Source organism: Lepidothrix coronata, unplaced genomic scaffold (assembly GCF_001604755.1).
Source record: "Lepidothrix coronata isolate B3197 unplaced genomic scaffold, Lepidothrix_coronata-1.0 Scaffold52, whole genome shotgun sequence".
Taxonomy (NCBI): Eukaryota; Metazoa; Chordata; class Aves; order Passeriformes; family Pipridae; genus Lepidothrix; species Lepidothrix coronata.
In genome coordinates, this window is record NW_016690232.1 from 4157403 (window position 1) to 4429479 (window position 272077).

The window sequence follows — 272077 nt, forward strand, 5'->3', positions numbered from 1 at the left end:
GCTGATGGAGTCGATGCTGGACTCGTGAGGAACGACGACTTTATTCAGAGCATAGCCCTGGTTCTCACGGCCCAGGGAGTCAGTCTGTCTCTTGGATAAATGTCCTAGGATCCCCTCATGCCTGTTGGCAGCAGGAGACCTCAATCCAAGGCTGACTACATCAGTAAGAGGCCTGATGGTCTCAGGGAGCTTTTTAAATTCACTAAGGTTGCCTACCCCAGGAAGGTTGTCATCAAAGGCTGTATGAGACACGCAGGCACCCAACATTTTTTGAATTCTGGCTGAAAAAGCATCTTCGTTTTCCTCTCTCACAGGAGGACTCACAGCTTTTGCCCACCGTCCATCATCCTGGTTTTCTTGCATAAATTCTGAGTTCCAAATGGTACCATAGTTGATACCAGCCCCAGCCAGCTTTTTGGCTTCGCTTTCAATCCTGCTGGAAAGGGAAGCAGCCGTAGCTTTCAAAGCTTCAATGCGATCTAATTTGCTCTTATATTGGCCAGCAGGAGGTTTTGCTAAGAGATTTTGCTGTGCAGCAGGGGAATTCAGGTATGGCTGAGGCCCCAGTGATCCCACAGGCGCAGAATGGCTCCTCCTCCCTGCCAACACTGCATCACACTCCTTTGACAAAAGGTCCATCTGCTCCAGACTCCAGTGCTGGGAACAAGGGCCTCCACTTGGGCCCAAGAGAGCTTGTGGATGAGAGAGCTGGACTCTTGGGCTCAGCCTGTCTGGCTGTACCCAGGGAGGCTCCATCAGCTCGTTCCTGAAATGAAAAGTCAACATCCACATTGAGGACTTACACTGTTGTTTTAAACTAAAGTATGAATGTCACAAATTTAATTTTCAGGATGAAACACTTTTTGGTGGTATGAGAGGGGCAGAGAATGTAAAGAGTTACAGAAAGTTACAGACAGTAAAGAGTTACAGACAGTAAAGAGTTACACAATGTTATTTAATAAAAAAAAATCAACAAACCAAACAACACAGCACCTTCCAAATTTGAAATGCCACTTATGGTGTACTGTTTGTTTTAGAGTTGTAACAAGCTGAGGTTTTTCAGCAGTAGCAGTAAGACTTATCCAAAAGGGAGAAAACATTTTTTTTTTTCCTTATCACTTGCCCATGTTCAGAATTCCAGGAAACCTGGAAAGTCCCTCACAAAAAGCTGCTTCTCTGATTACTGTGAGGGTCTCTGAATAACTTAAAGTCTCACCTCTCCTCTAATATCAGCAATTACCTTTTTTCCTTTTGAGTTACACTAACAGTCTTTACTATATGGTTTAGCAGCTTATTCTACACACAGGAGCACATGGCATTCCTTGTGCTCCCTTGAACTTTTCCAGAAAGTAAACAGGTCTTGTTGAATTTACAAAATCAGTGTTCAGATATTGAAACAAGTATATATTCAGGAAGCAGACATTCATTATGTAGTTAAAAAATGAAGACACACTTGCACAACCAGGACAATTAAGGATATTCAAGAAACTTCAGGATTTTTAGTTCCTTATATTTAAGTGTCTGGTCAGGCATCTTGACTTACAGTACGAAAAACTCTGGTAACAATGAACAATTTAAAATTGGGAAAGCATGAGAAGAAATAGGGAAAGGCTAGTTCTAAGCAGAAGCAGAGGGTTTTGGTACTTTAGAGACAGTAACTAAAGGCTGAATCAAACAAAATAGATAAAATACAAACATTGAAAACATCAAATGAGAAAACTCAACACATGTATTCATACAATCAGCTTCTCTTGCCTGATGCCAATGGCAGAGGAAACAGAGTGTCCCAATATGAAATACATATCCCACCCATGTCACCAAAAGATTACCAGCAACCACCACTCATATATTTATTTACAGACTCACAAACCAGCCACAGCCAAAGTTCTCATATGCTCTCCTGCATCAGCTTCCTCTTTACTGCAAGGACACGTTTTAGTTGCCGTAAAGACAATTACTCTCACTGGAACATGAACTCCAGAGCCGAGTCTATTTTCACCTCTCAGAGATGAAAGCAGGAGTATTTTCCTCTCTCCCAAAGGCCCCCAGCTCCTCACCTCAGCAGCGGCTGCTGCGGCTCCGAAAGCGACATGTCACTGCTGGAAGATGCACTCGGAGGACGCTCCTGAGCCTTGTTTTCTTTGTCGGATTCCCCGGAGGGCTGATAACCAGGTCTGGGCTAGAGATGAAGACAAGCAGAAAAACGCATTTTTAAAAGTCTGTCGCAGTCCAGAAGCTCCTGCCTCATTAAAATTGCAAAGGCTAATATCCAGAATTCAGATTCTACTTATAACAGAAAGATGAATTTCATTCATCTTTCTAGTAGGCCCTGCTGTGCCCAAAAGCAGCTGCCAGCAAGGAGGCTGCACACTGAAATCACTACCTTTAAGCAAAAGCTACACATTTTTCTTTGTTTTTTCTTAACTGACCAAGACAAGTCACGACCTTCCTAAACATACGACCTCCTATTCCTGCAAACAACTGCAACACACTAAGTTAGTGAATCAGCTGTACCTGTGCTTCCTGCACCGTAGGCAGCTGAGGTGGTTCTTCTAAAAGTGTTCGTTCCAGCAATAGTTTAGAGTAGGTTTCCTGTAACCGCTTGGCTGCTGAAGGCTCAGGAGGAGGCACATGCTTTGCTTTAGCAACAGCCTCCTTCTGTTTTCTGTAGAGCTCTTGGAGCCTTTTGTTTTTCTGTTCTGTTGCCTCTTTTTGTGCTTTCTTCTCTTCATGCTGCTTCCTCTTCCTCTCCTCTTGCTGCCTGATGATGTACTGACGAACCTCATCGCTGTCATAGTGGCGTTTCTTAGAGATCACCTGAGGCTCCTCACTGGCAGCCACCTTGTCTGGTTTCCTTTTGGTGGGACTGTGGCTCCTGGTGTTTTGAGTGGGCAAAACAGATTTTTGATTCTGCTTTTCCACATCTTTCTCTTGCTTTGTACTCATGGAATCCAACTGCAAGTCATCGAGAATTCCACGTATCTCCACGGGCAGGAAATCCTTATTTACAGAGGCATGATCTTCTCGGTTATCATCTGGAAGAGCAGCTTCCAGTTTTTTCAGGTTAGACTCAGACTGTACTTTACTTCTTGACCTTTCAGAGCTTCTTGAAGAGCTTTTGCGGGTGACATCTAGTCTAGAATCTGATCCTGTCCTTCCAATGCAACCTGCTAAAGAATAAGACATCAAATATTTCAACTAATAGTCAAATTTGGGAAAACACATGCCATCACTGAAACAGCTGCAAAAGTGAGGATGAAGGAGGAGCGCAGGATCTCGCTGTAAATGTGCTTTTGCTTCATTCAGTGTCATGGTCTGAATGTGGCAGCCTTTGCTTAGACTCAGCCCACACTCTGTATACTCTTAACAGCCTCACCATCTCACAGGCATAAGCAGCACAGCAGACATCACAGTACCTTAATTGCCCATCTGAGATTCTGGATAAATTCTGAAAAGGGTTGGTGGGGGAATCATTGAATATTTATGATGCACATGGATGACATTATACTGTATTTCTAAGAACCACAATTCCTGTTAAGCAGGGATGCTCAATCATAGCTTACACATTATAAGGAGCACACTGGGAAAATTCACCTGACCCGGGGACCACTGCTGGGCATTCCTTTCCTCACTAGCTTCAAGTGGCAAAGACAGGCTGCAACCTGTATCCCATCTTTTCCAGATCCTGATCATATTCTATCTCAGAAGTCTGCACCATTCTGCAGACGTGCAGTGTTATATAATAAATTAAGTAAAATAAGTCCAGTGATAAAAGAACAACTCACCAGACTTGGCAGCTCTCTCTCGTCCTGTTCTGTCACTGGATACAGCTCTTCTCTCCTGTTCTATTCTGGGAGCTGGACCCAGTATCTTTTTGACCAGCTTTTGTCCCTCCCGCCAGGAGGATGCACTTATCACATAATTTCCACCTGCACAATAAGCAATAAGTAAATGTCAAGCACTAGGTGGATTTTCCATGGTATCAAAAATAAGGATTTATTGCAGCCATTCATCATTTCTGTGCCATTTCATTCTGCATAAGTGGTACAGACTCAGTTAAACAAAACAGTCATAAAACATTGATGCACCATGAAGACACCCCACTGCTGCCTCAAACATCTACCAGAGCTTCACCACACACACAGTGTAACATCCAAAACATACTGTAACACACTAAAGCCCTACAAAAACTGATTTAAAAAACAAGAAAGGGTTATACACGTCTCAAATATACAAACAAACCTTACTAGGGAGAGGGGAAATATTCGTAGAGCTCAAATAAGGCAGTCAAATATGGAAAATAAGAGAAAAAAAGATAAAAGTACCTAAATTGTTGTAATAAGAGGAACAAAAATAAAGGTGAGATACAAAAACCACTTCACCTTCCTATGGAAAGACAATTAGCTAATATTCTAGGAAAAAAACCCCAAACCACTTAAGATTTTTACAGATAATTAATTATTGAAATAGGTGTCCTGTGAGGGGGTTAGTGAGCAACAATGCTAACTCACTGTCCCTTAGCTGGGATTTCTGTGCCAGAAGTGAAAATAGTTAAGATGACCCTACTAGTTGATCCCTAATTGAAGGACAGAGTACCTTGCAGGTGACAAAACCCAATCCAAACGTTATTTGGATTATTTTTTCATCCTACATATAGTTAAATGATAAAAACTGAGTATGGTGGCATCTTTACCTAATATTGGGTACATTAAACACTACATTTATTCAACTCACCTTTCAACCCACTAACTTCCAATATTAGTAATAATTTTTTTAAAAATAATGACCTTAAAGAGCTTTGGAGAAAAATGCCATATAAAAAAAGAAAAGAAAATGACCAACAACCTAATTCAGACCATTTATCAGTACTTTATTGCTAGAAAAGTACCTAACTTGAATACACAATTTGCAGTTGATTTTTAGCAATTCCATTTCAGGTTCTACCTTCAAGAGCTCTGTCTAAAGAAACCCAGTCACTGCAGCATGAGATCACCACAGCCAAACAAAAAAGGGACTGTACTGGGCACACCAGCACTTTGAAGACGTGATACCAACAATGTCAAGTGAAATCCAGGACAGCTGAACAATTGTTTTGGCAATCCCAGTCCTCAGTTCCCAACCCCCTTTCTTCTCTTGTTGTTATTTTAACCCAGAAGCCTGCAGCCCACTCTTCATCCCTTTGCTAACAGCACTCCTTGCTTGCGTTGTAAATTATCCAAGTATTTTATAAAGCTGTCACTTGAAACATGTCGCTACAAGCCCTCTTTGAAACAGAGGTATCGACCACAGGGGTTCTCCTGCAGAACTCGCTGTTCTCAGTTGCTTCTGAGTGCATTTAAAAAGCCAGAGTTGAGTGTCATCTTCCATTTTTGTCAGCTGTTTAACCAAAACACGCTAACGGGGCGGAACATGAGCTGGGGCTATTTATAGCCCTGGCTGTGGCAAGCAGCTCCTTACGGCAACGACTGGAGGAGGATGGACCAGCAGGGATGTGCTACTTAGAGCTGGTTCTTATCTGCCAGGAATTCCAGGCCACCATTTTCAACACGTTTAATCCGTTACACCAGCAGGTGGCTTTGCATGTAATGGAGGGGCTGGAGCTTGCAGTTGGCAATGGCTTGGTTGGGAGCCTCTGGGTAAGGATTAAGGAACAAACAAATACAGGAATGTTGGCGTGGGAGTCTGCTACAGACCAGGAAGACAACACCCATAAATTATCCTTTAAGGAACTCAGGGACACGTCTAAATCAACAGTCCTTGTATTTATGGAGAGCTTCAACCTGCCAGATGTTAACTGGCAAGTTAACTGTCCCTCACCTGGGGCAGGGCAACCCTGGATATACAGCTGGGCTGGAGAACCGATCTCTTCGCTTTTGCAACCAGCGACAGGACCCAAGGGAATGTCAGGGGACATTCCCTGTGTCAGGGGAGGTTAAGGTTGGATGTTAGGAAAAGGTTCTTCCCCCAGTGGGTGGTTGGGCACTGGAACAGGCTCCCCAGGGCAATGGTCACAGCAACACACCTGACAGAGCTCAAGAAGCGTTTGGAGAATGCTCTCAGGCACATGGTGTTATTCTTGGGGTGTCCTGTGCGCTTTGCTCCTCCCTCACTTGGAACTGTCACAAATATGTAAGATAGCTGAGTATAATTCCTTAAGTAGGAATTGATCAGCATATGAAGGAGCAAATCTATGCTTATCACTTAAAAGTATTAGCATTCATTAGCTCAAAATATTCACAAGCAGCTTCAGGATTTACAGCATGCAGAAGCACATGTTCACTCTCTAAAAAACCCTTTGTAACGATTTTTAAAGCAGGTTTTTTTTCTTCAAAGTGTTTACCAATCATGGGTCATTGTACACAGGGAGAAATATAAAACCTTAAGAGCTGCCTAAGTTGTTATATATTTAAAGAAATTGCTCTGTGTGTGATTGCAGCCATAACTACTTACTTCGTACGAAAATGATAACCAAATATGAAGCAGATGTGGAAGTCTTCCTAATTCTTTTGCTACCAACATCAAAGATTAACATTACTGGAAAACTAAGAAGCACTGACAGAATTTCACACGTGGTTTATTTTATTTTCTACTATAAGGCACTGCTCCACAGTAACCTGCTCATATCATCTGCTCTAAATATTTTAATTTTATTTAATAGTCAGTGGAATTGTCAGACAATAGTGGAAAAAAAGAGTTCTTAGCTGGTAAAAGAAATAAGCATTCCTTTATAAATATCAAGATTTGGAAGACTTGTCAGGGAATGTATTTTTACATTCTTTCATCAACTGAGAAAGCCAGGAATGGGTCAAGCCAGAACTGAAGGTGCAGGACGGCAACAACTTGAAATGGGACGTGGAAGAACAACAGCCAGAGAAGAGCCAGGAGAACATCCTGTTCTCTGCTTCCCCACTGAGAAATCATACAAGAGAACAGCTTTCACTGCAGCCCCTCCTCACCTCACAGGGGGGCAACTCAGCAAGGCCCACTGGCACTGACTTTAATATCATCTCTCAGCATTGCTGACTGAGCTGTAGGTCAGGCTCTAACCAGCTTCAACACAAGCAAAGCAGAAACAGGATCCAGAACAGACCTATTGCTGCTTTTTGTCTGCGTTGGCCTGACAGATACCCAAGGATAGCTCCCCAAGGAACACACACCACTCAGCAGTTTCCACAATGTGCACACAATAAGTGGAAAGGCAGAAAATTAAAATAAACTACAAAAAAAGTACACGCATCCACCACCAACAAAAACATACAAACCCCCAATGCAGCACAGTACACAAACTCACTGCAACAGCACTGTTGCACATCTGAGAAGACTTTTAAAGCATCGTGCTTTCATCTTTCTTTCTTGAGACAAAACTTATATCTGAAGGACATGTGACAGTCTTCCCTCTACAGTAGAAACAGTCACCTTGTTTGGACTCTGGACTTGACAACCGTGTCAGTTTTTGCACTTTCCGCACTGGCCTGGTCGCTTTTTTCTCTCTGTTTCTCTCACCGGGTTTTCCTTTTGCTGTTGAATCCTCTAAAAACAAACAAAAGCTGTTAAGTGATATCCCACAGGGAAGAAGACAGAGTAACAAGCTTGCTTCAACATTTGAAAAACCAGAACTCAGAGGAACCCAGCAGAATTCACTGACTATCCCAAATTATATCCCTAGATCAATTACTTCTAGTCCAGCACTTTAAAACGCTCACAGCACAGGAACTTTCAACCAAAGGCTGCTTACCTACACACTGGAACACAGCAAAGCCACAGCAACAGATTTTTAAAGTTCATTTTCCATTTTAAAAGAAACACTGACAGTTTCACATGAACAATTGTTGGTTCTCTTCTGCTACAGATACTACATTTTACAGCACTAATGTCCCACAAGAACATGTAGTTCCTTCACTCCTGAAACACATGGGCTGCTCCTTACACATTAACACAACAGCACATTCAGCATATAAGGAACTCTGGGGCCACTATTACCACTGTTTTCTTGTTCCTCTTCCCTAAAGAATGTGATCAGACAACCTGAAACAACCAGAGTGCAACCCTCTATATGGACAGCTCTGAAGATTTACTTAGATGCCAATTCTAACTTTTACAGCCCCTCATTTCAGCTGAATCCACTCTCTGATGGACGCCCATTGGAAGTATCAGAGGCAGAACGACAGGTTATATTAAAAGATGTGGGAATAGAATTTTAGGAGTATTTCTCACCCTTAATACCATTTCCTTACAAATTTTCCAGCCATCTCTGAGGCTGGCAACAAGCACAGGGAGGACAGAATCGATGCACAGAGTACCAAAGGCCTCAATGACTGCATTTGCAGAAGTCCACCTTGTCTTCTCACCTCTTCCAGCAACAAACAGTTCCTTTCTGATACCAGGAAACTGCAGGCTGCTTCCCACTCTGTTCACATTATAGCAATTTTGTTCTAGTATGGCAAATCCTGAACATCTTTAAGACAAAATTACTGGAAGCTTGGAGTCCATACAATATCCTTTAGCCTAACTGCTGAACAAAGATGAAGACATGCTGTATAGTCTATGCTTACATGTAAAAATCAAATGTTTTTGCTGTAAAGAACAATGCTGCTGTAGATATCAGAGACCTTATAGCTTATTTTAGCACTACAGAGCACAGAGCAGTTCTGTAGCACACTCAAAACACCACATGCTGTAACTTTAATACAGAAGTAACACGTGGACAGATAATCCAACAACCTAAAAATACATTTACAGTGTATACTATGTGCATCACCAGCATTTGATTACCAGAAATCAGCTATTGAGGATAATCTTTTCAGGTCAGAAAGGAGACACGTTCCACAACAGCTGTTCTATGCATGGGATCAGGACAGGAGTGTGGATCAACAGACACACAGATCCTTCCTTTTGCTGGCACTAGACACATGATCCAAATGCCTTTTTAACTGGACCTCTTCAATGAAGCCTTTTAAAAAACCTGAATTTCTATAAACAACTCATAACCATTTATATTATGCTTGTCAAAACTAAAAAAATAAATTCTAGTGTAGATTAAAAGTCTGTGGAAATTTGGCATTAATTTCACAGACTGATGCTGAACAGAGTATTTGCAAAACAATTTTACCGAAAAGGAGCATCTCTTCTTCCTGAACTTTTTTTATGAGTGATTCCAGGAAAAGTCCTCACTAACTTATCATGCTGCACAAGTACCAGCCACTACACTATCAATATACACGGACACCTACAGGTTTAAATCTCAATGCATTTTCCTCCAGTCTTAAATGTTTTGACCAGAGAAAGGTTATTCTTAATAAGTAAACTCTTCAGCTGCAAAAGGAGAAGTTCTCTGGGGATTTCATTTTCCATTCCCTTCCTTTTTATTCACTTGATCTCTTTCTCCTCCCCCAACTCAGTCAGTCAGAAGTAATTTAATCTTACAGCACTCCACTGAAACCAGCCTAGCAAATAAAAAAGCACACTTGGGCATCCTACTCCAGCTCACCCAGAGAGAAGAGCTGCCAATGGTAGTGCAGCTTTCCAGAGTGAAAAATTCATAAAGATTGTGTCTTGGAGTAGTACATTTTAAAACAGAAACCAAAAGTGGGGTTTGTCCTTTTAAACATGAAATTGCATTCATTCATGCAAACACGTGTAAAGAAATTACAAATTTAAACAAAAGTCATTTGGATGGTGACTTTTATTTTTCCTGTTTCAAAGGAAAGCCATCATTTGATTCTTTCTAATACTGGTTTTCTACTAAAAGTATTTGAATGAGAGAATGGGGTTGTTTTAGTGTTCAGTAAGTTACTCTTCCTGTGGAGAGAAGTACAATACATTTAACACCCACTGCTTCCACTTTTTGTTTCCATGACTTAAGAGTTGCACAAAATACATTTCTCTGCCTCTCAGAGAAGGCTGTGTGGCTCAATCAGTCCTGTCTGTGGCTCACCTTTTAACTGGCGTGCTATATCTCTGTACAACTCCCGACTAATACGAAACTCGTCCGCGTGCCAGATCTTTCCATCTGGAGTGCGAATCTTTGTTTCAGCGGGATTGAAACCTGAAAGTGAACAATTCAAGAGTTTAAAGTAACTGCATAAAATGTAAATACAGCTTTTTCGGGATGGAAGGGGTGGGAATCTGCCAAGTAAGAAAGGAACTACTTGAATTTCTAATGCTAAATTAGAAGGAAGCAATATACCGGTCTGCCACTCGCTCACAGTTGGAAAACAGCAGATTGGCTGACAAAAAGATTATTAGCAATATGAAAGGCTTTTTCAGTCAAAACAATGTTACCAAGCTCTGAGACCATAAAAAAGTTATTGAAATAAACCCAAAACACCAAAACAGTGAGCTTCTTTTTATAGTAATTGTAAGAAGAGACAGGAAGAATTACAAAGGAATCAACACTTCTGTAAATTGGCAAGAATTTTTTTTTTCTTTCTTGTCCATATCTGTGATCAAACCACGTTATTCACCCTCCCATTGCCCAAACACAGCTGAGAGACAGGTCCATGCTTTGACATGTTGCTCAGTGAATTGAACTCCACTCCTCACCCCGTAAAACCCACAGGGAGGGGATCTGCACCTCCGTACCTCTGTATGATGGAGCAGCAGGCACAGCTGTCACCTTCCTGACTTTGGGAGTCACCGTGTTCTCCACGTTACTGATCACCACAGGTTGCTCAGCACATCCCAAGTGCTGCCCTCTGCCACTGGGCTCTTCAGAATTCTCCCACTGCTTTCGGATCCGCTCCTTCAGCTTCTCCAACTTGGCATCGTGCTGCCGCTGTTTCAGGATTTCCAGCCTGTGAGCACTACAAATACTCGCGGCAGAAGGGGAAGACACTTTCAGTTCACTGTCCTGGGACGTGTTACTCTGAGAAGCTTTAGTGCTACTCTCATCTCCTCTGGAGCCACTGGTTTTTTCCTCTTCCAACCTTGGAGATGCTGCAACCCTAAGAAAGGCCTCATTATTCTGCAAGGCATCAATTGTCGGCCGGTCATTCAAATACCTAACAACAGTCTCGTCTGCAGCAGAAGAACAGGGGCTTTCAAAGTCTCTGCTGTGCCGATCCCGCTCCTCCCGCTCGTGTGTCAGGCGGCCTGGGAGCTCAGCCTTCCCCTCTGCTTCGCTCAAGTCCAAGCCAGAGGGCAGTTGCTTGGCCTCAAGTTGGCTAGAACTGTGATAAGACAGAGAACTATATATATCCCTGATGCAACAGAAGGGGAAAAAAAAAAGTCACCATCAGAAACACAACTGTAGGACCTTCCAACCCAGCAATCAGCACCTTCATCAACTAAATGAATGACTTCCTCTACCTTGTCTCCACTTAAAGGCAAGTTCTTTTAAAGTCTGCTCACTTCACATTAAATAGTGCAAGTCTGACGAAACTGAAAGAGACTTCTGTTCAAAATTTCATTTGCTGCACTCTCTGTCTGAACAGGACTATATATAAAGTTGAAGAATAGAAAATCAGCAAGCAGTATTGTCACCCTTCAATTTTTTAAAAAAAGCTTTAAATAAAAGGTGTAGAACTTAAAAGAGAAGCATAATTAATATATGAGCTGCTCAATTAACAAAATTGACCCAAATCAGCCTCATGTGCAACAAGGAAGGAGAACCACCTCACAGTGACATAAGTAGGGGAAAAAAGGATCGAAATTTAGATGTCAGGACAAAAATCACATTATATGGCCTGTTCTGTGCGATGTTTTGTCTATGAGAAACTGTTCTTATTTGGGTTGCTCACACACACAAAAGTCTAATGCATCTTCAGTACTAGATTTTCTTGCTCTACACTGTCTTGCGGTAACACATTTGGGAACATGTGCTGAAGAATTAATGAAACAAAGTTGAAAAAGCATGAGGAAATACTCTTTTTGGTCTTTATTACTGACATTAAACACCTATCAAACCCATCAGGTCACAAAGGCCGCAGCCACACCAACTTGATGATCTGGCCCCATTTCAACACATTTGACATTAAACTCGTATTCACTGAACAAAAACCACACTTGTAATATTTACTAAAAAGTCCAACCCCACATGCTGCTTCAGGTGGCTGGGTGATGGGAGGAAGCAAACCAACTTTTGAGGAGTTGTTAAAAGCACCACTGTCAGATTAAACCTAATCTCAGCATGTTTTCCTTTAACAGCCAGCTGTCCCAGCACCAACCTGTATGAAGCCAACGGTTCACGAAATTCCACACGGCTGCATTTTTTCACGTTGCTTTCCAGGGTGGTCGCTCGAAGGGGGCTGCGTGAGGACTTCTCCTTGCTTGATTTATTGTGGCTGGAAGACCGGGAAGCTGAAGCAGAAACCAAAGAATCCTTTATGGACCCATGTCTCCAGAAAGAGAAAGCTGAACAATTAACACAGTTTTTCTTGGGTTTGAGCAGTGCTGAAAGTACTCCCTCTCTTTTTCAACAAGCTGATTTCAAAAACTAGGAGCAAGGCAGTAAGTGCTTGAAATAATGATCATATTTAAAGAGAGATAATGCTTAAAGATTCACTGTAAGTAATTAAATCTGTAAAGTTGACTGTGTTGCCACTAGAGGTCGATCTGTCTGTTCTCCAGTGGCACACCAGAATACTCTTAGTATATAAAAGGAGGGCTTATTTCTTCAAAAGCAAAGGCTGTCCTTAAATGAAATAAAGGAAGCACCAAATATAGCAAACTTGTTCTCGGAATGGGATAAGCACTGCTCACTCACAGGGTGGGGAAAGTCCTGCCACCCCCTTTCAACCAAGTGGCTAGGGTAGAACACTCTCCTCCCTAACCCAAGGGAAGGAAACATCGGTTTCTCCTGGTCAATTAGTGCCTCATGAATAAAGATCACTGGCAGGAGACAACTTGGGGGCAGGGAGGAGAAATCAGATTTCCCAGAATGCAGTGGCTCTACGCTGCCTTACACCTTGTGTCCTCAATAATACATACCCTTCCTGCTGGCTTTCCTGCTGCCACTGGCAGAGGGCTTCTTGGCATCCATGACTGAATCGAACACAGCCGTGCCGGTGGGGGCTATTTCCAATTTGTTCTCTATATGCCGTAGCTAAAGTTTGAAGACAGTGCAAATAAGAATATTGTTTTCCATTTTTAAGCTACATTTTTCTCCCACCCCCCCCACCCCGACATGACACATTTTTCCTTTTTCATGAAGAATAAAACTGCAGGCAAAAGCAACTTCACGAGGCTGATGTTACAAAACTGTATTGTATTATGGCCAGAAATTACTGTTATGTTTTGTTTAATAAGATTATCTAAATTAGGTTTTATGCATAGTTTTGTTCCCATAAGTAGGCTGTTGTGAAAAAATTAATAATAACACGCCATTCAGAGACTTAATGCTTGCCCTGAATAAAATATTAATTCCATTTGGAAAAAATTCTGTAATACTCCCTTCAAAATGGAGCATGATACAAGATTCCACATGTAGAACCCCACACTGATGCTCAGCTGTTAAGAAAAGTGAGGGACAAGGCTATGGGAAAGAGCTGAATTCCCTGGAAAATCAAACTGTTTGGCTCAACTGAAGCCAGGTTTCAGAAACTACTATGACACCCTAAGCACCTAAGTTAAATTCCAACAGAAAGACAGCACTTGCAATGCTCAAAGATAGAAAATCATTAAATACACCAGTGGTGTCCCAGTTTCTGACTGGTTTGAGTCAGAGATGGGAGAGCTATTTTTTCAAGTTCTCAGAAACGTGAGAAGTCACCACTTTCTTAAATCAAAAGGTAATATTACACCCCAGGTTTAACATGTACTACGATACTCAAGACCAAGCTTGCTGTGGCAAAAATTTCTTCTACTGTGTGCAGAAAAAACTTTTCCCAAGATGTTCAACATTCATGTACTCCAAGTGCTTCTCCCATTTTCAACTTGTTTAAGAGACAATCACTGAGCAAAATAATACTTTGGTAAAGCTTTTGTAGCCATTAACTGATTGGAAAATGAGTAAGGGAAAAAAAAACAAAGAAAAAAAAATCAGTACTTACAGCAGCCTTAGTCTGAGAAAAAGAAGCCCATGCTGCAGTTTGATCTTACAGGGCAGAAACAAAGAAAGTAATTTCTCATTAGTACATGGGAAACGATGACATAAAATGTTGCTTCAAAACAATTTCCATGGGTTCCCTAATCAAGTTATTTTCGTGACCCAGTTCCAGCCTGTAAATATCTTCTGTGAAAGGCTGTTATCAGTCAAGGCTCACCTTAACAGAGCAATAAAGTATTTAATGTAATATTTAATGAGTTCACTAAGTTAGGCTGAATGCAGGATTACACTTGAAATCAAATCCAGAACATGTAACAGAAGATGCTTAGATGTTTAGAAGATAAAGCTAGTTATCTACCCCAACATAAATATATTACATGTTTCCATTACACTATAGTTTAGCTACCTTTTTTTCCCCTTCCATTTTCCTCTTCAGTAAACTAAGCATGAATACATGGTCACTGAAAGACTCTACTCAAAAACCAAGCTTTGAACAGAAGAATTTTGAATAGCAAACTTTTTGAGCTGTGCACCCTACAAACAAAACAGAAACAACGTTTGTGAACAAGCAGGAGGCAATAATCAACGTCAGCCTTTTAATCTAAACAGACAGCACGTGCTCTATGAGCAATCCAGCTCAGAAGGATGCAGTAGTGTTTTCCTCTATAAATATTTACTTCCTTAGCTCCCCTCTTCTTTTGAATTATAATGGTTTTCTTAGATAATCTAATTGTTTATAAAACACAACATGTCAGAACCATGGAGAGTAGCAGTACTGGAGTGTTAGAAAAACAATCTTTTCCATATAGTAAAAAAGCTGCCAATTGCATTTAAGGTAAGATGCAATAACAGGAAGGAAGAGAGTTAGGGAAGTAGTGCAAAACCAACTTTCTTTGACTTCGAGAGATGGTGCTTTGTGTCCACAGAACACTTCATTTTCACAAGGTAGGTAACTTTAAAAGAAACTGATTATATGACAGGAAATAATCAGCAATAATGTCCCCTTACAGATAAAAAAATAATCTTTCTCTACTTTCAAAATCCCTTCTGGAGCCCAGTTTTGTCACGCTGGAGATCATATGACTGATCCCAAACCACGGATCTAACACGCGACTCAGCTGCTCCACAGACCAGACCTTTCTTCCTCTCAGGGATGTACTGTAGGGTTTTTTTGGCCCCTCCTTTCCTAAATTACAGAGTAATCACGACAGCAAAAAGCTAACTGGATTTCTCCAGTTCAGGGAGACAAAACTGCTGTAAAAGTTATCTTAGTGGTGATGTACTGATGCGATTCAAGTGTCTTCACCACCTTGGAAATGAGCGAGAGTTGGGAGCGACTGTGACACAGCCTCTTCCTCACTCCTTTCAAGAGCCAGCAGTTCCAGTTTCTGTTCCTGCACTGCTCCTCCTCCACAGCACTCAAAAAATCCCTGTCTCTGTGCCATCTTGGCAACCATATTCCAGGCTGGCAATTGCTAATGCAGATCAGCAAATACTCCACAGATCAGAGTACAAAACTGTCATCTGCGAAAAGGGAACTGTGTAACACATGGGCTCCGCTTCCAAAGTGAGGCAGGAGAAAGCTTTCTGCAACAACTCCCCACAGTTCAAACAACTCATGACAAAACATCTCCCAAAACAAGGCAATAGAACAGAGAAAACCCATACCTCTGGTAGAATCCTTGCTTTGGTTATGCCTCAGATTTTGTAGAGGCACCTCATTTGATGTGTTGCTCCACATCGTGCCAATTTATCTACAAAAAAAAGAAGTCAGGTAAGAACCGAAGAGGTATAAAGTAAGAACAAATCTGTCTTTGGCTAAAGAGAGTATAACCTTGAACACTATGATAAATGTCCACCTCATTTGATGATTTCAAGCTCACAACATGAACAAGGTCAGACAATCAGTACCAAATCACACCCGTGGTTAAAGCTTCTTGCAGTTCTGCAGAAACCATGTAATTCCGTGGATAAAGAAGGGTTTGGGTTTCTTCTTATTTGTTACAAAGAACCGTGAACGTGATAAAAGGAGACCCAGAGGTCAAGGCAATTTAGATCACAGTAAGAAGTATCCCAAAAAGTCTGAAGATGTTCACACTGGAACTCTGCACACACAGGGCTCACAGAGGCACCACTACATGGCTCGAACTCACAAATGTCTGGTGAAAATACCCAACTCCACCAGTGACAGATGAATGTGTCACCTGTCTCTGTTAAGGGGACAGGCAGAGCAGAACTGTCTGGAAGGACACCAGAGCCAGGAAAAGAGACAGGACTGGAGCTGCCGTTGTGCTCCTGTGAACTTCAAAGGCAGGACTCCCAGTGAATCTAAAAAAGTGTGAACTCCCAGCCACTATCACCAGAGGGTTTTTATAATGGAAAAAAGAAAAAACAAAACAAAAGAAATCCCAACATGTGCTTACTGAGCTGTCCTCATAACACAGTGACAACACTTCTGGTATGGAAAGAAAAAAATTAGGTGGTCACAGAATTCCAACAGGAAGTTCTAGACCTCTGACAGAGTCATAAAGCCACATTTTCCTCTCTCTTCTCTCATTCACTCCCAGATGTATTTCTTCTTACTTTCTTAATTTCTGAAAACTTCTTTTGCTCTCACCTCTCTACACAGTGTGCCACACAAAAGGGCATTCAAATATAAAGATCATTCTTCTGATAAAAGGAGACCAAACGTCCCACAAAATTAACATTGTGTGCTACTTATTGGAACAGATCATTGCCTGGACATTTTGTGACAAGGATTTTTATCATATATAGTTTTAAGAATATTCACAGAGACCAACAGTGAAGTTTGGTCCTCACATTCAGTCATACATTTAGGGCAGTAAGTTATCCCACAAAACAGCTCTTACGCCCCAAGAAAAACTATCAATAAAAAGAACATAGGTCTTTAAAAAGCCTTTGGTTGTGACTTTCTTTAAAGAATCCAAATAAATGTTTGAAAGAGCGTGGGAGAGGTATGCAAGATTATTTATGTAGGTACAGACACACATGTACACACACATTAGTGAAGCCCACAATAACACGAATTCTAGAAAGAAGGGGTAGGTGTTTTGTTTCTTTAAGTATCCAATAGTTTTGGGCTGTGTGGAGTTAGAAAGTTCTGCTTCTAGGACAGGTGCTGCAGAGCTCATTCATGCAGAACAGCAGCTTTGTGCTCCACATCATTCATGCTGTAAATCATAACGCTGCCCTGCCTGGGAAATCATCCAATTGAACCTCTCCATCACTGCAGCAAAGAGCTGTTGGGCTAGAAATGTAGAAAACAAATATTAACAGAAGAGAGGGAATTTTCCATAAAGAACTGATTTTGGGAGCTGCTGAAAATGTTCTATCAGACCAGTATCAGTTTCTTGCCGAAGCACAAATACAACAAAACCTACCCAATATGTCAATTTAGCACAGGAGAATGTTTGGACAAGCAAAAATTTCTAAAGGGTTAAAGTATCCATCTTTATGTAATTGCTCGGGATTTATTCTTATCATTAGGATTACTAGAACAGATAGGACAACTTAGCTGGGGACTAAAGTTGTTATTACACACACACAAATCTATATGTTTTATTTTAGGATGTCCTGTGAATGTAGAATTGTAACATACTCCATGTATTCCCTAACTTTATATGGAAAGTACCAGACTAAAGAAGTTTGAAATTGCTTGTTTCATCCTAAAGACTAACTAAAGACTGTCAGTCCTTCACCTGAGCTGAACAGAACACCTTCAGACACAGAGTGAACACACCTTAGAGAACATCTTATACAGAGAACACCACATATAGTGATCAGTGAGTTATTCCCACAGATGTGTGCTGATGATCACTAGTGGGCAATAACTCTATCTCAACTCCTTCAAAAGGCTGTAAGGCCACTCTATAAAAAGGCCACTCAACCTCTTCACCATTCCGTACAAGCCAGGAAGAAATCCCAAAGCATCCTGCTGTATTTAGCCTAAGAAATACCCACAGTGCCAGCTCCAAGTGTACCATCCAACTCAGCTGAGTCCCACTGAGCAGTTTTGCTTAACTCAGGTTGCTGCTGATTGTAAAAAACGACAGGTAAGAACTGAGCATTCTGGAGCTGTCTACAGTTTCAGGAAGGCAACACTGCAGCCGTTTTCTGTCGTGGTGTAATCCCAGGAACTCTAAGAGTTTGGGGTTTAGGTGTCCTTCTCCCTCTCCTTTGGAAGACAGGGAGAAATTTATCAGCTTTTCAAAGTCTACAAAAAAATGATGTTGATTCCCATCAACCTCTGAATTCCTACATATTAATAAAATAGCTTCTCTCTATTGCTATAGCTCACAAGAATAAGCAGCATTATACAAACCCCCCCCAACCAACAAAAATCCCAAGTACTTATATAATTCAATATCCTGCAAGAAATTAAAACAAACAGAGAAGACTCTTTCATGCTATAAAGAGTACAGAAAAAGGGGTAGTGGAGAAAACAGAGAGAGAAGAAACAGTTGCCATGTCTGTTTACAGCACTTGCATGCAGGGTAGTGGACCAGTTCAACACCAAAATATACCAAAATTAGTATTATTCTCTAATCAATATTCAACTTATGAGGATCTTAAGTTTGCTGAGAAAAGGTGGGAGACCATAGAATCAACAGAATTGACCTCCTGGTTATTGGATTGCTCAGTGGGAGACAGACATGCCACACAGGTCCATTCAAGGCTGGTTTGCCAAGCCTCTCCCTGGGTGAGTGATTAAGATACAAACACCATTGTGTTCTGACATTTCAATCCCACACCAAGTGCCCATCTCATTCTTTACTCACGTGTCCAAGACAAAAAATAAAGTGCACAAGAGAAGGCACAGCAGAATTGCTGCAGATGAGGACCTGAGAGAAACAAGCAAGGAAAGGATATACTGCCAGCTCCTGGGAGAAAAAGTGGGGAAGGATGGACACGGGACACGACAAGCACTCTTCTACAAACACTATTCCTACAAGACACTGAGGAGAACTGACAGATCAGAAAACGCATGAGAAAGCACGAGAAAGGAGGGAATGGAAACAAAGAGAAAACCAGTGCCAGATAAAAAAGGAAGATGAGAAACCAGCACTACATTTAAAACTAAATATACCAAGGATGTAATTGAAAGGTACAACGGATAACAAAATAACAAGTCAACACAGTTAAGAGAACAACATTTTAAAAGGAATGGGAGATATGAAAGTAGAACATGCTTAGCAAAGATACACAAAAATGTGAAGAGATTAAAACCAAGGCTGGGAAAAAAAAGAAAGAAAAATGGTGAGAGAAGCAGAATGTAACAAGGAAGAAAATGAGAAAGGAAGGAAGGAGAGAAAAATGCAATGAACTTTTGAAGAACTGGCACAGAGAGCAGAAAAAGGGAAGAAAAGAAACTGGTGTATTGGTCCGATTGTGAAGTTTTTTCATGTATTCTCAGTATGATTTTTTTCTTAGTAGCACAGATTTGGTAAGAAAAGAGGAAACTCAGAAGTCATGAAATTGGAACAAGGAAACAGGAGAGGAAACTGAATTGCACAGATTCAGAGAAGGCAGAGAATGTGAGAAAGAGATCACCCACTGTTATTTTCACTAACATTTAGAGGTTATGCAAAAAAAACCCAGTATGCAAAGGGAACAGTATTCCTCAAGACTTTGTTTCTTATAAAAACACAAGTGATACCAAACCAAAGGGATACCACAAAAGAAAAGATGAAGCTTTGCTAAGGGTATGGAATGAAACAAATTATTAACATTGGCTTCTGTGGGATATTCTTAAATGTTTTACGCACACAGTGGCAGGTTTTGCTACAAACTGGGCGTGCAGCGCACAAGGACAATGTTTCACACAGTTTAAGCTACAACAAGGCAGCAGTGCCAGTACAAGAATCCACCCATTCCTTTCTTCATGCCTGGGTCTCTCTTGCTTTATTCAGGCAGAAAGTCAGTGGGATTATGTGGTAAAGCAAAGCAGACTGGGAGTCTGGTACAGACTAAAAGAAGTTTTCCTGTTCTTTTTGCTTTATTGGTTTTAGCTATGTCATACCATAGCAACAACTTCCATGCAAGCAGAACGAGGAGGCATGGAAACATCATGGAAACATTGGGGAACAGTCAGATCAGCACTGGCTGCTGTTCCCCAAGAGCAAATACTTAAAGCTGCTGCCTCTTCCTTGAGGAGAGTAGTGGGACTGGGGAAAACAAGAGCCATTCCTGTCTTCTTCTTACCAGTGGAGACACCACTGGAGCTCAAGAGCACCATGGGAGCCTCCACACCCTGCTCCAGCCTGTCCCACTGCACCCACACCCCACTCAGCACAGACAACTTGTCTGTGGAGGAAATGGGCACAGAGACAAATAATCAGTTTTAGGGATATTTTTCCCTGTTTACAAAAATACTTTAAGTTTCTGTGTACTGTTAACTGAAAGTTGAGTTCTGAATCCTAAAGACCTAAAGCCCCTCCTGTCTGAGCATCTACAGTTCTGCACTGCTGGCAGTAATACACACACAGGTGGACAGGCACCACCACACCCAGTCAAGCAAACTGCTTTTCTGAGCCAGCCCACTGAAAGTGATGGAAATTATAAAGATGCCAGAAACACTTTCCACGCGTTCTCAAATACCACACAATACAATTTATTATGATATGCTTGAGTCTGGAATAAAAATACCTTTACCTACTCATTTTTCTGAAATCCAAGCTCTTAACCATATTGCATTATCCCATTTAAAAAGAGAGCTAAAAATACCCATAATACACCGTTCTAAGACTTGTTTGGTTATGTTTATGGGCTTTTAAAATGTTTTTTGAAACAACATGCTTTTTTTTTTTTTNAAAATAAAGCTAGTTATCTACCCCAACATAAATATATTACATGTTTCCATTACACTATAGTTTAGCTACCTTTTTTTCCCCTTCCATTTTCCTCTTCAGTAAACTAAGCATGAATACATGGTCACTGAAAGACTCTACTCAAAAACCAAGCTTTGAACAGAAGAATTTTGAATAGCAAACTTTTTGAGCTGTGCACCCTACAAACAAAACAGAAACAACGTTTGTGAACAAGCAGGAGGCAATAATCAACGTCAGCCTTTTAATCTAAACAGACAGCACGTGCTCTATGAGCAATCCAGCTCAGAAGGATGCAGTAGTGTTTTCCTCTATAAATATTTACTTCCTTAGCTCCCCTCTTCTTTTGAATTATAATGGTTTTCTTAGATAATCTAATTGTTTATAAAACACAACATGTCAGAACCATGGAGAGTAGCAGTACTGGAGTGTTAGAAAAACAATCTTTTCCATATAGTAAAAAAGCTGCCAATTGCATTTAAGGTAAGATGCAATAACAGGAAGGAAGAGAGTTAGGGAAGTAGTGCAAAACCAACTTTCTTTGACTTCGAGAGATGGTGCTTTGTGTCCACAGAACACTTCATTTTCACAAGGTAGGTAACTTTAAAAGAAACTGATTATATGACAGGAAATAATCAGCAATAATGTCCCCTTACAGATAAAAAAATAATCTTTCTCTACTTTCAAAATCCCTTCTGGAGCCCAGTTTTGTCACGCTGGAGATCATATGACTGATCCCAAACCACAGACCTAACACGCGACTCAGCTGCTCCACAGACCAGACCTTTCTTCCTCTCAGGGATGTACTGTAGGGTTTTTTTGGCCCCTCCTTTCCTAAATTACAGAGTAATCACGACAGCAAAAAGCTAACTGGATTTCTCCAGTTCAGGGAGACAAAACTGCTGTAAAAGTTATCTTAGTGGTGATGTACTGATGCGATTCAAGTGTCTTCACCACCTTGGAAATGAGCGAGAGTTGGGAGCGACTGTGACACAGCCTCTTCCTCACTCCTTTCAAGAGCCAGCAGTTCCAGTTTCTGTTCCTGCACTGCTCCTCCTCCACAGCACTCAAAAAATCCCTGTCTCTGTGCCATCTTGGCAACCATATTCCAGGCTGGCAATTGCTAATGCAGATCAGCAAATACTCCACAGATCAGAGTACAAAACTGTCATCTGCGAAAAGGGAACTGTGTAACACATGGGCTCCGCTTCCAAAGTGAGGCAGGAGAAAGCTTTCTGCAACAACTCCCCACAGTTCAAACAACTCATGACAAAACATCTCCCAAAACAAGGCAATAGAACAGAGAAAACCCATACCTCTGGTAGAATCCTTGCTTTGGTTATGCCTCAGATTTTGTAGAGGCACCTCATTTGATGTGTTGCTCCACATCGTGCCAATTTATCTACAAAAAAAAGAAGTCAGGTAAGAACCGAAGAGGTATAAAGTAAGAACAAATCTGTCTTTGGCTAAAGAGAGTATAACCTTGAACACTATGATAAATGTCCACCTCATTTGATGATTTCAAGCTCACAACATGAACAAGGTCAGACAATCAGTACCAAATCACACCCGTGGTTAAAGCTTCTTGCAGTTCTGCAGAAACCATGTAATTCCGTGGATAAAGAAGGGTTTGGGTTTCTTCTTATTTGTTACAAAGAACCGTGAACGTGATAAAAGGAGACCCAGAGGTCAAGGCAATTTAGATCACAGTAAGAAGTATCCCAAAAAGTCTGAAGATGTTCACACTGGAACTCTGCACACACAGGGCTCACAGAGGCACCACTACATGGCTCGAACTCACAAATGTCTGGTGAAAATACCCAACTCCACCAGTGACAGATGAATGTGTCACCTGTCTCTGTTAAGGGGACAGGCAGAGCAGAACTGTCTGGAAGGACACCAGAGCCAGGAAAAGAGACAGGACTGGAGCTGCCGTTGTGCTCCTGTGAACTTCAAAGGCAGGACTCCCAGTGAATCTAAAAAAGTGTGAACTCCCAGCCACTATCACCAGAGGGTTTTTATAATGGAAAAAAGAAAAAACAAAACAAAAGAAATCCCAACATGTGCTTACTGAGCTGTCCTCATAACACAGTGACAACACTTCTGGTATGGAAAGAAAAAAATTAGGTGGTCACAGAATTCCAACAGGAAGTTCTAGACCTCTGACAGAGTCATAAAGCCACATTTTCCTCTCTCTTCTCTCATTCACTCCCAGATGTATTTCTTCTTACTTTCTTAATTTCTGAAAACTTCTTTTGCTCTCACCTCTCTACACAGTGTGCCACACAAAAGGGCATTCAAATATAAAGATCATTCTTCTGATAAAAGGAGACCAAACGTCCCACAAAATTAACATTGTGTGCTACTTATTGGAACAGATCATTGCCTGGACATTTTGTGACAAGGATTTTTATCATATATAGTTTTAAGAATATTCACAGAGACCAACAGTGAAGTTTGGTCCTCACATTCAGTCATACATTTAGGGCAGTAAGTTATCCCACAAAACAGCTCTTACGCCCCAAGAAAAACTATCAATAAAAAGAACATAGGTCTTTAAAAAGCCTTTGGTTGTGACTTTCTTTAAAGAATCCAAATAAATGTTTGAAAGAGCGTGGGAGAGGTATGCAAGATTATTTATGTAGGTACAGACACACATGTACACACACATTAGTGAAGCCCACAATAACACGAATTCTAGAAAGAAGGGGTAGGTGTTTTGTTTCTTTAAGTATCCAATAGTTTTGGGCTGTGTGGAGTTAGAAAGTTCTGCTTCTAGGACAGGTGCTGCAGAGCTCATTCATGCAGAACAGCAGCTTTGTGCTCCACATCATTCATGCTGTAAATCATAACGCTGCCCTGCCTGGGAAATCATCCAATTGAACCTCTCCATCACTGCAGCAAAGAGCTGTTGGGCTAGAAATGTAGAAAACAAATATTAACAGAAGAGAGGGAATTTTCCATAAAGAACTGATTTTGGGAGCTGCTGAAAATGTTCTATCAGACCAGTATCAGTTTCTTGCCGAAGCACAAATACAACAAAACCTACCCAATATGTCAATTTAGCACAGGAGAATGTTTGGACAAGCAAAAATTTCTAAAGGGTTAAAGTATCCATCTTTATGTAATTGCTCGGGATTTATTCTTATCATTAGGATTACTAGAACAGATAGGACAACTTAGCTGGGGACTAAAGTTGTTATTACACACACACAAATCTATATGTTTTATTTTAGGATGTCCTGTGAATGTAGAATTGTAACATACTCCATGTATTCCCTAACTTTATATGGAAAGTACCAGACTAAAGAAGTTTGAAATTGCTTGTTTCATCCTAAAGACTAACTAAAGACTGTCAGTCCTTCACCTGAGCTGAACAGAACACCTTCAGACACAGAGTGAACACACCTTAGAGAACATCTTATACAGAGAACACCACATATAGTGATCAGTGAGTTATTCCCACAGATGTGTGCTGATGATCACTAGTGGGCAATAACTCTATCTCAACTCCTTCAAAAGGCTGTAAGGCCACTCTATAAAAAGGCCACTCAACCTCTTCACCATTCCGTACAAGCCAGGAAGAAATCCCAAAGCATCCTGCTGTATTTAGCCTAAGAAATACCCACAGTGCCAGCTCCAAGTGTACCATCCAACTCAGCTGAGTCCCACTGAGCAGTTTTGCTTAACTCAGGTTGCTGCTGATTGTAAAAAACGACAGGTAAGAACTGAGCATTCTGGAGCTGTCTACAGTTTCAGGAAGGCAACACTGCAGCCGTTTTCTGTCGTGGTGTAATCCCAGGAACTCTAAGAGTTTGGGGTTTAGGTGTCCTTCTCCCTCTCCTTTGGAAGACAGGGAGAAATTTATCAGCTTTTCAAAGTCTACAAAAAAATGATGTTGATTCCCATCAACCTCTGAATTCCTACATATTAATAAAATAGCTTCTCTCTATTGCTATAGCTCACAAGAATAAGCAGCATTATACAAACCCCCCCCAACCAACAAAAATCCCAAGTACTTATATAATTCAATATCCTGCAAGAAATTAAAACAAACAGAGAAGACTCTTTCATGCTATAAAGAGTACAGAAAAAGGGGTAGTGGAGAAAACAGAGAGAGAAGAAACAGTTGCCATGTCTGTTTACAGCACTTGCATGCAGGGTAGTGGACCAGTTCAACACCAAAATATACCGAAATTAGTATTATTCTCTAATCAATATTCAACTTATGAGGATCTTAAGTTTGCTGAGAAAAGGTGGGAGACCATAGAATCAACAGAATTGACCTCCTGGTTATTGGATTGCTCAGTGGGAGACAGACATGCCACACAGGTCCATTCAAGGCTGGTTTGCCAAGCCTCTCCCTGGGTGAGTGATTAAGATACAAACACCATTGTGTTCTGACATTTCAATCCCACACCAAGTGCCCATCTCATTCTTTACTCACGTGTCCAAGACAAAAAATAAAGTGCACAAGAGAAGGCACAGCAGAATTGCTGCAGATGAGGACCTGAGAGAAACAAGCAAGGAAAGGATATACTGCCAGCTCCTGGGAGAAAAAGTGGGGAAGGATGGACACGGGACACGACAAGCACTCTTCTACAAACACTATTCCTACAAGACACTGAGGAGAACTGACAGATCAGAAAACGCATGAGAAAGCACGAGAAAGGAGGGAATGGAAACAAAGAGAAAACCAGTGCCAGATAAAAAAGGAAGATGAGAAACCAGCACTACATTTAAAACTAAATATACCAAGGATGTAATTGAAAGGTACAACGGATAACAAAATAACAAGTCAACACAGTTAAGAGAACAACATTTTAAAAGGAATGGGAGATATGAAAGTAGAACATGCTTAGCAAAGATACACAAAAATGTGAAGAGATTAAAACCAAGGCTGGGAAAAAAAAGAAAGAAAAATGGTGAGAGAAGCAGAATGTAACAAGGAAGAAAATGAGAAAGGAAGGAAGGAGAGAAAAATGCAATGAACTTTTGAAGAACTGGCACAGAGAGCAGAAAAAGGGAAGAAAAGAAACTGGTGTATTGGTCCGATTGTGAAGTTTTTTCATGTATTCTCAGTATGATTTTTTTCTTAGTAGCACAGATTTGGTAAGAAAAGAGGAAACTCAGAAGTCATGAAATTGGAACAAGGAAACAGGAGAGGAAACTGAATTGCACAGATTCAGAGAAGGCAGAGAATGTGAGAAAGAGATCACCCACTGTTATTTTCACTAACATTTAGAGGTTATGCAAAAAAAACCCAGTATGCAAAGGGAACAGTATTCCTCAAGACTTTGTTTCTTATAAAAACACAAGTGATACCAAACCAAAGGGATACCACAAAAGAAAAGATGAAGCTTTGCTAAGGGTATGGAATGAAACAAATTATTAACATTGGCTTCTGTGGGATATTCTTAAATGTTTTACGCACACAGTGGCAGGTTTTGCTACAAACTGGGCGTGCAGCGCACAAGGACAATGTTTCACACAGTTTAAGCTACAACAAGGCAGCAGTGCCAGTACAAGAATCCACCCATTCCTTTCTTCATGCCTGGGTCTCTCTTGCTTTATTCAGGCAGAAAGTCAGTGGGATTATGTGGTAAAGCAAAGCAGACTGGGAGTCTGGTACAGACTAAAAGAAGTTTTCCTGTTCTTTTTGCTTTATTGGTTTTAGCTATGTCATACCATAGCAACAACTTCCATGCAAGCAGAACGAGGAGGCATGGAAACATCATGGAAACATTGGGGAACAGTCAGATCAGCACTGGCTGCTGTTCCCCAAGAGCAAATACTTAAAGCTGCTGCCTCTTCCTTGAGGAGAGTAGTGGGACTGGGGAAAACAAGAGCCATTCCTGTCTTCTTCTTACCAGTGGAGACACCACTGGAGCTCAAGAGCACCATGGGAGCCTCCACACCCTGCTCCAGCCTGTCCCACTGCACCCACACCCCACTCAGCACAGACAACTTGTCTGTGGAGGAAATGGGCACAGAGACAAATAATCAGTTTTAGGGATATTTTTCTCTGTTTACAAAAATACTTTTTAAGTTTCTGTGTACAGTTAACTGAAAGTTGAGTTCTGAATCCTAAAGACCTAAAGCCCCTCCTGTCTGAGCATCTACAGTTCTGCACTGCTGGCAGTAATACACACACAGGTGGACAGGCACCACCACACCCAGTCAAGCAAACTGCTTTTCTGAGCCAGCCCACTGAAAGTGATGGAAATTATAAAGATGCCAGAAACACTTTCCACGCGTTCTCAAATACCACACAATACAATTTATTATGATATGCTTGAGTCTGGAATAAAAATACCTTTACCTACTCATTTTTCTGAAATCCAAGCTCTTAACCATATTGCATTATCCCATTTAAAAAGAGAGCTAAAAATACCCATAATACACCGTTCTAAGACTTGTTTGGTTATGTTTATGGGCTTTTAAAATGTTTTTTGAAACAACATGCTTTTTTTTTTTTTTGGCTTGAGTATATTTTGAGAAAACTTTGTCTTTCAACGCTATGAGATGTACTGACCTTCCCCAGGACTGAGGACAAATTCCAGCACAACAAACAAATGCATGACGTGTTTGTCCAAAAAGCTCCACATCTCCAGAATCTACAGCTGACTCTGCAGAACGAGACGGGTCCTCCCCCCACCTTCTTTCAGTGCTCATTTACATAATAAGCCTTCAAATAAAATGTATTTCAGGGACAAAGGATCTGAAAGGAAGTGAATACTCAAAATTCAAGGACAACTCCCAACTGCATGGTGTTTCATGGACACAAACTTCACCTGAACACCTCCCCACCATATTATCTCAAGCCTGTAATCTTCACTTCGCTGCTTCAAAATTATTTCTGCTACAAAACTGGGGATTTTTCGCCTCATTATTTTTAAGTGGTGCTAAGCTAAAAAGTCGGAGGATTCAAGCTATTCAGGAGTTTTCCTGGTATTTAATCTCTCTGCTAATACTATTTGTCTTAGAAATATTTTACCAGTCCCGGCTGCACCGCGCCCAAGAGCCAGGGTGTATGTAATGACAATGGACACAACTATGTAAAGCTGACGCAACAAAAAGCTGGAAGTAACAAACACCAGCAATGCCCAAGGAGCTCGTGAACGTTTGCTGCTCTGAGTAAAATTTTAGATAATATTCAGTATTTTGTCTTGTAACACAAGCAGTAAATATCCCAGAAGAACTCACATTCCGATCATTACGACTTTGTAAAATGATAATTAAAACCAAAAAAAGCTTCAGCAGTAAAAGAAATGTACCAATAAAATGTGATCTGTCTTCAGCTAGAAAACATAAAAAAGCTTTTAGGGATACTAAGGTAGCCAAAAAAAAAAAAAAAAGAGCAATCAAGATACACCACACACTTGCAGACAGAAAAGCAGTAAAGAATCTCCAAGCATGTGTCACTACCTCTAGCTGTGAACCAGGAAGATAAATGACATGAGCAGTCATATATCCATCAAATGTCACAAAATGTAGTAGAAAAATACGAATATGTTTCATGAGTTCTAACATTAAATCACTGGCATCAGTCAGCTACTAAATTTGCATCCAATCTATAGTGAAGGTTTTTCTATAAAAGAAACATTTCTGAATCTGATTCTCCTCAACTGTACGAGTATGGACATATACAACATCCTTTTGCTATGAAAAGGCATGGCAACTTGCAAAAGTGTCTCTGCTTCATCACAAGTGATGTAAAAGCAATTAAAAAAGAAAAAAAATACTGGCCCTAAAAAGGGATTAGTGGTTTTACTGAAAGTAAAATGCACTGAATGCCTTCCTCTGCTGCACCACGTGCCACGAGGTACTCTGAGGAAATCTATTGAAATGGATGTTGTGACAGCTCGTGTAACTTGATTCATTGTTCGTGAAGAAATCAGAGTACAAAGGCATAGAGAATGCATCCATTTATTAAGGAGATGCACACAAGGGTTTGTCTATCCATTCACAAGTTCTGTATTTTCTTTGACTTCAATGATCTTTGCATTTATGACAGAAAAGAAGATACCCTAGTTTCTAGAACAAATAAAGTACTCCTCATTTGTCTCCTTGCCCTTCAAAACAAGAATTAACTCGTTCCACCTCCAACTATCAGAAACTGCACATTAGAAGATTTCAATTCTTGCAGCCCAAAATAAATCCATTCAGCCGAATATGCTCAAATTCTTCCACAAGTCCCATCTCATCTCACAAGGAACACTCCACTGTGAGGGATTCTTCTCAGAACTTACAGGCAATCCTCTCAGCCAAGTACAAGAACCAGACCTGCCAATTTTGAGAGTCCAAGACAACAGCTTTCAACCTCTCAACACTACCAAGGACATACAAGCAGAGCAGCACCTTCATCTGCAGCTGCCTCAACTGCAAGCTGATTGTCATTTTCTCTCAAAGCAAAATAATGTGCATGAAAACTTGGGGAAAAAGGTTTCAAATTTCACTTTCTCACGTTTGATGCCTTTGCTTTGAATTGCATTCAGAAGTAGCATCTAAAAAGTGTCTCAACAACAACATGTGATGTCAAAAAACTCCCACAAAAATCCCATGGCAAGCTGAACAGTGACCACCAGCTCTGTCTCTGACCTGGTATGACAAAGACAGATACCGGGACCCTTCTGGGAAGACATTTCTTGATCTAGCTAAATAATTCCATCCCATTAAAAGCTTTCCTGTTTCAGTATAACAATTCCACCTGGTGCATTGCCAGGTGGATCTGACTCGGTGTGAAATTCTGCTGTCAGTGAGGAGTGTTCTTAAGAAGCCAAAACACAGCCAGAATTTCTGTTAGCATTCACAAAGTTTCAGCCGACCTGGCATAACTGATTAGTTCATTTATTTGCTCTATTCTTTCTCTAGTATACTGACAAAGGTTTCAGACTTATGTATACAAGTAATTTTATTCTCAATAGAGCATTCCATTAAAGCCTATTATATCATTAGCACAAGGATACACATCTGTCTTCCAAGCACTTACATCTACGGATACATTTTACACTCATGTTCTGATCCAGCCACATGTCTAATATATTAACTCCACCGGGGAAGTTTTCCCTCTGCACTCAACTACCAAAGTCCTTCTGTAATCATTATTATGTCACTATACCTAATCTCATACTAACAGCTTATATTGATTTGAATAGGATGAATTATATTAGTTAAAGTACCTCAGCAGCACAGTTCAAACAGCCCTGCTGTACTGATAAAGAACTCACTCTCTGATTTAAATTTCTGAGATGGAGTTGAGAAGATTTAGCAGCTCGACAGTGATGAAAGAATGCACATATTCCTCCCCACCTTCCCTACCCCTCATGTCACTCCTCAGTGCTCACCTTACTGCATCACAAGCCAGTTCAATTTAGCAACCCAGCAGAAAATCAATCATTTTTCTTTTGTGGGGTTAGTTTTCTAGCAGTTGATCAGACTGAATCAGGTTGCTGCCAGAGTGGGGTAAGAGAAGCAGCAGCAGCAGCTCATCACTCTCACTCACGTTGTGCAGCTTCACCAACCTGCCACAGACACGGTAATGTGGAACAGACCCAGTGCTGTGAGCACTAACTCCTGATTCCAAACACAGGCATAACTGTAGAGACATTAACAGGACTGCAGCCTCATCCGGGCACTCTGAAGTCAATGAGACTAATAACATTAATGACTATCCATGGGACTGTTTGATACAATGAAACTATCTCAGCAGAAAGCAGCTGTATCTCTGGTAGAGGGGTGTAAGAAGGCATAAAAAGCTCATTGCACCGTGTCAAAAAAACCTGAAGTACAGATGTAGCAGCACCAAGATTAGATGCTTATCTATTTAAGGGATGCTTTTACTATGGTGGCACAAACTGCCAATAAAGTTATTTCCAGCCATGAAAGTCACCATCCACATTGGGACTGTTGTATCTGTCAAGTCTTCCCAGTATCATCGTGTCAAACTTGAGCTCTGCACCAAAGCTTAGTAAAATAAATCCATGCAAACAAGTTACTTTATAGTTTTAAAATCATGTTATTTCAGTTACCACCACACCCAGCCTAGGCAGCCTACAAGATGATCTACACCATCCAGCAACACAGAATCCCAGAATGGTTTGGGTTGGAAGGGACCTTAAAGCTCATCCAGTTCCAACCCCCTGCCATGGGCAGGGACACCTCCCACTAACCCAGGTTGCTCCAAGTCCTGTCCAACCTGGACTTGAGCACTTCCAGGGATGGGGCAGCCACAGCTTCTCTGGGCAACTGTGCCAGGGCCTCACCACCCTCACAGGGAGGAATTTCTAATATCCAATCCAAACCTACTCTCAGTTTAAAGCCATTCCCCCTTGTCCCATCGCTACAGTTCCTGACAAAGATTCCCTCTCCAGCTTCCCTGTAGCCCCTTCAGACACTGGAAGGTGCTGTGAGATCTCCATGCAATCTTCTCTTCTTCAGGCTGAACAGCCCCAACTTTCTCAGTCTGTCTTCATAGCAGAGGTGCTCCAGTCCCCTTATCAACTTTGTGGCCCCCTCTGGATTTGCTCCAGCAGCTCCATGTCCTTTTTATGCTGGGGGCGCCAGAGCTGGATAGAGCATTTCAGGTGGGGTCTCACCACAGCAGAGCAGAGGGGCAGAATTGCCTCCCTCGATATGCTGCTCATAATTATGTGCTGGATGCACATAATTTCCACAGGACCCCGGCCCGTTGTAGAAATGTGCCATTACTATGTAAGTTCAGTTGCTCTGGTTGGCGGGTGCAGGACACCTTTGTTTAAAGTAGCCTCGCTCACAGAAACTGAAACCTTCGACAGTTTGCAGCGTTCAGGTGGCCACACCCTCACTTGCATTTAATTATCTGAAGCATTACCTAATGAAACTCTTGCAGCAACCAGAACTACGGCAAAGAGACAGCAAAACTTTGTCGGTGCAGACAGTCTGACAGAACATTCGGAGCTTACATGCAAAACAACTAATCATTTACAGCTCCACACATTTGTCCCACAAATACTACGTTTCTGGTCACCACGGTTTTGAGTTTTCAAGGCAGTACAAGGCAGTAGTTTAAGCTGACAAAAAAACAACCTAAAACAAAACAACAAAATAGAACTCACCAGTCAAGAGTTAAATTTTCAATTTCAAGACACTGGATCATTCACCTACACAATGAAGCTATTTGACACAAAAACCTCTCCATGTGAACTCACACAGTGTGCCAGGATTGGGTGCTGGGCTACAGCTCATATCCACAGACAGAAAATCATAGAATCACAGAATCCTCAAGGGTAGAAGAGACCTTTAAGATCATCCAGTCCAACCATCCACCCACCATTGCCACTGTATCCCTCAAACCACGAAAACACATCGCCCGGCGCCAGATCCAGGCGCCTCTTAAAAGCCTCCAGGGACGGTGACTCCACCGCTTCCCCGGGCAGCCCATTCCAACGCCGGACCACCCGAACCATTCCACAAAAACTACACCAACAGCAGGCATTACACCGCAGCAAACTGCATCCGCGGGAAAAGAAAAAAAAAAAGGCAAAAAAAAAAGCTACTAGTCATAGTCGTAAAAAACTCTTTATGCCACCAACAGTCAAAATGACTGGCACTGACGACCCGGGAGCGCTCGGGGCAGATGCTCCCGGGGATGTCAGAGCCCTGGGAGCGGGCGGGCGGTGCCGCAGTGCCGGGGCAGGACGCCCTGGTACAGCCCAGGCACAGGCACAGCGCACATTTAAACTTTAAAAGCGCCGTCCCGGTGCTCGGGGAGGCTCTGAGGGCAGCGCGGCCGCCGGGCTCCGCTGCTGTTCCTCCGCTGAAACACCCAGGGTCGCCGGTCCCCAAACACGCAAGGCGCAAAGACAACCGCGAATCGGAGCCCCCAGACCCTCTCCCCGACTCGGCCACCCCCCGGCGCGACAAGCAGCGGAAAACAAATCAAAACTAGAAGAAGAAAAGAGACTTAACGGTGAGGCGGGTGGCGCGGGGACGCCGGCGCCGGGCGGAGCGGCCGAGCCAAGTGACAGCCGGCAGCTCCCCGGGCCGGGCCCGCCCCGGCCACACCTCGCCGGACGCCCTGGCCCGGCGGGGCGGCACCGCCGGCCGAGCGCGGCCTGGGGCGGCGGCGCGGCCCGCTCCCGCCTCCTCCTCACCTGGCGGCCGCCCGCTGCGCCGGCGGCAGGTGGCGGTGCGGGGGGCGGCACATCCCGCGGGGGGAGCGCGGCCCGGGCCCGGAGCGCGGCCCCTCAGCGGCCGCTCAGCGCCGCCATTACCGGCCCGCAACTGACACGGAGCGGCGGCGGCGGCGCCGCACCGGCAACTCTCGCGAGAACCGGCCCGCCGCCGACCTCCCCAACATGGCGCCGTCCCGCCGGTCCCCCCCTCAGCGCCGGCCGCCATGTTGGGTGCGGCGCGGACCCTGCCCTCCCTCAGAGCCGCGCTCACCGATGCCTCCCCGTAAGCTTTTGTTTTGCCCTCGCAGCTGTGCAGGTTTGACCTGCCGGCGCAGTCTCCCCTCGCATTTTATTTGCGGAGCCCTGGGTGTTGATGCAAGCCCAGGACTTGGCAGTGTTAATTAAACCCAGCGCTGATGTTGGCATTCCTGAAGCGGCTCCAGCCGAAACTAGGGCACCGCTTTTAAGTCATTTGTGTTCATAGCTAAGTCATCTTTAGAAAAATAATTCAATTTTTTTTTCTAAATGAAAGCGGCTCTGATTACAGCCTGCCAGTTGCCAACTTTAAGTTTAAATAAACATTTGCGAAACTTCACAGAGATGACTGCTACTGGCTTAATTTCACTTTTAATAGTCATTATAAACCCAGAAAAAATTAGTATACTGACTTCTATTGCATAGATTCCACGCCAAAGATGCATTAAAACCACCCACGTTTCAAAAATAGGTCTAAGAAGTTATCCAGCTATAACAAAATTATTTCCACCGAAGAAGGAAAGTTATTAGAATAGGAAAAACAGATTTTCTTCCTACAGTTATTTTAGGAATCTTCCCTTCAGGGCCTGTCTACAACTTCCCCAGTCTGGTTTTCAGTCATTAGTGTGATTGTTTGATGCCAAATTTCTTGGGGGAGCACGGGGGAGGAGAGTTAACTGCCCCAGCCTCCAAAGGATCACCAAAACTACTGCAGCCTTTTATTTCCCTTTTTTTTGCCTTTCACTAAAAGGGATTAAACTATTTTCACATAGCCTCTCCTCTGGTGAGGAGTCAACAGTTTGCATGTAAGTTATTCCAGTATGGGAACACCATAGGAAAATACCTTAAACACTGAGAGATTACAGCTATGAAGCTTAGGCAATGCAGAACTTAATCATGTCACAATTACAGGATATTCATTTAACCTTAATTTGGCTCTTTTACATACGCAAACTAATTACAGAGCACATTTTCAAGCATAAGCATACCTCCTCCTTTGAAACAAGAGGTAAGCTCGAGATGTCAGTGGTTAAACCTTTGAAAACGATTTTGTTTTGTCAGATGATGGGAAAAAGACTCGTGAAGACCGAAAGGCAAGCACAGCTCCAATGGGAAAAATGGTAGGTAGTGCCAAATTCCCTCCTGAGCCCTCAAAGAGCAAACCTGCAACTCCCAAATGCAGGAGACCGTATGTAATAATAATGACAATTTCTGTCAATGAAAACAATATTACTGCAATGTATGGAAGCCCTGATTGCAGACTAGGGCAAATTAAATTATTACATTCCCCATCATCACATAGTGTTTGCTTAAATTTACTGCTTAATATTGCTGGACTGGCAGCCTATTTAAATTATTCAGCACTTTCGTAATGTACTGCCTCTTTAATTATGCTTTTAAACATAGTTTCTCTTTTCTGCTTGGAAGCAGTTAGTCTAGTTTCACGCTCCTCCTTCTCATCTTCAGGCAAGCAAGGCATTACATTAGGATTTTCTCAAACATGGAAATAATTTCGTTTCAGTCAGTCAAATAAAATTAAAAGGCAATGTTTGTATACTGGTTTTGCTTCTGTTTATTCTCTGTATCTGCCAGTGGAACTTAACTGTAAGACTTTAGATTACTTTTTCAAAGATTTCCTAGCAATGAGTGGAAAGCTCTGACGGGACAAACATCACACGAGAAGAGAAAGACATTCTTACAGAAAATGCAGTCATCTTGTGAAATTCTCTACAATTAGAAATAAAGAAACCATTTACCTGCAAACAGCCACAGCTGAGAGGAGGAATTGAACACATCCAGCTTGATGAGCTTGCTAAAGTGCAGAGCAACGGAGGTAACCACAGCCAGCACTGCCCGAGCACTGGAAGTGGTGGATGGAGACAGAGAGCAAGTTAAAAGTAAAGAGCCACATTCTCATCTTTCACTAACTCAGTTATTGCAGCTTTAAGAGAGAGGTTTGGAAAGTTTTCCACTCCACACTCCTCTTGCACACCCCTTCTAAAATTAGAAAGGGGCAGCTGGCTACTGCAGCCGAAGGATCAGCTCGAGCCCCCCAGACTCCCTCCCCTCTTTCCTTGATTGACGTGGCTCCCAAGAGCCATGGAGGAATTTGGGGAAGGGTGCGTCCACCTGTTGGACATGGAATGAGATTTTCCAGGCATTCAATTATAAATCCAACTGTCAGGAGCTGACAATAAAACAGGACACAGGACAGCTGTGAGGACTACAGGACACCCTCCCTGTACTCCTACAGTTTTGCAGTTCATCTGACAGAGAAACAACGCAAGAAAAACTGTTCTCTTTATAAAATAAAGACATCACTTCAGATTCCTTTTAGTTTTCCAGCTGTGCCACAGGGTCCTGGTACAGAATCTGGCAAGTTGTCCATATATTACACCCTCCGAAACCAGATTCTTTTTCCTAAATACAGCACGCTGGCAATCATACTGCAGATGGCTCATGTAGCTGAGTCCTGTATAGCAAATACTTTTATGCCTACCTTAACGTGGAGCTCTCACCTTGCCTTTTGCATTTGGTTTGAGCTGAACTATTAGTCCAAAACAAATATACTTTTAAAAAATAAGGATACGAAATCCACAATTTTTTGTTAATTTGCAAAAAAAGAGATTATGTTCTTGTTGCTGTGAAAAAATGGGGGGGGGGAGAAAACTTATTCCTTTTACCAAACCTGCTTAGCATGCTCCAAACTCTGCTCAGCACAGCATGACTCAGAGCAGGGTGTGAGAGAGAAGGTACCAACAGATGGGGCAGTGCATTGTTCTGGGTTCCTTTCACAACATCCACTGCTGAAGGCAGTAAGGGTATTCCCATCCTCCAGGTGCCCAAAGGAGACAGCAGGAGGAGCAGAAGAGGGGCCACACTCCATCTTTCACCTCTCACCCAGCTGCAGGTCTGTCTGCTCGAAACCCGAGGAGCAGTTTGACTGTTTTCCAGTCCAATTTGCGGAGTGCAGGAAATTTTGTCTGCAGCTTGATATGGAGCTGGTTCAGCCCCCCCCAAGGATTGTGTTCTGCCCAAAGTCTGTATGCTGAAGGCCACAGAAGAAGAAACATCCCCTTCTTGGTCCCAAGGCCAGCTCTGATGTCTTTGCTCTGCATAAGCAAAGCATTTTTGCTGTCACAAACTATTTATTTTCCTGATCTGCTTACAGTCAGGGACACTTCTCAACTTCACAAGTGAGATTTCCCTCGAAGAAGCCAAAGTATTTTACAGTTTGGAAAACATCAAATGGCTCTGTTTGCTGCAGGCAATGAAATAATTATACAAGGAGGATAGTAATCAGCTGCCTGTGAGCAACACAGACAGACATTACTCTTCACCTCTGGCTGAGTAGGAGTTGCTTAATGAGATCGGCATTAAGCACCTGTGGATATTTAGTGAGAGCCTTTTAAGGACAAAGCCACGAACAGCTACAAAAGGACCTGCAAAAGTCTTCTAATCCTGAGCCTTTCGCCCCCTACAGAAGGGGTCACTGCCTACACCGTCTTGCTTTTCATTTATTTTTCCAGACTATGCAGCCCACCATATATTTGTAAATACACCTCACTTTCCCTGCAGTTAACAACAAGTGATTCTCCTTTGACTGGCACAACATTAAGTAGAACATGAAGTCTTTAGTTTCCAGGCACCTTCCTATTTTCTCTTGAAACAGGAACATAGCTCTTTAATACCCATAAGAGGGGGGAAGTTTTAGAAACAGAATATAACCTGGATTAAATATGGAGGGTTTGTATGAAATGGAGGCATGGAATCTCCTGCCTTCACGTCATAACTTCATCTTTTTAGTGGTTGCCAGTTCTGATAATTTTTTCCTAAGTTACTTTTCAGTAAGACTGTCCCTCCAGTCAGTTCACAGTGCACTAGTTTGCAACAGCAAAGGTACAGAACATGCAGCCAGGAGTGGAACAAGAATGAAGTCATCCCTTTTGTCAGCTGCTGACTCTTGTATTGGGCTAATGAAACAAGTGAACCATATCTTATCATTAGTTCCAGCTGAAATCAGAACTGGGGAATTAGTACAAGAACACCAAGTAAAAAACATTGCACAGCTATTTCCTGAAACATTCCCTGTCAGAGAGAAGGCCTGATATTATGGAATATACACATCTGCATCCCAGTATCTACCACTCCACTAAAGCTTCTTAAAAGTTCTAAATTTTTCAAAAGGTTGTATTTTAGACATCTATATTTGAGCAAAGGTAAAATGAACAACTTAAATATGTTCAAAAAAAGTCTGACCACTTAAAATTCAGTAGACAAATCTTAAAACAGCTTATAAAACAAAACAGTGTATTTATTTTGAATCATTACTAAAATAGCTTCCATAATATACAAACAAATATGCTATCAGGACACATTTGGAAATAAATCACAGTTGTTGCTTTTTTTTTAAAAAACATTTGTCCAGTGAAATGTTCAAAATGTAAATGCCATCTTTTCCTTCCTGAGCTATTCTTAAACATCCAGAACAACAGCACTTCCATGTCTTTTTACTGGTTTTATTTCTCCCATTAAAATAGGAAGCCCTATCCATTGCTGGCTCCCAGTGGTTAGAACGAATCCACCTCTAGTTTAAGTGACCACAGCTCTGTGTCTCTCAAACTGTGTTCTTTGATATGCTTCAGGTGATTTTGGTCCATTCCCTTAACATCCTCAACCTTTCCTTGAACACAAAAGCCAGAAGCTCCAGCTCCTCAATAGGTTTTTCCTGATTAGAAAGGATTTTTTGCAACAGGACGGCTCAAGGGGCCCAATCTCTCAGCTGTTACAAGAAAACATCCTATTAATTTGAGAGGATCTTCACATGCTCCTTCATACTCAATGAAACCAAATGTACATGGACCAATAGCTGAGAGCATAAAGTAACAGCAATGAAATGGAAGTGCTGCAATTCTCTTTTTTTTTTTTTTTTTTACACGAAGTACTTACAATAGAAACAGGTACATGTTTTTGTTTTTAATCTGGTGTGAGGAATTCTTGACATGAGAGACTAAAAGAACATTTTAAAAACAGGCATTGCAAATCTGTTCTTTGCTAGAAGGTTATACAGCAAGCTGCAGGTTATACACAGATACGAGAAGAATGGTTATTTTTCTGGGATACCAAGTACCACAAATAAATAAATTCTCTGGATGCAAAAATAACGATCTTAGTAAAACGAGAAATAATCTATGTCTTCCTAAAATTTTGTTTGGAAAGGAGATAGTACACACACAGGGCTGACATTTTATTGTTTCCCTCCAAATTTTAAGACTTGCAGAACTTTGACAAAGAGTAGAGAATTCCTGGAAGGAGCCAGGCAAAGAGGTGCTGAGGGGTTATTTAACTGATGTCAGTACTACTAACCTTAAGCAAGCCTTTGTACCTCAGCTTTTCTCATTCTCCAGAACTGTGTAGGGAAGGCTCATTTAAGGGAAAAATGCTTGCTGAAAGGTTCTCTGCAAGTCACAGATTTTTCAAGCAATTTTGCCACTTCTAGAAGTGGCCTGAAATAGCTGATATCTATGTTGTGATCAGATGGATCAAGAAAAAGCTCGTGCTTACACTCACATCACTTTATCTTCATTTTCAGCATCTCTGGCAGATGAAGGTGATATTTTTGCATTCTGTTACCTTGTCAAATGAAACACCAGCTTTATGCACCACCAGGAAAGGATCCTCAGAGCAAAGCCAACAGTGCACCAAGTCAGCTCCACAGGCAGATGAGTGATTCTGCACTGATGGACAGTTATGCCCAGCTCCAGGACAGCGAGGCTGGACACGTCACTGAACACAACTTACCAACAACCAGCAAGTTCATTGCTTACACTCTGTAGTTTACTTAGAGAAGTCCCAGTTACTTTAGCAAAAACAACCCCACCAGCTGGTGGAATGTCTCTGCACAGAAAGGACTTTTACACTGCTGTCTGAGCTCAGCAGCAGCAAGTTCTTCCCTGTTCAGCCACTGCAACGTACATTTTGTGTCTTCCTCCTTTCCTGAGTCCTCTCCAGTAACTCTTACGTGCATCCCTCCAGAGAGAGGCCCTTTTCTGGCCAAACAGGCAGCACGAGATGAGATATCCGGCTCCACAGTCCACTCAGCTTATCTGTGTCCATGCCATTGTAAGAACCAGGACCATCTGAGCTGATGAACTTTGCCTGGAGGAAATCCCGGACTTTCTCCTCCACTTCTTGAAAGGTGAGGCTCTTTCCCAGAGACTGCTCGTCCAGGAGAACCGTCAGCAGAAGGGCCACGTCCTTAAACGCCGCGTTTTCGTGGTCACAGTACTTGTAAAAGATTAGGGTGGAGCCTGCAGGCAGTGACTCGAATCGATGCACCACTGCCACCTTCTTGCCTTTACTGAACCCAGAGCTGAGCTCTTTATCCACCTCCAGCTTGACATAGTCACTGTCCAACAGGGCCTTGTCCACCCCATCGATCTGGATGGTAGTAGCGTTCTGGGAGAAGGCAAAAGCATCAGCAATCTCATTACTCAGGCACCTCAGTGCCTTCTCAGCTTCCCGGCCGGCTGTGAACAGCAGGATAGCCGGCTCCAGGTGCAGATGGGAAGTGTTAAGACGTTTCTCAAGGAACACGCGGGCTCTTCTCCACAGATTGGGGTCCTGACTTTGGTAAGTATTTTTCAGTTCCTTCATCCGGGCCCGAAACGTTTGCAGAATTTCAGCATCTCTACTTGAAGTCCCATATAGAAGACTTGGAATTCCGGTCCAGAAGACATAAAGCAACGGGACGCTAATTAACAGAACCAGTAAAAAAGTCTGGCCCTTGTGAAACCCACTCTGCGATTCACCATCATCTACAGAAAAAGGGAGCAAACAAGAAGAAAACAATGTTTAAATAATGTTTTAAAAGGCATCAGAAGTCAACAAGTGAGAGGAAAATAAGAGGAAACAGTAGAATTCAGTGAAATCATCCCGTTCTCAAGCTACCAGTTCAGTAGTTGAAGAGCACAGACATGTTCTAGCTTAAAAAGAAAGGCAAACAAACCCACAAAACACAAATTTGAACTTCTTCAGCAACTTAGTGAAGAAACAGCATTAATAAAAAGAACATTTTTACACATTTCTGGATTGACTAAGAAACTGGACATTCTTCAGAAAAAGGATTATTTCCTAAAGTTTATCAATACTTTGTTCTATTCAACCAAATCCAAACGAAGAGCTTAAAACTGGTCCTGAAAAAGCTCACGATTTTTCCTACAGTTCGGCTCTGCAGAAAATGCCCTATACAAAACCTGGCGGCACCAGAACGTTTCTGTGTTATTTCTCTCTCCTTAGTCCCATAAGGATAAAAATAGTTCCTGCAGCAATATTTGCATCTCAAACACCGGTGGTCAGCACTATCAGAAAACGTTTGTGGCCTTTGGATCAGTGAGCTTCTGTACAAAGAGTGCACACAGCAAACAGTGCACAGGAAACCACTTCGATTTGGTTTCTTATTTAAACAGTTAAATTAATAACTGTTTCATGTACTACAAGCTTGATTCTGTTCCCAGTAAAACTGGTGACAAAATACACCAGTCTTCCTGGAAACAGGAAGAACTGTATGCCCTATGCTACCTTTTCATACCCTAACTTTTATCAGGACAGCAACGCAACAATGGTTAAATGACACCACCACTAGGCCTGCCTCGGCGTTTATCTTGTAAACATTACAGAGGGAAGACCTTAAATTCAGGTGAAAATGTTACTTATTACACAACACTCTTCCTTCCTTCGTGCTGATAACATGTGCCCTACCAAGCAAGTCATCTGTTCTGGCAAGGACCCTCGGTTGAACACCAGTTACCAGGAATTGTGGTGATTGGAAAGGCATGAAAATGGTTAAATGTAACACAAGGATGAAACAGAAGTGAAAGCAGAAGTCTTACTTTTAGCCAAAGGCTGTGACTGCTTCCTCACACTGGACTGATACTGAGATTTACTTCTGCCTGCTAAGAGATTAAGAAAGGAACATGAGAAAAAAACCCAAAGACAACAGTTATAACCAACTCTCCATCTATTTACCAAATGCCAGTTCTCAAGCCATCCTGACAATCTTGCATAAAAACCTCAAGTCCTCAAACTCCCACAAATCATCCCCAAAGACTTTAGCTCTTGAAAAATTACACAAATAAAAGCAGATTTCAAGTACAAGGTGACAAAATGGCAGAGATTTAACATCCTGTTATTTTCTGCACAAGGGTCCCATGTCCCAGTCAAGTTTCACAAATTTGCTTAAGAATTTTGAGGGACGTGAAAATGGAAACTCAATTAATGGACATACTAGAAAACCAACATAATGCAAGATATAAGCAGCAAAACCAAAGCAATCTGTTAAATACACAGTCTTATTTTCCCTCTCCATGCAGCTTGGGTTGGAGGCCTGCTCCATCAGCAGTCAGTTTCTCGGGATGAATTGTGCTTTTAAAGCAAAATGGAAGCTTTCAACTTCAAAATATACTTTTGGTTTATTTATTTAAATGGGCTCAGACAGCAATGTACAAGAGGCATTATCCATAAAAGTGTTATGAACAACTTTCCCAAGAGACTGGTATGAATATACACAGTGCAATTATTGGTCAGCATGTTTTCTGCATTTAGTCAGTTAATTAAAAAGACATGAGAATTTCTGTCTCCTTGTGAACAACAGCAACTGGTTCAAAGCTGAGGGCTCTTTAATAATATATAACCAAATCAGGACACTTTCAATGGCACTATTGAGAATAAATTGAACAAACACACCCCAGAGTAGTTATTTAAAGACACTGAAATAAATTCTGTAACCTTGTTTCTGTATGAATGTAATCATAGAAGGTGCTAAAAGCAGCTCTGGTTTAAGCTGGAGCTTAACTGGCTTAATGAACTACACTATTCTGTAATTTCAACCCCCTGCCCCAAAAGGGCACAGCCATGGAGCTTCTCACTGGCTAAGCTTATCTCAGTCTTCTAATAGTTAACAGATCAAAATCACCTCGATTCTGTAACACTTCACAATGAAGCCCTGTCTGCAGAGACTAGGTTTCATATTTAAGAGACATCTGTAACTCATACCCTAAAGGAAAAAGTAATTCAATAAACAGTCTAAAACCAAATCCTACCCTGCCTAAGAATCTTGCCTTATTTACAACACAATTTGCACAGAGGCCAAGCAAATTATTTGCATTGCCTAACTCAAAAAGTGTAAATTCTGCAGAAACCTTAGAGCTTTCAGAGTTTCAAGTGATCTTCCCAAGCTCTTCACCCCACACACAACTAGTCACTCCTGCAGCACCTATTACCTCTGGCACAGGAAAGAAAAAGTACCAGACTAGCAAGAACTCCTTGCCTCAATTCATTCTTCAAAGGCATTCACAGATCTGCAGCTACCACAAGATGAGCTGCTCTTCCAGAAGGCACCACAGTTTTAAAAAAAAAACAAAACAACAAAAACAAAAAGAAATAAACACCTGAACTACCCTCCCAGGTTCTCCAGACTGAATTCTGATTTACAAGACTTTGTTTATCTATACCTGTTGAAGACAGAAACAAGCACCAGGACATTACTAGGAATTTAGAACATTATTTACATTGTTTTTCTTCTTCTTTCAAGTACTCCTCCAATAGGACAAAAAAACCAAAAACACAACAAAACAAAAACAAAACCAGAAACAATAAACCCACAAAAACAACCAGAAGTCTGCACAAGGAGTTGGTCATTGGATGACCAGACTGGATTTTGCCAGCAAAGAAAATTGCTGCTCCTTTCCAGGAGCATATGACAACTAATTCAGCCACTCTTTCTCAGAGAAAGGATAAAAGGTAAGGTGTTGAGTACAGACTAACAGTCACTGCCACCAAAAGACAAAGGTTTTGTTCCCTTTCTCAGCTCAACCCCACAAAGCCACAAGTCCGTGCTCTGCACTCACAGTTCCATGAGTCAACTCCATTTCCTAACCCAGCCAAAAAAGAAAAACAAAAAAGAAGAATGGGGCATTTTCTGTGGTCAGCAAGTTGAATAACCTCACAGAAGGGCTCTGACTCTGGACTGTGCTGCCTTCTCCAGCTTCCATTTGAATCTGCCTCCTAGGTCCCTTTCCCTCTTCCCAGACAGTGTCCCAGGGCACAAGAAAAACCAGAAGCAGAGGAAAGGAAAATAATTCTATACTTTTCTCTTAATTACAGGAGAAGACTAAGTATCCCTTTTTTTTTTTACTTACTCTGTGGTGTAAAAGTTGAGAAGTGCTCTTGCTTTTTCTCAGGGAAGTCAGCCTTTATTTCTGAAACCAAAGCACAAATGGACGAACTTAAGTTACCACATCAGAGGCCAGTATCAGGCAGACCAGCCATACAGTCTTTTAGCTCTTTCTATGAAATCCACAAAGCTTATTATGGCAGGAGTATATGCTGTGCTGCCAAACCAAGCCTGCACCATATGACAGCCTCTTGGACCCCTTTTCATCTCCTCTGTAGCCAGAGAAAGCTTAGCAAGGGCTTAATTTGGCCTTCATCCTGCTTTTCCCAATATGACACAAAATCATCCTTATTTTTTTTTTAAAGTATCGATGCACTAATAGTATAGTGCAAAGGATGGCAAATCAGCAGCATTAACTGACTGCTAATGCAGGGTACGATATTTGGGGCTTCTGAAACCAAAACTGTTCAACAGAAGGGAGAAAAAAGAAACAGAGTAAAGCTATTACCTTAACAGCACTGTGATCAAACCTGTGGGGACCCTGGCAAACATGTCCTTGGCTGCCTGAGCTAACTCCTAAAAACCTCCCTTACCTAGTGTATCCATTTGGATGTATTCAAACCACCTGTAGTAACCTTCTGCTTGGCTAAAAATCATCCCATTTTTTTTCCTCCTTGTATACCCCCAGTGCTTCTGTAAAACACTGAGAAGAATCTCTGAGCAATGAGCAAAGTGCTCCCTCACTTGGAAATCCCTTGGTCAGCTTTCCCCTGCTTAAGTCAAAGGTAAGTCATCTTTTTGAAAAAAGAAGTTTTGGGCTTCTTCACCTGAGGCAATTAAAGATCCACTCTCAGAACAGTTTTTGAAGAAGGTATGACATCACTCATATTTTTGCTTTTCAAAAACCAGACAGCTGTGTATTTATCAAAGTTAAAATCTGCATTTTCTTGAACATTAAGGTTTAACACCCAAGCAGATGATCATCATACCACAATCAATTTTACTTTGACTCGGGCAGGAGTACACACTGAAAACTTCTTTTTTTGAAAAATCTTTCTAATCCATTCAGATTGCAGCTCAACAACTCCCCCTCTTCTAACAGAAGCAATCATTTGTTACATCTTGGAAAAGGTACTGGGAAGATGTGTTACCTTTTGATGTATAAACGTTTGGTCGCCCTGCCGGTTTCTTGATTTCATTACTGTCATAAACCTTTGCTTTTTCCTTTACTGGAGTCTCTTCAGAGTAAACTGCAGAACCACCTGTCAGGAGGCAAAAAAAGAACAAAAAGAGGATTGGTAACATCATAAGTCGGAAGGACTAAGACATCCGTGATCTAAATCAGTAATTTTCCAAGTTGGGACCTCCCAAGAGTTACTTTCTTACAATGTAACCAAAAGCAACTAAGACTTGAAAAGCTTACAGTAAATTTGAGTTCACTACAAATATACCTGTCTAACATCGCCACACCTTTTTTTTTATTTATTTATTATTTTTAGGAATCCTTGGGTTAAAAACACGAGTGCTAAGAGCCATAAAATGCTCTACACTAGAGGGATTCAGTGTAAACTAATAAATACACACCATGGAAATATAGGGAGTTTTTCCCACATCTTTGGGCTCACAACTTACAAACAACAACTGTGCTGTCTTACGTAGCATTAGGCAAAGAGGAAAAGAAAGAGAAGCAAATATAGAACATAATTCCCCTTTTTATGTAATCCAAGCCATCCTCTTTCAATAACCATAAGGGCAACCTAGGGCACCCCTGCTCCTAATTCAACCTCCTCAGGCAGCTAGGAACAACCTAAACCAACACCTTTAGGCTGTCTGCCAAATTACAGAGTCGTTCAGCTGTGAAAACCAACTTAGTTAATGCAACTAACTAGAAAGAGTACATCCCTAAAAGATGGCAGGAGTCACAGAGCAAAGGTCAGGGCTGGGAAGCCAGTCAAAAGCAGAACACCAGGAAAAGAGATTTGAAAGGATAAAGTGCAACCGCATGGTTTCCAAAATCCAAGGGGTTGAAAAAAAAGTCCACGTACAGAATAAAAGCTGCAGTACAGTTGTGGAACAGAGACCATGGTACAAGGATCAAGCTGAAGGGCATCAGCAGAGAAAACAGCAAAGAGAAAAATAGAGCTGATAAAAACCATTTTCTAACATTCACACTTGGCCCTTTAATTCTTTAAAAAGTCCAGGGTTGTCCCGGGGTTTAATGTGTTTTCTGCAGCTCTTTTACCACACGCCAAGGGCAACGCACAGCTTGCCACCTAGTGTTTAGTGATTTTACTTCAAGAGAGAAAACAGACTTTTTCCTAACGTGTTCTGGCAGCCTTAGCAAGCCAGTGTATGTAAAACACACAAAGGAATAAAAAAAACCCACCAAACCCATCCAAACCACAAAAATGGGTGAAAACTGTATGTTTTAAACTAAGTTACAGGTGCAATAGTAAAGTATCTGCACACAGTGATGGGGACGCCGTATTTTCAGATCCATCCTAAAAAGCTGGTAAGTGATTGATTTCCCACAAAGCTAAGAATGAAGAGACTTGCTAAATTAGGTGATTTTCAGAAATGCCAAACAACATACCCATAATATTTCACTGTGTACCAGGGCTTTGCAAGAAAATCTCACTAGTAGTGGTGACCAGAAGACCAGACAGATCTGTGAGTCTAAAGAGGGCTACTCAGTGCAGTCCCTACTTTTTAATTCCTCTCCTCTTCTTTGCATCCAGCAGCACTCTCTGTCTCAAAGAGTTCTTAGAAGTTGTTGTACAAAGGAGAGGTTTGTATACATACACGTTCATTTCTCTCATGAAGGCAGCTCGTGAGCCAGCACCTTCTGTACCAGTGGGTATCACCAAGAGCAAGTGAACTCCCCTTTATGAAGTTTAACTTTCCTAGAAATATATGTAATTCCACTCCAGACATGCCTGTTCTTTCCCTACAATGCCTAAGCCTCCAACCCAAAGGCTCATTCCTGCCTCCCACGCAGTTAGTGAGGGTTTTTTCAACCCACCATAAATCTGCTAGCCAGCCACCTGCCAGGAGAGAGTGATCTTCTTACTCTCTCCATTTCATAGCCCAGGCTCATCAAAGGGTTTAGAAATCTGCGAGTTCACAAACTACAGGTTTATAAACCAAAATATAAAGCCACTATTTTAACATAGTGGAAATTGCTCTTTTAAGTTTAGTGCCTTTCTATCCCTGCGGGCTCACAATCTTTTTTAACAGAGATGAGCCTGAGATGCGCTTGCTGCCATGTTCCACAGCAGTGACAGAGAGCACAAACCCCAGTGCCAAAAACACCCAGAGCCTGCCTTTAGCTCATATGCCCTATTTCCATATTTTAAGACAACTTACAGACCAATTGCAAGCATATCTCTTCAGCTCACTGATCTAGAAGCTGCTTGATCCAAGGCAGGGTTTGTAGGCTCTTAAAGCTTTTCAGCTCTACGAGCAAGTTGCCTGATCTATATTTAAAACCTCTATGCAGAAGCCAGAAACCAGTTTCTCAAGTTGTGGTTTTGCTTCCATTCTGTTCTCAGGAAAACAGGACTATTATGTTCCTATAAAAACCCACCCTGCTTGTCCCTCTGCCTCACAGACTATCCCCTAAACTCTGCAGGAAAAACATAATACTACAACAGGTGGGAGGACTCTGAGGGGGGAAAAATTCTCTGGTTCTACATAAACAAACAGGGTCTCTTATCATATTTTTACACCTGTTGTGACTATAATCCAATACAGCTGCTAAGAGCTCAGGGAGGTGGGGGTAGGACATCTCCACCCAGACTCATTTTTAGAGAAGTCTAATTAAAAAAATCAACACTCAGCTGCACCTCCCCTAAAGCAGCCCAGCCACCTTTAAAACACTAAGCCTCTTAGTACCCTGTCAGCCACCATGTGGGAGCAACAGCTTGCCACAGCTTTATTTTACAGATAAACCTTTGTACTTTTCCAAAGAAATACTTCTAACCTTGCTTTTTCTCCCTCAAGATAAGATTTTTCCATGCCTCCTGGAAATCCTACTTCTGAAGCAGGATATTGGCAGCCCTTTTTAAGGGCAGTGCCACATAAACAAGGCCGTGCACTGGAACTGTAGCAAGAGCATGGGGACAAGAACTCGGCTGGGAATGCAGAACAGGCCCAGACTAGCCCAACTCATCCCTGAGCATTGCCACACACTGATAACATACACGTCCTAAAACAGAGTAAAAGGGAAGTACAATTTACTCATAGATTTCTGATCGAATGACAGGCTAAAGCCACATGACTGCACTGCACAGTTAGTAACTCTCTCCAGTTTGAGAAGGATACAGATTTCAACAACTAAAGCACCAAGAAGGTGCCACACAGCGCCAACACAACGGCTTGTGCAGCCCAGTCCAGGAGCAAGTACCAGACCATGCTTGGTGCTTCAAAGGAAGGACAGCCGAGCCCCAATTATGCACTTCCTCACAAGCACTGCTGCTCCCTCTACAGAGCACAGCCTTTGGGGGATCTATTTCTGCAGCTCAGGATACCTTATTTAAATCCGGGCTTTCAAAACCAAGCACCGTTAGTAAAATCAGTTATTCCCCACTGTAGTGCTGTGATAAAACATTGTTCCAAGTGATGCAACAGGAGAAACAGCCACCTCAGGGCTTCGGCGTGCTCTGCACGCCTCAAATCCTTTTGAGGAGGGTTTCTCCTTCCATCCATCCCTTGTGTACGGTACAGAAGCCGCAGCGGGATTTCCTCACGTGTGCGCCAGAGCCACGGTAAAAACTAAAACCCAATAATCTCCATTTCCTCAAGTTTTGGGCATCGCAGCCCCTTTGCCAGCGGCGCGGACAGTACCCTCTGGGAGTTAAAGCCTACCTGGCGATCTATACGCTTTTATAGGGGGTCGCGTCAGGGAGTCTGGGGTCCCAAAGTGAAGCTCGTCCCCTGAAACGAGAAACAGGTGAGGGGCGAGGCCGCGCAGCTCAGCTGAAGCCCACTCGAGGCTCGGGCCCGTCAGCCTTCCCAGCGCACCAGCCGCGTGTTCCGACTCGCCGGGACCCCGCGGTGCTTCCAGCGGGGCAATCCCGCCCCAACGCCCCCCGCCCCTGGGGGGGAACCATAGGGCGAGCCCGCCCGCCCCGCTCCGCGCCTCCCCGCCGCGCCCTCAACCGCAGGATCCACCGCGCGGCGCTGCGCCCGCCCGCGCCGCTCACCGTCCACCGCGTCGGGCCGGGCCGCGCCATCCGCCTCATCCTGGGGCCCGTCGGGCCGCGCCGCCAGCCGGGGGCTCTTCCGCCGCCGCTTCAGCCCGGCCTCGTCCGCCGGGGCCACGCCGGGGCCGTCCGCCGGGGCCGCCTCGTCCTCGCCGCCACCGCCGCCCAACATCCCGCCCGCCGCCGCGCCGCGCCGCCGGCCCCTGCCCCGGCCTCGCCCCCGGCCGCGTCCCCGCGCCCGTCCCCGCCCGGTGCCGGAGCTGCCGCCTTCCCGCGGCGGCGGGGGCGGCTCCGCGGGGCTCCCTTCCCGCGGGGCGGGACCGGGACCGGCCCCCTCCGCTTCCGCCCGCGCGCGGAGCGCCCGCCGCGGCGTCACGTGGTACCGCGGCCGGTCCGACATGGCCCGGGAGCGACCGGGACACACCGGGATCGGCACCGGGAGCGGGATCAGCACTGGCGGGAGGAGCCCCGGGAGCGCCCGGCCCGCGCTGCCGCCCCCCAGTGAAAAAAATGCGGGCCGGCCGCGGCCCCCCCCGGCCCCGCGGGGCCACCCGGGGCGAGCTCGGGCGGCCTCGCTCCCGCCGCGGTCCGTTCCGTGTGCCGCTGGTCGCACCGGAGCGAGCCGAGCAGGCCGCCGGGGCCTTTTCCGGAGACGTAAAACCCTGTAAAATAAACACAAGTGGGAACTAAAAAGTGCCGAGAGGGGTTTCGAGGGAGATAAAATCCCTTGGAGCTGGTAACGTGCTGCACTAAATGTCTGTTGCCCAGTGTGGGGATCGTTATGGTTAACGGGATCCAGAATGTCTCACTAGGCATTTCACTTTCTTTCCCCTTTTGTTCAGATGTGTTACTGGTAAACGGGGATTTTAAAAATCACGGAATCACAGAATGTGCTGAGTTGGAAGGGACCCCCAAGGATCATCAAGTCCAACTCCTGGCCCTGCACAAGACAACCCCAGTAATCCCACCTTGCCCCTGAGAGCATTGTCCAAACACCTCTTGACCACTGCCCTGGGGAGCCTGTTCCAGTGCCCAACCATTTGATTGCATTCTTGATAAACCATTTTTACCCAGGGATGTGGTAGAGTTCCTATGACTGGAGGTTTTCAAGATGCAATTGGACATGATCTCCTCTAGACTCCTTTTCCCGTGGAAGTTTGGACCAGATCATCTTTTGAGCTTCCTTCCAACCTGAGCTGTCCTATGTTTCTGTGATGTTACTAAGCAAAGAAATAGCAACTTTCTTATTTCACAAACACACATTTTCTGAACCTCTGCACAAATGCTCACCGGGGCAGTGAGCAGTTCAGGACCAGTTTGGAAATGAGTTGCTGAGCAAATAGGGGCCCTTTTACAAATTCACAGAATCCCAGAATTGTTAGGGTGGAAGGGACCTCTGGAGATCACCCAGTCCAACTCCCCTGCCAAAGCAGGGTCATCTGGAACAGCTGACATAGGAATGCATTCAGGGAGGTTTAGAATGTCTCCAGAGAGGGAAATTTTACCACCTCCCTGGGCAGCCTGTTCCAGTGCTCTGCCACCCTTAGCATAAAGTTCTTCCTTCTACTGAGGTGGAGCTTCCTGTGTAATGGCCATAAACTAAAACACATCCCGTTCCTCATCCTGTTCCTGGGCACCACTGAACAGAGTCTGGCACCATCTTTTTGGAACCTGCCTTTGAGATATTTACATGCTTTGATGAGATCCCCTCTCAGTCTTTTCTTCTCCAGACTAAACAGGCCCAGCTCCCACAGTCTCTCCTCATAACAGAGGTGCTGCAGACTCCAAATCATCTTTGTGGCCTCCATTGGACTCTCTCCAGCAGCTCCTTTCTTACTTATACTGAGGAGCCCAAAACTGGACACAGCACTGCAGATGTGGCTTCTCTAGGGTCAAGTAGAGAGGCAAGACCACCTCCCTCGACCTGCTGGCCACATTCTTCCCAGTGCACCCCGGGATCCCATTGGCCCTCCTGGCCCCAGGGCACGCTGCCGGCTCATGGACAACTTGTCATCCACCAACACTCCCAGGTCCTTCTCAGCAGAGCTGCTCTCTGGCAGGTCAGCACCCGACCCATACTGGTACTGAAGGATATCTACACACTGAAAAAGTCAGGATTGAGGAAGGTGATACTGACCCCTGTAATGGCAGTAACTTCATCTACAGTGTTCCAGAACATGTGTGCTCACATTTGTGATGTTACTTGTTTTGCAGGGTTGTAAGTGTTGGTAGATGTGTGTGTGTTCTTTGCACTCCAGCAGGAAGCTGGGTGAGGGAAGTGCCACTCACCGTTCCCTTCTGTGACTATCTTCTCTGTACATTAATTTCAAAATAAAAACTATTTTAATGCTTTACTAAGACACCATAAATGTTCCATTTTTACCAAGAAGTGAGTATTTGTGAGATAAGTTATGCATACTTCCTACTGTACCAGCAGTAAATACTGTCATTCTTTTCAGACCTAAAAGCAGAACATACACATTGAGCAATGTTTTCTAAAGCAAAAATAAAAGAGGATGTAACAAATACCACATCAGTAGGTTTTAAAGTACAGCTGAGCCATCCATGCAGTTCAAATCAAGCAGAAAAAAGACCAATCAGCTCATGATTCCTGACCAGGGGAACTCCACCTACAGTATCGCTTTATTCACAAGTTTCCAAAGAAAGTTACCAAAGTATCACCTTGTGTAAATATTTCCATAGCATATCCTTTATATTTCACCTACTCACCACTGATTCTTCTACAGATTGAGAGAAAACATTATCCCAATTTAAATTAAATTCTCCCTCAAACTTGACTTAGAAAGGACCAGATCTATTAGGTTGCAATTCTGTATATCCACTCCCATCCCATGAATTCCTGTTTTCCTTTTGCTAGAGGTAAAAAAAAAATAAAAAAAAAAATCAATGTAACATAATATCAAGATCCTTTTTTGTAACAGTTTTGTGATGACTTCATGCCTTAACCCAACCACTTAATTTTCCTGCCAAACAGCTTTTAGGGAGCAGGTTCTCAACCCCCAGAGACTGAAGGGACCCCCTGATTTTGTCACACGTTTGCTTGCCACTGTTTTCATGACACTCGTGCTTCTGTGGGAAGGACGGTCCCTCAGCCCTGACTGCCTCCGGTGATGAAGGAACTGGATGGTTGCAGGGACAGAGGGATGTAAAATACCTTGATTTTTGTGAAGCCCTTGACACCCGCGGTTCCTCTCTGCCATTCCTTGGCTGTTCCTTACTGAAGCAGATGAAGGCAGGATGTGAGATGGATGCCAGCCAGGAGCAGGGCCCTCTAGGTGACCTTGGCCTCTGTGAACCAGCCACATCGATTTTTGTCCTTCCTGCTTTGCCACTCCCCAGGTTTTACAGCCTCTGCTGCACCCAATGAGAGGTTGTCCACGATGTGCAGAGTCTGCCCACAGACACCTCACCTCCTCATCACCTTCCTGATAGGACCAGCGTTGGTATTGATACCTGTGCACATGCTGACACCCCTGGGACACGTGACACACACGTTTTTTTGAGCCCTCTGAGACTGCCTCTGTGTCAGTAAGGGTTCTTAAACACAGCACAAAGACATATTTTTTTTCTGCCCTTTGGAACCCAATCTGTTCTACAAGTACTAGTAAGGGGAGGATTTAGTCAAATTAAAACGAAGTCAAATCAAACACATCAGTCACATCCTCCCCTTCAGCCCTCTGGTCTCCAGATTGAGGAGTCCCAGCCATTCGGTGCCTGCCATTGAGTGGCTGCTCCTTCCCAGCACTGTTTCAGTTGCCTTTTCCTGTGTTTTGTCTCACCCATTTGCTGCTGGGCTCCTCCGGGGTTGCTGGTGAAAAGGCTGCAAGCTGAGTTCGAGGGGGTTTGCTATCTCTGTGCTACTGCTCCTTGTGCTGATGCCTTGCCCCTGCCATGCTCCATGCTCCTGCTTTCCATGATATATGTCCCGGGCAGGGGGAAATAGGGAAGGAGTTGGAACCTACCTGTCCCCTGCACTAGCACCTCAATTTAGAACATAATTTTTTTCGGGAAAACATTGCTGAAATGAGGCCGGGGCAGATAAACACACTCTCAGACCTTCCCCCTAGTTGCAGTCTTTCGACCACACTGGAAGGGGGGCATTGGGGGGCTCCCCATCCTTTTCCCACCAGGCTGATACTAAAGATCCTCCATTTCATATTCTTGAGCCCCCAGCCTCCCTGCACTGGCCCAGTGTGACATTACCAGAGTCTGGGCTTTGCTACCTACGTTTTTGCATTGTTTTCCTTGTGGTACTTTTCATAAATCAACTCTCAAACCGGTTCTCTCCTCACCCTCATTTCCTTGTTTCGATCCACAACGCTGTTACCTAACGCAGGAAGCTGCCGCTCATCCAGCGTGCCCAGAGGAAACGGCACAACCACAGAGCCGTAGAAATACAGCCAAAAAAAAAAAAAAAAAAAAAGAGAGAGAGAAACGATTGTTTCCTGAACGCTCCGGAGAACGGCTGTGGGAAGGAAAACTACAGCTCCCAGCAGGCTGCCGGGAGCCGGGGAAGGGCAGAGTTCACCGTCACGTTTCCAGCGGAGGATTCAGGGGGTGTGTTGGTGCCCTGCCACCACCAGAGCCAAAGGGCCTCTGGGAAGGGCAAGCGGAAAAGCCAACTCTGCTTTTCTTCACCGCCCTGACCGGCTCCGAGCCTGCCCGGGTAAGCGTCCGACTCCACAGGACACTTTGTTTCCCTGACTTCCTTCTCCTGCCGGAGCGTCACCAGCGGGAACAGCGCAGGGAGGGCAGGGACGAGAGCCGGGCGGCAGAGCAGCGATTGTACCCCCCACCCCTCCAAATCGCGTCTCTAAGCGAGAAAACTCCGCTGCAGGGGCAGTGTAGGGGGGATGAGGTGCCCCCCTGTGCTGGAAGAGTTGCTGAGGAGGCTCCTGGGGCGGGATTTTTGTGCCCAAATCCGCGCGAACCGCGGGGAAAGTTCTTCGGGAGTTTTCCATGCCGCCCGGTTGCGCTTCTGAAAGCCACCAACTTTTCTCGGGTTACGCCAGCGAGCCCGCCTCGGTCCTGTCCCAAAAAAGGGCTTTAGGAAGGTGGGAAGGATCTCTGGAGGGGTGCAGGAGAGCCAGGCTGTGGCTCCGGGCTCACAACACCCGGGCAGGGCTCTGTCGAGGCCGCGGGGTGTTTGTGCCAGCGGCCTCACCTTCGGCACCGCTGTCTCCTGATACAACATGCTGGAGGCAGGACGGTAAGTACAGCGGGGTCATTGCTCTGTGTGGACCGGGCTGTGAGATTCCAGGTGCCCTGCCAAGCCCCAGACTCCGGGCCTGCCATCTCCGAGTCCATCTGGATGAGAAACCGGTGCCTCACCCCACTGGCGCGTCCCGAGACAAACGCGGTTTGCATTAACCCCTGAATTACTTGTAGCTTGATGGGAAGCAAAATAGCTGACAGCGCCTGGGCTGAAGGTTCCTGGTTATGGGTGACACCCACCCTTTTTCACCTTGGGAATCATGGAGGGAGGAGCCTCTTCCTCCTCCGTGAATCACCGCTCCTGTGTTTCTGCTTATCAGGTTCATGGGCGTTTAGTTGGAATTCCGGAGACCAGGACAGGATGGTGTCTGTGAGGGAGGTAGGACTTGGTCAGCCACTCGAACAGCGGGGAGAAACAGCTCCGTATGACCGAAGGAGAAAGTGAAACGAAACAGTGCAGAAGCCACAGCTCCAGGGGAAAAAGAAAATGGAAGAGAATCCAAGAGAGGATCTGTCTGGAGGTAAGAAAATCACTATGCTTACTCCATCTACTAGGAAAATTCCTTTGCAAGAAATATTTAACAGTGACATGGGAAACTGAAGCAAAATAAAATAAAATAATCCTGTCTTTTCCAGGCCAAGAAAAGCAAGTTGCTATATTTTTTTTATAGGGTGAAAGATGAACAAGTTACTTTCAGTTTTAGATTCCCATCTGCAACAGGTTTAGACTCTGTGTCCAGGATGGCAGCACAAGGAAGTCTAAAGATCCAGGCTGGGAGAGCTTTCTTTCATGAATCCCAGTGCTTCCCGTCTACAGATGCCTAAATAATAAGCCAGTTTTCCACCACCTATAGATGAGAAACCTCTGGAGGAGGCAGGGCAAGGAGTAGTTTGTGTCCAGCTTGAATAGCAGGATATCTCCAGGTTCCTCATGTTTCAGTTTCTGCTGTGTAGTTACATTCTCCAGGAGCTTTGTTATGACAATATACATACCAGTATGTCAGTGATACCGTGATGCCATCACCAGCTCAGGTCTGTCCTAGGCACTCAGAGGTGTTCCTGTAATAATCAGCAACAAAGAATGTAAAAATCGCATTCTGACGCATGCCAAGTGCAGCTTTTTTTCTCTTCTCAAATTAGAAGGAAGTTCTTTGCCATTTTTATCAGTCTTTATTCTAATTGTAGCATAATCACTTCTGTTATTACAATGCTTGATCATTCGTAAGCAATTTTTCACAAATAGCGGCTGAAATTTGAGCTGCACTCTTTGGTTCTTTAAGATCTAGAATATGTCACAAATGCTCATGTTCAGCCTCAGAATTTCTCTATTGAGTTATGCTCCAGTGTTTGCTTTTAATTATATGTTGCCATAGCTCTTAGGGAGAGCTCCAGGACAGGAGCAGAGACAGAGCACAAGCAGAATTATCATTTACATTCAGACAGATGCTTGAAGTGCATTGGCATAACTGCACTCAGCATCAGCCTTAGAAATTCTTCAAATCCACTGCTATCTGTGAAATCCCTTATCTGTGGAAGATGTGGTAACGTATCCCACCACTTAATGAAGGAATTGCCTGCCCACCCCACCGAGGATGTAGGCTGGCATTGAATTAACTTTAACACAGCAGCCTGTACAGTGCTGTGGTTTAGATTTGTGGGTTTACAGAAGAAAATGTTGATAACACAGCAATGTTTTGGCTATTACTGGAAAGTGCTGGCGCAGCATCAAGGCTTTCTCTTCCCCCCCACTCTTCCCTTGCCAAACAAATAACGTGGGGTGGGTTTATTGGGCAGGGACCCAAGGTGGGCAAAGGGTTGTTGAGTACAGTGTAGCATCGTGCTCAGCAACAAAAACTGGGGCACAGGAAGAAAGGGAGAAAGGGGGATGTCTTCCAAGGTGGCCATTGCTGGGAGACTGTCCTGGCATCATTGTAGGAGGTAGTGAGTGCTTGTCTGTCAATCTGTCCTGATTCCTCACCCTTCCCTTCACTCATTCAGCTGTTTGGATCTCAACCCATGAGTTTTCTCACTTCTGGTCACTACTCTCTGCCCCATCTCACTGGGGGTAGATGTTTCTGCAGTGCCAGAGCTGGGAGTTTTAAGGTTGGTGGTAAAGCACTGGGCATTCCTGACTCCTGTGTGGCTCACTGGGCTTGTGAACTCTGATCCCAACAGCTGGTCCAGCCCAAGGTGAGGTGGGAAGCACAGCAGAGCATCCTGTGCACCAAGAGCCCACCCAGGAAACACTCAAGCAGCCAGTGACAAGCAGGTCTGAGACCTCCTGCAAACCAGAGCAGGACTCTTCAGTGTGTGAACCAACTGCTGGTGGAGGAGAGACAACACTGCCGGGTTTAGCTGGCCCCACACTGGAGAAGGCTCCCCAGGAAACTGAAATATTGCTGGAAGAACCTGGGAAGACAAGAGATGGTGCCTCAGAAAGATCCCAGGAAGACAAGGACTTGGATGAAGGTGAGTCTCTCCCCACCCCTGTGTACAGCATTTCCAAAATGCTGATAACCTCGGCCTTTGCTTAGAGGAGGCAGAGCAGGAAAAAGAGCTGTTGGTTCTTGGGCTGATAGAAACTAAATGGAGGTCTGCAAATTTTATTCCCCACAGCTGGGCTGGCCCCTGGTAAAATGGACAGCAAAGGAGACAGCCCTGTCCACCAGGAAACAGGGGAGAACCAGGAGACAACCAGTCAGTGTGAAAGCTGCTCCAAAGCAGAGGAAGATGCTTTATCAGCAAGCAAGTCACTGAGCTCTGACAGTAAAGTGACACATTTGGATGTGACTGTCAGGGAAGATGTCACCAAGGACCTCTTAACAGAGAGGAGCACCAGTGCCTCTCTCCCAGTGCAGGAGCCAGAGGAGCACAAAGAGCAAGAAACACAGGAGATTGGATCCCAAGACACATTAAGGAAAAGACATGGGACCAAAGGTGAGCTGGTGGCTGCACACTGCTGCTCTTCCACCGTGCACATGCCTGCACTTCCCATGGGCATTAGAGCCATGGTATGGTGAGATCCCTATTGCCCATTGTCAGTTTTCCAGAGTGAAGCAGGAAAGAAGGTATAAGAAATTAACTGGCTTCTCTTTTTCTCTCTCCTTTCACTCCTCCTTTTCTTTCTTTGAAAGGCATGAAACCACACTGCACTGTGCACTGTCTTTCTCCTTGCCCAGCCCCAAAAACAAAGAGCCAAGACTCAGAGCAGTATTAACCCAAAGCAATATTCACTTCTAACTCTTCCCTCGGCTGGTTGCTTCCGGCAGCATTTGCTTTTCTTACTACAGCTCATTTTACCTGTTCCCTCAACAGTGAGTGTCACATTTCTTTCTCTTACTGCAGGGCACACAGCCCCAAACCCAGAGGCTCAGTCCTGCCTGCAGAACGTCACCACCCAAAACACAGACCAGGAGAAGCCCAAGAAGTCCCTCGTGCTGAAAGGTGAGGAAAAGAAGCTTCCCTTGCATGTTACTCACCGACCAGCAGGCACTGATCCTCCAGGAACAAGTAATGAAGCACATTTAATTCTTTTTCTCTCTTGGGACCTTTCAAAGCCTTTTCTGAGGGTTTGAGGGAAAAACCATCCTCTTAAATACAGGCCCAGTTTCAGCAGCTTTCCCTCCAGCTCTCCAGCCTCAGAAGAAGGCATATCATGTTCAGGGTACTGGGAGTGCCCTGGGATGTTCTGGGAGGTCTGGGGTTCCTACACCAATGGTCCCTCAGTCCTGCCCTGTGTCACAGGGCTCTAAGCAGGAATTGTGATCCTCATTGCGCCACATATGCCTCCTGTTAAAAAGAGACCCTGCTTTGGCATGGAGAAGGACACAAGCTGTTATCTGGACCTTGCTGTCCTCTGTTTTGTGAGCAGAACCATGATGGCCTTTGTTCACCCCGCAAGGCTCAGAGGGGGGCAGTGGTCACAGCACTTTAGCTGGGTCAGACACCTCCATGTGTGGTGTTCTGAATGGCCACAAACCTTAAAGAAAACAGAGGAGGGGGAAGGAGAAGGAAGCTTGTGGCCAGCTGCAATTTCCTCAGGAAATTCTGCACAAAGCTGTAGCCTTGAATCCATCCCTGGAGCTGCAGCCCCCTCACCTGGCGTGTAGGAGCATGGGTCTCACAACAGCCCCTTCACCACTCCTGGCCAATCTGATCCACTTCCCCAGAGCAGGGGGGCAGGTCTTAGAGGGGAAAAAGAGCCATCATAGCTACTTTCCAGCATGTCACTGCAGGTCACTTGTGACTGACTTCCGTTCCCCATCCTGTGTCTCTCCCCTGTTGAACAGGGCTTGGCATCATGGGTCTCATATTGCTCGTCTTCTGCATATTTTGCTTCGGCAACCCGACCTCCAGTTCCCAGCAAACCCTCAAGGATGCCACAGAGGCATTCCTGTTCCAGTTCAACCAGCTGCAGAAGAGGTTTCCAGGGCAGAGCCCTTACCTTTGGAGTCGTGGGAGCAAGGTCCTGAAGAAGCACCTGAACTCATCCCACCACACGCAGCCGGCCATCATCATCCTGACGGCCGCCCGCGCGGGCGAGCAGACCTTGCGATGCCTCAGCACCGACGTGGCCGACTCCTACTCGGCTGCCCTGCATGCCAGCACGGTGCAGATCGATGGCAGGGATAAATCCAGGCTCCAGAGTGACCGGGCCAAGCTGGAGGTGGACAAGGAGCTGAGCTCGGCGTTCGACGCCGGGGGCCGTGCTGCGGTGATTCACCACTTCGAGCTGCTGCCGGCGGGGGCCACCCTCATCTTCTACAAGTACTGCGACCACGAGAGCGCGGCCTTCAAGGACGTGGCCCTGCTGCTGACGGTGCTGCTGGAGGAGGAGGTGCTGGAGACCCACATCAGCCTCCCGCAGCTGGAAGAGAGAGTCCATGACTTCCTCTGGGACAAGTTCATCACCACCAGGACCCCCGGCTCCTACGACCACATGGACTCCGACAAGCTGAGTGGGCTGTGGAGCCGCATCGCCCACCTGGTCCTACCCATTCACCCGGAGCAGAGCATTGAGAAGGGGGGCTGCCATGCCCACGCCAAACCCTAGGCACAAAGGCAGCCAGAGCCCTGGGGAGGGTTGGAAAGATGGCCCTGGCTGGCTCTGGTGCAGGCAGAGGCACAACCAGTGTTATTTCTCTTCACTTTGTTTCTCGTGTCATCCTGGGAAGAGTTTGACAGGTACAAGTTGATCCAGGTCGTTTGGGCAGCTGATGCTTGGAGGTGATAGATCACACACTTCCTTCTGGCAGGTGGGAAGAGTGAATATTTTAGACTGCTGGTTGCACAGGGGAACATCAATGTGTGGAGAGGCAGGAGGGAAAAACAGGACTTTGCAGGTAGTGTTTCTATCAGGAAATACATGAATAATGTACACAACAATGGACAGAAAGATACTGCAATTCAGTAGCTCTTTCATTTCTCCTTGCCCTTCAGCTCGCCAGTGTCATATACATCAGTCTCACCATACACTTATCCAGAAGGTTCCTCTATCTTTGCAGAGAGCTGCTGGAACACAGACAGGTCAAATTCCCCAAAGCCCAACATTTTGAAGGCATGCTAGTCAAGGGTCTGATCAGTCAGCCCCAACAGAGTCCCACTTGCACACCCTGACTGACACCTAGCAAAGCCCAGATCCCGAATATAGGATGTTCCAACCATCCTGCAATTCAGAGATTCCCTAAACATCAACCACAAGAAATGTCAGGTTTTCAGCACTTAAACACTGCACTAACAGAGGGGATCCCATATGCCAGAGAACAAGCTCCAAAACCAGAGAGCAATGAAACGTTTTGCTGTTGCTCAGATTGTGTGAAGCCTCAAGGGATTACACAGGTAAAAGAATAAGAAATACAGTGCAACTTAATGCTACCTCTTTTTTGAAAGAATTCCACTTGATCCCTTTGCCACACAGTTTGTGACTCTCAACTTGGGCTGGTGCATCAGCTTTGGTCCTACAGGACAGATTGCTCTTCACTCAGATCTCTGATCTGTGTGCAGGGCTGGGAGCCTCTGCCAGCCTCTTCCCAGGTGACTTTTCTTAATGAACGTAGATGTTAACATTGATATTTCAAACCATGTAACGTAGCACACCAGGTCCTTGCCCTCCAAGGTTACATTTGCCTCCCTGCCAGGCAGATGGAGCTCTGGAATACGGTAAAGCAACTAGGAGGGGAGCTGGTAAAGAGAAAATCTCTGCCATTAACACTACAAATCCTTAACAAAGCAGGTTGGTTTCTCACCATGCCTCCTCTTCTGCATAGAAGTCCTGGAGACACTGTGGGGCAGAGCAGTCAACTCAGGGAACACCTGGGGGATAGGTGCTGGTTACAGCATTTGTAATAACCCAGCAGGCAGCCCCAGTGTCAGCCCCAGGTGCCTGTGGAACAGGAGCAGCTGTAGCAGATCATGGCTCATTTCCATAGTGCAGCACAGACTGAGGCCTTGCAGCGCCAGGCTCTGTATCTGAACGAGAACAGATCGAGGACACGATGGTGTTTCTCAGAAGCTGCACCTCTGAGTGCTCCTTACAGCAACTGGACCCTGGCCTCGGATGGGTCTCCTGCCAACAGTGCCTTGCTGATCTGCCTCACCAAAGGCTGGGCTGAGGCACAGCCCTGTGCCCTAAAATCACAGCCTGTCTCTTCTTTCCCCCTGCCACGTGCCTTGACCTGTCTCAGGAGATTTGTGGCCATTAACTTGGAGGAGGGGACAAAACAAAGGAAAAGGGAGGGTTATTTGTTCATGTTCTGACCAAAGAACAGACTTTTTGGTTGGGTGGAGACATGAAGACAAGACCATGGGGGTTTCAACCGTGGCAAACACTGGGCTAGATGTGAGAGCTGCCTGCTGGAGCCCAACATCAGCAGGGCAGCCCAGGGCATGGTTTTGTACAGCATACAGGTTGCTTCCTCCCCTCCCTCCTTTCTATTGCTATACACTACTTTGGTAACAGAAAACACTGTATCCTGCTCTGCACGGTTCAGTGTGGGTGTTGATGTAAAAACCAGCAGAGCATTAATCATGGTCTGCCAATATTTTGATGGAAATCTCTATTTTAACATTATCTCAGTGTCACATACTGTGTTTGCAATGCCTAGCCAAGGTATGCAAAGGCAGCTCCACACTGCCTGGGCATATCACCGTGTCACCCACCTGAGCTCTTCCAATACAGAAATATTTTTATGACCTTTGAAAGACAGAATATCTGCTTGCTTCTGAAACAGGACTTCTATTTAAAAATAAATGATGAGATTGTGAAAGAAACCAGCCAAGTGAGACTGGATTCTTATTCCATTCTTTTTTCCTAGCTATTTTCATTAAGCAAAAGAGATCATCATATTGGACAAAGTTCTATTTAGGTCAGGGCTGTAGTTGTGCAAACAAAGCGAATATTTGTTGCTCCTGGAAAAACTCCAAACAACATTTTTCTCAGTTGTTTGGGACAAATATTTACAGCTTTTCCAACTAAGCCAAAATTAAAAACAAACCCCCAAAGAGTTGCTGAATTCAACCCAGGCTGAAACACACTGGGGGTTTGCATAATACTCAGTGATGATAATGAAACTGACAACTGAAATGTTTTAGAAATACAGAAAGCAAATATTTCTCATTTCAACAGATCAATTCCACTTGATGTCTCACAACCTCAGCACACACTAAGTTTTACTTTTGTGGTGAAATACTTTGCTGAGCTCTGGCCTAAACAGAGAGAGGGCTGGGGGGGAAAAAAAGGAAAAAAAAGAGGATTTACCCTGTTATTCTGGATATTCTTCAGTCTCTGTCCAGGCCCTGACAACCTAAATACTCATCACATTGGCATCTGCTTCCACATAGATGTTTATGCGATCGATTGCCAGAGGTAAACATCACTCATCTCCTGTTGTCTGATGCCAGAGGACAAGAATTGGTCCTAGGCCAAAGATTCAGATGAAAATCCAGTATCACCACTGGATAGCACTGGGGCTGGTCCTGGGGTCACTTCAGAGGGGACAGTACGACCCCCAGCAAGGTTTCTACCAAGCCCTGTGCTCCAGCATGTGCTTCCCTGGGGCACAGGCACAGCAGCTGCAGAGCCCCTGGCAGGGGAGACCAGCAGGTGACACAGAGGTGTCACAGCCAAGAGCAGATAAACTAAAGTTCCCCCTTCCCATCAGTTCTCTGATGGCTGTGACAGGTCAGCACAAGGTCAGGATGGAGCAGGACATGGCCCAGGTAAATTATTCCTCCCAGGCACCAATCCATCACCCCACAGCTGGTAATCTCTCTGGGAGCACCTATCCCTGCTCACACACACATCACCCAAGCACAGCAAGGCCGCAGGTTTGGCTGGGGCTTATCAGTTGCCTACTTTTATGTCAATTATAAAACAAAATTCATTTTGAAGTCTTTATGTACCAAAAAAACCCTGAAATTAAAAAAAAAATTCCTGGTTTTTTTTTTTTTTTTTACTTGTCCTATTAAACAGTGCATCATTCCCCCCAACTCTCTCCCTTTTTTCTAGTCCCAGTCTGCAGCAGCAGTTCTACAGGGAAGCATATGCTGCCACAAAGTGCTCAACAACCTTAAAAACCACCTCGAAAATAACACAGTAGCTCAACTGAGGGGCAAAACCAGTTTGGAAGGCCAGTCTGGACCACTCAGCGCTGATTATCCATGTGACCCTGCGAGGTGACCTTACCTTGTCATCCCCAACCCTGTCCCTGTGACAAGCATATGGTGTCACATCTCTTCTTACCCCTTTGCACCAGCATGGGCTGAAGCTGGCAGAAGGCAGGATGCAGAGAGAAGGAATGAACCCAGCTCAGCCACGTCTCTCCTGTCGAGCTTTAACCCCCTGAGCCCTCCTGCAGCCCGGTGCACAGGCTCTGCTGCCACAGGGCTGCTCCCTCGGGGGTCACTCTGAGGCCAACAAAGCTTCCATTGTAAGAGAGGTTTGCAGATAATGGGAGCTCAAATCTGTGTTCATCTCCCACCTTCTCCCACTCTGCAGGGGGAGCAGCCGCACAATGAACCGCACAAAGGATCTTGGCCTCAGCCTGTGGGATGTGGATCTGAGAGCCTGCGATGAAAAGGCTCGAAGAATTCAGCTTGCGAGCGCGTTCCCCACACAGGGAGGGGGGAAAGTCATGGTAGCCCAGCCACTGGGCTCTCCCCGCTGTGGCTGGACTGTGCAGTTACGCTCAGGCTGAGGAGAGGCTCTGCAGATCCCTCATGAGGGCACTCAAGAGCTGAGGATCCTCTCCTTTCCAGAGGCACTACACTTTAATTCCCTTCCTGACTGCGTTTTGAAGGTTTTTGGAGAAACAGCTGGCGGATGAAACCAAATTCAATGAAACAAAAGGATGAAATAATCCCAGGCAACTTCCAGGGAGGTAGGGAATGAGTACGAATCAGTCCCCTGCAAGCAGCCCACGTGTCTGAAGGTGGCTGGCACCGACAGTGAAAAACACTGGCTGTGGAGAGACTCTTGGGATGAAACCAGGTGGCTCTGCTCTTGAGTGCTCTGCTCAACCTCGTGAATCCTTTAAACATTGCCTGGTGGTAATACAGACCTGCTTATGAAACCGAGAAGCAACTGAGAAAAAGCCCCTTGTAATGGTAGGGCTGAATGCAAAACCACAAAGGGCTGCCAAGCTCACATGTAATGTGTCCCACATCAGAACCAACTGGCCCAGTTAGAAAGTGGCAGCTTTACTTTATGGTCTGAATAAAGACAGTAGGAAAAAAAATACAAACTGGGAGAGGTGGATTGGAAATGATTACGAGACTGGAATTTGGCTTTGTTAGCAAGGTTTAAAATTAATTAGTTAAGTAACACTATCAAACCTTCCCATACACTGCTTACTGTGGGAGGTGTCTCAAGACTACAAGGGAACATTTATCTCCCATGCCCTTGATCCCACATTGACTGAGAGCATTCAAAACCTCCACTGCACCTCGAGAAATAACAGCACTGTCTAAATTCAGGATGTGAAATGAGAAGCAGCATTTAACACTGTCTTGTTGCCTTCCACACTGCGCTTGTATCACTCCTTGTGAGCACAAGAGGCTCAGGAGTGATGAAAGGGGATGAAAGCAGGACTAGCAAGAAGGGTCAGGAGAGAGGGGGCACAGAGGGGCCTGGAGGGGAGAGAATCACAGGCCACCTGGATTTGCCCTGTCACGCTCCCTTAGAGCATCCCATGCAGATCCCTCTCTCCAAATCACCTCTGTACTAAGCTGCACTCCATAGCCTGCTTCTGCCTGCCAGGGCTCCTGCTCTGACACTGGTTTTGGGAGAGGCTGAAGAAGATCAGATGCACTGAAACTTGCCCAGCTGGAGCCAGCCAGTCCCCCTTTTCTTCTTAGTCACAGCCTCTCCCCCACCTCCGTGTCTCTCCACAACTTTGCTTATCTGCAGGGCAGGAGCTGCCTCCAGAGGAACATTACACAGGGCTGCAGCAGAGCAGGAAAGCCAGGAATTGACTCTGAAGCTTTTTCCCCCCTCCCTGCCTTTGTAGAAGGCAGCTCATGGTGCAACCATGTGTTTTGTCAGCGCTTCTCACCCTCATTTTCTCTGCCTGGGTCAGAAGCAGATCACCCCCTCCTCCCCTGGCCCCTGCCTGCCAGCAAACAGCTTTGATCAGGAGTCCCTGGCCCGTCCCCCCTGCTGACACTCCATCATTCCTCTCCCCTCCCTCCACCTTGAGGCTGAAACCCTTGGTGAGGGAGCAGTGCAGAGTGCTGGAATCACCTCCCCACACTAATTACAGCACATCTGGCAGGCAGAAACCTCTGCTCCCCAGCTGCCCGCCCCAGGCTGGGGACACCTGATGCCATTTCTGCACAGCCTGTGTCCACGGATCACAGCAGCCAACTCCTGGGATGGCCGAGGTGTGCCAGCATGGAGACTGGCAGCACCTTGCCAGGAGCTGCCTCATGATCACAATCACAGCAAGGGGTGATCTAGAAAGGGGCAAAGAAAGTACCAGCAAGCAAATTTATTCCTCTCAAGTTGCATGCAGCGTGATTCTCCCTCTGTACTTGGCTCTGGTGAGATCCCACCTGGAGTTCTATGCCCAGTGCTGGGGCCCCCAACATAGGAGAAGGACATGAACCTGTTGGAGTGAGTTCAGAGGAGGCCACAGAGATGCTCTTAGGGGTGGAGCACCTCTGCTCTGGAGGCAGGCTGAGAGTTGGGGTTGTTCAGCCTGGAGAAGACTCCAGAAAGACCTTAGAGCCCCTTCCAGTGCCCAAAGTGCTGCAAGCAACCTGGGGAGGGACTTTGGACAAGGACAAGGGGGAATGGCTTTCCATTGACAGAAGGCGGTGTTAGATCTGATATTAGGAAGAAAATCCTCCCTGTGAGGGTGGTGAGGCCCTGGCACAGGTTGCCCAGAGAAGCTGTGGCTGCCCCATCCCTGGCAGTGTTCAAGGCCAGGTTGGATGGGGCTCTGAGCTACCTGGGATAGTGGAAGGTGTCCCTGCCTATGGCAGGAGGTTGGAATGAGATGAGCTTTAAGGGCCCTTCCAAACCAAACTATTCTGTAACTCACCCACCACCCCATCAAGAGCAGCTCCCCGTGTCCCAGGTGACGCTGCACTCTGTCCCAGCGTGGAACACAGGCTGCTCCAGCGCGGTCAGAGGGATGCCTTGAGAAGCAGAGCTCGCCCAAAGAGGACAGGAAGGAGGAATCGGGTGGCAAACGGGGTTTTGTGCGGGAGGCAAGGAGCGGAGGGCTCCGCTCGGGAGGGCGGGTGGCTCCGCAGGGACCTGTCGGTGCCGGGGCCGCAGCGGGGGCTCGGCAGGAGGGAGAGCGGGAGCCCTCGGAGCTCGGGGAGCGGCGGCAGCAGGGCGGTGCGAGGGGCAGGCGGGGCGCGGCGGGGCCCGAGGAGCGCCCGGCCCCCGTCCCATCCCAGCCCCATCCCTCCATCCGCATCCCTCCCTCCCCCGCCGAGCGGCCGCGCCGCGGGTCGCCGCCCGCCACCCGGCAGGTTGTAAAGTCATTAACTCCCCCAGCCATGCCGGGCCGCGCTCCCCGGGCCCCGCCGCGCCCGCCGCCGCCGCTGGTGGGCCGCCGAGCCGCCTCCTCCTCCGCGGCAGCGGCAGCAGCAGCGCGGCATGGCCGCCGCTCCCCGCATCCTCCTCATCCTCCTCCTCCTCCTCCGCGCCGCCGCCCCCCTCGGCGATAAGGTAAGCGGCGCCGGCGGAGCCTCCCCCCGACCCGCTCCCTCCTTCCTGCCTTCCCTCCCTCTTTCCCTCCTTCCTTCCCTTCTTCCCACCCCTCGGGGAGCCGCGGCGGGGCAGGGAGGCAGTGGGGGTCCGACCCGCGGCCCCTCGCCCTTCCCCGCAGGTTTCAGGTTCCTGCACTCCGGGATCCCCCCCGCGTCCCTCCCGCGCTCCTGAGCTGCTTGGGAAGGGGGGTTTGTCGCCTCTCCCCCAAACTGACCCCGAGGACCAGGCTGTGTCCGCTCGCCGTGCCTGGCACTAACAAAAGGGTGTGAGGATGCCGGAGGAGGGTCCCAGCATCACCGGAAGGACGGCGGGGGAGCAGAGTCTTTCCCTACTTGGGGCTTCGCCCAAAGCTGTCCCCCACGTTCGTCCCTCCACATTCATCTCTAGCAGAGGGTTTAGGACTGGAAACAACAGGTTTTCCCCTTCACCATCCGTCCTGCCACCCCAGCATGGGTTTAGGCAGCTGCTTTCCCTGCTGACCGTGGGATGCATGTCCAGGCATCCGAGCCCCATGCTCCCCTCATTCCTGCTCTCTTCCACAAAGGACCCTCTCAGCCTGGCCCTCCCCGTGGCACTTGTTTCACAGCAGCACCAAAACCCCTGTGCCAGTCCCCTTTTCCTTCCCGAGGCCCAGCCTGGGAGAATCCCCCCCATTACTGTGGCAGAGCAGGCAGAAATCCAGGCTTTGTGGGGCACCAGCAGTGCCCCTGCCCTCACGGGTCACTGCGTGCATTGTGCCCCCGAGGGGAACAGGTCCAGATTTCTTTGCTGCCTAAGAAATTCTGCTCTGCTAAAGGAAGAGGGGTTTGGGTTGTGTTTCCCACCCCCAGACTCATGGTTGGGGCAAAACAATCTCACATGAGCCATCTTAAACACAGAAAAGACCAGACACTGCAGCTTTACAGTGAATAACCCAGGTTTGAGGAGCAGCAGTGTCTCCTGTTCTGGGGTTTGTCTTAACTTCAAAGCTCAAGTATCTTATTTCCGATTTGTTTTTACCTCCACACACATCCGCTGACTGTTCTGTTCACCCCTGAACTGCAGGGCTAAGCCAGAAACTTCAAGCAGAGCAAACTGGGTCAGGAGAAACAGATGTGAAGTCCTTCATTTGGGACTGACCTGGATGGACTCCTCCATCAACACATGAGCACAAGCCTTGGCTGCTCGTGGTTCTGCCTGCCCCCAGCAGCTGTTTGTACAACACCTAAGACGAGGGTACCCCGAGGTTGGGAGGAGGGCTCCTCAACCCTCTCCAGGACAAACACACATTAATACTGTTGCCAGGTCTGCCCCGAGGACTTCCTTGCTCCAGGAGATGCCCGTGGAGCAATCTGATTGCAGATTACATGATTCAAGTTGTCCTGGTTGGGGGATTAACCTGAGGTTCTTCTTGCTCTCCCATTTTCTAAATAAAACATGGTTATGCAAAGAGTATCAGAAAGCCTCACTCCATAGTTTGGGCAAGCAAATTCCTTCCTAGCTGCATTCAATGCCTCTGAAAATCCTGATGATAGACATGTCTCATGCACAGCGCCTGTTATTCCCTTCTCCCCCTTTGCAGTTTTCCATCCTTTCTACCAGCTTGCCCCAGAATAAGTGCGTTGTCCCACTTGCAGGGAATGACCTAACTGACTTGGATCAAGTATTTTGTAATGACGTGCAGCGCTTGCCTGTGAACTCTCTGTCATGGCAGGATTATGAACAGAACTTGGTAGTTCTCCACTGGCTTCTGTTCACTGGTTTTCTAATTTGCTTTCATCTGTGCCTCATTATATGTCCAGATTTCTGTTACTTATCTGCTGCAATTTCACATCGTTAACAAGCTGCCAGTTTTTTCCACAGATTGTTCTTCTTCCTCATCCCTTGAAAATTATTCTGCATTGCTTGTTTTACCTCAGGATACCTTTCCCTATAAAAAACTCCTCAAATACCTTGTTTCAGCTTTTCTAAGGAAAATTTGTGTTTATGTCTGCTTCCAAACGTTGAATCTCGCACGCAAACTATCTAGTCTGCCCAAACAGGATAAAGCAATAACAGGATGAGAAATAGCTTTGCACAAACACCAATTCCTTTGTAAAACATCAGGGCATAATTGCAAATGCTATTGTTTTTTTTTCTCATGGCTGTGGTAGAGTCTATCACCACAGATTTAGTCAGAGAATGAGAGGAGGAACCCAAACCAGGGGCGCTGAACACGGTCATTCATTCCCAGATAATAATCTGCCATTCATTCCAGGCATTCAAACATCTGAAGCTACTTAGTATTTCAGTAAGTAGTGTGGTTTGCTGTAGAGAGAAGCCCTTAAGTAAAGAGAACGTGGAAATTTTTGGTAGAGGACATGCAGTTAATGGCCTCAGAAAAGGCCTGGGAAGAATTTATTTCATTTTCAGCTGCTGTTTCTAGTTGTCTTACAGGCTCAGACAGGGCTGAGCAGAACATTTTACGACAGCTACTGTGCCCTTCAGTGGTGGGCCAGCCCTCAAGGCATACCAGGCTGCAGTGGAGAGCCTCCCCCCAGCTCCTCTGTTAAGGGAACTAGAGAGGCATGTTTGTGGTCTCTCTTCCCAGACAGCTTTTTTTTTCCAGGAGCCAGGCTCTAATGAATCTCAAGATTAGGCACAACAATAAGCAACACAGGAGACTGGGCCACTGACACGGTAATTGCAGTTGTTCCCAGGTTTCTGGGAAACCCAGCGTAGCTCAGAGCTGATCCAGAGCATGACAGAGAGTCAGCGGAGAATTTATTTCATCCCTTTCAACTCTTCAGAAAGGCCGCCTGGAAATCCGATAGGATGTCAGTCCAGGCCCACCCTTCTGTGCAGGGCTGAAGCATTTTGCTTGTGGCAGCCTTTGTCTGGCGGGGGGAGAGGGGAAGCAGCTGCTGGGCTTTTGCTTAGACAGAAAAAGCTTTCAGTGACGCTGGCTTAGAGACTGGTGTTTGTGTCTTTGATGCTGGCAGATCTGGAGACAGGCATTTTATCCTGGAAAAGTTCCCCACAGGTTGGGGTTCAAAGCTCTGCTCCCCCCCAGCAAGAGGGCAACAGGGCAGCCCTCCCCTCCAGCCCAGGTGAGGAGGCACAGGAATTCCTTGGTTAACCCAAGAGAGGAAGAGCTCTGTAACCACCAGGTGCCAAACCACAAGCACCTCAGGGGAGATTCTTGTGGAGAGCACCTGGCTGAACTAGAATATGGTCTGTCTTTTCTATTGATGGAAATTCTCATCACCTAAGGAATCATACCTGGCCCTCTTACCTGCTTTAGGCAGAGCCCTCAGCCAAGCCCAGGCAGAGCCAGCCTTATAAAGACTGGACTCGTGTGCATCTCCTGCTCTGGTTTTTCTAGTCTGCTCTGTTTCTGCGATTCTGCAGCAGAGTGCAAATCAGAGCACCTCCAGCATCTCCTGTAACACCAGGACAGTGCAAAAGAGTTGTTGTAAAGCCCCTTTGACTCCTCCCTCTCTGAGGAGGAGATGGGGAGGGGGATTCACTCATCCAGAATCCACTCTTGGGATTTTTCAAGGGGCTTGGGAAACTAAAGCTAGGAGCTGATCTTATCTGGAATCTGTCCCACATTCCTTAATTTATTATCTGGACATTTGGAAAATGCAAATATCTCCAATTAAAAACAAGAACCATTTGTGTTTCATGGTCAGTGCAGATTTATTTCTGACAATACAATAAATTCAGCACAGATTGGAAGCAGCTGCCCCAGCTCTAAGTACCTGAAGTTCCCCCTCCTTGTCCCCAGGCCTGGGGCTCAGATGCAGTCATCCCATAAGGGGCATGGCCAAGGGGACAGCTCAGCATTGTCCTTGCTTACAAGAAAATAAATGCTCCTAGGCAAGGACTGGGAAGGGAGCTTGGTCATGGAAAACCTGAGAGCCAAATCAATCTACTTAAAAAGTGATTGATTCCTCCAGTGCAGAGAGGAAGCAGGAACACGGCTTATGGATATAGGGGAACACATTTTATTAAAAGGAAAAAATCCCTCTGACTAGCATCCTTCAATAAATCTTCATTTGGGCTCCTGTCATTCCCAAGAGGCGCAGTGCAGAGATGTATCCTACTCTATCCATAAGAAAGAGCTGCACAAAGGCAGGGATGCTGATCATCCCCAAACCTCAGCTCTGCCACCACATGCCAGATCTCCCTGTATCCAGGCAAAACACCCCAGGACCAGTAACCCTGAAAAGGTGCCTGCAACTTTACACCACTCCAAAAACACAAATCCTGTTTCATATCCTGAGGGTAGAACAGGCTGTTTCACTTCCCTTCACCCGCTTCCCTTCTGCCTCGTCTCACCTATTTGGATCACAAGATCCCCAGAGCAGGATTATTTTTATTGCCACCTGGGGAAAAGCTATGTAAATATTGCAGCTTTTGGTCCACATGCCTTCCCCCCAGGCAGTCCATGAGCCTCGTGTCACTACTCAGGGAAGTGGTAGGACACCAGCTCTGGTTATTCCCCCAGCTGTGGGAGAATCAGTATTGCGCCGAGCTCTCCACACAGACACCGGATAAATCACTGGAATTCTCCTTCCTGACAGTTGTGAAGAGCTTCTTCTCCCCAGGCCTTGTGATGTTTATGACAGAGAAGCATAGGAGGGGTCAGGGAAAGATTTTGCTGAAAATACTTTACAATGAGAGACCTTTGGTTTCTTTCCTTTGTAAATGTGGAAGCTACATAGTCAGAATTTCCATTTACAGTATGATAATAAACAGTAAGACAAAAGTTCTCATAGGAAAAGGGTTGAGATGATTGTTTGGAAGAACAGAAAAAAGGTGTTTTTGAAAACATGTCTGTTTCTTTTAAATTTCCTTTTCCTCTTGAGCAACTCATCTGCCGGTCACAGCATTTGGTCCCTGTCAAGCAAGTCAGCTCCAGCCAGAACATCCAAGTGCAGAGAGGAGTTTTGTTGTGTTCTTTTTGAAACCAACTCTTGCAATCACTAGAGAGCGAAGCACCAGGTAACACGGTGCTTTTTTGCAGCACAGTTAAGTTCCTTCCAACATGCTTTGGCTACCAGGAAGAGGCACTATGGGCATTTCAACCATTTAAGTTACAACTTAAAAACATTTGCATAAACCAGCTGCATCTCCTTTGCCCAGAGGCTGCTCTGTTGGCAGACACTGAGGAAACACAAGTTCTCAGGCAGGAATTGCACTACAAGATGAAGAGCACATTGGCTTTATTACACCATTAAAGAGCATAAAGCCAAGAGACAGTCAACCAAAATAGCGAGCAGAGCACATTTAGTGATGAGCAAACCCTGCAGAGTTTTCTGTCACATCCATCAGTTATGGTTTGCAGGTGGGTTGTTTGCAACAGGGCTATCAGCCACTACCACAAACCAGTATGTTTTGCCAACAGTATCACTGATACAACTTCCCTGAGCCCTTGCTTTAAAGCAGACTTCACACATACACACACACACAAATTATTAATTTTCACCTATTAGTATTGAAACGCTCAGTATCCAGCTGGATAAATCCTTTTCAGTCACTGTCCTGTGTTAAACTCATGGCTGCATTTAACACTACTCACAGCTGTGCTTCAGTAAACAGCAGATTAATTCCTGCACAGACGAGTTTGCCAAAGTCCCCAGGAGCTTTTAGACCATCAGACACTAAGCAGGGAAATATTGCAAGGAAAAAAACCCCAGCTAAACCACAGAATTGCTTACCTGCTGGGAATTGTGGAGGCACAGCCAACAGCAGCCTGCTGCAATGACCACGCTGGGGCCAGGAGAGCTCAGCTTTGCCAAATTTAAAGGGTCAGCTCCAGCAAGGTGTGCTGGGAGAGGGAGCCCTGCTCTTCTGAACATAGCAGGGTGCACGGGGAAAAGGGACAAGAGCACCTGCAGGAGATTCTGGTTCTGAAGCACTCTTGAAAATGACTTCTGTGAGGGTTGTGGGGTGAGGAGCTTGGATCTCAGCTGATTTGGTCACAAAGGGAAGGTTATTAATTGAAATACAGCTCCAATGAGGGACACCTGTGTACTCCCAGTGATGCTGTGGGGCCGGTGTTGCTGTCACACGTGCCCAGTCCAACAGCCCATCTCTACTTTGTGAGATCTTGCTTCCCTCTTAGTCTTGGAAGGAAATTTGAATTTTGAGATGTGTCAGCCTGGTGTGGCCCCACAGGGCCTGGATCCTGGCACGTTGGTCCCAGTGCTGCCCATTTAGAAGGCATCCAGGTGACATGGCAGCTGCCTTTGGTGGTGAGGAGCCAGGTTCTCCAGCTAACCATGCCCTGTTTCTGTCAGGACAGTAGTGAGGCAGCAGATGGAGGTGGCCTCTGGGATGAAGAGGTCACCAAGTGGTGGGGAGAGTGGAGCTCCTGGTCCACCTGCTCCCGGTCCTGCGGAGGAGGTGTGATGTCCCGGGAGAGGCACTGCTTGAGACAGAGGTAAGTCATGTCCCAGCCTGAGCCCTTGGCCAGGTCTCAAGTGGCAGAAAAGAAATTGGGTGCCCTGACCTGCATTTTGGGGCCAAACCTCCTTGTTTTGCAGGGTTGGCCATTCCCTCATCCGTGGCCTCTGGGAAAGGAAGGCAGCTGTTGTCCATGGATCAAGGCAGTGGTGGGGAGAAGCACACCCCTGAACATGTCCCCCACTCAGCTTGACTTGTCTGATGGGGAGCAGGGGTTGGTCCCCTCCTGGGGTCTGTGGGAGACTTGAAGATGACGGAATTGTGGGCTGGAGAAGGCTAGCTCTGTTCCCCTTCCCCTTTCCTTCACAAACCCTCACTTACAAGGGCTGCTCAACCAACCTAACCCTGATTTGTGACCAGCTAAGGATGTGGCTACATATTCCCAGACACCGTATGGAGACTTGATTTACTCCTGGCAGGAACCAGCTCAGCCACATCTCAGCAATTTCTCCTCTTCATTCCCTGCAGAGCTGGCAAGTTTTTTCCCCTCTGTCATTTATCTGGCTGTCACCTGACAGCATCTCCATTTGTCCCCTACAGCCACTTGTCCCCTACAGCTGCTACAGTCGTGGTATCAGTCGGACTGGATTTGCGGGAGTGGGGAGAGCTGGAGAGCTTCAGCTGCCTAAACTCCTGCTGTTCCCTCTGGGTCACCTTGCCACCAAACCCTCCTCCTCCTCCTCCTCCAGCACCTCCCTAACCTGCTGCTCCAGGCTCCTGAGGTGTTAATGAGAGCTGGAATCCTGCAGCACAGCCAGCTTTCCCTTCTGCATGAATGCACTCCTGAGTGGAGGAAACTCAAACTAGGGCCCCCAACCTGCCCTCCTTCCTGCATCAGAAAGCTCCTTTTATGTGGGCTGGTTGGCAGCATGGTGAGGGTCCAGATGTGCTGCAGCACCTTCTCTCTGGGTGTGGCCTCCCTGGATATCTCTGCTGCTGCTCCTCCTCCTCCCCAGCACCCAGTGGCCATGATGGGAAAGCAGTGGGAAACAGAGAACAGGGATGGAGGCTGGGGCTGTCCCACATGCCCCACAGCCAGGGCAGCCCTTCTGCCCTTTGCCTCCTGCCAGAAGAGGGATTTTTCTCTCCATTGGCTCTATCCTTGACTCCACAGCTGGAGTGGGGAGGCTTTGTGTGGTTTTTTTACTCCGGGGATCAGCTAAAGCATCAAGTGTTGAAATTCCCATGGTTTTGGTATATCACCTGCACCAAACCTTTCCTGTTAGTCTTTTAAGCTGGCCAGTCCTTATGAGAGGTGGCATCTCTCTGCCTACTGCACAGTGAATCCTGAAATCAGCTCCCCTGGTCACTGCAAGTTCTAGGCGCTTCCATGGAAGTGATGGATCATCAGGGTCTATTGTCCTTTGGGTCACATCAACCCTTTTGGAGCTGAGAGGTGAAGGGACACAGAGGCAGTGATACTGCAGTTGCTCTCTGTCTGCTCAACCTGCCCCAAAAAGAGAGTAGCCTAAAATCACAGCTCACCTAAAAGCACTGAAAATGTGTTTCAGAGGAGATGTTGGCCAGTCTGGATCCCGAAAGCTTTGCTCCGATAAAATGCCTGCCTTGTTTCTCCCCTCTAAGTCAGGTCTGACTCATCTGTCATCCTCAGTACCTTGGTACTTCACAGATCTCCATCTCATGTCTGGAAATTTCTGCTTTCCAGGCTCCAGATGCCCCAGGGAACAAATAGCACCATGTGTGTTGGTCAAGCCAAGCACTACCAACTGTGCCAGCAGCAGGTGAGAATCACTTCCAGTACTGACTGGTCCTTACTGGGGGATGTGGGACTCCAGGGGTCCCACCTGGAGCTGCAAGAGCATCAGTGCTTGGGGTGGGACTGATCCTACAGAGGAGCAGAGACAAGGGGTAGGATCCACTCCTGGGGTGGTGGATGATGGGCCTTTGAGGACGTAGGAGATGGGCTTTACTCTCTGGGACTGAGAGATAGGGGAAAAGAATGTAAAAACATATTTCTTGTGGGGTGAGGGGAGGGATGAAGTTTTTCCTGTATGCTTTTCCCTTTGCTGGAAGGAATTTTTGCAGGGCTGTTTAATACAGCTGTCTGAGAGCCCCTTGGCAATGAAGCCCTGGCCTTTCTGCCTGTATTAGGGCACCTCAGAGTCCATTGCTAATTCCTTCCAGGGTGGACAGGGCATTTTCATCCTCCAAGGATGCAGCAGTGACAAGCAGCTGTCACAACCATGGTTGTGACATAGGGAGCTTTGATGGTATTTATTCCCTCCATAGCCCTGCCCAGCCAACACAGCAAGCTTCAAACAGCAGCAGTGCTCCAGTTTCAATGCCAAAGCCTTTGGAAAGCGCTACTACCACTGGATGCCCCTTTATCCAGGTGAGTTTTCACAGCTTCACACAAAGGATGAGGGTGAGAAAACACCCACAGAATCTCCTCAGGCACAGAAAGGGAAGGTCCTGGGGACAAGGGATAGATGCTCCTGGCTGGTCTGGAAGTGCTTCCCTGTGCTCTCTGCTTTGGAGAAATCATTCCCTGTCTCTTCACAGAACCCCTCAACCCATTCAGGCCTCCTGTCTCCCTGCACTGCTCCTGTTTCAGGTCCTCCAGCACCAAGCAGTGGTGGGACATGGGCTTCTCTGGGTTGTCTTGGCTAACCAGCGCTCATCTTGGCAGAGTGGGTGTTCGTGCTCCTTGTGCCTTCTACCTGTTTGGCTGCCTCTCACCCAGCCTGCTTCCCACTGGGCTGGTGCTGGGTTGTTCTGAGCAAGATACTCATCCATTCCCTGCAAAGTCAAGACAGATGGCTTCACATGGGTGTCCAGTTGTCCCTTGAGGCTCAGACTGAGCTCACCTAAGGTAGATTACCCTGTTTCTGGACTCACCTGTTTTTCAGTTATTTGCTAAGAGGACATGGAGCATCTGCACCTACAGCTTCAGCTCCTCAGCTGAACGGGGTGTAGCTGGCCACAACCCCACAGAGTCAATAGCCCCCTTGGCAAAGAAGAGGGTTTGCCAGCAAGAAGTATTTCTGCTAGGCACAGTTCCCAGCTGCAGCCTCATACCATGACCCCTTCACTACTACAAAATCTGTAGATTTGGGGTCTCATCTCAATCAGCAGGAACATCAAGGTGACATCAAACCATCACTGTGGATAAGGGGAAGGTCCCCTTCCTTGCTGCACGTCTCTGAGCACTTTGACCTGCCTGGTGACTCTGTGCCTCTGTCCCTTCAGATGACTACACCAGTATCTCCAACAAACCCTGTGACCTCCAGTGCACCACTCGGAGTGGGGAGAGGCAGCTGATGGCCCGAGCACAGGATGGTACCTCCTGCAAGGACAGGACCTATCAAGGGGTCTGCATCAATGGAAAGTGTGAGGTGAGGCTCTGAGAGGAAGTAGTAGAAAATTTAGGAGTATAGTTGCATGACTGCACCTCCTGCTCATCGCAAGGCCAATGAGTCCCTGCAGGGAATTGAAACCCAGGCCTGGTGTTGGATTTGTTCATTACATGCCCCCCCCAAGCCCCACCAAAAGAGCACAGTAGCATTTCCTGGGAAAGACCCTGCCCTGTGGAGATAAGCTGGCCCCAGGAAACCCTCTCTTGTTTTGTTCTTTGCAGCCGGTTGGGTGCGATGGGAGCCTGTACTCGCCCCGGACGATGGACAGATGCAGGGTGTGTGGAGGGGACGGCAGCACTTGCCACCGTGTCTCGGGCAGCTTCCGAAAGGCAATCTCACAGATAGGTACTCCCTGCTACCACAGTCCAGAGACTTCACCTGCTACTTCCTACCACCAACTGGCTTAAACAAGGGTAGGAGTTTCCCAGCTGCTTGGTGGAAAGAGCTGAGGAGTGCCACCCCTGCTTAAATGCCTGGTTTTGTCCTTTTCACTTAACCGTCAGAGGAGATTGGTTTGATGTGCTGTACATTAGGCTGGTAAGGTTTCCCTTCACCTCTTTACAATAGGAAGCAGCTGGGGATCTCTTTGTTCCTATTGATTTTGGCGTCTTGCCCACCTCAGATAATGTGAAGAGATCAATGAATCTTCTTTTATTCGTGCTATGTGTTCATTTGAAACTTGAGCTATGATGAGGGTCACAGCATTTGTTTCAGCCTGCACTTAATCTCCTGCTTTCCCCAGTCCTGTGGCTGGCACAGCTCAGGGACAGTCCCCTCTGAAACCAGGCTGAGGATTCATCCCTTGCAACCTGATGGCCCAGTCCTCCACCCACAGAAGGAATAGACTGTGGTATGCTCATTAGTAATTAATCAACTGTGGTTTGAGGATGTTTTGGAACATCATTTCACACTGTTGTTGTTTCACTAGTCTGCCTCCCTCTCTACAAACACCAGACTAGAAAAGCACTTGGGCCCCTTTCCAGAGCAGGGGGAATGGTGCTACCCCCACTAGCAGTACGGGTACAGGTTTGGCCTCCCATTCCATCCCTCCTAAAATCTTACAGAACAGACAAGACCTGCATTTCTAGCAAGGAAGACAAACTGCCAAACCATGCGACTTTAAGAGCCTCTGATTTCCTCTCCCTTTAAAGGTCAATTTTTATGTTACTCCTGAGACAAATTCCATGGAGTCAGGAGCTTAGGGGACCTATGGTCTTTTTCCATCTTCTGTTCTGCATCAGCCCTGATTGCTACTAAGCTTTTTTCTGTGCTCTTGCCAGAAAGAGTGTGAGAAACACATTCATCCACACCCCCAAAGCCAGACTGTTTCACTTGTGCAGTTCCTTCCTGACTCCAAACCCAGCAGTGCTCAGACTGGACTTGTGATGGTGATCTGTAATGGGATTTCAGAGGGGACCTTGGATTAGAGCTCACAGACTGGTGCAACATGCATTTATGCCCTTGGCATCCTGCTCCTGCAAGGCAGCCCTGCCCCTTACAAACATGCTTTTCCCACGAGCTGATTTTCCCATCCAGACCTTTTGATTCCGTCCTTGGGGTCTCCTCACGCTCTGTTCTGTTCCTCAGGTTACGTGTTCGTCACCAACATCCCTGCTGGTGCCACGGACATCCTCATCATTGAGCGCAGGAAAACAGAAAACATCCTGGGTAAGCAGGGGAGCCAGATGGATGTGGAGATCCCAGTTCAGCTGCCTGGGAGGTGGGAGGAGGCTCTGTGCATTCCCACGTGTGAGCGTTTCCTCCAGGGTAACACAGGGGTGCTTCACCTCTCCATAAACCAAGGCTACCACATCTCCAGTGGCAGGAGAGACATTTGGAACCCAAGCTCGCTATGGGCAGGGCCTGGTGTTCTTTTTCTGCTGGACTTTTCTCGTTGATGGGCTGTTTTCTCTCCTCATTGCCACTGAAGCCCCAGTGGCAATACTGAAGTTCCACAGAGCGCCACATTTGTCTGTTTTCTCTCTCTTTGAAGCACTTGCAGATGAATCTGGGCATTTCTTCTTCAACGGCAACTCTGCCATTGACAACCCCCAGAACTTCAGGGTGGCTGGCACCGTCTTCAAGTACCGGCGGCCCTCGAGCCTGAACTCGGATGGGCTGGAATACATCATGGCTCACGGGCCCACTAACCAGTCTCTGAATGCCATGGTATGTGAAGGGCTAGTTTTAGGTTTTGCTGTCTTGCCTGCTTCTCTCAGACAGAAGGAATATAACCTGGTTCCCAAGCCAAACCTGCATGTCTAGGTGGCCGAGGAAGCCAGATAATCTTGGCAAGGGGTGGCTCTCCTTTTGGATTTGTGAGGATGCTGTCTTCTCTCAACATCCATCACCAAATAGATGTGGCTAGAAGAGGTTTCTGGGAAAGCACACATCCCTAAAATGAAAGCAGTTTTTTCTCTCTCTTTCCTCCAGTACTATAACTTTAATGGGAAAATGCCACACATAACTTATGACTACACTGTGCCACGGATGCCACCGCTCCAAACCGCAGCCCCTGCTCTAGCCAGACCTCTCTATCATCACCTACCAGAGACCAGCCAGAACCACCCCATGCCAGCCAACTCCAGAGCTGCCCAGGACTTCAATGCCACATGGCTCTCCCTGTCTCCAGACGACACCAGTGAACAGCTTCCTCTAAGAGAAGGGCATGAAGATTTGGACTTCAGTCACCCGCACTTCTTCCAGACCAACTCCACCAGTCAGACCCGGGACTGGGGCTGGGAACAAAGTGAGGAGAAGAAGTATGACTTCCAGATCAGGCAGATTTACCATGCCAACACAGCAGGAGAGGAAGAGGAGGAGGAAGCACCAGCAATTGGTGGAGAAACAGAGTTGGGTCGGTTGCTTTGTTTTTCCTTCTGTTTTACTGATTGAAAGCAGACGTCCCACACTGGTCTTCTTGAAATCTAAGGTGGCTTTACCATTGGGGTGGACAGGAGGGAATGATGGAATGGGGTGGAGACTGCTGGGAGCAGCGAGGGCCAGCAGCTCTGTGGGGGAAGGGGAGCTGGGAGAGGGTGGGCACCATATGGATCAGGCATGGCAGTGCCTCAGTGCCTGAGCTTGGCAGGCAGGGCAGTGACAGCAGCAGGGCCTAGCAACAGTCCAGTGATCATCAGGTGGCAAGTCAAATCTGAGGTCAATCTGGAGAGCCAAAAAGGAATTCAGAAACAAAGGACATCTGCAACATTCCTCAGCCCAGGACTGAAGGCCCAGACTTGAGCTTAAATGGAGCTCCAGAGCAGATAGAGAGGTTGGTCAGAGTAAGTAAGGCCTCTTGGTGCTCCCTGGTGGCAATTTATGATTTTGAGGCCAAATACTGAATGTTTTTTGCCTTGCTAAATGTCACATGCTGAAATACAAATCCAGTGTAGTTAAAGCATCCCTGTGTTTTTCTTCCAGCTCTCAGGTTCAACCAAATCTCCATCAGCACGGCTGTGCCCTACAGCATGAGGAGACCCGAGCTCTCGGAGAACAGCCACGTAGCATCCTCCAGGCTGCGTCTCTTCAGGAGGCTGTGCCACAGAGACCCTCACAACACTGCCTTTTGCAGGGAGCTGCAGCACCTGGCAGCCAGGATGGCCCCAAGGAACTCCTCAGCAGGGCTATGGACTGGGGCAGCTGCCCCGTGGCCACAGGGCCTCCACAAGGGGCCGGCCCGTAAGAACTCACTGGAGGACTTGAAGGTGGAGGCATTTGCTGGGAGTCAGGGGCCAGCAGCCAACTACAGCATGGTGGCATCTGTGGAGAGCCCTCTGCGAGGTGCCAGCCCAACTGTGGACATCAGCCAGGCAGAGCCTCTGCGAGCCCCTGGCACGGAAAGGTGGCACTTGGTCTCCTGGGCAAAGCAGGGGGGTGGTTAGCTGGGGAGGGAGGGTCAAGCCAGTCCTCTGGCAGTCTCCCTGCTGTCCTTGATGACCCCATTCACCAGTGTCTATCCCTGGCAGCTGCTGTAGTTGCTTCCTTGAAAGACCGAGTGTCACAACTGGCCTGACACAAAGCTCACAGAACATATTTCAGGTCCGGCTGCCATTTAAATGGATGCTGAAGAACCTGCAAGGCCAATGCTGGTGTGGTTGTAAAGAAGGCCAGGAGTCTATAGCATGTCACATACACACATTTCCCACCACATCATGCCCCGCCTGTCCCATTCCTCTGAGCACGTAAGCTTATGAAACTTCTGTAAACATTTGGCAGGAGACCGAGGGCCAACTTTGAAATATTTCTGGCAAGCCACATGTGAATTCTCCCTGCCACATTATATGACATGAGAGACACCTTGCTTGAGCTCCCCTTTCCAACCTAAATCATGGCTCTCAAGGTGGTAGTATGAGCTGAGGCTGAGGGCACCCACATTGCTGAAAGACCATAATATACATGAGACTTACTGTGAATGATGCTTTCTCCTTGCTAGTTGAATTCAGGAGGTGGATCAAGGCTTTGCACTCTCTGTTCATCAGTGGTTTGTCTTGGCCAGGGTGAGCAAGATGTAGAGCAGAAACACTGGGTTTCTTCCCATCTTCAAAAACAGAGAGGAGGAATTTTCCTCTATTTTATGTTTGCAGCAGTTTTTTTCAGTTTTCACTCACGCCACCTCCTTTTTCTGCAGCAACGAGTTCGATGTGAGCCCCGTGGGCCATGATGACATCAGCTTGGCTGACATGTATCGGTGGAAAGTCTCAGCTTATGCCCCCTGCAGCTCCACATGCACTTCAGGTAGGTTTGGCTTCCAGTGGCTGATCACATGAGGTCCTTTTGGGGCATTGATGGAGAGAATCCTGGTATTTTTTACATGGCAGGTAGAGTTTCAGATGCAGTGAGCACTCCAGTTATTTAATGATTGTGGGAGGAAGCTTTTTGATCTGAGCATGACTGAGAGAGGGTGTTGCTTGCCCAGCAGGTATCAGCTCCTCCTATGCAATGTGTGTGAGGTACGATGGAGTGGAAGTGGACGAATCGTACTGTGATGCCCTGACCCGACCAGAACCCACCCACGAATTTTGCACAGGGAGAGATTGCCAGCCTAGGTGAGTGGAAATGGCATCAGCTGTCCAGGGGCACAACAGATCTTTATAAGGATCACTTTCTGCTCAAAGCATATGGTCATTTTTGGGCTGTATGCACTTAGCCTTTGTATCCCCTTGTAAGCAAAAAGAGGGAAGGAATTTGGGATCTGGCAAGAGCAAAGCATCACCAAGACCAGCATCACCATCACAGACATGTATGTGATAAGCAGATTCATAGCAGCAGCTGCTGGGTGAGGAGGTCCCAAGTGTGCGGGCACAACCCTGCCACCCCACATCCCTTGTCCCCCTTACCTGGGTTTTCCTCTGTGTTTTCTCTCCTGGGGCTGCTCGTGGAGGTGGGAGACCAGCCGGTGGAGCGAGTGCTCCCGGACCTGCGGCGAGGGCTCTCAGTACCGCACCGTGCGCTGCTGGAAGATGCTGGCCCCAGGCTTTGACAGCTCCGTTTATGATGACCTCTGCGAGGCAGCAGGGCTGGCCAGGCCCATGGAGAGGAAAGCCTGCAAGAACAAGGCCTGTGGGCCCCAGTGGGAGCTCTCCGAGTGGTCCGAGGTAGGCAGTAGGGGAGCTTTGCTACCAGAGGTAAGGAGGAGCCGGGGTTGGGATGGGGCCTGGAGGAATGTGGCTGGTAGATGGTGGGGGCTGAGGGAGCCTCTGAGCAGCAGCATCCTTGGGAAACAAGGGCTGCCTTTATCCACAGCTCCCCTGTTCTGGCACTGCTCAGCAAAGGCCATTGCAAAGGTCGTTTCTCAAGCAGGGTGTTGACCAAGTGAAAGCCCTGCCAGCAAGAGGCTTTGTGTCCCTCTTCCAGAGGATCCAAACAGTTCTATCTGACTGAGAGTGAATGGAGAAACAATACCATGGAGATACAGAGAAATTAAACCTAACTGAAGTCCGTTTGGTTGACTTTCCACTTTTGACTGCTTGGGTTGCGGACCAGTGACTTTGAACAGCAGTTCAACATTGAAGTGTTGGAGCTCTGGGTCCCAAACTAAATGAGCACCAAAGATAGAGACACCTTTTTCTGTCCCTGCTGGGGTCCTTCCCCTCTCTCCTAGTGCAGCAGGAGGAGGCATAGCTCCCTCCCACCCTTTCTCTCTGCTCCTGAGCCCGGGGCTGACTCGGTGTGCCCCTTGCAGTGCTCGGCCCGGTGTGGCGCGCAGGGGACGATGAGGCGGGAGGTGCGCTGCTCCGTGGAGGTGTCCCTGTGTGACAAGGCTCAGAAGCCCAGCAGTGAGAAGGTGTGCACAGGCCCCCCCTGTGACCGCCGCTGGACCGCCTCGGACTGGGGCCCGGTGAGTCCAGAGGGGCTGCTTCTCCTTGCTCCCAGTGCCAGGGGCGCAGGGCTGGCGGGAGGGAGCAGGTGGGCAGACACGCTGCAGCTCTCCTTTGGCTTTCTTCTGGCAGAGGCCAAGCAAAAGAAACTAGAATAATCTGTATTTTTGCCTCTCTGTGCTATACATTTTGGTTAACTCTGAGGTGAGCTCCATTCAATAACCTGGGAAGCTCATGGCACCTGGAGAATGGAAGCGCCTGGCTAGATGTACCTCTAAAGCCCCTTGGGATCCAGTGCCACAGTCCAAGTGGCAGGGCTAGACTCTGGACTCAGTTGTCCTGGCACCACTGACCCTGACCTCTCCCCTTTCTTGCTTTCTGATGTGTCTAAATGCCCTGTGTTCCTCCAAGTGCTCAGGTTCGTGTGGCGAGGGACGCATGAGCCGCTTCATCGCGTGTCGCAACCTGGAGGGGAAAGTGATCTCCAACTCCCAGTGTGACCCAGCCACCAAGCCCCTGGCTGTCCATCCGTGTGGAGACAAGGACTGCCCTGCACACTGGGTGGAGCAGGAGTGGGAACAGGTAAAGCCGGCCCTGTGTCCTCAGCCCTCCTTTCCACCCTGTATCCCACAGGACATGGTGGGAGCCTGGTTCCCTTGGCAGAGCAAGGTTGTGTAGTGTGACCTCCAGCCATGGAGCTATACCCTTGTCCTAGCTCCTTTTAGAAAGAGGGAATGACTAATGATAACCCCAGCTTGTCCCTACTCTGCCACCCCAAAGTTTGTGGCATTTGCTGCCTTCCCAGGGATCTCCATTGGAGGGCAGCAATGTTCTAAGGAAACCGTCCTCCTCTCCCACCTGGCTGGGAGTTGCAGACACCTCAGCAGAGCTTTTCCAGAACCTGCACTCACCCCTGAAAAGATTTTGGTCCCGCCACTAAAGAGAAAAACCAGCCTCATGCTTGATAAATAACAGCTGGAGGTAAACCTGAACCCTGGAAATCACCACGACTGTGTACTTGCCTCAGGAATTAGTGAACGTGGTCCAGGTGTTCCATTCTACCACACAATCAGTCTCTGCCTGTCTCCTTCTGCTCTTTCTGTTGCTTACTTTAGGCTTTCCCATACAAGCTGATCCAAATCCCAGAGCATCCAGAAGGATACCTGGAGTCAGTTGTGAAGCTTGGGTTTTTTCTTTGAAGTCTTGAGCAAACTAGAGATTCATAAAGCACTAAGGAAAAAGGTTTCTAGGAAAAAAGGGAAGCAGCCAAGGCCTCTCCCTGCCAGCCATAGCTAAACCTCTGTTCCCACTTCGCCCCCTTTATAGCTGCTGATTACACTCAGTTGAGTCTCACCCAGCACTGGTAACGAGCACAAACTGGTTAAACCTGGGGACCCAAGGCAGTTTGATACCTGTACTCTGCTCTGATCCTCGGTGTGGGTCATACACAGTCCTGCAGTACAATTTTCAGCTGTGTCCAGGCTTTCAAACTCAGCAGAGCTCTGAAAGACCAGCTGAGCTCCCCACCTTTGCCTGTGCCAGCTTCTTTGCCGTGTTCCCTCAGCTGAGGAGCTGCGAGTTCACAGGATGACTAAGGGTGGATGCAAGCCAGCCATGCTGACCATGCAGTGCTGAAAAAGGGCACAAAGCAGTTAAATCTCAAACTGACAACTGCCTCCTTGAGGCTCAGGGAGTAGATCCTGCCTCCTCCTGCTTCTGGTGGTGTCCTGAGGGAGGGAGCCCTCCCAGCTAAGCCTGCATAGCTGTGGGCTCAGCAGTACTTGTCCATGTGCATCACCTGCAGTGCACCACTTCGGTCCCCTTGGGCCCATACAAAGCTTGTCGGTACTCCAGGATGTAGGTTGCTACATGCATACGCTGCGTGGTTTTCGAGAACATAGAAACACATAAAATAAGGCAGAAACAGCTTCCTGTAGTCTTACCTTGGCTGCTCCAGATCCCCTGTGGTAGCTGCTCTCAAGGCCAGCCAAGGTGAACCTCAGCTAAGCATTAATTACCAGCACTTGTCCCCCCTCCCTGGGAAACGTGCAGAAACGAGTTGCTCCTGTGACCTGGGCAGCACTTGCCTCCATTAGACTGGTGTTAGCACAGGCGTTAAGCACCTTGCTTCTGAGCTTACCTGAAGCTCTGCAGCTGCTGAGCCCCCTTTGTTACCTGGCTGCTCCGCTCCCTTCCCAGTGTGATGCCAGCTGTGGGCGAGGGACGAAGACCCGGCTCGTGCTGTGCGCGGGCCTGGAGAACGGTGTGTACAGGGAGTACCCTGAAAAGGACTGTGAAGCCTCTCAGAAACCCGAGGAACAAGCTGCCTGTTTCAGGAGGCCGTGTTCAACGTGGTTCACAACCTCCTGGTCTCAGGTAGGGCTGGGGGTGGTGGGGAAGGGCGATTAAGGCCTCATAGCCCTGGGTGGTGGAGGGGGACCTGTGCTGAGGGTCTCTGGCAGCACGTTCTGCTGAGGGCTCTGCTAGGTCTGGATAGGACCCTGAGCTCTGCTTTTCTGCAGACCAGGCAGCAGGTTGAGGGACTGGCACACGCAGGCTGGAGAAAACCTTGGAGCATGCGGTTTATTGCCTCAAGCCAGAGCTTGCACCCCACTGCAGGCATACAGGATACAGCCGTGCCCTCCTCTGCCAGGAGTACATGTTCTGTCTTCCCCTCCTTTCCCTTGATGGTAGCTGCAGAGCATTTAGGGAATGAGAAGAGAGGAGAGCTGAGCCTGGCTCACAGCACCCATTTTCTCTCACAGCATCAACACTCCAAACAAAAATCTGAGTTGCATTAAAGAGATGAAAGCAAGATGAAAGCAAACTCCTCCCTTGCTCTGCCCCAACCCCAACTTGGGGATGCTCTCCTCCAGCAACAGAAAGGGAGCATAAGTTTGAGAACAGTGTGGGATTTGATCCAAACCTCCTCAGGAATAGTCTCCAAAGCAGGGACTGGGAGGCCTCACTAGAAGAATGAACTTGGGAGCTATAGGAAAATGAAAAATGCCTCTCACAGTCTCTTTCCTCTTTCTCGACCCCGACAGTGCAGCAAGACGTGTGGTGCTGGTGTGCGGCTGCGCGAGGTGAAGTGCTACCAGGGGGAAGCGCTGGCTCAGGGCTGTGACCCCACTTCCAAACCAGAAGCCAGGCAGACCTGCCAACTCCAGCCGTGCCCCACAGAGGCACCAGGTACGTCTGGGAGGGCAGGGGGGGTAGAGAAGCCCTTGGGAGCTCTTTGCTCTCTGCTGGGGAAGCACAACTCCTTTTTAACCCCTTCTGTGTGTGCTTCTGTTCCCCAGAAGACGCCTGTGAGGACAAAGCGACGGCCAACTGTGTGCTGGTGCTGAAGGTGAAGCTGTGCTCTCACTGGTACTACAGGAAGGCTTGCTGCTGGTCCTGTCGGCTCAAGTCACCCTGAGTCCTGCCAGGCCCTACTTCCCTTCCAAGTTCAGGGGCAAGAGCCCCCTCGAGCCAGACTTTACCACTTGAAGCCACCCCACTTGGCTTGGCTGTGGAGCCAGTCCCTGTAGACCAGCCTGCTCAGCGAGGAAGGATTCCTAGGACTTAATCACTGTTCCCTCTCCATCAAGAGGGTTTTACACAAGACAAACCATCAGTGCCTAGAAAGCTACTGAGAAGTGAGTTGGGAAAGCCTATCCCTGCTGTCACTGTCTCTGGGGATCACTAGTTGGAGGTGGAGGGGCACAGGGGCTGGCCCATGGCAGGGCACGGACAACAGCACCCATCACTCTGGTCTGCCCTGCAGGACAACTTCCAAAACACTCCAAAAAATTGTGTCACAATAAAGAGATAAACTATAAACCTGTGGGTTTGGTATCCATGTACATAGGCCAGAGGCAAGGGAGGAGGGGGATGCAAGAGGAGCAAAAGCAGTGGCAGGAAGGGTGGGGAGGAAAAATCTTTGCACCAGTAGAACTTCCAGGCAGCACTGGATAAAGCTAATTTTCTGCTGCCTGCCAAAGAACGGAAACCACTCCTGGTTTGTATTTCAAAGTCCTCGTTTATTTCTGACATTGAATTTGGACCCATAGCTGAGCAACAAAGACAGAGAATAGTAACAGGAGGAAACTGAAGTGGAAAAAATCTGGGATCCCTGCCCCTACCTCATCCTGTTCCTCCACCAGCCCCCAAACCTTCTCATCCTCAGCTGCATCCCCCCTGTTTCCAGCCCTTTCAGACTCACCCGTTTCCCTGTGGCCCTGCCAGACCCAGGGTGTGTGTTGGCTGCGAGGCCAACCCTCATCTTGGCCATCCGGCTACTTTGGAACTGCCTCCCCAGCCTTGGCACCTCGTTAGCTGGGCGATAGGTCACGCTTAATTTGCATGTGATGAAGATAACAATGCTGTGGCCTTCCTTTCACCAAAAGGGTGACCCACAGAAGCAGAAGCCCCTGTGTTATTCCCACCCTCTGGAGGTCATTGCCATTGGGGTGGGAAGCCTTTTTGTGTGTGCCAAGAGGTAGAGTTGGATGCCAGGAGCCGCCATGTCCGTGCTGGCTCCACGCCTGCTGAGGGGACGGCATGGCAGGGCCGTCTGGCAGAGATCTGGGACACATTAACTTCTCGTGGCTCCCAGCAGGGTGAGACCAAGCTGAGCAGATGCTTTAGTGGGAAAGGATGGGATTTACCGAGTTAGCCAAGATTTTCTTCCCGTTACAGACAGTATTTTCAGGGAGGAGCACCGGCTGGATGGGAAGCGGTAGAAGCTACAGACTATCGACCAGTGGGATCCAGAGAGCTTTGCTGCTGCTAACTTTCATTTTCCCTCCTGCTTGCCCTTAATATGAGAGGACATTAAAACCTGCTATCACTATTTGGAGAATGAAAAGAGACTCTAAAAGCAACGCAGCCAGACTGAGTCTCCAGATAATGGAAATGCAGTGTCTTTTTGGGCCGGACGTGGGGGAGATGGTGCATAACATTTGCTCAGAAGTGTGTGTAAAATGCAGGCTGGGGCAAGGTTTGGTTACAAGGACCATGACCAGTGGCATTTGTCTGGCTCTTTTCTTCAGGTTGTTTGAGCAGAGGTGCCAAGGCATAAGCAGGTCCAAAGGGTACATCAGCCTTTTGCCTGATAATGTGGACACTCAAGGCTGATGTACTGTGTGCCCTCTATACTGAGACCTACTTTTTCCCTGTGCGAATGGGGAGGTTAAGTCCAAATCCTTCTGTGGGCAGCAGGATGATTTCTAAATTGCAGTGGTGAAAGACCTCACTGCTCACATTTCTGAGCAGTCCTACCCTATATTGCAAAAGCATGGCAAGTGTTTCCTTCCATTGCCTCCAACAGCATCCGCAGGGATCATTGCTGTCCTGGTCCCTCCTCCCTGCCATGAATGGGATGCGCTCAGCCGAGCAGTCCTGCACTGGTTGCTATGGAAGTGCCTGTGAATGATGGAGATGTCCTTTTAGTAATTTTTCACCTAATTTGATTTATGGAGGAAGAAGAAACTTTCCCACATTCATTTTTGCAGAAAGGCAGAGTCACTGGCTGTCATTGCCAGCCGCAGTGCCGGTGAACCCGCATTTGGGTCTTGCACCCTCTTCTTCCAAAAACAAAAGCAGGGGGGACCCAACCACCTGAATATCACTCTTCTGTGGGAGGCTGTGGGCCCTGCAAAGGAGGAGATGCAACCTTGTGGGCTCTGCTGTTGCTGTTGAAAGCAAAATTCATCCTAAAACCAACCTTCCTCTGGCTGTTGGAGCTGTCAGGGTGGGCTGGGTAGGGCTTTGAAAGCAGAAGGTGAACAAAACTGCAGTTATTTAGGGATACAATTCTTCCCATAAGTAAAATCTTTCCGTTTTGATGGGTCCAAGTTAAAATTGCTCCTAAGAAAGCTTGTGAAGAGTAGAAGAGGTGGGGGCTTCGGCCGCAGAAGGACCAGCCTGTGCCCGTTCGCGTGGGTGAGCGCTTTGGCGAGCAGCTTTGCCTCCCCCAGCAGTGACCTAAATTCATGTCTTGAACTTCTTCAGCACGTGCGAAGACCGAAGCAGGTGGGACGCGGTGCCCTATCTTACACTCGAACAGAAAAGGTAACTGCTAGCGACAACTGATGCACCACGAGGGGAGCAGGGCGACCTGGATCCTCCCTTCCTTGCTTTCCCATCGCCGAGGAGTGCAGCCATGCCCCTCTCGGCAGCAGGATTTGCCAGGGGCGGCAGCTGGCGGGTGGTCACCCATTGCACCGTGTGCCAGAGGCAGCGGGCACCCAAGGCCTCACTCTGGGCTCAGGGAGCCGGGGGTAATTAAATTAGGTTGTACTGTACATAGCCCTCGTTAGACAAGTCCCTTTGGGAGACAGAGTAGATAATAATGACACTTATGATGGGTTCAGAGGTGGCCGGTTCAACGTCACCCTTCGAGGTCTTGCTCCCCTTCTCGCCCGCAGAGCTTCGCCGTGCCGGGCGGGTCAGCAGGAGGACCGTGCTGGTCTGGGGCTGGGCCTACGGGGTCTTCCCTGTGGGAACACCCCCAAAGACAAGTGAAAAGCCCCTTCCCTCGAGCGGGCGCTGGCTGGGGACACCCTGTGCTAGTGGCAATGGTGACTACACCTCCGTGCTGATGGCCCGCGGGTTCGGGAAGCTGTCGCGGAGGAGGCCGTGCCGGCTCAGCGTGTAGCCTTGCAGGGTGGCCATGTTGATGGGCGGCCCCATCTCCTTGTAGCACGCAGGGGTGTAGGTGACTCTCTCGCCCCCGTTGCGCACCATGTCGGCAGTCCGGATGTAAAAGGGGGATCCGTAGGGGGAGCAGGTCGGGCAGTAGTTGTGAGCCCCGTGCTGGTTGAGCTCGCTGGGCGGGGGCGCGGGGCTGCCCTGGCCATCCACCATGCGGGAGCTGCAGGCGTTGCACATGCCGAGGTGTGAGTGTGTGGGGAGGTCGGGCACTTCCTCTTCCTCCTCCTCCTCCTCCTCCTCCTCCTCTTCCTCATCAGAGTCATTTTTCTTGCAGCAGTAGTACTGCAGGAAAGAGAATGGGTTTTATGAGGGGAAGTGGAGCAGCCGGCAGACAGATTCAGCTTCTCAGCCAGCCCTGCCACTTCCCTGCTTCCCTCATTCCCCCATCAGAGAAACCCTCTGTGGCTTCTTGCTGCTCTGCTCCATTGTTCCTGGGTCCTGAAGCCAGACAAAACCTGGACCCGAGCAAGCTGCAGGAGGCAGCTGACAGGGAACTCATCCTCACCCCCCAGCGAGGTTTGCAAGAGGAAGGAATTTCACCCTGCCAGTTGGAAACTGCTCCAAGTAAGCGCTGTGCTTTTCATCACACAGGCATTGCTGCATGGCACAGACTGCACATTAACTTTTAAAGAGCAGGAGGTTGTAGCTAGCTGTTGTTGAGAGCCTCCTCGTTTAATTTACAAGGGGAAAAAAAATTATATAAAAATCTCCATCTGGTATTGCAAACCCAGCCAAGCCTGCACCTCAGTTAGCAAGTGCTGCAGAGCCTCAAAAGCCTTGGGGAGTCCCCCTACACCAGGGGCAGGGAAGGACATAATTCTGCAGCACCTGGGGAGAGGGGGGGTTTCAACTCCCTACCATCACATCAAAAAAAGGCCCTTTTAGACCCCTCCTGTAGCAGCAGCTCAGTGTGAGGAACATAGAATCATAGAATATCTAGAGTTGGAAGGGACCCACAAAGATCATTGCGTCCAACTCCTGGCCCTGCACAGAACAGCCCCAAAAATCCCACCATGTGCCTGAGAGTGTTGTCCAAACACTTCTTGAGCTCTGGCAGGCCTGGGGCTGTGACCACTGCCCTGGGGAGCCCATTCCAGTGCAAGGTGGGGTTGGCAAAGTGGGGGACACTGACCTGTAGCCTACAGTAGCAGAGCACAGCAATGATGCACAGTAGGATCACCGTCGCTAGGATTCCCCCGGTGATAACAACAGTTCCCGCTGTCATCCGACCGATTCTCCATCAAACTCTGCAAGGTGGAGAAACAGGGACACAAAAGTCACCTACCATGGTTTTGTCACCACATCATAGATGTGATGCCTACAAGGCATCCCAAAATAGCGCATCTCCATTCCTCTCTCCCCAGTTGGAAAACTATCACCTAATATCATTCTCCTCTTAGCGAGAGGACACGTGAGATGCAGCATCACATCCCCTTGCTGCCATCACTGCTCTGGCTTGGGATCTTTGGGAAACACCCTGCGATCCACTGGCAGAGCCTTGCCTCTTAATGAGCCCAAAGGGATGATTTCAACCCTCCCAGCACAAAATCCACCTTCTTCATCAAAACCCTGAAGCAAACCTGTGTCTCCACCAGGAAAATCCAAAGCAGAGCCTTTGGACCCTGCAATCCTGGCAATCTGAGCCCAGAAATCACACCCTGGCCACCTGCCAGGCACCAATGGGTCTAATAGGGGCTTGGCATGAGCCAAGCAGGCCCCACTGCCATCCCTGTGCCATGGGACCCAAGGGATACTTACGTTCAGTGACGGAGGCGTTGGACCTGGAAGAAGTGGAGGGAGAGGTTAGTCGTCGCCTGACAGCACCCCTTGCACCCACCTGCCTTTCCCAGTGTCCCAAGAATTTGCCTTGAATTGGGACCCTGCAGGAAGCCCTGCTTTGCCTGCAGGGATGGGGCTCAGCATCTGCCCGTGCCACTGGGAGGCCGCATGGGGCAAAAAGCATTTGGGATCCTGCTGCTGGTAATTATTACTATTACTATTATTATTATAATAATCTTTACCTTGAAGCAGGGAAAGGAGACATTTCCCGAGCTCAGAGAAATGCTCCACAGGAGAAAGGCACATGCCTGCTTAGTCAGCACTTGGCCTTTTCCTCTTTAAAATTAATTACAAGGAAGGTGGATGCATCATCGCAAGTGGCCAATGTGGCCAAGGTGCTGCTGGGACAGGAGATCTCCTCTCCATCCTGCCCAGGGCAGGTGAGCCCCCACATCCCCCCATGACCCCACGGGCACTTACCCAGAAAAGGACAGGCAGGATGTTGTGGTCACACCGGCCCCAGGGTGGCCGGCCGGGACAGGCAGCTCTGCATGGCCACAGGGAGACACGGCGGCCCTGGGAGGGACAAGGGAAAAAACCCCACTACTGTCAGCTCATCCCACTGCCCAAGGGGTTTGTTTACCCAGCGTCCCCATCCCCACTGATGCCGCCTCTGTCGCCGCAGTGGGGCTAAATAAATTGCTTTGTTAGGGCATAAGAGGCGGATGCTGCAAAGGTGGGCAAAGCAAACTGCCAGGAAGGGATGATCCCGCACCTGAAACCTGCCATTTCAGCAAAACTGAGAGAAGTGGGTGCACCCACCACCCATCACCTCCAGCGGTGCCTCGCTCAGCTGCCTTTCATTACCGGCCCCCGCGTCCCTCGGTGCCTCGGCCAGAGCAGGGCTAATTGATAGGGCCCAAGTGCCAGCCCGCTGCAGCCGAGGAGATCTAATTACCCGCTGGCCACGCGGCCCTAATTAACAGAGAGAGGTGGCAGCTTCCAGGCGAGACCTGCCCACCTCTGCCCTGGCCCCTCACTGCTGCCATGTCCCAGCGGGCACCGTGCAGAACCACCCCCCTCCCCAAAAATCACCCACCCTCCTCACTGCGCTGTGGTGACGTGCAGGATCCTGCCTGCCACAAATTGATTTTCAGCTCTTGGAAAGTTCCTGTAGGAAGCCAAAAGGTGGGCACGCATTGGATTTCCTCCTCAAGCTGCTCTTGCACACGAAACAAAGGAAAAAAAAAACCAACCTGGAGAAATCAATAGGCCCATAACCCAGCTAATATCTCCATCCATCAGGAGACCCGGCGCAGAGCTAATAATAGAGACCAACACGTTCCTGCTCCCTTGTTACTAAACCGCACCCTGAAACGCTGCCAGGAGCGTAGGGGGACACACAGGGAGCCATTGGGGGGGGGTGACACCTCCCCAGGTGCCTTTCTTAACAGGGAAAAGGTAACAGTGGGTGGCTGGAAAAGGCAAAAGTTGACCTTCGATGACCCCAGGAGGGACATGCTGCGAGCAGGGCGGTGATGGATGAGGCAGGCGGCCGTTCGCATCCAAAAAACTTCATTTCATGGGAGCTGTGATTTGATTTAGAGCTCGGAGAGCAGCACCCAATTAGTCTGAAGTTTGTAGCGAGCAGGTGGCCTCGGAGAATGACCCTGGGCAGGGAGTGACCGGCCTCGGGGACCCTTTGGTCACCTCTGAGAGCTGAGACTCCAACTGGTGCTTCCTTGAGAATGGCTGGATTTCCATACACCCCAACTCCAGCATTCCTGTTCCTGGCATTGCCAGGATCAGCATTTCACCTGCCCCACTTCCTTATTAAAATACTGAATGCTAGGGAAAGGCAAAAATGACAATGAACCAGAAGGGAAGTGCTGCCTTTCCTCATCTCTTTGGAGGGAATGCTTTCAGGGAAGAGAAAGTTTCCTCCCCTCCAAACCCTGCCCCACCAGGAGCCCAGTAGTTAATTTTCTACCCAGTCTGTGCCTATAAAGTAATTTGTGCCTATCAAATAGCCTTCTCTAACCTACTGCTCTCTCCTGCAGGGATGCATAAGGGAATGTAACACTTCCCAGGGAAGGAGCAAGAGCCCCAGTCTCAGTAGTAATTGGGGTCTTGGGAATTATAAGCTAAATAAGCCCAGAAAGGAGAAGGACAACTACAGCAGCCTTTCCACAACAGCTCCAGAAGCCACATTCCTGCCACTGGGGATCAGCCCATGTCCATTTTTCATCCACCCTCCCCAAACACATCCCAAGCTGCTGGGAAAGGAGCATTTTGGGCTCCACTGCCTCACCTCCACACAGCCCCACCACTCCATCCCGACAAAAGGCTGTACATTTTTATGGATCCCATAAAAGCCTGGGCTGTACTATGAGCCAAACAGCCCTGCAGCTCCTGCTCCCACAGGAGGATGGGATGCAGAAGCATCCCAGAGGGATTGCACAAGCCCAACATCCCAGGCCACAGTCCCATTTCTCCTTCTGGCTTAAAAAGGAAGCTGAGAGTCATTTAAATATTCACATGCCCCAAGCTGAGCAGATGCCTTGACACTCACTGCTCACCCTCTCCTGGCCAGCTCAGGAGAAGGGACGACCCAAGGGTGGTCGTCGGGACCCTCTTGGCACACAAACCATCACTGAATAAAATCAGGATTTATAGGAACAGGGCTGCCTCCCTCCCTGCCTCTCGGGGAGTGCTCTGAGATCTCGGCAGCGGTGTCACGCTGTTCCCAGCAGGGCCGGGAGGGGGTGGAGGGAGGGTCCGTGGCCGTATCGAACTGCTCCGGGCAGGCGTGCAGAACTGCTTGCTGCAGAGATACATTTTCTTTAATTGATGTTGCCTCGCAGCGCAAAGTTACGGCCTGAAAAGTGACTCTGGGAACGAGTGGCATCTCAGCCTTCTATATTTATTCCCCTTCAATGACGTCCATAGCACATTTGCACGGTTTGCAAGTCGATGGCGAGGTTTTTGCCAGCCGCCAGCACTCTCAGCCCAGCTGAGACACCCCTGTCCTTCCTCACCCTGTGTGTCCCACCAGTCCTGAGCTCGTCCCTGTCACCTGCCGAGGGTCAAACCCTCCCACCAGAGCTCAGGAGCAGGCTCAGGATGGGGCAGAGCACGGTTATTCACGATGAGCATCATGCCGAACCCTGCCACAAGTCCTGCCCCAGCCTGGGCTCTGCTCTCCTGGTTTTGCTCTGCAGCTCACGGGATAATTCAATGAAATGTCTGCCTGGTAAATTAGCCCGGCCGCTGCCTCACCAGAATCATCTCCCAGGGCCTAATTGGAAACAAACAGCAGCAGGGGCTGCCTTTTCAAAACAGACTATGGCAGCAAACAACAGGGCAGCTCCCAGGCAGCTGCGACCTGCCCCTGCACGGCCTCTGCCCAGCAGGATTCGGGGGGATCAACCCACAACTGCAAACCCCCAGCCGTGGCGCAGGAAGGGTGCACAGGGAATGCTGAGCTCATGTAAACTCACTGCATGTCAGATGTTCGGCGCTGCGTAAGGGGACAAGCCAAGCTGTGGGGGAGCAGAAACAAGGAGATACCACCCCCAAAAGGAGTCAAGCCAGATGAAATTTTACCCAAAGAATGATGGCAACGTGGGATGCAAGAGGATGCAGGGGGTGGCACCCAGCTGGCAGCCCCCCAGCAGCCCTTCTCTGGTCCCAGGCTTGCTCCTGGGCTTCTTGCCCCAGTCCCAAACTCCTGGGTCACTGTGAAGCCTTAAAACTTCTAATTAATGAATCAGGTGAACCTGCTGCCAGTTCTGCAAGTTATATTGGAATCTGGAGCAGCCTGTGGACAAAAATCACAGTGGTGGCTGGGAAAACTTTGATTTCAGTCTGCTGCAGATAACTCCAAATAAGGTTTTTCCCAGCAGAAGGGGGAGACCCATTTCCTCCCTGAGGCTTTTTCCTGCCGTGATGCTTTTGGTGCCTTGAACCACGTGGGGTTTTCCCAGCAGTTTTGCTGCAGCCAACACCCTGCTCCTGGCCACCACAAGGACAGCCAGGTCACAGAGGTGACCGTCCCCTGCCTGAGGCTCCAGGGATTCGCAGTCAGTCATCAAAACAGAAAATCCATGACCTGCCTGCAAGCCTGCTCTGCCTTTCCCTCCATCATCCACACTGGCTCCTTGGGGCTCCCACCACCTCCTCCCGGACAAGGCATGGGAAAGACAAAATAACCAACAAGGATCTGAAACCAGCTCTTTTCTTGCAGAAGCTCTGCGGAAAATGCAAGATGTGAATTGCAGTTAACAAAAATCAAACCCCTTCAATGGTGGAAGCCACCTGCCAGCCCCCAGCTCCTGGGTGGGCATGAAGGCCTGTGCTCCTGCTGTTAACGCTGTGCTCCTGACCCACTGAGCCCAGAAGATCCCCTCTCTTGCTGTAAAACTGCCAAAAATCACCTTCTTGCCAACCCAGGTTCGCTGTCTCCCAGATTTTTGGAGGAAGGGCGGCTTTGCAGCCTGGGACGTCTCGGGTGCGGATTATCCCAGTATCTCGTTACTTGGGCGTCTCATCTGCCCTTTATCTCTTTAAGCGACTATTCAGCCCGTCTCGCCTGCCTGCATGGATTAACTGCAGCCATGTGTACGACAGAGGGACAGGACAGGACCATCACCGCCATCCTGTCCTCCCCTGCACACACATACAGCAAAAAGCCCGTGACTCAGCCAGGGCTACACCTGGATCATAATTACATCTCCTTCGCGGCCCTTCCTCTTTGCAGAATGGCTTAAAACCCGGGAGAATGACACCTCTCTCCTCATACCCCCAGGCATCTCCTACCCGCTGTGTTTGCTCAGCCCAGTTCAGGAGCCACGGTGGGTGGGTGCAGTCCCGGGAAGGGTGATGTGCAGCCCCGGACACAGGGAAGGTGTCAGACGCAGGCAGCCCACAGTGGGATGCACATGGGAATATCCTCAGCCTGATCCACATGGCTCATGTCCTGCCACTTTGCCCAGGGTTCCTCCTGGGCCAGCTCACGGCAAAAGCCAGGAATGTGTGCCGGGGAGCAGCTCCACTGTGGTCCCAAAATAACCAGGGACAAAACGGGCGGCATCAAGCCAAGTCACACAGAGAAGGGCTTTTGAGATTATCCCGCACGTCAGATCCCCTCGGGCTCTCTGCAGCCAGCCAACACCTGGCCAGTGTCCCTGCCACAGGCACCATCCCTCCCAGCACCCATATATCCCCCAGGATGAGCAGCTGCAGCAGCAGTGTCTGTGCTGGGAGTGGAGTAGGCTCTGGCGAGCTGGAATGCTGGGTGTGCCCCAGGTGAGACCGACCCTTGCCAAAAAGCCAGAGAATTTTTCCACACACCTGTGCTAAAGGTTTGGGACCTGTCTGTGGCCACAGCCAGTGGAAAGCCAGAGCCCTGGCTGGATCCTGCCATACCATGGATCCCTTGAGGACACAAGCCTGGAGAGCAAGGACTCGGGTCTTATTTGCACCCCATATCATCCCTGTCACAGTGGTGCCTGGGTGCTTGCAACATCCAGCACAAGAGATGGATCCTTGTGAGCTCAGAAAGGAGCAGGGAGGGTTATTTGCTTCCACTCTGATGTCACCCTTGGTGCTCTCACACAGCACTGCTGTAGGTGTCCCACGACTGATTTAACCCCTGGTAAAGCACCAACACAGCACAGGCATCAGCCAGCATTCCCAGTACTTGCCCAGAAAAAGGAGAGATGGCACCAGCAAAGCAAAACACGGCAGCAGCAGGGACCTATTTGAAAGCTCTCAGCCTCCAGCCATTCCACACCCTCAAGTAATGGATCAGGATCCTACTGATCCCACAAGCCTGGAGACTCTCCCCAGGAGCAAGACGGAGCCAGCCTCCCTCCGAGGATGCTCCGCTGTTCATTCCCAGCCCCGGGCAGGCCCCTCCAGAACCCTCATTGCTCCAAATGAAACCAATTCCTCACACCAGCAGGCTCTTGCCATCAGGGCAAGGAGATCAAGATCTCAGTGGAATCCCTCCCTTCCCTGGGGGCTGTGAACACACTCCACAGACATCCGATCTTCTCTCCAGTTTGATTTCTCTCTGCTCTGTTACGAGAAGGTGCAGGCACTGCTCTCCAGTGGGGGACTCAGTGACACCAAATGTAACTTCATCCCAGGCACACAGTGGAAGAGGAGGATCAATCCTAGCAGAAGCATTGTGCCACACAGTCCAGAGTACCCCCGCAGAGCATCCCCAACAAGATCCAAACGACCACAGCAGCGAGTTTCCCCCTAAAGACTTTTTTCATTAATCCAGTTTCCCACCAGATTTCTGTGAAACAATTCCAAGGACAACTTCTTCTCTGAGGCTCCAGTTCGTTATCTCCTTCCTTGCCCTGGACATCAGTGCCATCTCACCCTTTCCACCTCATTTCCATCACTCCCATGAAAATTCTTTCCCCAGTTTCCTAGTTCCTACCCTCCTCGTCCCAGTTCCTCCCAGCCTGGTGTAGGAAACAAAACTTGTGCACAACCTTTCCGTGTAGCAGTGAGCTCTGCTCCCAGAGGCAAAGCCCAGGGAAAAAGCTCTGGATGAGGACGGAACCTCTGTAATCCCATCAGCTGCAGCCGCCCCTGACACAGCACAGGGGCCATGCCCGTCGTGCCGGGGCGGATCCGCCGCGCCTCCACGTCACCCAATTTATTTGTTTTGCTAAAATAAAACACAAAATAAATTCCCTGGCTCACCCCTGGGTTTAACCCTTGCCCTCCCGCGGCCTGAGAGCTGGAGGCTGAGACGGCCACTGCGTGTTTGAGGGATGCTGCTCCTCAGGGACCTGCAGGGGATGTTCCCCCACGTCCCGCCAGGATCTGTCCTCCCTCCTATGTCAGTGAAACAGCCGCTATGGAGGGATTCAATTAGCAAAGACATCATTAGGGGTAATTGCACTGTTTACCAGTTAAAAGGAGTGAAGGGAGATTAGCCTTGTGTCTACTCATGAGGAGAGGGGCCACGTCATTCCTTTTGGACCATGAGCTCTCTTTAAATCCCATTTAGAGCCAGGAAAACTACATGGATGTGTGTCAGTGACGCACCACACTGTCCCCTTCATATTTCAGTGCTTGCCTCATATTCTTCTCCCTCAGCCATGGGGCTAGCTGAGATCTCCTCCATCTGCCCACCAGATCCAGATATGGGTTCAACAGGACACAACCATCAGCATCTCTAACAAACTAGGAGCTGAAAAGTGGGGCTGGATAGATCTCTGCCCACTTTCAGCCAGGTAGGTGCCCTTCAGTACCAGGGAACAGACAACCCTCGGACTACCACTGCCTCTCCAACAAAAACAACAACCCTAGGGCTGGTTAGAGCTCAATCCCACTTCCACAGCAGCTGCAAACCTGTATAGTGCTTGGGAAACATCCTTTTTTTCCAAGAGAAAGGGAGATGGAGGGTGCCATGGCCCAGCCCTGGGGAAGAGGGCGCAGGGAAGCGCAGCCTCTTCCTCCGCATGATGCAAGACCTGCTGCTCCAACTGTCAGCATCCCCCCAGCATCTTCGCTTGGAGTAGAAACAGAGATTTATTTTAATGACTCATTAAAGCCTAATTGCATTCAGGCAGCAAAACAGAGAGAGCAGCCTCCCACGTGCACCAGTACTACAGTCGGGAGGGCTCTCGGAGCCTCCCCGAAAGCGCAAGGCAGACAGACTGTCTCTTTTTGGTGGGGCCAGACAGCGGGACCAGCTGCTGGCTCTGGAGCAGCCTGGCTTCGTGGTTGGGATCCAAAAACAACCCAGAAAAGTCCCTGTCTCTTCATTTGCCTCTGTCTGCCCGACGCAACAGCTGCCACCAGCCGCTTATTCCTTTGCTCCAGCGAGGAGACGCAACCTGCCCGGAGCTTGGATGCCCATCTCCAGGGCTTCTGGACAGCAGCTATTTCAGGGGGTGACCATCTTCCAGCCTTAGAGACACGTGTTTGTAACTCCCCATGTCTTTTAAGGACCCCATAATGAGAGCAGGGTGGGATTTGCACAGCAGCAACCACAGGTCACCCCAGCAGAGAGCTGGACATCGCACAGGGAAGGGATGAGCTGCTCCTCCTGTCCCAAGGACATCCCCAAGGGATGGGGGAGAACCAAGTGGTCATGCTAAAATCCAGGTTGCAGGGAAAACAGCCAAAACCCCACCACTGGCAATCTAGGGAAATCCTTGCTACTGACACCACTCTCAGCTACTGAGTCCACGTACCTCACCCTTTCTGGTCAGATTCAGATCCAGTGACAGCCACGTCACCTGTGGGGACAGCAGCTTACAGCTGCTCTGACACCCAGGTATTCCCATCCCCAGGATACACACTGAGAAGCCCATCCTGCACTTCTCACCCACACAGCCAGAATGAATCCAATGTATTTGACCCACGACCCTCTCCTCCCAGAAAGCTGTCCCATGCAGAGATGGGAAAGCCATGGGTCCCCTTTCCCACTGCACAGCTGACACCTACAACAATCCTGACCATGTGCTGTGTGAGGATGGCCCACCTGGGGACAGGCACCCCCGGGATAGACAGGGCTCCCCAGCCACAGCTCTGCTTTCCAAGCCACCAACAATTCATCTGTCAGAGCTGGCCCATCCACCAGGATCCCGACCACAGCCCCACAGCAGTACAGACCAGGGAAAGCTGGAGCCACACACTGCTATGGGCCAATGCAGGGGCACAGCACCCGACCCCAACCCTGTTTGGAGTAAATCCAAGCAGAGTCACTGCAGGATCAGGTCAACCACTGACTTTTCCATAAAGCCATGGGAAAAGCTCACCTGCAGTTGTTTTACAGGGCTAGTCACACTCCTTTCACCCACTGCATCCCAGCTGGAGAGAGGAGGCACATTGCAACCAGGCACAGATGGGTCGACTCAGCAGAGCTAAACTCTTTGCTGGATTTCAGACCAACTATTTTTTTTTCTCGTAATTTATCACACAGCAGGGACACAGACTCATCCATCACTCAGGATGCTCCATCTCACACTGTCGGATCAGGCAGGAGTGGGGCCAGCCAGGATGGTCACACACACACACACACCCCCCAACACACACGCCCAGCAAGAAGGAAAAGAAAACCTAACGTGAAGCCTCTAAATGTTTCCCACAAATGAAGTGTGAAACACGCTTTCAAGAAAACAAGGGTAACGGAGCCACAATAAATATTTCATCCTGGTGGGAAAGCAGCAATGGGGAAAGTCAGGCGGGCAGAGATGCCAGGAGGGATGGGAGACAGTGGGGATGGAGGCTGGAAAGGGAGAAGGGAGAGGCAGCTGGGGTAGGGAAACACGGGAACACCACAGCCTGACCTTATTTCTGTTTGCCGCTCGCCCTGGGGGCTATTGGATTTGAGTCATGACCACAGAGCAGCTCCCTGAAATGGGAGCAGCTCTTGTGTTCCTGTTCATGCCCATGGCTAAAGTGGGTGATCCTGCTCCAGCTGGGAGCTGAGCTCCTCTGAAAGCCCTGTCCTAATGCTTCCCAGCAGACACACAGAGCTTTCTGGCTCTCCTGTTGGTCCATGCACCCAAAATACCCCCCAAATGGTCGGAGGATGCTCTGCCTTTCTCCAGAGAGGAAGGTCTGCCAAGTGGAAAAATCCTTCACACCTGAATTTCACCCTGGAAAGGGTCTTTTGTGCTGCAGCAGTGCTGGGCCAGGCTGCCTCTCCTAAGCAGAGCTCTGGAGCTGGCTGTCCTCAGGCCTATGGCCAGGCTGAAATCCAGCACTTTGGGAAAAGACAGATGAGGATTTCACATCCCAGTGGATGCTTTTCCCTCTTGGCTTTTCAACAGGTGAAAAAGCCCTTCCTAGGAAAATCTTTTTATCCTCCACCCTGGCAAAGTCCAGGTTAGAACCCTTCAGATCCTGCAGAGACAACACCAAATGCCAACCAGCAGCCCCAGTACACCCAGTACCCTCAAACAGCATCGTGGAGGAACTCCATGGTTTAGGCAAGCGAGGGACAAGGCTGGGAGAGAGGAAAAAAAAGCCCCAGAAACACAAGCCTCGATCAGGGTGGAATATTCCACCACCCCTTAGAAAATCTCTCTGCTGGAGAGACAATCAATAGTACACAAATGAAATTCAGCTGAAAACACTAAATGTTTCCACATGCCCTTTTGGAGGGAATAAAATCCTCCAGGATAACCTTAGGAGAAAACAAAAGCCAGGCAAATAGCTTGAGCGCAGGTCTCCTTTAATTACCACAGCCCGGTGAGAGATAAAACAGAGATCCTTTGGAATAAACAAAAGGATTTGATTTCTTCCACTTCAGCAAAGGCAGCCACCATTTCTGTGGAGAGGTTTGGTAGCGAGGTTGGGGATTTGATGGGCCATCATGTCCTTGCTAAATGGCAAAGCTTTGGGCTCCCAGAGAGGGAGCAGGAGGCTGAGCCCCAGGCTTGGGACTTTCAAAACTTCAAATGGCTGCAAAGAAGTAGGTTTAGAGATGGGAAAACTATGTCCTACCCACCCGAGCCACGGGAAGAGTTCACAGGGACTGAACAAACCCAGCGCAGCACGAAGCTGAACGACACAACGCCGAGAAAATGAGTCAGGACCTTGCAGGGCACCACAAACCCGGAGCTTCGCCCAGACGAAGCTGCGGTGCAGGGGCTCGACGCAGCCCCGGGATGCAGGGAGCAGGATGCTGCTGGGAGCTGGGTGATGCTGGGGCCATCGCCCCCGAGCATCCCAGCCGGTCGTGCCCGGCGCCCCAAGCAGCCTGGGATCCCCCCTTCCCCACCGCAGTCCCAAACCATGCGAGAGCCTTTCCCTGGCCCCGACCCCCCGGAGAGCCGCGGAGCAGGGGAGGCGGGTAGTGGGATGCCCGAGCCGTACCTGGGTGCCCGGGCCGGCCAGGAGCGGGCGGCGGGTCCGGAGCGCGGCGGTGGCTGGCGGGGCGGGGGCGGACCGGAGGAGGAGGAGGAAGAGGAGAAGGGGAAGGGCAGTAATAACAGCGGTAATAATAAATAATAGGAAAAGGAATAATCACCGGAGCGGCGGAGCGGGAGCGCCCAGACGAGTCCGGCCGCGGGGGAGGAGTTTGCTAGGGCCGGAGCTGCCGCCCCCAGCACCGCCCCCGGCCCCACGGTGGGGGAAAGAGGGGGAACACCCTCTCAAAACAAGGAGCCCAATCCTCTCCCGCGGGAGCACACAGTGGCAGCACCCCTGAACTCTCTGGTATCTCCAGGGTACCACCAAAGCCAAGTCCTGCAGCACCCCAAGCATCCCCAAACCACCCCTGCACTTCCGAGCACCCCTCAGAGTTCCTGCTGTCAGCACTGCCTCGGCCTCACGCTGGGTGTCCAGAGGCTCTGGCTTGATCCATTCACTATGTCCAGGTACCCACACACCTCTGGCCCTGCAAACAGCCAGGAATAAAACCCTTCACGCCGCTACCAGAGGTATGAGCCAGGGCCGGGGGTGGGGATGTCAAGCCTATCCACCATTTTTGAAACAGGACGACCCCCTCCCCATGACTCCCTGTAAATCACATCTTTGTTAAGCAGACACCAGCGCGAGGCCGGCAGCACTGCCGGCTCTGCCGCAAGCTCAGCCCATCACTGCATGGCCCCGAGCACATGCTGGCACTGGGGAGGGACACATACATGAGAGGTGCTGCCCCCCAGTAAGTGTTTCCAGCTCCTAGAAAGCTTTGGAGCTCCAAACTAGGAGTTTAAGCTGGAGAAAAGTACAGCTTGCAGCTGGCACTGCCTTTGGAAGTGGCGAGCCGCTCACTGCTGCGAGCCACGATAACGATAATTGAATCTCATGCCTTGCACCACGAGCTGACCGCTGTGAGCATCAACATTACTGTGCCAGGAGAACACGTGTTTGCCTGTTTCTCTCTGATTTCAGTCTCTATGGGGCACAAGAGCCATGGCAAGGCATTGCAGGGTTGGTGGGATTAATGCAGAACCTCCGCCACAGCGAGGCTGTCAAACCTTCCCGTGCCTCAGTTTCCCTGTTTCTAAGTAACAGACACCATCAATACTTTTCCTCCCTGTAGAGCAAGCTTTAAATCTGGGCAGAAAACACCACTCACCTTCTCCTCTGTCACTCTTGCTGTCCGTCAGGGCACCCCATTGCCCATGGATTCTCTCTCCGTTCTTCCAGTCCAGCCCTCAGAGCTCCTCAGTGCCAGTGCCAGAAGCTCGATCCGCTGATTCCTCCCTGGGATCCAGCAGCAGAGCTGAGCCGGGAGGAAATAAAGGCTCGTTTGGATGCAAACGGCTCTGTGCCCTTAGCAAAAGGGCAGGATGAATTATGAAATGCAAAGGCGAGATAAGTGGATCCCGTCACAGCACTTACCCTCTGTGCCGCAGGATCCAAGCGCCTGCCGGCTGTGGGATGAAGGGTTGTGTGGCACACAGGAACACCCACACAGAGTCCAGGCTGGGGGGAGCCTCCCTATTCCCCTGACAATAACGAAATCCACGTTATCCACTCCAGCACACCAGGGGGCTGACAAATATGGAGAAGCATCGAGGGAGGAAAGCAAGCACATGGAGCATTTCTGTGGAGGGTAGTAAAGATGCATTTTCCTCTTAGCTGGGCTTCAGAGCTGCTGGAGGGATGGGAATTAGAGACATCCAGGCGAGAACAGAGGAGGAGGAGGAGGCCAAGAGAAGTGAGAAAGTAATTTCCTGGGCTGCTCTGGGCAGGATGCGAGGAGGTGATGACGGCCCAGGATGCAGGGAGAGCCACTTCTCCCCTCAGCAAGTGCTTCCAGGGCCATGGGAAGCATTGTTACAGCTAATTCAGGAACTGACATTTTGCCATTTCCATGGATGGACATGGAAAAGACTTTCTTTGGGATTGAGGAGTCACTAGGCTAACACAGAGCTGAGATTGCCCGGGTCCAGATCACACTCCTCCATCACCCCCCGTGGCTCTGGCCCAAAGCAGGCGGGCGCTGCAGGAGATCACAGCAAAGCAAATGTGAAACAGCATCGCTCCAGCGAGCAGGTTATCAGCTTGCCTGATTCCAATGTTGGTCTCATTTTTCCCCCCTCAAGCTGTCTTTCCTATTGTTGTTTCATTATTCTTTAAAGCAACGCATGGGTGACCAAACAGAACAGAAAAGGTGGGATTCCCGCTTTGTGGTGGCTCAGAAAAGCTTGGAAACAGGAGCACCAGATGCTCTGTTCCAGGGAAAATAAACCCAAAGTTTTGCTTTTCAGTCGATGGGGTTTTAAATAAAACACATGGTTTGGGAGGCTCAGCTGGCATGTTTGGAGTGTTTGAGGTTAACACTACCAGCAAATCAAGCAGCAGTTTGATACACAATACTTTTCAAGTTCTTATTTCAGTTTCTTTTGGGGCAAGGGAAACACAAAGCACCTGCAAAGCATCCTGCCTCGCTGGCATCTCGGGATCTGCTGCTGCCAGGGCACCACACACAGCTGAGCCTGCCCAAGCCCCAGGTACACAGGTACCCTGGCAATACAGGGGTCATGAACCTGCCAGATTCTCACCCTCTGCAGCCCTCAGACATTGCAGTACTCACATGTACAATTGACTTTAAAGATCATAAAAGTATTGCGGCTAAACCTGTATCAGTCCAGGAAGTTCATGTGGGTTTTATGAAATTCTTTCCATCTTTCCAGCACTAAAAAGGATTTCACTGACTAGTTTTACAGCAAAACCGTAAAATATTTTTACTTTCTTCTGGTTTCCCTCTGTTGTAAAAAAAAAAAAATAAATCTAAGCCCCCTGACTTCACTTCTTCACACTGAGACTTCATTCCTTAGGATGAACAAAGTGACACAGAGAATCCTCGTTTAGGTCCTTCTTTCACAATATCTGCACATGCAGAACCCCCAGGACTTCCATGTGCGCGCTTACACAGCCACAGCCACGCTGCAGAGCGTGCTGGAGCCCTCCTGGGTGCCCTTGCCTTGTTGCACCTCACACCCCTTCACTCCAGCACATCCATCATTTCCTTCCTGTTCAGGCCAGCATTTCCACCAGCCCAAAACGCTGATGCTGGAGGACGCTCAGGAGCTGAACCTGCAGCCGCTGGCAGGAGGATTTATTTTGTTCTACGCTAGATCTTGCTTTTATTTTCATTTTCAGCAGAGCCTAGGGCTGTTATATCAATCAGGAAAAGCCTGACAGTGCAATATTCCATCCCAGCCAGCATTCAGCCTGCTCCTCGCAGATTTGGAGCTCTCTAGTTGCCTTGTGTACTCAACATTAGGGCTACTGGGTTGTAAATGGGGACATGGGAAGGAGTTTGGGAGTCAGTCAGGGCACCCCTCAGCCCTCCTCTGTTTCTGCTTGGAGGGTAAGATCATGCATAGAGCTGGTTACAGTGTCTCAGCACGATGCTTTGATACCCATACCCCTCACCACACCTTCATCCCTCTCATCCCCATCCCAGAGCAGATGGCCACAGCCTCCCAAGCCTGCCTGCTCCCTGGGGAGGGCTCAGGAGAGCAGAGAGCTAGTGCACAGCTTCCCCCTCCACGGCACAATCCCCGTGCCAGATGTGCATTCATTAGTCATCGTACACCTCAGTGGGTTCGCTGTTGCCTCCACAAGCGCTGGAAAACAAGCCCAGCCACAAAAGGAACATTCAGCAGGAGCTGACCAGCAGCCCTGACATCTCCACTGTCTGAGGGACATGCTCATCCTGCAACCCAGGGATGCACAACCCCAAATCTGGTACATTCAAGGGAATGCAGAGACCCTGTAATGCTGGTGGGCTGGAGAAGAGACCTGTTATATACCTCTTTAATGGGGCAGATGGCTGTGGTCCCCGAGGAGCTGGTCAAAGTAGGCTGCATTCCCAGAAAAAGGATCCTTCTGCACGACTACAACTATCTAGGAACTCCAAGCTGGGTGTTCATGGCCAAGGCTGCCCACACTGCACTGGGATGAGCAGGGACACACAGGGCTGTCTGCGACAGTGGCATCCTGCTGCGCTGGAGAAGAGACAGAACGAGCCTGGGGTAATATCATTAGCCAGGAGTTATGCTGTCTCCTTCCCAAACAAAGATAAATATCATTAAAGCTCAGCCCTTGAGTATTTTACATCCACATCTGCAATGATGTTCCCCCAGGGTGGGGGTTTACAGCTTTGGGCTTCGATTAGGCAGCAGGGTTGTATTAACCCACTGCACTCCCAGAGCACCAGCCTGGGAGCAAGAACCACTTCCTTCCTTGAGCTGGCTCAGCCTCCCCATCCTGGGGGCATGGGAATCAGCTCAGGAGTCCAAGGGGACCAAGGCACAAGGCTTAAAGCTGTGGAAGGGAAACCCAGGCAGCCCATGGGGTGCTTTATCCATGAGCTCCTACATCCTTACCTTGAGATAGTCCAGGCGTGGGGAAAACATCCCATGTTACATTTTAGACTGTTCAGTCAAAAACTAGGATGTTTGCCCTGAGCTGGGTAAACACATCCCTCTGGATTTGTCCTCCCCAGTGTGAGCCACACAAAGGGAACAGGCTTCCTCACATGGGGTCTGGGCAAGTTTGGCATGAAAAGGGAGGAAGGGACACTTGGGGCAAAAACACCAGCTGTATCCACTGGGATGTCTCCTGGAATGCTGGTGCCCACGGAAAACTTGGATAAATTAAAAAAACCTGTTGATTTTCATCCCCTTTGCCCAGCACCCTTGAGGAGGCAGGGTTTTTCCCAGCCAACACAGGGATCCCACAGGGAAAGTGCCACCACTCTCTCCATCACTAGCAGGTGCAGCTCTGGCATGAGCCACACCTTTCCTTTTGCCCTCCCACAAACACAAAACCTAAATATTTGATGGATCTGAACAGCTTTTCCTGGCTCTGGAGAGGAAATGCTGCACCACATAAGCAACCTGGGGCTCTCCAGTAAGGAAAAAAAAAGGCTTTTGGGGTTTCACCCTGCTCTGGTGCCCATGGAAGGGCCCCTGGTTAGGGGAGAGGGGCTGGGGGGAGGTGATGCCAGTCAGCTCTTGTGTGAGCCAGGGATTTCCTTGGTGCATCGATCGGCTGAGGGGTCTCTGTGCCTGCCAAACCACAGCCCTGCTTGGCTTGGCAGAGGACCATCGATCGCTGTGGGCACAGCCACAGCGCTGGGTTTGTAGGGAAAACATGCCCTGTGGGATTTAAGGGATTTGGCTCTAAGCAGGGCCAACACCAGGCACAGGGAAAAGCCCACCCCAGCACAAGGGAGAGACTGGGTGATGGGAATGGGAAGGAAGGACAGAGCAGAAAATTAACTCCTTCCAGCCAAGTGCGACCTTACCACACGTACACTGACAACTTCTACAGGCTCATGGTAACACGCTCTGTGGTTTGGTTGGAGGATCCTCCCAGGGGTCACCCACAGGCCATCCATGTGACAGAGCAGCACAGGGCAAATCTACAGGGATGAAGCCAGGCTTGTGCTGGCCAGAGACAGCTCAAGGGCCACCAGCAAGGAGCAGTGGGTGCAGAGGTGCTACCCCAACCCAAACCAGCACACCTAAGCCCCAGCACAGGGCAGGGCTGAAACCCCCACCGTGGTGGAGCCCCTGGAAGGTTTTCTCCTCTCTTTCTTTTACCAGCAGAGCCCTTCCCAACCTCCCTGACTGCACAGGAGCCTTTCAAAGCCACATTCTGGCCATAATGAGCACAGCAGTGCCTGCCAAACCCCATCACTGGCTGCAGGCAGATGAGCCCAGCTCTACTCTCCTCTAGCATAGCTGGGAGGGATATAGAGAAAACTGAGAAGTTACCCTGATGACCACCCAGCCAGCCCCCCAGGAACCTGTAGGGTTCCAGATACCTGTATTCCCACCTTTCCTGCTCTTCTTCATGCTCCTGTCATATGTCAGCTCCTTCCCAAGTAGCTGCAAGCCCAGGAGCAGATGGAGCTGCTATGAACAAGCTCAGGAGAGCCACGACGAGCCAGGCTGCTACCAAGGCAGCCCCAAGCCTTCCTGCAGCACATAGGCCTGGAAATCCTGGGAGGTGCTCACGGGGCATCGGTGGCCAGGACAGGGATGAGTGACAGCACCTTCCCCTCACATTGCCGAGCCGTGCAGCCCACTTTGGGAGGCTGGGAAGGACGTTCAGCCCCAGTTTCTGGCCCATTAGTTTCCCTTCCCGCAATCACCTTCTCCGGCTGCGTTACCCCCGGGTGCACCGGGAGCCGCATGCGGCAGCATGGGGCGGGATGCCTGGCCTCACGCAGCCTGGACACAGCCACACGTGCTGTGGGAGCACGGGGAGGTCATCCATGGGTTACCAAAATGCAGCAGGAGCAGAGCGTGGGCTGAGGCTGCAGCACCGAAAGGTTTTCAAGTACCCTCAGTGCCTGGGGAGCGGCGCTTGCCACCATCCCAACTCCTCTCCATCCTGCTCCCGAAGTGGCCAGGCCACCAAAATGAGCCGGTCCCACACTCCTTGCAGCCCCTGCAATGTCTGGAAGCGCTGGGGAGAGTATTGGGGGCAGCTACGGCCCCTAAAGCATCCCTGCCTGCCCGGCCCCTGCCCGCTCCAGCGTAGCCCAGACTTGTCCTCATTTCAGGCTGGGCCTGGCCCCAGAGGTAGCGAGATGATGCCAAACCTCCTAATGGAGCTTGACAGCAGTGGGATTAAAAGCACAAGTGAGATCACAACCCCTCTGCAATCAGCTTCTGCCCTGGAAGAGCCGAATCAGAACAGAAACCTCCTGGCAGTGGGGAGGGGGTGATGAGCCCACACACATGCAGGGTGAGGGCAGCAGGGGCTGGGGGGAACCTCATCCATCCCCTTGCTTGCCTTGACCAACTCACTGGCAATAGGAAGGAGCCAATTTCCACCCCCCAGGCAGTACCAGTGAAGGGTTTCACCAGAAACAGCCCCAATTCCAACTGGTCCTAAACTGTGGCTGCAGAACAGCCCATGCCATGTACCCCTTCCTCTTGCTGCCTGAGAGCTCAAGGCATCCCACAGCACCCACAAGGACACCTCCTCTTCTCCCTCTCCTTTGCGTGCTCTGGAGTGGTGCCACTGACTCTGGAAACATCATCTGAGCAGGTAGGTCCAAGACAGAGAGGAGATGGGAGAACTCACTTGGTGCAAGTGGGTGCTCAGGAGGACACCCACAGCCCCCATTTCTGTGGGATGGGGTGTGCACAGACCCTTGCAGGCAGCACCAGGCCCAGGAGCACAGCCCTGCTTCAACTAAATGGCAGCACTGACCCATTTCCCAACCCTGGGATGCTCCAGCAGTACTGCTGCCACAGGTCTCCTTCATACTCCTTCCTGCCAGCAGGAGTATCTCAGCATTTCCCCCCAAACCCACCCAAACGGGCCTTTGCAGAGATTAAGTGTTGGTCAGCTTGCATGACCCATCCCAGGGGCGCCCTCCAAGTCACCCTCCAAAAATTCAGCAAGGCACAAGCACCATCCCCATCTCTGCTCATCCAAAACCCAGCAGCCAGAGGCTGCTCTCCTGCCTGGCAGTCATTTGCTCCCAGCAAAATGCAAGGGAAAAACAGGGCTTTTTACTGCAAGAAAAAGGGAGCCACTCCAGGGACCAGTGGGAAAGCTGACGGGTCTTGGCATAGCACTCAGGCTGAAAAGCTCCAGCTCCAGACCTTATTTTGCAGTGACCTGTAGCAAGAATTGGCTTTCCCGTTTTTCTTGCCAAATGGAAAGAAAAAGAAATCCTTCCAGGTCAGAGGAAAGAAAAGCATTTACTCGTGGGTCAAGTGAAACAATCTGATGCAGGGTTGAGTGCACTTTTATCCTCCCCAAACCAGGAAAGGATTCAATTTCCAGCTGAAAAAACCCCACATCTAAAAATAAACAGACAAATGTTTTTAGGGTCAGAAGCACTCAGTTTTGGTTTTCAAGTCCAAATGATTTGCTCAGTTGAACCCCATGTTCCAGAGCACGGGTTGACTCAAAAGTGCAGAGGGGTGGGGAGGGATGGGCTGATGCATGAATCTGGAAAATTTCAGTCTCGCTGAGATGGCACCAGTCACAGAGACCACCACAGGGCCAGCCTGGGACCTCTGTGTCCCCAGCATTCAGCCTGGGTACCCCAAACTTCTGCCCAGCCCTCCTGCAACCCAGAGCACCGTGAGGGAGGTGTTTGGCCACCTCTGCAGCACTGTGCTCATCCAAAGCGAGCTGTCACCTTCCATCCTCCTCCCCAGCCAAATACCTCCTGACAGCCCGCTTAGAACTCAAAGCGCCCGATTACCACCACGCCAGGCAGCTGCTTGCAGGTGCCAGGAGAACCTTTTCCTGGCATACCCCTCAAAACAAAATCCCTGCCCAGAGCATCACTCCTCACCCTTTCCAGACTCACCCACAACCCAGGATCCTTCCTGAGGTGGTCCAGGTCTGGCTCTGCTCTTACATACATGGCCCCAGCCACGGGGACACCACGTTTCCATCACCTCCTTTCCACCACCCCAGTGGGGAGCAGAGCCACCCGCCCCAGCTCCATCCACCTGCCAGGGCTGACCCCAGACCCCTGGCATCACCCGAGTCCATTAGTGAGTCCCCTGAGCACACACCTCGCCGGTGTGTTGCTTAACCCCGGCTTTTAGGGAGAGCTGCAAAGCCTTTCAATTTTTAATCTGCTCTAAACATTTTGGTCCTCGCCCCGAGGACTCCCAGTCGATAACCTCTGCTGGCAGCACGGCTGCCCCACAGCTACGGGGAAGGGGGAAACCAGGGGCAAAGGAGAGGGAAGCAGCTCCACCCCAAGCTCCTTTGGAGGAGCAGGACCCCTTTACACACACACCTTGGGATGAAGGGCACCCACACCGGGCACTCCAGTGAAAGGGACCCCAGTGTTCCATGGAGATGCTGCTCAGGGAGGATGGGGAAGGCACTCCTGACCCCTCCAGTAGGAAGATGACATCTGCAGAGCACCTTAATCCTTCCATCAGACACCTCTGTGGGGCTGGGTTCCCCCAAAATTGATAAGGTGGTTTACCCTGCTGCCTGGCACAGCCACCTCTCCCTCCCCACTGCCTAGCACTGGCACGGCAATGCCCAGGAGCAGGGACATGAATACAGCATCACTTTGCAGTCCCTGAGGCATCTTTCTCTTTTTCCACTGCCTTAGGCAACAAATGTACAAACAGGGGCCTGCTGGGTATGAGGAATGTGAGCCAAACTGCTCTGGGAAGGGAAACCTGCTCCCTTTCTGCACGCATGTTAAGCTCCCAGTGTCCACACATCCCCTTCCAGACCCCCCCAGCATCTCTTAATCTCCAATTCCTTGGGACAGCCCTCACCAAGCAGCAGTGGGACCCATCCCCAAAGTTCCCTGTTACACCCCCACCACACCCCAGGCAACGAGTGGGGACAGAGACAGCCCCAGCCAGGAATGGGGGCACTGCTCACTCACCAGTCTTCTTCAGCTCCTCATCTCCCTCGCCCTCCCAGACCCCCAGGGAGGAGGAGTTTTAGGCTGCAGGGAGCTGAGCAGCTGAGTGCTGGCCTCGACTGCCATCTAGCAGTGATCCAGCAGCAGCAAGGACAGGGTGACAGCCCCTCTGGGTTCCAGCCCCTGCTGCAGCCCAAGGAGGGGCAGAGGAGGGTGTGGGGGTCTCCTCGGGACACCCCACCCTTGCCCCAGTTCTCACCTCCCTGAAACCAAACAGGGGTCCTGCAGCAGAGGGGGTGACCCCCGAGCAACATCAACTCCATTACAGGGGATGGATGACAAACATGTGCAATGAGCCCCCAGGCCCAAACACGGCACCAGAGAAGTCAGGCCACCCCTGCACTGGGTTGGACAGCCCCTGCTCTTCACCATTCTGCTTTCACCTCCTTCATTAGCTTTCCCAGTAGTTGCTCTCTAACAAGTCCTACATTTCCTTTTTTTAGCACTTTCACATCCCAAACCAAACCCAAAATGCTGAAATTAAAACAACAGAATCATAGAATGGTTTGGGTTGGAAGAGAGCTTTAAAGATCACCTAGTCCAATCAGGCCCTTGTAGGCCCTGAAGCCCTGAGGGACAGTCTAGGGACCTGTAAACCAGCTGAATGCCAGCATTCCTAACCAGGGCCCTTCTGTTTTCACTGCTTTTCTCTGCATTAACAACCTCACACTCATCAGGATTACTTGCCACAGGCACACAGCTATATAAACATGGACAATGTCACGCTTCAAGCTTTCTCTTGCTAGATTCTTTAGAGATTTTATTTTATATGTGAGATGAAATTCCTGATGCTTTGTATACATGGCATTCAACAAATCACAGCACTTTCTTCTTGGGGAAGGTTTCTTCAGCCCTCCTCAGAGCAAGGAGTGTGTAGAGCACCCACTGTCTTAAAAACCAATGTCAAAACTGCTCATGCACTGAGGGAGGGAGGGATAGGCAGCCAGTTTCCCTCTCCTAAACTTAAAGGATATAGAACACAATGTTATACTTAGATGTTCTCCTGAACCACTATATTAAAGAGCAGTAACTCAGTAGACCACCAGTACAACAAAAATAAAGTATCTCCCTGAAATTAAAAATACAAACCCAAACTATTTTCCTGAAAGTAAAATTAACACTTATTGCACTTTTAGCACTTTCACATCCCAAACCAAACCCAAAATGCTGAAATTAAAAACCCAGAATTATAGAACGGTTAGGGTTGGAAGAGAGCTTTAAAGATCACCTAGTCCACCTGAGACGTCAGACCCAAAAAGTTTTTCAAGGGATTAAATGTTTGTGAACAAAAAAAAAAAAAAACAACAAAAAAACAACCCAACAGCATGGTCATAGAGAGAGCCTGTGCTGCTCCCAGCAGCCTTCCTCGGCAGCAGCTCCAGCTTCTCCCCTCTTCTCACACCTGCCTTCCTAGGCTTGGGAGCCACTGGATGTAGGCATGGGAAGTGGTCAATCAAGCAGCTGCCAACACTGCAGAGAGCGTGGCAGGAGGGACATGGAGTCTGTGAGGTTGGCTCCACAGAGGCCAACTCCTGGGAAGGTCTTCATTCTTCATGTTCTCTTCACCTGCAACAGGAAGGACACAGAAAAGAAAGATCAAATCTACACTGGCAAATCCAAGAGCTCCAGTTTAGACTGAAATCCCCTTTGCTGGATGTTACCAGATCACGGCAAGAGGACTTGCTACTGCACACCTATTTGATGAGCTGGACATGGTATAACCCAAGGACCTCTCTCCCTGTCCCCCAGCTGCTCCACCTCCATTTCTCCAGAGGTGGGAAATCGGTAGCTTGTGTCTAGGGAACTCCAAAGAGAAGGTAGACAGCTCTGTTCCAAGGCACAAAAATTCATTGCCTTCACCAAGGCACTTAATCCACCTTGTAAATTGAGCAACTCTCATATAGGGGTGTTATAAATTCTTTCATCATTTGGAAGATGGAAGACAAACACTCACACAGGCACCTCACAGGATTTACAAAATGCTTTAGTCCCTTACGGCTGAGAGACTGGGAGACTCAGTATGAAATGAACACAGTATGGAGTGGAAAAACAAAGACTTCTGCATGAAAGCAGCAGAAAGTCTAGAAAAGACAACAAAAACCAGCAATGAAAGAACTAACCCTCAATTCATTTCTTCGCATTAAACAATTAGAAATCCATTTTGCTGCACAAAGGCCAAACCAATGCACTGCATCCAGCCATTTATTACTGTGGCACCTCCAGCCACAGAAACACCAAGAAGTCCATCTGTTCCAGCAGCACCAGCCCTAGGATACCCAACAGGGACTGCAAAACTCATGGCATGGTAACAGACTGCTCAGCTTCCTGCTGTGTGAACTCTGACTGACAAATCTACTCGTACTGTTAGGGGTGTCCAGCATGAATGGCATTGCCATGAGCAGAACAGCAGGATGTGCAGCTTCAGAAAGTTGGGCCTTGCTTCAAAAAGCTTTCTATCTGATCAGGGTCATCTTGCCTCATTTCTGCTGGTTGCTTGGAGTAAATAAAGGAGGTATAAAGATCTTCCACTGACTTGACTAAGACAGCAGGCACAGAGGACTCTCCAAGAGAATGAGGTGTCTGCAAATGTACATTAAAAAAAAAAATAATCAAGAGAGGGTGCAATTAGTGCACAATCAGTTCATTAGCTGCCCTGATCTTTATCATCTCTAAAAATTTACAAAGAACTGGAATGTCAGCAACTGGATGATTAAAAAACCACACCAACAAAACTACACAACAACAAACCCCTAGTTCCCCTTGGCCAAAGGGCAGCTTTTCCTGCACAGCAAGCTGAAAAGAGGGATAGATTACAAGATACAAAGCATCATGTCTTAGGAAAGAAATCAACAGCTGGCTCATCTCTCAGCAGCCCCATGCAGAACCAGTGGTGGCAATGACAGAGGGAGTTTCTGCAAGGAAGCAGGAACTGAGTCAGAGGAAGCCCCTCTGCATTTTTGGTTAAGAATTCAAATTAAACTTACATTTCAGAGATGGTCACCCACCTCTCAGCCACATGGAGCTGATTTCATGGAACAATAGCTGTGCCACAGCCAACTCTCACCTGGTCACACAGCTCAGCCCCATCCAGCTTTGAGGATGTTGTTTCACTATCTGCAACCAGAGATTCCTGCTGCAAGCAAAGGTCTGGCTCCACCAGTTCAGCATTCTCCTGCTCTCCACTGGGCTGAACATACAAGGCCAAAGGATTCAGTTCCTTGAATTCCTAGGAACAAATAAACAACACACCAGGACAGGAGAAAAGCCCATGTTGTAACCACCACAAAGAATAAAAAGGATTCGATTCAGCAAACCTCTAGTAGGTTTTATGGAGAAGCACAACACCCACAAGTGAGCTCAAAATTCTTGCAGAAATGGCCTTCCTAGGAAAATCAACTCCCCTCCTGCCAGCAGCAAAATTTCTCAGCAATGCCCCTCTCCCCTTCAAAAGTGGACCTACACGTGGAAAAAAAATATGATGACAGGATCTAATCCTGCCAAAACATGCATTCTGCATCTACTGAAGGAAGCAACAGATAGAAGCACTCCAGGCTGCAAAGCCCAGTTTTCTGCTGAGATATAAAATCATGGCAGTACCTTTCCAAGGGTTTTCATCATCCACAGAGTTCTTACTGAAACTGAGCTGACACAGGCAGATAGTGACACAGAGGAGCCTAAAGCACAAATGCCCTCTGCACTGGCTTACAACTGGAATGTCTGTCTGAGGCACAGCGGGCAATCGACCACGGTTACACTGTCCAACACGGTACCTTTCACTGGCAAAGTAAGAGTTTTTAAAGCAAGACAATTTCCATAGCTCAGTTTGCTAATGGCATAACCAACCTTCAGTGCTCAGAGCACGGAAGGCCAAAATAATCTAAGTATCACAGAATTATCAGGGTTGGAAAGGACCTCTGGAGATCATCCATTCCAACCCCCCCTGCCAAAGCAGCGTCACCTGGAACAGGCGACAGGAATGCATCCATGCGTTTGGAATGTCTCCAGAGAGGGAGATTTCACCACCTCCCTGGGCAGCCTGTTCCAGTGCTCTGCCACCCCTCAACATGAAGTTCTTCCTTATGCTGAGGTAGAACTTCTTGTGTTTTAGTTTATGGCCATTACTCCTCGTCCTGCTGCCGGGCACCACTGAAGAGTCTGGCACCATCTTCTTGGAACCTGCCCAGAACTGGACACAGCACTGCAGATGTGGCCTCGCTAGGGCTGAGTAGAGGGGCAGGACCACCTCCCTTGACCTGCTGGCCACATTCTTCCCAATTCACCCCAGGATCCCATTGACCCTCCTGGCCCCAGGGCACACTGCTGGCTCACGGACAGCTTGTTATCCACCAACACTCCCTGGTCCTTCTCCACAGCGCTGCTCTCCAGGTCAGCCCCCAACCTGGTATTGGGGTTATTCCCCCCCCAGGTGCAGGACCCTACAACTGCCCTTATTGAACCTCATTAGGATTCTCTCTGCCCAGTTCTCCAGCCTGTCAAGGTCCCCCTGAATGGGAGCACAGCCTTCAGGTGTATCACCCACTCCTCCACTTTTGTATCATCAGCAAACTTGCTGAAGGTACATTCTATCCCTTCTTCCAGGTCATTGATAAAGATAAGACTGGACCCACTGTTGATCCCTGGGGAATGCCACTGACTCCAGGCCTCCAACTGGATTCTACTCTGCTGATCATGACCCTCAGAGCTCTGCCATTCAGCCAGTTGTTGATCCACCTCACTGCCCATTCACCTAACACACATTTCCTGAGCTTACCTGCGAGGGTGTTACGGGAGACAGAGTCCAAAGTCGAGGTGGACCCCACCCACTGCTCTCCCCTCATCAACCCACTCTGCCATGTTGTCAAGGCTATCAGACTGGTCCAGCAGGGTTTCCCCTTGGTAAATCCATGCTGACCACTCCTGGTGACCTTTTCTTCTACATGCTGGTGATGACCTCCAGAATGCCCTGTTCCATCACCTCTCCAGGGATGGAGGTGAGGCTGACCAGCCAGGAGTTTCCTGGGTCCTCCTTCTTGCCCCTTTTGAAGATGGGAGTGTTCCTCACTCAACTGCTCACGATGCAGCACTACTTTAAGTCATACAATATAATCTAATGAACTTGAGCTCTCATTAATTGGTTGGATGAATCAATTAACACATCTCTTAATAACCTCTCAATTCCATCTCAGTTTGGCCTTATGCTCAGAACACCTGCAGTGATTTTACTTTTCCCTGTTATCTCTACAAGATGTGTGTCAGCTGAATCTGCAACACTACCAAGCTAATCAACTTCTAATCCACTGCCAGAAGGCAGTGGCAACAATTTGTTCAGCTAAACCAGAACATCTCTGCTGTATCATCAGATTCCACCTTAACCAAAAAGCAAGCTCTCACCATAGAGTTACACACTGTGGGTTGCAGCCACAAATGGTAAGCTACAGGAAAGCAGGGAATACCAGTTTTGCTCTTCACAAAACTACTTGCTTCAAGGTAAAGATCTTTCCATTACAGGGGTCCTTTCAGCAGCACATGCCTCCCTCCTGACCTGGGAAGGAATGTTCTCTCCACAGACATCAGCATATCCCATATCCCTCAAGACAGAGTGGAAGTAGACATCCTCCTTGGTGGATGTGTCACAGAGGAAGAGGTGCAGAACGCCATCCACATATTCATCCACAACGCCCACGAGCTCCTTGAAGCCACAGAGATTCTTGAACAGGAGAGTTGCTGCAGGAGACCACGTACCCTGAAGGAGAAAACAAGGACATGAAGTTACTATAAACAGGCCAATGTCCACCACCTGAGACTCTTCCTGGTGGAGGACACTTGCCAAAAGGCAACTGAGCCAGGCCAGGCCAGTGACAAATACAGGAAAGTCAGGCAGACCAGCTTCCCAGCACAGAACTAAACCAAACCACTCCCACAGCCTGCAATGCTGGGTACACTGGGATTGCCCTTTTACCTTAAATACCCACTTCCAAACACAGTCCAATGGCATTCACCAGTGATTTTATCAAAACTGCCTAAAATACAGTTGTTTGGTGTTTATTTTGTTCAATTCCTGGAATCATGAGATTTTACAGATGTCAGAAGTATCAGAAGTTATTAAGAAGCTGCTAAGCCTCGCCGCAATGAAAATCGTGATTAACTCTCAGAACCCAGAGGAAACAACTTTTTAAAAGTAGCATCTTTAAAACACACAGAGGCAGCAACTCTGCTCACATGCTTTCCTTCAGAGGTTGTACTTCTGCTTCTTGACCAAAAGGTTTCCCACCACAGAGCAACTTCATGACCTCTGTAACTCTTTGGCTGTGCTGACTGCACTTAAAGCTCTGTCACAGAAGAGTTTTTTAAAACAGAGGGCTGGATCTACCAAGGCTTCAGAAGGACCCCGGGGAACTACTGGCAGGGTAAGAAACAGGTCTGCTCAGTAGTTTAACAGTTTCTGCAATAATATAAGCAAGAATGCTCTGATTGTAAGGAAAGCATTGGAAGGGTGATTGCTTGCTGAGCAGAGAATTACCCAGTCACACTCTGCTGAACACAACAGTACCAATTCTGCTGCAAATATCAGCAGGACCTGAATTCATCCAAATGCTTGCTCTTCACAGGAGAAAAAGACAACTTCTATTTGGTAACTTTTGTACATATGTCAATAAACAAAACTGCATGTGAACATGTACCTCCACAGGTTTTACCCATGCCAAGGAACACGGGATGGCCTGAGCAGGGAGCTTCAAGTACTGCCACCTACAATACAAAGCAAAGCCATTACTGCAAAAATAGGGAAAAATCAGCAGCAGAGCAGAACTCTCTCCTTTTCTGGGTTTTAATATCAGCTTAGGAATAGAGAGGCATACACTGGATTGTGTGCTTATGACTAAAACCTAACAGCAGCTTTGGAAAACACTCCATATCCAGAGAATGGGCAGAGCAGAAACAGCAGTAACAGCTGCTACCTTACTCATTCCCTGGCCCAAGCACATTCCCATCAGAACTCCTTGTGGAGACAAAGCTAGGGACGGAGAGCCATGACTTTTGAACCAAAGAATGCCAACAGCCAGGCCTGAAGAAAGGCAAATGAGGGGGAAGATGCAAATATGGAAAATGTGCTGAACTGCAGAGAACAAGTACCTCTGGCACCGCAAACGTGTCCCACTTGGACTGATGTCCCTTCAGGAGAATGTTTATATCCATTCATGGAACACAGGAAGGGGGATTAGGGAGCTTGCCCCAAGGTGACAGAAAGCAGCAAGAGGACAGACTGAGGAGTGAAGGCAGAAACAGGAAAGGATTTAGCAGTGTACCCCAGGGGTCAATGCTGGGTCCAGCATTGCTCAGCATCTTCATTATTGACCTGGGCAAGTCTACCCTCAGTCTGCTGATGATACAAAACTGGCAGGAGTGGCTGATACCCCAGAGGGTCAGGCTGCCATCCAGATGGATCTCGACAGGATAGAAATGGGCAGACAGGAACCTCATAAAGTTCAACAAAGTCCCGCACTTGGAGAGGAACACCACCACACACCAGCACACACCTGGGGCTAGCTGTCTGGAAAGTGGCATTTTTACCATGAGAGTAAGCAAGCACTGGAACAGGTTGCCCAAAGAGGTCATGAAGTCTCCAACCTTGGAAACATTCAGAAACCATCCTGACAAGGCCTGGGCAGTCTATTCCAGAGGGCCCCACTTGAGCAGGGAGCTCGGACAGGATGCCCTCCGGAAGTCTTATCCAACCTCAGCTGTTCTGCCGCCCACGTGCAATGTACTTACTTGAGGAATCTCAGCCAAGACTTTTGGACAATTTGGAGGTGTCCATAATCTGCATAGAACACCTCCACTTCTTGGTCACTGATCACACGATGGATGATAACACGGTACCACCATTTGGAGACCATTACACAGCAGAGCTGTCCAGGCCGTACTGCAGAGTCAGGCATGATGTATTTATCAGAGACAAGTTTATATGAGTAAAGGTGCCTGTAAAAGATCATAGGGAGAAACTCTGCTTAGTAGGATGCAGGACATGAACAAAAGAAGCACATGGGGCATCAAAAGAATCCTGATTTTTCAAAGTCCGCATGACATGAATTTTCAGGAGTTGTTTCAATAGATCCTTTATAGCTCTGTTCTCCCACACTTGAACTGCAATTCAACCCCAAACTTTTAACATTTGAATGATATGCTTGGGGTCCGACAAAAAGTTAATTAATGGGGATTAATCAGAGGCTAAATACAGTCATTCTAATCATTAATTTTGTAACATTACCTTTACATGTCTTTGTTTCTTATGAACCAAGTTCCGCTCAAAGTGTTAGAAACGGAAATAAAAGCTTTAACTGAGCACATTAGCAACAGTAGCACAAGGTAAAGGAACCCTTTAAGATCCTCTCCATAATCTTTCCAGGCTTTTAAAGTCCAGAACAGCCTATTTTGCTATTGAACACACTCACTGCTTGTTAGTTAAGAGGAATGGATAAGCACGATGAGTAGGGGTTTCAGTACAGCACCTGCATCCAATTACCAAGTAATGAAGCCAGCACTGACCATCACCAACAGCTGGTGCCCTCTTCCCTTGACACAAACACACATACCAGAGGTAGCAGCACTGCATTGGCACAACATGCTCCCACCTCATCTCAAACATCAGATCCTGCAGTTTGTGGGATGTTTCCCTGCCACAGATGTGGATGTAGAACTGGGTAGGAGAGACAACGAATTCCACGATGACTCCCACCAAGGACCTTCTCTTCAGAGGTGGTAAACTGCAAAGGCTTCTGTCCTGAACAGCATCTGGGAGTTCTTCAGTCAGTGTCAGCTTGTTTGGTATCAGCTGCTGACAATCTTGAGGCTACAAAGGGATAAGAGGAAGGTGGCACTCAGATGTCTCATCATACATCAATCACACACAACTGGCCTTTCCAGTAAGTTAAAAAAGATAGTTCTGTTTTCCCAGGGACCTGTGAATTACTGAATATCAGAAAATCCCAACAAATTGCACAAACTTAGATCCAAACTTTCCCTGTGATAGAAGCATTCATTTTCACACTCTCTCTCTCTTCCTTCCCTCCAGTGTAAAGAGGGGTACAACAAAAATACCTTGCTCATATTCCTACAAGGAATAAAGGAGGTGAATTGAAGTCACGTCACATATTTAGATAAAAGTAGTAAATGGTTGTTTCTAAAAAAGCAAAGCACAACAAAACAAAAATCCCCACAAACAAACCAAAACCCAAACCAAATTAAACTCATCTCTTTGCTAGATTTTACTGAAAAGATGTTATTTCTATGTTTTGTGACCACAAAAAAGTACATGACTGAATGAGGAAAACTATCTGAAAATGACTCAGAAGTGACAGAAGGCATAAATGCATCCCACTTTGACACTAGAGCTACTTCCCAAGGACAAAACCAAACAAAATATACAAGCTTTGTTCTTCTTACTCCAGACAGATTTGTATGAGTGACCTGTTAGCACAGCTGTCAATTTTGTGTTATTCTTACTGCTGAAAACATTATTTCCTTCGAACTAGTGTAGATGGAAACAGTGCATCAACAATGCAAACTCAACAAAGACAGTAAAAAGAGTTATCACCCACTTGAATAAGACACGAAAAATCTACAGATCACTTGTCCATCACTTACTTGTTTGAGGTGATCACCCAAATCTACTGCTTCTGTTTCCACTGGCTCCCTCTTCTGATGAAGTGCTGCCTGGTGGAAGTTATCTGTCTCACAGATGGGTTCCAAAGGAGGCATCTCAGCTGCAAAGATGACATTTTGGCTGTTATTCTTACTGATTGGACTGATGCAGTGTAGCATATTAAGCAGAAAGAGAAAACATCTGAAAACACTGGTGGTGTTTTCCTCCTTTCTTGTAGCGTTCACAGCCACCACATTCATGAGGATTCACTGTATTAATAAGCTGAAACAAACCAAAACAATTGCTTGCTCTTAAAAGCATGCCAAGTGCTAAAATCCATTGCTAGAATGATGCCAGAATTAATTTTCCCCCCAAAAGTCATGAATTTGTCAGTAACTCTATGTGATTTTTCCACCCTCTACTGTAGGATTTATGAGAACACTTAAGGTATCTGCAGTCTTGCCTCTCTTGTGGAACATTGCAGCTGTGCCTTTCAGGCTACTTTGTCTCAAAAAGAATATCAGAAAGGCTTCAGCATCCCACAGAGCAGACATTCAGAAGATCCTTCTAGTTTTGTTACCTACTGCATGGAATGACTAGAAATTCCAGTCCTACACATACACACACTCAGAAGGTTCATTCTCTGAAAGGGCTAAACATCTCTTCCTTTACCTCACATCAAAAAAACAGTGGCAACGTGCTGAAAAATTCCAGTTAAACTCTCAGCTACCAAGACAACTGCCTTGTGACAGCTGCTTCTGCAGCACAGAACAGCCCTTCTGTACTAAAACCTGGGGGAACCTGGACTACTACAGCAACTGGAAATACAGCGAGAGCCACCTGAAACGTAGTTGCTTGGCTACAGAGCTTGTAAGAGCTACTACATGCTTTTAGCCAAACACACCCCCTCACCTCGCAGCATCTCTTCGTCCTGTGCCTCACCTTGAGGCACCTCTTCCTTCTCTGCCTCCTTTGCCAGGTACTCTCTCAGGACCAGCAAAGAACCTGCCTCTGTCTGCTCAACCACAATGAAATCAGACACACTCCTGAGGGCTTCAAGCACAGAAGAAAATCCGTACTGCCTGTACGGGAACGCCCGGCCAAAGCATTTGAGGAAGGCCTTGTCCAAGTCCTGGAGCAGAAGAGGTGAGGAACTCAGCAAGTCCTGCAGCTCAGCCTTCACTGTCGCTGGCAGGATGGGAGTCCTGGCTCTCAGAGGGGAACGCTGTGGATTCTTAGAGTTCTTAGAAGGAGAAGCAGCATTTGCCTTCAGATGAGTTCTCTTCCATGCCTTAGTACATGTCCTTCCCTTCTGGCAGGCAACCAGCTTGGCAATTCCTTTGGTGGTGTCATCTGCAATGGCTACAACACAATCAAATAAACACACAAACAAAAACAATGAACTACTAAAAGCTCTGCACTGGCAAAGCTCCTCTTCATTCCTTTCTTTCCTCTCTCCCCCCTCTTTTCAGAAGCAGGTGTTTTCTTCAAAAGCAATCAAACTAAATCATGGCCGATTTCCAGCAGCAAACTGACCAAAACCCTTTTTAGAAGCCAACAACCAGTCTGAACCCTCATCCCTATAAGCTCACACCAGGTAGGAAGGCAGGCCAAATTCTTGGATGCAGGGTCACAAACAAAACCTGCTGAGAGTTTTGCTGGGAAAGCAGAATCACAGTAAACTCCCACTACAGAGCACTCCCCTGCCCAGGCAAAGTCTCCCTGGAGAGCAGCCCAGGTCTCTTCCATGCTTCTAAACGATTTTTTCTGGTCTTAACTGTAGCATGCAAAAAGTCCCCAACCATTTCACCCTTCCCAATCAATTCTTTGCACCTACCTTTGTTTTACACAACTCCTCTCCAAAGAAAATGAAAAAGGTTCTTTGATACAGACTAAACTTCCCATGGAATCAGGTAGGGAAACATTTGTAGCTTCTTTTGAGAGGCCCCATCCCTGGTTTTGGCTCTGCTCTACTCTGCATTTACAGGAAAAGTGATGCTTACCAGCTCTAGTGTACCCATAGGAAATGTTACCTTGGTTTCTAAACTAAGTGTAGAATGTAAAAATGTACAAAAATAACTAGAAGCCTGGGTGATTTTCTCAGAAGGAGAGAAAGTGTTAAAAGGCAGATCAAAACCGGGGAAGAAATATCAAAGACAAGAAGTTAACCAGAGATGAATGAGAAACAGGCATGTGACACAGGGCATCACTTCACACCAGTATGAGGTTCCAAACAACTCTTCCACCCAACAAAACCTCACCTTTGAGGATAAGGCTGCCGTTCTTACAAAAAGAGACTCGGACAACTTCAGGCATATGTTTCACCAGCTCCAAGGTGGACTGGAAGCCCAGGTCTTGGAGGGGCAGAGGTTTGCAGACCATGGCCATGTACTGCTCCTCCAGCTCTGCCGGCGTTAGGCCCTCCTTGGCAGCTATCAGCATCGCTCTCACCTCCTTCTTCAGCAGCTCCATGAGCTGCGCCTGCTTCGCCGTGTCTGGGCTAAGGGGGAAACGCAAGCCAGCAGATGACAACCTGCACCACCACAGCTGCTCAAAACCTGGCGGAATTCCGACTCGCTCCCATCGAGAGCTGGACAGGGGAGCGGGCAGCAGGTTCACCAGCCCACTACCTATCAATCCCTGTATTCACTCACCAGCGCCCCTGGAGTTTAGTGCACCCCTAAACTCCTGCCCTCCGCAATCCCTGCCGCTCCAGAAACCCTGCGCCCTCAAACTGCTGCCCGAGAAACCCCCCACCGACCCGAGGGGCTCGGTGCTCTTCACAGTGCTCCCCTGTGCCCCTCAGCCTGGGGGTCGTTGTCCCCCACAGTCACCCCTGAGCCCCATCCCGGCACACCCGCCGCCCTCCCGCGGGTCCCACACTCACGACGCCATCGCTCCCTCCTCTCGGTGCGCATGCGCCCCGCCCTTCCCGCCTTTACGGGGCGCGAGGGCGGGGCGGGGGGGCCCCCCCCACCCCCCACGGCCGCCATTGCGGAGCGGCTGAGGGGGAGCGGCTGAGGGGGAGTGGCTGCCGCTCCCTCGGCCCTGAGGCGGGAGGGGATTCCACCTGCGCGGAGGCGCTGCCCCCGCCTCCTGGAAAAAAAAAAAAAAAAAAAAAAAAAGTAAAAAACCCACGTGAAGTGTCGCAGAACTGCAGGATTGATTGGGTTGGAAAAGACATCACAAGATCATCGGGTCCAACCTGTGGCCAAACACCACCTTGTCAATCAGACGATGGCACTGAGTGTCACACCCAGTCTTTGCTTAAACACCTCCAGGGATGGCGACTCCACCACCTCCCGTGGGCAGCCTGTTCCAATGTTTAGTCACCCTTTCTGTGAAGAAATTCTTCCTAATGCCCAACCTAAACCTCCCCTGGCCCAGCCTAGGACTGTGTCTGCTTGTCCTATCCCTAGTTCCCTGGGGGAAAGCATTAACCCCTACCTGGCTACGACCTCTTTTCAGGTGGTTGTAGAGAATGAGAAGGTCCCCCTGACCCTCCTTTTCCCCAGGCTGAGCCCCCCCAGCTCCCTCAGCCACTTCTCATCAGACTTGTGTTCCAGACCCTTCTGCAGCTCCATTGCCTTTCTCTGGACTTGTTCCAGCACCTCAGTGTCCCACTGTTATTAAGACGAGTCTTGTATTTTGTAAGAAGAGTTTTGTATTGAAAAGAGTCTTGTATTTTTTGTCTCATCTGAGTGGAAAATCCACAGTGGAGACACTGACATTCCCAAGGCCACAGAGCATGGTAAAATGTGGTGCAATGGCTGTTTCCTAAGGGCTCACAGACTTCCCTCTCAACAGCACAGCTGATTTCCACACAGGAATACGTTTCAGAATAAAACAGGAGCGGAGGTTGCAGATTTTGGGACAGCAAAGGTTGCAAACCCATCAGCATGTGCTCCCAGAGCATGTCCCCTGTTTCAAGGGAGCAGCCAAAAACATCCTTCAGGGATAGTGGAGTTGGGACCCACTGGTTGAATAAAAACATCAACCAAAACCAGCAAGTTGCAGGTTTGGAGGTGTTAAATATGCCACGGTGCTTTTGACGAGATACCAAGAGGAATCCAAAACGAGACCTGAGCTGCTGTTTGCTGCTGCTGCTTAAAACACCACCTGCCCTTTCAGCAGCTGGAGACCATCTCTCCCCCATCCCGTGTTGGCCAAGTGATAAACACCAAGTGCAAAAGGTTTCTGGAGCACTTCCAAAGTATATACACTGTATAAATTTATTAATTACACCCCGTTTACACCCAACTTTTCTCCTGCCTTTAGCCCTCTCCATGCATCACTTCCCTGGTGACTTGCTGACAAGGCACCCAGCATGTCAGAGCAGAGAAAGCAGGCAGCTGGTGCTCCTGCCCTCCCTGCTTGCAATATCCTGACTCCGTGTGGGCCCACAGGTCTCCAATAAAACAGGAATCTGTGAAAAAACAAGAGCAGCACATCCCCAGCCAGCTTCCCAGCTCCCTCCAGCTACTCCTCCACACTACAGACTGGGAATCCCCAAGCTCAGCACTGCCCTGCCTTATGTCCCAGCTGTGTCTTGCCTGTAGTATGATTTCTAGCTAGGTGCTGGTTTCTTTAATACAGTCAGTGACTTTAAAACATGTCAAAAGTGTTTTAAACACTTCAAAAGTGTTTTAAACCTTCCTCCAGGGGTTTCTGCAGATGTCACCACAGGCTGAGCAGCATGAAAAGAGAAGGCTCCTACGTTTGCTCTGCCACGCTCCTTCTGTGGAAAACTAGGAAGGCATTTAGGCACAAACCCTTTTGGCAATTTAGATTCACCAGCTCTATCCCAGGAATGGCCACCATGCTTTGCATCCTTTCAGGAAAGTTCATGGCTGAACTGGACCAGTTAATTTCCCACCCTGCAAAAATGTGAGGTGATCCTGGAGAGAAGGGGTTTGCTGCCAGTGTCCCTCCAAAGGGCTTCTGGAGAGCAGCGCAGTGTGAGATGCTATTCACCCAGACATTTGCTGCAACACCCACTCCAAACACTCCTGAGTAAGCCACTGGTCTCACCAGCAAAGATTTTTCACCCTGGTGTTAATTCTGGGCCACTCCCACCATTTGAGGTCTTTGGGGCCACACACCTGACAGTTACTTTCAGATTGCTTTTCAACAACTTTGCAGAAATCATCTACTAAAATCATCTGAGTGCTTCTGATTGTATTTTATTCCCCAAAGCAGGACGCAAACAGAACTTCCTTCTAGGGTCCACCATGTTCAGATTTAACCTTCCTTCCCATCTCCTCAGCAGGGTGTGATGAGAGCCGAGCAGCTGGAAACACCTTGCTCACTTCACTGTCCATTACAGCTGACAAGCCCCGAAGAACTTGAAACGAGCCTCCTTGATGTGACACCTCCCCTTCTCTCCTCCCCTGCCTGCGGCAATAAATTCAAGCACGTACTCTTTCCGCTCCCACAGGCAGCTGTGGGTCCCTTGGCACAGATGAGGATGGATAAGAGGGCTCGGAGCTCTTCCAGGGAGTCTCATAGAAGACGTAGAGAGTCCCCGGGTACGCAGAGCAAACGAGAGAAGAGGGAGAGCAGCAGAGAAGGCAGCAAAGGAAGGGGAGACATAAAGCAGGCGAAAGCAAAAGAGACCAAGAGCACTGTGGGGACTGATGGCAGGGTGCACACCTCCACGGTGGTGGATGTGGATGAGGTGGTGTCTGAGGAAGAGATGGAGGCAATGGCATTGCTGGACAGCGAGCAACAAGAGGAAGGTATGGCTTATAAGAAGGGAAGGGCTTGGGAAAGTGTGGGCTCATTGATGCTGTGTGGGTCACAGTATGACTCAGCTCTCTGCACGGTGTCATCACAGACGTGGTTATCCTCAGGACAAAATACGGGAGACTCCAGCCAGCCTCCCAGCTCTGTTCTCTTCCTTTTCTCTTTCCCTTCTTCAAGTGGACAGCATTAGCCTTAATGCCAGTTCACAGCCCGAAAGACCTCACTGCAGGGAGGAACTACCCTTAAGGTCCACACTCACAGCTCCCCTTCTGGATAACCTTTAAGAGCAGCTCCTCTCCACATGTTTGTTAGGCAGATTCCCAGCCCGCCATGATAGAAGGGAGCATCACGAATCTTTTGGCAAGGTGTCTGGGCCTCTTTGGACCCAGCATCACCAGGGCATGGCAGACGTGTATTACAGGAGCCAGCATCACTTGTGCACTCCCCTGCCAGCAACTCTGCTGCCCTAGAGTGACACAAAGGTTCAGATGTGCTCTCTGACAACTAGTTTTGCACAAACATATCTTTCTGCCTTAGTTACAGGAATCACAGCTAGTGAGTGGTGCTGTGGAGCTCTAGTGATCATGCAGGTTCTTGGGATCTGAACCTCTCTCAGGACCTGGTGGTTCTGCAGAGACTTCCAAAGGCAGAGGGGCAGGGATGGAAGGGCTAGAAGGGATTCAAAGTGGGAGGGATGCCAACTTCACTGCTGGAAATCGTGGTCCACTCTCTGGCTTTTAGTATATCCAGGAGTAATATGTTGATTTTCATGCCATACCTGCTGAATTTTACTTCAGACAGGAGCACAACAAAGGGCCGCCAAAGCAAGATGATCCACACTCCCTTTGGGGAGATGTAGCAGGTAGTATTCATCTGGGGCTGATCACCCCATTCAGCCCCCAGCACCTTGGTGTGACTGCTGCAGAGCACAGGGAGAGTTCAGTGGCACCAGTGCCTTTATCCCACTGCATTAGGGAGAGGAGATGCAACTAAAATCCAATTCCAAAGCAACATGAAATGCCCTGATAGGGAAAGGCACTTCAGGCTGTGCATGTTGAAAGCTCTCTTATTTACAGTCTTTACTTTTAGCTCATCTTTCCAGATTAGTTTCAGGAATCCCAGCTCAGCCAAGGTGCCCATTCCAAGCCTTTCAACACTGCTTGGTAGCCCCAATTCTTCAAGAGAAAGGCTGCCCTCTAGTCAAGCAACTATGGAGAAGCATGGCTCAGTTTTTGTCGGTAAAGTGGAGACAAAATCTGCCCCTCCATCCTCACAACTCCTGGCCACCTGGACCAGACAGTGTTCCTTAACTCACCTCCAGAGAGTGACACGTGATTCACATCCACCAAGTCCAGGCAAAGGGCAACCCTGAAGCTTGTGTGTGCAGGCACTTGTCAGGCTATCAGTATTTTGGGAGCAGTCCTCTCCTAACACAGTCATGTTGGATTTCTCCCTAGGTGTAAAGTCTCCAGGTCTGGGCATCTGTGAGTGGCTTCTGACCATCCTGTCTTTCCTGTTCATCATAATGACCTTCCCCATTTCTGTCTGGTTCTGCATGAAGGTAAGAATGGCCATGGGGCCTCTCTCAGTATCTGGTGTCTGATGTGGATGTCACACACTGATTCAGCATGTGTTGGACATGAGCATAAAGCTTTTTTGGTCTAAGGCCCTATTTACACCTCTTCAACTCATTATTAATTTTGATTTATCTTTTATCGCATGTTGCTACAGCACAGGGCTGCACAGGGGTCCAAACACTGCCTATCAGGTAATCCTGCTGCAATATCAGCAGACAGGGGCTTTAGTTTCTCTTTTTTAAAACAAATTGTAAGTCTATTCACTTTCAAATATAATCCTCAGCCTTCTCAGGCCAGAGAGGGCTGCACTGCAACCAACAGCTGGGTAAATGGGTTTTGAATTAAAAATGTTAAGAGAGATTGATCTCAGAGGTAATAGCAGAATTTCCCTCTTCCTCTAATTTTTGTCAGATTTATATATATAATATATATAAATATATATATACATAATATTATATATAAATATATAAATATATAAATATATAAATATAGGGGACTCAGTGACAAGTGATACCACTAGTTCATACCTGCTGAAATCCTCCCTTTGCAGGGCTTTTCCAGAACAGACTTCCTCCCATGCCTCTGAAGCTGCTTTTCCCAGTCCTGCTTGTTCCTCTCCAGCCTCCCTTTTGTTTCCCTCTGCAGGTAGTGCGGGAGTATGAGAGAGCCATTGTTTTCAGACTTGGGCATCTCCTTCCTGGCAGAGCCAAAGGACCCGGTAAGGTGTTTACTCAGCTCCTCTCAGGCGTGTTGCTCCTCTTTTTCATGCTCTACCAAAGCTCACATGCTGGTGCCCTCCAAGCAGACATGGCCAGACAGGAGATGGGATGTTTTTGTTCCCTTCCTCTTAAGGGCTTTTCCCCATCAGAGAAGCAGCCTCAGAATTTGAGCCCATATATTGCTGTTCCTTTGTAGTTCTGCATGCCAAACCCTCCTGTTTTCCAGAGCATGAGAGGCAATTTCTGTGGTTCTGATGGTCATCAGCTGCCTTTCTCTTCCTCCCACAGGCCTTTTCTTTTTTCTTCCCTGTCTGGACACGTACCACAAGATAGACCTCCGCCTCAAAACCCTAGAGATCCCCTTCCATCAGGTATGGCTGACACCCCCCCTCTATATTAATTTTGGTATCTCTTTAACCTTAGATCTTTTGCTTCCAACCTCCATCCTTACAAAGAAAAGTTCGAAAAAACCATCACAAAGTAACCTCTGAGATCCAGAGTATATATAGTTTGCCCAAGATCAGTCAGTATCAGAGGTGGAAGCTACAATGACTTAACCATCCAGTTAGTCCTCATCACACTCTCAATTGTGTGCTTTCCTGTGCTACCTCAGAACTGCCAGAACCAGCTCCATCTGCTCCAATGTTGTCTTCTTAGGTGGTGACCAAAGACATGGTTACTTTGGAGATAGATGCTGTCTGCTATTACCGGTTGGAGAATGCCTCTCTTCTCCTCACCACCCTGACCAGCATCTCCAGTGCCATCCAGCTGCTGGTGCAGACCACCACGAAGCGCCTCCTGGCACATCAAGCCTTCTCTGAGCTTCTGCTGGAGAGGAAAAACATTAGCCAGGAGATCAAGGTGCTTCCATGGGGAGGGGGACAGCAGAGCTAGGGGTGAATTGAGGCTCTTCAAAGAAGCTCGTTCAGGTGGTCAGTCCCTCAAAGTCACAGACACTGCTTTGAAGAAGGATTCCAGACTTGGAATCACTGTGGACTCCAGTTAAATCATCCCAAACTCCCAGAGTAAACACAAATTGGAAGTGAGGACAGTAATTTAATTTCTGAGGGGTCTTGCACAATAGCATACAAAACCTGATAAATCTGCCTCACAGTCCTGCAATTAATGTCCCTGCCTTGTCTTACTCCCTGTAAGGAGTCTAGGCCAGGGCTGCTGTTCTCCCCATGCTCTAAAAATATTCCTCTTCACAGGTGGCTTTGGATGCAGTCACGGGCTGCTGGGGGATCAAAGTGGAGAGAGTAGAAATGTAGGTAGGAAATGCTGGTAGAAGGGAATTCCCTGGTCCTTTGCAAGAACCCATCCTACTCGCTGCTGCTTGCTTTTCTTCTTGCTTTGTTTCTGTCTCTCTGTCTCTCTCCCTGCAGAAGGTAGAGCCTCGCCTCTCACCTTCCTATTTTCCCTGCTCCTTTCAGCCTCATGTAAAACTTCCACATGTCAGACTGTTCTTGCTCCTGCACTGACAGCCAGGGCAGGATCCTTAGCTGGGGTCTCATCACCATTTCACTGCTGCTGCAGGCAGAGTTTGCACCCAATTCTGGTAGCCCACGAGGTGCAGGAGGCACTGAACCCTCCATGTCCCAGTCTAGATCAAAGGCCCCAGGGTCTTTGAGAGGGATGGGCTCATCACTCAGAAGTCTGTGCACAAAGGTGGGACTCAATCATCGTGTACAGGGACATGGAAGAGAGAGCCAAGCAGTGAATGAATAAATCTGTGACAGAACATTCCTGTGCCTGTCTCGAGAGCAGTCTCCCAGTGGAGTCTCTGCTCTCTCACAGAGTGAGCTTAAACTTTGAGCCTCAGAGGTAGAGAGAGATGTCTCTGCTGCCTAGTGATCATGCAGTCCTGGTCACTGCAAAACCAGGCTCAAAGAGAAGGATGGGAATGGAGGTAGAAGGCTAAAGTCAGGCACGCAAAGAGGAACAGCCAGGGAGCAAAGAACATAAAAGAATACTCTGCAGAGACTGACTGATGAGCCCATTCCAAGCTTCAGATTGACCATCCAGTGCTGCCAGGAGAGCCAAGAGCCCAGCTAATCCCTCTCCTTTCCTGCCATAGCAACAACGTGCAGCTGCCTGCTGAGCTCCGGCAGTCCCTGGCTGTGGAAGCAGAGGCCCAGAGACAGGCCAAAGTGCGGGTATGCCAACTCTGAATACTTCTTATCTCCTTCCAAAGCATTCCTCCTTCCTTTCCCAGCCCTGATCTGAGGTCCCTGGGACATGCCACACAAGCACATGGCTCTGGGAAGATATGTTTTCTTTAATTCCTGTTCAAGAGCTGGGTCTAGCAAGGGGAGCCCAAGTGTGACCTCTGATGGGCCCAGTAAAAACACATTAGACACGAGCTCCTAAACTTTTGGCAGCATCAAGAGGTCTAGTACATGCTGTGATCTTCAAAGAGCAGGAAAGTTATAATCACACCGGCCCAGGGAATTTCGCTGTGGCAACCTCCCTCTGTAACAGTCTGTGCCACCTCACTCCCGGTGGTCACAGAACTCCCTCACTCCCCTCACTCACAGAAACCTCCTTTCTTCCCCTACTTGGCAGGTGATCGCTGCAGAGGGGGAAAAGGCAGCTTCCGAGTCCCTGCGGATGGCAGCTGAGATCCTGTCCAGTGCCCCTGCTGCTGCTCAGCTCCGTTACCTCCATGCACTGCACTCCCTCACTGCAGAGAAACCCGCTGCTTTCATCTTGCCCTTCCCTCTGGATGCCATGAACCTGGTCTCTCCGGCTGCCCACAGCCCTGCAGCCGTGAGCAGCCTCCTCCCAGACACCACAAAGCTCCCAGAAAGCCTGAAAGACAAGAAGGACTCCCCCATGCTCTGAGAGCTGTCCCAGAAATGGCTCCCACACTGCTCCTGGTCAATCCTGCTCAGAGAGGAGCAAGAGGGCTGGCTTATTGGCAGCCCACCGTCAGGTCCTGGTCTGGAGGCAGGAGGGGAGGCAGCCCAGGCCTGCAATATAAAGTGGATTGTATGTGGAAAAAGCCTCTACTTGTTTTGGAAAGTTAAAAATAAGGAGCAGGCCTGGCAGGTGTGTGAGCAGGAGGTCGGGGGAAGGGGGGTGTCATCCCTTCCCCATGACAGGGCCAGATGCATCCTGACACCTTAGAGCCTGGCCCCCAGAGTCTGATCCATTTTGTCCCATCACCTTGACAGGAGGGACAGAAATACATTCTATGTATTTAAATGCCCCCCACCCCCAAGCCAAACAGCTGGGTGGGTGGGAGTGGGAGCCTGGAAATCCATGGGGGAACAAGAAGGGGCTCAACACTCAGGTAGGATGGTGGGTGCCTCCAGCCTCGTTGTCCTGCGAGGAGGGAACAAGCCGGGAACGAGCTGGGTCTGTGGTGCTGTCCTGGATTTGGGATTTCAGTCACCACTCACACACAAATACATCCACACACGAGCAAACAAGATGTTTAGCCCTAACTTTAAAGTAGGAGGAAAAGTAAAAGGAGGAAAGGGCAGCCTTTGAGGCTGGTGATTCCCTGCCCGGCACATCCGCTGTACAGAGGAAAGGCAGGCTGTGCTGCTGCTGGCTTCCACAGGGTGGTGAGGCAGGACAACGTCTGAGCTCGCGGGCACCTAAAAACGTTAAGGTGACCCGATTAACCAACGCCCACTGGGCTGACGAGGGGGAATCCGGCACCACTGGGAAGAGCCATCTGAGAACCTTGGGAACTGCAACACTGCAGCTGCCTGAGAGACAAAGGAACAGAGAAGGGACAGAGTTCTCAATACTCCTAGAAGCCTCAAAACTCTGATACATCTTTCCTGACTAAAGCCGTTAGAAATGACCAGGGACCTACAGACATTGCAGTCCTTCCCCTTGGCAAAGATCTAGAGCACTGTCAAACGAAATACCCCTGCACTCACTTTGTCTGATCCTGGTGCCCTTTGGGTAGGTGTCCCTCCTGCTTTTCACTGGACCTGCACTGTCTCCCCTGGCTTCAAAGCAGACCTTCCTGCACAGCCATTCCCAGCACCAGTGTCCTGCTGCTGGTAAAGGCCAAGATAGAGAGCACTTTCTCCCAGTTGCCCCCAAATTGTTGCCATCATGCATTTGTCTAGTAGGGGTTACCCAGCCACTTGCTCACTCTTGAATTTTCCCTTATCCACAGCTGCTGGTAACACTCACAGCTCCCATAATACTCATTCTACAAGTATCTGCCAGCCTTTTTACAGCAAGGACACCTGGAAAACCAGCCCCCTTACAAGTGGTTGGGAAGTGGGAAAAATCCACCTGTGAACTTGGTGATCACACAAGCACGGGAGCTCCAGGTGTAACCTCACATCTACATCACTCTGCCACTGTAACCCTCTCAGGAGAGGGTGGCAGGATGGCTCCTGTGTCTGTAATAGATCTCAGTGGTGATCTGCTCATGGAAAACTAGCTCTAGGAAGTCAAACAGCTCTGTCATCTTCTACTAAGGAACATGAGTCGTGTGGTTACTCCTCTAAAACTGCTTCTGGTTATTTCTCATGCTGCTGGAAAAGGCCCCTCTTTCCCAACCTCGGGCAAAAGGGTATAATACTACACAGTGAGCTGCAGCTGATCCTTTCTCTGAACACTTCTCTGGCTGCTTTTCTAATTCCATGTAAAATGATCCATCCAGACCAAGATTCTTAGCACATCGAAGACCAACACCTTTACAGATAATGTCTCACTTTGTCAGGGCACACAGATTACCCTGTTGGCACTTGTATCTGCAGAAGCCAGGCACAGCTTTTTTCAAACATTTAATTCTTCTGCGGTTACAGGAAGGCAAATTATAGCTAAGAGCATCCTCAGTTCCAAAAAGCATGTCTTGTTCCAGCAGGATCTTCTCTCTTTTACATACGCAGAGCTGGGAGAAACTTGTCATTTTACCTTCAGGAGATATTATGTTCAAAAAACCTGCAGAACATCATTTAAAAATGTAGTTAAGGGTTATTGATATGTTTCCAAAAGAGAATTTACTCTGAGGGAGTTGGCAAGGATTGTCTGAGCTGATGTAATTCCTGACAGTTTCACTGCCTGCTCTTCCAAGCTGAGAATGGGTCAAATTGCAGAGTCATCCCGATTTTTGTGCATTTTCTTCCTAACCAGTCAGGCAGCTGGTATTTGGATCATCTGAAATCCAAAAGATGAAGGAGGTACTCATTATCAGATAGAAAACCAGGCTATGCTGGCACTGAGGAAAAAAACCTTGAGAGGAGAGTGAAGAGGTGCAAACAACTTACTTGCATGATCCAAAAGGGATGAGGCAGAAGGAGATAAAGCAGCAAGAAGTGATTGATGAGCACAAACAGAAGGGGCACAGGCAAGAGAGTTGTGGGGAGGAGAAAGTTGGGGTAGCAGTGGTATTACAGGGATGACAAGCTGCATAGATATTAGAACTGTGGGAGGAGGCAGAGGACAAGCAAGACAGATGTGGAAGTGGTGAAGGCAAGTAGAAGAACAGCATAAATGCTGAGATGGCACAGAGATGCTGGGGTAGTAGGTAAGGGGTGAAACACTACAATGAATGGGAACCAGGACATTGCTCAGGCGTTGCTGTTCTTCAGTATTTGCTTTTTCTGGATCTCTTGGGCTGGCCAGAGGTAGCAGCTTTGGGACTTGGGCAGGCCTCGACTTCTAAGACGCTTTCTTGGAAACATCTTTCTGAAAGAGAAACAAAACAACAAACCAAAGCCATTACAAATACCACAGAGTTAAAATGTGCCCAAGATATCACATCTTTAACAAAAAAAATTGGCCTCTCCTCCCACTTTGATGTCAAAGAGACAGGATATGCTAGAGGAATAAGGAAAGGAATTTTAATTCCCATTTTTTCTCCACATTTTATATCTCGTGGATCTAGCTGAGAAAGGACACAAGGAAATGCTTCACCCACAACAAACTTTTGACCTGAGGAACTCACTGCCACATGGTATGGGCAAGATCAGTGGGTCAGCAGTGTTCAAATATCTCCTGGAGGGAGCAAGAGTGTCCTGTGGTATAAACACAAAAGGCCTGTGGCCTCTGAGAGTGAAGGAACCTGGAACATCCTTTCTTTTCTACTCCAAAATCAGTGATCCTAAACAGATCTTCTTGGCTGTAACAGGGAAAACTCACCTACAAGGCAGATGCCACTAGTTACATGATCTTCTAGACATAGACCCTGTGTTGCATATCAAAATCAAACAAAATTAGTTTCTCTCAAAAGCAGATCATATTCAGCAGTTCTTTCTGCCCTGATCTAGAATCATGTTAAAAGCCTCCTTGCTTGACCTCTGACAAAGAGTCAAGACAAAACCCTGGGACATGTCCAGGAGAGGAGGGTTCTGCACTAAACAGGAGGTGAATGAGGTACTCTCAAAGAGTGCTTCACTCTCCGAGTCTGTGACAGGGTTCAGAATACTGATTCTCCTGACCTTGCCTTTCTTTGTGTGTTGCTTCTGGGATGACTTTCCCATCTTTCTCCAGCTCACACTCTAGCTCTTTGATTCTCTGCAGAGCTTCTTCCGGCTTCTCTTCAAGACCTTCAGATCTTTCCTCTGCATTCTGAGCACGGATCTCTGTTTTTCTGAAACATAGAAGCAAAGTTAATGCTAAAACCTGAAATCTAAGGAGCTGCTGGCAGGATACCCAAAGGAAAGATTTAGAGAGCTGAGGTGTCCAGTGGGATTGACTGACTCTACAAAACATGTTTATGGTTTCAAAGAAGGGCATTGTTAAAAGATCTACAAAGGATTTCATGGCTCATCTATGTAAACCCTGCAAATTTAATTAATTTTAAAATTCAGTGTTTGCTAGCAAAGGGTGAGATGCTGATCTTCATTATGTGAGGATAAGTACAGTCAATTCTATTAGCAAGGCTAATGAGGTGGGTTTTCCCTGGATAATGCAAGCTCACAGGCAAAACAAGTATGAGGGAATGCAACTCAGAATGGCCAAGCCATACTGCTTAGGCATGGAAGAAGTCATAACCAAACACAAACCTTGGTGTGATTCTGCATGGAGACACTTGGGTATACCCTCATTGTGTTCCTCACACTGAGGCACAACGTTGTGTGGCTGTTCCTACCACACTCCAGGGGACTGGCAGGCCCTGGAAGAGCTCAGCTGCATTCACACAGCACCCTGCAAGTGCTAACAGGACCTGAAAAATTTTAGCTCCTGCAGAAAACTATCATGAGTACCTCTCAAATGGCCCAAGACATTCAGAATGAAAGGAAACCTGAAATAAGGCCATCAGATATTGGATGAAGCAGAACCTTACCACACAGAAGAACCAGCACCTGCCTGAAATGAAACCCTGCCCTGTTTTTACTGTTTTTATATCCATATTCATTACAAACACTTTTTTTCCTACTATGTATCCATCCTTCTCCCAGTTCTTATTTAGGATCATGTGCTGCTGATCAGCCACATGGTGCGTTCTCATGTCCAGAATTCAGCAACAAAACAGAAATCACACACCACACCATCTAGAACCCTGGGAGAAAGAAGTAAACCCACAGAGAGCCAGCAGGCACAACAGCTCTCTGAACAGGAAATATCAGTGTTATTCCAGAGAAAATGCTTGCTAAAAGTGAAACAAAATTGTGTTAATGCACTGTACAGGAGACATTACAGCTATTTTTAGGAGTTCTCCTCTGCTCCTTTGGCTGGGAGACAAAAGCCACAACTCAACTCAAACAGGAAAGTGTCGAAAGAGAAACAAGCATTCCTCATAACTGCACTCCAGCCAGAAGGAAATTAAAGACTGAATACTAGATAGAGTGCCCTTATCCCTAACAGTTGCAGACTTGCACTTAATTTTTTTGTTAAGAATCTCATTATTCATGGACAGAACCCACTGCTGAATCATCTGAAAGAATTCTCTAGGTACCACCCTGAAAAAAACCCAAATCCAGAAACAAAGTGACCTCTAGTGCATCAGCCCCAGGGATCTCCTGTCTCAAAGATACCTTTTGCTCCCCAGCTAAACAAACCCAGCATATCTAAGTACACCATACACTGGAAACCTGACACAGGCTTTTTTGCTAAGGCTGTAGTTGTGGGCAGACCTGGCATTTGCAAGGAATTTCACACAGACACGTTATGCACGTGCTCTGCAAATGATTCATTTCTGGATGACATTTACCAAAAACAATGGAGCACCATGAAGAGGAATATACCCCCAGAAATCTGACTGTAAATGAATCACTCATTTTGGTTTTTTTTCAAATGTCAAGATTTCCAAAGCAGTTGGCAGTTCTGAGGGAGATGGGGATGTTCCAGGAATGATACTGAAGCCACCAACTGTTTCCACAGATATTGCCAAATCAAAGCAGATGAAAGGCAGTCACCAATCATTTTAACGCTTCAGTTGATCGTGTTTATCCCACTTTCAGTTTTCTGTGCTAGGGACTCCACCAAAGGACATTTCTCTTTTCTCACAAGTGTAGTTTTCTGTGCAAGGCCAGCCCAGGTCCAATTAACACCTCTGTCCTTAAAGGAAAGGTGGTTTATCATCACTTTCAGCTTCATGCAACTGGCTGGAGCCTATAAAGCTCATCGCTGCATCCACCTGGGCCAGCCACAAAGGAATCTGGTGATAAAATGCAGGCAGCTCAGCTTTGTGCATGCCAGGACCTCACTTCAGTTTCTGCACCACTAATAACCAATCTTCCATACTTCTCACCAAGGCTGTCAAAAACATAGCTGTGCCTGCAGGGGAAGAAAATACAACCTTTAATTATAATTCTTTCAGCCAACAAAAATAAAGCTGGATTCTGTGGGGGATGCCAAGAGGGATGAACAGCCTACGTGGGAACTGGCTACACTTAGAATTAAGAGGGAGCTATTTAGCAAACACTGAATACAAAGCAAACTGAAAGAAAATGGGCTTAATTTGAAGCCCTGACTTCTTGTCTTGGCATATTTGGCTCCCTCATTGCATAAAGACTTAATATAATTCTTTTTAAAACAGCTTTGCAGTTACAATCCCATTCTTCAAAGATGAAGGTGATACAGTAAGCACAGATGTGCCTGGACAAGGTAGTAAATTACTTGTTCATTCACTTGTCTGGCACATGCTGATGGATATTCCCTGTTTGTTGGGGAATATGCTTGAAATGTAACAGTGCTTGCTCTTGATAGCCAATGTTGAACTTTATTTAAATCCTGGTGAGGTCCTGGCCTCTGTGACATCCTGCAGGAAAGTTGACATGTTAAATACGTGATGGTGATGACAATTTTTTTTTAATATTTCAGTGATTTTGGTGCACGGCTTGGCTTCCCTACTGTTTGGCTGTGGGGTAGAGCTAGTTAACTTCTCTGGATTGGAAGAAGTGCAGTGAAGTTGGGATGTCCAGACCAGTAAGAAACATCTTATTCTCACACTGGAAGTACTCTGTGAAGGCTTTATACAGTGATCAAGGAAGACTGAATACAAGCAAAGACCTCAAACCAAACCTTATAAATTTCCTATAAGTCCTTTCTTACACCTCCTGGCTGAAGCAATCTCATATGTCATTGTTGTCTCTCCATCTCTCATCCTTGTTATCAAAACCTTTGTATTTCTGGCACATGTTGCTTCAGACCAGGTAATTAGATCTCAGAAGATAATGAACACTTCAGGTAAATAGGTGCTGTTGCCTCACAGGACAAAATTACCATGTTCTCAGTATTGTCTCTTACCTATTCTTTATAATCTCTCTCATTTTCACTGTTTCTTACCAAAGAGCCACTGTAAAGAGAAGGGATACCTTGTCTTTTTCTACTGAAAGGCCATTCATTTCATTACAATGCAAAAATGAATCCAAGCCACTCAAAACATGCTGCATTGGATGGACCAAGAGAACACCTTTCCTGTGGCCCAGTTCCCAAAGTCTGTGTTAAAATAAGCTAACATTTCTTTTGCTGGACTTTACTGGCTGAAGCAATTTTGGATAAGATATCCACCCTGTGCTGCTCAGCCCTGTGCTCAGACCATGGACCATCTGCCGTGCTGGTGTCTGGGCAATTCTGACCCCATTTCTTCTTATTTATAATGAGAAATACTCATACAGCATGGATAAGATAATGTAGGGAAAAGAACAGGATAACCCTGAGTGAAAGAATAAGATGACAGCATGAGAAGCAGCTTAGCAAACATGAGTAGCAGTTCCTGACAGCCCATGTTCAGTTCGGTTTTAGTCTGCAAGAAGGAAATAAAATGATTAAAAAAACCAGAGATGAAATAATTCTGAAATCAGGAATGAGTCAAGGTCTTGCAGGGGCAAAGGTTGAGAAGGTTAGTTCTGAATTACTCAACATTGTTTGTTATCTTACATGGGAGATAAGTTTATATCAGCAAAGAAAACATTTATTTACATTCTTTATTATCAGGATAATTCAATGTCTGGATGAAGATAAGTTGGCATAAGTGATAAGATATAAAAAAAAGTATTACCCTCCAAGACAGCATTATCTGGTTAATGATCTTCAAAGTGATGGTTTATCTTACATTTTAAACATCTGCCCTTTCCTTTTACTTTTATTTTCTTTTCCATAAATTATCCACATAATCACAAGCTGCCCACTCTCCCTTTGAACATAACATATGACTTCCCTGTGTCATATCTGCACTGCCTGTTCTTTGCACTGTATCACGTTTAAAATGTCAGATATTCTTTTCACCTGTGACTGCAAGTCAGGTTTCTTGGAGTTTGTCCCTTGAATGCTCTTGATTCCCAGCACATATCTAGGGGTCAGACTGCAGCTTTGGAAGAGACCAGCACAGATTATGTCAATCAGTCCTTTATTATCTGCTGCTTTCCTGAGAGAAAGACTGAACTGAAAAGTTCAGTCCATTCCATTCCCTTACCATTCCTCCACTTATCCTGGTATTGGAATCCCACGAGCTCACGTGCCTTTGATTTATTTCTTCCAGGGAAGGCTGCTGTGGAGGCAATGCCTCCCTACAGTTCTGGGTCTGCTTTCAGTCTCTAAAAGAAGAGCAGCAAGCCTGACGTGCCCCCAAAAGTTGGACCATCCTTTGGCTGCGACGGAAAGGTGATGGAAATCAGGTAAGAGAAGTGTGAGGAGTCCATGTGCATAAATATGTCACAGTGAGTAGCTAGCAAATAAACTGAAAACTTATTGGTGTCAATTCTGAGCATTTCTCTGGATTAATATAATTTATCAGTCACCAGAGCTGTTGGTCAGATAGTGCTCAAGTATTTTACTAAGGTTAATGCACTGAACTATGGCACTGGTCAGTCATAACTTCTCATCTGTAGATTTGAGCTTCAGCACAAAAGATTTGAGCTGCTGTGGTTTTGTTCACACTTGTGATGGACTTAGATGCTCACTGGGGCTCAGCTAACACAGAGTAATTTCCTGAGCAGATACAACTTGATAATAGGTCCAACTCACCCAAGCCTTACATATATCAACTCCTTGATGTCCTGTAGGATTTCATCCAGTACCTTTTCATCGTCAGGGAGGAGCTAAAACAGAGGGAAAGAAGGGATAAGAGCTGAGGAAAAACTCCTTTAGTAGCCAAGGTAAACCCCAAAATATATTGATATATAGTCGAAATGTACCAAGTTTGCAATACAAATTGCAACTTGAAAGAGAAGTGAAAACTACAAGGTCTTACTCATCCAGGGATTTTTGTTCTCTCACTCAACACAACACAAACACTGGCTGTCAGTTGAGAAAATATATTACTTCCAGCAAAGATGAAAATCAAATTCAAGCGCATATTGAAAATTCAGACATTATTAACTCTATGACTGAAACCTGTGGTTGATGTATTTTGTTACTGCACACACTGTGTATATTCCTGCATTTTGTGCTTGCATGTATGCTTTGTTTTATTTAACATATCACAGTGAATTAACAAAAGTCTTGCAAAATATAATCACCTGAACACAGAAAAAGACTGAGTCTGAAACCTTATGTGTCTCAGTCTCATATCTGTACAGGAGGGAATTGAATGCTCTTTTGGAGCACCAATGCCTACACATTCCAGTTAAAATGAACCACACTAAATGCAGGGATTCTGTTACAGCCATGACAGCTGCAAAAAAGACACTGGTTTGCAGCAGGATGGCACGATCCTCACTGCACTGAACCTCAATACAAACCTGTGGCACCGCTTTGGAGTTACTGTGAGGGACCCCAGTATCAAAATAAACGTGTCAAGCAGAAGAGCAGAGCTGTGAGGGACGTGCAAATTGCAGATTGTACCAAATCTCACTGCACCTGAGAGTCAGTGCAAGCTTTTGCTGGTCCAACAAGCTGAGGGAGTGGCTGCTCCCCCTGGTCCCTCTGGGGCACTCACCAGTCACTGCTGTCAAAGTACTGAAGCCACTTGTTGAGGCTGCTGCAAACAGTTTGCAGTTTTTCCTGGCTGGAGCCAACACTGATTCTGCTCCAACACGACCCAACCTCTCCCTGAACTGTTCAGTTTCTTCCTGCAGATCAGCCAGGTCTCCCATGTCCTGCAGGCATTGGGCAAGAGGGTGGGAAAAGGGACTGCTGTGATTGCTTTGATCCAACTCAGAGGATTTCTCCCCTCTCCCTAGCTATTTTGGGATATGTGTGTATCAGGGATCTGCACAGCCCTTACAAACCCTTTGAGACAGGACTAGGGTGGCTCATCCTCCCTGAGGATGCTGGAAGTGAGTGCTTGACTCTGTTGGTTGTATGCTACCAAGAGACACTGCAGCTTCACCCCTAAGAGGCCAAAATTACCCCAGCCTGGATATGTTTTGATTTTATGGAGAAGAAATGTGGAGAGAGAGGAAAGACACAAACAAAGTAAGGGGAAACTGGCAAAAAAAGAAAAGTTTGAGGTACAGAAAAGGGTACATGGAGTAAAGAGGGAAAATTGTGGGGAAATAGGAAATGATGGCACATTGGTTGGTTGACAAACATGTTACAAAAGAACTACTTTACTTCAAAGAATCTGTTGGACAGCTGGCCAAGTCTGAATCCTGCCTGATCCTAAGAAATTATCTCCTTACCCTAGGCTTAATGCACTGATTTTGTTCAGTTTTCTAATCTTCATAGAATCACGGTTTGGGTTGAAAGGGACCTTAAAGATTATCTTGTTCCAACCCCCTGCCATGGGCAGGGACATATTCCACTGGACCAGGTTGCTCAGAGCCTCATCCAACCTGGCCTTGAACACTTCCAGTTGCCACAGCTTCTCTGGGCAACCTGTGCCAGGGCCTCACCACCCTCCCAGGGCAGAATTTCTTCCTAATATCAAATCTACTCTCTTTCAGTTTGAAGCCATTTCTCCTTGTCCTGTCACTATACACTCTTGTAAAAACATGGAAGATGTGCAGATACTCTCAGTTCCCTCCCAAAAAGGACACAGGTTTGGCAGCCAGGAGAGGGAAGCTCAGATAGCAGCTTTTCACACTGCTTTTACCTTTCCTTCCTACATGATTCAGAGTACAACACAAACAATCTACATCTGAAAGCAGATGGAAACAGCCAACCCTGAACTGTGCCAGGCAGCTGATGAGTTTTAGGATCAGGGTAACACCAGAACACAGTGTCTGAGGGTCTCCCTTCTCCCAGCTAGTGAAACACCCAGAGAAACACTGGAATGATGGCACTCAGGAGCAGGTGGGACTGTACCACAGCTCCCTCTCTGATCCCAGTGACCCTCAGAAAAAGAGCTTCTGCCAACCAGAAAAGGTTGAAACTCTAAGGGAGAAATCTGAGGAAGAAAATCCTCAGCTTCTTGGTCAGTCACAGTGTCACACAGGTAAGAGACACCTCTGAAATGGAGGGGAGGAGCTTGTTCTTCCACCACCCCACAGCAGCCCACTGTTCCCTTACTCTGGCCTAAGCCCTGCACTGGTCTGTCCTGCTCAGCCTGAGGCCTGGCTTACAGCCAGGGCTCCCTCCCCTGGGACAAAAAAGATGGATGAGGTCATGTTTTTTAGGCAGATTAATCTCACATTGCTTGTTGCTGGCCAAAGACTATTTTTCACGTCTCCTGCCAATACCCTATTGCCTAAATATCTGACACCTGACAAAGAACAAAACATCCCTCCCTTCCTAGTGCTGTTAAGCAACGTTTATATACAAAGAAGTGTAAACCTACTCCCTGCTAAGTCCATTAAAACCAGGAGAAGCTTCTTTTCTTAATCATGGATCACAGAGCAGCTCTGCCAGCCTGGCATCCTTTGGAAGGATGTTTCTAAGAAGCACTCATTTAGCAACTCTTTTATTAATCCCAAAACATCTTTTCCCTCAAATCTCTCTGCCCACACTCCAATAGTCCAGCTGGTCCATTCATCCAGCCACGTCAGGCAACACAGCCACCCACCATAAGATAAGACCACAGAAGAAATCTAGCTCTGTGTTCCCAGTTCTGTCTTTCCTGGGCTCCTTATCCCTTCTTTCCCTACCTTCCAGCACTCAACAAACTGACAGGGTGGTGTCAGGTGTCTGAACTTGCTCCAACAATTAGGATAATGCCAAAGCCGATCTTTGCAGGCAGCCCTGCACACAAGGCACAAATGTGGCTCTCACCACTGAGCAAGAAACATGCCCAGGAGTGGGATAGGGCCAAGTGACCATCTAAACAAGCTCCCTGTCATTATTTCTTGGGGCTGAAGAAACAGCCCTGGCAAAGGCTTCACAGCAGCCCCAGGGCATGAGCAGGTTTGCAGGGACTGGAAGGCAGTGCTTTGGGTCTGTGTCAAATGGTGTGGTCAGGAAAGTGATGCAACATAGGATAAATTTATCTTATGTGGTCAGCAAAATTTTCTTTTGCGCACAGAACAAACATGCACCCCCAGAGAAAAAGCAGTTCTGGACAGAAAAAGGCAGGAGATGGAAACATACTCACCCTGAAGCCTCCTGGGGCTCTGGTGGTTTGTAAGTGCTCTGGGCTGGAATGAGAAGCACTGGAACAGGTCAGGCTTTGGAAACCTCATCTGGAACAAAACTACACTCCAGGGAGGAACAACAGGCCTGAAGGTCAAGCACCCTTGGGGTATCCCTCAGCTTGGGGATCTCTGGAGAGCAGCAGGGAGAACCTGCTGGTGAAAGAGAAAGTGAAACCAATGATACAAGTATGGGGCTGAGAACCTGTGACAAGATGCCTGCTCCCTTACCCCGGAGCAGAGGCTAATCCCACACTTAGTGGTTGTTAGATCTTCAGTGAAGCCTAGGACAAGTCACCTTCCAGCTGCGGGAGACAAAGCACAAGCCACACGACTGTACTAAGCTGTCAGGTGCAGAGACAACAAGGGATGCTGTAAAGAACTTCAGTTTGTCTCTATAAAGCCATTTCCCTTCTTGTGGATTGCCACAGTCAGCTTTCTGCAGAGTTGGGAATACCCTACAACACCAGCAGTTGCCTAAATAATTGCAAAAGGTAATGCAGGGAAGCATCCCGCTGTTAGAGGGAAGCTGGAAGGATGGAGAGTTGGATGTAGAACCCCACTGCCTCCAGCCTGGCCCTACCTGACCAGTCCTCACCAACTGAGTGTGCCCACAAGGCCCCTCTCAGCTTCCTTCCACGGGCTTTTGGTCCAGGAACAGGCATTCCATTTGTGGGCATGGTGTTTATTTCCTTTTAATACTTAGCCAAGGAAACTTGCAGTAATGAATGATCTAGTAACAGAATTAAACCCATATTTGTACTTACCCCACAGGGCTAAGGTGGGTTGTTGGGTTTTTTTTTTGCTATTATTTATTGGGAAAACCCCCCTTACACCTGACACTTGGTGCATCCTTTTGGAAGAAGCCTCCAATGCTTTGCTACATCCTCCAAAGGGGTGCTTGGTTTCCACCTACAAACTGCATTAAGCACAACTGTTGCTTTCATAAATCTGGACTGGGGCAGAGATTTTATTATATTTGTCACCAATTAATAATCTTATCACTTTTTATTCTTGAAGGTATTAATGAAAACAATAAATATGATATTTCCATTAGTCTCACAATCCCTATGAATTCTCTTTTGAAGCCTTTCTCCCCACCAGCCTTGCAAAGACATGCAATTCTTTATAAATGGTATTAAGACTTTTCGACCTCCTTATTAGCTGTATCCTTGTACTGTGGGTTCTAATTAGGTTAATTACCTTTCTTCAGATACATCTTTGAGGGTGTAGGTATAATCTAGGAATAACCTTGGCAGGTAGTTTCTTGTCTTGCTGCGTAAATGGCTTCTTGGAAATAGAAAAATTCACAAAAAACTTGTGACAGAAGTTTTGTTTTCCCTCTGACGGCTCTCTGGCAGTACTTGATATTCCCACCAGAAAGAACAGGAAGATTGATGGCCTTGTTCTGTAGCTGTTACAGTTTAAGGACAGACAAGACTTAAGAGCATGCGGTACACAGCTGGAAAAATAATCACATTAAGTTCTTGGCACACAAATCCTTTTCAGGCCCAAAATAAAGGCAGAAGTCACCAACATGATATACATTTGGCAGCTGCTCCAATTTAATGTGCATTGAACTGGGAGAGGATAGAAACTCAGGTCTGTTCCAGGACCTATTGACTCCTCTGTGCTCCTCTCCCACACTCCAAGGATGTCCTTTCCCCTTGCAGGGATGTGATGGCTGATAGGCAGCTTAGGAACCCCCAACTACCCTGCTCACCTGGTATTTACAGGAACACCCAACTACCCTTCTTACCTGGTATTTCCCTTGGATGTTTCCCGCTGCTTTCCAGGACGTGAAGAAGGGCTTGTGTAAAAGTTCCTCCCCCTGCACCCAGCCAAGGAGGTCTCCTCCCCACTACCATCCTATGATCCTGCCTGGTACCTCCAGGCTTGGGTTTGCCACAGCATGACTGGCTCTATCCCTATCCCATCCCTGCCCTTGGAAAGCGAGAGGACACTTGCAGCCCCATCCAGGAGGTGGCTGTGCCAGGGACTCCCTGTAGCTCTGGGCATGGGCAGCTTCAGGCTTCCCTTCCTCCACAAGGCACTTCCCAGTGTCTCCCCACAGCAGCCACCTTCCCAGGAGAGCAACCCCACATATCTTACTCTGCCCCCATCACCATCCCCTGTGCCCTCCTGTAACTCCTCCCCCCAAACCAGGACCCTCAGAGAAAAAACAGGCCAAGGCAATTTTTTTTCCTCCCCTAATAGCAAAATATATTTTGACTGCTGTAATACAGTAGATTATAAACAGCTCTTGTGCGTGACAGAACACAGTACAGGGTGTATCATGGAATGGCTGGTTCCAGGGCCAAGGCCAGGTTGTCCTCTGCCACCACCAGGGAAGGGGCACCATGGCTGGAGGCACCAGGAGAAGGGATGAGCCAAGGCTGGCTCAGAGGTACCACAGGGAGCCAGCTCATCATCCTGATGCCACAGAGCACGTGGACTCCTTGAATCCGCTGTCCTTCCAGCCCATCTGTGTTTGGCAGCAGAAGCTCCAACAGTTCAGTTTCCCTTCAGCAGGTTAGAGCAATCCATGCCATTCCATCCTGAAAAAATCCATCGGGATTTGCCCCAGCTCACACCATGGCACACAGCACATGCTGTACTCGCACGGCTGCCATGGGAGAGCACACAGCTCACAGCTCAGATGCAGGACTGCTTCACCCCTGGAGGCTGGAAGCCAAACACCCTGACAGAAAGGACCTACTAGGCATGAGGGCTCCACAGAGGTTCGATCTTCCCAAGAACAAATTGTTTTCTGCATGAAAACCAGGATGCATTTGCTGTATTAATACTGATTTTCGTGAGGTTACTGAGCAAGGAGCTGCAGCTGTACTGGCTGCCATTCCAATGCTGGAGGCTTCCCACCTCCTAAGTGAGGGAGTTACCATGGAAGCAAGCTGCACAGTCCTTGTGTTGGAAAGAACCACAGGAAACAGTATATATTATATTAAGTACTTGTAAAGGGCAGGTGGGAACCTTCGCGTCCTCCTTATTGACCAGAACACTGGACTGCTAGGTCTGGCACTCACAGCCTAAGAAAACTCCAGCATGGTATACTTGACTCTAATTAAATGAGCAACGTGCAAAAGACTTAGTATTTCCCCTCCAGCACTCTTAAGAAAAATGAAAATAAGCCCACATTCAGAAGCAATTAAAAAAAACCCACAGAATTGAAAGTAATCCAAATTGTTAATGCCCTGACAGCACAGTTGCCAAATACCTTGATCTACAAGGCTAAAAACCTCAACTTGTCAAAAACTAAGACTAGTGCCAACAGCTGAGCATCCCTTTCTGCTTGCCTTTTGCTTGCCAGATGGTCAAGCCCCGAGGTTTCAAACAGTGAGGATGCTGACACAGTAAATGCTGACGTTCCTTTTGGGCATTTGACAGTGCCAGCTGTGAGGGCAACACCAAAACTGGGCACAAAGTGAGCCACCACCAGGGTTTGGTCTCCTTTTGAGAACAGAGACAGTACCAAGACCTGACACAGGCAAGAAGACAACAAGCCAAGTCCCTAATCCATCACACCCCCCTTGAGTGCAGTTAAATCTGTGTTTTGAGCACCAAATGAAAAAGAACTGGACAGAGTTTCATCCTATGCCAAGGAGGTGACAAAGCTGCTTAGCCAAAGGGTGGGGATTTTGTCTTTTTCAATAAGGAAGCTTACTTGTTCCAGAACTTCTGTTCTTTTCTCCCACATAAGGTATGGTGAAAGATACAGGATTACTCAAGCTGAATGAGGATAAAGTAATCCATTTAATTCTCAGGATTTTATAAACTAACACTGCCAAATTTGAGTATATACATGAACCTCTTCCTCTGAAATTACCTCAATCGTTTTAGTGAGCAATTTCTAGCAGGAGTTATTTGTCAGAGGAGAGCCACACATGCAAACACTGTATTTGGCAAATTTGCCCTGACAACGAACATCCTTTCTCAAGAGCAGGACTCCTTACTGAAGACTGCACACCTGGAAGAGTTTAATTTCTCCCATGAAATTACTTCTGACTCAGGTTAGCGAAAACAGAAGCCCAAAAGAGCGTCTGAAGTGGTTTGGGAGACAAGTTCATCAGCTGTCCCAATACTGCTGGTGTCAAATACCCAGAGCTGTAGGTCAGTACGGAAACACTGTCACCAAAAAGTGCCAGTAAAGAACATCTGAATAATTCTGAAATCTTTGTCACCAAAGTTAAGGTATCTCTATCAGGTGACCCTCTTCTCCAAAGTCAAGGTTCCTCCACCAGTTGACCTTCATTCCCCAGCAGCATTAGAAGCTGCTGCAACGCGTGTGGGCAAGTGGCACCAAGGTGCTGAGCTGCACGTGGCCAAATGAGAGTGGGCCATGTACCTGTTATGTTGATCCCATTTTCTTACAGTTGGCTTGTAGTATTTCAAGTCTTTCTTAGTAAAGAAACCCTTAACAACCGTATATATACCTTAAAGCACCTGCCAAATTAAAGTAAAAGCTCCTTTACAAGTTAATCATGTTGAAAGAATTGATTATCTAGAGCAGGAGAAAGGAAGAGCAAGAAGAAAAACTATTCCTCAAATAGTTTTTCAGAGAACAAAAATGCTGTAAGACAGTTGGGAACTAAATGAATACAGATAAAACACAAATTTTCAGTGTAAAAAGTCATATAAAGACTGCCCACACCATGCCCTGCTTCCAAACCTGACTGCAACGCAGCCACAAGCACACTGACAGTCCCTTCTCCCTCTGCCCATTTTATATCTGTTGGCAGCCAACACACATGGAACACAATTCAAAGCCAGCCAGGAATACTTTGGCTATCTTCAGAGCAAGAAGGCAAACACACTCTGCCACTTGTCACAGTGGCAGGCAGGATCACAGAGAACAGAAGGTTTGTAGACACCCTGTTACCAAAAGGGAGAAAAAAAACCTGCAGAGGGATGGCTAAGGAAGATGGACGGATACCAACAATGAGCTACCAGCAAATCTGACTAGCTTGCCTCTTGTCCAGAAAAGCAGCAACTTGGGGGGACCCCTGGATGAGTAGGATTCCAGTGGACTCCACCTTCAGCTCAATGTTTTACTGGCATGGAAATGGCTCAAAGTGGGACAGCATGTAATAGATGCTGCCTATGAAGTCTGTTGCAATCCAGGTCAACTGGTTTGCTCCAGCAACGTTTAAAAAAAATTACAGTTTCTCCCCAGTAATCAGGAGGCACAACTTCCCTTAGAAAAAGTCTGTAGTGAGTTAGATCACTGGTCCAAATACTTGGAGGACAACTCTGTGACGACATGGCCAGAGGACACCATTTTCACATCTTCGTATGACACGACCACGAGCGTGGCTTTAAATAGTCCAGGAACGTGGGCTGCAAAACATGGAGAAGCAGTGAGTTAGTCACAGCCCACAGGCCCAGCTGTGGTGTGAGCCCCTGAAGTCAAACCTCCCTAGCAGGAAAGATCAAACCACATGTCTACACCCTGCAACCCTGTTCTAACCCTCGCTAAACAGTGCCTGGAAGTGCAGCTACAGCCACAAGTCCTCATGCATCAGATAAATGCATGCCCAGCAGCACGTTGTATCAAGAAGCCAAGTCATTTACAATGGCAAACTCTTAACTGAGGAGAATCAAAATAGGGGTTGCTTGAGGATACCTTCAGTTAAAACTGAAATCAGCTAGTACAGCAGAAAGTTTTATGTAAAACAGAGTCTAGTACACAAGGAAAGGAGTTACAAGTCAGAGAAAACACCCCAACAAACCCCCAAACTGACCATTTACAGGCAACCACTTCTCACTGCCACCCACTCCAGCCTGGGAGAGGCACGACAGCCACAGTTTTTGTGGGCCTCCCATCAAAGTTTCTCCTGACCTCCATCCCCACAGCCTAAATGAGGTTTAGCATAGTGGTTTATATCCACAGAAATGTGGGAAAACCCCCCTCTGTTTCAAGCAGTGAAATACTACCAGCATAGAGAGAGCACTACTGAAAGCACTTCTGTTAGGGAGCCTGTAGACTGAGCAGCTCCTACAGAACTGCTGCAGCTCACTGCCAAAAAGCCTCGTGCCATGTAACTTCTGCCATGTCCCCACAGCAAGACAGGGCCAGCCCCTCAGTTATCCCACAGGGAAGGCGTGTCACTCACGTTTTCCGTAGGGCAGTACTGGCGTGCGTACCACTCCTGGCTGTAGAGGCAGATGATGACACCTTGGCCCAGGAAGAGGGAAGTCCACATGAGCACATTCCAGATGGGCCCTTTCCGACGGTCATTGAGGGTGAAGTTTAAGACCACTGGAAAGAGGTGAAATCATAAGCACTGTTCAGAGGCAAACCTCAAGAACCAAAGATAAACTGATTTCACTGGATCTTCCCCTCCCTTCATCTTCTTACTTCACCTCTGGAGCAACAAGGTCGCTCCATGAGGTCAGTATAGTGCAAGAAAATCTGATCATGCTTGGTAACAGAGCAACTACTATTGTTTGCCAACAAAGTGGCCCAGCTTGTGCCTCTGGGGATCAATATCTGTGCTACATGGGTGACAAGACATGGCAGAGGTGGCCTAGAGATTATTAGAGCCCTCTACCTCAAAACCCAAAATGAAATGCCAGAGCTTCAACTTCTAAATAGGCTCTTCCCCAGTGTAGTAGCAGAGTAATACCTGTCTTACACTATGACTTTGGAGAGGAAGACCTACAACCTGCTGACACAGCAATTCAGCTGTAGCTCGGCAAAGAAGAAGCTGTGCTACTAAACTATGTGCAGTCCCACAGGACCAGCAGTATATCATATAGGGCTCTCTTCCTCTTCACTAATACCTTGTTTATTTAAGTCCAAAGCTTCAAAATCCTCTGTGTGTCTGTAGATATATACCTACTGAGCTGAAGGTCACAAAAGTTGGACACACAGTTGCAACCCTGGGACAAGAAACAGTCCTGTGTGTTAGTGCCTAAAGAACAACTGGATCATTATCAGAAGGGCAAAATATGCTTTAAAAAAAAAAACAAAACCAAACCACCCACAGCCCACTCTCATACTCTCTTCCTTGGCACTTACCTCCAAAGCATGTAAACAGGCAAAAGAGAACTGGATAGAAGAAGCCAAAGCAGATGCTCAGGACATACTCGTGCACAACAGCTGATACAGTGAAGACAGACAGCATAGCTGCTGCTCTGAACTTCTTACCAAAAAACTGGAAGAGAGGAGAATACCAAGTATTAGGAGCTACTCTGATGTGGGTTATGTTTGTTTGCTGCAACATTTATTCTTTTTTCCTGAGCTAAGAACGGCCTCCTCCAGCCAAGAGGCACACATGAAATGCTAAGCGCTTTACAGAGCACCTTGGGGCTTAGGTGGTTTTCTTCAGGCACACTTCTGGTCTCCTGCATAGGTTGTCATGTTGAGCCCACTCACAAAATATCTACCATAGCTCATCAAAACAGCGTAATGTGAGTTCTAGCTCTGAATCAATCCCTGCATTCCTACATCTCAGACCCACATTTTGCACACATTAAGGACTTGGAAATGACCAATGGATCTCTCTAAAAAGCACAGTGGATACCCACAACAGCTGAAGTGAAACATTTTCATGCTTCTAAATGGACAGGGATGCTGCACCTTGACAAAGGTACTGTTTTGCCCAGTAGTTAAATGTTTAATTAACAAAAGAATACATCTGCTTGTTACTCACCCAAAGGAAGTCCCTGTAGGCATAGTAATAGAGCCAGTCATGTACTACCACGTTCCAGGTTCGGTAGTAGTTTGCATAGGATGTGGAATTCCACCAGTCCTGAAAGCACAATTGAAAGACTATAAATCTAATTAAGTATAAACCATTCTACAGGGCTTTTCTAGGATATCAAATTGAAAAATACTGAACAAGTTAACGTATCAATTTGGCTATGAAAAAACACTTTCCATTGCACTTTCAACATTCTACTTTAATATACCAAGTTAGGTTTTATCCCAAACTGCAGGTGGCTGATGTGATAAAAGAACAAAACCAGTGCTAGTGAAGCTACTGGGTAGGTCTGGTGGCTGGTTCTGTTTGTGCACAGGGTGTAGCACCTTAAAGCAACTCAGACTGCCAAGCAGAAATCAAATCTCTTCTACAGCACAGCAACAAACTTGAGCTTTAACAGCAGAAAAGCAAAATCCTATGGATGTTTTGTTTGGTAAAACAATCTTCAGTTTCCTCCTCTTTCCTTTTCATCAGGACAATGACTTTTAGAAGCTTTATAAGCTACAGCTGCTGGTTCTTACCTTGTAGAACATCCTGTCTGCAAAGCGCAGCATCTCGGCAAACGCGTTGAGCCAACAGTGCAGGAATGCAAAGAACACCAGGAAAAGAATCAGTACACCTGAAAACAAGGGAGATGCAGACTGTTTTTTTAGTGTTTTCTCTCAGCTACAACAAGAGCACGTAACACAGTCAAGGCTGTTCTTACAGGCACTGGCACAGATGAGATTTACTGCTTTGTACAGGTAGCATAGAAGTGTTCCAGTTTCTCACCACACCAGGCCATGTTTAACCCAGAGAGCAACAGCAAGGCTGCCACAGAGCCTACAACTTTGAAGACAGTTAAATTCAAAGCCCAGCTTTTATTTTGTGTTGCTGATTCTGAAGTTTAACATTGTAAGGCTGAAATCTGTCCACAAGACCTCCTTTGCTGATCTCTGCCTGCCATGAATACATCTCACATGAAGCACTTCTCTCTCCCACAAAGGCAACAGTCACTCATGGATTCAGGCCTTACCTGGCAGAATGGAGTTGAAGATGCACAGGACTAGCCCTCGAAGATTGAAGGTTTCTTGGCTACTGTTGTGAAACTGAGGAATGCAGAGTCTCACAAAGATGTAGTAGGCATAGAAAAGTGAACCAAGCACCTGGAACAAAAACACCCAAAAGTCTGACTTCATAAGAGAAATACACAATTAACACATTACCACTTTCTAGCTCCAGGAGAGAACAGCAGCTGCCAACACAAGCCAAAATAATTTATTTTACATTGCTGCCAATAAACCTCCCTAAGGATCCAGGCACAAAGTAAGCCACAGCAACCCCGGTAGCTCACTGACAGCCAGCAGCAAAATCAACTTGTCTTTTCTACTCCAGCAGCTGTCAGTTCCTCCCAGTCCTATCAACTCACAAGCTATGACACAAAAGACATGTGCCAATGCCAGAGTGAGGGAAGTAGCCTGTGATCTAGGTCCACGACAAGGGCAGAAATAATTGAAAAATACTTACTGTACTTAAATCTAATATTAAATCTTACTTTTCTTTCATCCCAAAGGACATTACAGGCCAAACCACCTGGGGCTTTCTCTGGCTCATGAACACATGTTCTGGATGCTGAGGTCAAAATGCAAGTCAGTGTTTAACTGCTCTGCTGGAAGGCGGGTGTGTGCTCTGTCACCCTCTTTAGTCCAAGAGCAAAGCAGTCAAAGGCCTGTTTGTGCTGCCCTTTTTTTTTTTTTTTTTACATTGTTTTGCTTTTTAAACCAAGAACACACTGTGTGACAGGAAAGGTTTCAGTCACACAAATCCATTGCTTGGAAACACATCCACAAGAAGCTTTTGAAGCTCATGGCCACAAACGTGAAGAACCAGTCAACCTTAAGCTCAAATAAGCACTGCAAGTTTGGACTCCAGGCCTCATTATTTCATAAATTGCTCTGAGTATCTGCAGGGAGGCAGCTGTGCCAGTGCACTACAATCAAGGTAAAGAAAGAAGGCCAGTGCATGGGTATTGCTCCACACACACACACACACAGAGCTTTTTTATCTGGAATAGAGTCTAAAGGCTTGTTTAGGTAAAGACTTTTAATTTCTTTTCTTTCTTTGACACAACCACTAGTGCACCAAGATCACAGTTTCTTTTTTAGTCACTAAAAGGTATTCTTTTCTGGTAAGCCCACACCAAGTAAAGAGTGATTTAATGCCAAAGGGAGAGCTGTTGAGCCACACAGCTCACATCATCTCCAAAAGTGGACTCTGCAGAAAGCTGCACTACTCACCTGTGCAAACTTGGTGGCTACGTAGCCCCATCTTATCGTGGGATTCCTAGGGAAAAGAACACATGATACCATAGCTAAGTAGGACCTCAAAGCAGCAAACCCCTCCCCTTCAATTACTGATTTTACTGTCCTATTCTCTGAAAAAAGCGGAGTTTTGAATTCCAGAAATCTCAATCTCCTGACATCTAAGGGGATGTCTGCCCAAACTGCTGGTTCCTCGCCTTCAATTACAGCAATTCCATAAATGGAAAGGTATCCGGAGGGCAGCACTGCACAGTTACGTAGGAGGGGGGGATCTGCCCAACAGGCACGTAAAGGACTGCTGACCTCACACTGCCCAAGTGCAAGCCAGCAACGTGCAGAAAAGTTTGGGAGTTCCCACTTTTAAAGGCTTCAACCTCTCCCCTCAAACTCAAGACAGGGCTGCTTATTAGCACCACATAAAACACACAGGCCTGTTGCAGGAACTGTCCATCACTAGATAATCTGTAGCAAGTTCTTTATTTGCTTCACTTCAAGTGCGTTTCCCAAGGAAATAAAAGCTGAAGTGTAAAGTCAAAATACTATGAGCATTAGAGTAAGTTTCCAGGAGTAAACCCTGCCCTTGCCAGGTTACTGGTTTAACCACATCTTTATGAAAGCTCTCATTAATTGATCACACCCAGGGATGCTTAATGTTGGCTTCAGTTTTCAGACTACTTTCATGTTCTATTGTTGCTCACATTACCTGGGATAGTTGTCTCTGTAGATGAGGGTGGGAGCAAAGAGGAAGTACAGGTACTGAGAGATTCTGGGAGTAGGTACTGTGCCTGGGAAGAGGGGGAAATAAAAAACAAAAAGAACACTCGGCAATCTTTTTGCCTAATGACAGTTCAGTCTCCCCAGTACCCTTTCACAACACAGAACCCTTATCACCTCAGAAACCTCAGTCTGGAACTAAAGGGATGGGATTTACAGAGAATAAAACAAGTAGACCTTTGAGATGGAGTCTCCCCACCATGAAGCCCAGTTAACAAGTGAGGGTAACTAACTAACTAGCTGCTAACACCTTGGTATCACATTTCCTTTCCTCTTAGGGAAGATGAAGCTGTAAGGCCTGTATCAACACATGGGTTCAGTTCAGCTCTAGCATGTCTTGCTTAAAGAGTTTCTATTCTACAACTGCTGTCGTTTCAACTGGAACACTAAGCTGGAGGTGGGCTGGCAACCTCCAAATACTTTTTGCTCCTAAAAGCAGAAACAGGGAGTCTGTAGAACAAAGACTTCAGATCCAGAGATGACTTAGACCTGAACAACAGTCACGTTCATAGCCTAACACCAAATGAAAAGGTTCAGGCTGAAATTATGATGCAGAGCCCTTTGACCTCCCCATCCCAAGTCACCTATTCAAATCCCACCTCTCCAGCTCATGAGGGCAGCTTAAAGTAATGCAGGGGAAATTAGAGCTGGCTATGCCTTGCTGTAAAATGAAGTAGGGCAAGTTACTCACTGGACTTGTCCTTCACAGAGGACAGGACTCTGGGTACATTCTCCCGGATGAAGGAATAAGCCTTCATAACAAGACGGACCTGGAAGGCCAAGAGATCAGCAGCTTAATACTCTCACTTTCCAATAAAGACTGGATCAAACATTTTACAGCAACACCTTCAACACCTTTTTCTGCAACTGACTCCTTCTAGAAGGAGTAAACAGTTACTTCCTCCACAAACAAGCCTGTTTAACTGACATGAATTTAAAACTCTGCAAAGTGAAACTTGCAGTAACAATCACGACTCAGGAGAGTCAAAACATCTCATTTATGCTCACAGGATCACCACATACACAAGGACCCTGAATAACACCAGCAAGTCACTAACCAGCTAACATTAACTTAAAATCAAAGGGAAACCCCCTATCCATTTCAGTAGGCCAGGATGTTTCAATGTCTTGAAAATAAATCCTTGAAGCCAGATGTGTTGTACAGCAATTACCACTACCTGGGGATAAGGTGGTGCCATATTAAATAGTGCACAACTGCAGAGCAGGGTTTTTTTTTTTTTTTGCTTTAACACTGAAGAGCCAAAAGGAGGGCCAGTCCAAGGCTAATTCTTAAAGCTACACTCATCTGACCATCCTTCTTTTAACCTGATGGTCTGACCAGATCACTTTTGTACCCTTCCCCTGCTTCCCCCCCACTGCAAAAAAAAAAAAAAAATCCATGTTCAATGAAGTTCTGATTGCAGAGCAAAGACACTTGTTTCTTGGGAACAGAAATGGAAACAGGAACCACTTGACAACTGTGTTCTTGCTTTTTTTGGGTTTTGTTTTTTAAAGAGGAATGTTACAGCTTCCTTGTGAACTATGGCACAACATGTTCTTAAAATTTCGTTTAAGCACTTAGCATCCACAAGACAACTAGAAATAAATGGAATTTCAGCCCGGAAGTAAAAAAACACAGTAAAATCTTAAATAGAGGGTAAAAACCCACAAGTGGTTTCCAGTTCAAAATTAAGTGTACTGTCTACTCTTTCTCAAGTCACAGACAAACTCAAACCACAGCCCTGGCTTACTTTAACAACTAAAAGTAACATTTTAGGGAAAAGGACCCTTTCCATTTTGAAAATGAAATTCGATATGTCCAAAGATACAGGGTAGGGACTTACCTGCTCCAGTATGACAATAAAACGGGAAGCTGGAGGCAGGGCATAGGCTACAGCAACATAGGTTGGTCCAAAGCCAAGCCCAGCTATTTGAAAGAGTGTGAACAACATCCCATAGAAGAAAGAGTGGATTGCACGATGGGAGGAACTGCAGTAGCCTTGGGCCCACCAGACAAAAAGGTTGTATGGAATGACAACTGTGGCACTGAACATGCACAGCCAAGTACAGAAGACAACTGGGAACTTTCCAAAAACGAAGACCAGGAGATCAAATCCTAGGACCAGCCTAGAAGGCACAAGGAAAGACACAATATTCAGTGTCCATTGTTTGATTAGAAATACTTCTCGTCCACTAAGTGGCTACAAAACACAAACCTTCCAGATCATAACTGTTTGACAGTTGGGACAGAAGTGACCATGGCAATAGCAAGATTTAAGTGACCACTCTCAAGTATACCAGAAAATAAATGCAGGACTCATGCCATCAGGGCACATAATTAAGCCCAGGGCTTAATTAAGCACATCTTTAAGATCAGCATGTGCTTTAAGAATATGCTCAAGCTCATCCCTACTAAGAACAAGCACGTGACTAAACGATCCAGTGCTGAACCAGGGTCCAAAAGAGCTTTTGGGGAACACTCCCAGGATGTGGCCACTAAGAATCAGTTCTTCCCAGGAGTTTAACACCTAAAGAGGTTTTTTCCCCACCTCTATAGGCATGGGGTATTTTAACAGGCACCGATCAAATCTAGTTTAATCCTGCTTTGTGAGATCTGTGGGCATTCCACATGGATTCAGTTTAGAAGTTACCCAAAAGGTTCAGGGTCATTAGATGGTGAGTCCAAATATATCCAACTGGTGTGCACCAGGTACTTCAGTCCATTAATCAAGCTTAATACATAAGGACATAAACAAAAGGATGTTCAACTTGACTATCAGTCACCAGAGCTTACTCCTACGGAAAGCAGCTCTTCTAAACTATGATCAGAGGAGATGATAGCACAGAGTACACCCACAAAAAGTATTTGCTCTCATGTGGTAGCTCAATTGCAAACTGAATCCAAATGATCAGATCTAGCTAAAGTCACAGTGATTTTTTTTTTAAGTAATCAGGGATTTTAGAGGTAAATACTAGTTGATTTTAGAGGTAAATACTAGTGTATGGACACTGGGGAGAACTGGTAAGTTAGGATCAGTTAAACATTCAATGGCACATAAGTCTGTTCTTATACCCAGACAAGGGGGACAGTGATTATAATCAAGATACAGCTCTGGTTTTGTACACCAAAGAGCAGATAATCAGCAAGATAAACACATAATCCTCCTTGTGTACATGAGATACAGCTTGCCAAAACACTATTTAAGCAACAACCAAGTGTGAGGAAAGCAGTCTTTCACAATTTTTTTCCACAACTGGCTACCTACAAAGCACTATCTTAGCAGAGGCTGTGCCAACATCCTTGAGATTTTTTTCCCCAGGAAAAACAAAGTTCTATTTTTATTTAAGCACAAGTACAGTGTTCCAGAGCTGTCATTTTTAAACAGAGGAAGGACTGCTGAAGTATTTAAAGTTTCTCTAGGGTCCTTCTTCAAGCAACACAAGCAGCTGAAAGCTACCTTCTCATTAGAGGTGTTCGGCTAAAGTAGTCCACATTCCCTTTTGCCAGCCTTGTGATGAACTAAGCACATTAGGTCAAAGTGTGCTGGCCACAATTCCCATGTAATACATCAATTTGTAGTATTTTCCTAATATCCATCTATCCAATTTGAAATGATCATACCCCCTCAACAGGAATTCCAGGATATATTCTATGTCAAGTTGAAACCCCTCCGTCCAACAACACCCAAAGGAAGGATTCCCCCTTCTTTCTGCACCGTTCCGCTACTTCCTGTACCTCTGGAGCTCTGGAAGCATTTCCCAACCCTTGTCCCTGTGTTTCCAAAGCATTCCTACCTTCCTTCATCAATGAAGTCTACTAGAAGTGTACTGAGGATGAAGACGATGAGGAGAGCGATGAACATGTGGTAGATTGTCCTGATGTGACTCACTTCAAACAGTTCACTAAGGGAGAGACGAAAATTAATGTACAAATTGGGTGCCAGTCCTCAGTTCATCCTCAGACAAAGGATAATTAGCCATTATCCCAGTGGGATTGAGAGGGCTGTAATTAAGGTTTACATTTGGGGAAGCCTGCAAGCTGTAGTACAGATGTTTTAGAAAGAAACAGAGAAGCTTGAGCAGATTAGTCCACATGGGATTGAATGTAAGGCTGTGGGTGGTGGTGGGGAAAGCACCCCAAATCAAAGGTTCTTTAATTTGCTATCAAGGGTATTTTCAGTCAATTTGATGGAAAATGTGAAGTTAAGTTACTCACTCCAAGAGTGACCTCCTCGCAGTAAAGATCTTCCCGTGTTCTGGAGGGGCCCTTGAGTTCCTGCAAAAAAAGAGGAGAACATTTGAGACAAAAAAGGAAATAAAGCCTCCAGGAAACATAACCTTGTTATAGGAACAGTTAAAACTGGCTTACTTGGCTTTGTGCAATTCCTTCTCTGAGCAGGAAGCTGGGAAGAGGGAGGCTGGAGAGGAGGAATCCAGCAGTGCCGATTTTGCCACCAAGCTGTTCACAAACTCTGTGAAGTGACTGTCCACCTCCTTCATAAAAGCTGGTTTCAGTTGCTGACAGAGTAAAAACAGAGCACGAAATCGTTTAACTTGCTGGATACATTTTCATAAAATATTTATATTCCTGTTTATCCCGGCGCAGGACAGAGCAAGGCATCAAGAAAACATTCCTGCCAACAGTTGGAGCCTGTTTGGACAAGATCAGGGGCTCATCCTGGCCTGTTCACACACCTCAGGACTTTGAATAACGTTTATGTTTCTCTATCAGATGCAACACAGAGAAACAAAGTAAACATACTGATCTCCATACACATGTCTGCAGTGGCAGGTGTTTCTCATATGTTATAGTGTCAACTTAAAACATGAGTCCCAGAAAACATTTCTCAATTTTAACCAGAGGTATATCCTTAGTGCACAAAAACCGGGGACCAACAAGTTCAAGAATTCGCGGGATTAAATATTCCAGTTCGATCTCCTACACTCCCTTTTCTTCTCACAGCTTTATACAGGTTGTCTTCTCTATTAAGAGTCAGTTATGTCAAAGTTGCACCATTTACAGCCTATTCATATTTTTCATCTCTCACTTTAACAAAGGCAACTTCTGAAGTATATGGTTCACTAGAGACCTTGGCTTCTTCAGGTGCATGAAAAACCATAGATAAGCATCTCCTTCACCATTTTTTGGCAAAATGCACTGATACAGTGCAAAAAAAAGGAGCTAATCAGCTGTGGATAAAGCACAGGCCATCCTGGTCAAAGCCTGTTTTCTTCACCTGATAGAGCTTCATTTCTAGAAAGAAAAACATTACTTAACCCTCCAAATAATAAGTTATACAGACAAGGGCTATAATTCCTCTTCGAAAGGCAGACTGTAAAATGCCAAGATGTTTTCATATCCCTTTTGTCCCGCCTGAATCTAGTATGTGTAATTAATTCCTGTATTTTCCTGTCTGCAATATAGTTCAATCTGCTATTCAGTCTCATAACATGAACTTTCAAAGACCTGATCTCCCAAGCAGTTTTTTTAAAACTCGATGCATTTAGGAGAAACTTAATGATAAAATGTTCAGAGTTACTTATTTCTGCACAAAGTGCCACACTGAGCTCTGGATTCCTTTCTGTTGTGGTGCAAACTCTCTTATTACATACAGAGAGGACCCTGAGATTTGCGAAGTGGTTTAAGAGTTATTCTTATGACTTATTTCAAACATAATTTGCATATTGGTTTTGGTTTTCTTTATGCAAGTGTCTACTAGCAACATTTATCTGACTATCCTTTGCCTGGGATTTTTCCAGTTTGCCTCCAGATTCAAGGTCCAAGTCTTCCTACATGTTAATTACATATTATTTCATCTAGTTTTCCCACTGCTCAGCTGCTTAAGAAACACATGTGTTTCTCTGATCACCTTCAGAATTCCCCACTCCTTTCTACTTTCTCATAAGGTTGCAAAGTAAAAGTTTCTGGAGAAGAGAAGCTCCAAGGGAGACTTCAGAGCAACTGTCCAGTATCTGAAGGGGCCCACGGGGAAGCCAGAGAAGGACTCTTCATCAGAACTGTAGTAACAAGACAAGAGGGAATGGGTACAAATTGAAAGAAGGGAAATTTAAGTTAGATATTAGGAAGAAATTCTTCCCTGTGAGGCTGTTGAGACACTGGCACAGAATGCCTGTGGCTGCCCCATCCCTGGAAGTGTTCAAGGCCGGGCTGGACGAGGCTTGGAGCAACCTGGTCTAGTGGGAGGTGTTGCTGCCCATGGCAGGGGGGCTGGAATGAGATGGTCCTTAAAGTCCCTTCCAACCCAAACTATTCCATGATTCTATAAAATACATGATCAGATGATGTATTCTTACAAAATGCTCCTGTCTAGTGCAACAACAGCCAAGAAAGCAAGTTTAACTCTCCGGCAGAAAATACAGGACAATCTGAAGTAAGCCCACGTAAAACCAGAAGACCCTGAGAGGTCAAGGTGGATCAGAACTCTCCATTCCTCCTGCTCCACTGTAGTCAGATCCAGAGAGATCTCTTGAAACAAATGCTGCAGTAGGCAAAGGAGCAGACTAATATTTAACTTCGAAAAACATCTTCCCCCTGTTCGGCAGCTTCCAGTATAGAATAAATAAACTTCACCAGTGCTTAATAAAACAGAAGCTCTTAGGATCTGGCTACTCTTAGATATTGCTTTTCTGGGAGGCAAGAGATATGGACTTGTTCCTTTACAAACAGGAGGAAAAGACCCAAATATTGAATACTTGGGAATACAACCTGTAAAAGAAGGCAGTTGTGCTCTCTAGTACAGACTAATTTTACAGCATGCATGCACATATCCCTACTAAAAAAGCCAAAAGAGAAATTCCTGCTCCTCTTGGAGTGCTCAAATTCCTATGCCAAACAAAGCACTATTCATTCCCAGTGAAACAGTGTCTTTTTTTTTTTTTTTTTTTACAGTGTCTCCCCTTTTTTCAGCCTAATCTCTTCTTGGGAGAGTTTAACATGGTATTTCCTTGAAGTTCCTCTTCCCTTTAGCTGGCACTCTGCTGAGGTTGCCTCCTCCAGGGCTGATACCAACACGTGCAGGTGTTTGGACTGGGAGAGCAGGGCATGAGTTCTCAGTAGATTAAATAAAATACAACCAGAGTACAGACACCCCCCAGTAACTGTAATTACAAACCAACAAGCATGAAAAGAATGCTATGCCATAAAAAGCAGAAGCTGGCCAATAATTGATGAGAAGTCAGAGAAAGTTGAGGGAAGTAACCCTGTGGCTTAAAGTTGCATCGGTTCCCCAGCATTTTACTCATTCTAACAGATTTAGTAATTTTGGTCACTGGAACGTGACAACAGCCAGCCCTGACCAAGTGACAGAGCACAACCTTCTCAACTCAGTTTAGGATGAGCAAAGGACTTCCAGACTGGACTGAAGGTGCCTGAAGGCCTCCTTATGCATGACTTCCAGCTCCTGCAAATCCTATTTATATCTGTGGAGTTGTCAGTGACCAGGCTTTTCACAAGCCAAGCATCTGCCTAGACCTCAGATATCTATCACAGAAAAGAGGAACTGCAATCCAAGCCTTTGTCCAGTGGTTCACACAACAAGAGGGCCTGCCACTCGAGGAATTCTCAGGTATTTTGCAGTAGGTAGGTTTTTTCCTCAACCTTACCTCTATTACTGTAGCTTTGAGGCACCTTAAATAAATCTACAAGCTGCCTAACTCAGGGTTTAAAACCTGAACTCCCCCTGTTTTGGGAGAAACTTCAGCAACTAAAGCACCACTGACCTGCTGTTTTTTTAGGATTCTCTTGGCAAATAAGAGATCACTCTGTCTGCAAACTAGTGTGTCTCAAAACTGGTGGCCAGAAAAAAAAAAAAAAGGAACAAGAGAATAAATAAGGAACACTCCTGAAGAAAGAAATCCAAGATCAAGTTGTCCCCTTGCTCCCTGGAACTTTCAAAGCTTCATGTGCTTAACAGTGAAAGCTTTCTCCTGCAAACATCCATTGCCAGCACAGTGATTAACAGTGGCTGTTTTGTCTGCAGAGAAGAGTTACAAGGCTTGATCTCCCATGTCCTCAGTAAGGATAAACAGGAGAGTACAACATGCAAAATAAAATTCCAAGGTGACTATCCCTCTAATGGGTTGAATTTTAGGAGTTTCAGCACAAAAAGCACCCTTTGCAGAAGACATTTAAAAATCCTTTAGTTACACTTGTTATAAATTACCACCTATAGAGGTAGGAAAAAAAAAGACTTTTAAACAGCAAAACATCTCAAAGGTGCAAGGTATTTTTCTCTCTAAGTATTCGCTCCCTACTATTCACAAAAAGCTGGAACAATTAGATTACTTCATCTTTACCATGGAATTCTCTGCAATAAAATGATGCAAGAGTGCAGGACGATTTGCCCTGAGGAACATGAGTGCCACAAAACAATGGTTAACAAGGAGGGTGCAGTTCATTGTTTGGCCAACTTCATTTAATTTGGGCATAAATCACCTCAATATAATCTAAGACAATGGCAGCTCACACGGATGCAGGTGATGTCAGAAACACCTGGTGCTATTTTCCTTGAGGATATTGTTCCCTGACAGGAATGAGACCAAGGTTCAGGAGGGTCATCTCCACAGCCAAGGCAACAGAAGTTGTGGGATACCCTTTATTCAGTGGATAGCAGGACACAGAGCATTTCGAATATGCAAGCAGGCTGGCTAATAATCACACTGCCAGAAGTTAGTGGTAAGGGAATTTCCATTTTATTTACAGGTCTCAAAGTTCATTCTTATCTCTGGACTTCAACCTATTGGGGTCAAGGAAGACAGAACCACATCGGATAAACACTATCCCCTTGTGCCAAGTAGGACAGAGAAAGAGGGCTGTGGAAAAGTCACTGCACTCAAACTACGACTGAACAGGGATATTTGTGTTCCAGGGTCAGTGACTCTCCAAAAGACATTGGGGGTCAGTTATCCTGCTCCAGCCCACAAGCAAGTATTATATTTACCTCAGCTTCTGCTATTAGCTGCATTTTCCTTGTTATCACGTGGTCGACATCAACACGGCCTGAAGAAGGAAAGCAAACATTTAACATTTGCAATTTTATCGGCATGTCTGAAAACACAGAAAGCACAACATACAGTAGCTCAGACACCAACTTTTCGACAGTATTTCTGACTTCTAATAAGGTCCCAGTGAGCTCAAATCAAAGCTGCAGGAAGTTCATAAACTACGACCAAGTGTTTTAGGATCACAGAACTGTCAGGCAGTCAACAGCTGATAACATGCTGGATATTTGAAAGCTTTATTTTCCATCAGCAACGCTGCAAATCTTCCCAAGGTCCCTAAACATATTCAGCCTTGAAGCAGCAATCAGAGCAACCCTTAAAAGGTCATATCCAAGTGTGCTGATTTTTTATCAGAGGTTTATTTTACACCAGACTAAGGTTAGTTTGTCTGGAGGTCTCTACGTTGCCAATAGACAAGGCAGTCAAGTCATGGCTATCAGTGAAATACTGTGATCAGCTTTAAGACAGGCTGAATGGCAAGCTGGAAGATTATCCTGTGTTCAAACCTGGATATTCCCACTCCTTTCATCCCCCAGGAGAAGTGCTAGATATTGGTATGACTGTATTCCTCAATATGTTTCACCACTTAAGCAAACAGTCAGGTCTTACGTGCCATCAATATCATCTTTTATCATTACTAATATAGGTAAAGCCTCAAATATCACCTTTCTTTGGCATACCCATAAGATGTCTCTATTACATCAAGAGGAACAGCACCCACAGATCAGGCATTTCAGACTAGTCGGGGTTTAGGACAAGCACCAGCTGGTGTTTCCCCTCTCCAATAAGAACAACACAGAAGATAAAGTTACTTAAAACAGAGTCTTGCACATGGAAGAAAAGCAAGACTAAAGCAGCAGTCTCCACCCCCTAAAATACTACTCAGGGTGAAAAGATTGCAAGAAACCTTGCCTGGTGCATATCCTTTGGCAATTATAGCTACAGCACTACCTCACACACAGACACACAGCCGGGATTACAACTTGTTTCTAAGACAACATTACCACTTCTAGAAAAAGAAGGTAGTGAACTGATTCCCTAATAAGATTCCAGGGAAGCATGAGCTCACAGATTTACTGAAGAGGTACCAAAGTTGTGCTGCTGTGTGGCAGGAAAACAGATTCATGCACTATCACAGTGCATAATGTGGCCTCCTTGTATGGGCACAGCCCCTGCACACAAAATGTGGTTTCATTTTCATTGACACAGGTGCTTCTGAGATGCTCACTATTCTCAGGGTGCTCTTATGAGCAACTGTTTTGAGCAACTGCTTTTAAGTAGCTTAGGAAGACCTGCTTCAGAAATGACTCCGATTTTAATACTGGAGTTAAACAAAACAAGAAGCTTTACCCTCATGCAGCTATGTTCAGTTGTCAGCATTAATTCCCCTTTCCATCAATCAGGCAGGAAGACTGTTTTTTTGTCTATAAAAAGTACTACACGAAATATAGACTTAAGAACAGCAACAACTGCCCATTACTTAGAAGCCCTCTAATGTAATAACAAACAAGGAAACTGCTTAACACCACAAATTTTGGCTGCATGCAAAGATACATTTTTCCAAAAATAGAATTCCCAGTTGCTAAGCATCTCAGCTCCAAGACAAAAAAAAATTACCTCAGCATTTAAACTCATCGTGCTGGTACACTTACTGAACAACAGCAGTTTGGAAAACAAATTGAGAGAGAAATTTAAGATACCCTTGACCCACTTAGTTCCTGCACTTTGCTGGTCTAAAATGGATTCACACCCAATAAATTTAAAAAAAGAAAAGAAAAAAATCAATTTGTTCCATGAGCAGCAGAACTGTATCCCCTTCATATCATCTCAGCGACTCTACTCCCTCACCGTGTCACTCCACAATTGTATTCTAATTTCTCTCCTCCCATTACTACTGTGTGAAGAACCAGCTTGTGCTGACCTGCTAGATCAGACAGAGCTGCTGGGTTTAATGAACCCTCCCCTGGAAAAAGTTAAGAATTTGTGTCTCTTATCTAGTTGCCAACCCTCAAGACTCTTATCGAGTTTTCTTGAAGCCACCCAACACAGCCAAAGTGGACAGGACACGTGAGACTTAAGGAATTGCACTATTTCCTTTGTAGGCTTTGACCACTGCTTTGACCATATATTTCCTGTCAGATCTTGCATTTGAAGCCTCAGTTATTAAAACTACCCAGGCATAGTATTTATTAATAAAACACCCTTTTTGACTACAAGGCCTTAAAGATGGAGTTTTACCTATATCAAATGTGCAGCTTTAATGGTTGCACAGGAAACAAGGCCAGTCTCTGACCTGCTGATGCTGTAACAGCTAAACTGTATGCAGTGTCCCTCCTGACACTTTATTTAACCACAGAACAGACTACAAACACAGCATCTTTTAAAAGGTTTTAAAATCAAGACCTGTCTTCAGTATAAGCATCTCATACAACAAAGTAAAATCCCTTGTGAGCTTGTCACATCTTTTCCAGAATAAGGTCTCCTGTAGAAGAAAACCAACTCCAAACCAACTCATTCTGCTGTGTTGCATTGCCCCATAAACTCAACTGTGTCACAAGGCAGATACCAGAGAACACACAAACTCATCATCTTCTTTAATCACTCATCCTCTGTTGTGCAAGCTGCCACTCATGTTCTGTGAGGTCACTGGAGAAGAGATTCATCACATGATTTTGAGTCTAAAAGGAAATGTGCACTGCTGAAGAATCCAAATCTTCACTTTCCTTTGACCCTGAAAACAAAGACTGGATCCCTCTGTATCACTTTGGGATTCCAACAGCATTATAAAAATAGACTTGGGGCTGCACAATACAAGCAACCACATCTCTGCATTTGAAGTTGAGATGTGCCTTAAGAAAACAGGAAATATATTCAAAGCGATAAAAAAGTTGTCTTTGAAGACTAGTACAAAATAGTGGCCAATTTCACAGGACACTGAAACAGAGTTTGCTTTGGAAGAGCTCTGCTCATGGGGAGAAGTTTTAACAGCAGTTGTGTTGCCTTCCCACCAGCAAAGACATTAACAAGGTCTTTAGCTGACCACTTGTCTTGGGCTTGTAGAAACCGATGCTGGTAGGACTGACTTCTCTGTACAGCCCAAATTCCAAGTAGGTTCAAAAATCAGAAGAAAAAGCAAATGAGCAATTTGAATGTAAACTTTGTTTCCATAGGAAACCAGGCTAATAAAAATCACCTGAAGATTGAGAAAGCTGCTTAATTGTTGAGAAGTTGAGCAACTCTGGTTTCACAAAAGATTGACTAACTACCTTTCCTAAAGGATCTCATTGTCCCTTTTTCAACCTACTCTTGCACGTTACAGATATAAGTGACATTTGAGATGACTAGAGCAGGAAACCATTCACATGATCTACTGGTACAGCAGCTTGGGATCCAACAAAAACCAACTTATTTCTTGATCAGGAAACCGACCATTCAAAAGGTTAAAGCAACATAGGCAGAAGGATTTCATTACTGACACCTGGATTTAAAGGCTCCCTCTCCAAAAACACTACAGATGTTACCTGAAGCAAGGCAGTGTTAAAGCCAACCTAGTGCAAGGCTACTGTAAAGAGGGGGAGGAGTTCCATATCTTGTACAACACACATTATTAATTTGATGTTAATGAGCCTTATTCTTAATTATGGTAATTTTTTTGGCCACTCAGCAGATAGAGGCAAGTTATCATTAGACTCAGGTAACCTATTTAAAGAATGCACAAGCCACAGGACACTGCACTACAGCTGGACAAGGTACTGAGCTTAAAAAGTCACTTCTGAAGGTACATGGGACAGAAACAGCCTCTTCACTAGCAGGAAGAAACATCTGCATTCTCTATATCATGCTACCATGTCTACAGGCTCCTCAGAAAAAACTGCTGAGCCTTCACCTAATCCACAGGTTCCAAAACATGAGAGCACAAAATTGCCAGAACCCAGCGAGACAAAACAGCTCTGTTCCATCCATCTCTCAGAAACACATCCAAGACGCTCAATTCAAGCAGCTTAATCCCAAATTCATTAATCTGCAAGAAAAAGCCTGTTCATACATTGAACACTTACTACTGTGAGTCAGACAGCAAAGGCTAAAGCTTTCCAAATTGCTCCATTTGTTCCCTCCTCCTCTTCCATCAGTGGGCACATGCAACTCGTGCATCACCGTGAACTTTTGCACCGAGAATGATCGATAGTAACCTCTCCATGGGAAGATAACTCCTTCCTAAGATCAGCATTACCAAACAGCCTTACTCACACCAAACAGCTTTGCCACGTTGCTTGTTTGCAGATCAGCCTCCAGAGACACTTCTAATCCTTTCCTGATTTCTGGGGAAACAAGGACAGACCCCAAAACCACCATTTTACTGTTCTGAATGACCAGTCTGAGCATCTCAGAGAACTCTGAATGCACACTGAGAAACCATGTCATCTCTAACCTTTTTAGATCTGCCCATGCAGTTTCTATTATGCTCATTCCAGGTGAGTTTTCATCCAACCAGTACTGCCTGATACCAACATCCCATTAGGCAGAACAGTCTGATATTTATGTATCTCCAGCTGAAAACATGTAAGACTAATTTTATTAAGGAGGCCTGGCTTTTGACAGGGGATTATTGCCACCCAGATCATCTGCTGACTCTATGCCAGGACCAAATTAGCTGTTTAATTACAACACTGGAGCCAATTAAAGGAGAAGTGATACATCAGACTGAAGTTCAGCTACTCTGTCAAAGTGAAATTACAGGCTGAATAATTACAAAATAGAAACAATACTGCTAAAAAATTGGGTGTACCTGAGTACAAACTCTTCACTCTTGGAAGCCAAACAAGGAGACAGCCTTCAGAAGCATTGATGAGGCAAGAAAAAAAAGTAACCTTAACTATACCAATGGAAGAGGCAGACCTAATGTAGCTCTAAAGCCAGTACATGTATTAAAATTATTTCTCTTAGCAATTTAATATCAGCCAAAGCATTTGAGTTAATGAAGAAAGGGTTAGAGGTCCAGAAGTTTCTGTAGAAAGTTCACACACTTCTGGACACAAGTCAATTGGCCCTTGACACATTAACTCTTCAGTTAAAAAGCAGATTGTGCTTGCTATAATCAGAGAGGATCAAGGCTGAGTAATTACGTTAGTGATTTTGTCTTTCTACAGAAATAACTGCCACAAAGATGCTACAATACTTACTTTCATACATTCTTGACCTGGCTGGAATCCCTTGACTGCAACAAATATGCATCTTATCTAAAATTCTCTACAACACCCAGTGCTAAGATGCTACAGTATAAAAAGGCTGTTGCCAGACAGCAGATCATTAGGCACACACTGCCTTTGTACACATCAGCGCTAATGCCTTAGAAACAGCTATTGAGATGTGAAGAGCCAGGACAAAAGAAAGAGAAAAACCATCTATGGCTGCTTCTTTTGAGAAATTCTCCCACCTCGGCCCTGCTTTCGAAGAAAGGGCCACTATGAAGAGGCCACACTTCAACTTCATAAAGCTGCAACCTTTGGGTCATAGAGATGCTGATTTAACCCCATTGTACAGAGGAATTTCTGACCAGAGGGATGCATCTTCCTCCCACAACTCAAGGCATCAGACTCATGCCTCCTACCTCCTTGTGTTAATCCTGTTGTCTCCATCACTGTGCTGAGCAAGGAGTCTGCAAAAACCAGTGCCACTTTGTGACACCTCTGCTCAACTGGCAGCAACGCTGGCAGGTAAGATGCACCTGGTCTTAACTAACCAGGATTCCTCCCTGCTGTCCTTCACCGCAGTTTGTACAGGATTAAAACCACACTGCACTGATCCAAGCCAACCCACCAGACACATAGGAGAGCTCAGTACACTTTCAAGAGATCTACCCCAGGATGTTTACTTGCTACACACTCACAGTATCTCACCTCCAGTGATGTTTTGCCACATCTCAAGAGGTGTTGAAAGGATAGACCTTTAAAGACAGGCACACCCACATATCAAGCACTAATTATCACTGCTATATTTATTAGTCACCCAAAACCTTGCAAGAACTCAAATTCATTCATAACATTCATAATAGAATTTCCATACATGAAAAAAGGCTAAAAAGGTACTAGTCTACTTCTAAACCCATCATGACTGTTTTTCAGTAGCCACCAACTCCCTGCAATTTTCTAAAACAGTCCCATTTGATCCAATTAAAATTACTGTACTACCATCAGCTTAAAATCCCAGTTCTCCAAGCAGTTTGTGGGATGACTTTCTCTCCAATGTATTTTTCTGCAAGAAGAAATCTAACTTGTCCTAAACTTAAACTTGCTCCAACTCCTGTTTCAGTTGAAAGGAGTACTATGAAACAGCGACAATTTTCAGAACCATATCAGTAAGAATTATCTCCTTGAGTCAGTGGCATCAGGGTTTTGGAGCTTATACTCACATGGCACATTGTGATAAACTACTTTAGCTATTTGCTTAATCTGTGTCCCAAAGAGAAAGGAAACAAGCTGCAGTTTCAATGCTGACCTCCTTATCACCGGGCTGGAATGTGGTACAGCATAAACCAGGAATTACAGACAGTCACAGAGTCCACAGGCAAAACCACTTATTGTGCCACACAACTGTCCCTGCAACCCATGGGACAGGGCATGGCAGTAGTGACCTTTCCACAAAGCCAACTACAAGCCACATAACTTTTAAGGTGACCACAGAACAAATGAATACAAACCCAACTGTTTATTGTTCTGTTTTCTGGCAGCCCAGGTTGACTGGATAGAAGGGAGCTGTCCTGACACCAAGAGAACCCCAGAGGAGCAGAGAATCATTCCTTGTGCCATCCTACCTCCACCTGTCTGTCAGGTATGTTAAACACCATTTTGTTCAATCTTGAGAAGCCTCATACTTAAAGCTTGTAAAGGAAGTGAGATGAAGTCCCAGAAAAAGCATTTACCAGGATTACTCAAAAGTGCTGCCAAGAAGCATTTGCACCATTTACAGTATTAATGCATCTCCTTCTGCTGTGACAATTAATCACTTTTTTAGATCCCTGCAAGCACTGCAGCACAGCTCCCTAGGGAAAGTTCTGCAGGTCACCACTCCAAACAACCCACACCTGCTGAAGGGGTGCAGCTGGTACACAGGGAGCTCCACCAGAGACAGAAAAAACAAAATGAAGGAGCAAAGAGGACAGAGCCATGAGCTAGAAAGGACACCCTAGAGGAGATCACGTGCCAGAGGTGCAGCTAGTCCCAAACCAGTGAGTCTCACCATTGCTTGAGTTTTGAAACGACCTCTCGCTCTCAGGTCTCCTCTGTGTTTCTTCATTCTCAGGGGTCTTGCAGGGTGCAGTGGAGCCAGACTGGCGTTTCCTCACACAGTCGTCACCTGCCATGGTTACCCAGCTAGGCCAGAAAAGGAGAGCAGATAATTAATGACAGAAAAAACTCATTAACTCTTTACATTTTTCAGTGATAAATTCAAATAGCCTTCTTCACACTAAAGTTAGAGTTTCTTCCCTCCATTACGAATTCAGAGCAAGGACAGAGGAAATTCAGCACACACTGGGGTGAGTCAGTGACTGTGGATCACACTTCCTCTCCCTTACTACAAGCAGTAAAGGAACAAAGTAACCAAGCAAGTTCCCCCATCACTACCAAAACATCCCCCCACAGCTCCCTCTTGTCCCTGCAAACCTTATAAGTGTTTAAAATAACTTAAGCCCTTGCAAAACCTTCAAAAGACCAAAAAGCAAATCCTTCCTGACAGTCAGCTGGACAGCAAGACTTGCCTTCTGAGAGCTCTGGCACTTTGCTTTGCCAGAATCACCAGCAATATTTTGCCTGAGCCAAGCACCTACTTGTCAAGTTTTCAGTTGTTATTGCAAGAGCAGCTTCCTCAATGGATCCTTGTGTTCTGCTTGGACAGACAATGCAAACCACAGAGAAACAGGAAGAGAATTAGGTTTGAGCTAGGGACAAAGGTCACTGCTGGGGACAGAGCTGCCAGCAGGGAACACCTGAAGCACTGCAAGCAGGATGAAAACAAAATTCTCAGTTAACAAGAAGGGCACAAAGAGATTCTACTTTGGCTACCAAACGACCTCCCAGGACACTCCACCTGAAAATTCAGCTCGAGAATCTCTTGGAGATGTAGCTACAACCAGGGAAAACATTCAGATTTTTTTTCCAGAAAACCACACAGGCATGTATGTGACTACATTTCCAAACTCAATGTATTTTTTCACCTTGGCACAAACTCTGCAGCAGATGTGTTTGGCTGCTGGTGAACAGTGTACGTGCACCAGCACAGACGAGCTGTTACAGGCAGGCAAGGAAAACTCATGCACTTGTGAAAAAATGAACTGTTTAAGGATGGATTTCCTCAGAATACAGAGGGTGGCACTTCTGCAAAAGAGAAATAAGACTATGATCAGAGGTTTCCAGGACTCAACTTCCTGTGTTTGTCCCTCTAGTCGAACAGCCTCCCATTCTCCTTGCAGGCCTCACAGCACAAAGGGGAGAAACACCACCACCAATCAACAAGTCACTAATTCAATCACCATTTCTTGCAGCACTGCTCCTCTCAGCTCAGTCTCAAGAGGTCTCAAGCTGCCCACAAGCTGCAGAGCTGGCTCTGTACAACACCTGAGAGCTCACATTATCATGATCTACATAATGCAAAAAGCATTTACACGAAGAACAGAAAGAACCAGACAAGAATATGGTAAATCTTCCTACAGTAATTGTGTTCACCAGCCTCAAAAGGCAGCTGGCAGGTTATACCCACTTCCTACCAGCTCTTCATACAGTTACTGCAGCAAACCCCTTGCTTTTAAATGTGAATCAGTCCCCATCAGGAATACTTGACTCTTTACACTTCCCAGCCTTCCCACAAGCTTCCAGGTACAGACATGGCTGCATCATGTTGGAGCAAAGAATCATTTTGCCCACCTGGGACTTACAACTACCTGGAGATCCTGGGCAGCTAAACATTCCAATCCTTGTGTTCTTACACAACAGAGATGCCCAAACCCCTGTCTAAGGGTAAGAATGGATCACTCTGCTCACACGACAGGATCTGCAGAGCAGTGGAGGGGGAAATCAAGCTGCCTTCCAAATTCATGCACCAAGCTACTCCTTGGGCAGCCTGGAGCCTCTCACTGCCTCCTGATCCAAGTTAGTTCTCTTTGTGAGCCACACCCATCCTTACAGGTGCAGGTTTTCCAGCTCTAACAGGGGACCACAACTTTAATTCTTTTCTCAGCACACTTTTCTTAAAGAGATGAGGAAGACGCTCCTTCCTCTCCAGTGCAGAGTGGTTACAGTATTTCACTGAAAGGTTAACAGAAAGGAGTTAAAAAGTAACAGATTTCAGGATACCAGAAGGAAAAATCATGTGAGGGGAAGAAAAAAGTAAAACAACTTAAAGTTATTAATTCAGATAGGCTAAGTGATGACAAGAAAGCCTTTTCCACACCAAAACAAGAGCTGTGCTAGAGAAAAATCTATGAAAATAGACATTTTCCTAGTCTACTTCCCATATGAATGGAGGTGTAACATTACAGTACCTAAGCAACTATCAGCACATCAGATCCTAAAGAGGGCATCAGAGCTTTCCTCTAATCTCTGCTAGAACTGAATCATTCATGACACAATGCCAGGATAGCTCCAGATGTTCATGTCCTCAACAAGAAGAAATCTCTCCTCACAACTAGTTAACAGTCACTCCACCCCACTGAGCACTTGTAGGACATCCACATCCGCAACTGTAGCTGTAGGTTTCTAGAACTACAAACCCATTAACAGGTTTCCGACCAGGAACGCCCTGGTTCTACAGGCACGGCTGCGTTACGGCACTCGTAAAGGGCTCACAAACCTTAAGCTTCTCCGTCTTCCCTTTCGAAACACTGGTAATTAATTATAAGATGCTTTTAGAGAAAAGCAACACCCCGTGGGAAGTTCATCTTTGCATTTCAAAAGGCTCGGTGAGGAACAGCCAAGAATCACGGAATGGTTTGGGCTGGAAGGGACCTTAAAGATCACCTAGTTCCAGCGCCCTGCCTCCAACACTAAACACACTCAATAACAACCTTATTCCAAAGACCATTTAGACCATTCAGACCTACAAAGTTTTCCTTCGGCTCTTGACCCTGAGGTATAACATTGACTCGCAGACCCGGATCCTCGGTACCCGCAGAGGTGCCCTCGAGCCAGGCAGGACCAGGGCAAAGTTAAGGTCATCCCCAGCTCACCCGCAACGCGCAAAACACTCGGCAGGAAAAAAAACCACTGTAAACCTGCGGAGATCAATGGGATCCGCCTGAAGCGCTGCCCGGGCTCCGAGCCAGTTCCTGCCCCGCGAACTCCCCGCACACACCCGCCTCCCCCGAGCCCCAGCCCCGCAGAGCTCCGTGAGCCGCCGGGGGCGGGGAGGGACGGCGCGGACCCGGTGCCGGGGTCAGGGCCGCCCTCACCCCGCGGAGCATCACCTCAGGGACGGCAGAGCCAGTGCCGCCTTCTCCTCCTCCTTCTCCTCCTCCGCGTGCGGCCGCTTCCCTTTCCCCTGTTCCCCCTTCCCGCCTCCTCCCGCCGGGGCCTCTTCCCGGGGCTCGCGCACGTCACGGCGCAGGGGGCGGGGCGAGCGGCGGCACCGCCCATTGGCTGGGGAGGCGGCTCCGCGTGGGAGGGGCGGGGCGGGGGGCGCGGCACGTGAGGCGCACGTGGGGGCGCGCGACCCCCCCCCCGGCCCCCCCCACTCACCCCCCTCAGGAACCGCCGCCTTCTCCCGGTGATCCTGAGGCGGGGAGTTAATGCACCGAGAAACGTGGCGACCCACCCGCAAGGGGAAGGCAGCGCCCAAGGCTGGTAAATGCTCAAAAGGAGCAACAAGAGTCAGAGGGTCCGCAAACAGTCAGAAAGTTTTATTGGTAAATTAGACACTTCACGTGGAAATTGGTATGTTGGTCCCTGACCCGCTGTGTTAAGCATACGGCAGTGGGTTCTGGATAAAGGGGTAGGGTGAAAGGGAAGAGAGAGAGGAAGAGATTGATTGAAGAGAAAGGAAAGGAGGGAGGAAGGAAAGGAAGCAAGGAAGGAAGGAAAGGAAGGAAGGAAGGAAAGGAAGGAGAGAAAAAGAGATCACCAGTCCTGGTTCCAGCATCAATCCAGCTGAGGGAATGTCAGTCAGTCCTAGTTCCAATGAGTCAATCCAGCTGAGGGAATGTCAGTCAGTCCTAGTTCCAATGAGTCAATCCAGCTGAGGGAATGTCAGTCAGTCCTAGTTCCAATGAGTCAATCCAGCTGAGGGAATGTCAGTCAGTCCTAGTTCCAATGAGTCAATCCAGCTGAGGGAATGTCAGTCAGTCCTAGTTCCAATGAGTCAATCCAGTTGATGGAATGTCAGACCCGGTTCCAGCTGTGGATCAGCTGTGTCAGTCTGGCCGATGGGACCAACCGGGATGCGGGTCAGCCATGGCCACCCAGCCACTGGGCTCAGTGACCCCCACAGGCAGTGTCTGCCCTTGCCCTCAGGACCCCCCGCTCCCCACGCCCCTGGCACAAGGAGAACTTATTTCAAGGCCCTGGGAGGACGTCGCAGCCAAGGCTGGGAGGGCTCGGCCGCGTTATCTGTGCTTGTCCTTCAGCGGGAACGCATGGGTTGCTAAACAAGCGCTTCCCACGGCACCCGGGCTCAAAGTGTCCTCCCCGGGGAGGCTCTTCCAAACAGGAGCCAGGGTAGGTATTTTTACAGGGAAGTAAAAGTGGAGTGCCCCCCAACTTCAACAGTACCTCCAGTCCCCCAAGAAGGGGAATCTGTGGCAAGGGAGTGCTCCCCCTCACAAGGGTTACCCTGGGAGTGGGAGCTGCAGTTTGTGTATTTGGGGGAGCCGAGCAGGGGCCTGGCTGGACAGTTCTCCCTCCAGTCTCAGATGTGCTCCGGAGGGTCAAAAACTGTGTGAAAGGTTGGGGTTTGGACCTCGCTTTCTCTCTCTCTCCTCAGACAGTCACAGGCTTGTGACGGGCAGTGAGTCACTGAACACGTCACCAGCCAACAAACTCTAGTAACCTCCCGGGAGCTGCATTTCACACTGCAAATGGGAAAGTTTTCCTGAAGACAGGAGAACTAAGCCACTAATCTCCTACTGCAAGTACATGTCTCTCCTCCTCCTCATGACTTCAGGGCTGTGCTGTGCACAACATGTACCCAGGTGCACCTTGAAAGGTCACCACAAACCGAGGTACAAAGCTACAATGTGGTATTAAAACATTTCTGTTGCATTTCACCTTATCAGACCTGTCACTAAAATTTGTTTTGACCGACATGCACCCAAGACAACTTTTAAATGTGTAACTGCTGGAACTTTTAGAAGCTGTTTTATACAATCTCTTGGGATTCTGAGTAGAGTCACTGAATGAAAAAGTCTGAACCTGATTTAGTTGGCAATGTGTGTTCACACTATTATCCCATCACCCATCTTTCATGCTGCTTAATAGGAAAACTTGTAAAAATTAAAAGAACATAATAAAACCCTGTCATTGCCGAAATGCAAATAGCTGCATTGGTGGTAGCAGCAGGAATGCTCACATAAACCTGTCCCTGTTCTTAAGAAGTCAACTTTAACACAGTGCTGCTTAGAGATACTGTTGGGTCAGGCTATACGTGAGCACTGGTGCCCTTATGACAAAAATGCTGTGCCAGCTATTTACAGTGAAGTGCAAGTTCAACAAATTGATTACACTGTTTTATCCAATTAGTAAAAGCCTAACTATGGGTGGTAGAAAAAATGAGAAAGAAAAGTGCAGCTAACCTTCAGAACTAGTTAGCTTTGCTTATTTTGCCATAAGGAAACTGTGGAGAGGTGCCACCAGATTTTAGTATCACCTTCTGACAAACCTCCCAGGCCAAAGCAGTGCTGTGTGACAGGCACTGAACTCCCTCCCTGGTCTCTCGGTTTTTCTCGGGCAGAGCTGTTCCACAGCCCACCTTCCCTTCTCTTTAGAGGCTGTTTACCTGCAGCTCACCGAGGCTGAAAAGCAAAGCAGCCGCTCTCCTTACTTTCCTTCCCAATATTTACACAAGCAATTGGAAGAAGGCACTGCCACCTCTGCTTCCTGCCACTCATGCCCATCATCTGCTGTTGTCTTCCCTGGTCCAAATTGCTGCCCTGTTTCATCAGCTGCATCATTTACCCTGCTTGTCACCACGGTGCTTGTAATCTTGATTTTCTGGAGTGTTGTACGTTAATCCTATGAGTTGTGTTGCTCAACGATTGCCCAACCACAGCTGTTCCTGAGCACTCCTGGCTGAATCACCGCGTGGTCGTTCCTGTTGTTGGCGTGGGAGCCTGTGGTAACCTGATACCCCAATTTTTGTCTCAACATCAATGGCTTTCAACCTTCCCAGTACCAGGCAACAATGGGACTTCGGAGTGCTGCTTTTTTCCCCTCCTTTCTTTCCTTCCTTCTTTCTTTCTTTGGAAAATGCTCTCAGGCACATTGTGTGATTTTGGGGGCTGTCCTGTGCAGGTCCAGGAGTTTTCATAATGATCCTTGTGGGTCCCTTCCAACTCGGGCTATTCTATGATTATATGATTCTTTCTTTCCTTCTCTTTTTTTCTGTGCCTAGTCCTGTTCCTTCCTATCACGTTTGGCACTGTTGCAAAATAGATGTGATTAAAACTGCCTACTTTTAATTCTGTGTAATTCTAATTTATTTTCTATTTTAGGATTTTTGGTGTCAGTCAGCCCAGGGAGTGAGTAGGTGTGGCTGTTTCTGATGCCCTCATTTATTGACCAAAATGATTAATTCCTTTAAAGCTTCTATTTGGCCTTTAAAGTCAGTCACTTGAGAGCCTCAACCCTTTCATATATTTCAGCAAATCCTATAATAAGCTGTTTAAAAGTGTGGTTTAGAATTTCACAATGTGTAAGCAGAATGGGAACGTTCTGATGGATAAATGAAGGAGCTCCCTCAAGCGGTTAAAAATATTGTTACATGTTCCACTTAAATGTTTTCCTTTTTAAAACAATATTAACAAAATTACAGCAATGTTAGGTTTAGAATGTAAAACCAGTCATAAATGTAGCATTGAATGAGCTTCTATTTTTGCATAACCAGAAATAATGGTGTGCATTTAAGAGGCCAAAACTCGATCAGGCAAGTGCTACACTTAAGAAAGAAAATAATTTAAGAAACTGTGGAGGACTTCAGCCTGATCTGATAATGCGTGACTGAATTTTGGCAGGAAAACCGAAAACTAGCTCCAGCAGATATCACATTGTTGAGGATGCCTGAAGTGTTTATAAATTATAAAGATTGCTTTTTAAAAACTCCGGCTCAAGTTTCACAGTTTCTGCTATCATCATGTCAAGATTTTGTGTGTAATTACCCTTGCTCCTCTTTACTCTGCGTGAGGCGTAGAGTTTTCAAAATATTTGGTGCAAGAGATTCAGATCAGCAAACTTTGGAGGAAAGACAGAAGCAGCAGGAATTACACTTGCATTCCAGGCCATGAAGCTGCTGGTTTTGCTGGCAGATGAAACACGCAGGGAGAAACACTCGCATCCTTCAGCAGAGGGCAGTGGTGCCCTTATTCGAACATCACGTTTTGCTACCGAGCTGAAATCATCCTTAAAAAAACCCCTCCAAAGCGAAGCCCTGCTGCCAGCCAGCCAGCAAGCTTCTGGCTTCCTCTCCCAGCTCAGAAATTCAAATGATGAACTTCTTGCCATGACCAAGCAGGAGGTGCAAGAGCCAACTTAACTGCTGTGATTCCTTTGCTGAAAGGGAAACTTGCATTGTTTTTTGAGGGGCAAATAATTTTTCCTCTCCCTACCATTTGAGGCAATAGAATGAACCTTGCCAGCTGGGCTGGTGTAACAACTGGGGTTTTATTTGTTTAAGCTGAGGAGGTTGTTTCCTTGGTATATTTAAAAAAGGAGGAGATCCTTCTTATCTGGCTAAACATCAAATCCTGATAGGCATTGAATCTCTGTAACTTCTGTCTCGCCCTGCTAAGCTGAACTGTGCTTTCTGAAGCTGTTCTTTACCCTTTCTGACAAACCAGCTTTCTCCTTCTGTTAGGCTCAGAAACAATTTCATCTGGGTCCCAACCATCTTGTAGATTATCATCGTTCTCCTCGTGACACCAGCTCAAACCAACCTCAGATTTATTTTGCAGCTTATTCTGCTGCATATTAAAAATGCATGAAAATATTGAACTGCCTCGATGAGAGGGTCTCTGAAGTTGTTTCGGCAGGAATACATGGAATTAAATGCACAGTCAGCCCTGGAAGAGTGACTTCAGAGGGACAAGTTCCAGAACAAACAGGTCTAGTTACTGGTATTGACTCTCCTGCATAGAATGGCTTTCTAAATATTTTTGTGGAAACGCAACACTGAACTTGGCCAGTGTCTCCTTCCCGCTCCTACAGGAGCCACTGTACATGTTCCTCGTGACTCCACAGGCTGCCAGCTGTGCTACACAGCTGGGACCCTTCCTTGTGAAGGTAAGACACAGCAGGTGGAGAGCAGACATTTTACTCCTAGTTTAATGACAGCTTACCACTCTGTAGTAGTAATCTCTGCCTCTCCATATTTTATAAGCATGTGAATCCTTTCTCTTTTTCCTAAATACAAACCACTTTGCTATTGCTCTAAGGTGGAGACAACAGCATAAGCCAGTATTTTTACCAATTCCTTGTCTCCCACTTATTTGTTACAGTATAAACACGCTGACTGCTGATGGACGTGGAAGAGAATTAGTGCTTATGGAATGACAGATCCAGGATGATTCCCAAGACAGCTGTTTGGAGGTAATCATGTAGTCCTACCTATTCTGTACTTTGCAAACTGTAGGTTCTGGGGACTGATAACTTTCTATGTGCTTTCATTTTTTTCACTTTTCTAACATGGGAGATTTCCAGTCTTCTCCACTCCCCAGCTGTGGAAACAGAAGCATATTCTTAGGGCAGGGCATTAATACACAGCTGCAATATATATATATTTTAATCTTTTAGACTGTCTTCAAAAATAACATTATGAGCCTGTGGGAAAGGTGTGGGAAAGACTTGAAAGCTGTGGTAAAAACCCCACTGAGGTGCTATGGTGAGAACAGACCAGCCTCTTTGAGGGAGTGTGGGATCCTTAGGGTCATCAAAGAGAGATCTTGCTGAGAAATATCACCTAGGGCACATGGGGAACACCATGGGGAAGTCCAGGAGCATCTCAATGGCAGCTGAATCATAATGCCAAAAGCGGTTGATCTTTGTAATGAAAGACTCCAAAAAATATGAGAACATGGGGAAAAAAATAATCCTCATTAAAACCAGGATATATGTCTCAGAGGAGAACAAATATCTTCATAAAGCCATGGAAGACTGACTCTCCACTATAAACTAAGAAAGAAAAGAGGTTTTTCACTTTCAGTGTCAGACATTTCCTCTTTTCCACCTAGTTTTAATCACTGCAAAGATAGATGACATGTACCAAAAGTCATCCCAAGCAGGAGACATTTCCAAGTGTGCCCAGCCAGCTCTTTGGCTGTTTCCATGGCGATGAGGCAGCGCGTCCCGCTGCTCTCCCTTCTGCGAGCGCCTTTCCCAAGCTTCATACGGTCTGACAGCACCGTGCCTGTGGAGCTCCCCTGCCAAAAACTTCCCTCTTGTCTGCTCAAGGCCATTCCCATCTGTTCCTTCCTGTTCTCCCTGATTTTGGAAACACCTGGCTAGAGAGGGAATCCATCCATGTGTTTGCTTCTCTGCTGCAATGATTCAGGCCAAGGAGGGATTGCTGCTGGTCCTACAAGTGGAGGGACTGGAGAGGGCAGTGCTTTCCTGCCTCGGAAAGAAGTTTTGGGTGATGGTAAGGGAGAACACTGTAGGGGGCAGGAGCACAGACAAAGCAGAAGGAAAGAAAATCCAGAGTTCTGCCTAGTCTCCCAAAAGAATCGGACTGAAACTTGGCACCACTGGCCATAGCAACAAGTAGAGCAGTAAAGAATGTACAGCCTTGGTACAATGCAGTGCTTATTGAAGGAGATGGATGACAAGCGTGAAGGAACACTTCCCAACCGCTGAATTCAGATAGGTCTGTGTCACAGCTGAGTCTCTGGCAGCTCTCAAGAGCATTTCACTGAAAGTGAAAAAAAATAGAAGTCAGAGTTACAAAGCTGAAAGAGGCGTTTTTGCTATCAGCTGAGGACTAGCAAAAATGGGAGGTTCTGATGGAACTACACTGGGAGGAGAAGCAATCTGCAGGGCTTGCTGCAGTTGATCTGCCTTGGGCTGAGTTGATGTGGTTACAAAAACATCTTTGTGCTCAGCACTATTCCGTTGTTGGCCTAGTGCCTTGAGGCTTACATGCTTTGGAAATATGGATGAGGAGATGAAAACTTGAGCTTGTTTAAAGAATTTAAATCTGAAGATGGCAGGCCCAGGAGAGGGATTCTGAGTTCAGGCATGTAGGTCATGCAAGAGAGGTCTTGTCTTCACCAGCAAGTTAATATGAAATATAGTAAAAGTCTTCCTGTTAGTTCAACCCTTGCCCACACAAAAAAATCCCTCATTGCATAAAGTGGCTGAAGAAACATAAATTGACAAAGCAATCAGAGAACAAGGCAAACCTTGAGTGAATTCACTTCATCCTTTATCACTCCTCTTTCTCTGCAGTAGTGACCCACGTTAGGGACCACCATCAAAACATCCAGCAGTGCTCACTCCTCACAGTTTTTCCACTTGAACTTTCCTCAGTGGCTGCTGACTCCTTGCTTCCTAATTGTGAGCTTATTCCCCAAGATACAAAAGGCTTCCAGTGCCTACAACACCAATCACCCACCTTCTGCGCAGAAGTCTTGGGTTTATTATTTTGAAACTGTGTCTAACAAGACCTCATTTTCCTGTTGCCTACTGATCAGACACCAAGTTATGGGAGAATCTCTGGCATGATGCTACTGTAGTCTATGATTTTTGGAGGAGGGATCCAGGCTGAAAGCTTCCTGGTGACATTCCAAGTAAGCTGTCATGAGAAGAGAATCCAACACCCAAGACCTCAGTGCTGAGGGAAAATCAGAGGGTTTCATCTACTCAGAGGAAAAGTGTAGAACTATAAATGCTAACTCAGTAACTCCCCAGGAATGAGCATGTGCCATGCTGAGACTGAATGCATCATTAGCAAATCCCTGAGGCCGGATCTCTATTTCAGACTGCGCAGTATAACAGCTCCAGGGAACATACAACCAGAGGATGCTGATAATTTCACAGTTTCTGCTTCCCTGCGAGGCAAAAAATAGAAGTGCTCTGAAGCTCTTTCCCAGGAACACAGAAGTAACGTTTTCCAGGGCCATCAAAAGCAGAGGAAGATAGGTGTGTTCTCTGCAATCTAGGAGAAAGGGAAGCAGAACAATCCGCTAAAGGAGGCTCATGGCTGATCAGCAAGCTGTGTGGACTGAAGCTGTGGAACTGGTCCCTTGCAGAAGAGATGCTGGGGAGAGAAGGCTCAGGTAGATGGAAATCTCAGAAGCCCATACAATCCACAGAGGGTTCACAGACACCATATCAGTGTCTCCCCTCGCAGCACAGATTAATAATTCTCCTTGTGTGTCTGCCCTTTATCACAAGCAACCCATGGGAAAAACTTGCAGGACAGATGACTCAAGGTAATTTTGTAGTGTGACTGCATCCTCAGAGAGAGCAGACAAAAAGGGAAAGGCAGACAGCCAGGCGGTCTCTCACACACTGAGGTCAAATTCCCCTTTCTGTCAGTCCCGGCTACAGGAAAGTTGAGGACGAGGGAGAGGTACCAGACACGCTCCCGTGTCTGCTGGCAGAGAGGCACCAGGCAGACAAACACACGCTCGTGTGAGCACAGCCATGTAATCTCTGCTATCAGTAAGACCATGCCCGGGTTTCACTCCTAAATGTCTCAACTTCTCTGCATAGCTCGGATTGCACAGTACATGCCTCGGCTGTGTGAGATGTGCTGCTGGCTCTGGGGAGGAATTATTTCAGGTTGGCTGCAGCTGGGAGCGTGTAGCATGACTTCAGGCCTCATTAGATGCACACTTGACAAGTTTTCTGCACAAACATGAAGGGAAGAATGGTTTTCTTAACAAAACAAGGCTTATGCAGTTGTCCTATGTGTATGTGGAAGGGAGTGTCTCTCTGTTTGCCCCAGCTGTCTTTTACCTCCCAGTAACTTTTGAACCTGCTGGCCAATGTAATACAAGTCAGATGGAGAGACAGAGGTTCAAGAAGTATTCAGTTCCAATGGGTTTTGTGAAAAATTCAGCTTACTTAGAGGACAGTCTTAATTAATGCCCTGAATGGAAGAATCCTGCACATGAACTCAACTTCTATTGGAATAAGAATTTAAGTTGGCAGCGATTGCATCTAGTCCAGTCTCCTGCTCAAAGCACAGCCAGCTTCAAAGTCAGAGGAAGCTGCTCAGGGCCTCAATTTGAAACCTCCAAGGTGTCAGGAATCCACTCCGGACCTCAGCTTCACAAAACAAACATACAGAGCACAACTCGTGTGGCTCTGCCGATCAGGGAATTAATTTTCCCCTCTTTTAAAGAAGATTTAGAAGTGGCAGCCAGCGGTAAAACCTGCAACAATCCCCACACCAGGCAGTCCCTAGGGCTCTGCTTATGTTAAATACATTTAACCAGCAGCCAGTTACTTTATTTTGGCATTCTGTGGCAGTTAATGATTCCAAGTACAAAGGTCAGACTCAGAGACACAAGGCTTTGTGTATCCCATTGTTTGATTTACCAGAAGCTACAAGGGAAGGAGCACTGCTCTGTATGAGTGGGAACTACAAGCTACACATCCAGCCTGACAAGCTAATGAGAACAAGTCATTCATTAACAGGAGACTTGCTGCTAGGCAAACACACACAGCTGGTATGGGAGAAGAATTTGGATGTGAAATGAGACAGTGTAGCTGTTTTTTTCATAAGACATTTCCTATTTCAGCAAGTTTACAGTCTAAATAAAGACCACACAGAACACATTAAGAGCCTGATCAGAGGAAGATTTGGGCTCATGCCTTTTCTGAAAGGTTTGGTAATGAGCAGAGAGGCAGAATTTGCAAAGAGAACAGAAATATTTGCGTGTTTAACAGAAGGAGCAAGTTTTAAATATAAGTGAGATTTGATTACAAATGTATATGCTGCTCTCTTGGGTACCAGTCTATTCTGTGCACACACACATATTTACATTCACAGAAACATCTTACAAAACCCTGGTGCTTTCTCTTGCTTCAATTGCACAATTACATTTTTCTTCAGAGCAGTTTCACACTTCTGAGCATTTTTTTTATGGAATAACATTAAAGTTGGAAGCTGAAAAGCATGGCTATTTAATAACTGTGTGAGGAAGGAACACACTGTCATTTGAAAGATAAAGTAAGCACTTACAATTCTTGCAAAATCAAATAAAAAATCCTGCCAAGGAAGAATCTATCTGGACACTGTGGAACGGAACAATAACAATATTTTAGACCAAACTCTGACTCCTAAAGTGATTTAATTATTTAGGAATATTACACAGAGCATGACACCATTCATGGCCAGGGCACAAGTGGTCCAGAGCAAGGCTGGATCCCTGCCATCCTAAACTTACAACACAGAGCACCAATCCTGCAAGAAGTTGTATCCTCAGGCTTCCTTACAAGATCAAAGACTATATTCAGAAGTGTGTACAGCTCAAAACAATACCAGGAGTGCAATCACAGAGGGATTCATTATTGTAACAAGGGCACCTTCAGAAGATGTGGTTTTCACTATGATTTAGAAAAGGGAAATGAAGGTGCTGGGCGAGGTAGAGGGGAAGGTGGTATAAGGGGAGACTAGCAGATGAAGCAAAGTGCATGGAGAGGAAGCACTGCTGATTCCAGAGTCTTAATGGTCTTTTCCTACCTCTATGATTCTAACTCCATCTTATTTTAGCTGCACATCTTAGAAACACAAGAGAAGGATATTTTTTTTCCTGACTAATGTAATCTTTATTTAGTTTTAGACTATCACGGTGGTTATGTTAATTCAAACGCAGCACAGTCATCATCAGAGAAATCTAAGATGGGACAAGGCTGCTCTCAGAGGCACTGATGGAGGTACAGTTTTGTGCTCTGAGGCATTTGCTCTCACTTAACTAAATGTCAGCTCTCTGGATACAAACCTCTCAGGGAGAGGAAACAGAAAACACAGGAAGAAAAGCTTCCATCTGCAAACTGAGAGAACCCTCTCATAATCCAATGAGCTACTAAGATTTCAAATTAGGAATCAAAAAATTAGGCTCCTAAAGATAAATTAAGGCAATCCTGGAACTCTGGTGGCAAAACAGTCCTATTGACCCACCTGCAGCTGAATGCCTAAAAGCCTGAATCATCACCAGCGCTGTCGAGGGACCTCATATTACCTCAGCAAATGTACTTTATCAGTGATCATTGTGCAAGCTTAGTACTAATTTGCAATTCCCAGCAGATGCAGAGACTTGTCATCATTTTTGTTTGGTAGAGGCAACATTTTCCACAGAAAAAGGCAAACAAACAACATTCTTAATGTTCTTATTAGCATACCCTTCTACAGCCTTTAGTGCCTGGAACAGATGCTTGGGAAGGGTGGTGCAGCTGTAGTACTTAGAGAAATATATTGGACAGGAAAAAAATTCCTGAAGAAGTCCCATAATGTCCTTATTGCATGTCTGGCTTTCCTGTGATGGAGGCTGTGAAAGGAGATGGGTTATACCAGCATGGGTACAGCTCCTGCAAAACCTCAGCACAGTCCATGTGCTGCTGTTGGCACTTGATAGACACACAAGGCCCAGCCCCACAGTTGTGATCCGTGAGGGTGCTTAGTTACACAGCATATCTAACCCAAAACACAAGGCCAAATAAGAGGAGAATAGGGATGCCTGAGATGCTGTAGTGAGCTGGCTGTCTCTACACAGAGACACACTCATCTTTTCCACTACAACACTGCGTGCCCAGGCCCTTTCCTCCCTCCACATGGAGCCCTCTGTGGTTGGCATCGATGTTTAGACCAGTGGCAGTGTCAGAAGAGTGGTTTGGATGAGGAAAGTGCTGAAGCAGCAGCAAAGACAGAACAAAAGGTTAGCTGCCTGGAGGAGAGGGACGAGTTGGGTGGTGGGATGCAACATTTGCGGGAGTGTGTGTGTGTAGAGTTTTAATTTTATCTGTGTTGAAAGAAAGAACAGTTATTGACAGAGGAAACTTCATCTCTCAAGGCTGCTCGTGAACCCTCCTGTGCTGTTGGGCAAAATGTGTTACTTCCTCAGAACGCTTTTATCTTCACAGACTCTCACTGAACAGGCATGAGGGTACCCCAAGCTATCCTGCATGCACTGTACACAAATTCTAATTTAAATCATAGCAATGATTTGAAATAACTTTTGAGACAACACTGAAACAGCACCTATTGTGCCATGACAGATCTGAGCAGACGGGACATTTTAAGAGCTGTCAGTCAGAGATGAAAGAGTGAGCTCCTGTACGTGTTACGCCAAGGAATGACATCCGCCTTTGACACGGCTCAGCACTTACAAGCTTTCAGCACTTATTGCAGAGCAACTAACCTTGTGTCGTGAAGCCTTTATCAGATTTTTAAATCTTTCTTTTTCATTTCAAAGCCTTTCCCCAAAAGCCCTGCGTGGCTGCACCCCAGAAACCTGGTGGCTGCCTGGTGTCAGGCAGGTGCAGCCTGGGGTGTTAGAGGGACACAGAGCAGCAGTGCCCTGGGCCGTGTCTTGGACAGTGCCCATTGCCTTTGCAGACATCCCAGGGGAGCTACAGCTGTCCTGAGCTCCACAGCTTGTTCTAGCCCCGCAATTAAAGCATAAAAATCCTGACATGCTATGCACAGGTATCCCTGACTCCTGAGAACCCTCCAAAGGCCTCTTAACAAATACTGTAACTAATACATCCCTGGCCTAAATACCAGCCAAAGGTTTAATACAAATCTGTTTCTCTGTGGAGCTTTGATACACAGAAGGTATATAAGCTGGAAGAAGAGCAATGATTACTCCTAGAATTAATTTTCAAGCCACCAGCAGCACACTGCTAGCTATTTTTTCCTAAGTTACAAATAGGGACTGCCCAATTGACTCAACGCTCAGGCTCAGGAGTCTCCAGCTTATCCACAGGCTCCTTCAGGAACAGAAGCCATACTTCAGGCAGATGACAGCAGCATTCTCATGACACATAGTGCTGAGCACGTAAGACTGCTCAGCCAGCATTTTTTGACTGTGATTTTTGGAGTACACTGTGGATGGGGAGCAAATGCATTGTCAGTGCTTATAAGAAGCTTCAAGAAATGGATATACCATTAATATTTAAAGTCAGTTTAGAGCTGTTTCTAGAAATACCACATTTCTTGTCAGGCACATGACTGTAACCTCAGTGCTGCCTTTGTTCCTTGGTCCTTTTTATCCCTTACTTGAACAGCTCATGAATGGCAGATTAACTGGAAGCCCAAAATCTCCAGCACAGTAACTGTTAGATGCCTTATTAACTCACAGTGCCAGACCTCTTCAGAAGACATTACCTTTGAGAAACAGCCTATTCCTGATGCTTACTGAGGCTGATAACATCACAGCTGGTAATAATAGGTAGCATTGGTGCAGACTTTACCTCTTGTCTTTGCATGGTTAACCATGACACTGTGCAGTAACTTCCTAGCTCCTGCTGTAACAACAAGGAACATGTGGCTCAGTGTCATCGGTGACTCAGCAGCACAGAGACATTTTCAGTTTGGGGATTTCTTGTTTCTATCCCCACTGCTGTTCTAGCAGGGGTTCTACAAAGAGCAGTCACCAACCAGGGCGTCCCCTGTTTATAGGACACCAGGGGACCAAGTGGAGCCCAGTCTGAGGGTCTGGCTTGTTTAGCACTGAACCAGCAACGGCTGGGGCACTGGCTTTGAAGCTTTTTTTACAGGGTACAAGCATAGTCTTAAAATACTATTATAAACAACAAAAAACTCATGCTGCAGCCCTCTTCTCCCTGCAACAGGCCTTCTCAGAAAGCCCCTGCCTGACCCCATCCCCAGGAAAGATGGTTCTGTGTGTCAGACAGGTTCCCTGCAGTCGGGCATTAACGTAACCCTCAGTGAGCTGCTTTATGTGCACAAGCTGGGAGAGAGAATGAGGGATTTCATGAGATCTGAGGAATAAGAGCAGTGTTTAAATCCAATTCTCCTTGGTGCACTTACATATAACAGTCTCTTGACACTGGCATCTTCTTTTAAAATGCTAATGGCCTTCCTCTGGATAGTTCTTCATGAGCAAGTAAAAGGCATTAGGAAAGAAAAATAGTATTTCTGTTGATTTTTAACGAGTGGTTCTATCCTACGTGGCAACTGCAAATGGCATGAGGGAGTTCTGTGTTTGTTGTCTCTACAGTCTCCAGAGAACATATATTTTGTTTACAAGGCAAACCATTTATAAATGCCAAACCCTGCAAATTCTGGCTGGAGTGAGACCAGGAAATATCTCCACTGCAGAGTTTCCCCATGGGCCAGTTCTGCCCGGGACTGTCCATTCTGAAGGAACACCCTCTCCTCACATCCACATAACCGTGCCCGTACAAGGTCCCGGACCTGGCAACACCCCAGATGGTCCCAGCACTATTTTAAGAACTGTTTTGTTGTGTGTTATTAGCAAGACTGTCTGTAATTTCTGATCTCCCCAACTTTCTTAGTCCATTAATTTAGTGAGTTAAGGCATTCCAGCCCGTGTCAGAGAACACACCAGCCCAATGGGATGAGCCCCCCCTAATTTAGGCAGAATTATTATTGCAGCAGGGTGCAGTTTGAGTACATGCAACAGTATGGATGGCACCTCATGATCCTGGGAAGGTAGAACATGACCTTAGAATTCCTGTCACTGACAGCTGACTTTCACAGAGCAATGAGAGGAATGTCTCCTCACCTTCCCACCCCAGGATGGCCACACAGAGGTTGGAAGCTGGATGGATGCAAGTGTTACCAAGCCAATTTGTCACTGTCACATCAGTTCTCAGTGGTGAAGGCATCCAAGGGAAGCAGCACTGTGGCTCATCCAGGATGAAGCAACATTGCCAAGGCATTGCTAAAATGGTTGCTAGTATGGAAAGTGAAATATTTCCAAGTGCCCAGGTCCTCTAAACTGTGACAAGCACCATTATCTTTTGGGATGAAACCTCCTCCTTTCTGCTTTGGAGTGCCTTATGCTGATATTACAGAAGCTGAAAGAAGACAGTTTACTAATTAGTTACAGAATTGAGTGTATGTTCAACCACCCAACGACAGTACCCTGCTGCCAACCACACCTGGCCTCCAACATATGAGGTTACTCACACAGCAGTGCCTTCCTCCTCTTCCATGCAGGTCCCTGTGGAAGCCCAATGAATCAACCTGGGGTCTGGTGACCCATGGAGATCACAGAATCACAGCATTAGTTATGTTGGAAAAGACCTCTGAGATATCAAGTCCAACCTATGACCAAACATCACCATGTCAACTAGACCATGGCACTCAGTGCCACATCCAGTCTTTGCTTGAACACCTTCAGGGATAGTGACTCCACCACTTCCCTGGTCATCCAGTTCTAATGTCTAATCACCCTTCCTGTGAACAAATTCCTCTTAATGTCCAACCTCAACCTCCCCTGGCACAGCTTAAGACCATGTCCTCTTGGCCCATCGCTTTTTACCTGGGGGAAGAGACCAATCCCCACTTGGCTACAACAACCTCCTTGCACATGGCCCTGGACAGACCCACCACTGCTCCCTCCTGGGAGCACATGGCCCTGACTTCACCACTCACACCTGCTCAGGTTTGTAGGTGAACCAGCCTGGCTGTATCTTATAGGGAGAGCATCTTCCTTGGGCTGGGGCAGCCTCGGGGCCACGGCCACTGCCTTAGCCTGACAGAGTTCAAGAAGCCCTTGGACAGCGCTCTAAGGCTCAGAGTGGGATTCTGAGGATGTCCTGTTCAGGGGCAAGAGTTGGATTCAGCGATCCTGATGGGTCCCTCCCAACTCAGTGTATTCTATACGTGAGAACTTCTTTCCACTGAAAGTGGCAGAGCCCTGGAAAAGGCTGTCCAGGGAGGGCATGGAGTCTCTCCTTCTGGAGACGTTCCAAACCCACCTGGACGCGTCCCTGTGTCACCTGTTTTAGGTGACCCTGCCTTGCCTCTCCAGAGATCTCTTCCAACCCTTACAGTTCTGGGATTCTGGGATTCTGTGTGCCGCGGCGGGGCGGGCTGGGCTGGGCTGGGCTGGGCTGGGGGGGTGCGGCCACCTCCCTCGCTCCTTCCTTCCCTCCCTCTTTCCCTCACTCCCTCCCTCCCTCCCTGGGCGGACCGGAGGCGGCCGCGGGAGCCGCTCCGTCCGCGCTCCGCCGGCGCTCTGTGGTTTAAGATGGCGGCGGGGGCTGCGGGGGCGAGCCCGTGAAGCCCCAGCGCGGAGCTCCGCCGGAGCCGCCGGGACCGGCCGCGGGAGCAGCGGGACGCGCCTGCCGGGCCGGGAGCGGCGGGATGTGAGCGCGGCCCGCCATGGGGCAGCAGGTGGGCCGCGTCGGCGAGCCGGGCGCGGGGCTCCAGCACCAGCCGCCGCCGCAGCAGCAGCAGCCGCGGGGACCGCGGGGGAGCAGCGCGGCCAGGCCCGCGGGCCGCCGGCGGGAGGCGGCCGGGCGCTCCGCAGAGGGAGGATTCAATGTCTTCACCCAGCACGGTGAGCGGCCGGCGCGGGGGGAGAGGGGCGCGATCGGCCTCGCTCCCCTCCCTCTTTTGTTGCCGTGGGTTTACTGGCGGAGGGGAGGGGCGGGCGGGGGGAGCGGGGCACACACGGCCCGGGGGGATGCTCGCCCCGGCCGCCGCGTCCCAGGGGATGCTCGACCCCGGAGGAGCTTTATCCCCCCGGAGCTCGGGATCGGCCACAGCGGGAGCGAGGTGGCACCGCCGGGGATCGGGACTCGCCGGTGTTCGGTCGCTGTCACCGCGGCGGTTCCGAGCTCTGGTTTTGTTTACAAAGGTAAAGGTAACATGTGCTTTGTCTTCTTGTCTGTTTGCTGAGGCGTTTTGCGACTTGCCCTTCTAGATCTGCGAGTCTCTATATAGCTCCTGGCAGAGCAAACAATTTCATTTTGTCTGGGGTGTTATAGCTGCCATCTGATTCTCGGTTGAAGTTTTTGCCTGTCCGCTTCTATTCTTATTGCTGTAAACCCATACGGGAAATGTTTAATGTAACACGATTCGTTTCTGTAACCTCTTAGCAGGATCCTGCAGCTTCAAATCCCACTTTGCAACCACGTTTTTTTTATTATACCTATTTGTGCATTATGTTAAGATGTTGCCAAGTTTTGGAAGGTATGATCAACTGAACCCTGTCTGCCTTGACAAGCACGTTGAGAATAGATGTGCGGATGCACCTCTAATCCTAAAGACCTGAGTCAGCTCTGGAGAGCTTGGCTGGCTTGGCTTTAGGTGGAGAGGGATGTCAGTGTTTATAAAGAAAGGCTGCTCCTGACAATACATGTTTTCTTTTGCTTAATACAGTGAGAGTAGGCAAAAAGATTAAGGAACATGCAACCAGCAGTCTAAAAGTAAATATCATCTGCTGGGACTGCTGACATGTAAGTACCTATCACAACAAGAGCACAGCACTGAATCTGGTTCCTAAAAATCTCAGCGTTATCACAGCTTTGGAGTTCAGGGAGCACTATCAGCTTTAGAACCAAAACAGAACGTGCTGGCTGAATGCCTGACCTACTATTACTACAATTAAAACTAAGAGTTGTTGTTTTATTACATCTTTCAACCTTAGTGTCACCAACTTCACGTTTTACTCTGCCGAATTTGTATTTTTGTACATTAAGAGGTACTTTGGCAAAAACATTCATGTGATGGACTAATGCTGCACAATCACAATGTCAGGAGATCTCAGAAGTTATGCACATACCCCACTTCTTCCAGTGGGGTAAGTCTGCCTGTAGCAGCAGAGCAGAATTGCTGTAGAGACTGCTAAGTGCACTCCTGGTCATGTCAAACTGTCTGTCTGTGTTTTGGTACCAAGATGACTCTTTAGTTCCTGCTCTCACAAGGCAAGGACAGAAAGGACGTTTGTGGGAAGTACAGTACAGCATGTGGGGATGGATAGTGACTTCAGAATAACACAGTTGACACTGACTCAAGCACTTCTTTTCATTTCTTGCTGCGTGTTTTGGTAGTGATTTAGTTCAGCATCCTGAACAAATCCTTCTAGCTCCTCCCTCCACCCTACTAAATTTTTAAGTTAGAAGGTAGGGAGCATTATTGACATGCAGTGGCAGGGAAATGGAGAGGAAAAGGTTTCTTAAGCATGCATGCAGATCAAGTCATGTGCCCTGCCAGCCCTTCTGCTCTGTCTTGCATAGAACTAGAAGCAAGAATGAGCCTGGAAAGCCAACACACTCTGAATAAAACTGTTCAGTGACATGTAAAAAGAACACTCACTGCTCGGTGATAACAGTGATGGTATCTTTTAAAATAATTTCTCTACTATTTATATTGCTTAGGTTAGCTGCCTCAGCTGTAAGACAGTGGGTACAATTTAGGTTTTTGTTGCTTCTGTTATTGTCTATGCAGACTGTAAAGGAAGGTGTGTCAAAAATAAGATACAGTGTTTTATTCTGTTAGGTTATGTAAAAGGGGCGGGGTTTTTTGGCAGTCCAGGTTTTGAGAATTTCAAGGCAGGCTTCAAACTCTTATTCCATCTTGGTGAAAGCCTCAGCTATTGTAAATTGTTCCCTGATTCCATGCACATTTTACTAGTAATGAGTAAACAACTCAGTATTGATAATCTGTACAGCCAGAGGTGGGGTTTTAAACTATTTTACCTATTTAAATGCTTGTCTTGGGCAATAACTGAAGACATATGTTCCTGAATCTGTAGTTCACTTCCTTTGTCAGAGAAACTGTTTCCTGTGATCCTGACTCTCCTTGTCCGAGGGAATTGCTCTCAACTTGTATTCTTGTTTTTCATTTAATGACCTCGCTGCCCTATTTTATTCAACCTGGCTTTCTTTATGTGAGTTATACACTTCTGCTGCTGAGATGCTGTGTTTGCTGGTGATATTATTTGATCCAGATTCCTCTTTTTTAGTAATTTCTTTCTGAACCTGACCTCCCATCCTGTCTCTAGGACATGTATTCAGAGTGTATGAAAAGTGATGGCAAAAGCACAGAGATCTGGGTTAGCACTCTTGAACCAGTGACTAAACCAGCCAGTCACAGGATGAGCCTGGATTATCTCCCTTCCTTGGCTTTCCTTCTCGTGGATGTGAGGAAGACAACCTGTTGACTGTGTGAGACCCTTGCAGGTATAAATCCCTGCCTCAGCTCATGTTGGCACATTTCAGACTACACTGTGCCAGGAGCAGACCGTGCTAAGTACTCTTGCCAGAGTTCATTTTGAAGGGTTGCTTCTTCTGGGTTGTTTATGAAAAGGATGGAGATAAACAATGTTTTCAGCCTCAGATCCATTTTGCTACAGGATTTTGTAGGATTTGAAGAATACCTCATATCAAATAAATAAAGTGTAAAACCCCTTACCTCAAGCTACTGGAAACCTGTGACAAGCATTTGTACCCAACTAATTTGAAGTGTAGATATCCTTGAAAAATTGAGAGGTTGAGTTGAGCCAGCTTGTCCCGAGCTTTGCTCTGTTACAGTTGTGTAGCAGAAGCTCTGCAGGAGAAGCACTACAGGCACTCCCTACTTCAGGATGTATTTTTGGAGGAAGCAAGGAATTTGAAGATGTTTTCTGTTTTATGGAAAGAACAAAGGGATCTGTACTGTGGCAAGCCACTGTTCCCTCATGAGAACAGACACCTCGACTGCTGGGGCTTTGAGCTCACCGTGGTATTGAATTCTGTGAGCACTGCTATGAAATCGAGCAGAGAGGTCCTAAGCAAGCTGATACACTCCTGTCATCCATTAGCTGTGGAGCAGAGTTCTCCAGGATGCAAAAAGATAACCATGGATTTTGCAGTCTTCTGCAATTAGCCCTTCAAACACCCCTTAGCAAGTATTCCTGACACCTAGTCTGTGACTTAAAGCAGGCAATGGATCATCAAGCTTGTTGGTTGCTATTAATGTAGTAGAAAGGAAGAGTGTAAACAGAAGGATTATTCACCACTAGTGTTCCCATGTACTCTCTATCAGAATTCAGTTGTACCACAGGCACAGCAACTCCAGAGAGAAAAGCTGCAGTGAACACTAGTTAGGATCAAATTCTTACAGGTCAGTGCAACCAGAAGAGACAAGAAGTACTTGGTGCCATTATAGGATGAGCTTGCTTTCCCTTCCAGAGAAGGAACAGGGGAGAGAAGAGGGAAGTAGGTTATCTCCTTATCCCTTTCACTAGTTTCTTTGAGGAAAGGGCTACAAGCAACAACAACCAACAACTTCCAAGTTGCATGGGCTCTACTTGGCTCCTCGTACGACCTTTGAAGAGTGACACGCTCTTAATTTGCTTTCAGAAGAGCACTGATAACGCCCTACTGTACCAAGATACTCTTAGGAATGGTGTTAGCATGCTTTTCATCTCTGAAAAGACTTGCTGAGTGTTGTAGAGCACATACTGCAGGAAAATCAGATTATTTAAATCCTGGCAGGGAAGTCTTTCCAATACCTGTTTGCAATACTGCTACTGTTGCCTTGGTGATATATTTTGGGGTAGTGGAAGGCTCTGCCACACTTGAGCTTTTGATCCAGCAGGCGCAGGACATTTGTTCCCTGTTTTGTTTTCTAGAGGAGGAGTTTAGCAACCTTTTACTATGTGCATCAAGGTCAGGCAAGATAAGCCTATACTTTTAAAAATAAAATTATCATTAAAGCTCCCCTAAGGCAGTCGGAGTGCTATGCCACATGATAAAAACATTCTAAAATAGGAAGAAGCATAAATAACACTGTCCCTTTGAAATTCAGTGAAACTGAAGGGCTGGATGCAGGAAAATGGAAAGAAGGAGAGAAAATAGGGTCAGTTTAACAACTGCACTTTGTGGGCTGCCTAAAATGTTCTTTATTTTTCATCCCAGTGAAATGCAGCAAGCTCAGGCCAGAACTACTTGCCCGCAGACTTTCCTGTCAGTAAATGCCCTGTGCAGATGGAATATAATCACTGTATTCAGTGCCTGACTTTTTGTACTGTAAATCAGAAATCTAGTGGGACCATCATGTATAAATAACTTTTAACTAATTATATGGGGAATAAAGGATAGTTCAGCTGAGCGTCTAGAGGAACATCTCTTGTAGAACATGAAATTATAGACATGATCTCTGTTGCATCATTCTCCATGATATCTAAATTATTCCTGCAGATTGAGTTGCATTCAATATTGATTTTTATACCTTGTGTTAAGCTGAGATTTTCACTTACTGTATTTTGCAAATGAGAGGACTCTACCAACTCAACGGAAGGGACAATATAATACAAACTACTGATCTAATTCCTGCTATGTATTTATTCCCTATGTACTTTGCACGTAGACAGGGAACACAGTCTAAAGAAGGTAAGACTGAGATGAAGTTACTTCAAAATGTTTAAGTCAGAACCAACTTAAAAATCAAATTTCAAAGCCCAGACAGATCTCCAGCTTCTCAGTTCTCCCCGTGTAGCAGATGGTGTAGTACAAGTTGTTCTAGCAATATTTCACAAACTTGCTATTGCTTGCAAGAGCAATGTTTTGCAAAAAAAAAAATTGTGGGATTTTTTTTGGAAATAAGGACGTGGCCAAGCGAACAAATCGGTGGGAAGTGAACGTGTAAGCTCTTGGACACACAAGCAAATTGTTACAAGTGGCTTAAATCATCTTTTTTTTAACCTAGCAGCTCACACAATTAGAGTTGGGAGGCAGTTGGACTGTATTCTGGAGATGCTCTAGCACGGGTGGCTTCAGCCATGTTTCATGGCTGGTACTAATTACAGATTCTGGGACAGCAAGCTTGAAATCGTGTTTTCTCCTGTGTTCAGGAGAAGTGACCTGTTCTGTGACCCTCTTCAGCATATGTCATGTGTGTTTCTTAAAGCAGGCCAGTCCTCACCAAAGTCAAGCCCTACTTTTTTGTTTTATGGCTAAAGCTTGACAATTGCTACTGTGATTTATTGTAGCCCGTTTTTCTTAGTTGTCATAGCTTAATGTTTCCAATATACTTACTATCCGTAAACTATCTTGTAAATACTGCTGACAGCTGACTAATTCACACTCATAAGAAACTGTGTCAAAATCCAGCTAATATAAGCCAAGAGACAGCAGTTTGCACTTACTCCAGTAGGGATGTGTGTGGAAGTTATTACAAGTAATACAGTTGGGTTTTGTCTAGTGACTTGCTGAGCTTATTTTCATCTGGTTGTATTTCAGAAAGCCAAGGATGGATGACTACAGACCAAAGCCTCACCTCCATTCTAATTGTTTCAGAGTCTGATATCCCAAATCCCTGCTTGCCAAACCATTAGGAGGGCTTTCACCAGCATGTAATTACGAGTGATGCAAAGCTTGCACTGCAAATGGCCCCTGGACTGGCTTTGCAGGTGAATCTGCAGTGTAGGCTTAGAGTTCTCTCCTTAACAGCAATCAGAAAAGTATTTACTGACAAATAAATATTTCTCCTAGTTGTTTGGACCCCCAGCAGCACCTTCAGCACAGCAGGAAAGGAACAAAAGCTTGCACTGAGTGGAGTAACACCGTTGACTTGCTGGGTCTGAAGTCATGTGTAAAGTTCTCTCACCATTACTGCATCATCCCTCACATTTCTCTGGTTTTGTGGTTATGAAATACTTTATTTTAAAGGCTGATCTTGGTATTACCCATAGAGATTATTCTCCCCAGAATAAGTGACACTTACAAAACCATTGAGGCTTCCTGTTGGTAACACTGTAAACCACAACAACAAAGCTTAGTTATATTACCCATATCTGCTTAGGAAGTTGCATGTGCTTTGTGGGCTCTCCATAAAGACATGTGCATCTCCCAGAGCAATTGCTTGTCTGCAGCTGGGTATAAATTAACTTTTTAATAGGTGGCTCTCAGTATCAGCTAAATCAGCACAGGCATTCTGAAAAACAGCCCAAAAATAACTGCCTTTTTTTGAGAGGGGGACAAAGACTTCACTAAAAATCAAATTGGTCTTATTTCAATCTTCTAGTGCTTTTTAAAGGCCAGTTAAACATACTTCTTTTAAGACTGAACTTTTTCAAGAAATTCCTTTCCTCTTCTCCTGCCCTTCCCACCCAAACATTGTCTTTAGGATCTTAACATTACTCTGATATTTCTATTAAAAAAACCTATTAATAAACTTAGAGCTTCGATTATGATAATTTGGAAGTTTTCTGTGACAATGGTGATGTGACAATTGGGACTACAATACTGTAAGAAAAGGAACACTCATTTTTCTATAGGACAGTTCTGCATCCCTCATCCTTTAATTTGATAATGCTGCTGGATTGGATTTTGGTTTTGTTATTATTTAATACCAAAGTGAAACTGTAGTAGTTTCTTCTTATTAGAAGTATATATGGCAAAGACATAGGAAGCATCTCCTGCTGCTTTTGGGTCAAATTAGGAATCAAATTAGAGTTCAGGAGGATAAGAACATTCTGGATCTGTGACCCTGTGCACCTCCCAGTCTATTTCTCCTTCCTTTCTCCCATGATAATCCCAACAACAAAGCATCAAGTATGTCTTGGCTGTTCCTATTTGTCATCATCTCAACTAAGATCACCGTGGCTAATTTTGAAACAGGTGTCAGGCTTGCTTGTGGTTGAAAGAAATCATGTGAGTATTTGCTAAATGATATTAATATTATACACATTGGAGCATTTGGCATCGATCACAAAGTATTCCTGGTTTTCAGATTCTCTGTTCAATTAGACTCATAAATTTGTGGAAAAGTTGGCTGCAGAGAGCAGTGGGCCTCACTAAACACACCAAAATGGACAGGAATTGCAAAGTGGAGAAACATTTCCCCATCACAAATCTGTGCATGCTCCAACATGGGCCAGGGTAGAAGCTTGTTCAAATATTGTCATATCCAAGTAGATTAGTAGTACCTCCTACACTAACCCTAAATATCAGTGGTCTAAAAGGTGTTTACAGAGCACAGATCTGTCTTCTAGACAAAGCCCCAAAATATTTGTACCTTCTAATTTCGTAGCCCCTGGATTGTGAAGATAACCCTTCAAACCCAAGCTGGAGTGTAAATCAATATGATGAGGCCTTCCTTAGCTTACAGGGTCAGCTCAGTTTCTCAAGATTATGTCCAAGCCTTTGCTGCTCAGAGTTGGTTTTGCTAACCAGCAGTGTCAGGGAGTTAACAAGACTGTTCAGTTTTACTGCTGCTATTCAGAAACCCGTGGGAGGCTGCGCGACTGATGAGAATATCAATTTTGTGCTGCTGCTGCTCAGGAAAGCCAAGAGCAGAAGTAGAGAGAAGATACAGCTATACTGGTATTCCTGAAATTTACTCAATAATAGAAGAAAGCTGGAAAAAATTATTTAAATAAGCCTTGAAGGAGTTTTATAGGAAATAATTTTAAAGTGTTGTTTCCCATCCAGCAATCGAATATGTCAAAACTGGCCAATTAATGAAACTATAGTGACTGTTTAGCAACAAAATAAAGTCTGTTTATGCAAACTTTTAAAAATTGATACAAGTTATGTCATCTAGGAAGAAGGAAATGGGCTCTTCTAAGAAATCTGAATAACCTTGAAGATGTTTTGAAACAGTGACATAGCTTCCTTCCTCCTTTTAGTCACTGAGAACAGCAGAACTCAAGGTTATACTGACCTGAGCTGGTTTGCATAAACATGGACTTACTCATTCCTGGTGTTTAATGTAGTTTTTCCTTAGAAGACAGGTTTGAGTATTAATACTTTTTCTATGTCCACCACTCCCTTCAGTAGAACTGAAAGATAAATAGTATCCTTTTACTGAGAGCCAATTTGTGGTTCCTTTTCTCTTGTAAATTAAGTTTTTTCATCTATAAACTGGCAAATGAAAATACTCAGTCTAATAGTTGGCAGCTCCCGGGCTCAGATTTAAAGTGCTTAAGTTAAAATAGTAAATTCTTAAAGCTTGAACTGTAAATCACTGAGTGTCTTACGTGTGCTGTTTGGAATATTGTTATTAATAAGTCAAGTCTTATATTGAGCCTATGTTTCAAAAGTTCTCTTACAGTGGCAACTTGATCAAAGCACAAAGACTGGGGTATAGGTGAGACCTTGAACAGATGCTCTGAAAATGGTTTCTTTGAGTGATCTCACTCAATTCTGGTGTGTTTTCAAACCTGCTTTTTCACTGACTTGGATTGGCATTGATAAGCTACAGTGGTCTTTATAATTTGTGGCAGTAACATGTATAAACAGTGAGAGCCAGCTCTCTGCAAGCCCCAGAGGATTCCTGTGATTTCTCCTGAGTGGGGTTTTGTCATCTCTTTTTGAGGCAGGGAGATGGGAACAGCTTGGGGAGGGATGAACAGAGCTTGTGTAATCAATACCGATGTGAAACCTGTGCTATGGCCTAATTACCCAGTGAAGCACAACACAATACTTTTTCACTAGTCATCAATTGTGTACTTGTTATTTGGGATTGTATTTGTTGGTTTTACATAATTTTCATTTGCGTTGGTTGTGGTTTTTTTTTTTAATCCTAAGAGTAAACAGAGAAATCAGAGGTACTTTGAGATTAAAAAGGCTTTATCTACAGAAGATCCTTAGCATAAATAGGAAAACAGTATATAATGTCTTGCAGTGCTAGTGTTTTGAGTTATATTTAGCTTTTTTTTTTTAATTCAGGATCTTAAAAAACCCTGTGGGTATGAAAAGTTGCAACACAGCTATGAGCTGATTTTTCATGTTAGAAGAAACTGGGATCTATTTTTTTTAACTAATCTAATAAACTTGAGTCTGATATAAACTACAGAAGAACAACTAACCCACTTTACATAATTTTTTTATTCCAGAGGTGTATTAGAAGCCTTGGGATTGATGTGCAAAGTCAGTAGGTGCTCAGATGATGATTTGGGAGGCCTGCCTTAGCTATCCTGTGAGACAGAAGTGTAGCAGGTTTAATCCTTGTTCTGTTTTGTCAGAATTTTTTTTTCATTTTTAGGTTACCAAAAGTGAATATTTTTAAACTTCTTCAGGGGTAAAATGTTTAAAGAGGTCACCACCCTCTACATCAGTGATTGATTGTGATTCCTGCATCTAGTCCAAAGTACCAATGGTCTTTGAGAAGTTGAAATAGGCCATAGGGTTTAAGTCTGTCAAGTCTGAGGTTGTCTGAGGCCTTGTGCAGAAATTCTAATTCTTATTTTGGTGTGTATGAATCTGTCTAACTTCCTCTATTTTGTTGTGAAATGGTTAAGCTAAATTTCAATGACACTTGGTACTGTCTTCCCATCCGCACACAAGCTTGCACAGTGATAGCAGAGGTGCAGTGCCTTTTTCCATGTGCCATTTCTGCTACATAAAATGCTTTAGTCTCATTTTAGTTGGTGGTGGCAAAGCCTGGAACTGCTGCTGGGTGCAGCCTCGGCTCTACAGTAATGCTCAGCTGGGCTCTCAGGACCTGCTCTGCCACAGGTGGGGGGCTCAGCCCTGGTGCTGTACAAGCTGGAATGCCTCAAGGCAATGGAATCGTGGGCTGTTTAGTCTCAGGTGAGCTGTATTGGTTCTGTCCTGTCCCCCCCGGGGCACTGATATCCCCAGGGCTGGGTATTGGTTACTGCAGCAGCAGTAACACAGCTACACCGGGGCCGAGACACATGAGGGATGCCAGGAGGGGGTTTTGTTCCTGGACAAAACAGCACTTGACTGCGAGGAGCCTCTTAGACAGCCTTCCCCTCTCTGCACAAAGCTCACCTTGTTCTCTGGGAGCAGGGAAGCAGGCTCTGGGACACCGCGTGCTCAGCGGGCAGCAGGTGAGTGGCCTCGTGCTGGGCACAGCTGGGGAGCCCGGGCTTTGTTTGAAACTGTTTTAAAATTTTAAACTAAGAAGGTAAAAGGATCGATTGCAGCTGATTTCCAGCAATTTCCAGCCTGCCACGAGAGGGTGCTCCGGTGCCTTAATTTATCCATTGCTAAAAAGTTTTTCTGCTAGGAAAAGTGGGGTGTGCTATTTAACATCACCGTGTTAGAGTGTTTTAAGTAGGTGTTGGTTCGTGAAGGCAGGCTGGATCCACACAGCAAAAGGCAGATGTGGCTGTATTAGGATGTATCAGAATACATGTTTATTTTGCTTTTGCCTTTAAGAGCTGGACTGCTTCCTTTTTAGTTGTTTTGTTTCTGTTGGGCTTTATCCGAGATAAAGTTGTCTGCCAGCAAGAGAAGTTTCCCAACTTGTTTATGTGCATGTGTGCAGACAGCCTTTTGTGCTTGAGAAGACATTAAATCTGATACTTTTACGAGGTAATCTGAGCCCTCGAATTAAGACTCAGTTCTCATTGCTTCTGTGCACTTCTCGTCTGTAAAATGGCAATAAGGCTCACTGGGTTTATGGAGCTGTTTAGGCTTAACTTCGGCATAAACAAACACAGGAAAGCTGTCTGCGGGCTAAATGAAATAATTAAATATTCAGAGTGCACCCTTGCCTCATCCTGTAAGCTGTTAGAGAAGCGTGTTTGATGTGGCTCTAGCCTGTATTTCGAAACACTCCTGGCACGGTAATAGGTCCGAGGGATGGTTGCTGTTTGTGTTAATTGTTGGACTTGAAATAGAAGCTCAAAGCACTGTGCTTTGTTGGATGTTATCTCTCAAACACCCGTAACGAGACTGAAGCTACAGTGAATTAACAACGGAGAGAGAACTTTAGAATAACGTCTTTGTGTGTTTAGCAGTAGAGCAATACAAACACAGTGAATTGCAGTAAGCATTCATGCACTTGGGTTGTTGGCTGGGAGACAGGATCTCTGCAAAGAGATCCCAAAGCTGGTGTTAAGGGCATGTAATTAGCAAAAAACTAGGATCAGCTGACACTGCTGTGGTTAGGCCTTGACTGCTCAGCTGTGAGGTAGTTACACTCAAATGGGACGCATTTGTGTTTTGCTGGAAAACACTTATCATTTCCTTTAATACGAGTCAGTGAAAGGCCATAAACATGTTAATCAGTCCTAAACCAGACTGCTAGAAAGAGATACAAAAACCTGTTTAAAATACAACCAAGGCAGACTCCCTGTCTTGCACAAACATCATGCAGAAGCAAAGGCATGACTTCTGGTGTGCTGTAGTTGCCCTTTTCTTCTAGCCCAAACTTTCCTAACTTGATACAAGTTTGAAATCTTATGTGCATTTCAGGCCTTGGCACCTGGCTTTGTTACATACACCCCTCTATTGTTTCCTCTTACAGAAAGATTAAGACACTCTTCATCACAGTTACCCCCTGAGCCCGCAGAGAAGTTGGCTTGTAATTTTGGAAACCATAAAAGCTATTGCAGATACAGCATTTTGGTTTGTTACTAGAGAAGCAGATGTGGGTGTATGCAATAAACTGCCCTGGTACCAAAAGTGAAGGTTACCCCTCCAGGGACTTTAGAAATTAGATAAACGCTCCCATGTGTTGAGAACAAGTGTCAATCCGTGGTGAATAGTGTGTGAAATGAGGGTGTCTGAGGCTTAAAGGGAAACAGAATTTAATGTCCAGGAGTTGGTGCTGGTGACTAACTTGGAAGGACAATTTCCTTTCCTACAAGCACTTAGCATTCTTACTCAGCCACTGGTGTCTTTGTTTGGAGCCATATCTGTCCTGAAAGTGAGACAGGTGATGATGCAAGTGTCCTTCTGTCTGCTCTAAGGGAAACAGTTTGTTCCCAAATTCTATGGCTTTGCTGACAAAGGATGTCAGCTCTAGAACCAGGAAGACAGACATGCAGAAACTGGAGGAAATGGTTTTTCCCTGTGAAGGTACCATCTTTGTTTAAATACATATAAAGATATTAGCATGAGTAAAAAAATCCCTGCAGCTAAGAAAGCTCTTTACTGTAGTAGTTTGCTATTTAGTCTAATTTTTTCCCCACTGGCAGAATAGTAAGTTTATAAGAGAAAGACTTTTATCCTACAGATAAGTGAGGCATGAGCACACAAGATGGTTTATGCAGCAGAGCTGTGGATGCAGCACCCTTTCCACAGGCCCATGCTCTCCTTTCCAAGTTAACTTTAGAGGCTTTCTATTATGCTTTGCCCTGTGACAGGTTTTCTTCCCTTTTTTGATGCTTGAACTTAAAGCTGTTTATTTTAATCCTGCTTCATCAGTGTGAGGAGGAGTAGGAGTTTTGTCGAGACAGTAGCTATTTTCAGTCTTATATGTCTTTGATTGAGAGTGTTATTTATTAGTTAGACACTGCAAGGGTTTTGTAATGAAAGCTCTAAGTACTGCACTTTAGGAAGGATGGCTGATCAACATCAGTTTGAGCCCTGCTCTGCCACAGCTTCCAGTCTGATACTTAGCAAATGACTTTTTCTTTGCTCTAGGTCTTCTGCATAGTACAAATTTTACCCTACTACTCTGTAGGACTGTCAAGAGGATAAAATATCAAAACTGTGAGCCACTCAATATATCAAGTGCTACAAAAATATCCCATGTAGTATCAAGTCATAATATTAGCATGCCCTGACTGAGAATGTTGTGTGGGCTGTGAATTTAATGTGTCTGAGAATAGGCATTTCCTGCTGGGTACAGCATGGTTGGCAGTAGGGAGGGTAGTCACCACAAAACAGGTAGAATCTTGGGTTTTAACACATTGTCTTGTGCTTCTGTCCTTAAATTACTAAAAAAATGTTTCAGCAAAAGTTGTGGATCTTACTGTTTAGTTGCAGACACCTAAGCAGGAGAGATGGTTGCCAGCTAGAGGGTTTGGAAATAAGTCTTACCAGAATACATATCCTCATTGGAAAAACATCACTGCATCTTGTCACAAATCTGGAGAACAATGATCTGAATTTAGCAAAACCTCGCTGTTGGGGATGAGATGCTCATGCTGCTGTTTCCTGACTGCCTTTGTGACTAAAGGAACAGACACAAAGGTGACGTGTGCCCCCTCTCAGCTTTGTATGGTAGCACTCAGAGAATTTTAAATGTGAACAAATAGTCCTGCACACCTCAGGCCCAGTCTCCAGGGAGTAATGCCGGGCCCTTGGAGGAGTGTGCCTGGGAGACAGCTGCACTGTTAGTGTGTGTGTGTGTGTCTGCCAGGGCCTGTGCTCTCCACAACCATCCCCACCCCAGATCCAGACAAAAACAGGAGAAGAATCTCAACAGCTGCACAAGGTTCAGTTTATGAGTCTTAACTCATAAAGTTAGGAGTTGTTCAAAGTGTTTCTTTTCATAAATCTCTAAGGATGGTTGTAAGGGCCACACACCCCTATTCAGGTTGTCAGGGTAATGCTAATGTCTTTATAGAGGTGGAGTTCTGATGGTCTGAGCCTGAACCCCCTAAACATAAATAATGCTTATATAGACCTTTGTTTCTCTATGCTCTACCAGCACGTTCTCAGTTCTCCTTCCCCTTTTCCCCTGCCCAAGTTGCACATGCTCATTTTTCCAGTTGTATTTTTTCCCTGAGAGTAGGGTCCCACCCTCACGTGATATACTGCTCTCATAACATTGGCAAAGGGCCCACCAAAGCTGCTGTGAGACCTCCACACCCAGACCTGAATATTTGCTTTGCCAGTTTAAAGGAACAACCTGTATTTTATGTATTTGTCTTAGATTACAGCAGCCACCTTCACGTATTAAGAACAAAGCCGAGACTGTCAGTTTTCCCATTATTCTGTTTTATCTGTCACTGCGTAGGAAGCCCTGCCCTGGCTTTTAGAAGTAAAATCATTAAATTCCATGTAATTTATTTGAGTGAGTCATTTAGTTCCACTTCTGTTGCTGCAACATCTGCCTATTGTGTATAATGTAATTTTCCCTTAATGGGGCCAACAGTAGCAGTACCAGTAGTGTGAAGTCTCTTACAAATAATCTGCCTACAATATTAAAAAATATTCAAAAATACAAAATTTCCAAAAGACTCACCAGGAATTTTCAAAGTAAGAATACTTGCATTATTTTTTTTTTCTGTGATGGACAGCTGTTATGAGCTGATTTAGGAAATACTTGTTCTTGAACTAAACTTATACAGGATAGAACCTACTTGTATCCTGCTCATCTGAATGAAAATATGATAAGGCTGAATGGATGAAAACTGGTCAGAAAAAGAACTTGTCCCCACCACACTGGACTTATCTGGTTTAAGGGTGTCTTTTAACATGTATTATACTTCAGTGCTCATTGAGTTCTTGGCCTTGGTGGCTTTGTACCATGTTAGACATGGTCACACCTGCAGTGAAGAACTGATGGTAACCCAGTGCCCAGAACAGCAGCTCTGCACTGCTAGGTGGGAACTAAAAGTTGGATAATCAAATGCTTTATGACACCGATATTTCTGCCAAAAGAGTTTAGTTCTGTCAATTAATCTGCTGGTCTAATTTCTCTAGTAATTAGGAATGGAGTTCTTACCCTGGTAATCTTCCACTGTTTTTTTAATAAGACCTAATTCAAATACTGATGTGTTACTGAACAGTCACGTTTGACATTACTAAGAAGAGGACATGCCATCTCAGATTAGTCAGACCTTCTGAGGGCTCATTTCACTTGCTGCATTTGATCATGACAACTTGGTGTTTGCCATTACTCAGTCTCTGGCGTCAGAATCTGAGGTGTGACCCTGCCTGTTTCATTTACTCTTTTTTTTTTTTTTTCAGTGAAAATGAAAAATCTTGCTCCATGCAGGTCTCTGCTGGATGTTCTCCAGGCTCTCATTTTTTGTACATCAGTCACTGACTTGTGTGCTGTTCAGTGGTTTTCCCTTTTTTGGGGCACAGTTCATGATGAAAGCATGGCCTTAAGGGGTGTTGGCCCCACAGTCTCTGCTGATGCATCATGCAGGAGCTTCAGCATCCTTGCTGGAGGAGCTTAGGTGTGCTGGGTGCTTCCAGTTTTCTAAATTTCAACTCTTGGTTCAGTTTTTCAGGGATTGACCATGCAGGCTTTATAAAAAAATTAACACTGTTATGCTTGTTTTTGTGGTTTATTTTAGATTTTAAGAGACTTGGATCTCAAAGCAATAATAGGTCCATATTTCCTTGCCTCACTTCTCTCACTGTTTTTGACAGTTTTGGCACCTGCTCAGTTCCATAACCAACCCAGGAGGTTGTTACTTCTAAACAGCTGATGCAGCTCAGTTATATTGACTTTTAAGTGCTTAAAGTAGCTTGAAAGCAGCAGGAAGACTGTTTGTGGCAATGATGTAGATGAGCAGGAAACATGTCATTAATTCTAAAGACCCTTCAGATAACTTTCAAATATTAATTAGCCTATGATTCTGTTAAGTCCTTCTAAGCTGAAAGGCACAGCAGCTTGCAGTCTGGAGTTAATGGGAACTGCCTGTGGATGCTCCGTGCCTTGCCAAAAAATAACTCTTGGGCTGAGTAGTTTGCCTCAAGGGTACTTCTTCCTAAGAAATTTGCAAGTTAAGTAACATGTCACAGCAGGGTGGAATTCCAAAAGAGAAGTGCCCTAAAAGGCAGGGTTTAGTGGCATCTCTGGAAGCTGGGAGTGACTGTCTTGCAGTAGTGCCATGTAAGAGGTGTCCATAAAGATGAGATGGAGAAGCCCTTGGCTGGAAACACAGTCTGCACGGGATGGTGAATGTTCAGCTTTCTAACTACTGTGCTGAGGAGAGCTATGGATATTTAAATGTCTTTAGAATACAGGATTGCCATAGGTAACTATGTAAATAGTACTGTAACTAGTAAACTACTGTAAATAGTAAAAATGCAACTGTAAGATCTTCTCCCAAGCTACCAAAAGCTTGGGAGCAGCTTTAGTTTCCAGTACCTGGAAATACGAAAGAGAGAAGGCAGAATCCTGTTCCTCTGCTGTTAGAGGCAAAGTCAGAACTGAGGACAAGTTCACCATGATTTTGGTGGCTCAGGTGGCTGATTTGCAGTAGGTTTGTACTCTAAAAGGCTCAAGAGAAAATGTTTTAAAAGGGGCACATGCAGGACTGCCTTTTGTTTTGGGATTTCCAACTTCAAGACAGCACCTGGTGTGCTGGTACAGCCCAGTAGTGAGCCCTGGTCCTAAAGGAAGCACTTGGTGTAGCTGGCTCCTGAAGGGATACAATATGCCCTGTGTAATCCAAGCAGTCAGCTGTCCTGACAGCCTATATAGGCCAGCAACAACTGGGAATGTTTTTGTGTGGAGTGGGAGGAAGAAGGAATGAGGTGGAACTCTGTTGAATTAGAAAAAAAAAAAAAAAGATACCTTAATTGAACAAGATAAAGGGACCTTTCTTGGCCTTGCAAACCAGAAGATGTGGGGATGCTGGAAGTAAGTTGGCACAGTCAGACTTAAGTCTCAATTTCAGTTCAAAATTTACATTTCCTAGAACAACACTCCTAAATTAAGCAGTTTTACATACCTCCTTTAAGGCAGCTGTATGGCTCAACTGGCAAAAATCTTGCCATGAAACTAAAGGCAGTAATACTCTTTTGTCAGAGATCTTATTTCCCAGTTTAGGTTAAGTCATCTTTCACTTCATTAATTTCCCCATTCCTTGATGGTGATAGCAGAGTACAGATACTACTCCTCCTGTGGGCTACAAGTACTCTGATGAGCTGTATGAATGGCTTGATTTCTCTGATTTGTGTCTTTAAGAGATATTTTTCTTATCCACACATGCCCTGTATCACTGATAACTCCTGTCAACTTGACTGGCAGTTTCTGTGCATTTCTACTTGTCTGCTGCAGGTGTAAAATCTTTTATCAGTGCCACAAAAGGCAAGGTAATATTGGTGCATCCTCCTAGTCGGCAATGTGCTCTACTCCTTGGAAATGCATCTATCTTACTCTCCACAGTAATCCACAAAAACTGATGTTGTACCTGGATGCAATTTAGGAACTAACCCGTGCTTTCCAGAGCCAAAGGAAACGAACCGCTGAGTGAGCCGCAGTGTTACACCTCCCACTGGGAATTTCCAGCCCTTTCCCTCTTCCTTCCTCCCTCAGAATGTATATATATAGTAAATAGGCTAAATTAAGCACTGGGGGAGGTGGCACCCCAAGGCAGGAGCAGTTCCAGAGGCTGAGTCGCCTCAGTTAAGAGCAGCTGACAATGCCCTGACCAATCCTCTGAGCATCCCCGTCGTACCACCACCGCCCTGGCAGCGGGGGAGACGTCTCAGACAGCTATGCTGGTATTAAGTGGGAGGAAGGCTCTTTAAATAACTACCAGTGGGTCCTGTTCCCTGAGTGTGTCAACACAGAGTTGTTGTTTTACCCTCTGAACAGGAAAAGAAAAAAAAAAAAAATCAGTCAAGGAATTGTGTGGCAAGGAAGTGACAAAAATGAGATAATGTTCTTTGGTTTTTCTAGTTGCTGGATCTTTTTAGCTGGTGGCAGATACCTCCCTTGTCATGTTGCATTTCTATTCATAAACCTCCAAGCAACAGATGAAAACCAGAACAAAAGAGGAATAGATTTGCTAAAATCAGGGGAGTATACTCTTTTGAACCTCCTTACTGAGTACTCTGAAAGAACACTTGTCTGTGTTTTGATTTTTGAGTATTTGCATTTTGAGGGGGCTAAGGCAGCATTGCTCCCTTCCCCTCTCATTGCTGATCTTCCCATGTGGGTAAGTTACTGTGCATAATCCAGGCCTGAAAAGCCTGCCTTACTCTTACAATATACACTGTCTGCCTCTCCTTATTCCAGATGAATAGCAGGTATTGTGGTGCCAATTCTATAAAATGGGATTTAATTTAGTTAGGGTTGCCTCACAGCCCATTATTATCCTAGATAAATCCATACAACTATTTTCCTCTTTCATATTTTCCCAGCACAAGGAGGGGATGTTGGCAGTGTTATAGAAAAACAAACCATTAATTTTAAGGTTAGCACTGTAAATTGGCAACAGATCTCAGCTCTTGTGGGGATTTGTCTTTTGACAAATTATTAGATAAATCTGAAATTGCAACTACCTCCTTTATGATATTTATTTATCTATAGATCAGATTCTATCCTTGTAGCCTGATCTTCTTGCTAGCCTAATTTGAGGTTATTCTAAGCATTTTCCATGCAATTTCTGCTTTTTGAGATGGCCATCATTAACCTAGTCAAAAGATGTGGCCTAATGTTTCTGGGAAATTAAGTCACTCCTTTCCACACTGTTGTACTTTGTTTGCTTTTCTTTTACTGCTCTGAAAACAAATTAGCAGAAACAACATCGTCTGTGGGATGTTTTTGCTCTGTTGGCATCCAGGCACAGTCAAGTTTCCCATCTCCTGGCTTATTTCTCCCTAGAGCCAATTATACTTTCTTTAACCAGTCTTCTAGTTCAGCAGTTTCCTTTGCAAAGTCATTTTTGTCTTTTTTAAGTGCTCCTCACCTTAGGATAGCAGTGTCTGCTGATTTAACCACACCATGCTCTGTACTGAGCACAGGTTGTAGATATAACTTGTTGGAAGATATCAGTGGTTTTGCTTAGTGAATAGGTGCTAGAAATGAAGCAACTCTCAAATAGGAATAAAGTCTTTTACTCAGCTTTCTAACCTTCCTTCAATTCACCTGTTTCTTAATTAAAAGCTGCTATCAGGCTATGACAAATGATGTGAGGAGGAAGAATGCAAATGGCAAGTGGTAAACTTGCTAATAAGTAATTAAAGACAGACTTGCAGGAGATTGCAGGTTGGAGAAGTGTTCCAGGGTTCAGTATGAACATGTAGAAGGTGAGACACAGAGGAAAATGGTTCTGGCTTTGTATGTGAGGTACTCAGCTCTGAGCTTCCCAGTGTGAAATAGAAATCAGTCTTTGAGCTGTGGTAATCATGACAACATTTAGAACCATAGTCCAAAAAGCAGAGCATTAAGAATAGAAAAATATGTAGTTGTGCTACTGTACAAAGCTATGGTTTGTGTCCTGCATGTCATTCTGATCTGTTTTTCTGGAGGGCTGGGTGGTAGAGCTAGAGAAACTCAAAGGAGGGATGCTTAAAGGTGCCCAAAGGCAACGACATCAGACTGCCTAAGAGAAACCCTTCAGCCTGGAGGAGAGGAGGCTGAGGCAGAATAAGATAAAGGCTTATAAAAATCACAAATTGCAGGAATGGCACCAACAGGTAGTGAGCATTCAGGATTTGCCCTGTAAAGACTGAGGATCATCAAATGAAACCATGTGTCCTGTTCAGAGCAGGTCAGAGCCTGTTCTTTGTTCCACACCATGCTGGTAACACGGCAGCAGATTGTTTATGGGGTGAGTTTGGTTTGCAGTGCTTCAGACAGCAACTGGGCAAGAGAGGGGAAGGAGCCTCTTAGGAAGTTTAACTACAACACCACCAGCTCTGGCTCAGAAAGACCTGGAGCTGCAACATGTTGGAGGCTTGGGAGGTGTTCTGGAATCACATCATTACCCTTTCCCCAGGCAGTGGTGACAGGAGGATGCTGGGCTGTGTGTGACCCAGCACGGTGGTGGCTGTGTGCCTGAGGAATCCCAGTTGTCAGCTGGCTGACATTTGACATTCTGAAGTGTTCTGCTAAATCCGAGGGGCAGGACTTGGTTGTCCTGTCATACTTCCTTTAAATGTTCCATAATTTGGATGTTAACAATCAAGTAGTACTTTACTTCCTAAAAGATAATCCCAATGCCTGACTTTACAGTAGATGTAAAGCATCTTTAGTAGTAGACAGATAAAATGCATGTTTCTCTCTTTGTATCTCAGCTGCATAAAATTCCTTCAAGTTTAATATATTGGCTAGCCTTACCTCCCTTCAAGTAACTTTTTTAGGAGGAGTGTTTTTCTTTTATTATTCTGTTCTAAAAATACCAGATATACTGAATAATATCCATCACAAACCTACTAAATTTGATAAATATTCTCAGTCCAGCTCCACTTAACTTATTCATAATCTTTGTCTATTCATTTACATTTATCTTTCTTTTTAATAAAACTGATTTTATTTCTACACTAGCAAGTCAAACAGTGACTGTAGCTTTGATTACTTTTAAGGAAGAGAAATAACTACACATACAATACCCCTAAGAGCTACAGTAATTCTGCCATAACCCAGAAAGGGTTTTCCAAAGGCATTATTTCAGTGAGTACATTCCTGTCTTAATACTGAATTCAGACACACGAGGGCTGAGCACTGCTGTTAGATTTGGAAAAGCAAATGCAGTGACACAGCCTGAAACTGCAAAGCTGTCGGCGCTGGGCTTGGAATTCTCCCTGTGCCGAGGCTGGGGCTCGTGTTTCCCTGGTTATCCAGCAGCTGTTGGGAACGGGCTGGTGAATGGAGCCCCTTGTCTGGCCCGTGGAGCCAATGACAAGTGTCTGGGTTTCCCAACGGGAAGTGGCCCAGCAGCCAGGAGCTAAGTTTAGTGCCATGGATTTGTTTCTCTGACTTCATGTGCTGCCCCCACAAAGGGAATCAGCCCATAGGGCTGAGAAGGAGCAAGACAACTAAACCTCCCTCAGCCAGACTCTGGGGCTCTCCTGCCAAGCATCCACATCAGGAGTTTTCCTGGTTCTGAAGTTAACAGCACAGCATGCAATTTTTGGGCAAGTATTCACGCTAAAGCTCGGCTTTTTTTGGAGGAGAGGAAACGCTGGTTTATTTTCTAAGACAAATATACCTCAAAGGAGGCAAGATCACAAGGGTATTTTAGTCAAATGAAGTAAATATTTTAAAAAGGACCCCCCTTCTTTGTTCAAGAGAAGAAAATGGCTGTGGACGATGGTTTGAACAGCATACTGGTTGCTGACAAATGAGGTTGACAGTTTGGTGATTTATTTTTAGCTGGAGAATTTTTTTCAAACAGAAGTACTGTGTAGCCTTGGCAGTTGCTGCATATTCGGTGTGGGTGGATGGAACTGAGAAACTGCATCTGTGCTAACAAGCTTTTTGGGATTCCATTAAAAAATTAAACTCATGTACTGGAAACTGAAGCTGTATCAGCTCACCTGGGGAGCTCTGCCCTCCGAATATCCTCCAAAAGGTAAGCAGTGCTGCCTGCCCAGGGCACTTGCAAAATACTTAATTTGGGCCTCAGGATATGACATCAACTCAGATTTGGGCTGTTAGATTGACATTATCTTTCTCTCCTGAGATGGCAAGTCGATGAGTTAATCTCTGTCCTCTCCTTCAAAGTTTTCCCTTTAACTGGAAAGGCTAAAAATAAATTTCAGAAAGGCAGCTGAGAAACAGTTTAATGTGGTCATTGTTCCAGGTGCTGAGTCTAAGGAGAATACCTAATATACTGTAAGACTTCCAATAAGAAGTAGTTATGTCACTGGGAAAGCAGCTTGGACATTTATGTCATGATAGCTCAAAGGTCTGGTCAGTTGGTGCGTTACATCTGCAAAATAAACCTCTTGCCAGCTCAACTTCATGAGTGTGGATATTTCTTGCTGCCTTAGGGATTGGCTGAGCCATGTATTCAAGGAGTCTTTTTGTGGAAGAGCTCTTACTTCAAATGTTTGTGTTAACACTGGGAGTAAATAGCTACTTATTTGATTTCCTTAGAAGTAGATAATATCTTGGCTTTGATGTGGCCAGTAGTAACAACTCCTCAGGAATTCTATTGGAGTGAAGTGTAATCCACATTAAGCAACTTCTCTCCCAAAGTACTGATTTAAAAAAAGTGCTCAATGACTTGCTCTAAGTTGTCATGTTTGGCCATCCCACCTTTCCTGGAGAAGGACTGGGTGACCTAATCCTCCTCACCCTTCACACTGGAGAGGTTTACTGGAACTTGCCACGACACAGAAAGAATGTCAAACAGACTTTTGAGCTACAGTTTCCCAGTCACCTCTGTGTGTCCCTTCATTGCACTCCTTTCTCTAAAGCCATCATTGGGGGAGTAGTTGCTGTCCACTGTAGGCAGGATTCAGAGGAAGAGACTGGAACTTCAGTACTCAATGGAAAGAGGTATGTGATCCAGAGCATCAACAGCTGCTGGTGTCTCTGCTTGTTTCTAGATCCTCCCAGTTGTAAAGCTGGCATGCTTTTATAGGAGCTGAGAAAATCCTTAGTAATTAAGGGAATAAGCTTTTTGATGCAATATTTAGGATTTTGCAGAGGTTACATTTGTAGATTTTTGGTACTTAATTTTAGTTACATTAAAATATCTTTCTTTGAGAATGTGTTTTTTTTATTATCTGTGGTGCTGTTGGGTTTTGGTTCCTCACCCAGAGGCACATTTAAAGGAGTCAGACTGGTACTGTGGGTGGATTCTAGTGCTTCTGACTATTCCTAATATCTGCTACAAGATATGTCTGTTGTACCTTTTAACAACTGTTAGGTTCAGCTTTCTTGTGCTCACATGAGTTCCTCACCCTAAAGTGTTTTTTTAAATGCATCTAAACCCCTGCATCATTTTGCTGGCTGCATTTACCCCAGAATTGCCTTCCTGACAGAGTTCTGTGAGGACAGAAAATCTTAAAGGTAATGAGAGCCAGACAATTGAGTTAACAGTGTTGTACTGAACACAATCAATACTTCATCTACTTGGATATTCTCTCTTAAAACAGAAAAGCTACCAAGTGCTTCAGTAGATGGTTCACTCACAGCCTATACATTGATCTATAAAGAGATTTACGCATCTTGCATTCAAGGAATGAATGAAGATTTTCTAGTGAAGACTTTGGAGCTTAAGCTTGATTTATTTCATATGGATTCTGCACCAAAAAGCTACCAGAAATGAGTAGAGGAAGAAATAGGGAAGTGCTGCATTAGGTTGATAACAGGAGAAATGGTTGTGTCACTGACATCTGAGCAAAGAAATGGGCTGAGGGACACCTCTGTTTCATAATATTAATACCAAAGGGAGGGGATAACTGGTACCAGGAAAACAGAAGACAGGGTTCTTTCTATCAACATTAGTTTCTTATTTTTTTTTAAATCTCAACATAAGTAACAGCTTGTGAAGTTCACTAGACAGACAACATCTTGAATTCTTCATACACTGGTATAACTAAATCAATTGAGATCAATTTGTCTCTCCTTCTACTGACTAAAATTCAGTAACATCAACCCCCCAAACCTTGTTTTCCCTTGGATTTTTATGTCAAGCTAGCCAAAAAATACATCTTCTAGGTAAAGACCCACTGCTTTAACCATTGTATCAGCACTTTATGAAGTTGCAAAATAAATCTGTTCCTAACAGGTGAGGTGTATGGAGAACTTTTAGGTTCTTCCATATATTTCTCATTCTGATACCAAAGGCCACTTTTATAAACCTTTTCTATGTCAGATATATTTTGATAATTGAGGCAAGACAGTGCTACCAGCTTGGCTTGAAATATTTCCTTTTATATCATATGAGCTGTTCATGATGCAATTTTGTCACTGACTCTGAAGTCTCCTCCCTTTCTGTCTCTCCCAGACTGGTACCATAAATAGAAACCCATTCCTTGCCCATCCCAAGTTCTTGGCTCGGAGTTGTATTTCTTGGCTTTACTCAGTGGGTTGTTTACAACACTTAAGCCTTGCCCCACTCCGTGGGAGGCCCAAGGACTAACTATGGATCTGTGCTTTGCTCCAGCAAACCACCTTATTAAGAGTCTCGTTGCTGCCGGAGAGGAACACCTAGGAATGGCATTTAGTTAGTGCCTGCTTTTTACCAAAGCCATATGTGAGCTGTCTGACCCCTTTAAACTGGTGTTTTTCATGGCCACAGAGATGTCAGCAGAAAGACCAGGTGGTCCTTTTGGGTAAAGGGTGAAGTCTGTTACAGGGTAAAGGAAGTTCATGCTGCTTCCATGCTACCACATTATTAGACAGCAGAAACTTGGCCTGTTCAGCACTGGTTTGCTTTTCAGAATGTAGTTTGTCTTGGGTATTTTTGGTTAGTAGGAAGCGCTGAGACTTGGCTTCAGAAACAAGGCTGCTGTAGAACTTGATACTGTTCCAATCGTGTCAGCAAAATAGGAAACCCAGTCGCTGCTGTGTTATCAGTTTTGTTTCCTCATATTCATTAAGGCAGAAGTCCTCCCACTAACAAGCCAGTTAAAGATCTGAAAGTGCAGTGATGCAACATGATGTACGTTTTGAATGTGAAATGGAAAATACCAATTATACCAGTAGTTGTTATGTACCTGATGGTCTACTTTCCCTGCCCCGAGTTGACCAAGGCCTGTTCTTTGCTAGCCTTAAAAGCAAGCTCATAAAATGAGTCTATCTATAAAGTAGCATCATAGATATTTATATTGGAATTTAGTTTAAAGACTCAGTGGTGAAAATAAGATGAAATAAATGGCATATGCAAGAATCTGGAGGGCCTTGTGTTCAAATGTCCCTATTGGATAAAGGGGCATGGGAGAAGACAGAAGATCACTGTGTGTGTATATACACAGACATAGACACCCTGTGGTGTTTTGATGTAAAACACTAATATATCAGATTGAGACTGTTTGCAAGGACCAGTATTTACCCTATAATCCTTCCTTTGTCTCTCTCCCTTCCATTGACAAACCAGTCACTTTGCCCTGTGGCCAACACCACCAAATCCTTTTCAGAGCTATATTTTGATTTGCACGTTCTATTCTTTGATTAAGAGACACTGACAGTTGGTTCTGAAATTCAAAGTATAGCAAGTTTTTTAGTAGCTTCCTGAACTATGCATTTCAAAGTAGCATAGTCAGCAAGGTTTCCTTTTATTCAACTTTTTCCTACTGCTGGAAGAACTAGAAAAATGGTTCTAAATGGATGACTTAAGTCGTACAGGAAGGGTAGCCACTCTCAGGAAACACCTTTGAAGGGCACCACAGGGAACAGTGTAAGGAGCTGGGAAGAGCTGCTGTGCCTGAAAGGTGGATTCTTCCACTGAGGAAGTTGAGTGTACTAGAACTAAGATTTTATATTGTGCACTTACTGTGAAGGGAATAGGAACAGGATGCAGATGTGGTGGATGCAGATGTCAGAGTGATGGCCTGCAGCATAAAATAGCTATCTAGGAAAATCAGTTGTAAAAGAAATAATGCTCATCTAGAAGCCAGAAAGATGCTTGATTTTCTTCTGCCTGGGTGCATTTGACAGGATCTTATGGACTGCTGTGCACTGTCTTTTCCAGTGGGAAAACCTTCAGAAAGGTGCAGGCACAGAATTACCCTGTTGCAGGAAACTTAATGTTTCTCACCCATTATGCCAGTGCTGGCAACTACATGATTCCCATCAGGAGCTTGTTAACACACCAGCCAACCATTAAGCTTTGGCTACAGACTCCTCTGACAGAGGCTAAAATTGATAGGACAGGTAGGGATATTTGCAAGTCACATTAATCCAGTCTTTCTGCTAATTCTTAATTGTTCCAAATACCAGTTACTCATCTGTTGTATTTTAACTAAGAAGTAAATGTGATATTTTAGCTAAGGTTATTTACAGCTATTCATCTAGCCACAAATCCATACATACCCTTTCCTGGTACCTTTTCAGATGAAAATGTGTTTGTCACAAAACTTATCCACGTGTTTCTAAGGCTGTGCTGTCTTTCTCTACAGATTCTGATTGTTCTTTGTGTATTAACACATACACTAAGCTTAGTGCAAGTGCCAGTGTCATTCAGAGTACTTGGACCAAATAAGAGGGCAGAAAACAGTAAACTGCAATAAGCAAAACAAAGAGGGAAAGAGAGAAAAGCCCGGGAGCTTTCAAGTAAAGGCATCTCAACCTCTGGCTACTGGGTAGTCATGCTGCAGGATTCACTGAGCTTGGTTTTAGAAGAGAAAGAAGAGAGGTCACCCACTTCACAAAAATTCAGGACACCTGCATACTGTTCTTCCTAAGGTATTTCTATGTCTAGTTAATTTTTCCACACACATTAGGTGCTGGTTGCAGGGGAAATAACTCTTGTCACAAGCCACATGGGGAAAGCAGCTCCTCATCGTCACAGCATATCCACAGTTCCATATACTCTTTTTCCACATCCACAGCCTAAGAAAATACAAATAATTGGAAGAAGCCAGGTTGCCTACCTTTAACCTGATTTATGTCCTCATCACGTGGTCCAGCTGCCCTTCTCACAGAATGAAGTTCGTGGATTACAGAAGTGCTGCTTTCTTGCCTTGGTGGGCTGCACCAGCTCCTCTCCCCCTGCAGAGACCAAACCCGACTTCCCTTTCCCTGCCCCCTTTTATACCCCTCTGCAGGCCCACCACCCTCCCAGGTGAGAGACTGCCATGGGGAGTGTTCGTTAACCCTCCCACATCCACCTGTGTGGAGGAGCCTGTGCTGCTACAAACCAACTCTGCTGGAAAGCTAGGGCTTTTAAAGAATTCATCTAACAGATCTTGGGTTTTTGAGAGGTAATTTGATGGGGCCCTTTTGGAGAGCTGTCCTGAGTGTTACTAATGAGCAAATACGCAGCTCAGACTGGGTGCACTGTATGGGCCTTGCTTTCTGTGTCTTTCCAAAATCCTGACACATCCAAGAGCATTCACGTGTTCAGTGCTGGTACCTCTCTGAGATGTGTGTTTTCACTAACATCCTTTCCTGTTGATTCACGTAAGCAGTGCTCCAGGAATGGTATGTGGAGTGGAAAAATGAATCAATCTGGGCGGTCCCCGTAACGGGTGATCTGTGTTGTAATTTGTGCAAAGGAATTTCTCCAAGGAAACTGTTTGCTTTCTTCCCAAACACTTTGTTGCCTAACTCTTAGTGGAACAATCCTCTGTCTCCGTAGCTCATCTCAAAATCGTTTCAACTTGCAGCCCAGTCCCCACATCCTCTGTTTGCTCAGCATTCCCTGGAAAGCTCCACCCTCATCCCAGCTAATAACCACGTTAACCCACAGCTCGATTTTCCCAGTCTCTCCTTTGCCCTCCTGGGAGCACTTCCTTTCCCACTGGCCCCAGCCTTGCGAGCAGCTCGTGGAGGCCTCTGTGCTGGCAGTGGCAGCCCAGGATTTGTCGTGCCAAACAGCCTCCTTGTCTGCTGGGAAGCACATCATGAGCGTGGGGACAGTCCTCTTCCAGTCCAGCAGCTATGGCAAAGAGGGGAGGCTGCTCTGCTGCCTCAGTGAGGGAGCCTCCGAGCCTGCCAGGAGCTTCTCAGGTAGGATGCTCAGGGGTGTAATCCTCTCCTGTCCCTTTCCTGTGTGGGAAAGTTCCTTCAAGTGTGGGTCCTTTCAAGTCTGTCTTTGTCTTGTAGTATGAGACCAACCACAGGCAGATCTGAGATTGCCAGCTTTTACTGGGATTTTAGGATTATTGAAATGCTTCTTTTCTACAAGCAGTTAAACTGTATTTCAGAAATAGAGGCCACTTCAGCACTTAATGTGACTCTAAAATTTAAAATTTAACATATTTGCCTGCTATAGGATTAAAGAGATTGGTAATTGAAGTGTTGGCAGCAGGGGTGGGGGACAAAACACCCCTTACATGTTGGCTGAATAGGAAAAGCATTCATATCTGGAGAGAGGCAAATTGTATTGTGGGAATAAAGGAAAGGAAGGAGAGGGATGAAGCGTAACCTCCTTGCGTGACCGTGTTTTACTTGCACACTAAGTGATGATGTAAGTTTTCCATTGTATAGGAAATGATAGTACACGATTTATGGTCAGTCTTGAAAAGGAGCTGAGATAAAACAGAACTTCCCAGCTCATTTCCTCCCTTCAGGTGCAGACAGAGCTTGCAGACTGCTCAGCTGGGGGGGCATAATTTGTGATGTGCTTTGGTTATCTCAGTTTCCTTAACGACATCTGTACAATGATCACGTTCTACTGACCTTCCACAGCCTTATGTACTGGATGGTGTAGATCCCACACCGTACAGAGCAGCGTGGTTATTATGGAATAATAGCTTGCAAGAGGTACTTTTATATCCAGGTAAAATCCCCTTCAGTAGGTGTTGGGTAACCTTTACAGTTATTTAAGCATCCAAGTCACTCTAACATGAAAGTGAAGGAAGTTAGTGAGACACGAACTCTTAAAAGCATTTGATTTTTAGGTAGTGTGATTTTTGGGTGAGCACTGTAGCTAAGTGATTGAAGCTCCTCATCAAACATTAACTTCTGCTGGCTTTTTCTGTACAGCAGGTGGGTGTTAAGAACTTGTGCCAGCCTGCCAGGCATTCTCAAGGAAGTGATGGTAGTCCCACGTCTGCTTTGACTCCCCCCCAGCCAATCCAGCACAGCCCCAGCCGTGTTTCTGTGTGGGCAGAGCAGGTGGAATTTCTGCTGGCTTTGCCTTGGCTGCAGTGGGCTCAGCGTGGGCAGGGGGCTGCCTGCAGCACCTCTGGAGCTGAGCTGGCACTGGGCTGCTTCAGGATTTCCATGGATCCATGGATAAACACTTCGTGCTGTCTGGGGAGCAGGGTGCTCACTGAGTGAGTGTTTCTGGCTGGAGAAAGAAACTTAAGGGGTGCTTTGGTTTAGAATAAATGCTTATATTTTTGTTTAAAGCCTTGCATATGTTGGCAGATACACACCAAGGTACTTCAGAGCTGAAAGGTCGGGTATTTTTTGGAAACTGCCTACTTTTGTGTTTGCTCCTTAGCAGAGATGCCTAAGTCAGAGTTCTCATACAACACATTTGACGTTGCTTAAGGCACTGAAACACTAACACAAGCACTGTAGGAGAATAAAGAATGTATTATTTAATTAAATATGTATTTTTACTCCATAAAGAGAGCTGGGTTTAGGAACTGGTGTTCTTTCCTGGAGCTTAACAACTGGACATACATATGCACACACCCAGCCCTAAAAAAATAGTGGGATGTTGGCAGCCATGCTGTAATGTAGGGGGTGAGCATTGGGATTTCTTATTTTCTATGACACCACCCAGTCTGATGGGTTAATATACTGTAAAACTAATTGCAGTTGATAGTTAGGAATAAGAAGTGTATGTAAATATTGCATCTGCAGGCAATGCAATCAAGGAACTGACATTTTGGTGGCTTAATCTCTAGTCCCTTTTGTTCATGCCAGGAGAACCTTGATAGAGGCTATTTTGGCAAGGCTTGGGAGGTGTATAATTAAGTAATGGCAGGATGAACAGGTTATGCAAGCAATAGAACTGAATAATTACCAGAAATGCAGTCAAAAGCCACTTAGCTACATGTTTGAAATGAAAACAGAACAAACTTCAACCACTTACTTTCTCATGTACCTACAATACAGTTAAAATTGCATTAGAGGCTGGAAACCCCCCTTATCCTCATTTTCCAGGCTTGAGCTCTGTCCTGTGACACAGATTTGGCATGTTCCTTTGCCTGTTACTTGGCACAGGCCTCTTCCTGTTTTGTGTCTCGCTGACTTCCCAATTTTCCTGTCCTGTATTGGATTTGAGCTCTTTGTTCTCCTTTCAAGTGCCTTATAGACCAGCTTCTGCTCACGAGTGTAAATCTCGGGGGCCTGGGGAAGGGGGTAGGTGACCACAGCACATGTTCTCTCGCAGTGGTCTGACTTCTCAGCCCCTCAGAAACGGGCCAAAGCAATGACTGTAAGGCAAAGAAAGCCTCAGGTATTTTTTTTTAAAGAGAACTTTTTATGTTAAATGCATTTAATGAAATCTCTTCACAGTGTACATTTCCCTAAGTTCAACAAGAGAATTCAGAAATAGGTATTGGGACAGTTACTTAAATCAGTTGTGCCATCAGAGGAAAAATATATACCTTTACACCTTCATGTTTTTTGCTCCCTTGAGCAGCCCATGGGGTATGAAATCCCAACATCGCTCTTTCTCATCTTCATATTGAAGTTCATTCTGCTTCATGTTCCTGAAAAACCTCTCTGTGGATTGGAAAGCCAGTGGGGATCCTCACATAGCACTACCATGAGGTGTTCAGGCAGCTTTGCTTCTTACTACAATTCCTTCTAAAACCCTGTGCATTTAGACTGGTTTTAGTCATCACAAAAACTGTACGGACTTTTTTTCTTTTGTTTACGAACATAGCTGATTCCTCCCCCTGCTTCCTTGTACTAACAAGTTTTCATCACTTGTCCTTTGAAACAGCAAAGGAGGATTGCCTGGGTATTCAGAAAGGCTGCTGCTAAACACCCACCATCACCTGTACTACCTTCTGTCTGTCCCTGGCAGTTTTCCACCTCTTATTTACACGGCCCTGTAATATGTTACAAGTCACCATCATTCCTGTTAATATTGACTCAGTCACTTATACATCTAATTTGTGTCATAATTCAGCCTTACCTGTAATGCTGGTTTCAGATCCAGGCTTGTCTACACCCACCATAGGAACCATAAAGATAGAAAACATAACATTTTGTCATTGAAAGGTTTCCTTCGCTGCTTCATGTAATTTAAAAAAGCACTTTTAATTTTGCACTGATTTTTTTAGATATATGACTGCTTAAAAAATTTTAAATTGAGGCGTATATAAACAGACGTGTATATATAATAGATAATAAATAGAAATTTTATATATGTAGTTTGCTACTTGGTATATAGGTAGTTAACCATCTTTTCCAGCCCCTCCTAGAAGGGACCTATAGAATGAAGAGTCCACAATGTGGGATTGAAAACCACTGATTTAAGAGTCCAGATGTGGTGTTCCCTTTCCCTTAGGGCACAGTATGCTGTAGGAGCTTTGCTCTGCTGTACACTGGGGTTTTGATCTATTTAAATCTATTTGATAAACTTGATCTATTCCCCCCGAGGGTGGTTGGTCACTGAACAGGCTCCCCAGGGAAGTGGTCATGGTCCCAAGCCTGACAGAGTTCAAGGAGCATTTGGACAAGGCTCTCAGGCACATGGTGGGATTGCTGGGGTGTCCTGTGCAGGGCCAGGAGATGGACTCAACGATCCTTTTGGGTCCCTTCCAACTCAGGGTATTCCCTGATTCTATAATTTACAGCTGTACACAGAATAACTGTCTCTTCTGCTCCTTTCCCAGAGGCCCTGCACCGCCCCTACGGCTGCGATGTGGAACCCCAGGCACTGAACGAAGCCATCAGGTGGAGCTCCAAGGAGAACCTGCTCGGAGCCACTGAGAGCGACCCCAATCTCTTTGTTGCACTTTACGATTTTGTAGCAAGCGGAGACAACACCCTCAGCATCACCAAAGGTAGGGCTGGGGGTCACACAGCAGCTGCCAGCCTGGCAACTGAGCAGCAGAAAACAGAAAGTGGAATCCTTGCCTGGATAGAAATGGGAATAGCACAGTTAGGGAAGTTTATTCCCTGCACTGATGGTGGTAAGCACACAGTCTGTCCCTGGCTGGTGCTGGAGGGACCCCTGCCGGGCAGTTTTCCTCGGACAAGCACAGTCCTGCCCACTCCTGTTCCAGGCTCCCCAAATCACTGCCCTGTGAGATACCTGTTGTCGGGAGGGGCAGAGGGAAACGGTGGCATTATGGAAGGTAACAGAACTCAGCACTTTCACCTGGGACAAAATCAAGAATTGAGCATTGCACAGAGACTGTCTGGTCAGTACATATGTCAGAATATGACCTGCTGAGAAGTGTTTCAAATCATGTGTCATTTAAGGCTTCAAGGAGACAAACCTCATCCCTCCAAGCAAATAAAGTCTTTCTAGTCTAAAAAGCTGGAGTACAAGAAGCTTTTTGAGTTCACCACTCTCACTGCAGTAAATTAGGGAGCAGTATCGTAGGTATTCTGTCTGAAACTTTGCTTCATAAATACTTGATGTACAGCAGTTTAGTTATGATTTTTGTTGTTAAGCCACAAACCCAGGCTCAGCTGATGCTGAGTTTCTCCCTCACTGAGACCCAACAGCTTGCACTGTACTTACTTTGCTTTTGTCTTTCTGTTCAAAGGTGAGAAGTTGCGAGTCCTGGGTTACAACCAGAATGGTGAGTGGAGTGAGGTACGTTCGAAGAACGGGCAGGGCTGGGTACCAAGCAACTACATCACGCCAGTGAACAGCCTGGAAAAGCATTCCTGGTACCACGGGCCCGTGTCCCGCAGTGCAGCAGAGTATCTGCTGAGCAGCCTCATCAACGGCAGCTTCCTGGTGCGGGAAAGCGAGAGCAGCCCGGGGCAGTTGTCCATCTCGCTCAGGTACGAAGGACGTGTTTACCACTACAGGATCAACACCACCTCGGATGGGAAGGTGAGGATCTCTGGACAATGCTGCAGGGAGGGGAGATAAGGGTATTAACTAAGAGGTAATCTCAAGTTGCAGGCTGTTAAGGGAGGGAGATGTGAGAGAAAACAGGTCCGCTGGTTTATTAATATAAGAAAAGAAGAAGTGTGCCAAGAGTTTGGTGGTAGCTCACCAAACAGCACTTTGGAGAAGTGCAGACAGTACCTGTCCCAGCTGAAAGTATCTAAGGAGCAAGGCAGCTGTGGTTGGAGGTGGTGATAGCCCTCCACTGGTCCACTTACAATAAGCAGAGCTTTGCTAAGTTGGCATTTTTAACCTAGATCAAACAGTAATACGTTGTGTTGAGAGATGAAAAAACAGGCCTTGTGCTTGGCTAAGAATTCCAGTTTCTAGTCCTGTAAAGCACGAGGCAGGAGGCAGCACAGCTCTTAAGTGATAACTTATTTCTAGCTGCCTTCTGCAAGTAAAAGTCCCACAGATTAATAATCATTTGCCCAACAAGATGAGAACAAATGTTCTAAAGTCTGTTTCTCCAACTCTTTAAAAAGAACATTTTTACTGTACCTGTTTTCCAGTGTTACTGAAAGCTTCCAGCTCCTTTCATTTAAGCAGATTCCTGGTTGTTTCTTGCCAGGTCTATGTGACAGCAGAAAGCCGTTTCAGCACCCTGGCAGAGCTCGTGCACCATCACTCAACAGTAGCAGACGGCCTGGTGACAACTCTGCACTACCCAGCACCCAAGTGCAATAAGCCCACTGTCTATGGAGTGTCCCCCATCCATGACAAGTGGGAGATGGAGAGGACTGACATCACCATGAAGCACAAGCTCGGGGGAGGGCAGTACGGCGAGGTGTACGTGGGGGTCTGGAAGAAATACAACCTCACTGTTGCTGTGAAAACATTAAAGGTGAGTTTTCAGCACTGTTCATTTGGCCACCATTTATGATGAGAGTAAGGAAATGGAAGTATTTTAAATTACACCACCTAATAATATGAGTATGAGAAAATGGAGAGTGCTGATCTGCATTAAGTCCATGCTTCAGAGTAGCTTTGCAGATCAAAGGTACCTTATCAAACTTATACCAGTGCATGTGCTTGGAAACAAGTTGGAATTTTGGCCCAGCAGGAACTGCATGAAATCAGATCTGTAGAAATGGTTACCAGGTTAACTTCCCTTTCTCCAGAGGACCTGTGGAACCTTTAAGAAATTAGAAGAGTTAGAAATACCTTCTACAACTTCTCCTCCACTCCTGAAAAAATGCAGCATCTCCATCTGTCTTTTCTTTTCAAAACCTTCTGTTCGTTTCAACATTAACAACTGCAATTCTGTGTGCTCTCTAAGTAAGGGAGCTTTCAGACTTAATTTTTATAGCTAAGTCAGTGATCCTGAGGGTCTTTCACCAGACACAACAGCTACCAAACAAGCCAGTCTGGCACTGTCTGGGCACTGCAGATCTGTCACCTCACTCTGCTCTGGGCCAGCCAGGCAGCTCTTCAGGGCTGTTACAGTTTGCTTTGGTAAAAGCCAAGACACCAGAATGGAGACAAGGAAGCCATCATTTATATTCAGCCTGAATGTGTGGTGTTAACCAGACCTTGGACATGAAGATAAATGTTCCCTTCTTTTTGCTCTCTATTTATCTAGGAAGATACCATGGAGGTGGAAGAGTTCTTGAAAGAAGCTGCTGTGATGAAGGAGATCAAGCACCCAAATCTAGTGCAGTTGTTAGGTCAGTGACATACGTTGCTCTTTCTGTTCTTACTTAGTCTTGATTTTGGCAAAATCTCATCTTGTTTAAATGCAGTGGCAGCTTTGCTGTACTTATATAACTTTTTGAATCAGGTCAGGTTATGGGGTGATATTTTTGACAGCTTTATGTAATATTGGAGCTAAGAGACACTAATTTTAAATAAAACATCAAATACAGTCACATTAGTAGACAACTTTGCTGTTGAGGCACAACTATGTGTTACATAAAAATTTGCAATATCATCCTCCTGTTAGTTTATGTCCTTGGCCCCAGACATGCTCCAGGGTTCAGTTATCAGGCTCAGATTCCTTCTCTGCCCTATTGAATCAAATTTACAAAATTATTTTCCATGACTTATTTGCCTGAGAGAACAGAACAAAATTGTAAGAAAATTGGAAGTGAAAGGAAAAATTATATTTGAAGCACAACAAATACTGCTCTTTGTACTTCTCAAGTGAGGGACGTTTATAGAATAGGCTGCACTGAAGAGAACAAATTAGTCCCTAATTAAACAGAAGACACCAGATCGCTGCTGCTCTGAGGGACCCTGTGTATCACCAAATAAGTACATGAGATCAAACACCACATGACTGGAAGAAATCCACAGGCTTTACAGCTTGGCTGAGCCCCCTTGTCTCACTGGCAGATGCACCATATGATGATCATTATTAAATAGTCTGCATAGCTGTTAATTCTACATGTACAAAGATTCTTAAGGAGACACCCTAAACCTCTACTAGTGTTTAATTGCTTCTGGACTTCTGCTGCTTTCAGGAGCGGAGCTGTCAAGCCAAGCCTAGGATGAAAGGAGAAATGTGAAGCATGTGAAGGGTTTTACTTACTAATGGCAACTATTCTGTACCCATTTAAAAAACAGGCACAGATGAAGTGTCTGCCCAGCCCTGTCTGGTTCCAGGAGCAGAGGCTCGGAGATTTGTCATCACAGAGCTGCATCTTTGCTCTTTGTGATGCTCAGCATAGTTGTGTTTTACTCCTGCATGTGCAGAAGGGTATGAACAGGCCTTTGGTGCTGCAGGGGGAGTTCACAGAGATGTGACAAGAGTATCCTGTTGCCCCCCTCCTCCACCAATACATGCTTTGTACAGTGACTGCAGCAAGTAGCCATCCCAGGAATGTGTAAGAATGGTGCTTCAGGAGCAGGTCCCACCGTGCTGATTCCTTACCCAGCACATGGGAGCGCTTCACATTACTCTGTAGTGACGTTTCAGTCTGGAAATCTTGCCAGCTGACAGGTACCTGCTTCCAGTTGGCCACTCTTTAGCTTTATCAAGGCAGGGAGAGGAAGAAAAGCAAATGACATGTTCAAAATATCTCCTATTTTATCCTGTAACCTTCCAAAGAACAGAACTACTGCTTCATGTCTATTATATAGGAATAGCAGTACTTTCATAGACATGTTCCTTTCTATCCATAAAGTGGATGGGCAGATAAAGAGACAGAAGCACTGAATTTTACGTTGGGCTGCATTGACCTGGCTAGATGGAAGTCTTCACTTTTCAGAGAAACACTCATCGGTCCAGAATCCAAAAACTGGACATTAAATCAGGAGTAGTGATAAGAAAGGGAAAGTTTATTCAGATGCTCCCCTGCTCCTCACTGCCAGGTGTGTGTACCCTGGAGCCACCCTTCTACATCGTGACGGAATACATGCCATATGGGAACCTGCTGGACTATCTGCGGGACTGCAACCGGGAGGAAGTGAGTGCTGTTGTGCTGCTCTACATGGCCACCCAGATCTCCTCTGCCATGGAGTACCTGGAGAAGAAGAACTTCATTCACAGGTGGGTGAAGTCTCGTGGAGCTGGTGCAGTTTCAGACTGCAGTGATGAACAAGCGCCAGTATGGAGGCCCAGGAATTCCTGATTTTGGGGAGTTTTTTTCCAGAGTTAGGTTTCACACTTATCCATTGGCTGTTGGTTTCAGTACTGTCCTGCAGTACCTCCTCCCCAGGACTTTCACAGCAGACTTATAATCTTGTGCCTGACTTGCCTGACAGCAGTTGGTGTTGTGCTGTACCCCATGTGCCAGACAGTGCCCACCTCAAGTCCTGTTTTAATCCAGATAAAGCCATGTCATAAACCAATTACCAGTGTGTGATGAGCTGCTGATCTCATCCTATCCTCAGGAAACATCAACTTCTCACCATAACAGCTATGATTATTGGAAATTTAATAGAATTTAAAGAATTAACCCTAATCCTGACTTACCTCATTGCTCCTTGGAATGATTCCACTCAGATTCTGACACTGTTCAGGGCAAAGCTCACCTTGCCTTTACCTGCTGTGTTCATAGAGTGCTTCCCAACTCAGGAGAGTGGGACCCCAGACTGTATTCAGAAGCCCTGCTCTTGCTGCAGTAGTGTCCTTTTTTCCTTTGTCCAGGGACTTGGCAGCACGGAACTGTTTAGTTGGAGAAAACCATGTGGTGAAGGTGGCTGACTTTGGCTTAAGTCGACTCATGACTGGTGATACCTACACAGCCCACGCTGGGGCCAAGTTCCCAATCAAGTGGACGGCTCCCGAGAGCCTGGCCTATAACACCTTTTCAATCAAATCAGATGTGTGGGGTAAGAAAACTCACCTTCAGTGCTTTTTTCTTGTCCATTTTGGTTTTCTCTGCCAGCCTAGATGGTAACTTGCTTTCTGGCCTGGGCAGAAACGTGTGGGGAGGAGATGGTCACATGCCTGGCCACAACTTCGTGAATCAGTTCTTAGCATGTGATGTCTTCACCTAGACTGGCCTGAGGTATTTGTGAGGAAACGATGCTGCCTCAAGCTGCAGTGAAGGCCACAGCATAATGAGCAACACAAGAGGAGGGCAGACTTATCACCAGGAATTCTGTTTTCCTCCTTTTGCAGCCTTTGGGGTGCTGTTATGGGAAATTGCTACCTATGGAATGTCACCGTACCCAGGCATCGACCTCTCTCAGGTGTACGATCTGCTGGAAAAGGGCTATCGGATGGAGCAGCCGGAGGGGTGCCCTCCCAAGGTGTATGAACTCATGAGGGCATGTGAGTATCTTCTTCCAGTTTGGGGGACAAAGCCTGAGGGTGTGGGAGGGATCTATAGTGTAGGGACCTAAGAGCCTGTCTCCAGCCATACCTGATCCCCAGCGCATCACAGAAAGTCAGGGTGGACTTCAGGTAGGAAACAAAGAAGCTGGGTAGTGAGGAAAGATATCACTGCTTAAAAAAAACCTTCAGCAAGCTGACAAAAGCCCAAAAGCTGGGAATTCATGTGATATTAATGCAAAGTGAGCAGAATGCCAGTCACTTTCCAGACTCTCTGGTGATACCAACAGACAGTGTTTCCAGAGTACATTCCTCTAGTGTGGGTTCTAACTACAGAAATTACACTTTTCTTAATGATCCCCTTCTGTAACTTTCCAAGCTCCATCTAGGATCAAGGCACTCTCCTCCTCTATGCCCCACGAGGTGCACACATCCTTCTTTTGGATGGTCTGCCTGAATTTCAGTATTAAGAGCATGTGAGCAGGATGTTACCTGGAGCTTTTCACACACAGCTCTCTGTGACTGGGCTGGATGTGTTCAGTCCAAGCACCCAGGGTAGCAAATCTAGAATTGTCCTTTGCCCAGAAAAAATCAGAAAGAGAGAAAGGGAGAGCAGAAAAACCTGTGGAGGGTGCAGAGAGCTAGGACTTTTAGAACTAGTTCCTTCTTTTCAAGGTTGGTTTGTTAGGATACAGTAGGGTGACTGACTGCTAAGAATTAATACCTGTGAACAGTTCTAAAGCCTGCTTATCAGTAGGTCAGAGTCTGACTTTCTGTCTCCTTGGACAGAATAAAAATTCATCTCCTACCCATTTCAGGCACTGAGACTCACTCTGCTTTCTGACATTGCAGGCTGGAAGTGGAACCCACCAGACCGACCTTCCTTTGCTGAGACCCACCAGGCCTTTGAAACCATGTTCCACGACTCGAGCATCTCAGAGGGTGAGAGCTGCTGTTGTTTTATTCCTGAAACAGCACTGGAGGTTACCCCATAGTGAGTGATGGAGAGAGACAGCAAGATGAATGCATATCACAGTCCCCTGCTGACTGCAGCAATTAGGTCATGAAATATTATTCTCCCAGCCTTCATTTTTAAAAAGTGTGCCTTAATCTCTGGATTTTCTACTTAGCTACTTCTAGGAGCAAATCTGTGCAACTCAGCTCTCAAATACAGTCATCCAGGAGGCAAATACTGGTGAGGGGTGTGATACTGCTCAGCAGACAGGCAGAAATGTCTGAGCATCTGCTAAATTTTTAAATCAAATATGAAAGTGATCCATCCATGTCCCTCCTACAGAAAAAACTCATCAGATGGAATTTTATCAGGGTAGATCTATAACAGGCACATCCAGTGGCCACACAAATGTGTGTGGCCAGGAGGCTGTGGGGTTTTTTCTCTTTGGTTTTTTCTTTTTTTTTTTTCCAATCACATACCTTTTGTTGGTGTTGGGAAGGAAACATGTAGTCTTCATTTCCAATAGGGAGGTGCAGTGCAAAGCAGCTTAGATCCAGATCCAGAGAGGACACAAATTTGGGGGATCCCAGGAGCATCAATAGGAGGCACCTTGATTAAAAACAGAGGCAGATGCATTCAGTGTTGGCTTTAGCTCTTCATCAACCCTTTACCCAGCACAGAGCTAGATTTGTATTAGACCTCTTGTACAGATCCTACTCCTTGGGGTTTTTGTCTGAATTTATAAAGATGCAAATGAGTTTGAAATCATTATGAAAAACATCTGACCCTGAACACTTCTAGACTTGAACAAAAACTAAATCCATAAATTATGTATTTCTCAGTCATGGATCTCTTCCTGCCAGTCTGGATTTTCAGTAAAGACCCAGATCTTTTTTTTTCCTCTTCCTCTGCTAGTCTCTGTTTCAACTATTCCATTTTTTTTCCATACAGAGGTAGCAGAGGAGCTTGGAAGAACAGCCTCCTCCTCATCCATAGTTCCTTACTTGCCCCGCTTACCCATTCTTCCCTCCAAGACGAGAACACTGAAGAAACAGGCAGAGAACAAGGAGAACATCGAAGGAACACAGGAGACAGTGGAGCACTCGGCTTCCAGCTCAGCACCAGGTATGGGCACTGGGACAGGGGCAGTGAGGCCACAAATTCTGGGTGTAAATTCCCAGAGAAACAGAAGAAAACCAAACAACACAACACGGGAAGGTGCTTTGTGCTGCTGTGTCACGAGGGCTGTTGGCCACCTCAGCAACCCAATTATTTACCAGCAAATAGAAAACACTGCAGCTTTTTCAATGTTCTTTTAGTAAATCCCGTTGCATTTTTTTCTTTCATATTTAGTTTTGCTGCTTCCTTTTAAATGACAGCTTCAAAACTGAAGTTGACAATTCAACAAGAGATTTTTTTTTTTAATACTTACAATGTTTAGGAAGGAGGGAAAAAGTACAGGAAGGGAGTAAGAAACTGGAATAAAAGAACAACTTTTTTCTGATCTTCCTCTCCAAAGTGGCCTCCTCAGTATAGGCAGCAGACAAGTCACACGCAGAAATGGAAAACATTAAAGAAAAATAAAATAAAAGTGCTCACTTCCTCTCTCTCTATCTGTGCAGCAGCTGGGCAGGTAAATACCCCAGGTGCATAAAGCCCACTGCAGGACAGGGAGCTGGAAATGGAAATAGATGTTGTGGATTCACACCTGTTTCTTCTGCCCAGGTTTCATCCGAAGCACACAGCCAACAACTGGGTCTCCTGCGCTGCCCCGCAAGCAGAGGGACAAGTCACCCAGCAGCCTTCTGGAGGATGCCAAAGAGACCACGTTCACCAGGGACAGAAAAGGCGGCTTCTTCAGCTCCTTTATGAAGAAGAGGAATGCTCCCACGCCTCCCAAGCGCAGCAGCTCCTTCCGGGAGATGGAGAACCAGCCCCATAAGAAATACGAGCTGACGGGTAACTTTTCCTCTGTTGCTTCCTTGCAGCACGTGGACGGGTTCTCCTTTGCTCCCACGCAGCAGGACACGAGCCTGGCACCCCCCAAGTGCTATGGAGGGGGTTTTGTGCAGAGGACCTTCTACAACGATGATGGCACAGGGCCCAGCAGCGGTGGGGGCGTGAGCACCAGCGGAGGGTGGTCGGGCATCACTGGTTTCTTTACACCACGCTTGATTAAAAAGACACTGGGTTTACGAGCAGGAAAACCCACTGGCAGTGAAGAAGCTTCAAAGCCTTTTCCAAGGTCAAACTCTACATCTTCCATGTCCTCAGGGCTTCCAGAACAGGATAGGATGGCAATGACCCTTCCCAGAAATTCCCAGAGGTCAAAAATTCAGCTGGAACGGACTGTGTCCACCTCCTCTCAGCCCGATGAGAGCACGGGGAGGGCCAATGACCTGCTTCCCAAAAGGTTTGAAGAAGGCCCTGCTTTGACCAGAGAGAGACCAAAAGCAAAACTCTTGCCAAGGGGTGCCACAGCACTCCCCTTCCGAACTCCCTCCACATTGGAAGAAAAGGAGGGTCCAGGGCTAGCAGCAGCTCCTAAGGGAAAAGAAAAAAACAGTGGCTCACGACAGGGGGCCCTTGAGGATGGCGAGAGGCTGGGGTGGTCATCTCCAGGCAAGGCTGCAGCAATACTTCCAACCACTCATAACCACAAAGTGCCAGTCCTAATCTCACCCACTCTAAAACACACTCCAGCAGACGTGCAGCTCATTGGCACAGACTCTCAGGGTAATAAATTTAAGCTCTTATCTGAGCATCAGGTCACTTCTTCTGGCGACAGGGACCGGCCCAGACGGGTAAAACCAAAGTGTGCTCCACCTCCACCACCAGTGATGAGGCTCCTCCAGCAGCCGGCTGCCTGCTCCGACGCAGCAGAAGAGCTGAGCCCCGTGGCGGGAGCGCAGCACGGACTGGAATCGAGTGAAGGGAGCAAGAAGGCGGCAGCAGCAGCAGCACCTGTTGGTGGAAAATGTGGGAGGCCCGTGATGCCTCCACCTCAAGTGCCTCTGTCATCGTCTTCCACCTCCCCAGTGAAAATGGCCAACGGCACGGCCGGCGCGAAGGTGGCGCTGAGAAAGACCAAACAGGCAGCTGAGAAAATCCCCGCAGACAAGATCAGCAAGGAGGCGCTGCTGGAGTGCGCGGATCTGCTCTCCAGTGCCATCGCCGAGCCCACCCCGAACAGCCAGCTGGTGGACACGGGGCACCAGCTGCTGGATTACTGCTCAGGCTACGTGGACTGCATCCCGCACACCCGCAACAAATTCGCCTTCCGGGAGGCCGTGAGCAAACTGGAACTCAGCCTGCAGGAGCTGCAGGTGTCCTCGACAGCTGCTGGTGTTCCCGGGGCAAACCCCGTCCTTAATAACTTATTGTCATGTGTCCAAGAAATCAGCGACGTGGTGCAAAGGTAGCTACTGTCCATCTGGGTAAGAGAAACACGCACGGGGAGGGGGGGACTTTTTTTCTGTACTGATGCTTTCAAAAGGAAAGACTGATACTTGAGTATGTGAAGTACCTCAGATCACTGAGTTCTCCTCACGTTTACAGGTTCATCTCAAAGAAATGGGGATGGAGAGGGTAGATTAAAGCTGTAAGGGGCAAACATCGAGGATCTGTCCCCACCTAATCAGGCTGATCTGCTCGGTGTGGCAAGGGAAGGCAGTTCCTTGCTCCTCCCTTGGAGAGGCAGGAGAACCGATGGCAGGTTCTCGCTCTGGGAAGGATGGTTGATGTGACAGCCAGAGTACTGGGGTGGCTGCAGGCTGCTCTGCTGTACAGATCTGCCCTGTCTGCACTCACGGGTGCTTTGCTCTCCCAGCAAGGCAAAGGAAAAGCACTGGGACTCCACTGGTGCCGACGGCTGAGCAGTCGGAGCCGGAGGGGCTCCCAAGGGAGGGTCACGTGCAGTTGGGGGGAAGGTCTAATGCACTGACAGTGTTCAGAGCTGCTGGAGGTGGATGCACTAGCCTGGATGGCTTAACTTCCACAGCACTGTTGCTGCTGTAATGAGAACTGCAAAGTTAGTTAATATATGAAACTATCCCTTTTCCCTCCTGTCCACCTCATCCACCACATGTTCTCATCATCATTGTGTCAGAAGCGTCAGGGATGCTGGGCAGACTTACCACTGGAATACCCCCTTCCCCACCACACAGCCTTCACTCACTGATACCTATTTCTAGTGGTCTAGCACGGGTGCTGCTTGATGGTCGTTTTTGAGTAGTTTGGGGCTCTTGCACAACTTGCCAGTGTTGTTGTTGGGGTGGGTGGGTTGTTTCTTTTTTAAGCTATAGATTGTTTTTAACTTGTTACCAGGTTGACTCCCCATTTCAGTTTGATCCCCCTGAGGACCCACTGTAGGTCAAGCAGAGCCTCCACCACCCCTGGCTGTTCTCCACATTCCTTTAGCAGTCCCAGCACTGCAGGGCCAGCTGGAGAGCCAGGAAGTACAGCCTGGCCTGCCCACCACAGGGATTCCCCGGAGCTGTCCCTTCACAGCGCCAGATTCCTGGGATTTGTTCTAGCCCTTACCGGTCTTGCAGGCTTCCAGCTTCCCTGCATCCAAAGGTGACAAAGCATGGCAGCACACAGGGGAAGCACAAGCATCTCTCTATATTTTTTCCTGTATTTTAAAGGCTAGGCCAGAATCCTGTGCTGTGCTGTAGGGAACATGCACATAAACTGTGCACTCCTCTGCCCGAGAGGTGACAACAGAAGTTACGGCTCTGCCTTGAAGGGCCCCCACTGGGTCTCTGATGCCTTCTCACAGTCCCAAAGTTGAGGGGTTGACATTGTCTCCCTTGGTCCTGGTGCTGTTTGTAGGCTGTTGTGGCCTCACAGAGCTGATCTTCTGTGTCTACAGACAACTCCCCGAGGTGCAGATGTGCTGGCAAGTAGGGAGACCTCAGCTGTTGGTTTGTGAGAGGAAGGACACAGGCCTGATACCTGACTCCAAATAAACATCACCCTGCGTGCTGCTGTTCACTTCACACTGTTGGTGACAGAGGATCTCGCTTGCTTTGCACCTTAAATCTTTTGGTTTTGGCTAAAATGCTCTTTAAACTTGTTTTCCAAATTGTGACTGTGCTGCTTTTATAGTGGAGCAGTTAGAGTGGAGCTGGGGCCAGGTGTGACTTCGGAAGGTGAGCACTTCCACTGCTGTCTAGAAGCATCACCCTGTTGGTGCTGGGGAGGCTGGGCTGTCTCAGTGGGTGTCCCTGCTTTTCCCACAGAGCACAGTGAGACAGGACCTTGAAAAATCTTTAGAAATGGGCTGGTGTCTGACAATCCTCCTTTTATTCCTGGTCTGTGGCAAACAACATTGTGTCACGGTGTCTGGAGGCACAGCAGAGCAGCAGCATGTGAGGTACAATGGACCACATGAGCTTCTCTGGCCAAGTGAAATGAGGGGGCACAAAAAGAGCCAAGCAGCCCTTTGTGCTGTCCAGTTCTGCATCGGGATCCAGCGTGCCCAGGATCCCCTGGGGGCTCTTCCACAGCCACACTCAGCTGAGCACCAAACCCTTTATCTTGTAGACTTTACTGAGGGCTTTTGTGGTTTACCTTATCTCTTTCAGTCATCTTTATGGAAGGTGTGCATCCAAACTACCTGCCTTTGGAAGGGTGACCTGCAAAGGGAAGGCTGCTTGTGGCATTGCTTCACACAGCCTGTCAAACAATCAGAAGGATTTAGAAGGTAGGGGAGCTTTCTTTGGGGCAGAAGGGCAGGTCTTGCTTGCCCCGGCAGACAATCATCTGCTGTACTGTCATTGTTGTACTGCTGCTCAGCCAAGGACAAAGGGGTTTTTTTAAGAAGCCTTTTCTTTTCCTGAACGCCAGTCTTCCAGAAAAGCTCCAGCAAAAGTGATAGAGTAGCAATATGGAATTTCTAACTACTAGAACTCTCCTCTTGCAGCCCTTTCAGAAGAAACCAGCTGTGTCCCAACAAAGCACTGGTTCCTCTCCACTGGCCATCCCCACTTCCTTTCAGATGCCACCTTGGTTTCTTCTTCCCCCACAGAAGAGATGGGCAGTGGGCCAGGGCAGCGTCCGACTGCTTTTCCAGAGTCACAGAATGGCTGAGGTCGGAGGGACCTTTGGAGATCACCTGGTCCAAACCCCTGCCCGAGCAGGGCCACCCAGAGCCACTGCCCAGGACAAGGTCCAGGCAGCTTTTGAGTATCTCCAAGAATGGAGACTCCACAACCTGAGTGCCCAACACAGGAGCCCATTCAGTGCTGATCCCTCCTCTGGTGGAAAAACGTGGGAATTTGCCTGTTATCACTCCCATGGAGAGCATTTTCTCTGCTCTTACCTATCACTGTATGTCAGGTAGGTAGATGGTGGCAGAGGTAGTGCTGACCTGACAGCAGGTTCTTTCCCTCTAAATAAGAGGCTGCAGAATTGCTCTTCCTTCTACCGCCCCACAGTGTTTTATTCCCAAACTGCCGTCTGGCAGGATAGCACAAGGATGCTGTCTGGGGAAGCTGGTTCTGCTGTAAATCACTGTCCAGTTGTTCTTCCTTCCACAGCTGCTCCTGAAATTGTTACTGTTCCCTCTCCTTTAGCTAGGCATGGCTTTCTCTTCAGCCTTAAAGGTCTCCACTGTGGCCAGTTCTCTGCTTTCAGCCTTGCAGAGGAGCGTATGGGTGGTAACACTGTTACTTGTCCCAGCGGAGAGCACTTCTTGCTCCACTCTTTGGGGCAGGGGACAAGGCATGGACCCTGTTGTTTCCTCTCCCCAGTACTGTCAGGCAGCCATGGGGGCACGGACACTGTCACAGCTGGGCTCTCTCACTTGCACTAGTATGGGCTGCAATTTAAAGTCGTCGTCTTTGCAACACGGGTGGCACCACGTCAGACCCAGTAATGCCAAGCACAGTGCGTGCTCACAGAGTGAGCTCAGTGGGGCACTTTCTCTTCCTACCACTGTGGGAATTAGCTGACTCACAGGTGCAATTCTCTCTTCCTGCACTGTACACCCTTTTTGATCCCTAAGCAGTGCACTCGATTTAATCATGTTCTTCGTTAGCGTGAACAGGGGTGAGGCTGAGCCAAGAGTCTGGGTGTGAGACTGCACCAAATTTAGCCACTGAGAAAGGGGAATTGAAAGGAGCAGCGTTGCTGGTGCAGAACACAACAGGGAGGGAGGGCTGTCCTTGTCCCCCTCACACAGGATGTTCCTCCTCAGCACCACTGGCCTCCTGTCAGTGACACACAGCCCAACATGTGCATGTTGACATCCACCACGTGGGTTTATGCAGGAGTTATGGGGCAGACCATGCTCTGTGGGCAGCAGGAACTAAACCCCACAGCAAGGGGGGGGACACAGAGCAGCCCCTCCCTACCAGGCAGGGGGAGAATGAGGGGTGGGGGGGGTTACACTGTGCAGCCACAGAGCAATCCCGACCCCGGCATCCCACCACTTACCTGAGGCAGGCTTTGGCTCCAGGGCATCCCTAGCTGTGACAAGCACCAACAGCTCCAGAAGATGGTTGTTGCAGAGCCCACAGGCTGCTGTCTCCTCTTGTAACACACTCAGCCCAGCCCGGCTGCTGATGGGGAGCTGGCGGGTACTGAAAAGTAGTGACTGCAGCACACATGGAAACCTCCACCAGCACTGTCCTGCACCGGTGGCACTGGGATCATGCTGCAGTTCCCTGGAGTGTAGAACAAGCCCCTCAGCCCATTCCCTGGAGGCAGGTAACAAGAGGTTCTGGGACAACTGAGCAATGTCTGTACCAAAGGAGGTTGTTCTCCCCATGTGTCTGTTGTGAGGCCGATGGGCTCGGCCCGGCACGTTGGTTGTATCGGTAGTGAACTCGTTGAGGGCAGGAATGAATTAAAATTGAACACGTTAATCACCAATCACTCTACCAGTGTTGTCAACTGGTCTTGTTTTTTAATTGTTATTGTAATATATTTTGGTTGGTTTTCTAATTTAATTCTCTCACTATTGTCTGACTGTGAACTGCGAACAGTGTTAAACTTGATGTAAATAAGGCCCTTGGAAGGGCCTCTTTGCCTGTCGTTCCACAAAGTTTTGCCAATTTGCATTTTATTTTAAATAAAGGTTGCAATATTTTATTGGCAAAAACCACTTGAGTAGATGCTGCCTTTTTTTTTTACCTTAGGCGATATTTGAAGCTGCTCAGTCCTAAGCTGAAGTTTGCTAACTGGGTAGGAAAGAGAAGATTGTTGTAAGCCTGTTTTAAAAAGAGAATTTGATTCTGCCAGATTGAAAAAAAAAAACGAACAAAAAACTCCACAGTATCTTTATTTATGTCATTGAAACCACACAGTATTGCCACGGCATGGTCAGAGAACGGCTGTGGCTGTTGGGGTTGAGTAATCAAAGCTCCCTCAACTGTGACACGCACACATGACCGGCAGAGACAGGTCTTGCATCACCCTCGTTAGTGACACCACCACCACAGCAAGAGCTGCTCGAAGTGCCAACCTCACAGCAGTGAGACATTCACTCTGACTTCCTGCCACCCCAGGCAGCGTCAGCCTAACCCAGACAGCTGGAGGCTTTTTTCTATTTAAAAAAGAATCCCAGGTTATCCTGGCTTTACTCAACCTTCTGAGCAACTAACCTTCAACTAACAACCTGCCGAACTTTCTGCTCAGGTGATAAAACACAACCCAAGTTGTGTCCTGTGGGACAGCATCCTCCCTTCTCAAAGTGCCATTCCAGGATTCTGATGTTTCCCAGATTTTTGACACCTGTGATTAAGAGATTAACCATAAACCAAGTCTCAGAAATGCCTGATCACACACGCAGGCACAACCCTAAGGTCCGCTCCAGACAAGAGCTAAATTTAAGCCAAGTAGGAAAGCAGCTGGCTCGTCCTCCTGCCTTGGACTATGAAGCCTCGTTAGATAACAGAGCCAGCGTGCCCGGAGGGAAACACGGACTCAAAGTCTGCAGGACTCGTAAGTGAGTCTGGTCAATCTTTTCCCAGAGGTCGTGCTGCTCATTCACTGGCACCACAAAGCAGGTCAAAGCTTAAAACAGACCAAAGGTCCCCCGTGGGAGTGGCTGGGAAGCCAAGCATGTGCTGCTTCACTCACTGCCAGCACAGCTCTGTTGGAAGGGAGTTTTGACCCAGAGGTCACAAAGTGATTCCTGTAACACTGTTGAAATTTTTTGGAGCTGCTGTAACACACTTATCACCTGGCGAGTACCCAGACAGCAAACAGGCCCTTGTAATAGTAATAATAATGCTGATACCAGCCAAAAAACCACAGCATGAAACATAAAGAAGAGAAAAATGAAAAACAAAGGAAAAAACCCAAGCTTCCTGCAGCCGTGAAATCCTGGATTCACCTACAGCCTGTTCCTTCAGCCACCATCCTGCTCACCAGCCCTTTGCCCTGGCAGAGAAATTCTCTCCCCTTTTTCATTTTGCAGTAAAGCAAAAGGGCCCTTCACCAAACTGCTTAGAAAATGATTGCAGCAGAAGTTCCCCTCATCCCTGCACTGCTTCCATACAATGGAAGACTCCAATGAGAGGTGGACACTCCGAGGTGAGAAGCTATGGATTTGGCATCTCCAGAGGAGATTATTCAGTCCTCTTCTCCATGCACAAACATGATCCTGGTCCGTGTGCCCCTGAGCAGCAAACACCTTGGGAAGGCACGAGAGCAACAGAGGGAAAAATTTAATTCCAGCAAAACAGTTCTGTGTGATCTTGTAAAGTGACAGAACTGGGGACAGGGATGAGGACGTGGCTTCTGCTGCACTGTCTCAACAGGACCAGCCTGTCCCAGGCCTGCCTTCACCACATGGCAACAAACCAAGAACTTGGATATTCCCAGTCCCCACTCACATGAAACAGCATTTGTCAGCACAACCCAATCTCCCCTTCAGGCCACTGCCACCTAAAAGGGACTTAAAACACCAGACAGACTCCAAACACAGCCAAGCACAGGCTGTCCCCACATCCCAGGAGTAAAGCTGGGTGGGATGCACCTCCTTCCCTGCAACAGCCCTTGGAGTAAGGAGGGATTGAGTCTCTGTCCCTGTGCAAGTGCCTGGCTGGGTCACCTGTGTGCCCAACCTTGTGCAAGGGGAGCAGCTCCCAGAGTGCAGAACCACCTCCAGCACATGTGTAGTCCCACCTGGTGTTCAAGGAAGGAAGTAATTGATGCGCTGGGGCACAGATTTGCAGCCCTGTGCAGAGAAGAGCTTCTCCTCTTTGGGGACAAACACCATCATCCTGGCCACCGCATCCAGGGTGGCCTCCGAGTAGGGAAGTCCCCGGGCCAGGAAGGCATCCCGCGCGCAGAGCTTCACGTGGTGGAACTCCAGGGGCAGGAATGGCACCAGGAAGTCAATGAGGTTCTCTCTGAGGAGGTGGCTGTGGGCATAACTGTTCTCTGGAACAGAACACAAGATAAAAACTCAGAAGCTTCACCTGAGAGCATCACCCCTCTGCAAGGCAAGGCTTGGCTCCGAGGGGCTCATCCAGCCCTATGTTTGTGGGAGAGAAACACCCACTTGTACAGAGCTGGTCAGCACAGTGTCCCTACAGCTCATGCCAAGAGACACCTGAAGCCCCAGAGAAGCCTTGGTGTTGGGCTGCCTCTCCCTGGCCATTTTTGGGGCTCAAGGGGGCCCAGAAGGGCTCTCAGCTCCCTCCTCACGTGCTCTCTGTCACAGCAGTGCTGTGCTCACGGGGCCCAAGGGGCTCATGCTGTCAATAACCCCCTGGCTGGGGGTGGAGTGAAGGCTTGTTCCCAGTGCCCAGCCCTGTGTGGCACACACTGGGTGGGAGGTGCAGAGGGGCAGGTTTGCAAGCAGAACGACCCCCAGCATGCCACAAGCTCTAACCTGCAGGCTCCTGCAGCTCCAGCCGCAGCTGCTGCTCCAGGAACTCCATGGAGATCTCCTCCCGGGCCCGGCCGGCTCGCCAGAAGTCCAGGGCGACCTCATTGATGGTGTTTCCACCAAGATTGCTGTGGACACAGAGGGAAGTCACTCGAGTGTGGCCCCAGAGGTGAACTGCTGAGAGCTGCCAGCAGCCCCCCTACAGCCAGGCCCCAGCACCTCTGTTAGCAACGGAGGATTCACTGTCTAGGATCAGCACATAGACCCAGCCTTCTTCCCAAGGAGCCCCTTTCCATAGGCATTGATACAGCTGTGTGCCATCCTGCCAGCTCAGACCCAGGGGCAGCAGAATTCTCCATCTCCCTCAGTCCCCTGTCCTGGCTTGGGAAGCCACTGACCTCACAGGTGGCACCTTGACCCACACTGAACTGCCAACAAACCACCAATGAAAGTCCAAGTTAAAGGGCAGAGCACACAGAGGAGGCCCACTGGAAGCAAAGGCAGGGATTCAGGCAGCAGCCCAGGAGTTGGCAAAGCATCCCCTGCCCTGGGATAAAGCAGCAGCAGTCTCCATATAAGGACTCCTCTGGACACCCACCTTAGGAGCAGCTCTGCCCTGGGGGATGAGAGGTCCTGACAGCTGTTGAGGGTCACAGGGCAGCCCCTCACCCTGAGAAGCAGGTCCAGGTCAGGCTGGTGAGGGGTTTGCTCCCAGCCCCTGAGCGCCCCAGTTAACTGGAGATACTGGGAACCACTGGTATATGATGGATGCACCAGCTGGCTGCAGAGCTTGTGTGGGTGGGAGGCAGGGAGGCTGGGGGAGACACAGACCTTGCACACATCCTTTCCTCTCATGTCAGAGGCTCTAGAGCCCAAATGGAGGGGAGGCAAAATTAAAAAGCCAACACTGTTCCCCACCCCCTGCTGCCTTGTTAAGGGCAGAAGAGCTTGTACTGATCTTGCTCCCACCCAGACCATGGGAGAAACAGCCCCCTTTGACTGAGGACGGGCAGCCAGTCCCATCCTATGCTCAACTCCCGCACCTGGCCAAAGCTGCAGGACCGTGACAGTGTCCACGGGAGCCCTGGAGCAGAGCCCGCCCTCCTACAACAGGTCAGTATGACAGTGACCATACTGCCACCAGGGATGATGAAACCCCTGGGATTACACACTGCTGCAGTTCAAGGCCCCCTGCTCCCACTGCTTGGTGGCACGAGGGCGGTGACATGTGCATTTCCTGACCTTCATGGCTTTGCCAAGCAGGACATGAGGTCAGCCCAGTGCAGCCAACAGCATGTTCACCCTGTGCTGAGCATCAGGGCAGGACCTGCCCTTTCACCACGGCTCCTGCCAGAGCCCCACGCAGGGGGGACTGGAACAGGGTCAGTTCCACAGGCACTGGGCACACAGACAGCTCCTCCACAGGCAGGGAAACCTCCCCAGGGAACCACCAAGCTTGGGGGTTAGAGCACTTGCCTGGATGGTGAGGGGTGGAGGAGTGCTCTGCCCACCTCCAGGCAGGGGGAACAGCTCCTGCCAGAGCCAAGCTGCAGGCTGCAATTCCAAAATTTGAGGCAGCCCAAGAAGCTGGTCATTCCATGGCATTCCTCAGGTGGACACCCAGCATCAGCAGGCAAAACTGACCACGGAAGCAACCACCTTGTGGGAACAAGAAATCTGTCCCCCTCCCCTGCAGCCTGGGCCCTTCATATTGCACACCTCAAGGGATTAATTCCATCACTTGGTTCCTCCCCATCCCTTTGGGGGCCCAGAAATCACCTGAGGAAGAGGAAGATGGCTCTCTGTTGGTCCGCCTGGCCCTCGTTGCCGTAGGGAGCCATGAAGGGCCTGATGGCATCCAGGAGGCTGGAATGCAGCTTCTCGGCCTCGTCGAAGATGAAGAGGGACTGCCTGCAGAGCTGCAGGGTCTCGCTGAGCTGCCTCTGCAGCTGGGCCTGTGGAGCAGCAGGGACAGGGGTCAGGAGCCCCTGGGACTGAGCCAGGACGCCACGGGATAACCCTGGCTGGCAGCTAACAAACAGCTGATCCCTGGTTCCCTCCTACCCGGGACAGGGAAGAGAACAGGGAGAGCAAAGGCAGGAAAACGAGTGAGGCATAAAAACAGTTTAATAAGTGAAGGAAAGAGGAAAGAAAGAAATGAAGTGGTGCAAAGGCAGCCACCCACACCTGCCACAAACAGACTGGTGCCAGCCAGTCTCTGAGCAATGGCCTCCTGCCCCAAACCCCCTTCCCCTGCAGTTTTTGTTGCTGAGCACAACAGTAAATCACATGGAATATCTCTTTGGTCACCTCTCTGGTGTGCCCCTTCCCAACTTCTTGTGCACTCTCAGCTTAACTGACTCCAAGGGCAGAGTGGGAGAAGGGGAAAGCCTTGAAGGCTGTGCAAGCACTGCTCAGCTGTACCCAGAACACTGGTGTGTATCAACACTTTCACTCATAATCCCAAATTTCATGGCATTGTGTGGGCTGCCATGAAGGAAATGAACTCCATCCCAGCCTGGCACACTGGACCATCCCCACAGACGCACTGTGTTGTTGACTCTCACCTTGTAGGAGTCCAGGTACTTGTGGTGGGGGAAGTGGAGGAGGGAGATGAACACCCTGACACAGTCGCTCCTCAGCCCATCCCGGTACAGGTGACTGGCCACCATCCGGGCCACAAAGTTCTTCCCTGTGCCAGACCAGCCATGGAAGGACAGGACCAGCGCCTTCTTGGGCTGTGGGCTCTGCAGGAACCCCTGCACTGCCCGAACAACCACTTCTTTGGCCAAGTGCTGCCCGTGGAGCTGCTCACTGAGGTCTGCCTCTAGCCCTGCACAGAGAGAGCAGCAGCTCAGCCTTAAATTGCCAGCCCAGTTGCTGCAGATGGGAATCAGGAGACAAAACGGGGCAGGGCTGCTTGGCCAAGAGGAGTCTGAAGAGGCAATAAAGCCACAGGCTGCTCATGCCCTGCCTGCATCAGTCTCCGGCCTCAAAAAGACACAAATTTTCCACTGACTCCTTTTTTCCTTCAGGAAGAGGTGGAGGTGTTTGGCAGCTGTGGAGAGCACCAATGCCCAAAGGCCTTCCTGAGCTTCCGACAGAGGGTTTGGATACCAGGAGTCTCAGGGACAGCAGAACACAGTGACACCTGCTCATGGCTAACACACAGGTCTGGGTGTACCCTCCCAGCCTGGGGCAGGGTCCCAGGCCAGTGTGGATCCCCCTACATATGCTTGGGAGTTCGGGGATGCAGGCAGAGCTCGCAGCAAACTGGAGCAGGTACACTGCAGAGCAAGGGACAAAGGCCCTCTAGTCTCGGAACTACAAATAAGTAATGGGACACAGGACTCAGCTCAGCCCCTCGCCCTCCCACAGCTCAGCACCCTGCTCAGAAATGCCCTTCACTTACATCACTTGCTAAAATACACTTCTTGTTAAAGAAAAAAAAACCAAAACAAAGAAACAACAAAGCCAACACAGCCCCTACCTGTGATGTTGTTGACTATCCTGCAGTCTCCAGTCTCGCAGCACTTGCCAAAGCTGCAGTACCAGGCAGAGAGGATCTCCAGGTAATCCTGGCCCACCAGAGGTAAGCTCCAGCCTGGAAAAGGCAGCAGGGTCTGAGCAGAGATGTTCCAGCAAGTTGCTTTTTTTTGCATTTTGAGTAGACACCCAGCTGAACCCTGTGAAGGGCAGCCCTCTCCCAAGTGCAGGGACTCAGCCCTGGCTGCGGGGAGAGACAATCAGCTCGGAACAGGCAGCACCTGGTTCGAACTGGCACCGAGAGCCCAACAGATGCAAGACATGATTGTGGCAACCCGGGGTACACTGAGGAGGGAGATGCCCAGGGCAGTGACCCTCGAGAAGGGAAAGGCAGCATCAGAGGAGCTGGGGGCATAGACCCCCGTGCTGGGTGTTTGGACCTGGTGCTCATTCTGGGGCACGGGAGAGAACGGAGGAAGGTGCTTACCTGGGCTGGGACCGGGCTCTTTTTGTTCCTTCTTCTCCTCCTCGCAGCCCTCCTGCCACACCTTGCACGCCAAGTACTGCCAGTACTGCTTGGAGAGGGCACCCACGGCTCCCAAGTGCTTCTTCACGGCCTCGTACCCCTCCAAGTTCGCCCTGCCCCGCGGAGCCCCCTCCCCAGCGTGTCCCTGCCGCTCAGCCCATGTTGCCCGCGGCGGTGGCGGTGTCCCCGGGCTGCCCGAGCCCCCCAGCAGCAGCAGCACCACCAGGACGCAGCAGCCCAGCCCCAGCCCAGCCGGGGGCCCGTCCTGGCCCATGGCCATGGCTTGGGGGTCCCGGGGAATGGGAGCTGACCCTGCCCGGCTCTGCGGGGTCAGTCCGCGGGCTCCCGGCCTCCCTCCAGCCGTGACCTCACTTCCCGCCCGCGATGGGCGGCGCTGCCCAAACGCGGCGGGGCGGGGTCGGCACCGCCAGCACCCCAAAACCCGCCCGGACACAGCCACCGGGACACCCCAAAACCCGCTCGGGCACAGCCACCGGGACACCCCAAAACCCGCCCGGGCACAGCCTCCGGGACACCCCAAAACCCGGCACCGGGACCCCCCAAAACCCGCCTGGGCACAGCCACCGGGACACCCCAAAACCCGGCACCGGAACACCCCAAAACCCGCCCGGGCACAGCCACCGGGACACCCCAAAACCCGGCACCGGAACACCCCAAAACCCGCCCGGGCACAGCCACCGGGACACCCCAAAACCCGCCCAGGCACAGCCACCGGGACACCCCAAAACCCGGCACGGCCACTGGGACACCCCAAAACCCGGCCCCGGCCGGAGCCACCGGCACCCTCCGGTCCCTGCTCCGCACCAGAGTTGGAGTCCGGCCCCTCCTCAGCTCCGGCCAACCCTGGCCGGGAGGGGCAGGAGCTAGAGAGATGCCCAGGGAACCTCCCGGGCACCGCTACCAGCCTGGTTTCACAGGGTATCTGTTTCTGATTGCACAGAATATTCCGAGTTGGAAGGGACCCCACAAGGATCATCGAGTCCAACTCAGGCTGCTCCCACAGAGCTGCAGCACCGGCAATAAGTGCCTGAGGAAGGCAAATAATCTGGTTTTTAAGTAGCCCAAGGGCTCAGCTGAAGTTTTGCTGCCACAGACGCAAGAGACAGCGGTAGTTGTTCATTAGAGCCATTCCCAAGGGGATACCAAAATAAAGGGCATAAACGAGGGAGCAGGAGGCAGTGAGTGAGTCAGCCCGGCAGCACAAGGAGCTACACTGGGCTGTGTTTGTTCCTGCTGGGCTCCAAGTTCTGTTCAGGAATTAGATCAGAGCTCTGGGACAAGTACAACTCATGGCCACCACTAAGCTCATCATCAACATCCAGCTTCCTCCTGCCAGTTTCTCCAACCATTGGTAAACCCCTTCCTGTACATGGAAGCAGAACTGCTTCCTTAGGGCTGACTGTGCTCTGGCAGGGGATCCTGGAATCCCATGCAATCCCTGGCTTTCATTTTGGAAATGTGTACACACACACACTTGGCTGTGGGAGGAAGACAAAAAGTGGATAAACCCCATAAAACTTGCATTTTATCTTAAGCTGTACCCACTGCTGGCTTACTGTAAGAAACTGAGGCCTCCACAATTACTGAGCAGCAGGACAAGGTCACCCACAACTTATCCTAACTGAGACAAGGCCAGGATGCTTTGGAAATGGAAAGGATTTCAAGGGTATCCCACATACTCAGAAAAAAAAAAATAAGAGGGATAATAAATGCAATTCATCCAGCCTGGAAATTCCCTGGTACCAGTGGATGGGAAGGGGGATGCAGCCCAGGCATGGAATGCATCACCATCTACAGGTGGCTGCAAATATTACACAATGGCATTCAAAACACTGGGATTAAATTGCCCCCTCCAGCTTCAAAAATAGGCTAAAATCTGAACACCAGTTGCAGTAACTTAAACAGAACTAAAACCAGTGCAGCATACTAAAAAAAAAAAAATCAAACTCGCTGTAGCCATAGCAAATTAAACTGCTGCCAGCCTTCCTGAAAACTAATTGAAGCACCTGAAGAATTTATGTACATTTATAAAAAAATTCATAGCTGTAACATTCAAACTCTGACCTCCCAGGGTAAGTGCTTTAGCTGAAGAGAGCTTATCAAAAAGAAAATTATGAAAGATAAACTGACTGTCCAACACTGCTCCAGCTCCATGGTACCAGGCAATGATTCCTGGGATGTCAGCCTGGCCCAAGTGCTGCACATTGTTAAGAGCTAGAAGGGAAATAAAACCAGTTGTTCAACAGGCCCTGGCACAGGTTGCCCAGAGAAGCTGTGGCTGCCCCATCCCTGGAAGGGTTAAAGGCCAGGTTGGACAGGGCTTGGAGCAACTTGGGATACTGGGAGGTGTCCCTGCCCATGGCAGGGGGTGGAACGAGATGATCTTCAAATCACTCCAAGAGTCTATGATCCTAACTACTCCCTGTTTGACCTACCCCTGCAGGTAACAAGGCACTGAAGTGTTGTGGGGGCAGGAATTACCCTCCTTGAGTAATTCAATTCCCTTTGTGGGGCCTCAGGGAAGAGATTATCCCCCTATTAGAAGGGATGCTGCAGGAGTCTGGAGATCCTAACACGCTGTGCTGAGAACTCACTCCTACCTGCCTTGGGAAGGATGGGGTTAGGAAGCACCTGGATTTTTTGATTCCTCTGCTGGAACCCTCACTATAGTATTTGCTCATCTTCAGCTGAGTCTGGCAGAAGAAGTAGCTGCAAGGACCTGCATGTCCCTAGAGATGATGGAAGGATGAGCTCGTCACTTCATGGCTGGTTATTTGTCAGTCAGTCCTGGTGAGCAGCAACCACCTGGTTAAAACTCCACCCTCTCGGGTCAGCTCAGCTCTTACAGCACAGCTGCCATCTACAAAGAAAAACAGCACCACCAAAATGAGGTTATGTCTTGCTTATTCCACCCCCCAGTGCAGCTCAGGACAGGCAAACACTCAGAGGGAACCTTGCAATCCAGGATTTTACATACAGGCTGTATCCACTGCCCAGGGAAATGCCATGCACCCATCTTTTCATGCTTTTTCCACTTTCCATAAAGCAATTCCTTCTGCAGACCCATAGCTGCACTCTGACAGAAGGCAGGAGGAGAAGACTCTCTCTCCAGAGCTCAGTATAACAGCTGTGGATTAGATCACTAAATAAAAGGAAGATCTGGAATAAAGGATATGAGGGGAGTCCTTTCCCCTCCTTCATTTTTTTTCCCCCATAAAGTCCTATCTCCAGTCTCTTAAAAAGTTTGACTCTACAAAGAAAGAATAGGTCACCAGTCCCACATTTGGGATACATGAACTAAAGACTTCTTTTCATTTCTAATTTTTAGATTCAATAAAAAATTTGTAGGGAAAGAATTTGAGAAGTTTAGGGAAAGTGCTTATTTTCAACCCCCTTTTGTTCTCCATTGGCTCAAAGCTGTTTGTGTTAATTCTTCTGTAAAATTACATTCATTACATAATCAGAAACACTTTGAAACCTCTCAGTTAAAGGAATTCTCACCCTGTTACTAAGGCCAACCACTCTAAAAATACATAACAGCACAACAAAGTGCTTGGAACAACAGCTCTCCGAAGTGGCGATTTTAGCCTTAAAAGCATCTGCAGCTATTGAAGTGCTCAAACACAAGCAAAAATCCTGTCCCATTCCCAGAGCAAAGCTCAAGAACAGAGATGGAGGATAAGAAAAGTTATTGCCAGTACATCATGCTAGGAAACAAAAAAAACCCAGAACATCCTCCCCCACAAAACCCCCAAAATAAACCCTAAAAAACAGTTCTTGCAGAATTCAACAATGCTGAAGTCCAGAGTTTCAACGGAGAAACTCTAGTTTAAAGAAAAGCAGGTTCCACACAACCATGTTGATGCTACAGGGCAGGTCAAAGACCCCTGACATCCACAACTGCATCACCTCCTGCCTCCCACTCACTAGTGGGGTACTGAGAAAACAAGCTCTGACAGTCTGAGTAAACCTCTGCACTCAGTGGGAGCAGATTTTGGGGGCTGTTTACCTGCTCTGTCTCAATAAAAGCTTAGGAAAACCAACCATGAACACCTGCCAACTCTGCAAGCATCTCTTGCCAACTCCATATCCATCTCTTGCTCCATGTAACGAAGCCAAGCTATTGGGATACAGCCAAGGACTCAGCCCAGGTGCTTGGCAGATGCAGGGCCATGGGATGCACTGTCAGAAAACCACTCCAATCTAGGTGTGTTTTTCTTCTGTATCCCTTTGGGACGCTCTTCTTCCCTTCCCAATAAGGCTCTTGCAAACAACCTGAATGTTTGACCCCATTCTCGGATATACACAACTGGAATAAAGGCCATTGACAACCATCAGCGAAGGAATAACTGGGAAACATCAGCAGCAAAACACTTTAAACATTCAGCCCACATGTTGGAACAAGAGAGAGACAGACAGGGGAGGGAGAGAAAGACTTAAACAATCCATCAATGTTGCTTTATTAAAATCTTTATTCACACAATGTTGCTTTATGTGGGATCTGACCCCGGGGGATACAAGTAGAAAGTCATGATAACGTTCTGTTTGCTCATTAGCAACCTCCATTTGTGCAGCAGCTCCCAGGGGCATCCTCTGACAGCTCCAACAGGGGTGTCTGTTTCCAGCATCTTGCTCCAGCTGCCACAGCAAATAAATTACCTTCTTAATAAATTAGTATTTTTCAGTTGAAGTTTGTTTGGCAAGACACACTCCAGTTCATCAGCTGCTGGAAGAGGAGCCGGCTCGAGTGTCTCCTCCACCCCAGGGCTGACTCAGGGAGGAGGAGGTGAATAGCAGATGGCTGATGGTGCTCTCTCTTTAATTAGTTCTTGATTTCTGTGCTTCAGGCGCTCTGGTATCACCAATCTCCACAACACAACCACTGTGTAACATCTCGGGCCAGCGGATGACAGCGTGCACAGCGAACAAGGATCAGAAGGTGTCATGAAAACCTCACTGACAGAGCACAGCACCTGCCTCACAAACCATGTTATTTTTCAGAGATTCAAGCAGACCCTGTTGGCACGTGGATGCTGCTCCTCATTTCCCTTCCAATGGTTACAATCTAAAATTTCTCAGGGTTCTGTATTCAAGCAAAACAACGACAGCTGCCAAAAGGGCAGAAATTATCACAAGGCCAAAATCACATCTCCCTGATTTTGGCTAAGGGAGGAATTTATTCTTCTTTCCTGCTGCAGAACACCAACCTCCAGGAGTGTTTACAGCAACCAGAAGCATCAATATCACAAAGAAAAAAGCAAACCCAAAAAACCCAACCATTTCTTGCTTCCTCTTACTGACAATGCCGGACTTCACGCCCTTTGTTCACAAGTAAACCAAAATAAACCAATACCCTGCTTTAAATCTTTGACATTCATACTGGGGAAAAACTTATCCCCATGTTCCATCTGACAGCAAAAGTTTCAGCTTAGAGCAATACGTAAATTCTCAACCAATTTAATCTCAAAGACAGAAAGACCTTTTTTTGAGTCCATTATTATATCAAGAGTGATCACACAGAAATCAAAACATCAAATTTTGGTAGATCCTTCCCAAAATACTAAGGGCTCATGATTAAGCTCAGAGAGAAGAACAAGCTTTTAGAAATGCTACAAGCCACCACCATGTGCTTCACCATCTCCCCTTTGCGTAAATCATCTGAAATTTCCTGGGGAACAGCTGATGCCAGCGCTCGCTCCTGCCCCATGGGCACCTCTAAGGCACCACCCACAGCTTCTACAGCGTGTTCTGTTGTCAAGTACAATGATAAAGAGGCACAAGCTTCTCACCAGAGTCCTCAGAGCTGGCTGTGCATTACCATCCTGACTAGTAACTCCAATAAATAACTCCAGATCCAAATATCTCCATCCCATCACCTCATCCCTCTGGGGCAGGTCTGTGATGTGTCCAAGTCCAGAAGAGAGAGAGAAGAACATAAAATTCAGTCTCAGGTAAACAGCTACGTTCTGCTTTCAAGATACTCTTCTCATGAAGGAAGAAAAAGACTAACAAAATAAACTTGCGTTTTTCAGATAAACTCTCTCCCTGACATTCTTGGATCAGGTGTGGCCTGGGTGCAAGAACAGGAAACAGCTCTCTCCTTGCCCATCACACTGCAGAGCTAAAGACATCCTGACAGACAAATCAAGGAAGAGGGCTTTAACTGACATTTTGCTGCCCTTGCTCACAAATCCAGTAATCCATAATCACTTTGGGAAGGGAGCTCTCTCCTTACATTAAGGACCATTCTGGCTGAACTGAGCACTGACGCAAAGCTGTTCAATTTGGAAACAGCGACAAAGCTGCTTTCCTTCTGGAGACACAGATTCTTATCCCAAGGTGAGAGGTTTTATGGCCACAAGCTCATGGGCAGCACAGGCTGAAGTGCTGAAGGATGACAGGACTGGCACAAGACGAGTGCTGCAAGCCTGCCCTGGAAAGCCAACCTGCACCAACTCTTCCCTACCTACAGCAAAACCATCAGTGAGGACCCCAGGATGGCCATCCCAAGCAGAACATCGCAGTGGCAGTTGCTGGGAAGGCAGAAAACTTTCTGGAAGTGCTCACAACTTCTGAGCTCAGCCACAGCCAGACCAGGTGAACGGTGGGACTGACCAGCTGGTGTTGCACAGAGCGGCAGCGCTGAGCTGTGGTCACATGGAACAGCAGGAAGCTCTCTCAGATGAGATGGAGAACAACCACCACAGCTCAGGGGTCTCTCCACTCTTCAGGTTACTTCTGGTAACTCGGGAAGCCCAGCAAACACCTCTTTCCTCAGCCCAACATGCCCAGAGGCCTCACATACCACAGGGCTCACAGTAAGCAGCATGACCTTGCTACGCAGAACCTGCTTCCAAGGACAGATCCTGTCCTCCTCCTCAGCTACAACAGAATGGAAGTTCGGTTTTTAATACGGACACAGGACTGCAAGGATATTTTCTCCACTCAGACCTTGCCAGATTCCTTAAAAAACAGTGACAGGACACATGGAAACTTATGATAACCCCTTAATTATCAAGTGCTGTATAACCACCCTGTCCTCTCCTAAATCTCCAACCCTGTGGATAAATCTTTGATAGGACTTCAGCCAAAACACTGAAGCATTATCACATATGAGGCAAACCCCTTTCCCAGTCTTTTATCGAGGAAAAGCCAAGTGAGCAGCAGAGGTCCCCTCTCCCACCCTCATGGCATTTGGAAGAACATCCCACCCCCGGGGGGGTGGCACAACTCTTCAGTCTAATAATTATTTTATTCACCCTTTCCTCGTTCTCTAGAGAAGCAGTAAAATGCCCAACCAGCTCACAGCTGATTGTGTACAACCCTGAATCAGACAAACTCGCCAGAGTATCCTGGGGGAAGAGAAGGGGAGAGGACTGTACTGTTCATCTCCATTTGTCCCCTCTGGATTCAGTTCCCAAATTAGTGTCTGTATTCCACGCACTCCCACCAACACCAAGAGCCATTTTTACCCAGTGCAGTGCCCACTGCCGGCAATGGACACGCCACCACGGCCAAGATGCCATTCCAGGTGCTGAGCCATCCAAGGGCCCAGCTCCCACCTCTCACTGCTGCCAGCCCACAGAAAAAGCCACCGTCACCTCCATTCCTCTGGCTCGGGAGCCATCCTGTTCATGTCAGTCCATCTTGGCCACAGCCCTTCTGAACTGATTGTGCTGTTTTTCTATCGCTTTTTTGTTTGCTCGTTTTTTTAAAAAAAGGAGTTCCATCCGTGTTCCGCTACAATTACAAGTGAGACAGAGTCATCCTGTCTTCCACCAGCACCACATCTGGCCCAAACTGGTCTGTGCACTGCTTCACTGTAGCCAGGATGCTGAGGAGCCGCTGGTCCAGGGCGTCCAGGTGAGGGTCGGAGAGCACAGGGGAGATGGGGTCATGCGACATGGCCGTTTTTAAGGCAGACTTCAGCACCCCGTTCTTCAGGTAATTCAGCCTGTTCCAGGTGGAAACCCGGATGCTGCAAAAGGAACAAACACACAAACACATCATACCACTGCCCAGCTGTGGTCCCGTCTGGAATACCGAAGGCAGCCTCCTGAGGGAGGTGTAACTGCAGGTTACGCAGGGTCTGAGCGAAACTTGGAAATGGAAGGTGAAGAAGAATCAATCCCCTGTGCCAATAACTGATGGTACACAGGAACACCTCCCGCTGCGAGCAAGGACTGTCTTCAGTCCCGAGGCCTCCCAGACACAGTGTGGAAAGGAAAGAAAAGGAAGGAAAATCAACAGTCTGGTGGTTAATTCAAACACAAACTCAGGTCGCCTCAGGAAGAGCGTCACTGACCAACAGTTAATCACAAAGGACAAAAGGCTGTTGACTGAACCTCCAAGAAGGTGAACACAGAAGTGATTCTTCCTCTTCACTGGCCACTGAACTTGTTTGTGTTGTTGTCATAACTCATCTTGACTGTTGTGTTCTGTGAGGTCTCTTGGGATTCTCCTCCAAATCCTTATGTTTGAGCACCATTGGTCTAAACTCTCGGTTTTGATGGCCTCTAATAAAACCAGCAGTATAAGCAAGTGCTGTACCAAACCTACTGTTAAAGCAATTATGCATATGAATTCTTATATAGCATTTGCCTGGCACCAGAAAGAAAGGGTACCTAAAATCCAGGAAACTGCAAAGTCTCTTACAGAGATAAACTTCTCTTCTGGTTGCATTTGGGAGAATCTAGATGACAGAGACTGCAAAAGATCCTCAGTAAAGCAGGAAATTAAACATTTGTTTAAAATTAACTGAGGGAAACTACAGAATTTGAAAATCAACTGTTCTCTCTATAGATTTTAAAAGAACCTTGCAGAACACAGGCCAGGTGTACTGCAGAGTGCATAGAATCTTAGTGGAATCTAAGTGGAATGCTTAGTGGAAGCAGGATGAGAGCTCAGGCTTTCTGAAAAGTTCCCAGATTTAACAGGTCTCGAGGAATGTGGAAGACAGAACCTTTCAAGGACAAGCTGAAGGAACTCTCAACTAAATGCTTAATTTGGAAGGCTTAAAGGAGTTAATGTTATCTTCAAGTATCAGAATCAGGAAATGGATACATCAGTATTTTCTGTCCAGGAAATTTTTATAGAATCCTAGAATTGTTTGGGCTGGAAAGGACCTTCAAGATCACCTTGTGCCATGGGCAGGGACACCTTCCACTAGACCAGGCTGCTCCAAGTCCTGTCCAACCTGGCCTCGAACGCAGTCACAGTTTCTCTGGGCAACCTGAGGCCTCGCCACCCTCGCAGGGGAAGAATTTCTCCCTAATATCCCATCTAACCCTGCCCTCTGTCAATGTGAAGCCATTCCCCCTTGTCCTATCACTCCATACCCTTGTCCCAAGTCCCTCTCCAGAGCTCTCCTAGAGCCCCCTTAGGCACTGGAAGGGGCTCTAAGGTCTCCCTGGAGCCTTCTCTTCTCCAGGCTGAACACCCCAAGCTCTCCCAGCCTGTCCCCAGAGCAGAGGTGCTCCAGAGAATTGCTCACCAGCAATGGTCTGGTGAGAGAGTGGACACAGAACAGAAATCAAGTCACAGCCTCTAAAAATAAAACAAACAAAACTACAGCTCACAAGGCCAAAGCAGAAACAAAAACCAGCAAAGAAACTACAAACCTGGGTTGAAAGGAGCCCCCTGAGCAGGGCTGCAGTCTTCTTCAGAAACCATTTTTGGAAATGATTAAATTGCCAGACACGTTGAGTCCTTCGCTTCTGTCAGGGAGAACTCAGAGTGGGATGTGAACTTTTATTTGTCAGGAGCTGGATGGGGACAGCTGCAGATGCAAAGTACCTGTCACACTGACTATGGAAAGATCTGAACCAGTGACCTGGAGGTGAGACCACTTTCTGCAGCCAAACACCCACTGTACTGCCCTCATGAAAATGTATTTCTCAGCTTCTTGGGCAGTGACAATACATCAAATAGACAATATCTCAAAAACAATAAAGCCCTGAGTATCCAAGCAAATATTTTCAGGTTGCCAGAAGGCTTCAAACCTAATTATATTGTAAACCTAAGGACACCAATTGCATAAATAAAGCGAACAGCACCCCAGCATTTCACTTACATGCAGCACTGATAAAGAGGAGCCAAGATACTTCTTTCATCCAGGGCAGGGTTTCCAAAGCTGAAAGGCAAAATTAAAACCCAAGTGAACCAATTGAACTCCTAATGTTGTTCTCAACATCAAGAGCTCTGTAAAGAATTCAAAGAAATCAATAGTAGGCAATTTCATGCTCCAAGAGATCAAATCACTTAAATTAAAATACAAACAGGCCATGGCCAATCACAGACACAACTCTCAAAAGCATCAGCTGATGTACCAGGTAAACAGAAGGAGCACCAGTATACCCAGTTCTGTTTGAGACCAAGGCACCTTAGAAAGGAATTCCAGAGGAGTCTAGAAATGGAACTCATCTTGTCATGTAGGGGTAAGGAATAATTGGGATTCTGGGCACAGGGAACGGGAGCTTTGCCTCTCTGACACTGCTGGACAGGGAAGGAACCAAAGAGCAGCCACCATTAGAACAACAGTTCCACCAACAAGGTGATCCACTTGAACATTTCATGCCCACACTTTCTGAGGGAGGTCTGCCAGAAGACTTCCAGAGTATTTCAAGCTTCATGTAAACACATGCTCGTTTTATTTTGTATATTTGTATTATTTTCACCCTCCTCATAATCCTGTTTTCAACACAGAACTTTCCCCTTAATAGAGGTAAGTTGCTCTAGGAGTCTGGCATTACTCTGCCCAAATAATTCTGTTATTAGTAGTTTTAAAACTGGAATAAGCTCCCAGGGAAGTGGTCCTAGCATCAAGAAGCATCTGCTCTTAGTCATGTCCTCTTTATTTTAGGTAGTCCTATGAGGAACAAGGAGCTGAGCTGAATTGATCCTTCCAACTTGAGATCGACCATGATTCCATGAAAAAACTGGCCCCCTATCCCTTAATTCAAAGGAGTTGAAAGAACCTCACTCAAGCTTTCAAGAAAATAATTTACTGGGAGCCTGCAAAGCCACACCAACAGTGTTTTCATAGTGTTATAAGAACAAGCTATAATGAAGGGACTTGACCTTCAAACACCATATTTACTCCCAATGACTAATCCATTAAACTTCCTTCCTCCTGGAACATTGTCAGTGCATAACAGAAAGACAGTTTTTGCCTGCCATGGGCAGGGACACCTTCCACTAGCCCAGGTTGCTCCAAGCCCCATCCAACCCGGCCTTGGACACTTCCAGGGATGGGGCAGCCACAGCTTCTCTGGGCAACCTGTGCCAGGGCCTTACCATCCCCACAGGGAAGAAATTTCTTCCTAATCTCTCATCTACACCTACTCTCTCTCAGTTTGAATCCATCCCCCCTTGTCCAGTCAGCACCACAGCCTTCGAAGGACCCTAATATTTGGTGAGTAATTTCTGATAAGACAGAAAGCTTAGCACAAAAGATATTAATGAAAAAAAAAAATATTCCCTGGCCCTCACCTTTTGGCATTGTCCAGCAGGATGAGCATGCTGGCTCCCTCATCATCCTGGAAGCTCTCGTAGTGGTGCCGGTCGGCGTTCCCGATCAGATAGTCGAAGATGGCCGTGTCGATGATGTCCAGGAGCCGAGGGCCCGAGTCATAGGGGGAGGTTTTCTTCACAGCGTCGCAGTAGCTCTCGTCGTACTCCCACCTGCGGCCAGAGAGAAACCAAACAGCCCTTCAAGGAGCCATCCCTGCACACCAGTGGGAGTTACAGCTGCCCTTCAGACACTGAGGAGTGCAGGAAGAAAAGCTAAGCACAGCAGCCCATGCTATACAAAGAAGGAAGAGCTAGACAACAGTGTTTCATTAGCAAATGAGTTAATCCTCACGAGTAAATCCTGCATTCACATCCCAGCGTGTGGAGCAAGCTGTAGCTCCAGTGCAAGGATACACATCATCTTCCTACGGAAAACAAGGTCAGAGTTTGCCTCCTCAGTGCTCACAACTCAGCAGTGCCCAGGCTGCCTCATGGCAAGACTGACTTGGCTCCTTCAACTTCCCAGTGAAGGACTTCAGCACTGTGTCTGTTTGCAGTGCCTTGACCTGCTTCCATTGGTCTGGCTTTCCAGCGACCCTCTTAATTTTTTCTCTCTAATGCAAATAATCTCATCATGGTTAGTAAAGAGCCTCTCTGTCCTGAGAAGGGCTTCACCTGTGTTCATTCTCCTTCAGAGCTGTTTCCTTCCTCCCCACTTCCCTTCCAGAGTATCTCACCTTTTTCTCCACTGACAAGATTTCAAGCTTCCCTCTCGTCTCCTCTCCTTCTACAAGTAATGTTGTAACACGGATGTCATGTCTCAGTTCTCCAAAGCTAGGATTTTAAATTTTCTCATTTTCTTCTTTACAGCTTTCAAAGCTATTCAACACCACCACCTAAACAGCCAAATCTCTGGTGTATATCCTTTCCATCTGTCAACCTAAATAACAAGTACATCTATAACATCTTCCATGTAAGGATTGAAACAATCCTTCACAAAACAGCAGTGAAATTGGAATTGCCTTAAACCATCTGTGACTTGGAAACAGAAATGGAGGAAACAAGCTGGAGAGGCTTGCTGACATGCTCACAATTGCAGAGACTCATAAAAGGAGGAAGATCAGAATTTCATCACTAGAACTGCCACATACCCCACCTCATCTTCTAGTGGTCTGGAGCCTGACCTCCCTTATTCCTTCCTCCAGGTATCCAAACTAGAGGGGCCAAAAATGTGTCTTCTCAATGTTTTTGACGACAGGTCACACATGGTCCTCAAATGCTGTATCTGGTTCCCTCTTTCTTTTGCATCAAGGTCCAACTCACATTCAACTTGCAGCACAAATCCACAAGGCAACAGTCTCAGACTCTCCTACCTCTTGTGCTGAATAAATTCCTTATGCTGCATCCCTCTCTCCCTCAAGTGTTTCTCTTTCTCTCATTTTACTTTAGAGCAGTACTTAATCTTGCCACAATTTTTCAGATAGACTATTCTCTCTCTCTCTCTCCTCATCTTCCACGGAATCTTTCAAGACAGACCTTTCTCTGACACTTATTTCTGATCATTTATATTGTATTAGCACAGGCCTTGGAAGGTCAGGGATTTTATCTATTACACTTCCATTAAACATTACTTACACTAATGTGACTGTATGAATTATGTTCAAAAGGTCAACTCAGGACAGAGTAGAAGCAGTTAGAGCAGGAAAAAATTCTTAACGCTTTTATTTTTCCATAATTACCAGGCACAGAAAAAGGAGAGCATGACACCTAGAACATTTCATTTTCCTGATGTTCTCAAAGGGAAATGTGCAGCATGACAAGGTGCAAACACCAGAACTTTGTAACCCCATCTGAACGAGAAAAGAGCGAGTTTCAACACAGCAAATATCAAATCAGCACAGGAAACACGGTAAAACCCTGTGTAAGGAGGCAGCTTATGATTAAAAATAGCCTCTCAATAGAGAAACACCTCCAAGAATTCAGCCCATTCATTACTGCAATATACCATGTACTGAACACAGCTAATTTTGACCTGCTGGAAAGGAGAAAACATCTGTTGCTTAAAAATCAATCCACGCATTTAATACTCTAAAACAATTCAGTGAAGCCTTTGGATGAAATTCTTTGTGAGAACAATCACATCATTGGAAATCAATGGATACTTTAGATCAAGGACTAAAAAACTCTTTCTAATCACTTGTTAATGACAAAGATTTGGAAAAATTTACTAAGCTCAAAACCACTTGCTCTGGTCATGGCAAAAACATCCCAAAGCCACGTACTCAGACATGTCACATCTATTGTACAAGATGGATAGAGCTCACATTTGTCCTTCTTTAAGGATTCTTTAGATGCTGAGTCTGGTCACCAAATATCAATGGTATTCAAAGCAAGGAGCTTTCCAGTGCCTACCTACTTAAGCTAAACCAGCCCCACAACTCTCAGAAGAAACTACAAGGACCATGACAGCAGGTGCTACCACATTTCAGAGGGCCACAGTGTCAACAGAAGGTCCAGTGGCACAAGAGAAGGGTCTTGGTTAGCCCACAGTCAAGATTTTCAGAGCCTGGAGTGCCCCTCCCACGTTCTCCTACCTGGCAAGTTTGCCTTCCCGGTAGGTCCTGCCCCAGGGGTGCCGGTGTTTTTGGAGAGGCCACACGTCTGGCAGCCACAGGGTCACCGACCCCTCCATGATGTCCCCGTCTGCACACGCTGGCTCTGTCTCCCGACAGTAGTAGCACTTCCCATAGAAGCAGGTGTTATTGCCTTAAAACCAAAAATAAACAGGTATCAAACCAGCAGAACTTAATCCGAGGAATCCAACTGAAATTCAGGAGCATGTTGTTGCAGCAGAGCCTTCCCTGCAACAGGATTTCACTGCACTTGACCACGTGTTTCCTGTCTCAGAGAGGGAGAGGTTCCAAAGAGATTACACAGATATCCATTCATTGCAAGCAATTAAGGACTAATATTCAAAGGAGAGAGTAATTATATTTTCTAATGACTTTATCACATCGAGAGTTAATACACTGCACCACCAACAAGATTCTGTGATCCCTTCCTAGTCCTTGGGACCTTGACTTGGCAACCTTGACGCTGCTTGTTTTTCACATTTTTCACGTACTTCATGTGTCAGATTTGCCACCTTTCTGAAAAAGTTAACCTAAAAGAGGTAAGTTAAAAAGAACACGGCAGAACTCAAATGGATTTGGAGCCCTGAGACCTGCCACACGTCTCAGCTACTTGAGCAGGGGAGACAGAAACCAGCTGTCATTCTTACATGATGCAGGAATGCAGATCTGTCAAAGCTTCATCAGTGTCTTCTGACAGGAGAGGAGCAACAAAACCCTGCAGCCTTTAGTCTGCTAATGCTGATGTATCCTGTAACCTGTGTATCCACACAACCTGGATGAATAGTTTTAGTTTAACCTTTTCTGTTTCCCCCTTCTAACCTGCCTTTGCTTGACTCTTGCCAAGTTAAATCCAGTTCCATGTTCACAGATGTTCCTCCAAAATATGTCTCAACTATGTCTCCCTTTGTTGTGATTCCACTTGTTCTCTATCCTTGTTTCCTTTGGCTCTACGTCCAATATCCTTCCCAAACCAGGCTCAGCTCACCCAAAGATATGTTTTTCACTTTCCACCCTTATACAGCCCCACCCCTCAGCCAGCACTCCAGTGGAGCCCTCCATCCAGACCTGGCTCTTGTGCTCCCAATACCCCATCAGACAACTTGAGGATGTTAGAAATTATTATTAACTACAAAGAGCTTGCAGACCAGATCTCTTATCTGTATGGAAAGTCCTGCAAGTCTCACTTTCCATCCAGGGCCTGCAGCAGGTCCAGCAAGAGACAGAATTCTTTGAGATTGTAGCTGCAACTCCAGCAAACCTGCACTGAATAGGCATGAATTATCTTTTCTTCAAAACCTCAGAAACTTGATCAAATTTGGGCTGACAAGAGATCACAACCTTTTCCCCAAATCCACCCATTTACTTGGGTCCTGCACTGCACAACAGCGAATCCAAGGAAACTAAGGAAAGGCAATGAAAATTTCTGGAGCCAACTTTTCAAGTCAGCATTTCTGCTAGAAAACAGCTTAGTTATCTTGGCTGAAATTCAAAAAAGTATAGTCTGCCTGAGGCAGGCACTCCATCTGAATGCAAGGAGAGTTTGGGAAGGCTGAGCTCCTCTCATCTCTAAGTTACACCTTGTAACTGGCAGTGTGAGACTGCCAGCAGAGCTTGTAATAGGAATGTACACAGGCACATATTTACCAGCTCTAATGAACAATCATCTCTAGAGCCTTCTGATTAGAAAACAAAACAAACGAAAAAAGAGTAGTAATTGGATATTTTATGAAAGCCTGAAGGAGTTAAGGCTGCAGCATAAGTAATTTCTTGGTGCTTAATGACCACCTGGTAGGAGTTCACATTAGTAATTCCCATTACGTGCCCTCACAGCATTACTGCTGTAAATAACACAGGGAAGTTCTGACACATTTGGTTCTAAATGCTCCACAGACTCTGATGGCACAAACAGCATCTAACACCAACTGAAGTGTCAGCTCTACAAATTATCCCAAATCACCACTCTGCTCATGTTAAATACAATTCTATTTTTTTCCATGTAGGTCTAATCACAGATTCTTCTAACCACCTCTGACAGCAGAGAGAAAATTCTTACTCAAAAAAACCCAAAACTTCCCATCTGTAACAGCAGCATGAGGGAACACAGAGCAGATACAGAGGGAAAACTACTTGGAGGAAACCAAGTCCTCCTCCCCCTCCAAACAGGGTTATACAAGCTCTCCCTTGGCAAAGACAGAGACTTCCCAGCTTCCTGCACCAGAGTTAACTGTTCCGTAGCCGTGTCAGGCTCCCACGGCTCTTTTCCCCCATTAAACCCGTTTTTCTTTACTGGGCTGCACAATCCATGGAATCCACTCACCCACGGTCAGGAAGGTGCCCAGGAGCTGCTCCGTGGCCACCGGTTTGATCTCTGTGCGGAGGTTCACAAACCTGCCAACCACCAGCGGGGCCCGGCGGAAACCCAGGATTCTGATTCGGGAGGAAGAAATACAACAAGAGAATTTGCAACACAGGCAGCAGTTCAAAATGGAAACAAAACAAACCCACAGTCTCTGTCAGAGATGACTGAGACCGAAGAATAAAGCTGGAGCCCTGCAGAAACCTCTTTTCTTCTCCAAGCAAAGTAAGGGAACTCACTTTTCTTAAGTGCCCGGATGTTAAACTTGCTTCATAAGCCATCAGTGACACTCTTTTATTAAAGCCTTTCCAGCACAGCACCACAGGATGCACCATGCTCAGAACTCAGACCTCACCCCAGAAATACCCACCATGTGTCTCGTGTACAGGCTGAAGCAATAAAACCATGTGGCCCGTGGGCTGGTCACCTGCAAGGATCATTTATAATTTGTGGGAACCACTACCTATTGAAGTGCTGTGTTCAAGCCCAATTCAACTACACTTGAAAGCAACCAATCAAGGAGTTGTTTTCTTTGGCATGAGGAGGGAGAAGGGAAGAGACAATGGCAGAAGAAAAGTGAATGCCTGAAAAGTGCCTGGAAAAACAGAGGTGGGAAGAACAATCACAAAACTTGTAGTTACAAGATACAGGTTTCACTCCCATGTGTGACCACAAATGACTTGGGTATTCGTAATGGAATTTTAAAAGTGCTTAAAGGACTACACAGATCCGTACAGATTTTAAGTCTCTTCACCTCTAAAGTGCCAACACAGTCTTCCTGTAACAAGGAGACCAAGACTGTGCTCATTTTTTCCAGATGAAACTGCATCTCTAACAGCATTTCAACTATCAGCATTCAGGGTTTGGCATTTTCTGTCCCATTCTTTGTATATCCTGTACTTTGTTTTTCTCCTGTAATTGCACCTCCAGCTCAGGACCACAAAACCACCTGGGTACCCTTGAATACAATTTATATATGAATAGCTGGTTTTCCTCTAGGATGCACTGATTAATATTTAATCTAAACAATAGGCTTCACTTTTTAGTGTACTGGACGTGAACTTAGCACATACATTTGGTATTCCAGACTCTTCTACAGCATTTGGTTAAGCTCTTTCTTCCCTATAATATTAACTGTAATGGTTTTAGTGCTCATTCTCCTTTCCAGATTTTTCACAGAAATCTAAAATGTTAGAATCTTGCACAGACCTTTGAAATGAAGTGTCATCAAACAGCTGATTTTTATTTTTGCCTTCAATGTGCTATGTTGGCAGGTTAGAAACAGCTCATATCTGAGGTGTATTCTTCAAGGAACTCTGATGAAGCATTTTCCAAAGATAATAAAGCCAGGTAAGCCAATAATTCCATACCTATCCAAGTGAAAGGCTGCCACTTCTGCGTTGTGCCTGTCGTAGCCAGCGTAGGGCTCTCCTTCCACTACATAATCCCTGGCATATCTGTAATTGAAACAAGTCAAATACAGTTATTCTGTGCAGAACTTCCATCAATTTTGCTGTTCAGAGCAACAATTTAATAACAGTGCTACATTATAGGGTCTCTGGGTCCCTTTCCAAATGACTGCTAATGGGAGGGGGGAAAACCGTCCATGAGATTCAAGTGTTCAGACTGTTGAAGTGGTAAACAAGGAGGAAAGGCAGTGATGTACAGTGATCTCCAAAGCTTGGGAAGCAGTGCCTATTCCAACTAATGAATTTTAATCCAACCATATGCCAAGTCACATCTAAGAACAAAGAGCACAGATCCAGCTACAGAACAGGGGACTATTTATACTGGAAATCAGCAATTCCACAGATGATTTTGGGGTTAGAATGGATTGTACATTAACATGAAAATACAATCTGATATTGTGGAAGAGATGGCAAATGGAATCTTACAGTAGACAGAAAATCAGCAAGAGTGAACCTGAGGACAATACTGGATATAAACAGAGCCTTTATTCTGGTGGAGGAAAGACATCATAAACAGCAAGAAACAGAAATCAGGCACCCATCACAACAACGGTGTGTTTTGGTGAAGTGGCAGGCTTTTTGCTCCCTTTTTTATCTTTTAATAGATGTTACTTAGTCAAGGCAAACACCAATTTCTGAGTTTCCTCACATCTGAATCAGTCCTAGGTACTGTTTTAGCACCGTGCTTCAGGTGAGTGAAAAATACCACAATCAATACTGAGCAAATGGGTCAAATGCAACACATTTTCCAATAAGACAAGGCCTATTTTCTCATTTCCATCTACGTATCAAATCGTGTAAAATGGATTATTTCCAACAGACTTTGGGATCAAGCAGTAGCAAAAACAGTGCAGGAGAAGCCACTGAGCTCTACCTGGATGTTTTAGCCCTGCTCAGGGAAGGTGTGGGTGAGACAACAGTTCATTTCCTCAGCCTGAGCAAATGCTTCAGCTTGTCTGCAAAGCAGCTCAAAAGAGAATTCACCAGGGTAGGACAGCAGGGAGTTGTGGGAGGAGGATCTGAGAGATTCCTGCCAAACTGGAGCTTACACCAAACGAGCAACTTATTTCACATATACCACCAGATGTGATGGTAGCAACTCTTAATCATTAATAAGTCAGGCTTTGAAATGTGACAGTTAACCCTCAGAACACATCCTCAAAGGCAGGTCTCTGGTATGTACCTACAGCAGGCTCTTGGAAACATGGTTACTTCTTGAAAGCTGAAGAGCTAAAATTTATTGGTAAAACCCAACCAAACGCCTTGTTTCCATGCACAGTAGGCAACTGGTTCTTTCTAGGGCAAAAGCAACAGGGAAATTCCATAGTCCCCAACCAGTAAGTTTCCCAGGAACTGTTTTTAGCAGTAATTTTGACAATGCTTTCATGTTCAAAGCCAGTTAAATAGACTCTCTTGCAGTGGCACAAAAGGACTCTGCCCACAAGCCTGGCTGTTCAGCAATCACAAACAGAACATCAGTCTGCCTGTATGGCCAGGCCCATACTGCCCAGTGTTCCTATAAACATTCCCAGCTGCACGTGTCCTTGATGGAGCACAGTCACTGTGCCTACCTGCACAGACATGGCATTATGGGAATGTACTGCTCAGTGAAACACTTTACAGCTCTCACCCACACAGACAGCACTATGGAAATGCTGTGTCTTGTTGGTGCATTTATGGGACACGCTGTCTGTCACACCACCAAGACTTCAGTGTGAAAGGCTCACGCTGCTGGAACACAGCCTGGGCCCACGGGGAAGCTCCAGCCACAGCAGGAACTGGCTATACAGAAACAGGACTGGGAACTCAAGTGCAAGGCAGATTTGTGTTCTCATTCTCTAATCACAGTTTGGGTTGGAGAGGACCTTCAAGGTCATCTCATTCCAACCCCTGCCATGGGCAGGGACAACTTCCACTAGACCAGGCTGCTCCAAGTTCTGTCCAACTTGGCCTTGCACACTTGCAGGGATGGGGCAGCCACAGCTTCTCTGGGCAACCTGTGCCAGGGTGTCACCACCCTCAAGGGGAAGAATTTCTTCCAAATATTCCATCTAAACTTGCCCTCTGTCAGTGTGAAGCCATTCCCCCTTGTCCTATCATTCCATACCCTTGTCCCAAGTCCCTCTCCAGAGCTCTCCTAGAGCCTCCTTAGGCACTGGAAGGGGCTCTAAGGTCTCCCTGGAGCCTTCTCTTCTCCAGGCTGAACACCCCCAGCTCTCCCAGCCTGTCTCCAAAGCAGAGGTGCTCCAGCCCTTGGAGCACCTCCATGGCCTCCTCTGGACTCCCTCATTAACAGGACAGAAAACCTTAATGCTTGCTCAACCCAAAATCCTCTGGGGAGAGATGTCCTCGCTCTGTGGTGACAACACTTCCCATTTGCAGTGCACTCCCCTAAAACACACCTCCCTTACTTTTTAACATCTTTCTTTCTTGTCCTTTTCCCCAAAGCCAAACAGTTCAAAAAGCTTTACAGCCACGCACAAGACTCTTCATGAGTGTTCAATCATGTCAGATTTCCCTGTGGATCACTGTAAACAAAGGCCATACCAAGAAAATCTCACTACCCACACATTGCTCCTCCAGTATTCAGCACTGGCAGACAGGAAACTCTGACCTACCCAAGCCATTTTTACAGCCTTCATGCAGCGACACCAGACACCCAGATCTAGTTTTAAGACCACTGTCAACTTGAATTCCTTCCCTGTTCTTGAACTGCACTCTCTCCTGGCAGTCTGACGTGACCCTTACTCAGAGTAGGCAAGGCTTGTCTCCACATTGCCACAACCTGCACTTCCAGAGTCAGAAAGACTCAGAAACATCATGTGTAACCAACATTCTCCCAGGACTGAACACAGTGATTATTCCTTTAACCCAAAGACAGGTAGTTTTGAGCATCAGGACTGTGCAGCCTGAGAGAGAGCTGGCACAGCAACCTACTGTTACCAGAGCACCAGCAAGGCTCCCTCCTGTCTGTCTCTCAAATAACAGGATGGCCTTTCTATCTACGGGAAAATTTGTAACTTAAACATTAATGTGACAACGTGGAGAAAAGAAAACATAGGTATAAACAAAGCAGCTATTAATGCAGCCATTGAAGGCAATATTCACCTCTTGGGTTTGAAGACAACCTTCTGCCCTCCTTCAAGTATTAGCAAAGCTTTCAGCTGCGTCCCTTTGTATCCCACATCGGCTTTGATGATTCTCTTGGTGGTCATGGCGTGCATGACAGCCCCCAGCTCGGGGGTCTCCTCAGGATACACCTCCCGGGGCACCACCCACTGGGCCGCGATCTCCCAGGGGGACTGGAGCGTGTGCTCCAGCCGCGGGTCCAGCTCCACGTGCAGCCCGGCCATCATGCGGTGGAAGGCGCGCTGGTCCTCCCGGTTGGCAGCCGAGGTGTCCAGGTTGTCGATGAGGAAAACCTTGGTGAAGATGAAGATGACGAGGAGGATGGCCAACAGCACAACCCGCTGCTTCAGCTTCATGGTGCCCTTCCACCCTTCTCCCCTGACCCTTTTCTTCCGAGTGTTCCAGGAAGTCTGTTGGAGATCAGGGTGAGGAAGGGGATGTTAGTTAATGGATTTCATTCCTAACTTGCATTGTCAAAGAGGTCTCGCCACCGAAGCATCTCCTGGTGCCCCTAAAAATAAGCAGAAAACAAACTTACAATCCTGCACATTCCACCAAACTCAGAACTAAGTTTATGTTCGGAACATAAGCCTGCATTTATGGACACTTGTATCCTAAAGCCCAAACATTTCTAATAAAACACATGAGTTTGCTGCATTCCTGCAGCCTTTCCACGATCTGCATGGAAGGGGAAATTGCTGGATGGCATCTCTGAGCAGCTGAAATCATGGCAGCTGCAGCTACCATGGGCAAGATTTTGCAGAGAGCTGTACTTTCTAATTTCACACACACTCTTCCACTAGTATGAGATCCCATGATCACAGGTCACCTAAAGACCTGTCCCTCCAGAAAAGCTCTCAGGTAGATTTTAAGACAGCCGAAAGCCAGTGAGAAAAGCTGCACAGCCTACTTTCCTGAAGGTACATAAGGGTAGAAGAGACTTATTGGTTTACTGCCTTTCATTTGCTGTCACTGTAATTTACTCAGATTTTTTTCCATTCTTAAAAAAAAGAAAAAAAAAAGAAAAAAAGGAGTGGGGCAGAGGATGACATCTTCACTTCCTTGTGGTTGACTAAGTACCTTGTGCAGTCAACTGTAAAACCCATAACCACAGAAAATATACAAAGTGTCTGCAATCTCAACCCTAAATTAACAAGAAAAAAGTCCCACACCACTAATAATGCCTCAGCATTAGTTCTCAGCAACCTCACCTGCAACAGTTAAAGCTCCATCTGTGTTTCTATATTTACAGTGGGCTGCATGACATGCCTGCCCCCTCAACGAGGCCTTGGCCAAGGCAAAGTTAGCAAATAAGGGTCACAGAAGGCACCACCAACTGTATTTCAATGATGAGGACAGAAGTTACTTTTCTAATATTGGCTGAATGTAGTCAAAACCCAAATGGAAAGGGACACTCAGGCACATCTCTGAGGAGCACTGGGAGCCAGCAGGGATTTCTCTTTGCACAAGCCATGCTAATCATGCAAACCCTGCACGGCACCCTGAGCTGGGAAGGGCTGATACAGAAAAGCCTTCTCATGAGATTTAACAATAAGAGTAGAAACCAGCCATTATTAATCATGTCACTGGAAAAACGACCTGCACAGGCTGAAGTTCATTTACCAGCAGCAAGCACAGGACAGCCAGGCTATGCCTGACGAGGCACACACAGGTCACAGCCATCAGTGCAGAATCAGGCTTGGCACAGGCTAAGAGTGTTTGTAAAAAAGGATGTGCCAACCCACAGATGACTCCACAGCACCTTAAGCAAATTTACATTACAGGTCCATAGCAGACCCAGCCAGCCCCGTGGCTCTCCCACCTCCCTGTGCACCCGTGTCCCCTTTCACAGACCCAGCTGCAGAGCATGTGCTATGGCCTGGGCCAGCCCAACAAAGAATAACCTGCTAAACCCCTTCAAACAGCCACCAAGGAAATTCAAAGTGACAACATGTCAGATATTCCTGTTTTTAAAAGCCCTTTTCTCTGCACAGTGAATAAGCTGAGCACTATCCAAGTTACAGGTGGCACACTCTGATGAGGCAGAGCCAGGGCTTTTAGCCCAGTTCACCACCCAGACTGTTTTGCCATCATCATCCTGCCTCAGGTGACAGCTCAGTTCAGTTTGGTCCTTTCCAACTTACACATTTTGCCTCTTAAATACTTCCTATAGAACCTGTCTGCTGGAGCAGGAGAGAAAGTAAAAGTCTCCTAATCACAGAATCTGCCGAGTTGGAAGGGACCCATCAGGATTATCAAGTCCAACTCCTGATCCTGAGCAGGACACCCCAATAATTAGTTAAAACTGACAGGTGAACAAGTGGTTTAATGTTGACAGCAACCACTCACACCAACATAGAGACCCAAGGAAGGGCAGAGTGTGGGGAGGAAGAAGCCTCAGGGATGTTTCAAACTGGGGCTGTGGGCCCCTGTTAACTGTGTAATACTGATTTTAATCTATTGGAAAATCAGTGCTTGTGCTCATAGTGAAAGGCAACAAATCACATGTTTATATGGAAATTAAAACATTATCTACTTCTGTTTTGGCTGTACTTTTCCAAACAGCTCAGCAACCTGAACATTACCACTGCAAGCACGAGAACGAGAAGCACAGACAAGAAAGATGAACCTGACCCAAAAGCCCTCATTGCTGCAGATACAGACTCAGCCAGCAGGAGATCCCTAAACAACAATATTATTCTTAAATTTAAGCAGGAAAGCAAAGCAGATCCGGCTGTAACTGTTCCCTCTCATTGTAACCACATAATTCACTTCTTTAAAACCAGTAGTTCTGAATCATTTTGAACACTGCTGTTATCAAGAATCTGCTTCCATTCATCTTTAAAACCCATTAGAGCTTGTAAGGAGCTAGGCATATGTACACATACATTTTAAGAAAGCCTTGCAGCCCAGTGCTGGCCAAAGCACAGGGCAGCAATGTTCCACACCTTTGGAGCTCAAGCTGGGCACTCACTTTCCTAGACTGATTTTCCAGAATGCTGAGTTTCTCTAGGGATATTATTCTAGGGATATTATTCTTGGGAGGGGTGGTGGTGGTGGGGAATATAACTACAGTCACTTAAATTAAAGGTCACTTACTTAGTTTATCTTTTGTGACAGCTTTGAAACTAATTTTGGCTGAAAACCTCCAGCGAGGTAAACAGCATTTACAAAACAAAAATAAATTAAATATTTAACTATTTGCTGGTGAGTTGGCTCTGACTTTGTGCTGCCATCCGAGGACATGAGTCATCGGCTGCTTTCCTCCAAGAAACACCAAAATACCCTTGAGGTTGCCATGCAATCCATTTCCCAGGCTACCTGCACAGCCTGCACTTCACTCCTTGGGTGCCAATGTTACACTCACTGCTCTGCAAGCCAGGAATTGAATCCTTTTATGTACAAGTTTATCAAGACAGCAAGAACTTGAGCTTTACTGTCTTAAATTGAAGATGCCAAGAGTGACAGTGTTGAGGAGGTGTAAGAAAATATTTATGCAGTTTTGGAAGACAGTATTTTGAAAAGGACAAGTCTTTGGAAAAGACCTGAATTGGAAAAGATTATGAGAGCTCCAGAAGCGTAAAGCTGGTCCTGGAATGAGGACAGGGACGGGAAAGGTGGCCACAGAAACAAATGAAGTAACAACAACCCCCCAAAATTTTAAAAAGGAAAAAAAAGCGTGAGCTGTGAGCAGAACTCCGCGGAATGAAGGGCAAAAGGGTCTTGGACAATGACAAAAGTAAACCCAGGGATGATCTCAGGAGGAGATACAAAAAGGAAACAGTTCCACAAACTGCAGGGGGTGAGAGCATAAGGGAAGGGTCTTCAGGCTCGACAAAAAGGGGCAAAGGGAAGGAGAAGCCACTTACTTCTACATAGGAGTCACGAGAATATGGGATGCACAAGTGACAGTAGATGCTCTTTGAACCTGAAGGCATCAGAGAAAGAAAAAACCCAAACAGTTTTCAGAAGTCAAGTACAATTTAAGTGTCCAACCCAAGCTGACACGATACAATGACAGAAGAATAACCCCTGTGTAGCTCCAGTCCCAGAACACACATTCCCTTTTGCTCTTGGGATCAGCCACTGATCTCTTACCAAGGTCAGGTAACACTAAAAGTGGTTTTTTTTCCTTGATTTTCTGCTTAGCATTATCTCCAGCTACCACTACTACACAGAAGACATAATTCAAAGAGCTTTGTTGCTCTACCACCCAAACTTCATCTCCCTGTTAGAGAAGTACAGAAAAACCTCACTTCCCTCTCTACCATTTTACCATGCTCCTGGATCAACCTGGAAAAGAAAACAGCCAGAAATACACAACCCTACCAGCTTTTTAATGCTGGAGTCAACTGGCAGGCTTGCATAAGAAATGCTTCTTGTTTTTCACCTCTTAGGGCTACTTCCCGATCAATTTTCTCTCTCATTACAACCAGGTCTGTATTCTCAGCAAGTAACGAGTCTTCCAGCTCAATATCCAAATAACAGCCTCTCTTCAGTATCACGGTGGGGTCACACAAACACCTGAATTAAAGCATGTCTACTGCCATTAAATACCAACATCACACCACTTGACACCCAGTTCAAAAATCAGCACGAAACCTGCCTCTTACAAAAATCACAGCTACTATAAGCAAGCCCACAAAGTTAGCAGAGAAATCTCAGAAAACATTTTTTTTATTGGAGTCATAAGATCAATGCCACATATCACAGTTTTATTTTTATATCTTAAAGCCAGAAAACTGCTATCTCAAAAATTGCATGTACAATTTGCAAGGATTTTGCTATGCTCCAGATGACAAATCAAGTCTGAGGGCAGGCAAACATTCAGTTTGGCAGCACAAGTACACAGGATATTGTAGTTCAAACAGACACTGATCTGAAATAGATATGGTGAAGTACACTCTTAATTCCTGTTTAATGCATGCCTTTTTTCTTATATACGCTCTACCTTTTGGGATTGCCCATCAAAAGGCCTTTAAAAGTTCTCCAGTAAATCCTGGAAAGCCCCTTGAAGAAACAGTGCATACAGTAGTGACATTTTCCTCTTCCCAAAATGTACTTCAGTCTCACTAGATCAATCTTCCTTTCTATCCTCCCCTCCCTGGCCAGTTCCCCGGCAGCTCATGCCTCCCCTCTCTGTGCAAGCCTTGTTATTCCTGTTTCCACAGGCAGGCTCCCACAGACCTTTCCCTGGATTTCTCAGACTCATTCTGTCACTTCCACTCTCTGCGTGCTGCCTGCCTTGTGTACGAGTTTAGTCATCTAGTGCTCAAGGCTTCCCACATATTTACTTGTCTGCTACTTCTCCTCTTCTTTTCCCGTTAAAACCCTCATTTTATCTACAGGCAAAATCTCCATGACAGTCTGTGCTCAACCTTCCCGCACACACAGCTACACCCCCGGTTGGGAGACACAATACAGAGAAATATGAAAGGCCACAAGCATTTTAACCACTGCATTATCTCTGCCTGCAGCTGTAACAATCAGCAACTGCCTGATCCGTTCTCACACAGCTTTGGAGAGAGACGAAATCGTTTTGTCCATCCATCTGCCCACCTCGCCCCGTTATATCCCTCAGGAACTCCAGAATCCAGTACCTGCATTTCTGCCAAATTTGTCAAAGGAACACTTCTATGAGCTTTACAAAAAACCACAGGCCAGAGAGAGGACAGAAGCCTGGAGAACCCAAGGACAATTGGGTAAATATCCTTAATCTTTCCCAGCTGCTGGTCACTCAGCAAACAGGAACACCTGACTCATCTGGCTGCACAAATAAGGACAGGGCAGACTGGGATATGGGAAGCACCTGGGAGCAGCTCTAGGGAGGCAGAAGCTCTCAGGCCCCAAGGCTGGTGGGAGTCAGGCAAGAGCTGTTAGGGTAGGACGTAGCAAACAATTCCTTGGGGAAACCAGGCTGCATGAATTCTCCACTTTCCATCAAGCACAGTTTCCTATGGAAACAAAGTTTATATAATCACACTTTTCATTTAGATCCACTGGTTAATTCCAAGCACATCTGAGAGGACAGTAGATGTTTTGAAGACGGGGTTTATGTGTTTATTGGGAGCTGGCAGCTGGGGAACGCTGCAGGAAGGGCTGTGGCATTGGCTCAACAGTTGCCTGTTCCCCTTGGCCATCTGGGCAACCAGTGTGCGCACAGCTGGAACGGGCAGGGAGCTGGGAATGCCGGGCAGGGAGGGAGGGACTGGATGCACTGCAAAGTGGAATGGCACAGGACACAGGCAGGAGGCAAGAATATTGACACAGAGGGTGCTGGGACCTGGTCAGAAAACAGCTGGAACAACCCTCCCTTTATCCCCATCCCAGTTACTGATGTTCCACCCGACCATCGCAGGTCAATAAAACGAGCTGGAAATGTTTTAGGGGGCCTTGTTCCCCTGGGAGATGAAGCCAAAGCACTGAGAAAATTCTGCAGTTTTCTTTCTTCACTCAACATGCTTATATTGATTCAGCTCCTAGATAATATGGGCACCAAAAATTTACCCAGGGTCTGTGCACCCATCTGACACCCAGCAGCAAGGAGATGTTATAGGATAATGCCAATTGATTTCCCCACTCCCGAGGAGAGGCAGCGGACAATGAACCAGAGGGCAGAGATCCTGGTGTCAGAACTGAGCTGACAACTTTGTGCGAGGAAACAAAATCCACCTCACCTTCCTGAGACTTTGTATCGCAAACGGAGCCGAATCCTGTTGTGACTATGTAGGTCAGACTTAAGGACACGAGAGGTGCAGGGAGTCACTTTCAAATTAAAACAAGGCACAGCATTCATGTCTGTTCTGCAGTAAGTACCAACTAGGATCTACATTTTACAGTTTGCTCTGTTTGCTCAGCCCCTAAAGCACCACGGATGTTGCAGGACCAGGGCCTCAGTGACCACAAACCAAACAGCTGCAGTGCTTATGCACACCTGTATCCAGAACGGACCCAAAGAGAAATGCCCTTTAAAAAGGGTTAAACCCACAGCTTTGACAACTACAGTCAGCATTTCTATGAACAACACACATCTCAGTTTTCACCACGGGACAATGACGTTTGCCAAGCAGCGAGTGGCACTCGGTGAGAGCCCACAGTGCAGAGGAGATGCTCGGAGAGGCTTCACAGCTGTGCGTGGCTCTGTCCCTGGCTCAAAGCGAGCATCCAGAAGAGGAACGAGCTGCAGGGGCGCGGATCAAAATTCACACCTGCCAGAGCCGCGTCCGTGCGGCCCCCGCGGAGCTCGGGCAGAGCCGGGGGTGCCCGTGAGCTGACCCGAACCTGCCAGGGAGAGCACCGAGGGGCTGGAGCGGGTCCAGAGCAGGGGACGGAGCTGGGAAGGGGCTGGAGCAGCAGGAGAAGCTGAGGGAGCCGGGGGGGCTCAGCATGGAGAAAAGGAGGCTCAGGGGGGACCTTCTGGCTCTGCAACTCCCTGACAGGAGGGGGAAGCCAGGGGGGCTCTGCTCCCAGGGAACAAGGGGCAGGACAAGAGGACAGAGCCTCAACCTGCCCAGGGGAGGTTCAGGTTAGACATCAGTAAGAATCTCTCCACTGAAAGCCTGGTCAGACACTGGAAGGGGCTGCCCAGAGAGGCGGCGGAGTCGCCGTCCCCGGAGGTGTTTAAGGAAAGACTGGACGTGGCACTCAGTGCCACGGTCCGACTGACAAGGTGGGGGTCGGTCACGGATCGGGCTGGATGATGTCGGCACAGTTTTCCAACCTCGCTGATCCTGTGACTCCACACCCGCCGGTCCGGCCGCAGGGCCCTCAGGGGCCGCGCCGGGGACCCTCGGGGCGCAGTCTCCCCCTTCGCTCCCGCCGCCAGGGGAGTGCGGCCCCGCCGCCCCCCGTGGCCCCGCGGCCCGTCCCCG

The 272077-nt window shown here is 46.8% G+C and overlaps 11 protein-coding genes across 42 annotated transcripts in view; 4 read left to right on the forward strand and 7 right to left on the reverse strand.

Annotated features, from left to right (window-relative positions):
- The window catches only part of CEP350 (centrosomal protein 350), a 58128-nt gene extending 42370 nt beyond the window's left edge, over positions 1–15758 (reverse strand). For 8 of the 14 annotated variants that reach the window (XM_017815814.1, XM_017815809.1, XM_017815808.1 and 5 more), the window contains exons 1-11: positions 15653–15758; positions 13989–14032; positions 12928–13042; positions 12165–12297; positions 10582–11198; positions 9935–10045; positions 7417–7530; positions 3786–3929; positions 2515–3170; positions 2058–2179; positions 1–766 (exon numbers count right to left, since the gene is read on the reverse strand). The exon at positions 1–766 is cut by the window's left edge and continues 286 nt beyond it. In XM_017815814.1, the coding sequence (XP_017671303.1) occupies positions 1–766; positions 2058–2179; positions 2515–3170; positions 3786–3929; positions 7417–7530; positions 9935–10045; positions 10582–11198; positions 12165–12297; positions 12928–13042; positions 13989–14032; positions 15653–15725 (2895 nt within the window). In that variant the 5' untranslated portion in view covers positions 15726–15758. Of the gene's footprint in view, positions 767–2057; positions 2180–2514; positions 3171–3785; positions 3930–7416; positions 7531–9934; positions 10046–10581; positions 11199–12164; positions 12298–12927; positions 13043–13988; positions 14033–14390; positions 14448–15652 lie in introns of those variants that run through there. The other 6 variants (XM_017815810.1, XM_017815807.1, XM_017815803.1 and 3 more) reach the window with 3 other exon arrangements.
- A 21775-nt stretch (positions 15759–37533) lies between these two features.
- On the reverse strand, positions 37534–49017 carry LOC108497748 (torsin-1A-interacting protein 1-like). Its single transcript, XM_017815648.1, has 6 exons — positions 48618–49017; positions 48280–48348; positions 44565–44675; positions 43439–43498; positions 41132–41194; positions 37534–40057 (listed from the first exon to the last, which is right to left on the reverse strand). The coding sequence occupies exons 1-6, from the start codon at positions 49015–49017 to the stop codon at positions 39258–39260; spliced, it is 1503 nt and encodes a 500-aa protein (XP_017671137.1). The 3' UTR covers positions 37534–39257.
- A 4105-nt stretch (positions 49018–53122) lies between these two features.
- On the forward strand, positions 53123–61124 carry TOR1AIP2 (torsin 1A interacting protein 2). Of its 3 annotated transcripts, none has more exons than XM_017815925.1 (6): positions 53123–53304; positions 54173–54373; positions 56028–56321; positions 56469–56789; positions 57198–57362; positions 58142–61124. In XM_017815925.1, exons 2-6 carry the CDS (start codon positions 54340–54342, stop codon positions 58903–58905), a joined length of 1578 nt encoding a protein of 525 aa, XP_017671414.1. In that variant the 5' UTR covers positions 53123–53304; positions 54173–54339; the 3' UTR covers positions 58906–61124. The 3 variants fall into 3 exon arrangements, with proteins under 3 accessions (XP_017671414.1, XP_017671416.1, XP_017671415.1); XM_017815927.1 differs by having other exon boundaries at positions 53125–53304; positions 57198–57296; XM_017815926.1 differs by lacking the exon at positions 53123–53304 and adding an exon at positions 53379–53847.
- Positions 61125–65958: 4834 nt separating this feature from the next.
- Positions 65959–85629, forward strand: LOC108497749 (ADAMTS-like protein 2). The gene is made up of 19 exons (XM_017815649.1): positions 65959–66030; positions 68309–68341; positions 72339–72481; positions 74171–74246; positions 74755–74857; positions 75715–75860; positions 76103–76226; positions 77469–77549; positions 77875–78050; positions 78315–78738; positions 79305–79725; positions 80512–80618; positions 80800–80929; positions 81265–81478; positions 82066–82221; positions 82613–82783; positions 84401–84577; positions 85249–85393; positions 85504–85629. The coding sequence occupies exons 1-19, from the start codon at positions 65959–65961 to the stop codon at positions 85620–85622; spliced, it is 3018 nt and encodes a 1005-aa protein (XP_017671138.1). The 3' UTR covers positions 85623–85629.
- Positions 85630–88457: 2828 nt separating this feature from the next.
- Positions 88458–90138, reverse strand: FAM163A (family with sequence similarity 163 member A). Its single transcript, XM_017815696.1, has 2 exons — positions 90033–90138; positions 88458–89182 (listed from the first exon to the last, which is right to left on the reverse strand). Exons 1-2 carry the CDS (start codon positions 90123–90125, stop codon positions 88772–88774), a joined length of 504 nt encoding a protein of 167 aa, XP_017671185.1. The 5' UTR covers positions 90126–90138; the 3' UTR covers positions 88458–88771.
- Positions 90139–111809: 21671 nt separating this feature from the next.
- On the reverse strand, positions 111810–123950 carry TDRD5 (tudor domain containing 5). Of its 6 annotated transcripts, none has more exons than XM_017815704.1 (11): positions 123841–123950; positions 122964–123202; positions 121615–122064; positions 120705–120823; positions 119693–119910; positions 118833–119039; positions 117743–117809; positions 116605–116805; positions 114127–114288; positions 113539–113642; positions 111810–112628 (listed from the first exon to the last, which is right to left on the reverse strand). In XM_017815704.1, exons 2-11 carry the CDS (start codon positions 123172–123174, stop codon positions 112625–112627), a joined length of 1743 nt encoding a protein of 580 aa, XP_017671193.1. In that variant the 5' UTR covers positions 123175–123202; positions 123841–123950; the 3' UTR covers positions 111810–112624. The 6 variants fall into 6 exon arrangements, with proteins under 6 accessions (XP_017671193.1, XP_017671192.1, XP_017671195.1 ...); XM_017815703.1 differs by lacking the exon at positions 123841–123950 and adding an exon at positions 123590–123613 and having other exon boundaries at positions 121645–122064; XM_017815706.1 differs by lacking the exon at positions 123841–123950 and adding an exon at positions 123590–123613 and having other exon boundaries at positions 114127–114249.
- NPHS2 (NPHS2, podocin) lies at positions 123857–170265 on the forward strand. 7 transcript variants are annotated; one of them, XR_001874967.1, is made up of 12 exons: positions 123857–126440; positions 127905–128008; positions 128670–128742; positions 129032–129114; positions 129401–129604; positions 129955–130010; positions 130821–130899; positions 131309–132664; positions 137987–138091; positions 139647–139782; positions 140170–140262; positions 170160–170265. XR_001874967.1 is itself a non-coding variant. In XM_017815709.1 (8 exons), the coding sequence occupies exons 1-8, from the start codon at positions 125978–125980 to the stop codon at positions 131585–131587; spliced, it is 1341 nt and encodes a 446-aa protein (XP_017671198.1). In that variant the 5' UTR covers positions 123857–125977; the 3' UTR covers positions 131588–134271. The 7 variants fall into 7 exon arrangements, 1 of the variants encoding a protein (XP_017671198.1); XR_001874965.1 differs by lacking the exon at positions 137987–138091; XR_001874968.1 differs by lacking the exons at positions 137987–138091; positions 170160–170265 and adding an exon at positions 151812–151894.
- Positions 145810–173983, reverse strand: SOAT1 (sterol O-acyltransferase 1). The gene is made up of 16 exons (XM_017815708.1): positions 173889–173983; positions 170669–170802; positions 163372–163430; positions 158781–158929; positions 158628–158687; positions 158207–158314; positions 156256–156538; positions 155103–155181; positions 154341–154422; positions 153614–153659; positions 152353–152482; positions 151859–151956; positions 151287–151385; positions 150653–150788; positions 149745–149890; positions 145810–148968 (listed from the first exon to the last, which is right to left on the reverse strand). Exons 2-16 carry the CDS (start codon positions 170790–170792, stop codon positions 148912–148914), a joined length of 1656 nt encoding a protein of 551 aa, XP_017671197.1. The 5' UTR covers positions 170793–170802; positions 173889–173983; the 3' UTR covers positions 145810–148911.
- Positions 173984–189949: 15966 nt separating this feature from the next.
- ABL2 (ABL proto-oncogene 2, non-receptor tyrosine kinase) lies at positions 189950–236386 on the forward strand. 4 transcript variants are annotated; one of them, XM_017815699.1, is made up of 12 exons: positions 189950–190127; positions 221320–221490; positions 222202–222497; positions 223126–223398; positions 224137–224221; positions 225867–226044; positions 226645–226829; positions 227122–227274; positions 228127–228216; positions 229181–229354; positions 229955–230188; positions 230504–236386. In XM_017815699.1, the coding sequence occupies exons 1-12, from the start codon at positions 189950–189952 to the stop codon at positions 231649–231651; spliced, it is 3165 nt and encodes a 1054-aa protein (XP_017671188.1). In that variant the 3' UTR covers positions 231652–236386. The 4 variants fall into 4 exon arrangements, with proteins under 4 accessions (XP_017671188.1, XP_017671186.1, XP_017671187.1 ...); XM_017815697.1 differs by having other exon boundaries at positions 229955–236386; XM_017815698.1 differs by lacking the exon at positions 189950–190127 and adding an exon at positions 211221–211469 and having other exon boundaries at positions 229955–236386.
- A 114-nt stretch (positions 236387–236500) lies between these two features.
- Positions 236501–243451, reverse strand: TOR3A (torsin family 3 member A). Of its 2 annotated transcripts, XM_017815711.1 has the most exons (7): positions 243049–243451; positions 242566–242679; positions 241643–241908; positions 240855–241030; positions 239079–239203; positions 238367–238624; positions 236501–237872 (listed from the first exon to the last, which is right to left on the reverse strand). In XM_017815711.1, the coding sequence occupies exons 1-6, from the start codon at positions 243365–243367 to the stop codon at positions 238374–238376; spliced, it is 1251 nt and encodes a 416-aa protein (XP_017671200.1). In that variant the 5' UTR covers positions 243368–243451; the 3' UTR covers positions 236501–237872; positions 238367–238373. The 2 variants fall into 2 exon arrangements, with proteins under 2 accessions (XP_017671200.1, XP_017671199.1); XM_017815710.1 differs by having other exon boundaries at positions 236501–238624.
- A 2265-nt stretch (positions 243452–245716) lies between these two features.
- Positions 245717–268134, reverse strand: FAM20B (FAM20B, glycosaminoglycan xylosylkinase). Of its 2 annotated transcripts, none has more exons than XM_017815714.1 (8): positions 268076–268134; positions 264186–264717; positions 260979–261065; positions 259570–259679; positions 257214–257385; positions 254599–254790; positions 253181–253240; positions 245717–245968 (listed from the first exon to the last, which is right to left on the reverse strand). In XM_017815714.1, exons 2-8 carry the CDS (start codon positions 264560–264562, stop codon positions 245944–245946), a joined length of 1023 nt encoding a protein of 340 aa, XP_017671203.1. In that variant the 5' UTR covers positions 264563–264717; positions 268076–268134; the 3' UTR covers positions 245717–245943. The 2 variants fall into 2 exon arrangements, with proteins under 2 accessions (XP_017671203.1, XP_017671202.1); XM_017815713.1 differs by lacking the exon at positions 245717–245968 and adding an exon at positions 248097–251086.
- Positions 268135–272077: the final 3943 nt, after the last annotated feature.

Excerpts from the sequence above, each read along its gene's own strand:
- LOC108497748 (XM_017815648.1), bottom strand. The coding sequence starts at position 49,017 with ATGTCGGACCGGCCGCGGTACCACGTGACGCCGCGGCGGGCGCTCCGC. Across the intron at positions 44,676-48,279 it reads AAAAGCGTATAGATCGCCAG|GTGGTTCTGCAGTTTACTCT; the intron begins GTAGGCTTTAAC and ends GCCTCCTGACAG. Across the intron at positions 43,499-44,564 it reads AAACGTTTATACATCAAAAG|AAATAAAGGCTGACTTCCCT; the intron begins GTAACACATCTT and ends CTTTGGTTTCAG.
- TOR1AIP2 (XM_017815925.1), top strand. The coding sequence starts at position 54,340 with ATGGAAGAGAATCCAAGAGAGGATCTGTCTGGAG. Across the intron at positions 54,374-56,027 it reads AAGAGAGGATCTGTCTGGAG|CTGGTCCAGCCCAAGGTGAG; the intron begins GTAAGAAAATCA and ends TGATCCCAACAG. Across the intron at positions 57,363-58,141 it reads CACTGATCCTCCAGGAACAA|GGCTTGGCATCATGGGTCTC; the intron begins GTAATGAAGCAC and ends CCTGTTGAACAG.
- LOC108497749 (XM_017815649.1), top strand. The coding sequence starts at position 65,959 with ATGGCCGCCGCTCCCCGCATCCTCCTCATCCTCCTCCTCCTCCTCCGC. Across the intron at positions 74,858-75,714 it reads CTGGATGCCCCTTTATCCAG|ATGACTACACCAGTATCTCC; the intron begins GTGAGTTTTCAC and ends CTGTCCCTTCAG. Across the intron at positions 76,227-77,468 it reads AAAGGCAATCTCACAGATAG|GTTACGTGTTCGTCACCAAC; the intron begins GTACTCCCTGCT and ends TCTGTTCCTCAG.
- FAM163A (XM_017815696.1), bottom strand. The coding sequence starts at position 90,125 with ATGACAGCGGGAACTGTTGTTATCACCGGGGGAATCCTAGCGACGGTG. Across the intron at positions 89,183-90,032 it reads TCTGCTACTGTAGGCTACAG|TACTACTGCTGCAAGAAAAA; the intron begins GTCAGTGTCCCC and ends TCTTTCCTGCAG.
- TDRD5 (XM_017815702.1), bottom strand. Across the intron at positions 120,824-121,614 it reads GGACGAAGAGATGCTGCGAG|CTGAGATGCCTCCTTTGGAA; the intron begins GTGAGGGGGTGT and ends TCATCTTTGCAG. Across the intron at positions 114,289-116,604 it reads GAGAGAACATTCCTTCCCAG|GAATTCAAGGAACTGAATCC; the intron begins GTCAGGAGGGAG and ends ATTTGTTCCTAG.
- NPHS2 (XM_017815709.1), top strand. The coding sequence starts at position 125,978 with ATGAGAGCCGAGCAGCTGGAAACACCTTGCTCACTTCACTGTCCATTA. Across the intron at positions 128,743-129,031 it reads TGGCAGAGCCAAAGGACCCG|GCCTTTTCTTTTTTCTTCCC; the intron begins GTAAGGTGTTTA and ends TTCCTCCCACAG. Across the intron at positions 129,605-129,954 it reads ACATTAGCCAGGAGATCAAG|GTGGCTTTGGATGCAGTCAC; the intron begins GTGCTTCCATGG and ends TCCTCTTCACAG.
- SOAT1 (XM_017815708.1), bottom strand. The coding sequence starts at position 170,792 with ATGGCAGGTGACGACTGTGTGAGGAAACGCCAGTCTGGCTCCACTGCA. Across the intron at positions 152,483-153,613 it reads TAGCCACCAAGTTTGCACAG|GTGCTTGGTTCACTTTTCTA; the intron begins GTGAGTAGTGCA and ends TTTTTGTTCCAG. Across the intron at positions 151,957-152,352 it reads CTTCAACTCCATTCTGCCAG|GTGTACTGATTCTTTTCCTG; the intron begins GTAAGGCCTGAA and ends CCTTGTTTTCAG.
- ABL2 (XM_017815697.1), top strand. The coding sequence starts at position 189,950 with ATGGGGCAGCAGGTGGGCCGCGTCGGCGAGCCGGGCGCGGGGCTCCAG. Across the intron at positions 223,399-224,136 it reads TTGCTGTGAAAACATTAAAG|GAAGATACCATGGAGGTGGA; the intron begins GTGAGTTTTCAG and ends CTATTTATCTAG. Across the intron at positions 224,222-225,866 it reads AAATCTAGTGCAGTTGTTAG|GTGTGTGTACCCTGGAGCCA; the intron begins GTCAGTGACATA and ends CCTCACTGCCAG.
- TOR3A (XM_017815711.1), bottom strand. The coding sequence starts at position 243,367 with ATGGCCATGGGCCAGGACGGGCCCCCGGCTGGGCTGGGGCTGGGCTGC. Across the intron at positions 241,909-242,565 it reads GATAGTCAACAACATCACAG|GGCTAGAGGCAGACCTCAGT; the intron begins GTAGGGGCTGTG and ends CTCTCTGTGCAG. Across the intron at positions 239,204-240,854 it reads GCCATCTTCCTCTTCCTCAG|CAATCTTGGTGGAAACACCA; the intron begins GTGATTTCTGGG and ends CTGTGTCCACAG.
- FAM20B (XM_017815713.1), bottom strand. The coding sequence starts at position 264,562 with ATGAAGCTGAAGCAGCGGGTTGTGCTGTTGGCCATCCTCCTCGTCATC. Across the intron at positions 254,791-257,213 it reads CGGGAAGGCAAACTTGCCAG|GTGGGAGTACGACGAGAGCT; the intron begins GTAGGAGAACGT and ends CTCTGGCCGCAG. Across the intron at positions 251,087-253,180 it reads CCTCTTTATCAGTGCTGCAT|CATCCGGGTTTCCACCTGGA; the intron begins GTAAGTGAAATG and ends TTCCTTTTGCAG.